Here is a 272410-nt window from a genome sequence, read left to right as displayed (position 1 = left end):
TGATTCCAAAGTGTTCACCAACTGGTTGTGGCGTAGCCGGCAGGTGATTTTTGCGTGATCGGCAGGTGGTTCTGGCGAGTCGAGCAGGTGGTTCCGGCGTGCTCGGCTGGTGCTTCCGGGGTCATTGGCACGGGGTTCTGGCATGTCTGAGAGGTGGTTCCTGCATGCCCGGCAAGTGATTCCGGAGTGTTCGCCAAGTGGTTCTGGCATAGTCGGCAGGTGATTTTGGCATGTCCGGCAGGTGGTTCAGGCGAGTTGAGCAGGTGGTTCCAACGTGCTTGGCAGGTGCTTCCGGCGTCTCCGGCACGTGTTTCTGGCACATCTGACAGGTGGTTCCGGCATGCCCGAAAGGTGATTCCGGTCTGTCCGGTAGGTGGTTCCAGCCTGCACGGCATGTGGTTCTGGTACGTCTCAGAGGTGGTTGCGCATGCCCAACAGGTGATTCCGGACTGTCCGCCACATGGTTCTGGCACGTCTGAGAGGTGGTTCCGGCATGCCCGGCAGGTCATCCCAGAGAGTCCTCCAAGTGGTTCTGGCATAACACGCAGGTGATTTTGGCGTGTCTGGCAGGTTGTTCCGTTGTGCTTGGCAGGTGGTTCAGGCTTGGCCGGCAGGTGGTTCCAGACTGTCCAGGACGTGTTTCCAGCTTCTCCGGCAGGTGGTTCTGGTACGTCTGAGAGGTGGTTCCGCCATGGCTGGCAGGTGATTCCGGACCGTCGCCCAGGTGGTTCTGGCATAGCCACCAGTTGATATTGGCCTGTCCGGCAGGTGGTTCCAGCGAGTCGAACAGGTGGCTCCGGCGTGCTCGGCAGGTGGTTCCGGTCTGTCCGGTAGGTGATTCCGGCGTGTCCGGCACGTGCTTCCGGCACGTCTGAGAGGTGGTTCCGGCATGCGCGACAGGCGGTTTCGGAGTGTCCGCCAGGTGGTTCTGGCGTACCCGGCAGGTGATTTTGGCGTGTCCGGCAGGTGTTTCTGGCGAGTCGAGCAGGTGGCTCCGGCATGCTCGGCAGGTGCTTCCGGCGTCTCCGGCACGTGGTTCTGGTGTGTCTGAGAGCTGGTTCCGGCATGTCCGGCAGATGATTCCGGAGTGTCCGCCAAGTGGTTCTGGCATACCCGGCTGGTGATTTGGGCATGTCAGGTAGGTGGTTCCGGCGAGTCGAGCAGGTGGCTCCGGCGTGCTCGGCAGGTTGTTCAGACGGGTCTGGCAGGTGTTTTCCGTCTGTTCGGGGTGTGGTTCCAGCATCTCATGCACATGGTTCTGGCACGTCTGAGATGTGGTTCCGGCCGGCCCGACAGGTGTTTCCACAGTGTCCGCCAAGTGGTACTGGCGTAGTTGGCATGTGATTTTGGCATGACCGGCAGGTGGTTCCAGCAAGCCCGGCTGGTGATTCCGAAGTGTTCCCCAACTGGTTGTGGCGTAGCCGGCAGGTGATTTTTGCGTGTCCGGCAGGTGGTTCTGGCGAGTCGAGCAGGTGGTTCCGGCGTGCTCGGCAGGTGCTTCCGGGGTCATTGGCACGTGGTTCTGGCATATCTGAGAGGTGGTTCCGGCATGCCCGGCAGGTGATTCCGGAGTGTTCGCCAAGTGTTTCCGGCGTAGCCGGCAGGTGATTTTGCATGTCCAGCGGTCGTTCCGGCGGGTCGAGCCAGTGGTTCCAGCGTGTCCGGCAGTTGGTTCCGGTCTGTCCAGCTGGTGGTTCTGTGGTGTCCGGCACGAGGTTCAGTCTGAGAGGCTGTGCCGGCATGCCCCTCACGTGATTCCGCCTTGTCCCCGAAGTGGTGCTGGTGTAGCGGGCAGGTGATTTTGGCGTGTCCGGCAGGTGGTTCAGGCGAGTTCAGCAGGTGGTTGCGATGTGCTCGGCAGGTGCTTCCGGCGTCTCCGGCACGTGTTTCTGGCACATCTGACTGGTGGTTCCGGCATGCCCAAAAGTTGATTCCGGCCTGTCCGGTAGGTGGTTCCGGCGTGCACGGCACGAGGTTCTGGTACGTGTCAGAGGTGGTTGCGTATGCCCAACAGGTGATTCCGGACTGTCCGCCACGTGCTTCTGGCACGTCTGAGAGGTGGTTCCAACATGCCCGGCAGGTCATTTCAGAGAGTCGTCCAAGTGGTTCTGGCGTAGCCCGCAGGTGATTTTGGCGTGTCCGGCAGGTGGTTCCGCCGTGCTCGGCAGGTGGTTCAGGCATGGCCGTCACGTGGTTCCAGTCTGTCCAGGACGTGTTTCCAGTTTCTCCGGCAGGTGGTTCTGGTACGTCTGAGAGGTGGTTCCGCCATGGCAGGCAGGTGATCCCGGACTGTCACCCAGGTGGTTCTGGCATAGCCAGCAGTTGATATTGGCCTGTCCGGCAGGTGGTTCCAGCGAGTCGAACAGGTGGCTCCGGCGTTCTTGGCAGGTGGTTCCGGTCTGTCCGCTAGGAGTTTCCGGCGTCTCCGGAACGTGCTTCCGGCACGTCTGAGAGGTGGGTCCGTCATGCGCGGCATGTGATTCCGTAGTATCCGCCAGGTGGTTCTTGCGTACCCGGCAGGTGATTTTGGCGTGTCCGGCAGGTGTTTCTGGCGAGTCGAGCAGGTGGCTCCGGCATGCTCGGCAGGTGCTTCCGGCGTCTCCGGCACGTGGTTCTGGTGTGTCTGAGAGCTGGTTCCGGCATGTCCGGCAGACGATTCCGGAGTGTCCGCCAAGTGGTTCTGGCATACCCAGCAGGTGATTTTGGCGTGTCAGGGAGGTGGTACCGGTGAGTCGAGCAGGTGGTTCCGGCGTGCTCAGCAGGTGGTTCAGGCGGTTCTGGCAGGTGGTATCCGTCTGTTCGGGGTGTGGTTCCAGCATCTCATGAACACGTTTCTGGCACGTCTGAGATGTGGTTCCAGCCGGCCCGACAGGTGTTTCCGCAGTGTCCGCCAAGCGGTTCTGGCGTAGTTGGCAGGTGATTTTGGCATGACTGGCAGGTGGTTCCAGCAAGCCTGGCAGGTGATTCCAAAGTGTTCACCAACTGGTTGTGGCGTAGCTGGCAGGTGATTTTTGCGTGATCGGCAGGTGGTTCTGGCGAGTCGAGCAGGTGGTTCCGGCGTGCTCGGCTGGTGCTTCCGGGGTCATTGGCACGGGGTTCTGGCATGTCTGAGAGGTGGTTCCTGCATGCCCGGCAAGTGATTCCGGAGTGTTCGCCAAGTGGTTCTGGCATAGTCGGCAGGTGATTTTGGCATGTCCGGCAGGTGGTTCAGGCGAGTTGAGCAGGTGGTTCCAACGTGCTTGGCAGGTGCTTCCGGCGTCTCCGGCACGTGTTTCTGGCACATCTGACAGGTGGTTCCGGCATGCCCGAAAGGTGATTCCGGTCTGTCCGGTAGGTGGTTCCAGCCTGCACGGCATGTGGTTCTGGTACGTCTCAGAGGTGGTTGCGCATGCCCAACAGGTGATTCCGGACTGTCCGCCACATGGTTCTGGCACGTCTGAGAGGTGGTTCCGGCATGCCCGGCAGGTCATCCCAGAGAGTCCTCCAAGTGGTTCTGGCATAACACGCAGGTGATTTTGGCGTGTCTGGCAGGTTGTTCCGTTGTGCTTGGCAGGTGGTTCAGGCTTGGCCGGCAGGTGGTTCCAGACTGTCCAGGACGTGTTTCCAGCTTCTCCGGCAGGTGGTTCTGGTACGTCTGAGAGGTGGTTCCGCCATGGCTGGCAGGTGATTCCGGACCGTCCCCCAGGTGGTTCTGGCATAGCCAGCAGTTGATATTGGCCTGTCCGGCAGGTGGTTCCAGCGAGTCGAACAGGTGGCTCCGGCGTGCTCGGCAGGTGGTTCCGGTCTGTCCGGTAGGTGATTCCGGCGTGTCCGGCACGTGCTTCCGGCACGTCTGAGAGGTGGTTCCGGCATGCGTGACAGGTGGTTTCGGAGTGTCCGCCAGGTGTTTCTGGCGTACCCGGCAGGTGATTTTGGCGTGTCCGGCAGGTGTTTCTGGCGAGTCGAGCAGGTGGCTCCGGCATGCTCGGCAGGTGCTTCCGGCGTCTCCGGCACGTGGTTCTGGTGTGTCTGAGAGCTGGTTCCGGCATGTCCGGCAGATGATTCCGGAGTGTCCGCCAAGTGGTTCTGGCATACCCGGCTGGTGATTTGGGCATGTCAGGTAGGTGGTTCCGGCGAGTCGAGCAGGTGGCTCCGGCGTGCTCGGCAGGTTGTTCAGACGGGTCTGGCAGGTGTTTTCCGTCTGTTCGGGGTGTGGTTCCAGCATCTCATGCACATGGTTCTGGCACGTCTGAGATGTGGTTCCGGCCGGACCGACAGGTGTTTCCACAGTGTCCGCCAAGTGGTGCTGGCGTAGTTGGCAGGTGATTTTGGCATGACCGGCAGGTGATTCCGAAGTGTTCCCCAACTGGTTGTGGCGTAGCCGGCAGGTGATTTTTGCGTGTCCGGCAGGTGGTTCTGGCGAGTCGAGCAGGTGGTTCCGGCGTGCTCGGCAGGTGCTTCCGGGGTCATTGGCACGTGGTTCTGGCATATCTGAGAGGTGGTTCCGGCATGCCCGGCAGGTGATTCCGGAGTGTCCGCCAAGTGGTTCTGGCATACCCAGCAGGTGATTTTGGCGTGTCAGGGAGGTGGTACCGGTGAGTTGAGCAGGTGGTTCCGGCGTGCTCAGCAGGTGGTTCAGGCGGTTCTGGCAGGTGGTATCCGTCTGTTCGCGGTGTGGTTCCAGCATCTCATGAACACGTTTCTGGCACGTCTGAGATGTGGTTCCAGCCGGCCCGACAGGTGTTTCCGCAGTGTCCGCCAAGCGGTTCTGGCGTAGTTGGCAGGTGATTTTGGCATGACTGGCAGGTGGTTCCAGCAAGCCTGGCAGGTGATTCCAAAGTGTTCACCAACTGGTTGTGGCGTAGCCGGCAGGTGATTTTTGCGTGATCGGCAGGTGGTTCTGGCGAGTCGAGCAGGTGGTTCCGGCGTGCTCAGCTAGTGCTTCCGGGGTCATTGGCACGGGGTTCTGGCATGTCTGAGAGGTGGTTCCTGCATGCCCGGCAAGTGATTCCGGAGTGTTCGCCAAGTGGTTCTGGCATAGTCGGCAGGTGATTTTGGCATGTCCGGCAGGTGGTTCAGGCGAGTTGAGCAGGTGGTTCCAACGTGCTTGGCAGGTGCTCCCGGTGTCTCCGGCACGTGTTTATGGCACATCTGACAGGTGGTTCCGGCATGCCCGAAAGGTGATTCCGGTCTGTCCGGTAGGTGGTTCCAGCCTGCACGGCATGTGGTTCTGGTACGTCTCAGAGGTGGTTGCGCATGCCCAACAGGTGATTCCGGACTGTCCGCCACAGGGTTCTGGCACGTCTGAGCGGTGGTTCCGGCATGCCCGGCAGGTCATCCCAGAGAGTCCTCCAAGTGGTTCTGGCATAACACGCAGGTGATTTTGGCGTGTCTGGCAGGTTGTTCCGTTGTGCTTGGCAGGTGGTTCAGGCTTGGACGGCAGGTGGTTCCAGACTGTCCAGGACGTGTTTCCAGCTTCTCCAGCAGGTGGTTCTGGTGCGTCTGAGAGGTGGTTCCGGCATGTGCGACAGGTGATTTCGGAGTGTCCGCCAAGTGGTTCTGGCATACCCGGCTGGTGATTTGGGCATGTCAGGTAGGTGGTTCCGGCGAGTCGAGGAGGTGGCTCCGGCGTGCTCGGCAGGTTGTTCAGACGGGTCTGGCAAGTGTTTTCCGTCTGTTCGGGGTGTGGTTCCAGCATCTCATGCACATGGTTCTGGCACGTCTGAGATGTGGTTCCGGCCGGACCGACAGGTGTTTCCACAGTGTCCGCCAAGTGGTGCTGGCGTAGTTGGCAGGTGATTTTGGCATGACTGACAGGACGTTCCAGCAAGCCCGGCAGGTGATTCCGAAGTGTTCCCCAACTGGTTGTGGCGTAGCCGGCAGGTGATTTTTGCGTGTCCGGCAGGTGGTTCTGGCGAGTCGAGCAGGTGGTTCCGGCGTGCTCGGCTGGTGCTTCCGGGGTCATTGGCACGTGGTTCTGGCATATCTGAGAGGTGGTTCCGGCATGCCCGGCAGGTGATTCCGGAGTGTTCGCCAAGTGTTTCCGGCGTATCCGGCAGGTGATTTTGCATGTCCATCGGTCGTTCCAGCGGGTCGAGCCGGTGGTTCCGGCGTGTGCGGCAGGTGGTTCCGGTCTGTCCGGCAGGTGGTTCTGTGGTGTCCGGCACGAGGTTCAGTCTGAGAGGCTGTGCCGGCATGCCCCTCACGTGATTCCGGCTTGTCCCCGAAGTGGTGCTGGTGTAGCGGGCTGGTGATTTTGGCGTCTCCGGCAGGTGGTTCAGGCGAGTTGAGCAGGTGGTTGCGACGTGCTCGGCAGATGCTTCCGGCGTCTCCGGCACGTGTTTCTGGCACATCTGACTGGTGGTTCCGGCATGCCCAAAAGTTGATTCTGGTCTGTCCGGTAGGTGGTTCCGGCGTGCACGGCACGTGGTTCTGGTACGTGTCAGAGGTGGTTGCGTATGCCCAACAGGTGATTCCGGACTGTCCGCCACATGCTTCTGGCACGTCTGAGAGGTGGTTCCAACATGCCCGGCAGGTGATTTCGGAGAGTCGTCGAAGTGGTTCTGGCGTACCCGGCAGGTGATTTTGGCGTGTCCGGCAGGTGTTTCTGGCGAGTCGAGCTGGTGGCTCCGGCATGCTCGGCAGGTGCTTCCGGTGTCTCCGGCACGTGGTTCTGGTGTGTCTGAGAGCTGGTTCCGGCATGTCCGGCAGATGATTCCGGAGTGTCCGCCATGTGGTTCTGGCATACCCGGCTGGTGATTTGGGCATGTCAGGTAGGTGGTTCCGGCGAGTCGAGCAGGTGGCTCCGGCGTGCTCGGCAGGTTGTTCAGACGGGTCTGGCAGGTGTTTTCCGTCTGTTCGGGGTGTGGTTCCAGCATCTCATGCACATGGTTCTGGCACGTTTGAGATGTGGTTCCGGCCGGCCCGACAGGTGTTTCCACAGTGTCCGCCAAGTGGTACTGGCGTAGTTGGCAGGTGATTTTGGCATGACCGGCAGGTGGTTCCAGCAAGCCCGGCAGGTGATTCCGAAGTGTTCCCCAACTGGTTGTGGCGTAGCCGGCAGGTGATTTTTGCGTGTCCGGCAGGTGGTTCTGGCGAGTCGAGCAGGTGGTTCCGGCGTGCTCGGCAGGTGCTTCCGGGGTCATTGGCACGTGGTTCTGGCATATCTGAGAGGTGGTTCCGGCATGCCCGGCAGGTGATTCCGGAGTGTTCGCCAAGTGTTTCCGGCGTAGCCGGCAGGTGATTTTGCATGTCCAGCGGTCTTTCCGGCGGGTCGAGCCGGTGGTTCCGGCGTGTCCGGCAGGTGGTTCCGGTCTGTCCGGCAGGTGGTTCTGTGGTGTCCGGCACGAGGTTCAGTCTGAGAGGCTGTGCCGGCATGCCCCTCACGTGATTCCGGCTTGTCCCCGAAGTGGTGCTGGTGTAGCGGGCAGGTGATTTTGGCGTGTCCGGTAGGTGGTTCAGGCGAGTTGAGCAGGTGGTTGCGACGTGCTCGGCAGGTGCTTCCGGCGTCTCCGGCACGTGTTTCTGGCACATCTGACTGGTGGTTCCGGCATGCCCAAAAGTTGATTGCGGTCTGTCCGGTAGGTGGTTCCGGCGTGCACGGCACGTGGTTCTGGTACGTGTCAGAGGTGGTTGCGTATGCCCAACAGGTGATTCCGGACTGTCTGCCACGTGCTTCTGGCACGTCTGAGAGGTGGTTCCAACATGCCCAGCAGGTCATTTCGGAGAGTCATCCAAGTGGTTCTGGCGTAGCCCGCAGGTGATTTTGGCGTGTCCGGCAGGTGGTTCCGCCGTGCTCGGCAGGTGGTTCAGGCATGGCCGTCACGTGGTTCCAGTCTGTCCAGGACGTGCTTCCAGCTTCTCCGGCAGGTGGGTCTGGTACGTCTGAGAGGTGGTTCCGCCATGGCTGGCAGGTGATCCCGGACTGTCCCCCAGGTGGTTCTGGCATAGCCAGCAGTTGATATTGGCCTGTCCGGCAGGTGGTTCCAGCGAGTCGAACAGGTGGCTCCGGCGTTCTTGGCAGGTGGTTCCGGTCTGTCCGGTAGGTGTTTCCGGCGTGTCTGGCACGTGCTTCCGGCACGTCTGAGAGGTGGTTCCGGCATGTGCGACACGTGATTTCGGAGTGTCCGCCAGGTGGTTCCGGCGTACCCGGCAGGTGATTTTGGCGTGTCCGGCAGGTGTTTCTGGCGAGTCGAGCAGGTGGCTCCGGCATCCTCGGCAGGTGCTTCCGGGGTCTCCGGCACGTGATTCTGGTGTGTCTGAGAGCTGGTTCCGGCATGTCCGGCAGATAATTCCGGAGTGTCCGCCATTGGTTCTGGCATACCCGGCTGGTGATTTGGGCATGTCAGGTAGGTGGTTCCCGCGAGTCGAGGAGGTGGCTCCGGCGTGCTCGGCAGGTTGTTCAGACGGGTCTGGCAGGTGTTTTCCGTCTGTTCGGGGTGTGGTTCCAGCATCTCATGAACATGTTTCTGGCACGTCTGAGATGTGGTTCCAGCCGGCCCGACAGGTGTTTCCGCAGTGTCCGCCAAGCGGTTCTGGCGTAGTTGGCAGGTGATTTTGGCATGACTGGCAGGTGGTTCCAGCAAGCCTGACAGGTGATTCCAAAGTGTTCACCAACTGGTTGTGGCGTAGCCGGCAGGTGATTTTTGCGTGATCGGCAGGTGGTTCTGGCGAGTCGAGCAGGTGGTTCCGGCGTGCTCGGCTGGTGCTTCCGGGGTCATTGGCACGGGGTTCTGGCATGTCTGAGAGGTGGTTCCTGCATGCCCGGCAAGTGATTCCGGAGTGTTCGCCAAGTGGTTCTGGCATAGTCGGCAGGTGATTTTGGCATGTCCGGCAGGTGGTTCAGGCGAGTTGAGCAGGTGGTTCCAACGTGCTTGGCAGGTGCTTCCGGCGTCTCCGGCACGTGTTTCTGGCACATCTGACAGGTGGTTCCGGCATGCCCGAAAGGTGATTCCGGTCTGTCCGGTAGGTGGTTCCAGCCTGCACGGCATGTGGTTCTGGTACGTCTCAGAGGTGGTTGCGCATGCCCAACAGGTGATTCCGGACTGTCCGCCACATGGTTCTGGCACGTCTGAGAGGTGGTTCCGGCATGCCCGGCAGGTCATCCCAGAGAGTCCTCCAAGTGGTTCTGGCATAACACGCAGGTGATTTTGGCGTGTCTGGCAGGTTGTTCCGTTGTGCTTGGCAGGTGGTTCAGGCTTGGCCGGCAGGTGGTTCCAGACTGTCCAGGACGTGTTTCCAGCTTCTCCGGCAGGTGGTTCTGGTACGTCTGAGAGGTGGTTCCGCCATGGCTGGCAGGTGATTCCGGACCGTCCCCCAGGTGGTTCTGGCATAGCCAGCAGTTGATATTGGCCTGTCCGGCAGGTGGTTCCAGCGAGTCGAACAGGTGGCTCCGGCGTGCTCGGCAGGTGGTTCCGGTCTGTCCGGTAGGTGATTCCGGCGTGTCCGGCACGTGCTTCCGGCACGTCTGAGAGGTGGTTCCGGCATGCGCGACAGGCGGTTTCGGAGTGTCCGCCAGGTGGTTCTGGCGTACCCGGCAGGTGATTTTGGCGTGTCCGGCAGGTGTTTCTGGCGAGTCGAGCAGGTGGCTCCGGCATGCTCGGCAGGTGCTTCCGGCGTCTCCGGCACGTGGTTCTGGTGTGTCTGAGAGCTGGTTCCGGCATGTCCGGCAGATGATTCCGGAGTGTCCGCCAAGTGGTTCTGGCATACCCGGCTGGTGATTTGGGCATGTCAGGTAGGTGGTTCCGGCGAGTCGAGCAGGTGGCTCCGGCGTGCTCGGCAGGTTGTTCAGACGGGTCTGGCAGGTGTTTTCCGTCTGTTCGGGGTGTGGTTCCAGCATCTCATGCACATGGTTCTGGCACGTCTGAGATGTGGTTCCGGCCGGCCCGACAGGTGTTTCCACAGTGTCCGCCAAGTGGTACTGGCGTAGTTGGCATGTGATTTTGGCATGACCGGCAGGTGGTTCCAGCAAGCCCGGCTGGTGATTCCGAAGTGTTCCCCAACTGGTTGTGGCGTAGCCGGCAGGTGATTTTTGCGTGTCCGGCAGGTGGTTCTGGCGAGTCGAGCAGGTGGTTCCGGCGTGCTCGGCAGGTGCTTCCGGGGTCATTGGCACGTGGTTCTGGCATATCTGAGAGGTGGTTCCGGCATGCCCGGCAGGTGATTCCGGAGTGTTCGCCAAGTGTTTCCGGCGTAGCCGGCAGGTGATTTTGCATGTCCAGCGGTCGTTCCGGCGGGTCGAGCCAGTGGTTCCAGCGTGTCCGGCAGTTGGTTCCGGTCTGTCCAGCTGGTGGTTCTGTGGTGTCCGGCACGAGGTTCAGTCTGAGAGGCTGTGCCGGCATGCCCCTCACGTGATTCCGCCTTGTCCCCGAAGTGGTGCTGGTGTAGCGGGCAGGTGATTTTGGCGTGTCCGGCAGGTGGTTCAGGCGAGTTCAGCAGGTGGTTGCGATGTGCTCGGCAGGTGCTTCCGGCGTCTCCGGCACGTGTTTCTGGCACATCTGACTGGTGGTTCTGGCATGCCCAAAAGTTGATTCCGGCCTGTCCGGTAGGTGGTTCCGGCGTGCACGGCACGAGGTTCTGGTACGTGTCAGAGGTGGTTGCGTATGCCCAACAGGTGATTCCGGACTGTCCGCCACGTGCTTCTGGCACGTCTGAGAGGTGGTTCCAACATGCCCGGCAGGTCATTTCAGAGAGTCGTCCAAGTGGTTCTGGCGTAGCCCGCAGGTGATTTTGGCGTGTCCGGCAGGTGGTTCCGCCGTGCTCGGCAGGTGGTTCAGGCATGGCCGTCACGTGGTTCCAGTCTGTCCAGGACGTGTTTCCAGTTTCTCCGGCAGGTGGTTCTGGTACGTCTGAGAGGTGGTTCCGCCATGGCAGGCAGGTGATCCCGGACTGTCACCCAGGTGGTTCTGGCATAGCCAGCAGTTGATATTGGCCTGTCCGGCAGGTGGTTCCAGCGAGTCGAACAGGTGGCTCCGGCGTTCTTGGCAGGTGGTTCCGGTCTGTCCGCTAGGAGTTTCCGGCGTCTCCGGAACGTGCTTCCGGCACGTCTGAGAGGTGGGTCCGTCATGCGCGGCATGTGATTCCGTAGTATCCGCCAGGTGGTTCTTGCGTACCCGGCAGGTGATTTTGGCGTGTCCGGCAGGTGTTTCTGGCGAGTCGAGCAGGTGGCTCCGGCATGCTCGGCAGGTGCTTCCGGCGTCTCCGGCACGTGGTTCTGGTGTGTCTGAGAGCTGGTTCCGGCATGTCCGGCAGACGATTCCGGAGTGTCCGCCAAGTGGTTCTGGCATACCCAGCAGGTGATTTTGGCGTGTCAGGGAGGTGGTACCGGTGAGTCGAGCAGGTGGTTCCGGCGTGCTCAGCAGGTGGTTCAGGCGGTTCTGGCAGGTGGTATCCGTCTGTTCGGGGTGTGGTTCCAGCATCTCATGAACACGTTTCTGGCACGTCTGAGATGTGGTTCCAGCCGGCCCGACAGGTGTTTCCGCAGTGTCCGCCAAGCGGTTCTGGCGTAGTTGGCAGGTGATTTTGGCATGACTGGCAGGTGGTTCCAGCAAGCCTGGCAGGTGATTCCAAAGTGTTCACCAACTGGTTGTGGCGTAGCTGGCAGGTGATTTTTGCGTGATCGGCAGGTGGTTCTGGCGAGTCGAGCAGGTGGTTCCGGCGTGCTCGGCTGGTGCTTCCGGGGTCATTGGCACGGGGTTCTGGCATGTCTGAGAGGTGGTTCCTGCATGCCCGGCAAGTGATTCCGGAGTGTTCGCCAAGTGGTTCTGGCATAGTCGGCAGGTGATTTTGGCATGTCCGGCAGGTGGTTCAGGCGAGTTGAGCAGGTGGTTCCAACGTGCTTGGCAGGTGCTTCCGGCGTCTCCGGCACGTGTTTCTGGCACATCTGACAGGTGGTTCCGGCATGCCCGAAAGGTGATTCCGGTCTGTCCGGTAGGTGGTTCCAGCCTGCACGGCATGTGGTTCTGGTACGTCTCAGAGGTGGTTGCGCATGCCCAACAGGTGATTCCGGACTGTCCGCCACATGGTTCTGGCACGTCTGAGAGGTGGTTCCGGCATGCCCGGCAGGTCATCCCAGAGAGTCCTCCAAGTGGTTCTGGCATAACACGCAGGTGATTTTGGCGTGTCTGGCAGGTTGTTCCGTTGTGCTTGGCAGGTGGTTCAGGCTTGGCCGGCAGGTGGTTCCAGACTGTCCAGGACGTGTTTCCAGCTTCTCCGGCAGGTGGTTCTGGTACGTCTGAGAGGTGGTTCCGCCATGGCTGGCAGGTGATTCCGGACCGTCCCCCAGGTGGTTCTGGCATAGCCAGCAGTTGATATTGGCCTGTCCGGCAGGTGGTTCCAGCGAGTCGAACAGGTGGCTCCGGCGTGCTCGGCAGGTGGTTCCGGTCTGTCCGGTAGGTGATTCCGGCGTGTCCGGCACGTGCTTCCGGCACGTCTGAGAGGTGGTTCCGGCATGCGTGACAGGTGGTTTCGGAGTGTCCGCCAGGTGTTTCTGGCGTACCCGGCAGGTGATTTTGGCGTGTCCGGCAGGTGTTTCTGGCGAGTCGAGCAGGTGGCTCCGGCATGCTCGGCAGGTGCTTCCGGCGTCTCCGGCACGTGGTTCTGGTGTGTCTGAGAGCTGGTTCCGGCATGTCCGGCAGATGATTCCGGAGTGTCCGCCAAGTGGTTCTGGCATACCCGGCTGGTGATTTGGGCATGTCAGGTAGGTGGTTCCGGCGAGTCGAGCAGGTGGCTCCGGCGTGCTCGGCAGGTTGTTCAGACGGGTCTGGCAGGTGTTTTCCGTCTGTTCGGGGTGTGGTTCCAGCATCTCATGCACATGGTTCTGGCACGTCTGAGATGTGGTTCCGGCCGGACCGACAGGTGTTTCCACAGTGTCCGCCAAGTGGTGCTGGCGTAGTTGGCAGGTGATTTTGGCATGACCGGCAGGTGATTCCGAAGTGTTCCCCAACTGGTTGTGGCGTAGCCGGCAGGTGATTTTTGCGTGTCCGGCAGGTGGTTCTGGCGAGTCGAGCAGGTGGTTCCGGCGTGCTCGGCAGGTGCTTCCGGGGTCATTGGCACGTGGTTCTGGCATATCTGAGAGGTGGTTCCGGCATGCCCGGCAGGTGATTCCGGAGTGTCCGCCAAGTGGTTCTGGCATACCCAGCAGGTGATTTTGGCGTGTCAGGGAGGTGGTACCGGTGAGTCGAGCAGGTGGTTCCGGCGTGCTCAGCAGGTGGTTCAGGCGGTTCTGGCAGGTGGTATCCGTCTGTTCGCGGTGTGGTTCCAGCATCTCATGAACACGTTTCTGGCACGTCTGAGATGTGGTTCCAGCCGGCCCGACAGGTGTTTCCGCAGTGTCCGCCAAGCGGTTCTGGCGTAGTTGGCAGGTGATTTTGGCATGACTGGCAGGTGGTTCCAGCAAGCCTGGCAGGTGATTCCAAAGTGTTCACCAACTGGTTGTGGCGTAGCCGGCAGGTGATTTTTGCGTGATCGGCAGGTGGTTCTGGCGAGTCGAGCAGGTGGTTCCGGCGTGCTCAGCTAGTGCTTCCGGGGTCATTGGCACGGGGTTCTGGCATGTCTGAGAGGTGGTTCCTGCATGCCCGGCAAGTGATTCCGGAGTGTTCGCCAAGTGGTTCTGGCATAGTCGGCAGGTGATTTTGGCATGTCCGGCAGGTGGTTCAGGCGAGTTGAGCAGGTGGTTCCAACGTGCTTGGCAGGTGCTCCCGGTGTCTCCGGCACGTGTTTATGGCACATCTGACAGGTGGTTCCGGCATGCCCGAAAGGTGATTCCGGTCTGTCCGGTAGGTGGTTCCAGCCTGCACGGCATGTGGTTCTGGTACGTCTCAGAGGTGGTTGCGCATGCCCAACAGGTGATTCCGGACTGTCCGCCACAGGGTTCTGGCACGTCTGAGCGGTGGTTCCGGCATGCCCGGCAGGTCATCCCAGAGAGTCCTCCAAGTGGTTCTGGCATAACACGCAGGTGATTTTGGCGTGTCTGGCAGGTTGTTCCGTTGTGCTTGGCAGGTGGTTCAGGCTTGGACGGCAGGTGGTTCCAGACTGTCCAGGACGTGTTTCCAGCTTCTCCAGCAGGTGGTTCTGGTGCGTCTGAGAGGTGGTTCCGGCATGTGCGACAGGTGATTTCGGAGTGTCCGCCAAGTGGTTCTGGCATACCCGGCTGGTGATTTGGGCATGTCAGGTAGGTGGTTCCGGCGAGTCGAGGAGGTGGCTCCGGCGTGCTCGGCAGGTTGTTCAGACGGGTCTGGCAAGTGTTTTCCGTCTGTTCGGGGTGTGGTTCCAGCATCTCATGCACATGGTTCTGGCACGTCTGAGATGTGGTTCCGGCCGGACCGACAGGTGTTTCCACAGTGTCCGCCAAGTGGTGCTGGCGTAGTTGGCAGGTGATTTTGGCATGACTGACAGGACGTTCCAGCAAGCCCGGCAGGTGATTCCGAAGTGTTCCCCAACTGGTTGTGGCGTAGCCGGCAGGTGATTTTTGCGTGTCCGGCAGGTGGTTCTGGCGAGTCGAGCAGGTGGTTCCGGCGTGCTCGGCTGGTGCTTCCGGGGTCATTGGCACGTGGTTCTGGCATATCTGAGAGGTGGTTCCGGCATGCCCGGCAGGTGATTCCGGAGTGTTCGCCAAGTGTTTCCGGCGTATCCGGCAGGTGATTTTGCATGTCCATCGGTCGTTCCAGCGGGTCGAGCCGGTGGTTCCGGCGTGTGCGGCAGGTGGTTCCGGTCTGTCCGGCAGGTGGTTCTGTGGTGTCCGGCACGAGGTTCAGTCTGAGAGGCTGTGCCGGCATGCCCCTCACGTGATTCCGGCTTGTCCCCGAAGTGGTGCTGGTGTAGCGGGCTGGTGATTTTGGCGTCTCCGGCAGGTGGTTCAGGCGAGTTGAGCAGGTGGTTGCGACGTGCTCGGCAGATGCTTCCGGCGTCTCCGGCACGTGTTTCTGGCACATCTGACTGGTGGTTCCGGCATGCCCAAAAGTTGATTCTGGTCTGTCCGGTAGGTGGTTCCGGCGTGCACGGCACGTGGTTCTGGTACGTGTCAGAGGTGGTTGCGTATGCCCAACAGGTGATTCCGGACTGTCCGCCACATGCTTCTGGCACGTCTGAGAGGTGGTTCCAACATGCCCGGCAGGTGATTTCGGAGAGTCGTCGAAGTGGTTCTGGCGTACCCGGCAGGTGATTTTGGCGTGTCCGGCAGGTGTTTCTGGCGAGTCGAGCTGGTGGCTCCGGCATGCTCGGCAGGTGCTTCCGGTGTCTCCGGCACGTGGTTCTGGTGTGTCTGAGAGCTGGTTCCGGCATGTCCGGCAGATGATTCCGGAGTGTCCGCCATGTGGTTCTGGCATACCCGGCTGGTGATTTGGGCATGTCAGGTAGGTGGTTCCGGCGAGTCGAGCAGGTGGCTCCGGCGTGCTCGGCAGGTTGTTCAGACGGGTCTGGCAGGTGTTTTCCGTCTGTTCGGGGTGTGGTTCCAGCATCTCATGCACATGGTTCTGGCACGTTTGAGATGTGGTTCCGGCCGGCCCGACAGGTGTTTCCACAGTGTCCGCCAAGTGGTACTGGCGTAGTTGGCAGGTGATTTTGGCATGACCGGCAGGTGGTTCCAGCAAGCCCGGCAGGTGATTCCGAAGTGTTCCCCAACTGGTTGTGGCGTAGCCGGCAGGTGATTTTTGCGTGTCCGGCAGGTGGTTCTGGCGAGTCGAGCAGGTGGTTCCGGCGTGCTCGGCAGGTGCTTCCGGGGTCATTGGCACGTGGTTCTGGCATATCTGAGAGGTGGTTCCGGCATGCCCGGCAGGTGATTCCGGAGTGTTCGCCAAGTGTTTCCGGCGTAGCCGGCAGGTGATTTTGCATGTCCAGCGGTCTTTCCGGCGGGTCGAGCCGGTGGTTCCGGCGTGTCCGGCAGGTGGTTCCGGTCTGTCCGGCAGGTGGTTCTGTGGTGTCCGGCACGAGGTTCAGTCTGAGAGGCTGTGCCGGCATGCCCCTCACGTGATTCCGGCTTGTCCCCGAAGTGGTGCTGGTGTAGCGGGCAGGTGATTTTGGCGTGTCCGGTAGGTGGTTCAGGCGAGTTGAGCAGGTGGTTGCGACGTGCTCGGCAGGTGCTTCCGGCGTCTCCGGCACGTGTTTCTGGCACATCTGACTGGTGGTTCCGGCATGCCCAAAAGTTGATTGCGGTCTGTCCGGTAGGTGGTTCCGGCGTGCACGGCACGTGGTTCTGGTACGTGTCAGAGGTGGTTGCGTATGCCCAACAGGTGATTCCGGACTGTCTGCCACGTGCTTCTGGCACGTCTGAGAGGTGGTTCCAACATGCCCAGCAGGTCATTTCGGAGAGTCATCCAAGTGGTTCTGGCGTAGCCCGCAGGTGATTTTGGCGTGTCCGGCAGGTGGTTCCGCCGTGCTCGGCAGGTGGTTCAGGCATGGCCGTCACGTGGTTCCAGTCTGTCCAGGACGTGCTTCCAGCTTCTCCGGCAGGTGGGTCTGGTACGTCTGAGAGGTGGTTCCGCCATGGCTGGCAGGTGATCCCGGACTGTCCCCCAGGTGGTTCTGGCATAGCCAGCAGTTGATATTGGCCTGTCCGGCAGGTGGTTCCAGCGAGTCGAACAGGTGGCTCCGGCGTTCTTGGCAGGTGGTTCCGGTCTGTCCGGTAGGTGTTTCCGGCGTGTCTGGCACGTGCTTCCGGCACGTCTGAGAGGTGGTTCCGGCATGTGCGACACGTGATTTCGGAGTGTCCGCCAGGTGGTTCCGGCGTACCCGGCAGGTGATTTTGGCGTGTCCGGCAGGTGTTTCTGGCGAGTCGAGCAGGTGGCTCCGGCATCCTCGGCAGGTGCTTCCGGGGTCTCCGGCACGTGATTCTGGTGTGTCTGAGAGCTGGTTCCGGCATGTCCGGCAGATAATTCCGGAGTGTCCGCCATTGGTTCTGGCATACCCGGCTGGTGATTTGGGCATGTCAGGTAGGTGGTTCCCGCGAGTCGAGGAGGTGGCTCCGGCGTGCTCGGCAGGTTGTTCAGACGGGTCTGGCAGGTGTTTTCCGTCTGTTCGGGGTGTGGTTCCAGCATGTCATGCACATGGTTTTGTCACGTCTGAGATGTGGTTCCGGCCGGCCCGACAGGTGTTTCCAGAGTGTCCGCCAAGTGGTACTGGCGTAGTTGGCAGGTGATTTTGGCATGACCGGCAGGTGGTTCCAGCAAGCCCGGCAGGTGATTCCGAAGTGTTCCCCAACAGGTTGTGGCGTAGCCGGCAGGTGATTTTGGTGTGTCCGGCAGGTGGTTCTGGCGAGTCGAGCAGGTGGTTCCGGCGTGCTCGGCAGGTGCTTCCGGGGTCATTGGCACGTGGTTCTGGCATATCTGAGAGGTGGTTCCGGCATGCCCGGCAGGTGATTCCGGAGTGTTCGCCAAGTGTTTCCGGCGTAGCCGGCAGGTGATTTTGCATGTCCAGCGGTCGTTCCGGCGGGTCGAGCCGGTGGTTCCGGCGTGTCCGGCAGGTGGTTCCGTTCTGTCCGGCAGGTGGTTCTGTGGTGTCCGGCACGAGGTTCAGTCTGAGAGGCTGTGCCGGCATGCCCCTCACGTGATTCCGACTTGTCCCCGAAGTGGTGCTGGTGTAGCGGGCAGGTGATTTTGGCGTGTCCGGCAGGTGGTTCAGGCGAGTTGAGCAGGTGGTTGCGACGTGCTCGGCAGGTGCTTCCGGCGTCTCTGGCACGTGATTCTGGCACATCTGACTGGTGGTTCCGGCATGCCCGAAAGTTGATTCCGGTCTGTCCGGTAGGTGGTTCCGGCGTGCACGGCACGTGGTACTGGTACATCTCAGAGGTGGTTGCGTATGCCCAACAGGTGATTCCGGACTGTCCGCCACGTGCTTCTGGCACGTCTGAGAGGTGGTTCCAACATGCCCGGCAGGTCATTTCGGAGAGTCGTCCAAGTGGTTCTGGCGTAGCCCGCAGGTGATTTTGGCGTGTCTGGCAGGTGGTTCCGCCGTGCTCGGCAGGTGGTTCAGGCATGGCCGTCACGTGGTTCCAGTCTGTCCAGGACGTGTTTCCAGATTCTCCGGCAGGTGGTTCTGGTACGTCTGAGATGTGGTTCCGCCATGGCTGGCAGGTGATCCCGGACTGTCCCCCAGGTGGTTCTGGCATAGCCAGCAGTTGATATTGGCCTGTCCGGCAGGTGGTTCCAGCGAGTCGAACAGGTGGCTCCGGCGTTCTTGGCAGGTGGTTCCGGTATGTCCCGTAGGTGTTTCCGGTGTGTGTGGCACGTGCTTCCGGCACGTCTGAGAAGTGGTTCCGGCATGCGCGGCAGGTGATTCCGTAGTGTCCGCCAGGTGGTTCTGGCATACCCGGCAGGTGATTTTGGCGTGTCCGGCAGGTGTTTCTGGCGAGTCGAGCAGGTGGCTCCGGCATGCTCGGCAGGTGCTTCCGGCGTCTCCGGCACTTGGTTCTGGTGTGTCTGAGAGCTGGTTCCGGCATGTCCGGCAGATGATTCCGGAGTGTCCGCCAAGTGGTTCTGGCATACCCAGCAGGTGATTTTGGCGTGTCAGGGAGGTGGTACCGGTGAGTCGAGCAGGTGGTTCCGGCGTGCTCAGCAGGTGGTTCAGGCGGTTCTGGCAGGTGGTATCCGTCTTTTCGGGGTGTGGTTCCAGCATCTCATGAACACGTTTCTGGCACGTCTGAGATGTGGTTCCAGCCGGCCCGACAGGTGTTTCCGCAGTGTCCGCCAAGCGGTTCTGGCGTAGTTGGCAGGTGATTTTGGCATGACTGGCAGGTGGTTCCAGCAAGCCTGGCAGGTGATTCCAAAGTGTTCACCAACTGGTTGTGGCGTACCCGGCAGGTGATTTTTGCGTGATCGGCAGGTGGTTCTGGCGAGTCGAGCAGGTGGTTCCGGCATGCTCGGCTGGTGCTTCCGGGGTCATTTGCACGGGGTTCTGGCATGTCTGCGAGGTGGTTCCTGCATGCCCGGCAAGTGATTCCGGAGTGTTCGCCAAGTGGTTCTGGCATAGTCGGCAGGTGATTTTGGCATGTCCGGCAGCTGGTTCAGGCGAGTTGAGCAGGTGGTTCCAACGTGCTTGGCAGGTGCTTCCGGCGTCTCCGGCACGTGTTTCTGGCACATCTGACAGGTGGTTCCGGCATGCCCGAAAGGTGATTCCGGTCTGTCCGGTAGGTGGTTCCAGCCTGCACGGCATGTGGTTCTGGTACGTCTCAGAGGTGGTTCCAACATGCCTGGCAGGTCATTTTGGAGAGTCATCCAAGTGGTTCTGGAGTAGCCCACAAGTGATTTTGGCGTGTCCGGCAGGTGGTTCCGCCGTGCTCGGGAGGTGGTTCAGGCATGGCCGTCACGTGGTTCCAGTCTGTCCAGGACGTGCTTCCAGCTTCTCCGGCAGGTGGTTCTGGTACGTCTGAGAGGTGGTTCCGCCATGGCTGGCAGGTGATCCCGGACTGTCCCCCAGTTGGTTCTGGCATAGCCAGCAGTTGATATTGGCCTGTCCGGCAGGTGGTTCCAGCGAGTCGAACAGGTGGCTCCGGCGTGCTCGGCAGGTGGTTCCGGTCTGTCCGGTAGGTGTTTCCGGCGCGTCTGGCATGTTCTTCCGGCACGTCTGAGAGGTGGTTCCGGCATGCACGGCAGGTGATTCCGTAGTGTCCTCCAGGTGGTTCTGGCATACCCTGCAGGTGATTTTGGCATATACGGCAGGTGTTTCTGGCGAGTCGAGCAGGTGGCTCCGGCCTGCTCGGCAGGTGCTTCCGGCGTCTCCGGCACTTGGTTCTGGTGTGTCTGAGAGCTGGTTCCGGCATGTCCGGCACATGATTCCGGAGTGTCCGCCAAGTGGTTCTGGCATACCCAGCAGGTGATTTTGGCGTGTCAGGGAGGTGGTACCGGTGAGTCGAGCAGGTGGTTCCGGCGTGCTCAGCAGGTGGTTCAGGCGGTTCTGGCAGGTGGTATCCGTCTGTTCGGGGTGTGGTTCCAGCATCTCATGAACACGTTTCTGGCACGTCTGAGATGTGGTTCCAGCCGGCCCGACAGGTGTTTCCGCAGTGTTCGCCAAGCGGTTCTGGCGTAGTTGGCAGGTGATTTTGGCATGACCGGCAGGTGGTTCCAGCAAGCTTGGCAGGTGATTCCAAAGTGTTCACCGACTGGTTGTGGCGTAGCCGGCAGGTGATTTTTGCGTGTCCGGCAGGTGGTTCAGGCGAGTTGAGCAGGTGGTTGCAACGTGCTCGGCAGGTGCTTCCGGCGTCTCCGGCTCGTGTTTCTGGCACATCTGACTGGTGGTTCCGGCATGCCCAAAAGTTGATTCCCGTCTGTCCGGTAGGTGGTTCCGGCGTGCACGGCACGTGGTTCTGGTACGTCTCAGAGGTGGTTGTGTATGCCCAACAGGTGATTCCGGACTGTCCGCCACGTGCTTCTGGCACGTCTGAGAGGTGGTTCCAACATGCCCGGTAGGTCATTTCGGAGAGTCGTCCAAGTGGTTCTGGCGTAGCCCGCAGGTGATTTTGGCGTGTCCGGCAGGTGGTTCCGCCGTGCTCGGCAGGTGGTTCAGGCATGGCCGTCACGTGGTTCCAGTCTGTCCAGGACGTGTTTCCAGCTTCTCCGGCAGGTGGTTCTGGTACGTCTGAGAGGTGGTTCCGCCATGGCTGGCAGGTGATCCCGGACTGTCCCCCAGGTGGTTCTGGCATAGCCAGCAGTTGATATTGGCCTGTCCGGCAGGTGGTTCCAGCGAGTCGAACAGGTGGCTCCGGCGTTCTTGGCAGGTGGTTCCGGTCTGTCCGGTAGGTGTTTCCGGTGTGTCTGGCACGTGCTTCCGGCACGTCTGAGAGGTGGTTCCGGCATGCGTGGCGGGTGATTCCGTAGTGTCCGCCAGGTGGTTCTGGCATACCCGGCAGGTGATTTTGGCGTGTCCGGCAGGTGTTTCTGGCGAGTCGAGCAGGTGGCTCCGGCATGCTCGGCAGGTGCTTCCGGCGTCTCCGGCACTTGGTTCTGGTGTGTGTGAGAGCTGGTTCCGGCATGTCCGGCAGATGATTCCGGAGTGTCCGCCAAGTGATTCTGGCATACCCAGCAGGTGATTTTGGCGTGTCAGGGAGGTGGTACCGGTGAGTCGAGCAGGTGGTTCCGGCGTGCTCAGCAGGTGGTTCAGGCGGTTCTGGCAGGTGGTATCCGTCTGTTCGGGGTGTGGTTCCAGCATCTCATGAACACGTTTCTGGCACGTCTGAGATGTGGTTCCAGCCGGCGCGACAGGTGTTTCCGCAGTGTCCGCCAAGCGGTTCTGGCGTAGTTGGCAGGTGATTTTGGCATGACTGGCAGGTGGTTCCAGCAAGCCTGGCAGGTGATTCCAAAGTGTTCACCAACTGGTTGTGGCGTAGCCGGCAGGTGATTTTTGCGTGATCGGCAGGTGGTTCTGGCGAGTCGAGCAGGTGGTTCCGGCGTGCTCGGCTGGTGCTTCCGGGGTCATTGGCACGGGGTTCTGGCATGTCTGAGAGGTGGTTCCTGCATGCCCGGCAAGTGATTCCGGAGTGTTCGCCAAGTGGTTCTGGCATAGTCGGCAGGTGATTTTGGCATGTCCGGCAGGTGGTTCAGGCGAGTTGAGCAGGTGGTTCCAACGTGCTTGGCAGGTGCTTCCGGCGTCTCCGGCACATGTTTCTGGCACATCTGACAGGTGGCTCCGGCATGCGCGAAAGGTGATTCCGGTCTGTCCGGTAGGTGGTTCCAGCCTGCACGGCATGTGGTTCTGGTACGTCTCAGAGGTGGTTGCGCATGCCCAACAGGTGATTCCGGACTGTCCGCCACGTGCTTCTGGCACGTCTGAGAGGTGGTTCCAACATGACCGGCAGGTCATTTCTGAGAGTCATCCAAGTGGTTCTGGCGTAGCCCGCAGGTGATTTGGGCGTGTCCAGCAGGTGGTTCCAGCGAGTCGAACAGGTGGCTCCCGCGTGCTCGGCAGCTGGTTCCGGTCTCTCCGGTAGGTGATTCAGGCGTGTCCGGCACGTGCTTCCGGCATGTCTGAGAGGTGGTTCCTGCATGCGCGGCAGGTGATTCCGGAGTGGCCGCCAGGTGGTTCTGGCATACCCGGCAGGTGATTTTGGCGTGTCCGGCATGTGTTTCTGGCGAGTCGAGCAGGTGGCTCCGGCATGCTCGGCAGGTGCTTCCGGCGTCTCCGGCACGTGGTTCTGGTGTGTCTGAGAGCTGGTTCCGGCATGTCCGGCAGATGATTCCGGAGTGTCCGCCAAGTGGTTCTGGCATACCCGGCAGGTGATTTTGGCGTGTCCGGCAGGTTTTTCTGGCGAGTCGAGCAGGTGGCTCCGGCGTGCTCGGCAGGTGGTTCCGGTCTGTCCGGTAGGTGATTCCGGCGTGTCCAGCACGTGCTTCCGGCACGTCTGAGAGTTGGTTCCGGCATGTCGGGCAGATGATTCCGGAGTGTCTGCCAAGTGGTTCTGGCATACCCGGCTGGTGATTTGGGCATGTCAGGTAGGTGGTTCCAGCGAGTCGAGCAGGTGGCTCCGGCGTGCTCGGCAGGTTGTTCAGACGGGTCTGGCAGGTGTTTTCCGTCTGTTCGGGGTGTGGTTCCAGCATCTCATGCACATGGTTCTGGCACGTCTGAGATGTGGTTCCGGCCGGCCCGACAGGTGTTTCCACAGTGTCCGCCAAGTGGTACTGGCGTAGTTGGCAGGTGATTTTGGCATGACCGGCAGGTGGTTCCAGCAAGCCCGGCAGGTGATTCCGAAGTGTTCCCCAACTGGTTGTGGCGTAGCCGGCAGCTGATTTTTGCGTGTCCGGCAGGTGGTTCTGGCGAGTCGAGCAGGTGGTTCCGGCGTGCTCGGCAGGTGCTTCCGGGGTCATTGGCACGTGGTTCTGGCATATCTGAGAGGTGGTTCCGGCATGCCCGGCAGGTGATTCCGGAGTGTTCGCCAAGTGTTTCCGGCGTAGCCGGCAGGTGATTTTGCATGTCCAGCGGTCGTTCCGGCAGGTCGAGCCGGTGGTTCCAGCGTGTCCGGCAGGTGGTTCCGGTCAGTCCGGCAGGTGGTTCTGTGGTGTCCGGCATGAGGTTCAGTCTGAGAGGCTGTGCCGGCATGCCCCTCACGTGATTCCGGCTTGTCCCCGAAGTGGTGCTGGTGTAGCGGGAAGGTGATTTTGGCTTGTCCGGCAGGTGGTTCAGGCGAGTTGAGCAGGTGGTTGCGACGTGCTCGGCAGGTGCTTCCGGCGTCTCCGGCACGTGTTTCTGGCACATCTGACTGGTGGTTCCGGCATGCCCAAAAGTTGATTCCGGTCTGTCCGGTAGGTGGTTCAGGCGTGCACGGCAGTTGGTTCTGGTACGTGTCAGAGGTGGTTGCGTATGCCCAACAGGTGATTCCGGACTGTCCGCCACGTGCTTCTGGCACGTTTGAGAGGTGGTTCCAACATGCCCGGCAGGTCATTTCGGAGAGTCGTCCAAGTGGTTCTGGCGTAGCCCGCAGGTGATTTTGGCGTGTCCGGCAGGTGGTTCCGGCGTGCTCATCTGGTGCTTCCGGGGTCATTGGCACGGGGTTCTGGCATGTCTGAGAGGTGGTTCCTGCATGCCCGGCAAGTGATTCCGGAGTGTTCGCCAAGTGGTTCTGGCATAGTCGGCAGGTGATTTTGGCATGTCCGGCAGGTGGTTCAGGCGAGTTGAGCAGGTGGTTCCAACGTGCTTGGCAGGTGCTCCCGGTGTCTCCGGCACGTGTTTATGGCACATCTGACAGGTGGTTCCGGCATGCCCGAAAGGTGATTCCGGTCTGTCCGGTAGGTGGTTCCAGCCTGCACGGCATGTGGTTCTGGTACGTCTCAGAGGTGGTTGCGCATGCCCAACAGGTGATTCCGGACTGTCCGCCACAGGGTTCTGGCACGTCTGAGAGGTGGTTCCGGCATGCCCGGCAGGTCATCCCAGAGAGTCCTCCAAGTGGTTCTGGCATAACACGCAGGTGATTTTGGCGTGTCTGGCAGGTTGTTCCGTTGTGCTTGGCAGGTGGTTCAGGCTTGGACGGCAGGTGGTTCCAGACTGTCCAGGACGTGTTTCCAGCTTCTCCAGCAGGTGGTTCTGGTACGTCTGAGAGGTGGTTCTGGCATGTGCGACAGGTGATTTCGGAGTGTCCGCCAAGTGGTTCTGGCATACCCGGCTGGTGATTTGGGCATGTCAGGTAGGTGGTTCCGGCGAGTCGAGGAGGTGGCTCCGGCGTGCTCGGCAGGTTGTTCAGACGGGTCTGGCAGGTGTTTTCCGTCTGTTCGGGGTGTGGTTCCAGCATCTCATGCACATGGTTCTGGCACGTCTGAGATGTGGTTCCGGCCGGACCGACAGGTGTTTCCACAGTGTCCGCCAAGTGGTGCTGGCGTAGTTGGCAGGTGATTTTGGCATGACTGACAGGACGTTCCAGCAAGCCCGGCAGGTGATTCCGAAGTGTTCCCCAACTGGTTGTGGCGTAGCCGGCAGGTGATTTTTGCGTGTCCGGCAGGTGGTTCTGGCGAGTCGAGCAGGTGGTTCCGGCGTGCTCGGCTGGTGCTTCCGGGGTCATTGGCACGTGGTTCTGGCATATCTGAGAGGTGGTTCCGGCATGCCCGGCAGGTGATTCCGGAGTGTTCGCCAAGTGTTTCCGGCGTAGCCGGCAGGTGATTTTGCATGTCCAGCGGTCGTTCCAGCGGGTCGAGCCGGTGGTTCCGGCGTGTGCGGCAGGTGGTTCCGGTCTGTCCGGCAGGTGGTTCTGTGGTGTCCGGCACGAGGTTCAGTCTGAGAGGCTGTGCCGGCATGCCCCTCACGTGATTCCGGCTTGTCCCCGAAGTGGTGCTGGTGTAGCGGGCTGGTGATTTTGGCGTCTCCGGCAGGTGGTTCAGGCGAGTTGAGCAGGTGGTTGCGACGTGCTCGGCAGATGCTTCCGGCGTCTCCGGCACGTGTTTCTGGCACATCTGACTAGTGGTTCCGGCATGCCCAAAAGTTGATTCTGGTCTGTCCGGTAGGTGGTTCCGGCGTGCACGGCACGTGGTTCTGGTACGTGTCAGAGGTGGTTGCGTATGCCCAACAGGTGATTCCGGACTGTCCGCCACATGCTTCTGGCACGTCTGAGAGGTGGTTCCAACATGCCCGGCAGGTGATTTCGGAGAGTCGTCGAAGTGGTTCTGGCGTACCCGGCAGGTGATTTTGGCGTGTCCGGCAGGTGTTTCTGGCGAGTCGAGCTGGTGGCTCCGGCATGCTCGGCAGGTGCTTCCGGGGTCATTTGCACGGGGTTCTGGCATGTCTGAGAGGTGGTTCCTGCATGCCCGGCAAGTGATTCCGGAGTGTTCGCCAAGTGGTTCTGGCATAGTCGGCAGGTGATTTTGGCATGTCCGGCAGGTGGTTCAGGCGAGTTGAGCAGGTGGTTCCAACGTGCTTGGCAGGTGCTTCCGGCGTCTCCAGCACGTGTTTCTGGCACATCTGACAGGTGGTTCCGGCATGCCCGAAAGGTGATTCCGGTCTGTCCGGTAGGTGGTTCCAGCCTGCACGGCATGTGGTTCTGGTACGTCTCAGAGGTGGTTCCAACATGCCTGGCAGGTCATTTTGGAGAGTCATCCAAGTGGTTCTGGAGTAGCCCGCAGGTGATTTTGGCGTGTCCGGCAGGTGGTTCCGCCGTGCTCGGGAGGTGGTTCAGGCATGGCCGTCACGTGGTTCCAGTCTGTCCAGGACGTGCTTCCAGCTTCTCCGGCAGGTGGTTCTGGTACGTCTGAGAGGTGGTTCCGCCATGGCTGGCAGGTGATCCCGGACTGTCCCCCAGTTGGTTCTGGCATAGCCAGCAGTTGATATTGGCCTGTCCGGCAGGTGGTTCCAGCGAGTCGAACAGGTGGCTCCGGCGTGCTCGGCAGGTGGTTCCGGTCTGTCCGGTAGGTGTTTCTGGCGTGTCTGGCACGTGCTTCCGGCACGTCTGAGAGGTGGTTCCGGCATGTGCGACACGTGATTTCGGAGTGTCCGCCAGGTGGTTCCGGCGTACCCGGCAGGTGATTTTGGCGTGTCCGGCAGGTGTTTCTGGCGAGTCGAGCAAGTGGCTCCGGCATGCTCGGCAGGTGCTTCCGGCGTCTCTGGCACTTGGTTCTGGTGTGTCTGAGAGCTGGTTCCGGAATGTCCGGCAGATGATTCCGGAGTGTCCGCCAAGTGGTTCTGGCATACCCGGCTGGTGATTTGGGCATGTCAGGTAGGTGGTTCCGGCGAGTCGAGCAGGTGGCTCCGGCGTGCTCGGCAGGTTGTTCAGACGGGTCTGGCAGGTGTTTTCCGTCTGTTCGGGGTGTGGTTCCAGCATCTCATGCACATGGTTCTGGCACGTCTGAGATGTGGTTCCGGCCGGCCCGACAGGTGTTTCCACAGTGTCCGCCAAGTGGTACTGGCGTAGTTGGCAGGTGATTTTGGCATGACCGGCAGGTGGTTGCAGCAAGCCCGGCAGGTGATTCCGAAGTGTTCCCCAACAGGTTGTGGCGTAGCCGGCAGGTGATTTTTGCGTGTCCGGCAGGTGGTTCTGGCGAGTCGAGCAGGTGGTTCCGGCGTGCTCGGCAGGTGCTTCCGGGGTCATTGGCACGTGGTTCTGGCATATCTGAGAGGTGGTTCCGGCATGCCCGGCACGTGATTCCGGAGTGTTCGCAAAGTGTTTCCGGCGTAGCCGGCAGGTGATTTTGCATGTCCAGCGGTCGTTCCGGCGGGTCGAGCCGGTGGTTCCGGCGTGTCCGGCAGGTGGTTCCGGTCTGTCCGGCAGGTGGTTCTGTGGTGTCCGGCACGAGGTTCAGTCTGAGAGGCTGTGCCGGCATGCCCCTCACGTGATTCCGACTTGTCCCCGAAGTGGTGCTGGTGTAGCGGGCAGGTGATTTTGGCGTGTCCGGCAGGTGGTTCAGGCGAGTCGAGCAGGTGGTTCCGGCGTGCTCGGCTGGTGCTTCCGGGGTCATTGGCACGGGGTTCTGGCATGTCTGAGAGGTGGTTCCTGCATGCCCGGCAAGTGATTACGGAGTGTTCGCCAAGTGGTTCTGGCATAGTCGGCAGGTGATTTTGGCATGTCCGGCAGGTGGTTCAGGCGAGTTGAGCAGGTGGTTCCAACGTGCTTGGCAGGTGCTTCCGGCGTCTCCGGCACGTGTTTCTGGCACATCTGACTGGTGGTTCCGGCATGCCCGAAAGGTGATTCCGGTCTGTCCGGTAGGTGGTTCCAGCCTGCACGGCATGTGGTTCTGGTACGTCTCAGAGGTGGTTGCGCATGCCCAACAGGTGATTCCGGACTGTCCGCCACATGGTTCTGGCACGTCTGAGAGGTGGTTCCGGCATGCCCGGCAGGTCATCCCAGAGAGTCCTCCAAGTGGTTCTGGCATAACACGCAGGTGATTTTGGCGTGTCTGGCAGGTTGTTCCGTTGTGCTTGGCAGGTGGTTCAGGCTTGGCCGGCAGGTGGTTCCAGACTGTCCAGGACGTGTTTCCAGCTTCTCCGGCAGGTGGTTCTGGTACGTCTGAGAGGTGGTTCCGCCATGGCTGGCAGGCAATTCCGGACCGTCCCCCAGGTGGTTCTGGCATAGCCAGCAGTTGATATTGGCCTGTCCGGCAGGTGGTTCCAGCGAGTCGAACAGGTGGCTCAGGCGTGCTCGGCAGGTGGTTCCGGTCTGTCCGGGAGTTGATTCTGGCCTGTCTGGCACGTGCTTCCGGCACGTCTGAGAGGTGGTTCCGGCATGCGCGACAGGTGATTTCGGAGTGTCCGCCAGGTGGTTCTGGCGTACCCGGCAGGTGATTTTGGCGTGTCCGGCAGGTGTTTCTGGCGAGTCGAGCAGGTGGCTCCGGCGTGCTCGGCAGGTTGTTCAGACGGGTCTGGCAGGTGTTTTCCGTCTGTTAGGCGTGTGGTTCCAGCATCTCATGCACATGGTTCTGGCACGTCTGAGATGTGGTTCCGGCCGGCCCGACAGGTGTTTCCACAGTGTCCGCCAAGTGGTACTGGCGTAGTTGGCAGGTGATTTTGGCGTGTCCGGCAGGTGTTTCTGGCGAATCGAGCAGGTGGCTCCGGCGTGCTCGGCAGGTGCTTCCGGGGTCATTGGCACGTGGTTCTGGCATATCTGAGAGGTGGTTCCGGTATGCCCGGCAGGTGATTCCGGAGTGTTCGCCAAGTGTTTCCGGCGTAGCCGGCAGGTGATTTTGCATGTCCAGCGGTCGTTCCGGCGGGTCGAGCCGGTGGTTCCGGCGTGTCCGGCAGGTGGTTCCGGTCTGTCCGGCAGGTGGTTCTGTGGTGTCCGGCACGAGGTTCAGTCTGAGAGGCTGTGCCGGCATGCCCCTCACGTGATTCCGACTTGTCCCCGAAGTGGTGCTGGTGTAGCGGGCAGGTGATTTTGGCGTGTCCGGCAGGTGGTTCAGGCGAGTTGAGCAGGTGGTTGCGACGTGCTCGGCAGGTGCTTCCGGCGTCTCCGGCACGTGTTTCTGGCACATCTGACTGGTGGTTCCGGCATGCCCAAAAGTTGATTCCGGTCTGTCCGGTAGGTGGTTCCGGCGTGCACGGCACGTGGTTCTGGTACGTGTCAGAGGTGGTTGCGTATGCCCAACAGGTGATTCCGGACTGTCCGCCACGTGCTTCTGGCACGTCTGAGAGGTGGTTCCAACATGCCCGGCAGGTCATTTCGGAGAGTCGTCGAAGTGGTTCTGGTGTAGCCCGCAGGTGATTTTGGCGTGTCCGGCAGGTGGTTCCGCCGTGCTCGGCAGGTGGTTCAGGCATGGCCGTCACGTGGTTCCAGACTGTCCAGGACGTGTTTCCAGCTTCTCCGGCAGGTGGTTCTGGTACGTCTGAGAGGTGGTTCCGCCATGGCTGGCAGGTGATTCCGGACCGTCCCACTGGTGGTTCTGGCATAGCCAGCAGTTGATATTGGCCTGTCCGGCAGGTGGTTCCAGCGAGTCGAACAGGTGGCTCCGGCGTTCTTGGCAGGTGGTTCCGGTCTGTCCGGAAGGTGTTTCCGGCGTGTCCGGCACGTGCTTCTGGCACGTCAGAGAGGTGGTTCCGGCATGCGGGACAGGTGATTCCGTAGTGTCCGCCACGTGGTTCTGGCGTACCTGGCAGGTGATTTTGGCGTGTCCGGCAGGTGTTTCTGACGAGTCGAGCAGGTGGCTCCGGGATGCTCGGCAGGTGCTTCCGGCGTCTCCGGCACGTGGTTCTGGTGTGTCTGAGAGCTGGTTCCGGCATGTCCGGCAGATGATTCCGGAGTGTCCGTCAAGTGGTTCTGGCATACCCAGCTGGTGATTTTGGCGTGTCAGGGAGGTGGTACCGGTGAGTCGAGCAGGTGGTTCCGGCGTGCTCAGCAGGTGGTTCAGGCGGTTCTGGCAGGTGTTTTCCGTCTGTTCGGGGTGTGGTTTCAGCATCTCATGAACACGTTTCTGGCACATCTGAGATGTGGTTCCAGCCGGCCCGACAGGTGTTTCCGCAGTGTCCGCCAAGCGGTTCTGGCGTAGCTGGCAGGTGATTTTGGCATGACTGGCAGGTGGTTCCAGCAAGCCTGGCAGGTGATTCCAAAGTGTTCACCAACTGGTTGTGGCGTAGCCGGCAGGTGATTTTTGCGTGATCGGCAGGTGGTTCTGGCGAGTCGAGCAGGTGGTTCCGGCGTGCTCGGCTAGTGCTTCCGGGGTCATTGGCACGGGGTTCTGGCATGTCTGAGAGGTGGTTCCTGCATGCCCGGCAAGTGATTCCGGAGTGTTCGCCAAGTGGTTCTGGCATAGTCGGCAGGTGATTTTGGCATGTCCGGCAGGTGGTTCAGGCGAGTTGAGCAGGTGGTTCCAACGTGCTTGGCAGGTGCTCCCGGTGTCTCCGGCACGTGTTTATGGCACATCTGACAGGTGGTTCCGGCATGCCCGAAAGGTGATTCCGGTCTGTCCGGTAGGTGGTTCCAGCCTGCACGGCATGTGGTTCTGGTACGTCTCAGAGGTGGTTGCGCATGCCCAACAGGTGATTCCGGACTGTCCGCCACAGGGTTCTGGCACGTCTGAGAGGTGGTTCCGGCATGCCCGGCAGGTCATCCCAGAGAGTCCTCCAAGTGGTTCTGGCATAACACGCAGGTGATTTTGGCGTGTCTGGCAGGTTGTTCCGTTGTGCTTGGCAGGTGGTTCAGGCTTGGACGGCAGGTGGTTCCAGACTGTCCAGGACGTGTTTCCAGCTTCTCCAGCAGGTGGTTCTGGTACGTCTGAGAGGTGGTTCCGGCATGTGCGACAGGTGATTTCGGAGTGTCCGCCAAGTGGTTCTGGCATACCCGGCTGGTGATTTGGGCATGTCAGGTAGGTGGTTCCGGCGAGTCGAGGAGGTGGCTCCGGCGTGCTCGGCAGGTTGTTCAGACGGGTCTGGCAGGTGTTTTCCGTCTGTTCGGGGTGTGGTTCCAGCATCTCATGCACATGGTTCTGGCACGTCTGAGATGTGGTTCCGGCCGGACCGACAGGTGTTTCCACAGTGTCCGCCAAGTGGTGCTGGCGTAGTTGGCAGGTGATTTTGGCATGACTGACAGGACGTTCCAGCAAGCCCGGCAGGTGATTCCGAAGTGTTCCCCAACTGGTTGTGGCGTAGCCGGCAGGTGATTTTTGCGTGTCCGGCAGGTGGTTCTGGCGAGTCGAGCAGGTGGTTCCGGCGTGCTCGGCTGGTGCTTCCGGGGTCATTGGCACGTGGTTCTGGCATATCTGAGAGGTGGTTCCGGCATGCCCGGCAGGTGATTCCAGAGTGTTCGCCAAGTGTTTCCGGCGTAGCTGGCAGGTGATTTTGCATGTCCAGCGGTCGTTCCAGCGGGTCGAGCCGGTGGTTCCGGCGTGTGCGGCAGGTGGTTCCGGTCTGTCCGGCAGGTGGTTCTGTGGTGTCCGGCACGAGGTTCAGTCTGAGAGGCTGTGCCGGCATGCCCCTCACGTGATTCCGGCTTGTCCCCGAAGTGGTGCTGGTGTAGCGGGCTGGTGATTTTGGCGTCTCCGGCAGGTGGTTCAGGCGAGTTGAGCAGGTGGTTGCGACGTGCTCGGCAGATGCTTCCGGCGTCTCCGGCACGTGTTTCTGGCACATCTGACTAGTTGTTCCGGCATGCCCAAAAGTTGATTCTGGTCTGTCCGGTAGGTGGTTCCGGCGTGCACGGCACGTGGTTCTGGTACGTGTCAGAGGTGGTTGCGTATGCCCAACAGGTGATTCCGGACTGTCCGCCACATGCTTCTGGCACGTCTGAGAGGTGGTTCCAACATGCCCGGCAGGTGATTTCGGAGAGTCGTCGAAGTGGTTCTGGCGTACCCGGCAGGTGATTTTGGCGTGTCCGGCAGGTGTTTCTGGCGAGTCGAGCTGGTGGCTCCGGCATGCTCGGCAGGTGCTTCCGGGGTCATTTGCACGGGGTTCTGGCATGTCTGAGAGGTGGTTCCTGCATGCCCGGCAAGTGATTCCGGGGTGTTCGCCAAGTGGTTCTGGCATAGTCGGCAGGTGATTTTGGCATGTCCGGCAGCTGGTTCAGGCGAGTTGAGCAGGTGGTTCCAACGTGCTTGGCAGGTGCTTCCGGCGTCTCCGGCACGTGTTTCTGGCACATCTGACAGGTGGTTCCGGCATGCCCGAAAGGTGATTCCGGTCTGTCCGGTAGGTGGTTCCAGCCTGCACGGCATGTGGTTCTGGTACGTCTCAGAGGTGGTTCCAACATGCCTGGCAGGTCATTTTGGAGAGTCATCCAAGTGGTTCTGGAGTAGCCCGCAGGTGATTTTGGCATGTCCGGCAGGTGGTTCCGCCGTGCTCGGGAGGTGGTTCAGGCATGGCCGTCACGTGGTTCCAGTCTGTCCAGGACGTGCTTCCAGCTTCTCCGGCAGCTGGTTCTGGTACGTCTGAGAGGTGGTTCCGCCATGGCTGGCAGGTGATCCCGGACTGTCCCCCAGTTGGTTCTGGCATAGCCAGCAGTTGATATTGGCCTGTCCGGCAGGTGGTTCCAGCGAGTCGAACAGGTGGCTCCGGCGTTCTTGGCAGGTGGTTCCGGTCTGTCCGGTAGGTGTTTCTGGCGTGTCTGGCACGTGCTTCCGGCACGTCTGAGAGGTGGTTCCGGCATGTGCGACACGTGATTTCGGAGTGTCCGCCAGGTGGTTCCGGCGTACCCGGCAGGTGATTTTGGCGTGTCCGGCAGGTGTTTCTGGCGAGTCGAGCAAGTGGCTCCGGCATGCTCGGCAGGTGCTTCCGGCGTCTCTGGCACTTGGTTCTGGTGTGTCTGAGAGCTGGTTCCGGCATGTCCGGCAGATGATTCCGGAGTGTCCGCCAAGTGGTTCTGGCATACCCGGCTGGTGATTTGGGCATGTCAGGTAGGTGGTTCCGGCGAGTCGAGCAGGTGGCTCCGGCGTGCTCGGCAGGTTGTTCAGACGGGTCTGGCAGGTGTTTTCCGTCTGTTCGGGGTGTGGTTCCAGCATCTCATGCACATGGTTCTGGCACGTCTGAGATGTGGTTCCGGCCGGCCCGACAGGTGTTTCCACAGTGTCCGCCAAGTGGTACTGGCGTAGTTGGCAGGTGATTTTGGCATGACCGGCAGGTGGTTGCAGCAAGCCCGGCAGGTGATTCCGAAGTGTTCCCCAACAGGTTGTGGCGTAGCCGGCAGGTGATTTTTGCGTGTCCGGCAGGTGGTTCTGGCGAGTCGAGCAGGTGGTTCCGGCGTGCTCGGCAGGTGCTTCCGGGGTCATTGGCACGTGGTTCTGGCATATCTGAGAGGTGGTTCCGGCATGCCCGGCACGTGATTCCGGAGTGTTCGCAAAGTGTTTCCGGCGTAGCCGGCAGGTGATTTTGCATGTCCAGCGGTCGTTCCGGCGGGTCGAGCCGGTGGTTCCGGCGTGTCCGGCAGGTGGTTCCGGTCTGTCCGGCAGGTGGTTCTGTGGTGTCCGGCACGAGGTTCAGTCTGAGAGGCTGTGCCGGCATGCCCCTCACGTGATTCCGACTTGTCCCCGAAGTGGTGCTGGTGTAGCGGGCAGGTGATTTTGGCGTGTCCGGCAGGTGGTTCAGGCGAGTCGAGCAGGTGGTTCCGGCGTGCTCGGCTGGTGCTTCCGGGGTCATTTGCACGGGGTTCTGGCATGTCTGAGAGGTGGTTCCTGCATGCCCGGCAAGTGATTCCGGAGTGTTCGCCAAGTGGTTCTGGCATAGTCGGCAGGTGATTTTGGCATGTCCGGCAGGTGGTTCAGGCGAGTTGAGCAGGTGGTTCCAACGTGCTTGGCAGGTGCTTCCGGCGTCTCCGGCACGTGTTTCTGGCACATCTGACTGGTGGTTCCGGCATGCCCGAAAGGTGATTCCGGTCTGTCCGGTAGGTGGTTCCAGCCTGCACGGCATGTGGTTCTGGTACGTCTCAGAGGTGGTTGCGCATGCCCAACAGGTGATTCCGGACTGTCCGCCACATGGTTCTGGCACGTCTGAGAGGTGGTTCCGGCATGCCCGGCAGGTCATCCCAGAGAGTCCTCCAAGTGGTTCTGGCATAACACGCAGGTGATTTTGGCGTGTCTGGCAGGTTGTTCCGTTGTGCTTGGCAGGTGGTTCAGGCTTGGCCGGCAGGTGGTTCCAGACTGTCCAGGACGTGTTTCCAGCTTCTCCGGCAGGTGGTTCTGGTACGTCTGAGAGGTGGTTCCGCCATGGCTGGCAGGCGATTCAGGACCGTCCCCCAGGTGGTTCTGGCATAGCCAGCAGTTGATATTGGCCTGTCCGGCAGGTGGTTCCAGCGAGTCGAACAGGTGGCTCAGGCGTGCTTGGCAGGTGGTTCCGGTCTGTCCGGGAGTTGATTCTGGCCTGTCTGGCACGTGCTTCCGGCACGTCTGAGAGGTGGTTCCGGCATGCGCGACAGGTGATTTCGGAGTGTCCGCCAGGTGGTTCTGGCGTACCCGGCAGGTGATTTTGGCGTGTCCGGCAGGTGTTTCTGGCGAGTCGAGCAGGTGGCTCCGGCGTGCTCGGCAGGTTGTTCAGACGGGTCTGGCAGGTGTTTTCCGTCTGTTCGGCGTGTGGTTCCAGCATCTCATGCACATGGTTCTGGCACGTCTGAGATGTGGTTCCGGCCGGCCCGACAGGTGTTTCCACAGTGTCCGCCAAGTGGTACTGGCGTAGTTGGCAGGTGATTTTGGCGTGTCCGGCAGGTGTTTCTGGCGAATCGAGCAGGTGGCTCCGGCGTGCTCGGCAGGTGCTTCCGGGGTCATTGGCACGTGGTTCTGGCATATCTGAGAGGTGGTTCCGGTATGCCCGGCAGGTGATTCCGGAGTGTTCGCCAAGTGTTTCCGGCGTAGCCGGCAGGTGATTTTGCATGTCCAGCGGTCGTTCCGGCGGGTCGAGCCGGTGGTTCCGGCGTGTCCGGCAGGTGGTTCCGGTCTGTCCGGCAGGTGGTTCTGTGGTGTCCGGCACGAGGTTCAGTCTGAGAGGCTGTGCCGGCATGCCCCTCACGTGATTCCGACTTGTCCCCGAAGTGGTGCTGGTGTAGCGGGCAGGTGATTTTGGCGTGTCCGGCAGGTGGTTCAGGCGAGTTGAGCAGGTGGTTGCGACGTGCTCGGCAGGTGCTTCCGGCGTCTCCGGCACGTGTTTCTGGCACATCTGACTGGTGGTTCCGGCATGCCCAAAAGTTGATTCCGGTCTGTCCGGTAGGTGGTTCCGGCGTGCACGGCACGTGGTTCTGGTACGTGTCAGAGGTGGTTGCGTATGCCCAACAGGTGATTCCGGACTGTCCGCCACGTGCTTCTGGCACGTCTGAGAGGTGGTTCCAACATGCCCGGCAGGTCATTTCGGAGAGTCGTCGAAGTGGTTCTGGTGTAGCCCGCAGGTGATTTTGGCGTGTCCGGCAGGTGGTTCCGCCGTGCTCGGCAGGTGGTTCAGGCATGGCCGTCACGTGGTTCCAGACTGTCCAGGACGTGTTTCCAGCTTCTCCGGCAGGTGGTTCTGGTACGTCTGAGAGGTGGTTCCGCCATGGCTGGCAGGTGATTCCGGACCGTCCCACTGGTGGTTCTGGCATAGCCAGCAGTTGATATTGGCCTGTCCGGCAGGTGGTTCCAGCGAGTCGAACAGGTGGCTCCGGCGTTCTTGGCAGGTGGTTCCGGTCTGTCCGGAAGGTGTTTCCGGCGTGTCCGGCACGTGCTTCTGGCACGTCAGAGAGGTGGTTCCGGCATGCGGGACAGGTGATTCCGTAGTGTCCGCCACGTGGTTCTGGCGTACCTGGCAGGTGATTTTGGCGTGTCCGGCAGGTGTTTCTGACGAGTCGAGCAGGTGGCTCCGGGATGCTCGGCAGGTGCTTCCGGCGTCTCCGGCACGTGGTTCTGGTGTGTCTGAGAGCTGGTTCCGGCATGTCCGGCAGATGATTCCGGAGTGTCCGTCAAGTGGTTCTGGCATACCCAGCTGGTGATTTTGGCGTGTCAGGGAGGTGGTACCGGTGAGTCGAGCAGGTGGTTCCGGCGTGCTCAGCAGGTGGTTCAGGCGGTTCTGGCAGGTGTTTTCCGTCTGTTCGGGGTGTGGTTTCAGCATCTCATGAACACGTTTCTGGCACATCTGAGATGTGGTTCCAGCCGGCCCGACAGGTGTTTCCGCAGTGTCCGCCAAGCGGTTCTGGCGTAGCTGGCAGGTGATTTTGGCATGACTGGCAGGTGGTTCCAGCAAGCCTGGCAGGTGATTCCAAAGTGTTCACCAACTGGTTGTGGCGTAGCCGGCAGGTGATTTTTGCGTGATCGGCAGGTGGTTCTGGCGAGTCGAGCAGGTGGTTCCGGCGTGCTCGGCTGGTGCTTCTGGGGTCATTGGCGCGGGTTTCTGGCATGTCTGAGAGGTGGTACCTGCATGCCCGGCAAGTGATTCCGGAGTGTTCGCCAAGTGGTTCTGGCATAGTCGGCAGGTGATTTTGGCATGTCCGGCAGGTGGTTCAGGCGAGTTGAGCAGGTGGTTCCAACGTGCTTGGCAGGTGCTTCCGGCGTCTCCGGCACGTGTTTCTGGCACATCTGACAGGTGGTTCCGGCATGCCCGAAAGGTGATTCCGGTCTGTCCGGTAGGTGGTTCCAGCCTGCACGGCATGTGGTTCTGGTATGTCTCAGGGGTGGTTGCGCATGCCCAACAGGTGATTCCGGACTGTCCGCCACATGGTTCTGGCACGTCTGAGAGGTGGTTCCGGCATGCCCGGCAGGTCATCCCAGAGAGTCCTCCAAGTGGTTCTGGCATAACACGCAGGTGATTTTGGCGTGTCTGGCAGGTTGTTCCGTTGTGCTTGGCAGGTGGTTCAGGCTTGGCCGGCAGGTGGTTCCAGACTGTCCAGGACGTGTTTCCAGCTTCTCCGGCAGGTGGTTCTGGTACGTCTGAGAGGTGGTTCCGCCATGGCTGGCAGGTGATTCCGGACCGTCCCCCAGGTGGTTCTGGCATAGCCAGCATTTGATATTGGCCTGTCCGGCAGGTGGTTCCAGCGAGTCGAACAGATGGCTCCGGGGTGCTCGGCAGGCTGTTCCGGTCTGTCCGGTAGGTGATTCCGGCGTGTCCGGCAGTTGCTTCCGGCACGTCTGAGAGGTGGTTCCGGCATGCGCGACAGGTGGTTTCGGAGTGTCCGCCAGGTGGTTCTGGCGTACCCGGCAGGTGAGTTTGGCGTGTCCGGCAGGTGTTTCTGACGAGTCGAGCAGGTGGCTCCGGCATGCTCGGCAGGTGCTTCCGGCGTCTCCGGCACGTGGTTCTGGTGTGTCTGAGAGCTGGTTCCGGCATGTCCGGCAGATGATTCCTGAGTGTCCGTCAAGTGGTACTGGCATACCCAGCTGGTGATTTTGGCGTGTCAGGGAGGTGGTACCGGTGAGTCGAGCAGGTGGTTCCGGCGTGCTCAGCAGGTGGTTCAGGCGGTTCTGGCAGGTGTTTTCCGTCTGTTTGGGGTGTGGTTGCAGCATCTCATGAACACGTTTCTGGCACGTCTGAGATGTGGTTCCAGCCGGCCCGACAGGTTTTTCCGCAGTGTCCGCCAAGCGGTTCTGGCGTAGTTGGCAGGTGATTTTGGCATGACTGGCAGGTGGTTCCAGCAAGCCTGGCAGGTGATTCCAAAGTGTTCACCAACTGGTTGTGGCGTAGCCGGCAGGTGATTTTTGGGTGATCGGCAGGTGGCTCTGGCGAGTCGAGCAGGTGGTTCCGGTGTGCTCGGCTGGTGCTTCCGGGGTCATTGGCACGGGGTTCTGGCATGTCTGAGAGGTGGTTCCTGCATGCCCGGCAAGTGATTCCGGAGTGTTCGCCAAGTGGTTCTGGCATAGTCGGCAGGTGATTTTGGCATGTCCGGCAGGTGGTTTAGGCGAGATGAGCAGGTGGTTCCAACGTGCTTGGCAGGTGCTTCCGGCGTCACCGGCACGTGTTTCTGACACATCTGACAGGCGGTTTGCGCATGCCCGAAAGGTGATTCCGGTCTGTCCGGTAGGTGGTTCCAGCCTGCACGGCATGTGGTTCTGGTCTGTCCAGGACGTGTTTCCAGCTTCTCCGGCAGGTGGTTCTGGTACGTCTGAGAGGTGGTTCCGCCATGGCTGGCAGGTGATCCCGGACTGTCCCCCAGGTGGTTCTGGCATAGCCAGCAGTTGATATTGGCCTGTCCGGCAGGTGGTTCCAGCGAGTCGAACAGGTGGCTCCGGCGTTCTTGGCAGGTGGTTCCGGTCTGTCCGGTAGGTGTTTCCGGCGTGTCTGGCACGTGCTTCCGGCACGTCTCACAGGTGGTTCCGGCATGCGCGGCAGGTGATTCCGTAGTGTCCGCCAGGTGGTTCTGGCATACCCGGCAGGTGATTTTGGCGTGTCCTGCAGGTGTTTCTGGCGAGTAGAGCAGGTGGCTCCGGCATGCTCGGCAGGTGCTTCCGGCGTCTCCGGCACTTGGTTCTGGTGTGTCTGAGAGCTGGTTCCGGCATGTCCGGCAGATGATTCCGGAGTGTCCGCCAAGTGGTTCTGGCATACCCGGCTGGTGATTTGGGCATGTCAGGTAGGTGGTTCCGGCGAGTCGAGCAGGTGGCTCCGGCGTGCTCGGCAGGTTGTTCAGACGGGTCTGGCAGGTGTTTCCCGTCTGTTCGGGGTGTGGTTCCAGCATCTCATGCACATGGTTCTGGCACGTCTGAGATGTGGTTCCGGCCGGCCCGACAGGTGTTTCCACAGTGTCCGCCAAGTGGTACTGGCGTAGTTGGCAGGTGATTTTGGCATGACCGGCAGGTGGTTCCAGCAAGCCCGGCAGTTGATTCCGAAGTGTTCCCCAAGTGGTTGTGGCGTAGCCGGCTGGTGATTTTTGCGTGTCCGGCAGGTGGTTCTGGCGAGTCGAGCAGGTGGTTCCTGCGTGCTCGGCAGGTGCTTCCGGGGTCATTGGCACGTGGTTCTGGTATATCTGAGAGGTGGTTCTGGCATGCCGGGCAGGTGATTCCGGAGTGTTCGCCAAGTGTTTCCGGCGTAGCCGGCAGGTGATTTTGCATGTCCAGCGGTCGTTCCCGCGGGTCGAGACGGTGGTTCCGGCATGTCCGGCAGGTGGTTCCGGTCTGTCCGGCAGGTGGTTCTGTGGTGTCCGGCACGAGGTTCAGTCTGAGAGGCTGTGCCGGCATGCCCCTCACGTGATTCCGGCTTGTCCCCGAAGTGGTGCTGGTGTAGCGGGCAGGTGATTTTGGAGTGTCCGGCAGGTGGTTCAGGCGAGTTGAGCAGGTGGTTGCGACGTGCTCGGCAGGTGCTTCCGGCGTCTCCGGCACGTGTTTCTGGCACATCTGACTGGTGGTTCCGGCATGACCAAAAGTTGATTCCGGTCTGTCCGGTAGGTGGTTCCGGCGTGCACGGCACGTGGTTCTGGTACGTCTCAGAGGTGGTTGCGTATGCCCAACAGGTGATTCCGGACTGTCCGCCACGTGCTTCTGGCACGTCTGAGAGGTGGTTCCAACATGCCCGGCAGGTCATTTCGGAGAGTCGTCCAAGTGGTTCTGGCGTAGCCCGCAGGTGATTTTGGCGTGTCCGGCAGGTGGTTCCGCCGTGCTCGGCAGGTGGTTCAGGCATGGCCGTCACGTGGTTCCAGTCTGTCCAGGACGTGTTTCCAGCTTCTCCGGCAGGTGGTTCTGGTACGTCTGAGAGGTGGTTCCGCCATGGCTGGCAGGTGATCCCGGACTGTCCCCCAGGTGTTTCTGGCATAGCCAGCAGTTGATATTGGCCTGTCCGGCAGGTGGTTCCAGCGAGTCGAACAGGTGGCTCCGGCGTTCTTGGCAGGTGGTTCCGGTCTGTCCGGTAGGTGTTTCCGGCGTGTCTGGCACCTGCTTCCGGCACGTCTGAGAGGTGGTTCCGGCATGCGCGGCAGGTGATTCCGTAGTGTCCGCCACGTGGTTCTGGCATACCCGGCAGGTGATGTTGGCGTGTCCGGCAGGTGTTTCTGGCGAGTCGAGCAGGTGGCTCCGGCATGCTCGGCAGGTGCTTCCTGCGTCTGCGGCACTTGGTTCTGGTGTGTCTGAGAGCTGGTTCCGACATGTCCGGCAGTTGAGTCCGGAGTGTCCGCCAGGTGGTTCTGGCCTACCCAGCAGGTGATTTTGGCGTGTCAGGGAGGGGGTACCGGTGAGTCGAGCAGGTGGTTCCGGCGTGCTCAGCAGGTGGTTCAGGCGGTTCTGGCAGGTGGTATCCGTCTGTTCGGGGTGTGGTTCCAGCATCTCATGAACACGTTTCTGGCACGTCTGAGATGTGGTTCCAGCCGGCCTGACAGGTGTGTCCGCCAAGCGGTTCTGGCGTAGTTGGCAGGTGATTTTGGCATGACCGGCAGGTGGTTCCAGCAAGCCTGGCAGGTGATTCCAAAGTGTTCACCAACTGGTTGTGGCGTAGCCGGCAGGTGATTTTTGCGTGATCGGCAGGTGGTTCTGGCGAGTCGAGCAGGTGGTTCCGGCGTGCTCGGCTGGTGCTTCCGGGGTCATTGGCACGGGGTTCTGGCATGTCTGAGAGGTGGTTCCTGCATGCCCGGCAAGTGATTCCGGAGTGTTCGCCAAGTGGTTCTGGCATAGTCGGCAGGTGATTTTGGCATGTCCGGCAGGTGGTTCAGGCGAGTTGAGCAGGTGGTTCCAACGTGCTTGGCAGGTGCTTCCGGCGTCTCCGGCACGTGTTTCTGGCACATCTGACAGGTGGTTCCGGCATGCCCGAAAGGTGATTCCGGTCTGTCCGGTAGGTGGTTCCAGCCTGCACGGCATGTGGTTCTGGTACGTCTCAGAGGTGGTTGCGCATGCCCAACAGGTGATTCCGGACTGTCCGCCACATGGTTCTGGCACGTCTGAGAGGTGGTTCCGGCATGCCCGGCAGGTCATCCCAGAGAGTCCTCCAAGTGGTTCTGGCATAACACGCAGCTGATTTTGACGTGTCTGGCAGGTTGTTCCGTTGTGCTTGGCAGGTGGTTCAGGCTTGGCCGGCAGGTGGTTCCAGACTGTCCAGGACGTGTTTCCAGCTTGTCCGGCAGGTGGTTCTGGGACATCTGAGAGGTGGTTCCGCCATGGCTGGCAGCCGATTCCGGACCGTCCCCCAGGTGGTTCTGGCATAGCCAGCAGTTGATATTGGCCTGTCCGGCAGGTGGTTCCAGCGAGTCGAACAGGTGGCTCCGGCGTGCTCGGCAGGTGGTTCCGGTCTGTCCGGTAGGTGATTCCGGCGTGTCCGGCACGTGCTTCCGGCACGTCTGAGAGGTGGTTCCGGCATGCGCGAGAGGTGATTTCGGAGTGTCCGCCAGGTGGTTCTGGCGTACCCGGCAGGTGATTTTGGCGTGTCCGGCAGGTGTTTCTGGCGAGTCGAGCAGGTGGCTCCGGCATGCTCGGCAGCTGCTTCCGGCGTCTCCGGCACGTGGTTCTGGTGTGTCTGAGAGCTGGTTCCGGCATGTCCGGCAGATGATTCCTGAGTGTCCGCCAAGTGGTTCTGGCATACCCGGCTGGTGATTTGGGCATGTCAGGTAGGTGGTTCCGGCGAGTCGAGCAGGTGGCTCCGGCGTGCTCGGCAGGTTGTTCAGACGGGTCTGGCAGGTGTTTTCCGTCTGTTCGGGGTGTGGTTCCAGCATCTCATGCACATGGTTCTGGCACGTCTGAGATGTGGTTCCGGCCGGCCCGACAGGTGTTTCCACAGTGTCCGCCAAGTGGTACTGGCGTAGTTGGCAGGTGATTTTGGCATGACCGGCAGGTGGTTCCAGCAAGCCCGGCAGTTGATTCCGAAGTGTTCCCCAAGTGGTTGTGGCGTAGCCGGCTGGTGATTTTTGCGTGTCCGGCAGGTGGTTCTGGCGAGTCGAGCAGGTGGTTCCTGCGTGCTCGGCAGGTGCTTCCGGGGTCATTGGCACGTGGTTCTGGTATATCTGAGAGGTGGTTCTGGCATGCCGGGCAGGTGATTCCGGAGTGTTCGCCAAGTGTTTCCGGCGTAGCCGGCAGGTGATTTTGCATGTCCAGCGGTCGTTCCGGCGGGTCGAGACGGTGGTTCCGGCATGTCCGGCAGGTGGTTCCGGTCTGTCCGGCAGGTGGTTCTGTGGTGTCCGGCACGAGGTTCAGTCTGAGAGGCTGTGCCGGCATGCCCCTCACGTGATTCCGGCTTGTCCCCGAAGTGGTGCTGGTGTAGCGGGCAGGTGATTTTGGAGTGTCCGGCAGGTGGTTCAGGCGAGTTGAGCAGGTGGTTGCGACGTGCTCGGCAGGTGCTTCCGGCGTCTCCGGCACGTGTTTCTGGCACATCTGACTGGTGGTTCCGGCATGACCAAAAGTTGATTCCGGTCTGTCCGGTAGGTGGTTCCGGCGTGCACGGCACGTGGTTCTGGTACGTCTCAGAGGTGGTTGCGTATGCCCAACAGGTGATTCCGGACTGTCCGCCACGTGCTTCTGGCACGTCTGAGAGGTGGTTCCAACATGCCCGGCAGGTCATTTCGGAGAGTCGTCCAAGTGGTTCTGGCGTAGCCCGCAGGTGATTTTGGCGTGTCCGGCAGGTGGTTCCGCCGTGCTCGGCAGGTGGTTCAGGCATGGCCGTCACGTGGTTCCAGTCTGTCCAGGACGTGTTTCCAGCTTCTCCGGCAGGTGGTTCTGGTACGTCTGAGAGGTGGTTCCGCCATGGCTGGCAGGTGATCCCGGACTGTCCCCCAGGTGGTTCTGGCATAGCCAGCAGTTGATATTGGCCTGTCCGGCAGGTGGTTCCAGCGAGTCGAACAGGTGGCTCCGGCGTTCTTGGCAGGTGGTTCCGGTCTGTCCGGTAGGTGTTTCCGGCGTGTCTGGCACCTGCTTCCGGCACGTCTGAGAGGTGGTTCCGGCATGCACGGCAGGTGATTCCGTAGTGTCCGCCACGTGGTTCTGGCATACCCGGCAGGTGATGTTGGCGTGTCCGGCAGGTGTTTCTGGCGAGTCGAGCAGGTGGCTCCGGCATGCTCGGCAGGTGCTTCCTGCGTCTGCGGCACTTGGTTCTGGTGTGTCTGAGAGCTGGTTCCGACATGTCCGGCAGTTGAGTCCGGAGTGTCCGCCAGGTGGTTCTGGCCTACCCAGCAGGTGATTTTGGCGTGTCAGGGAGGGGGTACCGGTGAGTCGAGCAGGTGGTTCCGGCGTGCTCAGCAGGTGGTTCAGGCGGTTCTGGCAGGTGGTATCCGTCTGTTCGGGGTGTGGTTCCAGCATCTCATGAACACGTTTCTGGCACGTCTGAGATGTGGTTCCAGCCGGCCTGACAGGTGTGTCCGCCAAGCGGTTCTGGCGTAGTTGGCAGGTGATTTTGGCATGACTGGCAGGTGGTTCCAGCAAGCCTGGCAGGTGATTCCAAAGTGTTCACCAACTGGTTGTGGCGTAGCCGGCAGGTGATTTTTGCGTGATCGGCAGGTGGTTCTGGCGAGTCGAGCAGGTGGTTCCGGCGTGCTCGGCTGGTGCTTCCGGGGTCATTGGCACGGGGTTCTGGCATGTCTGAGAGGTGGTTCCTGCATGCCCGGCAAGTGATTCCGGAGTGTTCGCCAAGTGGTTCTGGCATAGTCGGCAGGTGATTTTGGCATGTCCGGCAGGTGGTTCAGGCGAGTTGAGCAGGTGGTTCCAACGTGCTTGGCAGGTGCTTCCGGCGTCTCCGGCACGTGTTTCTGGCACATCTGACAGGTGGTTCCGGCATGCCCGAAAGTTGATTCCGGTCTGTCCGGTAGGTGGTTCCAGCCTGCACGGCATGTGGTTCTGGTACGTCTCAGAGGTGGTTGCGCATGCCCAACAGGTGATTCCGGACTGTCCGCCACATGGTTCTGGCACGTCTGAGAGGTGGTTCCGGCATGCCCGGCAGGTCATCCCAGAGAGTCCTCCAAGTGGTTCTGGCATAACACGCAGCTGATTTTGACGTGTCTGGCAGGTTGTTCCGTTGTGCTTGGCAGGTGGTTCAGGCTTGGCCGGCAGGTGGTTCCAGACTGTCCAGGACGTGTTTCCAGCTTGTCCGGCAGGTGGTTCTGGGACATCTGAGAGGTGGTTCCGCCATGGCTGGCAGCCGATTCCGGACCGTCCCCCAGGTGGTTCTGGCATAGCCAGCAGTTGATATTGGCCTGTCCGGCAGGTGGTTCCAGCGAGTCGAACAGGTGGCTCCGGCGTGCTCGGCAGGTGGTTCCGGTCTGTCCGGTAGGTGATTCCGGCGTGTCCGGCACGTGCTTCCGGCACGTCTGAGAGGTGGTTCCGGCATGCGCGAGAGGTGATTTCGGAGTGTCCGCCAGGTGGTTCTGGCGTACCCGGCAGGTGATTTTGGCGTGTCCGGCAGGTGTTTCTGGCGAGTCGAGCAGGTGGCTCCGGCATGCTCGGCAGGTGCTTCCGGCGTCTCCGGCACTTGGTTCTGGTGTGTCTGAGAGCTGGTTCCGGCATGTCCGGCAGATGATTCCTGAGTGTCCGCCAAGTGGTTCTGGCATACCCGGCTGGTGATTTGGGCATGTCAGGTAGGTGGTTCCGGCGAGTCGAGCAGGTGGCTCCGGCGTGCTCGGCAGGTTGTTCAGACGGGTCTGGCAGCTGTTTTCCGTCTGTTCGGGGTTTGGTTCCAGCATCTCATGCACATGGTTCTGGCACGTCTGAGATGTGGTTCCGGCCGGCCCGACAGGTGTTTCCACAGTGTCCGCCAAGTGGTACTGGCGTAGTTGGCAGGTGATTTTGGCATGACCGGCAGGTGGTTCCAGCAAGCCCGGCAGTTGATTCCGAAGTGTTCCCCAAGTGGTTGTGGCGTAGCCGGCAGGTGATTTTTGCGTGTCCGGCAGGTGGATCTGGCGAGTCGAGCAGGTGGTTCCGGCGTGCTCGGCAGGTGCTTCCGGGGTCATTGGCACGTGGTTCTGGTATATCTGAGAGGTGGTTCTGGCATGCCCGGCAGGTGATTCTGGAGTGTTCGCCAAGTGTTTCCGGCGTAGCCGGCAGGTGATTTTGCATGTCCAGCGGTCGTTCCGGCGGGTCGAGACGGTGGTTCCGGCATGTCCGGCAGGTGGTTCCGGTCTGTCCGGCAGGTGGTTCTGTGGTGTGCGGCACGAGGTTCAGTCTGAGAGGCTGTGCCGGCATGCCCCTCACGTGATTCCGGCTTGTCCCCGAAGTGGTGCTGGTGTAGCGGGCAGGTGATTTTGGCGTGTCCGGCAGGTGGTTCAGGCGAGTTGAGCAGGTGGTTGCGACGTGCTCGGCAGGTGCTTCCGGCGTCTCCGGCACGTGTTTCTGGCACATCTGACTGGTGGTTCCGGCATGACCAAAAGTTGATTCCGGTCTGTCCGGTAGGTGGTTCCGGCGTGCACGGCACGTGGTTCTGGTACGTGTCAGAGGTGGTTGCGTATGCCCAACAGGTGATTCCGGACTGTCCGCCACGTGCTTCTGGCACGTCTGAGAGGTGGTTCCAACATGCCCGGCAGGTCATTTCGGAGAGTCGTCCAAGTGGTTCTGGCATAGCCCGCAGGTGATTTTGGCGTGTCCGGCAGGTGGTTCCGCCGTGCTCGGCAGGTGGTTCAGGCATGGCCGTCACGTGGTTCCAGTCTGTCCAGGACGTGTTTCCAGCTTCTCCGGCAGGTGGTTCTGGTACGTCTGAGAGGTGGTTCCGCCATGGCTGGCAGGTGATCCCGGACTGTCCCCCAGGGGGTTCTGGCATAGCCAGCAGTTGATATTGGCCTGTCCGGCAGGTGGTTCCAGCGAGTCGAACAGGTGGCTCCGGCGTTCTTGGCAGGTGGTTCCGGTCTGTCCGGTAGGTGTTTCCGGCGTGTCTGGCACGTGCTTCCGGCACGTCTGACAGGTGGTTCCGGCATGCGCGGCAGGTGATTCCGTAGTGTCCGCCAGGTGGTTCTGGCATACCCGGCAGGTGATTTTGGCGTGTCCTGCAGGTGTTTCTGGCGAGTAGAGCAGGTGGCTCCGGCATGCTCGGCAGGTGCTTCCGGCGTCTCCGGCACTTGGTTCTGGTGTGTCTGAGAGCTGGTTCCGGCATGTCCGGCAGATGATTCCGGAGTGTCCGCCAAGTGGTTCTGGCATACCCAGCAGGTGATTTTGGCGTGTCAGGGAGGTGGTACCGGTGAGTCGAGCAGGTGGTTCCGGCGTGCTCAGCAGGTGGTTCAGGCGGTTCTGGCAGGTGGCATCCGTCTGTTCGGGGTGTGGTTCCAGCATCTCATGAACACGTTTCTGGCACGTCTGAGATGTGGTTCCAGCCGGCCCGACAGGTGTTTCCGCAGTGTCCGCCAAGCGGTTCTGGCGTAGTTGGCAGGTGATTTTGGCATGACTGGCAGGTGGTTCCAGCAAGCCTGGCAGGTGATTCCAAAGTGTTCACCAACTGGTTGTGGCGTAGCCGTCAGGTGATTTTTGCGCGATCGGCAGGTGGTTCTGGCGAGTCGAGCAGGTGGTTCCGGCGTGCTCGGCTGGTGGTTCCGGGGTCATTGGCACGGGGTTCTGGCATGTCTGAGAGGTGGTTCCTGCATGCCCGGCAAGTGATTCCGGAGTGTTCGCCAAGTGGTTCTGGCATAGTCGGCAGGTGATTTTGGCATGTCCGGCAGGTGGTTCAGGCGAGTTGAGCAGGTGGTTCCAACGTGCTTGGCAGGTGCTTCCGGCGTCTCCGGCATGTGTTTCTGGCACATCTGACAGGTGGTTCCGGCATGCCCGAAAGGTGATTCCGGTCTGTCCGGTAGGTGGTTCCAGCCTGCACGGCATGTGGTTCTGGTACGTCTCAGAGGTGGTTGCGCATGCCCAACAGGTGATTCCGGACTGTCCGCCACATGGTTCTGGCACGTCTAAGAGGTGTTTCCGGCATGCCCGGCAGGTCATCCCAGAGAGTCCTCCAAGTGGTTCTGGCATAACACGCAGGTGATTTTGGCGTGTCTGGCAGGTTGTTCCGTTGTGCTTGGCAGGTGGTTCAGGCTTGGCCGGCAGGTGGTTCCAGACTGTCCAGGACGTGTTTCCAGCTTCTCCGGCAGGTGGTTCTGGGACGTCTGAGAGGTGGTTCCGCCATGGCTGGCAGCCGATTCCGGACCGTCCCCCAGGTGGTTCTGGCATAGCCAGCAGTTGATATTGGCCTGTCCGGCAGGTGGTTCCAGCGAGTCGAACAGGTGGCTCCGGCGTGCTCGGCAGGTGGTTCCGGTCTGTCCGGTAGGTGATTCCGGCGTGTCCGGCACGTGCTTCCAGCACGTCTGAGAGGTGGTTCCAGCATGCGCGAGAGGTGATTTCGGAGTGTCCGCCAGTTGGTTCTGGCGTACCCGGCAGGTGATTTTGGCGTGTCCGGCAGGTGTTTCTGGCGAGTCGAGCAGGTGGCTCCGGCATGCTCGGCAGCTGCTTCCGGCGTCTCCGGCACGTGGTTCTGGTGTGTCTGAGAGCTGGTTCCGGCATGTCCGGCAGATGATTCCTGAGTGTCCGCCAAGTGGTTCTGGCATACCCGGCTGGTGATTTGGGCATGTCAGGTAGGTGGTTCCGGCGAGTCGAGCAGGTGGCTCCGGCGTGCTCGGCAGGTTGTTCAGACGGGTCTGGCAGGTGTTTTCCGTCTGTTCGGGGTGTGGTTCCAGCATCTCATGCACATGGTTCTGGCACGTCTGAGATGTGGTTCCGGCCGGCCCGACAGGTGTTTCCACAGTGTCCGCCAAGTGGTACTGGCGTAGTTGGCAGGTGATTTTGGCATGACCGGCAGGTGGTTCCAGCAAGCCCGGCAGTTGATTCCGAAGTGTTCCCCAAGTGGTTGTGGCGTAGCCGGCAGGTGATTTTTGCGTGTCCGGCAGGTGGTTCTGGCGAGTCGAGCAGGTGGTTCCGGCGTGCTCGGCAGGTGCTTCCGGGGTCATTGGCACGTGGTTCTGGTATATCTGAGAGGTGGTTCTGGCATGCCCGGCAGGTGATTCCGGAGTGTTCGCCAAGTGTTTCTGGCGTAGCCGGCAGGTGATTTTGCATGTCCAGCGGTCGTTCCGGCGGGTCGAGACGGTGGTTCCGGCATGTCCGGCAGGTGGTTCCGGTCTGTCCGGCAGGTGGTTCTGTGGTGTGCGGCACGAGGTTCAGTCTGAGAGGCTGTGCCGGCATGCCCCTCACGTGATTCCGGCTTGTCCCCGAAGTGGTGCTGGTGTAGCGGGCAGGTGATTTTGGAGTGTCCGGCAGGTGGTTCAGGCGAGTTGAGCAGGTGGTTGCGACGTGCTCGGCAGGTGCTTCCGGCGTCTCCGGCACGTGTTTCTGGCACATCTGACTGGTGGTTCCGGCATGACCAAAAGTTGATTCCGGTCTGTCCGGTAGGTGGTTCCGGCGTGCACGGCACGTGGTTCTGCTACGTCTCAGAGGTGGTTGCGTATGCCCAACAGGTGATTCCGGACTGTCCGCCACGTGCTTCTGGCACGTCTGAGAGGTGGTTCCAACATGCCCGGCAGGTCATTTCGGAGAGTCGTCCAAGTGGTTCTGGCGTAGCCCGCAGGTGATTTTGGCGTGTCCGGCAGGTGGTTCCGCCGTGCTCGGCAGGTGGTTCAGGCATGGCCGTCACGTGGTTCCAGTCTGTCCAGGACGTGTTTCCAGCTTCTCCGGCAGGTGGTTCTGGTACGTCTGAGAGGTGGTTCCGCCATGGCTGGCAGGTGATCCCGGACTGTCCCCCAGGTGTTTCTGGCATAGCCAGCAGTTGATATTGGCCTGTCCGGCAGGTGGTTCCAGCGAGTCGAACAGGTGGCTCCGGCGTTCTTGGCAGGTGGTTCCGGTCTGTCCGGTAGGTGTTTCCGGCGTGTCTGGCACCTGCTTCCGGCACGTCTGAGAGGTGGTTCCGGCATGCGCGGCAGGTGATTCCGTAGTGTCCGCCACGTGGTTCTGGCATACCCGGCAGGTGATGTTGGCGTGTCCGGCAGGTGTTTCTGGCGAGTCGAGCAGGTGGCTCCGGCATGCTCGGCAGGTGCTTCCTGCGTCTGCGGCACTTGGTTCTGGTGTGTCTGAGAGCTGGTTCCGGCATGTCCGGCAGTTGAGTCCGGAGTGTCCGCCAGGTGGTTCTGGCCTACCCAGCAGGTGATTTTGGCGTGTCAGGGAGGGGGTACCGGTGAGTCGAGCAGGTGGTTCCGGCGTGCTCAGCAGGTGGTTCAGGCGGTTCTGGCAGGTGGTATCCGTCTGTTCGGGGTGTGGTTCCAGCATCTCATGAACACGTTTCTGGCACGTCTGAGATGTGGTTCCAGCCGGCCCGACAGGTGTGTCCGCCAAGCGGTTCTGGCGTAGTTGGCAGGTGATTTTGGCATGACCGGCAGGTGGTTCCAGCAAGCCTGGCAGGTGATTCCAAAGTGTTCACCAACTGGTTGTGGCGTAGCCGGCAGGTGATTTTTGCGTGATCGGCAGGTGGTTCTGGCGAGTCGAGCAGGTGGTTCCGGCGTGCTCGGCTGGTGCTTCCGGGGTCATTGGCACGGGGTTCTGGCATGTCTGAGAGGTGGTTCCTGCATGCCCGGCAAGTGATTCCGGAGTGTTCGCCAAGTGGTTCTGGCATAGTCGGCAGGTGATTTTGGCATGTCCGGCAGGTGGTTCAGGCGAGTTGAGCAGGTGGTTCCAACGTGCTTGGCAGGTGCTTCCGGCGTCTCCGGCACGTGTTTCTGGCACATCTGACAGGTGGTTCCGGCATGCCCGAAAGTTGATTCCGGTCTGTCCGGTAGGTGGTTCCAGCCTGCACGGCATGTGGTTCTGGTACGTCTCAGAGGTGGTTGCGCATGCCCAACAGGTGATTCCGGACTGTCCGCCACATGGTTCTGGCACGTCTGAGAGGTGGTTCCGGCATGCCCGGCAGGTCATCCCAGAGAGTCCTCCAAGTGGTTCTGGCATAACACGCAGCTGATTTTGACGTGTCTGGCAGGTTGTTCCGTTGTGCTTGGCAGGTGGTTCAGGCTTGGCCGGCAGGTGGTTCCAGACTGTCCAGGACGTGTTTCCAGCTTGTCCGGCAGGTGGTTCTGGTACGTCTGAGAGGTGGTTCCGCCATGGCTGGCAGGGGATTACGGACCGTCCCCCAGGTGGTTCTGGCATAGCCAGCAGTTGATATTGGCCTGTCCGGCAGGTGGTTCCAGCGAGTCGAACAGGTGGCTCCGGCATGCTCGGCAGGTGCTTCCGGCGTCTCCGGCACGTGGTTCTGGTGTGTCTGAGAGCTGGTTCCGGCATGTCCGGCAGATGATTCCGGAGTGTCCACCAAGTGGTTCTGGCATACCCGGCTGGTGATTTGGGCATGTCAGGTAGGTGGTTCCGGCGAGTCGAGCAGGTGGCTCCAGCGTGCTCGGCAGGTTGTTCAGACGGGTCTGGCAGGTGTTTTCCGTCTGTTCGGGGTGTGGTTCCAGCATCTCATGCACACGGTTCTGGCACGTCCGAGATGTGGTTCCGGCCCGCCCGACAGGTGTTTCCACAGTGTCCGCCAAGTGGTACTGGCATAGTTGGCAGGTGATTTTGGCATGACCGGCAGGTGGTTCCAGCAAGCCCGGCAGGTGATTCCGAAGTGTTCGCCAACTGGTTGTGGCGTAGCCGGCAGGTGATTTTTGCGTGTCCGGCAGGTGGTTCTGGCGAGTCGAGCAGGTGGTTCCGGCGTGCTCGGCAGGTGCTTCCGGGGTCATTGGCATGTGGTTCTGGCATATCTGAGAGGTGGTTCCGGCATGCCCGGCAGGTGATTCCGGAGTGTTCGCCAAGTGTTTGCGGCGTAGCCGGCAGGTGATTTTGCATGTCCAGCGGTCGTTCCGGCGGGTCGAGCCGGTGGTTCCGGCGTGTCCGGCAGGTGGTTCCGGTCTGTCCGGCAGGTGGTTCTTTGGTGTCCGGAACCAGGTTCAGTCTGAGAGGCTGTGCCGGCATGCCCCTAACGTGATTCCGGCTTGTCCCCGAAGTGGTGCTGGTGTAGCGGGCAGGTGATTTTGGAGTGTCCGGCAGGTGGTTCAGGCGAGTTGAGCAGGTGGTGGCGACGTGCTCGGCAGGTGCTTCCGGCGTCTGCGGCACGTGTTTCTGGCACATCTGACTGGTGGTTCCGGCATGCCCAAAAGTTGATTCCGGTCTGTCCCGTAGGTGGTTCCGGCGTGCACGGCACGTGGTTCTGGTACGTGTCAGAGGTGGTTGCGTATGCCCAACAGGTGATTCCGGACTGTCCGCCACGTGCTTCTGGCACGTCTGAGAGGTGGTTCCAACATGCCCGGCAGGTCATTTCGGAGAGTCGTCCAAGTGGTTCTGGCGTAGCCCGCAGGTGATTTTGGCGTGTCCGGCAGGTGGTTCCGCCGTGCTCGGCAGGTGGTTCAGGCATGGCCGTCACGTGGTTCCAGTCTGTCCAGGACGTGTTTCCAGCTTCTCCGGCAGGTGGTTCTGGTACGTCTGAGAGGTGGTTCCGCCATGGCTGGCAGGTGATCCCGGACTGTCCCCCAGGTGGTTCTGGCATAGCCAGCAGTTGATATTGGCCTGTCCGGCAGGTGGTTCCAGCGAGTCGAACAGGTGGCTCCGGCGTTCTTGGCAGGTGGTTCCGGTCTGTCCGGTAGGAGTTTCCGGCGTGTCCGGAACGTGCTTCCGGCACGTCTGAGAGGTGGGTCCGGCATGCGCGGCAGGTGATTCCGTAGTATCCGCCAGGTGGTTCTTGCGTACCCGGCAGGTGATTTTGGCGTGTCCGGCAGGTGTTTCTGGTGAGTCGAGCAGGTGGCTCCGGCATGCTCGGCAGGTGCTTCCGTCGTCTCCGGCACGTGCTTCCGGCACGTCTGAGAGGTGGTTCCTGCATGCGCGACAGGTGATTTCGGAGGGTCCGCCAAGTGGTTCTGGCATACCCGGCTGGTGATTTGGGCATGTCAGGTAGGTGGTTCCGGCGAGTCGAGCAGGTGTCTCCGGCGTGCTCGGCAGGTTGTTCAGACGAGTCTGGCAGGTGTTTTCCGTCTGTTCGGGGTGTGGTTCCAGCATCTCATGCACATGGTTCTGGCACGTCTGAGATGTGGTTCCGGCCGGCCCGACAGGTGTTTCCACAGTGTCCGCCAGGTGGTTCTGGCATACCCGGCAGGTGATTTTGGCGTGTCCGGCATGTGTTTCTGGCGAGTCGAGCAGGTGGCTCCGGCATGCTCGGCAGGTGCTTCCGGCGTCTCCGGCACTTGGTTCTGGTGTGTCTGAGAGCTGGTTCCGGCATGTCCGGCAGATGATTCCGGAGTGTCCGCCAAGTGGTTCTGGCATACCCAGCAGGTGATTTTGGCGTGTCAGGGAGGTGGTACCGGTGAGTCGAGCAGGTGGTTCTGGCCTGCTCAGCAGGTGGTTCAGGCGGTTCTGGCAGGTGGTATCCGTCTGTTTGGGGAGTGGTTCCAGCATCTCATGAACACGTTTCTGGCACATCTGAGATGTGGTTCCAGCCGGCCCGACAGGTGTTTCCGCAGTGTCCGACAAGCTGTTCTGGCGTAGTTGGCAGGTGATTTTGGCATGACCGGCAGGTGGTTCCAGCAAGCCCGGCAGGTTATTCCGAAGTGTTCCCCAACTGGTTGTGGCGTAGCCGGCAGGTGATTTTTGCGTGTCCGGCAGGTGGTTCTGGCGAGTCGAGCAGGTGGTTCCGGCGTGCTCGGCAGGTGCTTCCGGGGTCATTGGCACGTGGTTCTGGCATATCTGAGAGGTGGTTCCGGCATGCCCGGCAGGTTATTCCGGAGTGTTCGCCAAGTGTTTCCGGAGTAGCCGGCAGGTGATTTTGCATGTCCAGCGGTCAATCCGGTGGGTCGAGACGGTGGTTCCGGCGTGTGCGGCCGGTGGTTCCGGTCTGTCCAGCAGGTGGTTCCGTGGTGTCCGGCACGAGGTTCAGACTGAGAGGCTGTGCCGGCATGCCCCTCACGTGATTCCGGCTTGTCCCCGAAGTGGTGCTGGTGTAGCGGGCAGGTGCTTCCGGAGTCTCCGGCACGTGTTTCTGGCACATCTGACTGGTGGTTCCGGCATGCCCAAAAGTTGATTCCGGTCTGTCTGGTAGGTGGTTCCGTCGTGCACGGCACGTTGTTCTGGGATGTCTCAGAGGTGGTTGCGTATGCCCAACAGGTGATTCCGGACTGTCCGCCACGTGGTTCTGGAACGTCTGAGAGGTGGTTCCTACATGCCCGGCAGATCATTTCGGAGAGTCGTCCAAGTGGTTCTGGCGTAGCCCGCAGGTGATTTTGGCGTGTCCGGCAGGTGGTTCCGCCGTGCTCGGCAGGTGGTTCAGGCATGGCCGTCACGTGGTTCCAGTCTGTCCAGGACGTGTTTCCAGCTTCTCCGGCAGGTGGTTCTGGTACGTCTGAGAGGTGGTTCCGCCATGGCTGGCAGGTGATCCCGGACAGTCCCCCAGGTGGTTCTGGCATAGCCAGCAGTTGATATTGGCCTGTCCGGCAGGTGGTTCCAGCGAGTCGAACAGGTGGCTCCGGCGTTCTTGGCAGGTGGTTCCGGTCTGTCCGGTAGGTGTTTCCGGCGTGTCTGGCACGTGCTTCCGGCACGTCTGAGAGGTGGTTCCGGCATGCGCGACAGGTGGGTTCGGAGTGTCCGCCAGGTGGTTCTGGCGTACCCGGCAGGTGATTTTGGCGTGTCCGGCAGGTGTTTCTGGCGAGTCGAGCAGGTGGCTCCGGCATGCTCGGCAGGTGCTTCCGGCGTCTCCGGCACATGGTTCTGGTGTGTCTGAGAGCTGGTTCCGGCATGTCCGGCACATGATTCCGGAGTGTCCGCCAAGTGGTTCTGGCATACCCGGCTGGTGATTTGGGCATGTCAGGTAGGTGGTTCCGGCGAGTCGAGCAGTTGGCTCCGGCGTGCTCGGCAGGTTGTTCAGACGGGTCTGGCAGGTGTTTTCCGTCTGTTAGGGGTGTGGTTCCAGCATCTCAGGCACATGGTTCTGGCACGTCTGAGATGTGGTTCTGGCCGGCCCGACAGGTGTTTCCACAGTGTCCGCCAAGTGGTACTGGCGTAGTTGGCAGGTGATTTTGGCATGACCGGCAGGGGGTTCCAGCAAGCCCGGCAGGTGATTCCGAAGTGTTCCCCAACTGGTTGTGGCGTAGCCGGCAGGTGATTTCTGCGTGTCCGGCAGGTGGTTCTGGCGAGTCGAGCAGGTGGTTCCGGCGTGCTCGGCAGGTGCTTCCGGGGTCATTGGCACGTGGTTCTGCCATATCTGAGAGGTGGTTCCGGCATGCCCGGCAGGTGATTCCGGAGTGTTCGCCAAGTGTTTCCGGCGTAGCCGGCAGGTGATTTTGCATGTCCAGCGGTCGTTCCGGCGGGTCGAGCCGGTGGTTCCGGCGTGTCCGGCAGGTGGTTCCGGTCTGTCCGGCAGGTGGTTCTGTGGTGTCCGGCACGAGGTTCAGTCTGAGAGGCTGTGCCGGCATGCCCCTCACGTGATTCCGGCTTGTCCCCGAAGTGGTGCTGGTGTAGCGGGCAGGTGATTTTGGCGTGTCCAGCAGGTGGTTCAGGCGAGTTGAGCACGTGGTTGCGACGTGCTCGGCAGGTGCTTCCGGCGTCTCCGGCACGTGTTTCTGGCACATCTGACTGGTGGTTCCGGCATGCCCAAAAGTTGATTCCGGTCTGTCCTGTAGGTGGTTCCGGCGTGCACGGCACGTGGTTCTGGTACGTCTCAGAGGTGGTTGCGTATGCCCAACAGGTGATTCCGGACTGTCCGCCACGTGGTTCTGGCACGTCTGAGAGGTGGTTCCAACATGCCCGGCAGGTCATTTCGGAGAGTCGTCCAAGTGGTTCTGGCGTAGCCCGCAGGTGATTTTGGCGTGTCCGGCAGGTGGTTCCGCCGTGCTCGGCAGGTGGTTCAGGCATGGCCGTCACGTGGTTCCAGTCTGTCCAGGACGTGTTTCCAGCTTCTCCGGCAGGTGGTTCTGGTACGTCTGAGAGGTGGTTCCGCCATGGCTGGCAGGTGATCCCGGACTGTCCCCCAGGTGGTTCTGGCATAGCCAGCAGTTGATATTGGCCTGTCCGGCAGGTGGTTCCAGCGAGTCGAACAGTTGGCTCCGGCGTTCTTGGCAGGTGGTTCCGGACTGTCCGGTAGGTGTTTCCGGCGTGTCTGTCACGTGCTTCCGGCACATCTGAGAGGTGGTTCCGGCATGCGCGGCAGGTGATTCCGTAGTGTCCGCCAGGTGGTTCTGGCATACCCGGCAGGTGATTTTGGCGTGTCAGGCAGGTGTTTCTGGCGAGTCGAGCAGGTGGCTCCAGCATGCTCGGCAGGTGCTTCCGGCGTCTCCGGCACTTGGTTCTGGTGTGTCTGAGAGCTGGTTCCGGCATGTCCGGCAGATGATTCCGGAGTGTCCGCCAAGTGGTACTGGCATACCCAGCAGGTGATTTTGGCGTGTCAGGGAGGTGGTACCGGTGAGTCGAGCAGGTGGTTCCGGCGTGCTCAGCAGGTGGTTCAGGCTGTTCTGGCAGGTGGTATCCGTCTGTTCGGGGTGTGGTTCCAGCATATCATGAACACGTTTCTGGCACGTCTGAGATGTGGTTCCAGCCGGCCCGACAGGTGTTTCCGCAGTGTCCGCCAAGCGGTTCTGGCGTAGTTGGCAGGTGACTTTGGCATGACTGGCAGGTGGTTCCAGCAAGCCTGACAGGTGATTCCAAAGTGTTCACCAACTGGTTGTGGCGTAGCCAGCAGGTGATTTTTGCGTGATCGGCAGGTGGTTCTGGCGAGTCGAGCAGGTGGTTCCGGCGTGCGCGGCTGGTGCTTCCGGGGTCATTGGCACTGGCTTCTGGCATGTCTGAGAGGTGGTTCCTGGATGCCCGGCAAGTGTTTCCGGAGTGTTCGCCAAGTGGTTCTGGCATAGTCGGCAGGTGATTTTGGCATGTCCGGCAGGTGGTTCAGGCGAGTTGAGCAGGTGGTTCCAACGTGCTTGGCAGGTGCTTCCGGCGTCTCCGGCACGTGTTTCTGGCACATCTGACAGGTGGTTCCGGCATGCCCGAAAGGTGATTCCGGTCTGTCCGGTAGGTGGTTCCAGCCTGCACGGCATGTGGTTCTGGTACGTCTCAGAGGTGGTTGCGCATGCCCAACAGGTGATTCCGGAGTGTCCGCCAAGTGGTTCTGGCATACCCGGCTGGTGATTTGGGCATGTCAGGTAGGTGGTTCCAGCGAGTCGAGCAGGTGGCTCGGCGTGCTCGGCAGGTTGTTCAGACGGGTCTGGCAGGTGTTTTCCGTCTGTTCGGGGTGTGGTTCCAGCATCTCATGCACATGGTTCTGGCACGTCTGAGATGTGGTTCCGGCCGGCCCGACAGGTGTTTCCACAGTTTCCGCTAAGTGGTACTGGTGTAGTTGGCAGGTGATTTTGTCATGACAGGCAGGTGGTTGCAGCAAGCCCGGCAGGTGATTCCGAAGTGTTCCCCAACTGGTTGTGGCGTAGCCGGCAGGTGATTTCTGCGTGTCCGGCAGGTGGTTCTGGCGAGTCGAGCAGGTGGTTCCGGCGTGCTCGGCAGGTGCTTCCGGGGTCATTGGCACGTGGTTCTGGCATATCTGAGAGGTGGTTCCGGCATGCCCGGCAGGTGATTCCGGAGTGTTCGCCAAGTGTTTCCGGCGTAGCCGGCAGGTGATTTTGCATGTCCAGCGGTCGTTCCGGCGGGTCGAGCCGGTGGTTCCGGCGTGTGCGGCAGGTGGTTCCGGTCTGTCCGGCAGGTGGTTCTGTGGTGTCCGGCACGAGGTTCAGTCTGAGAGGCTGTGCCGGCATGCCCCTCACGTGATTCCGGCTTGTCCCCGAAGTGGTGCTGGTGTAGTGGGCAGGTGATTTTGGCGTGTCCGGCAGGTGGTTCAGGCGAGTTGAGCAGGTGGTTCCAACGTGCTTGGCAGGTGCTTCCGGCGTCTCCGGCACGTGTTTCTGGCACATCTGACAGGTGGTTCCGGCATGCCCGAAAGTTGATTCCGGTCTGTCCTGTAGGTGGTTCCGGCGTGCACGGCACGTGGTTCTGGTACGTCTCAGAGGTGGTTGCGTATGCCCAACAGGTGATTCCGGACTGTCCGCCACGTGGTTATGGCACGTCTGAGAGGTGGTTCCAACATGCCCGGCAGGTCATTTCGGAGAGTCGTCCAAGTGGTTCTGGCGTAGCCCGCAGGTGATTTTGGCGTGTCCGGCAGGTGGTTCCGCCGTGCTCGGCAGGTGGTTCAGGCATGGCCGTCACGTGGTTCCAGTCTGTCCAGGACGTGTTTCCAGCTTCTCCGGCAGGTGGTTCTGGTACGTCTGAGAGGTGGTTCCGCCATGGCTGGCAGGTGATTCCGGACCGTCCCCCAGGTGGTTCTGGCATAGCCAGCAGTTGATATTGGCCTGTCCGGCAGGTGGTTCCAGCGAGTCGAACAGGTGGCTCCGGCGTGCTCGGCAGGTGTTTCCGGTCTGTCCGGTAGGTGATTCCGGCGTGTCCGGCACGTCTGAGAGGTGGTTCCGGCATGCGCGACAGGTGGTTTCGGAGTGTCCGCCAGGTGGTTCTGGCGTACCCGGCAGGTGATTTTGGCGTGTCCGGCAGGTGTTTCTGGCGAGTCGAGCAGGTGGCTCCGGCATGCTCGGCAGGTGCTTCCGGCGTCTCCGGCACGTGGTTCTGGTGTGTCTGAGAGCTGGTTCCGGCATGTCCGGCAGATGATTCCGGAGTGTCCGCCAAGTGGTTCTGGCATACCCGGCTGGTGATTTGGGCATGTCAGGTAGGTGGTTCCGGCGAGTCGAGCAGGTGGCTCCGGCGTGCTCGGCAGGTTGTTCAGACGGGTCTGGCAGGTGTTGTCCGTCTGTTCGGGGTGTGGTTCCAGCATCTCATGCACATGGTTCTGGCACGTCTGAGATGTGGTTCCGGCCGGCCCGACAGGTGTTTCCACAGTGTCCGCCAAGTGGTACTGGCGTAGTTGGCAGGTGATTTTGGCATGATCGGCAGGTGGTTACAGCAAGCCCAGCAGGTGATTCCGAAGTGTTCCCCAACTGGTTGTGGCGTAGCCGGCAGGTGATTTTTGCGTGTCTGGCAGGTGGTTCTGGCGAGTCGAGCAGGTGGTTCCGGCGTGCTCGGCAGGTGCTTCCGGGGTCATTGGCACGTGGTTCTGGCATATCTGAGATGTGGTTCCGGCATGCCCGGCAGGTGATTCCGGAGTGTTCGCCAAGTGTTTCCGGCGTAGCCGGCAGGTGATTTTGCATGTCCAGCGGTCGTTCCGGCGGGTCGAGCCGGTGGTTCCGGCGTGTCCGGCAGGTGGTTCCGGTCTGTCCGGCAGGTGGTTCTGTGGTGTCCGGCACGAGGTTCAGTCTGAGAGGCTGTGCCGGCATGCCCCTCACGTGATTCCGGCTTGTCCCCGAAGTGGTGCTGGTGTAGCGGGCAGGTGATTTTGGCGTGTCCGGCAGGTGGTTCAGGCGAGTTGAGCAGGTGGTTGCGACGTGCTCGGCAGGTGCTTCCAGCGTCTCCGGCACGTGTTTCTGGCACATCTGACTGGTGGTTCCGGCATGCCCAAAAGTTGATTCCGGTCTTTCCGGTAGGTGGTTCCGGCGTGCACGGCACGTGGTTCTGGTACGTGTCAGAGGTGGTTGCGTATGCCCAACAGGTGATTCCGGACTGTCCGCCACGTGCTTCTGGCACGTCTGAGAGGTGGTTCCAACATGCCCGGCAGGTCATTTCGGAGAGTCGTCCAAGTGGTTGTGGCGTAGCCCGCAGGTGATTTTGGCGTGTCCGGCAGGTGGTTCCGCCGTGCTCGGCAGGTGGTTCAGGCATGGCCGTCACGTGGTTCCAGTCTGTCCAGGACGTGTTTCCAGCTTCTCTGGCAGGTGGTTCTGGTACGTCTGAGAGGTGGTTCCGCCATGGCTGGCAGGTGATCCCGGACTGTCCCCCAGGTGGTTCTGGCATAGCCAGCAGTTGATATTGGCCTGTCCGGCAGGTGGTTCCAGCGAGTCGAACAGGTGGCTCCGGCGTTCTTGGCAGGTGGTTCCGGTCTGTCCGGTAGGTGTTTCCGGAGTGTCTGGCACGTACTTCCGGCACGTCTGAGAGGTGGTTCCGGCATGCGCGGCAGGTGATTCCGTAGTGTCCGCCAGGTGGTTCTGGCATACCCGGCAGGTGATTTGGGCGTGTCCGGCAGGTGTTTCTGTCGAGTCGAGCAGGTGGCTCCGGCATGCTCGGCAGGTGCTTCCGGCGTCTCCGGCACTTGGTTCTGGTGTGTCTGAGAGCTGGTTCCGGCATGTCCGGCAGATGATTCCGGAGTGTCCGCCAAGTGGTTCTGGCATACCCAGCAGGTGATTTTGGCGTTTCAGGGAGGTGGTACCGGTGAGTCGAGCAGGTGGTTCCGGCGTGCTCAGCAGGTGGTTCAGGCGGTTCTGGCAGGTGGTATCCGTCTGTTCGGGGTGTGGTTCCAGCATCTCATGAACACGTTTCTGGCACGTCTGAGATGTGGTTCCAGCCGGCCCGACAGGTGTTTCCGCAGTGTCCGCCAAGCGGTTCTGGCATAGTTGGCAGGTGATTTTGGCATGACTGGCAGGTGGTTCCAGCAAGCCTGGCAGGTGATTCCAAAGTGTTCACCAACTGGTTGTGGCGTAGCCGGCAGGTGATTTTTGCGTGATCGGCAGGTGGTTCTGGCGAGTCGAGCAGGTGGTTCCGGCGTGCTCGGCTGGTGCTTCCGGGGTCATTGGCACGGGGTTCTGGCATGTCTGAGAGGTGGTTCCTGCATGCCCGGCAAGTGATTCCGGAGTGTTCGCCAAGTGGTTCTGGCATAGTCGGCAGGTGATTTTGGCATGTCCGGCAGGTGGTTCAGGCGAGTTGAGCAGGTGGTTCCAACGTGCTTGGCAGGTGCTTCCGGCGTCTCCGGCACGTGTTTCTGGCACATCTGACAGGTGGTTCCGGCGTGCTCGGCATGTGGTTCCGGTCTGTCCGGTAGGTGGTTCCAGCCTGCACGGCATGTGGTTCTGGTACGTCTCAGAGGTGGTTGCGCATGCCCAACAGGTGATTCCGGACTGTCCGCCACATGGTTCTGGCACGTCTGAGAGGTGGTTCCGGCATGCCCGGCAGGTCATCCCAGAGAGTCCTCCAAGTGGTTCTGGCATAACACACAGGTGATTTTGGCGTGTCTGGCAGGTTGTTCCGTTGTGCTTGGCAGGTGGTTCAGGCTTGGCCGGCAGGTGGTTCCAGACTGTCCAGGACGTGTTTCCAGCTTCTCCGGCAGGTGGTTCTGGTACGTCTGAGAGGTGGTTCCGCCATGGCTGGCAGGTGATTCCGGACCGTCCCCCAGGTGGTTCTGGCATAGCCAGCAGTTGATATTGGCCTGTCCGGCAGGTGGTTCCAGCGAGTCGAACAGGTGGCTCCGGCGTGCTCGGCAGGTGGTTCCGGTCTGTCCGGTAGGTGATTCCAGCGTGTGCGGCACGTGCTTCCGGCGCGTCTGAGAGGTGGTTCCGGCATGCGCGACAGGTGGTTTCGGAGTGTCCGCCAGGTGTTTCTGGCGTACCCGGCAGGTGATTTTGGCGTGTCCGGCAGGTGTTTCTGGCGAGTCGAGCAGGTGGCTCCTGCATGCTCGGCAGGTGCTTCCGGCGTCTCCGGCACGTGGTTCTGGTGTGTCTGAGAGCTGGTTCCGGCATGTCCGGCAGATGATTCCGGAGTGTCCGCCAAGTGGTTCTGGCATACCCGGCTGGTGATTTGGGCATGTCAGGTAGGTGGTTCCGGCGAGTCGAGCAGGTGGCTCCGGCGTGCTCGGCAGGTTGTTCAGACGGGTCTGGCAGGTGTTTTCCGTCTGTTCGGGGTGTGGTTCCAGCATCTCATGCACATGGTTCTGGCACGTCTGAGATGTGGTTCCGGCCGGCCCGACAGGTGTTTCCACAGTGTCCGCCAAGTGGTACTGGCGTAGTTGGCAGGTGATTTTGGCATGACCGGCAGGTGGTTCCAGCAAGCCCGGCAGGTGATTCCGAAGTGTTCCCCAACTGGTTGTGGCGTAGCCGGCAGGTGATTTTTGCGTGTCCGGCAGGTGGTTCTGGCGAGTCGAGCAGGTGGTTCCGGCGTGCTCGGCAGGTGCTTCCGGGGTCATTGGCACGTGCTTCTGGCATATCTGAGAGGTGGTTCCGGCATGCCCGGCAGGTGATTCCGTAGTGTCCGCCAGGTGGTTCCGGCATACCCGGCAGGTGATTTTGGCGTTTCCGGCAGGTGTTTCTGGCGAGTCGAGCAGGTGGCTCCGGCATGCTCGGCAGGTGCTTCCGGCGTCTCCGGCACTTGGTTCTGGTGTGTCTGAGAGCTGGTTCCGGCATGTCCGGCAGATGATTCCAGAGTGTCCGCCAAGTGTTTCTGGCATACCCAGCAGGTGATTTTGGCGTGTCAGGGAGGTGGTACCGGTGAGTCGAGCAGGTGGTTCCGGCGTGCTCAGCAGGTGGTTCAGGCTGTTCTGGCAGGTGGTATCCGTCTGTTCGGGGTGTGGTTCCAGCATCTCATGAACACGTTTCTGGCACGTCTGAGATGTGGTTCCAGCCGGCCCGACAGGTGTTTCCGCAGTGTCCGCCAAGCGGTTCTGGCGTAGTTGGCAGGTGATTTTGGCATGAGTGGCAGGTGGTTCCAGCAAGCCTGGCAGGTGATTCCAAAGTGCTCACCAACTGGTTGTGGCGTAGCCGGCAGGTGATTTTTGCGTGATCGGCAGGTGGTTCTGGCGAGTCGAGCAGGTGGTTCCGGCGTGCTCGGCTGGTGCTTCCGGGGTCATTGGCACGGGGTTCTGGCATGTCTGAGAGGTGGTTCCTGCATGCCCGGCAAGTGATTCCGGAGTGTTCGCCAAGTGGTTCTGGCATAGTCGGCAGGTGATTTTGGCATGTCCGGCAGGTGGTTCTGGCGAGTCGAGCAGGTGGTTCCGGCGTGCTCGGCAGGTGCTTCCGGGGTCATTGGCACGTGGTTCTGGCATATCTGAGAGGTGGTACCGGCATGCCCGGCAGGTGATTCCGGAGTGTTCGCCAAGTGTTTCCGGCGTAGCCGACAGGTGATTTTGCATGTCCAGCGGTTGTTCCGGCGGGTCGAGCCGGTGGTTCCGGCGTGTCCGGCAGTTGGTTCCGGTCTGTGCGGCAGGTGGTTCTGTGGTGTCCAGCACGAGGTTCAGTCTGAGAGGCTGTGCCGGCATGCCCCTCACGTGATTCCGCCTTGTCCCCGAAGTGGTGCTGGTGTAGCGGGCAGGTGATTTTGGCGTGTCCGGCAGGTGGTTCAGGCGAGTTGAGCAGGTGGTTGCGACGTGCTCGGCAGGTGCTTCCGGTGTCTCCGGCACGCGTTTCTGGAACATCTGACTGGTGGTTCCGGCTTGCCCAAAAGTTGATTCCGGCCTGTCCGGTAGGTGGTTCCGGCGTGCACTGCACGAGGTTCTGGTACGTGTCAGAGGTGGTTGCGTATGCCCAACAGGTGATTCCGGACTGTCCGCCACGTGCTTCTGGCACGTCTGAGAGGTGGTTCCAACATGCCCGGCAGGTCATTTCAGAGAGTCGTCCAAGTGGTTATGGCGTAGCCCGCAGGTGATTTTGGCGTGTCCGGCAGGTGGTTCCGCCGTGCTCGGCAGGTGGTTCAGGCATGGCCGTCACGTGGTTCCAGTCTGTCCAGGACGTGTTTCCAGCTTCTCCGTCAGGTGGTTCTGGTACGTCTGAGAGGTGGTTCCGCCATGGCTGGCAGGTGATCCCGGACTGTCCCCCAGGTGGTTCTGGCATAGCCAGCAGTTGATATTGGCCTGTCCGGCAGGTGGTTCCAGCGAGTCGAACAGGTGGCTCCGGCGTTCTTGGCAGGTGGTTCCGGTCTGTCCGGTAGGAGTTTCCGGCGTGTCCGGAACGTGCTTCCGGCACGTCTGAGAGGTGGGTCCGGCATGCGCGGCAGGTGATTCCGTAGTATCCGCCAGGTGGTTCTTGCGTACCCGGCAGGTGATTTTGGCGTGTCCGGCAGGTGTTTCTGGTGAGTCGAGCAGGTGGCTCCGGCATGCTCGGCAGGTGCTTCCGGCGTCTCCGGCACGTGCTTCCGGCACGTCTGAGAGGTGGTTCCTGCATGCGCGACAGGTGATTTCGGAGGGTCCGCCAAGTGGTTCTGGCATACCCGGCTGGTGATTTGGGCATGTCAGGTAGGTGGTTCCGGCGAGTCGAGCAGGTGTCTCCGGCGTGCTCGGCAGGTTGTTCAGACGAGTCTGGCAGGTGTTTTCCGTCTGTTCGGGGTGTGGTTCCAGCATCTCATGCACATGGTTCTGGCACGTCTGAGATGTGGTTCCGGCCGGCCCGACAGGTGTTTCCACAGTGTCCGCCAGGTGGTTCTGGCATACCCGGCAGGTGATTTTGGCGTGTCCGGCATGTGTTTCTGGCGAGTCGAGCAGGTGGCTCCGGCATGCTCGGCAGGTGCTTCCGGCGTCTCCGGCACTTGGTTCTGGTGTGTCTGAGAGCTGGTTCCGGCATGTCCGGCAGATGATTCCGGAGTGTCCGCCAAGTGGTTCTGGCATACCCAGCAGGTGATTTTGGCGTGTCAGGGAGGTGGTACCGGTGAGTCGAGCAGGTGGTTCTGGCCTGCTCAGCAGGTGGTTCAGGCGGTTCTGGCAGGTGGTATCCGTCTGTTTGGGGAGTGGTTCCAGCATCTCATGAACACGTTTCTGGCACATCTGAGATGTGGTTCCAGCCGGCCCGACAGGTGTTTCCGCAGTGTCCGACAAGCTGTTCTGGCGTAGTTGGCAGGTGATTTTGGCATGACCGGCAGGTGGTTCCAGCAAGCCCGGCAGGTTATTCCGAAGTGTTCCCCAACTGGTTGTGGCGTAGCCGGCAGGTGATTTTTGCGTGTCCGGCAGGTGGTTCTGGCGAGTCGAGCAGGTGGTTCCGGCGTGCTCGGCAGGTGCTTCCGGGGTCATTGGCACGTGGTTCTGGCATATCTGAGAGGTGGTTCCGGCATGCCCGGCAGGTTATTCCGGAGTGTTCGCCAAGTGTTTCCGGAGTAGCCGGCAGGTGATTTTGCATGTCCAGCGGTCAATCCGGTGGGTCGAGACGGTGGTTCCGGCGTGTGCGGCCGGTGGTTCCGGTCTGTCCAGCAGGTGGTTCCGTGGTGTCCGGCACGAGGTTCAGACTGAGAGGCTGTGCCGGCATGCCCCTCACGTGATTCCGGCTTGTCCCCGAAGTGGTGCTGGTGTAGCGGGCAGGTGCTTCCAGAGTCTCCGGCACGTGTTTCTGGCACATCTGACTGGTGGTTCTGGCATGCCCAAAAGTTGATTCCGGTCTGTCTGGTAGGTGGTTCCGTCGTGCACGGCACGTTGTTCTGGGACGTCTCAGAGGTGGTTGCGTATGCCCAACAGGTGATTCCGGACTGTCCGCCACGTGGTTCTGGAACGTCTGAGAGGTGGTTCCTACATGCCCGGCAGATCATTTCGGAGAGTCGTCCAAGTGGTTCTGGCGTAGCCCGCAGGTGATTTTGGCGTGTCCGGCAGGTGGTTCCGCCGTGCTCGGCAGGTGGTTCAGGCATGGCCGTCACGTGGTTCCAGTCTGTCCAGGACGTGTTTCCAGCTTCTCCGGCAGGTGGTTCTGGTACGTCTGAGAGGTGGTTCCGCCATGGCTGGCAGGTGATCCCGGACAGTCCCCCAGGTGGTTCTGGCATAGCCAGCAGTTGATATTGGCCTGTCCGGCAGGTGGTTCCAGCGAGTCGAACAGGTGGCTCCGGCGTTCTTGGCAGGTGGTTCCGGTCTGTCCGGTAGGTGTTTCCGGCGTGTCTGGCACGTGCTTCCGGCACGTCTGAGAGGTGGTTCCGGCATGCGCGACAGGTGGGTTCGGAGTGTCCGCCAGGTGGTTCTGGCGTACCCGGCAGGTGATTTTGGCGTGTCCGGCAGGTGTTTCTGGCGAGTCGAGCAGGTGGCTCCGGCATGCTCGGCAGGTGCTTCCGGCGTCTCCGGCACATGGTTCTGGTGTGTCTGAGAGCTGGTTCCGGCATGTCCGGCACATGATTCCGGAGTGTCCGCCAAGTGGTTCTGGCATACCCGGCTGGTGATTTGGGCATGTCAGGTAGGTGGTTCCGGCGAGTCGAGCAGTTGGCTCCGGCGTGCTCGGCAGGTTGTTCAGACGGGTCTGGCAGGTGTTTTCCTTCTGTTAGGGGTGTGGTTCCAGCATCTCAGGCACATGGTTCTGGCACGTCTGAGATGTGGTTCTGGCCGGCCCGACAGGTGTTTCCACAGTGTCCGCCAAGTGGTACTGGCGTAGTTGGCAGGTGATTTTGGCATGACCGGCAGGGGGTTCCAGCAAGCCCGGCAGGTGATTCCGAAGTGTTCCCCAACTGGTTGTGGCGTAGCCGGCAGGTGATTTCTGCGTGTCCGGCAGGTGGTTCTGGCGAGTCGAGCAGGTGGTTCCGGCGTGCTCGGCAGGTGCTTCCGGGGTCATTGGCACGTGGTTCTGGCATATCTGAGAGGTGGTTCCGGCATGCCCGGCAGGTGATTCCGGAGTGTTCGCCAAGTGTTTCCGGCGTAGCCGGCAGGTGATTTTGCATGTCCAGCGGTCGTTCCGGCGGGTCGAGCTGGTGGTTCCGGCGTGTCCGGCAGGTGGTTCCGGTCTGTCCGGCAGGTGGTTCTGTGGTGTCCGGCACGAGGTTCAGTCTGAGAGGCTGTGCCGGCATGCCCCTCACGTGATTCCGGCTTGTCCCCGAAGTGGTGCTGGTGTAGCGGGCAGGTGATTTTGGCGTGTCCAGCAGGTGGTTCAGGCGAGTTGAGCACGTGGTTGCGACGTGCTCGGCAGGTGCTTCCGGCGTCTCCGGCACGTGTTTCTGGCACATCTGACTGGTGGTTCCGGCATGCCCAAAAGTTGATTCCGGTCTGTCCTGTAGGTGGTTCCGGCGTGCACGGCACGTGGTTCTGGTACGTCTCAGAGGTGGTTGCGTATGCCCAACAGGTGATTCCGGACTGTCCGCCACGTGGTTCTGGCACGTCTGAGAGGTGGTTCCAACATGCCCGGCAGGTCATTTCGGAGAGTCGTCCAAGTGGTTCTGGCGTAGCCCGCAGGTGATTTTGGCGTGTCCGGCAGGTGGTTCCGCCGTGCTCGGCAGGTGGTTCAGGCATGGCCGTCACGTGGTTCCAGTCTGTCCAGGACGTGTTTCCAGCTTCTCCGGCAGGTGGTTCTGGTACGTCTGAGAGGTGGTTCCGCCATGGCTGGCAGGTGATCCCGGACTGTCCCCCAGGTGGTTCTGGCATAGCCAGCAGTTGATATTGGCCTGTCCGGCAGGTGGTTCCAGCGAGTCGAACAGTTGGCTCCGGCGTTCTTGGCAGGTGGTTCCGGACTGTCCGGTAGGTGTTTCCGGCGTGTCTGTCACGTGCTTCCGGCACATCTGAGAGGTGGTTCCGGCATGCGCGGCAGGTGATTCCGTAGTGTCCGCCAGGTGGTTCTGGCATACCCGGCAGGTGATTTTGGCGTGTCAGGCAGGTGTTTCTTGCGAGTCGAGCAGGTGGCTCCAGCATGCTCGGCAGGTGCTTCCGGCGTCTCCGGCACTTGGTTCTGGTGTGTCTGAGAGCTGGTTCCGGCATGTCCGGCAGATGATTCCGGAGTGTCCGCCAAGTGGTACTGGCATACCCAGCAGGTGATTTTGGCGTGTCAGGGAGGTGGTACCGGTGAGTCGAGCAGGTGGTTCCGGCGTGCTCAGCAGGTGGTTCAGGCTGTTCTGGCAGGTGGTATCCGTCTGTTCGGGGTGTGGTTCCAGCATATCATGAACACGTTTCTGGCACGTCTGAGATGTGGTTCCAGCCGGCCCGACAGGTGTTTCCGCAGTGTCCGCCAAGCGGTTCTGGCGTAGTTGGCAGGTGACTTTGGCATGACTGGCAGGTGGTTCCAGCAAGCCTGACAGGTGATTCCAAAGTGTTCACCAACTGGTTGTGGCGTAGCCGGCAGGTGATTTTTGCGTGATCGGCAGGTGGTTCTGGCGAGTCGAGCAGGTGGTTCCGGCGTGCGCGGCTGGTGCTTCCGGGGTCATTGGCACTGGCTTCTGGCATGTCTGAGAGGTGGTTCCTGGATGCCCGGCAAGTGTTTCCGGAGTGTTCGCCAAGTGGTTCTGGCATAGTCGGCAGGTGATTTTGGCATGTCCGGCAGGTGGTTCAGGCGAGTTGAGCAGGTGGTTCCAACGTGCTTGGCAGGTGCTTCCGGCGTCTCCGGCACGTGTTTCTGGCACATCTGACAGGTGGTTCCGGCATGCCCGAAAGGTGATTCCGGTCTGTCCGGTAGGTGGTTCCAGCCTGCACGGCATGTGGTTCTGGTACGTCTCAGAGGTGGTTGCGCATGCCCAACAGGTGATTCCGGAGTGTCCGCCAGGTGGTTCGGGCATACCCGGCTGGTGATTTGGGCATGTCAGGTAGGTGGTTCCAGCGAGTCGAGCAGGTGGCTCGGCGTGCTCGGCAGGTTGTTCAGACGGGTCTGGCAGGTGTTTTCCGTCTGTTCGGGGTGTGGTTCCAGCATCTCATGCACATGGTTCTGGCACGTCTGAGATGTGGTTCCGGCCGGCCCGACAGGTGTTTCCACAGTTTCCGCCAAGTGGTACTGGTGTAGTTGGCAGGTGATTTTGTCATGACAGGCAGGTGGTTGCAGCAAGCCCGGCAGGTGATTCCGAAGTGTTCCCCAACTGGTTGTGGCGTAGCCGGCAGGTGATTTCTGCGTGTCCGGCAGGTGGTTCTGGCGAGTCGAGCAGGTGGTTCCGGCGTGCTCGGCAGGTGCTTCCGGGGTCATTGGCACGTGGTTCTGGCATATCTGAGAGGTGGTTCCGGCATGCCCGGCAGGTGATTCCGGAGTGTTCGCCAAGTGTTTCCGGCGTAGCCGGCAGGTGATTTTGCATGTCCAGCGGTCGTTCCGGCGGGTCGAGCCGGTGGTTCCGGCGTGTGCGGCAGGTGGTTCCGGTCTGTCCGGCAGGTGGTTCTGTGGTGTCCGGCACGAGGTTCAGTCTGAGAGGCTGTGCCGGCATGCCCCTCACGTGATTCCGGCTTGTCCCCGAAGTGGTGCTGGTGTAGTGGGCAGGTGATTTTGGCGTGTCCGGCAGGTGGTTCAGGCGAGTTGAGCAGGTGGTTCCAACGTGCTTGGCAGGTGCTTCCGGCGTCTCCGGCACGTGTTTCTGGCACATCTGACAGGTGGTTCCGGCATGCCCGAAAGTTGATTCCGGTCTGTCCTGTAGGTGGTTCCGGCGTGCACGGCACGTGGTTCTGGTACGTCTCAGAGGTGGTTGCGTATGCCCAACAGGTGATTCCGGACTGTCCGCCACGTGGTTATGGCACGTCTGAGAGGTGGTTCCAACATGCCCGGCAGGTCATTTCGGAGAGTCGTCCAAGTGGTTCTGGCGTAGCCCGCAGGTGATTTTGGCGTGTCCGGCAGGTGGTTCCGCCGTGCTCGGCAGGTGGTTCAGGCATGGCCGTCACGTGGTTCCAGTCTGTCCAGGACGTGTTTCCAGCTTCTCCGGCAGGTGGTTCTGGTACGTCTGAGAGGTGGTTCCGCCATGGCTGGCAGGTGATTCCGGACCGTCCCCCAGGTGGTTCTGGCATAGCCAGCAGTTGATATTGGCCTGTCCGGCAGGTGGTTCCAGCGAGTCGAACAGGTGGCTCCGGCGTGCTCGGCAGGTGTTTCCGGTCTGTCCGGTAGGTGATTCCGGCGTGTCCGGCACGTCTGAGAGGTGGTTCCGGCATGCGCGACAGGTGGTTTCGGAGTGTCCGCCAGGTGGTTCTGGCGTACCCGGCAGGTGATTTTGGCGTGTCCGGCAGGTGTTTCTGGCGAGTCGAGCAGGTGGCTCCGGCATGCTCGGCAGGTGCTTCCGGCGTCTCCGGCACGTGGTTCTGGTGTGTCTGAGAGCTGGTTCCGGCATGTCCGGCAGATGATTCCGGAGTGTCCGCCAAGTGGTTCTGGCATACCCGGCTGGTGATTTGGGCATGTCAGGTAGGTGGTTCCGGCGAGTCGAGCAGGTGGCTCCGGCGTGCTCGGCAGGTTGTTCAGACGGGTCTGGCAGGTGTTGTCCGTCTGTTCGGGGTGTGGTTCCAGCATCTCATGCACATGGTTCTGGCACGTCTGAGATGTGGTTCCGGCCGGCCCGACAGGTGTTTCCACAGTGTCCGCCAAGTGGTACTGGCGTAGTTGGCAGGTGATTTTGGCATGATCGGCAGGTGGTTACAGCAAGCCCAGCAGGTGATTCCGAAGTGTTCCCCAACTGGTTGTGGCGTAGCCGGCAGGTGATTTTTGCGTGTCTGGCAGGTGGTTCTGGCGAGTCGAGCAGGTGGTTCCGGCGTGCTCGGCAGGTGCTTCCGGGGTCATTGGCACGTGGTTCTGGCATATCTGAGATGTGGTTCCGGCATGCCCGGCAGGTGATTCCGGAGTGTTCGCCAAGTGTTTCCGGCGTAGCCGGCAGGTGATTTTGCATGTCCAGCGGTCGTTCCGGCGGGTCGAGCCGGTGGTTCCGGCGTGTCCGGCAGGGGGTTCCGGTCTGTCCGGCAGGTGGTTCTGTGGTGTCCGGCACGAGGTTCAGTCTGAGAGGCTGTGCCGGCATGCCCCTCACGTGATTCCGGCTTGTCCCCGAAGTGGTGCTGGTGTAGCGGGCAGGTGATTTTGGCGTGTCCGGCAGGTGGTTCAGGCGAGTTGAGCAGGTGGTTGCGACGTGCTCGGCAGGTGCTTCCAGCGTCTCCGGCACGTGTTTCTGGCACATCTGACTGGTGGTTCCGGCATGCCCAAAAGTTGATTCCGGTCTTTCCGGTAGGTGGTTCCGGCGTGCACGGCACGTGGTTCTGGTACGTGTCAGAGGTGGTTGCGTATGCCCAACAGGTGATTCCGGACTGTCCGCCACGTGCTTCTGGCACGTCTGAGAGGTGGTTCCAACATGCCCGGCAGGTCATTTCGGAGAGTCGTCCAAGTGGTTGTGGCGTAGCCCGCAGGTGATTTTGGCGTGTCCGGCAGGTGGTTCCGCCGTGCTCGGCAGGTGGTTCAGGCATGGCCGTCACGTGGTTCCAGTCTGTCCAGGACGTGTTTCCAGCTTCTCTGGCAGGTGGTTCTGGTACGTCTGAGAGGTGGTTCCGCCATGGCTGGCAGGTGATCCCGGACTGTCCCCCAGGTGGTTCTGGCATAGCCAGCAGTTGATATTGGCCTGTCCGGCAGGTGGTTCCAGCGAGTCGAACAGGTGGCTCCGGCGTTCTTGGCAGGTGGTTCCGGTCTGTCCGGTAGGTGTTTCCGGAGTGTCTGGCACGTACTTCCGGCACGTCTGAGAGGTGGTTCCGGCATGCGCGGCAGGTGATTCCGTAGTGTCCGCCAGGTGGTTCTGGCATACCCGGCAGGTGATTTGGGCGTGTCCGGCAGGTGTTTCTGTCGAGTCGAGCAGGTGGCTCCGGCATGCTCGGCAGGTGCTTCCGGCGTCTCCGGCACTTGGTTCTGGTGTGTCTGAGAGCTGGTTCCGGCATGTCCGGCAGATGATTCCGGAGTGTCCGCCAAGTGGTTCTGGCATACCCAGCAGGTGATTTTGGCGTTTCAGGGAGGTGGTACCGGTGAGTCGAGCAGGTGGTTCCGGCGTGCTCAGCAGGTGGTTCAGGCGGTTCTGGCAGGTGGTATCCGTCTGTTCGGGGTGTGGTTCCAGCATCTCATGAACACGTTTCTGGCACGTCTGAGATGTGGTTCCAGCCGGCCCGACAGGTGTTTCCGCAGTGTCCGCCAAGCGGTTCTGGCATAGTTGGCAGGTGATTTTGGCATGACTGGCAGGTGGTTCCAGCAAGCCTGGCAGGTGATTCCAAAGTGTTCACCAACTGGTTGTGGCGTAGCCGGCAGGTGATTTTTGCGTGATCGGCAGGTGGTTCTGGCGAGTCGAGCAGGTGGTTCCGGCGTGCTCGGCTGGTGCTTCCGGGGTCATTGGCACGGGGTTCTGGCATGTCTGAGAGGTGGTTCCTGCATGCCCGGCAAGTGATTCCGGAGTGTTCGCCAAGTGGTTCTGGCATAGTCGGCAGGTGATTTTGGCATGTCCGGCAGGTGGTTCAGGCGAGTTGAGCAGGTGGTTCCAACGTGCTTGGCAGGTGCTTCCGGCGTCTCCGGCACGTGTTTCTGACACATCTGACAGGTGGTTCCGGCGTGCTCGGCATGTGGTTCCGGTCTGTCCGGTAGGTGGTTCCAGCCTGCACGGCATGTGGTTCTGGTACGTCTCAGAGGTGGTTGCGCATGCCCAACAGGTGATTCCGGACTGTCCGCCACATGGTTCTGGCACGTCTGAGAGGTGGTTCCGGCATGCCCGGCAGGTCATCCCAGAGAGTCCTCCAAGTGGTTCTGGCATAACACACAGGTGATTTTGGCGTGTCTGGCAGGTTGTTCCGTTGTGCTTGGCAGGTGGTTCAGGCTTGGCCGGCAGGTGGTTCCAGACTGTCCAGGACGTGTTTCCAGCTTCTCCGGCAGGTGGTTCTGGTACGTCTGAGAGGTGGTTCCGCCATGGCTGGCAGGTGATTCCGGACCGTCCCCCAGGTGGTTCTGGCATAGCCAGCAGTTGATATTGGCCTGTCCGGCAGGTGGTTCCAGCGAGTCGAACAGGTGGCTCCGGCGTGCTCGGCAGGTGGTTCCGGTCTGTCCGGTAGGTGATTCCAGCGTGTCCGGCACGTGCTTCCGGCACGTCTGAGAGGTGGTTCCGGCATGCGCGACAGGTGGTTTCGGAGTGTCCGCCAGGTGGTTCTGGCGTACCCGGCAGGTGATTTTGGCGTGTCCGGCAGGTGTTTCTGGTGAGTCGAGCAGGTGGCTCCTGCATGCTCGGCAGGTGCTTCCGGCGTCTCCGGCACGTGGTTCTGGTGTGTCTGAGAGCTGGTTCCGGCATGTCCGGCAGATGATTCCGGAGTGTCCGCCAAGTGGTTCTGGCATACCCGGCTGGTGATTTGGGCATGTCAGGTAGGTGGTTCCGGCGAGTCGAGCAGGTGGCTCCGGCGTGCTCGGCAGGTTGTTCAGACGGGTCTGGCAGGTGTTTTCCGTCTGTTCGGGGTGTGGTTCCAGCATCTCATGCACATGGTTCTGGCACGTCTGAGATGTGGTTCCGGCCGGCCCGACAGGTGTTTCCACAGTGTCCGCCAAGTGGTACTGGCGTAGTTGGCAGGTGATTTTGGCATGACCGGCAGGTGGTTCCAGCAAGCCCGGCAGGTGATTCCGAAGTGTTCCCCAACTGGTTGTGGCGTAGCCGGCAGGTGATTTTTGCGTGTCCGGCAGGTGGTTCTGGCGAGTCGAGCAGGTGGTTCCGGCGTGCTCGGCAGGTGCTTCCGGGGTCATTGGCACGTGCTTCTGGCATATCTGAGAGGTGGTTCCGGCATGCCCGGCAGGTGATTCCGTAGTGTCCGCCAGGTGGTTCCGGCATACCCGGCAGGTGATTTTGGCGTTTCCGGCAGGTGTTTCTGGCGAGTCGAGCAGGTGGCTCCGGCATGCTCGGCAGGTGCTTCCGGCGTCTCCGGCACTTGGTTCTGGTGTGTCTGAGAGCTGGTTCCGGCATGTCCGGCAGATGATTCCAGAGTGTCCGCCAAGTGTTTCTGGCATACCCAGCAGGTGATTTTGGCGTGTCAGGGAGGTGGTACCGGTGAGTCGAGCAGGTGGTTCCGGCGTGCTCAGCAGGTGGTTCAGGCTGTTCTGGCAGGTGGTATCCGTCTGTTCGGGGTGTGGTTCCAGCATCTCATGAACACGTTTCTGGCACGTCTGAGATGTGGTTCCAGCCGGCCCGACAGGTGTTTCCGCAGTGTCCGCCAAGCGGTTCTGGCGTAGTTGGCAGGTGATTTTGGCATGAGTGGCAGGTGGTTCCAGCAAGCCTGGCAGGTGATTCCAAAGTGCTCACCAACTGGTTGTGGCGTAGCCGGCAGGTGATTTTTGCGTGATCGGCAGGTGGTTCTGGCGAGTCGAGCAGGTGGTTCCGGCGTGCTCGGCTGGTGCTTCCGGGGTCATTGGCACGGGGTTCTGGCATGTCTGAGAGGTGGTTCCTGCATGCCCGGCAAGTGATTCCGGAGTGTTCGCCAAGTGGTTCTGGCATAGTCGGCAGGTGATTTTGGCATGTCCGGCAGGTGGTTCTGGCGAGTCGAGCAGGTGGTTCCGGCGTGCTCGGCAGGTGCTTCCGGGGTCATTGGCACGTGGTTCTGGCATATCTGAGAGGTGGTACCGGCATGCCCGGCAGGTGATTCCGGAGTGTTCGCCAAGTGTTTCCGGCGTAGCCGACAGGTGATTTTGCATGTCCAGCGGTTGTTCCGGCGGGTCGAGCCGGTGGTTCCGGCGTGTCCGGCAGTTGGTTCCGGTCTGTGCGGCAGGTGGTTCTGTGGTGTCCAGCACGAGGTTCAGTCTGAGAGGCTGTGCCGGCATGCCCCTCACGTGATTCCGCCTTGTCCCCGAAGTGGTGCTGGTGTAGCGGGCAGGTGATTTTGGCGTGTCCGGCAGGTGGTTCAGGCGAGTTGAGCAGGTGGTTGCGACGTGCTCGGCAGGTGCTTCCGGTGTCTCCGGCACGCGTTTCTGGAACATCTGACTGGTGGTTCCGGCTTGCCCAAAAGTTGATTCCGGCCTGTCCGGTAGGTGGTTCCGGCGTGCACTGCACGAGGTTCTGGTACGTGTCAGAGGTGGTTGCGTATGCCCAACAGGTGATTCCGGACTGTCCGCCACGTGCTTCTGGCACGTCTGAGAGGTGGTTCCAACATGCCCGGCAGGTCATTTCAGAGAGTCGTCCAAGTGGTTATGGCGTAGCCCGCAGGTGATTTTGGCGTGTCCGGCAGGTGGTTCCGCCGTGCTCGGCAGGTGGTTCAGGCATGGCCGTCACGTGGTTCCAGTCTGTCCAGGACGTGTTTCCAGCTTCTCCGTCAGGTGGTTCTGGTACGTCTGAGAGGTGGTTCCGCCATGGCTGGCAGGTGATCCCGGACTGTCCCCCAGGTGGTTCTGGCATAGCCAGCAGTTGATATTGGCCTGTCCGGCAGGTGGTTCCAGCGAGTCGAACAGGTGGCTCCGGCGTTCTTGGCAGGTGGTTCCGGTCTGTCCGGTAGGAGTTTCCGGCGTGTCCGGAACGTGCTTCCGGCACGTCTGAGAGGTGGGTCCGGCATGCGCGGCAGGTGATTCCGTAGTATCCGCCAGGTGGTTCTTGCGTACCCGGCAGGTGATTTTGGCGTGTCCGGCAGGTGTTTCTGGTGAGTCGAGCAGGTGGCTCCGGCATGCTCGGCAGGTGCTTCCGTCGTCTCCGGCACGTGCTTCCGGCACGTCTGAGAGGTGGTTCCTGCATGCGCGACAGGTGATTTCGGAGGGTCCGCCAAGTGGTTCTGGCATACCCGGCTGGTGATTTGGGCATGTCAGGTAGGTGGTTCCGGCGAGTCGAGCAGGTGTCTCCGGCGTGCTCGGCAGGTTGTTCAGACGAGTCTGGCAGGTGTTTTCCGTCTGTTCGGGGTGTGGTTCCAGCATCTCATGCACATGGTTCTGGCACGTCTGAGATGTGGTTCCGGCCGGCCCGACAGGTGTTTCCACAGTGTCCGCCAAGTGGTTCTGGCATACCCGGCAGGTGATTTTGGCGTGTCCGGCATGTGTTTCTGGCGAGTCGAGCAGGTGGCTCCGGCATGCTCGGCAGGTGCTTCCGGCGTCTCCGGCACTTGGTTCTGGTGTGTCTGAGAGCTGGTTCCGGCATGTCCGGCAGATGATTCCGGAGTGTCCGCCAAGTGGTTCTGGCATACCCAGCAGGTGATTTTGGCGTGTCAGGGAGGTGGTACCGGTGAGTCGAGCAGGTGGTTCTGGCCTGCTCAGCAGGTGGTTCAGGCGGTTCTGGCAGGTGGTATCCGTCTGTTTGGGGAGTGGTTCCAGCATCTCATGAACACGTTTCTGGCACATCTGAGATGTGGTTCCAGCCGGCCCGACAGGTGTTTCCGCAGTGTCCGACAAGCTGTTCTGGCGTAGTTGGCAGGTGATTTTGGCATGACCGGCAGGTGGTTCCAGCAAGCCCGGCAGGTTATTCCGAAGTGTTCCCCAACTGGTTGTGGCGTAGCCGGCAGGTGATTTTTGCGTGTCCGGCAGGTGGTTCTGGCGAGTCGAGCAGGTGGTTCCGGCGTGCTCGGCAGGTGCTTCCGGGGTCATTGGCACGTGGTTCTGGCATATCTGAGAGGTGGTTCCGGCATGCCCGGCAGGTTATTCCGGAGTGTTCGCCAAGTGTTTCCGGAGTAGCCGGCAGGTGATTTTGCATGTCCAGCGGTCAATCCTGTGGGTCGAGACGGTGGTTCCGGCGTGTGCGGCCGATGGTTCCGGTCTGTCCAGCAGGTGGTTCCGTGGTGTCCGGCACGAGGTTCAGACTGAGAGGCTGTGCCGGCATGCCCCTCACGTGATTCCGGCTTGTCCCCGAAGTGGTGCTGGTGTAGCGGGCAGGTGCTTCCGGAGTCTCCGGCACGTGTTTCTGGCACATCTGACTGGTGGTTCCGGCATGCCCAAAAGTTGATTCCGGTCTGTCTGGTAGGTGGTTCCGTCGTGCACGGCACGTTGTTCTGGGACGTCTCAGAGGTGGTTGCGTATGCCCAACAGGTGATTCCGGACTGTCCGCCACGTGGTTCTGGAACGTCTGAGAGGTGGTTCCTACATGCCCGGCAGATCATTTCGGAGAGTCGTCCAAGTGGTTCTGGCGTAGCCCGCAGGTGATTTTGGCGTGTCCGGCAGGTGGTTCCGCCGTGCTCGGCAGGTGGTTCAGGCATGGCCGTCACGTGGTTCCAGTCTGTCCAGGACGTGTTTCCAGCTTCTCCGGCAGGTGGTTCTGGTACGTCTGAGAGGTGGTTCCGCCATGGCTGGCAGGTGATCCCGGACAGTCCCCCAGGTGGTTCTGGCATAGCCAGCAGTTGATATTGGCCTGTCCGGCAGGTGGTTCCAGCGAGTCGAACAGGTGGCTCCGGCGTTCTTGGCAGGTGGTTCCGGTCTGTCCGGTAGGTGTTTCCGGCGTGTCTGGCACGTGCTTCCGGCACGTCTGAGAGGTGGTTCCGGCATGCGCGACAGGTGGGTTCGGAGTGTCCGCCAGGTGGTTCTGGCGTACCCGGCAGGTGATTTTGGCGTGTCCGGCAGGTGTTTCTGGCGAGTCGAGCAGGTGGCTCCGGCATGCTCGGCAGGTGCTTCCGGCGTCTCCGGCACATGGTTCTGGTGTGTCTGAGAGCTGGTTCCGGCATGTCCGGCACATGATTCCGGAGTGTCCGCCAAGTGGTTCTGGCATACCCGGCTGGTGATTTGGGCATGTCAGGTAGGTGGTTCCGGCGAGTCGAGCAGTTGGCTCCAGCGTGCTCGGCAGGTTGTTCAGACGGGTCTGGCAGGTGTTTTCCGTCTGTTAGGGGTGTGGTTCCAGCATCTCAGGCACATGGTTCTGGCACGTCTGAGATGTGGTTCTGGCCGGCCCGACAGGTGTTTCCACAGTGTCCGCCAAGTGGTACTGGCGTAGTTGGCAGGTGATTTTGGCATGACCGGCAGGGGGTTCCAGCAAGCCCGGCAGGTGATTCCGAAGTGTTCCCCAACTGGTTGTGGCGTAGCCGGCAGGTGATTTCTGCGTGTCCGGCAGGTGGTTCTGGCGAGTCGAGCAGGTGGTTCCGGCGTGCTCGGCAGGTGCTTCCGGGGTCATTGGCACGTGGTTCTGGCATATCTGAGAGGTGGTTCCGGCATGCCCGGCAGGTGATTCCGGAGTGTTCGCCAAGTGTTTCCGGCGTAGCCGGCAGGTGATTTTGCATGTCCAGCGGTCGTTCCGGCGGGTCGAGCTGGTGGTTCCGGCGTGTCCGGCAGGTGGTTCCGGTCTGTCCGGCAGGTGGTTCTGTGGTGTCCGGCACGAGGTTCAGTCTGAGAGGCTGTGCCGGCATGCCCCTCACGTGATTCCGGCTTGTCCCCGAAGTGGTGCTGGTGTAGCGGGCAGGTGATTTTGGCGTGTCCAGCAGGTGGTTCAGGCGAGTTGAGCACGTGGTTGCGACGTGCTCGGCAGGTGCTTCCGGCGTCTCCGGCACGTGTTTCTGGCACATCTGACTGGTGGTTCCGGCATGCCCAAAAGTTGATTCCGGTCTGTCCTGTAGGTGGTTCCGGCGTGCACGGCACGTGGTTCTGGTACGTCTCAGAGGTGGTTGCGTATGCCCAACAGGTGATTCTGGACTGTCCGCCACGTGGTTCTGGCACGTCTGAGAGGTGGTTCCAACATGCCCGGCAGGTCATTTCGGAGAGTCGTCCAAGTGGTTCTGGCGTAGCCCGCAGGTGATTTTGGCGTGTCCGGCAGGTGGTTCCGCCGTGCTCGGCAGGTGGTTCAGGCATGGCCGTCACGTGGTTCCAGTCTGTCCAGGACGTGTTTCCAGCTTCTCCGGCAGGTGGTTCAGGCATGGCCGTCACGTGGTTCCAGTCTGTCCAGGACGTGTTTCCAGCTTCTCCGGCAGGTGGTTCTGGTACGTCTGAGAGGTGGTTCCGCCATGGCTGGCAGGTGATCCCGGACTGTCCCCCAGGTGGTTCTGGCATAGCCAGCAGTTGATATTGGCCTGTCCGGCAGGTGGTTCCAGCGAGTCGAACAGTTGGCTCCAGCGTTCTTGGCAGGTGGTTCCGGACTGTCCGGTAGGTGTTTCCGGCGTGTCTGTCACGTGCTTCCGGCACATCTGAGAGGTGGTTCCGGCATGCGCGGCAGGTGATTCCGTAGTGTCCGCCAGGTGGTTCTGGCATACCCGGCAGGTGATTTTGGCGTGTCAGGCAGGTGTTTCTGGCGAGTCGAGCAGGTGGCTCCAGCATGCTCGGCAGGTGCTTCCGGCGTCTCCGGCACTTGGTTCTGGTGTGTCTGAGAGCTGGTTCCGGCATGTCCGGCAGATGATTCCGGAGTGTCCGCCAAGTGGTACTGGCATACCCAGCAGGTGATTTTGGCGTGTCAGGGAGGTGGTACCGGTGAGTCGAGCAGGTGGTTCCGGCGTGCTCAGCAGGTGGTTCAGGCTGTTCTGGCAGGTGGTATCCGTCTGTTCGGGGTGTGGTTCCAGCATATCATGAACACGTTTCTGGCACGTCTGAGATGTGGTTCCAGCCGGCCCGACAGGTGTTTCCGCAGTGTCCGCCAAGCGGTTCTGGCGTAGTTGGCAGGTGACTTTGGCATGACTGGCAGGTGGTTCCAGCAAGCCTGACAGGTGATTCCAAAGTGTTCACCAACTGGTTGTGGCGTAGCCGGCAGGTGATTTTTGCGTGATCGGCAGGTGGTTCTGGCGAGTCGAGCAGGTGGTTCCGGCGTGCGCGGCTGGTGCTTCCGGGGTCATTGGCACTGGCTTCTGGCATGTCTGAGAGGTGGTTCCTGGATGCCCGGCAAGTGTTTCCGGAGTGTTCGCCAAGTGGTTCTGGCATAGTCGGCAGGTGATTTTGGCATGTCCGGCAGGTGGTTCAGGCGAGTTGAGCAGGTGGTTCCAACGTGCTTGGCAGGTGCTTCCGGCGTCTCCGGCACGTGTTTCTGGCACATCTGACAGGTGGTTCCGGCATGCCCGAAAGGTGATTCCGGTCTGTCCGGTAGGTGGTTCCAGCCTGCACGGCATGTGGTTCTGGTACGTCTCAGAGGTGGTTGCGCATGCCCAACAGGTGATTCCGGAGTGTCCGCCAAGTGGTTCTGGCATACCCGGCTGGTGATTTGGGCATGTCAGGTAGGTGGTTCCAGCGAGTCGAGCAGGTGGCTCGGCGTGCTCGGCAGGTTGTTCAGACGGGTCTGGCAGGTGTTTTCCGTCTGTTCGGGGTGTGGTTCCAGCATCTCATGCACATGGTTCTGGCACGTCTGAGATGTGGTTCCGGCCGGCCCGACAGGTGTTTCCACAGTTTCCGCCAAGTGGTACTGGTGTAGTTGGCAGGTGATTTTGTCATGACAGGCAGGTGGTTGCAGCAAGCCCGGCAGGTGATTCCGAAGTGTTCCCCAACTGGTTGTGGCGTAGCCGGCAGGTGATTTCTGCGTGTCCGGCAGGTGGTTCTGGCGAGTCGAGCAGGTGGTTCCGGCGTGCTCGGCAGGTGCTTCCGGGGTCATTGGCACGTGGTTCTGGCATATCTGAGAGGTGGTTCCGGCATGCCCGGCAGGTGATTCCGGAGTGTTCGCCAAGTGTTTCCGGCGTAGCCGGCAGGTGATTTTGCATGTCCAGCGGTCGTTCCGGCGGGTCGAGCCGGTGGTTCCGGCGTGTGCGGCAGGTGGTTCCGGTCTGTCCGGCAGGTGGTTCTGTGGTGTCCGGCACGAGGTTCAGTCTGAGAGGCTGTGCTGGCATGCCCCTCACGTGATTCCGGCTTGTCCCCGAAGTGGTGCTGGTGTAGTGGGCAGGTGATTTTGGCGTGTCCGGCAGGTGGTTCAGGCGAGTTGAGCAGGTGGTTCCAACGTGCTTGGCAGGTGCTTCCGGCGTCTCCGGCACGTGTTTCTGGCACATCTGACAGGTGGTTCCGGCATGCCCGAAAGTTGATTCCGGTCTGTCCTGTAGGTGGTTCCGGCGTGCACGGCACGTGGTTCTGGTACGTCTCAGAGGTGGTTGCGTATGCCCAACAGGTGATTCCGGACTGTCCGCCACGTGGTTATGGCACGTCTGAGAGGTGGTTCCAACATGCCCGGCAGGTCATTTCGGAGAGTCGTCCAAGTGGTTCTGGCGTAGCCCGCAGGTGATTTTGGCGTGTCCGGCAGGTGGTTCCGCCGTGCTCGGCAGGTGGTTCAGGCATGGCCGTCACGTGGTTCCAGTCTGTCCAGGACGTGTTTCCAGCTTCTCCGGCAGGTGGTTCTGGTACGTCTGAGAGGTGGTTCCGCCATGGCTGGCAGGTGATTCCGGACCGTCCCCCAGGTGGTTCTGGCATAGCCAGCAGTTGATATTGGCCTGTCCGGCAGGTGGTTCCAGCGAGTCGAACAGGTGGCTCCGGCGTGCTCGGCAGGTGTTTCCGGTCTGTCCGGTAGGTGATTCCGGCGTGTCCGGCACGTCTGAGAGGTGGTTCCGGCATGCGCGACAGGTGGTTTCGGAGTGTCCGCCAGGTGGTTCTGGCGTACCCGGCAGGTGATTTTGGCGTGTCCGGCAGGTGTTTCTGGCGAGTCGAGCAGGTGGCTCCGGCATGCTCGGCAGGTGCTTCCGGCGTCTCCGGCACGTGGTTCTGGTGTGTCTGAGAGCTGGTTCCGGCATGTCCGGCAGATGATTCCGGAGTGTCCGCCAAGTGGTTCTGGCATACCCGGCTGGTGATTTGGGCATGTCAGGTAGGTGGTTCCGGCGAGTCGAGCAGGGGGCTCCGGCGTGCTCGGCAGGTTGTTCAGACGGGTCTGGCAGGTGTTGTCCGTCTGTTCGGGGTGTGGTTCCAGCATCTCATGCACATGGTTCTGGCACGTCTGAGATGTGGTTCCGGCCGGCCCGACAGGTGTTTCCACAGTGTCCGCCAAGTGGTACTGGCGTAGTTGGCAGGTGATTTTGGCATGATCGGCAGGTGGTTACAGCAAGCCCAGCAGGTGATTCCGAAGTGTTCCCCAACTGGTTGTGGCGTAGCCGGCAGGTGATTTTTGCGTGTCCGGCAGGTGGTTCTGGCGAGTCGAGCAGGTGGTTCCGGCGTGCTCGGCAGGTGCTTCCGGGGTCATTGGCACGTGCTTCTGGCATATCTGAGAGGTGGTTCCGGCATGCCCGGCAGGTGATTCCGGAGTGTTCGCAAAGTGTTTCCGGCATAGCCGGCAGGTGATTTTGCATGTCCAGCGGTCGTTCCGGCGGGTCGAGCTGGTGGTTACGGCGTGTGCGGCAGGTGGTTCCAGTCTTTCCGGCAGGTGGTTCTGTGGTGTCCGGCACGAGGTTCAGTCTGAGAGGCTGCGCCGGCATGCCCCTCACGTGATTCCGGCTTGTCCCCGAAGTGGTGCTGGTGTAGCGGGCAGGTGATTTTGGCGTGTCCGGCAGGTGGTTCAGGCGAGTTGAGCAGGTGCTTGCGACATGCTCGGCAGGTGGTTCCGGCGTCTCCGGCACGTGTTTCTGGCACATCTGACTGGTGGTTCCGGCATGCCCAAAAGTTGATTCCGGTCTGTCCGGTAGGTGGTTCCGGCGTGCACGGCACGTGGTTCTGGTACGTCTCAGAGGTGGTTGCGTCTGCCCAACAGGTGATTCCGGACTGTCCGCCACGTGGTTCTGGAACGTCTGAGAGGTGGTTCCTACATGCCCGGCAGGTCATTTCGGAGGGTCGTCCAAGTGGTTCTGGCGTAGCCCGCAGGTGATTTTGGCGTGTCCGGCAGGTGGTTCCACCGTGCTCGGCAGGTGGTTCAGGCATTGCCGTCACGTGGTTCCAGTCTTTCCAGGACGTGTTTCCAGCTTCTCCGGCAGGTGGTTCTGGTACGTCTGAGAGGTGGTTCCGCCATGGCTGGCAGGTGATTCCGGACCGTCCCCCAGGTGGTTCTGGCATAGCCAGCAGTTGATATTGGCCTGTCCGGCAGGTGGTTCCAGCGAGTCGAACAGGTGGCTCCGGCGTGCTCGGCAGGTGGTTCCGGTCTGTCCGGTAGGTGATTCCGGCATGTCCGGCACGTGCTTCCGGCACGTCTGAGAGGTGGTTCCGGCATGCGCGACAGGTGGTTTCGGAGTGTCCGCCAGGTGGTTCTGGCGTACCCGGCAGGTGATTTTGGCGTGTCCGGCAGGTGTTTCTGGCGAGTCGAGCAGGTGGCTCCGGCATGCTCGGCAGGTGCTTCCGGCGTCTCCGGCACGTGGTTCTGGTGTGTCTGAGAGCTGGTTCCGGCATGTCCGGCAGAGGATTCCGGAGTGTCCGCCAAGTGGTTCTGGCATACCCGGCTGGTGATTTGGGCATGTCAGGTAGGTGGTTCCGGCGAGTCGAGCAGGTGGCGCCGGCGTGCTCGGCAGGTTGTTCAGACGGGTCTGGCAGGTGTTTTCCGTCTGTTCGGGGTGTGGTTCCAGCATCTCATGCACATGGTTCTGGCACGTCTGAGATGTGGTTCCGGCCGGCCCGACAGGTGTTTCCACAGTGTCCGCCAATTGGTACTGGCGTAGTTGGCAGGTGATTTTGGCATGACCGGCAGGTGGTTCCAGCAAGCCCGGCAGGTGATTCCGAATTGTTCCACAACTGGTTGTGGCGTAGCCGGCAGCTGATTTTTGCGTGTCCGGCAGGTGGTTCTGGCGAGTCGAGCAGGTGGTTCCGGCGTGCTCGGCAGGTGCTTCCGGGGTCATTGGCACGAGGTTCTGGCTTATCTGAGAGGTGGTTCCGGCATGCCCGGCAGGTGATTCCGGAGTTTTCGCCAAGTGTTTCCGGCGTAGCCAGCAGGTGATTTTGCATGTCCAGCGGTCGTTCCGGCGGGTCGAGCCAGTGGTTCCGGCGTGTCCGGCAGGTGGTTCCGGTCTGTCCGGCAGGTGGTTCTGTGGTGTCCCCCACGAGGTTCAGTCTGAGAGGCTGTGCCGGCATGCCCCTCACGTGATTCCGGCTTGTCCCCGAAGTGGTGTTGGTGTAGCGGGCAGGTGATTTTGGCGTGTCCGGCAGGTGGTTCAGGCGAGTTGAGCAGGTGGTTGCGACGTGCTCGGCAGGTGCTTCCGGCGTCTCCGGCACGTGTTTCTGGCACATCTGACTGGTGGTTCCGGCATGCCCAAAAGTTGATTCCTGTCTGTCCGGTAGGTGGTTCCGGCATGCACGGCACGTGGTTCTGGTACGTGTCAGAGGTGGTTGCGTATGCCCAAAGGGGATTCCGGACTGTCTGCCACGTGCTTCTGGCACGTCTGAGAGGTGGTTCCAACATGCCCGGCAGGTCATTTCGGAGAGTCGTCCAAGTGGTTCTGGCGTAGCCCGCAGGTGATTTTGGCGTGTCCGGCAGGTGGTTCCGCCGTGCTCGGCAGGTGGTTCAGGCATGGCCGTCACGTGGTTCCAGTCTGTCCAGGACGTGTTTCCAGCTTCTCCAGCAGGTGGTTCTGGTACTTCTGAGAGGTGGTTCCGCCATGGCTGGCAGGTGATCCCGGACTGTCCCCCAGGTGGTTCTGGCATAGCCAGCAGTTGATATTGGCCTGTCCGGCAGGTGGTTCCAGCGAGTCGAACAGGTGGCTCCGGCGTGCTCGGCAGGTGGTTCCGGTCTGTCCGGTAGGTGATCCCGGTGTGTCCGGCACGTGCTTCCGGCACGTCTGAGAGGTGGTTCCGGCATGCGCGACAGGTGATTCCGGTCTGTCCGGTAGGTGGTTCCAGCCTGTACGGCATGTGGTTCTGGTACCTCTCAGAGGTGGTTGCGCATGCCCAACAGGTGATTCCGGACTGTCCGCCACATGGTTCTGGCACATCTGAGAGGTGGTTCCGGCATGCTTGGCAGGTCATCCCAGAGAGTCCTCCAAGTGGTTCTGGCATAACACGCAGGTGATTTTGGCGTGTCTGGCAGGTTGTTCCGTTGTGCTTGGCAGGTGGTTCAGGCTTGGCCGGCAGGTGGTTCCAGACTGTCCAGGACGTGTTTCCAGCTTCTCCGGCAGGTGGTTCTGGTACGTCTGAGAGGTGGTTCCGCCATGGCTGGCAGGTGATTCCGGACCATCCCCCAGGTGTTTCTGGCATAGCCAGCAGATGATATTGGCCTGTCCGGCAGGTGGTTCCAGCGAGTCGAACAGGTGGCTCCGGCGTGCTCGGCAGGTGGTTCCGGTCTGTCAGGAAGGTGATTCCGGCGTGTCCGGCACGTGCTTCCGGCACGTCTGAGAGGTGGTTCCAACATGCCCGGCAGGTCATTTCGGAGAGTCGCCCAAGTGGTTCTGGCATAGCCCGCAGGTGATTCTGGCGTGTCCGGCAGGTGGTTCCGCCGTGCTCGGCAGGTGGTTCAGGCATGGCCGTCACGTGGTTCCAGTTTGTCCAGGACGTGTTTCCAGCTTCTCCGGCAGGTGGTTCTGGTACGTCTGAGAGGTGGTTCCGCCATGGCTGGCAGGTGATCCCGGACTGTCCCTCAGGTGGTTCTGGCATAGCCAGCAGTTGATATTGGCCTGTCCGGCAGGTGGTTCCAGCGAGTCGAACAGGTGGCTCCGGCGTTCTTGGCAGGTGGTTCCGGTCTGTCCGGTAGGTGTTTCAGGCGTGTCCGGCACGTGCTTCCGGCACGTCTGAGAGGTGGTTCCGGCATGCGCGGCAGGTGATTCCGTAGTGTCCGCCAGGTGGTTCTGGCGTACCCGGCAGGTGATTTTGGCGTGTCCGGCAGGTGTTTCTGGCGAGTCGAGCAGGTGGCTCCGGCATGCTCGGCAGGTGCTTCCGGCGTCTCCGGCACTTGGTTCTGGTGTGTCTGAGAGCTGGTTCCGGCATGTCCGGCAGATGATTCCGGAGTGTCCGCCAACTGGTTCTGGCATAGTCGGCAGGTGATTTTGGCATGTCCGGCAGGTGGTTCAGGCGAGTTGAGCAGGTGGTTCCAACGTGCTTGGCAGGTGCTTCCGGCGTCTCCAGCACGTGTTTCTGGCACATCTGACAGGTGGTTCCGGCATGCCCGAAAGGTGATTCCGGTCTGTCCGGTAGGTGGTTCCAGCCTGCACGGCATGTGGTTCTGGTACGTCTCAGAGGTGGTTGCGCATGCCCAACAGGTGATTCCGGACTGTCCGCCACATTGTTCTGGCACGTCTGAGAGGTGGTTCCGGCATGCCCGGCAGGTCATCCCAGAGAGTCCTCCAAGTGGTTCTGGCATAACACGCAGGTGATTTTGGCATGACCGGCAGGTGGTTCCAGGAAGCCCGGCAGGTGATTCCGAAGTGTTACCCAACTGGTTGTGGCGTAGCCGGCAGGTTATTTTTGCGTGTCCGGCAGGTGGTTCTGGCGAGTCGAGCAGTTGGTTCCGGAGTGCTCGGCAGGTGCTTCCGGGGTCATTGGCACGTGGTTCTGGCATATCTGAGAGGTGGTTCCGGCATGCCCGGCAGGTGATTTCGGAGTGTTCGCCAAGTGTTTCCGGCGTAGCCGGCAGGTGATTTTGCATGTCCAGCGGTCGTTCCGGCGGGTCGAGCCGGTGGTTCCGGCATGTCCGGCAGGCGTTTCCGGTCTGTCCGGCAGGTGGTTCTGTGGTGTCCGGCACGAGGTTCAGTCTTAGAGGCTGTGCCGGCATGCCCCTCACGTCATTCCTGCTTGTCCCCGAAGTGGTGCTGGTGTAGTGGGCAGGTGCTTCCGGCGTCTCCGGCACGTGTTTCTGGCACATCTGACTGGTGGTTCCGGCATGCCCAAAAGTTGATTCCGGTCTGTCCGGTAGGTGGTTCCGGCGTGCACGGCACGTGGTTCTGGTACGTCTCAGAGGTGGTTGCGTATGCCCAACAGGTGATTCCTGACTGTTCGCCACGTGGTTCTGGCACGTCTGAGAGGTGGTTCCAACATGCCCGGCAGGTCATTTCGGAGAGTCGTCCAAGTGGTTCTGGCGTAGCCCGCAGGTGATTTTGGCGTGTCCGGCAGGTGGTTCCGCCGTGCTCGGCAGGTGGTTCAGGCATGGCCGTCGCGTGGTTCCAGTCTGTCCAGGACGTGTTTCCAGCTTCTCCGGCAGGTGGTTCTGGTACGTCTGAGAGGTGGTTCCGCCATGGCTGGCAGGCGATTCCGGACCGTCCCCCAGGTGGTTCTGGCATGGCCAGCAGTTGATATTGGCCATTCCGGCTGGTGGTTCCAGCGAGTCGAACAGGTGGCTCCGGCGTGCTCGGCAGGTGGTTCCGGTCTGTCCGGTAAGTGATTCCGGCGTGTCCGGCACGTGCCTCCGGCACGTCTGAGAGGTGGTTCCGGCATGCGCGACAGGTGATTTCGGAGTGTCCGCCAGGTGGTTCTGGTGTACCCGGCAGGTGATTTTGGCGTGTCCGGCAGGTGTTTCTGGCGAGTCGAGCAGGTGGCTCCGGCATGCTCGGCAGGTGCTTCCGGCGTCTCCGGCACGTGGTTCTGGTGTGTCTGAGAGCTGGTTCCGGCATGTCCGGCAGATGATTCCGGAGTGTCCGCCAAGTGGTTCTGGCATACCCGGCTGGTGATTTGGGCATGTCAGGTAGGTGGTTCCGGCGAGTCGAGCAGGTGGCTCCGGCGTGCTCGGCAGGATGTTCAGACGGGTCTGGCAGGTGTTTTCCGTCTGTTCGGGGTGTGGTTAGAGCATCTCATGCACATGGTTCTGGCACGTCTGAGATGTGGTTCCGGCCACCCCGACAGGTGTTTCCACAGTGTCCACCCAGTGGTACTGGCGTAGTTGGCAGGTGATTTTGGCATGACCGGCAGGTGGTTCCAGCAAGTCCGGCAGGTGATTCCGAAGTGTTCCCCAAATGGTTGTGGCGTAGCCGGCAGGTGATTTTGGCGTGTCCGGCAGGTGGTTCTGGCGAGTCGAGCAGGTGGTTCCGGCGTGCTCGGCAGGTGCTTCCGGGGTCATTGGCACGTGGTTCTGGCATATCTGAGAGGTGGTTCCGGCATGCCCGGCAGGTGATTCCGGAGTGTTCGCGAAGTGTTTCCGGCGTACCCGGCAGGTGATTTTGCATGTCCAGCGGTCGTTCCGGCGGGTCGAGCCGGTGGTTCCGGCGTGTCCGGCAGGTGGTTCCGGTCTGTCCGGCAGGTGGTTCTGTGGTGTCCGGCACAAGGTTCAGTCTGAGAGGCTGTGCCGGCATGCCCCTCATGTGATTCCAGCTTGTCCCCGAAGTGGTGCTGGTGTAGCGGGCAGGTGATTTTGGCGTGTCCGTCAGGTGGTTCAGGCGAGTTGAGCAGGTGGTTGCGACGTGCTCGGCGGGTGCTTCCGGCGTCTCCGGCACGTGATTCTGGCACATCTGACTGGTGGTTCCGGCATGCCCAAGAGTTGATTCCGGTCTGTCCGGTAGGTGGTTCCGGCGTGCACGGCACGTGGTTCTGGTACGTCTCAGAGGTGGTTGCGTATGCCCAACAGGTGATTCCGGACTGTCCGCCACATGCTTCTGGCACGTCTGAGAGGTGGTTCCAACATGCCCGGCAGGTCATTTAGGAGAGTCGTCCAAGTGGTTCTGGCGTAGCCCGCAGGTGATTTTGGCGTGTCCGGCAGGTGGTTCCGCCGTGCTCGGCAGGTGGTTCAGGCATGGCCGTCACGTGGTTCCAGTCTGTCCAGGATGTGTTTCCAGCTTCTCCGGCAGGTGGTTCTGGTACGTCTGAGAGGTGGTTCCGCCATGGCTGGCAGGCGATTCCGGACCGTCCCCCAGGTGGTTCTGGCATAGCCAGCAGTTGATATTGGCCTGTCCGGCAGGTGGTTCCAGCGAGTTGAACAGGTGGCTCTGGCGTGCTCGGCAGGTGGTTCCGGTCTGTCCCGTAGGTGATTCCGGCGTGTCCGGCACGTGCTTCCGGCACGTCTGAGAGGTGGTTCCGGCATGCGCGACAGGTGATTTCGGAGTGTCCGCCAGGTGGTTCTGGCGTACCCGGCAGGTGATTTTGGCGTGTCCGGCAGGTGTTTCTGGCGAGTCGAGCAGGTGGCTCCGGCATGCTCGGCAGGTGCTTCCGGCGTCTCCGGCACGTGGTTCTGGTGTGTCTGAGAGCTGGTTCCGGCATGTCCGGCAGATGATTCCGGAGTGTCCGCCAAGTGGTTCTGGCATACCCGGCTGGTGATTTGGGCATGTCAGGTAGGTGGTTCCGGCGACTCGAGCAGGTGGCTCCGGCGTGCTCGGCAGGTTGTTCAGACGGGTCTGGCAGGTGTTTTCCGTCTGTTCGGGGTGTGGTTCCAGCATCTCATGCACATGGTTCTGGCACGTCTGAGATGTGGTTCCGGCCGGCCCGACAGGTGTTTCCACAGTGTCCGCCAAGTGGTACTGGCGTAGTTGGCAGGTGATTTTGGCATGACCGGCAGGTGGTTCCAGCAAGCCCGGCAGGTGATTCCGAAGTGTTCACCAACTGGTTGTGGCGTAGCCGGCAGGTGATTTTGGCGTGTCCGGCAGGTGGTTCTGGCGACTCGAGCAGGTGGTTCCGGCGTGCTCGGCAGGTGCTTCCGGGGTCATTGGCACGTGGTTCTGGCATATCTGAGAGGTGGTTCCGGCATGCCCGGCACGTGATTCCGGAGTGTTCGCAAAGTGTTTCCGGCGTAGCCGGCAGGTGATTTTGCATGTCCAGCGGTCGTTCCGGCGGGTCGAGCCGGTGGTTCCGGCGTGTCCGGCAGGTGGTTCCGGTCTGTCCGGCAGGTGGTTCTGTGGTGTCCGGCACGAGGTTCAGTCTGAGAGGCTGTGCCGGCATGCCCCTCACGTGATTCAGGCTTGTCCCAGAAGTGGTGGTGGTGTTGCGGGCAGGTGCTTCCTGCGTCTCCGGCACGTGTTTCTGGCACATCTGACTGGTGGTTCCGGCATGCCCAAAAGTTGATTCCAGGCTGTCCGGTAGGTGGTTCCGGCGTGCACGGCACGTGGTTCTGGTACGTCTCAGAGGTGGTTGCGTATGCCCAACAGGTGATTCCGGACTGTCCGCCATGTGATTCTGGCACGTCTGAGAGGTGGTTCCAACATGCCCGGCAGGTCATTTCGGAGAGTCGTCCAAGTGGTTCTGGCGTAGCCCGCAGGTGATTTTGGCGTGTCCGGCAGGTGGTTCCGCCGTGCTCAGCAGGTGGTTCAGGCATGGCCGTCACGTGGTTCCAGTCTGTCCAGACGTGTTTCCAGCTTCTCCAGCAGGTGGTTCTGGTACGTCTGAGCGGTCGTTCCGCCATGGCTGGCAGGTGATCACGGACCGTCCCCCAGGAGGTTCTGGCATAGCCAGCAGTTGATATTGGCCTGTCCAGCAGGTGGTTCCAGCGAGTCGAACAGGTGGCTCCGGCGTTCTTGGCAGTTGGTTCCGGTCTGTCCGCTAGGAGTTTCCGGCGTGTCTGGCACGTGCTTCCGGCACGTCTGAGAGGTGGTTCCGGCATGCGCGGCAGGTGATTCCGTAGTGTCTGCCAGGTGGTTCTGGCCTACCCGGCAGGTGATTTTGGCGTGTCCGGCAGGTGTTTCTGGCGAGTCGAGCTGGTGGCTCCGGCATGCTCGGCAGGTGCTTCCGGCGTCTCCAGCACTTGGTTCTGGTGTGTCTGAGAGCTGGTTCCGGCATGTCCGGCAGACGATTCCGGAGTGTCCGCCAAGTGGTTCTGGCATACCCAGCAGGTGATTTTGGCGTGTCAGGGAGGTGGTACCGGTGAGTCGAGCAGGTGGTTCCGGCGTGCTCAGCAGGTGGTTCAGGCGGTTCTGGCAGGTGGTATCCGTCTGTTCGGGGTGTGGTTCCAGCATCTCATGAACACGTTTCTGGCACGTCTGAGATGTGGTTCCAGCCGGCCCGACAGGTGTTTCCGCAGTGTCCGCCAAGCGGTTCTGGCGTAGTTGGCAGGTGATTTTGGCATGACTGGCAGGTGGTTCCAGCAAGCCTGGCAGGTGATTCCAAAGTGTTCACCAACTGGTTGTGGCGTAGCCGGCAGGTGATTTTTGCGTGATCGGCAGGTGGTTCTGGCGAGTCGAGCAGGTGGTTCCGGCGTGCTCGGCTGGTGCTTCCGGGGTCATTGGCACGGGGTTCTGGCATGTCTGAGAGGTGGTTCCTGCATGCCCGGCAAGTGATTCCGGAGTGTTGGCCAAGTGGTTCTGGCAGAGTCGGCAGGTGATTTTGGCATGTCCGGCAGGTGGTTCAGGCGAGTTGAGCAGGTGGTTCCAACGTGCTTGGCAGGTGCTTCCGGCGTCTCCGGCACGTGTTTCTGGCACATCTGACAGGTGGTTCCGGCATGCCCGAAAGGTGATTCCGGTCTGTCCGGTAGGTGGTTCCAGCCTGCACGGCATGTGGTTCTGGTACGTCTCAGAGGTGGTTGCGCATGCCCAACAGGTGATTCCGGACTGTCCGCCACGTGCTTCTGGCACGTCTGAGAGGTGATTCCGGCATGCCCGGCAGGTCATCCCAGAGAGTCCTCCAAGTGGTTCTGGCATAACACGCAGGTGATTTTGGCGTGTCTGGCAGGTTGTTCCGTTGTGCTTGGCAGGTGGTTCAGGCTTGGCCGGCAGGTGGTTCCAGACTGTCCAGGACGTGTTTCCAGCTTCTCCGGCAGGTGGTTCTGGTACGTCTGAGAGGTGTTTCCGCCATGGCTGGCAGGTGATTCCGGACCGTCCCACAGGTGGTTCTGGCATAGCCAGCAGTTGATATTGGCCTGTCCGGCAGGTGGTTCCAGCGAGTCGAACAGGTGGCTCCGGCGTTCTTGGCAGGTGGTTCCGGTCTGTCCGGTAGGTGTTTCCGGCGTGTCCGGCACGTGCTTCCGGCACGTCTGAGAGGTGGTTCCGGCATGCGCGGCAGGTGATTCCGTAGTGTCCGCCAGGTGGTTCTGGCGTACCCGGCAGGTGATTTTGGCGTGTCCGGCAGGTGTTTCTGGCGAGTCGAGCAGGTGGCTCCGGCATGCTCGGCAGGTGCTTCCGGCGTCTCCGGCACTTGGTTCTGGTGTGTCTGAGAGCTGGTTCCGGCATGTCCGGCAGCTGATTCCGGAGTGTCCGCCAAGTGGTTCTGGCATACCCAGCAGGTGATTTTGGCGTGTCAGGGATGTGGTACCGGTGAGTCGAGCAGGTGGTTCCGGCGTGCTCAGCAGGTGGTTCAGGCGGTTCTGGCAGGTGGTATCCGTCTGTTCGGGGTGTGGTTCCAGCATCTCATGAACACGTTTCTGGCACGTCTGAGATGTGGTTCCAGCCGGCCCGACAGGTGTTTCCGCAGTGTCCGCCAAGCGGGTCTGGCGTAGTTGGCAGGTGATTTTGGCATGACTGGCAGGTGGTTCCAGCAAGCCTGGCAGGTGATTCCAAAGTGTTCACCAACTGGTTGTGGCGTAGCCAGCAGGTGATTTTTGCGTGATCGGCAGGTGGTTCTGGCGAGTCGAGCAGGTGGTTCCGGCGTGCTCGGCAGGTGCTTCCGGGGTCATTGGCACGGGGTTCTGGCATGTCTGAGAGGTGGTTCCTGCATGCCCGGCAAGTGATTCCGGAGTTTTCGCCAAGTGGTTCTGGCATAGTCGGCAGGTGATTTTGGCATGTCAGGCAGGTGGTTCAGGCGAGTTGAGCAGGTGGTTCCAACGTGCTTGGCAGGTGCTCCCGGTGTCTCCGGCACGTGTTTATGGCACATCTGACAGGTGGTTCCGGCATGCCCGAAAGGTGATTCCGGTCTGTCCGGTAGGTGGTTCAAGCCTGCACGGCATGTGGTTCTGGTACGTCTCAGAGGTGGTTGCGCATGCCCAACAGGTGATTCCGGACTGTCCGCCACATGGTTCTGGCACGTCTGAGAGGTGGTTCCGGCATGCCCGGCAGGTCATCCCAGAGAGTCCTCCAAGTGGTTCTGGCAAAACACGTAGGTGATTTTGGCGTGTCTGGCAGGTTGTTCCGTTGTGCTTGGCAGGCGGTTCAGGCTTGGCCGGCAGGTGGTTCCAGACTGTCCAGGACGTGTTTCCAGCTTCTCCAGCAGGTGGTTCCGGTACGTCTGAGAGGTGGTTCCCCCATGGCTGGCAGGCGATTCCGGACCATCCCCCAGGTGGTTCTGGCATAGCCAGCAGTTGATGTTGGCCTGTCCGGCAGGTGGTTCCAGCGAGTCGAACAGGTGGCTCCGGCGTGCTCGGCAGGTGGTTCCGGTCTGTCCGGTAGGTGATTCCGGCGTGTCCGGCACGTGCTTCCGGAACATCTGAGAGGTGGTTCCGGCATGCGCGACAGGTGATTTCGGAGTGTCCGCCAGGTGGTTCTGGCGTACCCGGCAGGTGATTTTGGCGTGTCCGGCAGGTGTTTCTGGTGAGTCGAGCAGGTGGCTCCGGCATGCTCGGCAGGTGCTTCCGGCGTCTCCGGAACGTGGTTCTGGTGTGTTTGAGAGCTGGTTCCGGCATGTCCGGCAGATGATTCCGGAGTGTCCGCCAAGTCGTTCTGACATACCCGGCTGGTGATTTGGGCATGTCAGGTAGGTGGTTCCGGCGAGTCGAGCAGGTGGCTCCGGCATGCTCGGCAGGTGCTTCCGGCGTCTCCGGCACGTGCTTCCGGCACGTCTGAGAGGTGGTTCCGGCATGCGCGACAGGTGATTTCGGAGTGTCAGCCAAGTGGTTCTGGCATACCCGGCTGGTGATTTGGGCATGTCAGGTAGGTGGTTCCGGCGAGTCGAGCAGGTGGCTCCGGCGTGCTCGGCAGGTTGTTCAGACGGGTCTGGCAGGTGTTTTCCGTCTGTCGGTGTGTGGTTCCAGCATCTCATGCACATGGTTCTGGCACGTCTGAGATGTGGTTCCGGCCGGCCCGACAGGTGTTTCCACAGTGTCCGCCAAGTGGTGCTGGCGTAGTTGGCAGGTGATTTTGGCATGACCGACAGGACGTTCCAGCAAGCCCGGCAGGTGATTCCGAAGTGTTCCCCAACTGGTTGTGGCGTAGCCGGCAGGTGATTTTTGCGTGTCCGGCAGGTGGTTCTGGCGAGTCGAGCAGGTGGTTCCGGCGTGCTCGGCTGGTGCTTCCGGGGTCATTGGCACGTGGTTCTGGCATATCTGAGAGGTGGTTCCGGCATGCCCGGCAGGTGATTCCGGAGTGTTCGCCAAGTGTTTCCGGCGTAGCCGGCAGGTGATTCTGCATGTCCAGCGGTCGTTCCGGCAGGTCGAGCCGGTGGTTCCGGCGTGTCCGGCTGGTGGTTCCGGTCTGTCCGGCAGGTGGTTCTGTGGTGTCCCCCACGAGGTTCAGTCTGAGAGGCTGTGCCGGCATGCCCCTCACGTGATTCCGGCTTGTCCCCGAAGTGGTGCTGGTGTAGCAGGCAGTGATTTTGGCGTGTCCGGCAGGTGGTTCAGGCGAGTTGAGCAGGTGGTTGCGACGTGCTCGGCAGGTGCTTCCGACGTCTCCGGCACGTGTTTCTGGCACATCTGACTGGTGGTTCCGGCATGCCCAAAAGTTGATTCCGGTCTGTCCGGCAGGTGGTTCCAGCGAGTCAAACAGGTGGCTCCGGCGTGCTCGGCAGGTGGTTCCGGTCTGTCCGGTAGGTGATTCCGGCGTGTCCGGCACGTGCTTCCGGCACGTCTGAGAGGTGGTTCCGGCATGCGCGACAAGCGGTTTCGGAGTGTCCGCCAGGTGGTTCTGGCGTACCCGGCAGGTGATTTTGGCGTGTCCGGCAGGTGTTTCTGGCGAGTCGAGCAGGTGGCTCCGGCATGCTCGGCAGGTGCTTCCGGCGTCTCCGGCACGTGGTTCTGGTGTGTCTGAGAGCTGGTTCCGGCATGTCCGGCAGATGATTCCGGAGTGTCCGCCAAGTGGTTCTGGCATACCCGGCTGGTGATTTGGGCATGTCAGGTAGGTGGTTCCGGCGAGTCGAGCAGGTGGCTCCGGCGTGCTCGGCAGGTTGTTCAGACGGGTCTGGCAGGTGTTTTCCGTCTGTTCGGGGTGTGGTTCCAGCATCTCATGCACATGGTTCTGGCACGTCTGAGATGTGGTTCCGGCCGGCCCGACAGGTGTTTCCACAGTGTCCGCCAAGTGGTACTGGCGTAGTTGGCAGGTGATTTTGGCATGACCGGCAGGTGGTTCCAGCAAGCCCGGCAGGTGATTCCGAAGTGTTCCCCAACTGTTTGTGGCGTAGCCAGCTGGTGATTTTTGCGTGTCCGGCAGGTGGTTCTGGCGAGTCGAGCAGGTGGTTCCGGCGTGCTCGGCAGGTGCTTCCGGGGTCATTGGCACGAGGTTCTGGCTTATCTGAGAGGTGGTTCCGGCATGCCCGGCAGGTGATTCCGGAGTGTTCGCCAAGTGTTTCCGGCGTAGCCGGCAGGTGATTTTGCATGTCCAGCGGTCGTTCCGGCGGGTCGAGCCAGTGGTTCCGGCGTGTCCGGCAGGTGGTTCCGGTCTGTCCGGCTGGTGGTTCTGTGGTGTCCGGCACGAGGTTCAGTCTGAGAGGCTGTGCCGGCATGCCCCTCACGTGATTCCAGCTTGTCCCCGAAGTGGTGCTGGTGTAGCGGGCAGGTGATTTTGGCGTGTCCGGCAGGTGGTTCAGGCGAGTTGAGCAGGTGGTTGCGACGTGCTCGGCAGGTGCTTCCGGCGTCTACGGCACGTGTTTCTGGCACATCTGACTGGTGTTTCCGGCATGCCCAAAAGTTGATTCCTGTCTGTCCGGTAGGTGGTTCCGGCATGCACGGCATGTGGTTCTGGTACGTGTCAGAGGTGGTTGCGTATGCCCAACAGGTGATTCCGGACTGTCTGCCACGTGCTTCTGGCACGTCTGAGAGGTGGTTCCAACATGCCCGGCAGGTCATTTCGGAGAGTCGTCCAAGTGGTTCTGGCGTAGCTCGCAGGTGATTTTGGCGTGTCCGGCAGGTGGTTCCGCCGTGCTCGGCAGGTGGTTCAGGCATGGCCGTCACGTGGTTCCAGTCTGTCCAGGACGTGTTTCCAGCTTCTCCAGCAGGTGGTTCTGGTACTTCTGAGAGGTGGTTCCGCCATGGCTGGCAGGTGATCCCGGACTGTCCCCCAGGTGGTTCTGGCATAGCCAGCAGTTGATATTGGCCTGTCCGGCAGGTGGTTCCAGCGAGTCGAACAGGTGGCTCCGGCGTGCTCGGCAGGTGGTTCCGGTCTGTTCGGTAGGGGATTACGGCCTGTCCGGCACGTGCTTCCGGCACGTCTGAGAGGTGGTTCCGGCATGCGCGACAGGTGATTCCGGTCTGTCCGGTAGGTGGTTCCAGCCTGCACGGCATGTGGTTCTGGTACCTCTCAGAGGTGGTTGCGCATGCCCAACAGGTGATTCCGGACTGTCCGCCACATGGTTCTGGCACGTTTGAGAGGTGGTTCCGGCATGCTTGGCAGGTCATCCCAGAGAGTCCTCCAAGTGGTTCTGGCATAACACGCAGGTGATTTTGGCGTGTCTGGTAGGTTGTTCCGTTGTGCTTGGCAGGTGGTTCAGGCTTGGTCGGCAGGTGGTTCCAGACTGTCCAGGACGTGTTTCCAGCTTCTCCGGCAGGTGGTTCTGGTACGTCTGAGAGGTGGTTCCGCCATGGCTGGCAGGTGATTCCGGACCATCCCCCAGGTGGTTCTGGCATAGCCAGCAGTTGATATTGGCCTGTCCGGCAGGTGGTTCCAGCGAGTCGAACAGGTGGCTCCGGCGTGCTCGGCAGGTGCTTCCGGCGTCTCCGGCACTTGGTTCTGGTGTGTGTGAGAGCTGGTTCCGGCATGTCCGGCAGATGATTCCGGAGTGTCCGCCAAGTGGTTCTGGCATACCCGGCTGCTGATTTGGGCATGTCAGGTAGGTGGTTCCGGCGAGTCGAGCAGGTGGCTCCGGCGTGCTCGGCAGGTTGTTCAGACGGGTCTGGCAGGTGTTTTCCGTCTGTTCGGGGTGTGGTTCCAGCATCTCATGAACACGTTTCTGGCACTTCTGATATGTGGTTCCAGCCGGCCCGACAGGTGTTTCCGCAGTGTCCGCCATGCAGTTCTGGCGTAGTTGGAAGGTGATTTTGGCATGACTGGCAGGTGGTTCCAGCAAGCCTGGCAGGTGATTCCAAAGTGTTCACCAACTGGTTGTGGCGTAGCCGGCAGGTGATTTTTGCGTGATCGGCAGGTGGTTCTGGCGAGTCGAGCAGGTGGTTCCGGCGTGCTCGGCTGGTGCTTCCGGGGTCATTGGCACGGGGTTCTGGCATGTCTGAGAGGTGGTTCCTGCATGCCCGGCAAGTGATTCCGGAGTGTTCGCCAAGTGGTTCTGGCATAGTCGGCAGGTGATTTTGGCATGTCCGGCAGGTGGTTCAGGCGAGTTGAGCAGGTGGTTCCAACGTGCTTGGCAGGTGCTTCCGGCGTCTCCGGCACGTGTTTCTGGCACATCTGACAGGTGGTTCCGGCATGCCCGAAAGGTGATTCCGGTCTGTCCGGTAGGTGGTTCCAGCCTGCACGGCATGTGGTTCTGGTACGTCTCAGAGGTGGTTGCGCATGCCCAACAGGTGATTCCGGACTGTCCGCCACATGGTTCTGGCACGTCTGAGAGGTGGTTCCGGCATGCCCGGCAGGTCATCCCAGAGAGTCCTCCAAGTGGTTCTGGCATAACACACAGGTGATTTTGGCGTGTCTGGCAGGTTGTTCCGTTGTGCTTGGCAGGTGGTTCAGGCTTGGCCGGCAGGTGGTTCCAGACTGTCCAGGACGTGTTTCCAGCTTCTCCGGCAGGTGGTTCTGGTACGTCTGAGAGGTGGTTCCGCCATGGCTGGCAGGTGATTCCGGACCGTCCCCCAGGTGGTTCTGGCATAGCCAGCAGTTGATATTGGCCTGTCCGGCAGGTGGTTCCAGCGAGTCGAACAGGTGGCTCCGGCGTGCTCGGCAGGTGGTTCCGGTCTGTCCGGTAGGTGATTCCGGCGTGTCCGGCACGTGCTTCCGGCACGTCTGAGAGGTGGTTCCGGCATGCGCGACAGGCTGTTTCGGAGTGTCCGCCAGGTGGTTCTGGCGTACCCGGCAGGTGATTTTGGCGTGTCCGGCAGGTGTTTCTGGCGAGTCGAGCAGGTGGCTCCGGCATGCTCGGCAGGTGCTTCCGGCGTCTCCGGCACGTGGTTCTGGTGTGTCTGAGAGCTGGTTCCGGCATGTCCGGCAGATGATTCCGGAGTGTCCGCCAAGTGGTTCTGGCATACCCGGCTGGTGATTTGGGCATGTCAGGTAGGTGGTTCCGGCGAGTCGAGCAGGTGGCTCCGGCGTGCTCGGCAGGTTGTTCAGACGGGTCTGGCAGGTGTTTTCCGTCTGTTCGGGGTGTGGTTCCAGCATCTCATGCACATGGTTCTGGCACGTCTGAGATGTGGTTCCGGCCGGCCCGACAGGTGTTTCCACAGTGTCCGCCAAGTGGTACTGGCGTAGTTGGCATGTGATTTTGGCATGACCGGCAGGTGGTTCCAGCAAGCCCGGCAGGTGATTCCGAAGTGTTCCCCAACTGGTTGTGGCGTAGCCGGCAGGTGATTTTTGCGTGTCCGGCAGGTGGTTCTGGCGAGTCGAGCAGGTGGTTCCGGCGTGCTCGGCAGGTGCTTCCGGGGTCATTGGCACGTGGTTCTGGCATATCTGAGAGGTGGTTCCGGCATGCCCGGCAGGTGATTCCGGAGTGTTCGCCAAGTGTTTCCGGCGTAGCCGGCAGGTGATTTTGCATGTCCAGCGGTCGTTCCGGCGGGTCGAGCCAGTGGTTCCGGCGTGTCCGGCAGTTGGTTCCGGTCTGTCCGGCTGGTGGTTCTGTGGTGTCCGGCACGAGGTTCAGTCTGAGAGGCTGTGCCGGCATGCCCCTCACGTGATTCCGCCTTGTCCCCGAAGTGGTGCTGGTGTAGCGGGCAGGTGATTTTGGCGTGTCCGGCAGGTGGTTCAGGCGAGTTCAGCAGGTGGTTGCGATGTGCTCGGCAGGTGCTTCCGGCGTCTCCGGCACGTGTTTCTGGCACATCTGACTGGTGGTTCCGGCATGCCCAAAAGTTGATTCCGGCCTGTCCGGTAGGTGGTTCCGGCGTGCACGGCACGAGGTTCTGGTACGTGTCAGAGGTGGTTGCGTATGCCCAACAGGTGATTCCGGACTGTCCGCCACGTGCTTCTGGCACGTCTGAGAGGTGGTTCCAACATGCCCAGCAGGTCATTTCAGAGAGTCGTCCAAGTGGTTCTGGCGTAGCCCGCAGGTGATTTTGGCGTGTCCGGCAGGTGGTTCCGCCGTGCTCGGCAGGTGGTTCAGGCATGGCCGTCACGTGGTTCCAGTCTGTCCAGGACGTGTTTCCAGCTTCTCCGGCAGGTGGTTCTGGTACGTCTGAGAGGTGGTTCCGCCATGGCTGGCAGGTGATCCCGGACTGTCCCCCAGGTGGTTCTGGCATAGCCAGCAGTTGATATTGGCCTGTCCGGCAGGTGGTTCCAGCGAGTCGAACAGGTGGCTCCGGCGTTCTTGGCAGGTGGTTCCGGTCTGTCCGCTAGGAGTTTCCGGCGTCTCCGGAACGTGCTTCCGGCACGTCTGAGAGGTGGGTCCGTCATGCGCGGCATGTGATTCCGTAGTATCCGCCAGGTGGTTCTTGCGCACCCGGCAGGTGATTTTGGCGTGTCCGGCAGGTGTTTCTGGCGAGTCGAGCAGGTGGCTCCGGCATGCTCGGCAGGTGCTTCCGGCGTCTCCGGCACTTGGTTCTGGTGTGTCTGAGAGCTGGTTCCGGCATGTCCGGCAGATGATTCCGGAGTGTCCGCCAAGTGGTTCTGGCATACCCAGCAGGTGATTTTGGCGTGTCAGGGAGGTGGTACCGGTGAGTCGAGCAGGTGGTTCCGGCGTGCTCAGCAGGTGGTTCAGGCGGTTCTGGCAGGTGGTATCCGTCTGTTCGGGGTGTGGTTCCAGCATCTCATGAACATGTTTCTGGCACGTCTGAGATGTGGTTCCAGCCGGCCCGACAGGTGTTTCCGCAGTGTCCGCCAAGCGGTTCTGGCGTAGTTGGCAGGTGATTTTGGCATGACTGGCAGGTCGTTCCAGCAAGCCTGACAGGTGATTCCAAAGTGTTCACCAACTGGTTGTGGCGTAGCCGGCAGGTGATTTTTGCGTGATCGGCAGGTGGTTCTGGCGAGTCGAGCAGGTGGTTCCGGCGTGCTCGGCTGGTGCTTCCGGGGTCATTGGCACGGGGTTCTGGCATGTCTGAGAGGTGGTTCCTGCATGCCCGGCAAGTGATTCCGGAGTGTTGGCCAAGTGGTTCTGGCAGAGTCGGCAGGTGATTTTGGCATGTCCGGCAGGTGGTTCAGGCGAGTTGAGCAGGTGGTTCCAACGTGCTTGGCAGGTGCTTCCGGCGTCTCCGGCACGTGTTTCTGGCACATCTGACAGGTGGTTCCGGCATGCCCGAAAGGTGATTCCGGTCTGTCCGGTAGGTGGTTCCAGCCTGCACGGCATGTGGTTCTGGTACGTCTCAGAGGTGGTTGCGCATGCCCAACAGGTGATTCCGGACTGTCCGCCACATGGTTCTGGCACGTCTGAGAGGTGGTTCCGGCATGCCCGGCAGGTCATCCCAGAGAGTCCTCCAAGTGGTTCTGGCATAACACGCAGGTGATTTTGGCGTGTCTGGCAGGTTGTTCCGTTGTGCTTGGCAGGTGGTTCAGGCTTGGCCGGCAGGTGGTTCCAGACTGTCCAGGACGTGTTTCCAGCTTCTCCGGCAGGTGGTTCTGGTACGTCTGAGAGGTGGTTCCGCCATGGCTGGCAGGTGATTCCGGACCGTCCCCCAGGTGGTTCTGGCATAGCCAGCAGTTGATATTGGCCTGTCCGGCAGGTGGTTCCAGCGAGTCGAACAGGTGGCTCCGGCGTGCTCGGCAGGTGGTTCCGGTCTGTCCGGTAGGTGATTCCGGCGTGTCCGGCACGTGCTTCCGGCACGTCTGAGAGGTGGTTCCGGCATGCGCGACAGGCGGTTTCGGAGTGTCCGCCAGGTGGTTCTGGCGTACCCGGCAGGTGATTTTGGCGTGTCCGGCAGGTGTTTCTGGCGAGTCGAGCAGGTGGCTCCGGCATGCTCGGCAGGTGCTTCCGGCGTCTCCGGCACGTGGTTCTGGTGTGTCTGAGAGCTGGTTCCGGCATGTCCGGCAGATGATTCCGGAGTGTCCGCCAAGTGGTTCTGGCATACCCGGCTGGTGATTTGGGCATGTCAGGTAGGTGGTTCCGGCGAGTCGAGCAGGTGGCTCCGGCGTGCTCGGCAGGTTGTTCAGACGGGTCTGGCAGGTGTTTTCCGTCTGTTCGGGGTGTGGTTCCAGCATCTCATGCACATGGTTCTGGCACGTCTGAGATGTGGTTCCGGCCGGCCCGACAGGTGTTTCCACAGTGTCCGCCAAGTGGTACTGGCGTAGTTGGCATGTGATTTTGGCATGACCGGCAGGTGGTTCCAGCAAGCCCGGCTGGTGATTCCGAAGTGTTCCCCAACTGGTTGTGGCGTAGCCGGCAGGTGATTTTTGCGTGTCCGGCAGGTGGTTCTGGCGAGTCGAGCAGGTGGTTCCGGCGTGCTCGGCAGGTGCTTCCGGGGTCATTGGCACGTGGTTCTGGCATATCTGAGAGGTGGTTCCGGCATGCCCGGCAGGTGATTCCGGAGTGTTCGCCAAGTGTTTCCGGCGTAGCCGGCAGGTGATTTTGCATGTCCAGCGGTCGTTCCGGCGGGTCGAGCCAGTGGTTCCAGCGTGTCCGGCAGTTGGTTCCGGTCTGTCCAGCTGGTGGTTCTGTGGTGTCCGGCACGAGGTTCAGTCTGAGAGGCTGTGCCGGCATGCCCCTCACGTGATTCCGCCTTGTCCCCGAAGTGGTGCTGGTGTAGCGGGCAGGTGATTTTGGCGTGTCCGGCAGGTGGTTCAGGCGAGTTCAGCAGGTGGTTGCGATGTGCTCGGCAGGTGCTTCCGGCGTCTCCGGCACGTGTTTCTGGCACATCTGACTGGTGGTTCCGGCATGCCCAAAAGTTGATTCCGGCCTGTCCGGTAGGTGGTTCCGGCGTGCACGGCACGAGGTTCTGGTACGTGTCAGAGGTGGTTGCGTATGCCCAACAGGTGATTCCGGACTGTCCGCCACGTGCTTCTGGCACGTCTGAGAGGTGGTTCCAACATGCCCGGCAGGTCATTTCAGAGAGTCGTCCAAGTGGTTCTGGCGTAGCCCGCAGGTGATTTTGGCGTGTCCGGCAGGTGGTTCCGCCGTGCTCGGCAGGTGGTTCAGGCATGGCCGTCACGTGGTTCCAGTCTGTCCAGGACGTGTTTCCAGTTTCTCCGGCAGGTGGTTCTGGTACGTCTGAGAGGTGGTTCCGCCATGGCAGGCAGGTGATCCCGGACTGTCACCCAGGTGGTTCTGGCATAGCCAGCAGTTGATATTGGCCTGTCCGGCAGGTGGTTCCAGCGAGTCGAACAGGTGGCTCCGGCGTTCTTGGCAGGTGGTTCCGGTCTGTCCGCTAGGAGTTTCCGGCGTCTCCGGAACGTGCTTCCGGCACGTCTGAGAGGTGGGTCCGTCATGCGCGGCATGTGATTCCGTAGTATCCGCCAGGTGGTTCTTGCGTACCCGGCAGGTGATTTTGGCGTGTCCGGCAGGTGTTTCTGGCGAGTCGAGCAGGTGGCTCCGGCATGCTCGGCAGGTGCTTCCGGCGTCTCCGGCACGTGGTTCTGGTGTGTCTGAGAGCTGGTTCCGGCATGTCCGGCAGACGATTCCGGAGTGTCCGCCAAGTGGTTCTGGCATACCCAGCAGGTGATTTTGGCGTGTCAGGGAGGTGGTACCGGTGAGTCGAGCAGGTGGTTCCGGCGTGCTCAGCAGGTGGTTCAGGCGGTTCTGGCAGGTGGTATCCGTCTGTTCGGGGTGTGGTTCCAGCATCTCATGAACACGTTTCTGGCACGTCTGAGATGTGGTTCCAGCCGGCCCGACAGGTGTTTCCGCAGTGTCCGCCAAGCGGTTCTGGCGTAGTTGGCAGGTGATTTTGGCATGACTGGCAGGTGGTTCCAGCAAGCCTGGCAGGTGATTCCAAAGTGTTCACCAACTGGTTGTGGCGTAGCTGGCAGGTGATTTTTGCGTGATCGGCAGGTGGTTCTGGCGAGTCGAGCAGGTGGTTCCGGCGTGCTCGGCTGGTGCTTCCGGGGTCATTGGCACGGGGTTCTGGCATGTCTGAGAGGTGGTTCCTGCATGCCCGGCAAGTGATTCCGGAGTGTTCGCCAAGTGGTTCTGGCATAGTCGGCAGGTGATTTTGGCATGTCCGGCAGGTGGTTCAGGCGAGTTGAGCAGGTGGTTCCAACGTGCTTGGCAGGTGCTTCCGGCGTCTCCGGCACGTGTTTCTGGCACATCTGACAGGTGGTTCCGGCATGCCCGAAAGGTGATTCCGGTCTGTCCGGTAGGTGGTTCCAGCCTGCACGGCATGTGGTTCTGGTACGTCTCAGAGGTGGTTGCGCATGCCCAACAGGTGATTCCGGACTGTCCGCCACATGGTTCTGGCACGTCTGAGAGGTGGTTCCGGCATGCCCGGCAGGTCATCCCAGAGAGTCCTCCAAGTGGTTCTGGCATAACACGCAGGTGATTTTGGCGTGTCTGGCAGGTTGTTCCGTTGTGCTTGGCAGGTGGTTCAGGCTTGGCCGGCAGGTGGTTCCAGACTGTCCAGGACGTGTTTCCAGCTTCTCCGGCAGGTGGTTCTGGTACGTCTGAGAGGTGGTTCCGCCATGGCTGGCAGGTGATTCCGGACCGTCCCCCAGGTGGTTCTGGCATAGCCAGCAGTTGATATTGGCCTGTCCGGCAGGTGGTTCCAGCGAGTCGAACAGGTGGCTCCGGCGTGCTCGGCAGGTGGTTCCGGTCTGTCCGGTAGGTGATTCCGGCGTGTCCGGCACGTGCTTCCGGCACGTCTGAGAGGTGGTTCCGGCATGCGTGACAGGTGGTTTCGGAGTGTCCGCCAGGTGTTTCTGGCGTACCCGGCAGGTGATTTTGGCGTGTCCGGCAGGTGTTTCTGGCGAGTCGAGCAGGTGGCTCCGGCATGCTCGGCAGGTGCTTCCGGCGTCTCCGGCACGTGGTTCTGGTGTGTCTGAGAGCTGGTTCCGGCATGTCCGGCAGATGATTCCGGAGTGTCCGCCAAGTGGTTCTGGCATACCCGGCTGGTGATTTGGGCATGTCAGGTAGGTGGTTCCGGCGAGTCGAGCAGGTGGCTCCGGCGTGCTCGGCAGGTTGTTCAGACGGGTCTGGCAGGTGTTTTCCGTCTGTTCGGGGTGTGGTTCCAGCATCTCATGCACATGGTTCTGGCACGTCTGAGATGTGGTTCCGGCCGGACCGACAGGTGTTTCCACAGTGTCCGCCAAGTGGTGCTGGCGTAGTTGGCAGGTGATTTTGGCATGACCGGCAGGTGATTCCGAAGTGTTCCCCAACTGGTTGTGGCGTAGCCGGCAGGTGATTTTTGCGTGTCCGGCAGGTGGTTCTGGCGAGTCGAGCAGGTGGTTCCGGCGTGCTCGGCAGGTGCTTCCGGGGTCATTGGCACGTGGTTCTGGCATATCTGAGAGGTGGTTCCGGCATGCCCGGCAGGTGATTCCGGAGTGTCCGCCAAGTGGTTCTGGCATACCCAGCAGGTGATTTTGGCGTGTCAGGGAGGTGGTACCGGTGAGTTGAGCAGGTGGTTCCGGCGTGCTCAGCAGGTGGTTCAGGCGGTTCTGGCAGGTGGTATCCGTCTGTTCGGGGTGTGGTTCCAGCATCTCATGAACACGTTTCTGGCACGTCTGAGATGTGGTTCCAGCCGGCCCGACAGGTGTTTCCGCAGTGTCCGCCAAGCGGTTCTGGCGTAGTTGGCAGGTGATTTTGGCATGACTGGCAGGTGGTTCCAGCAAGCCTGGCAGGTGATTCCAAAGTGTTCACCAACTGGTTGTGGCGTAGCCGGCAGGTGATTTTTGCGTGATCGGCAGGTGGTTCTGGCGAGTCGAGCAGGTGGTTCCGGCGTGCTCAGCTAGTGCTTCCGGGGTCATTGACACGGGGTTCTGGCATGTCTGAGAGGTGGTTCCTGCATGCCCGGCAAGTGATTCCGGAGTGTTCGCCAAGTGGTTCTGGCATAGTCGGCAGGTGATTTTGGCATGTCCGGCAGGTGGTTCAGGCGAGTTGAGCAGGTGGTTCCAACGTGCTTGGCAGGTGCTCCCGGTGTCTCCGGCACGTGTTTATGGCACATCTGACAGGTGGTTCCGGCATGCCCGAAAGGTGATTCCGGTCTGTCCGGTAGGTGGTTCCAGCCTGCACGGCATGTGGTTCTGGTACGTCTCAGAGGTGGTTGCGCATGCCCAACAGGTGATTCCGGACTGTCCGCCACAGGGTTCTGGCACGTCTGAGCGGTGGTTCCGGCATGCCCGGCAGGTCATCCCAGAGAGTCCTCCAAGTGGTTCTGGCATAACACGCAGGTGATTTTGGCGTGTCTGGCAGGTTGTTCCGTTGTGCTTGGCAGGTGGTTCAGGCTTGGACGGCAGGTGGTTCCAGACTGTCCAGGACGTGTTTCCAGCTTCTCCAGCAGGTGGTTCTGGTGCGTCTGAGAGGTGGTTCCGGCATGTGCGACAGGTGATTTCGGAGTGTCCGCCAAGTGGTTCTGGCATACCCGGCTGGTGATTTGGGCATGTCAGGTAGGTGGTTCCGGCGAGTCGAGGAGGTGGCTCCGGCGTGCTCGGCAGGTTGTTCAGACGGGTCTGGCAAGTGTTTTCCGTCTGTTCGGGGTGTGGTTCCAGCATCTCATGCACATGGTTCTGGCACGTCTGAGATGTGGTTCCGGCCGGACCGACAGGTGTTTCCACAGTGTCCGCCAAGTGGTGCTGGCGTAGTTGGCAGGTGATTTTGGCATGACTGACAGGACGTTCCAGCAAGCCCGGCAGGTGATTCCGAAGTGTTCCCCAACTGGTTGTGGCGTAGCCGGCAGGTGATTTTTGCGTGTCCGGCAGGTGGTTCTGGCGAGTCGAGCAGGTGGTTCCGGCGTGCTCGGCTGGTGCTTCCGGGGTCATTGGCACGTGGTTCTGGCATATCTGAGAGGTGGTTCCGGCATGCCCGGCAGGTGATTCCGGAGTGTTCGCCAAGTGTTTCCGGCGTATCCGGCAGGTGATTTTGCATGTCCATCGGTCGTTCCAGCGGGTCGAGCCGGTGGTTCCGGCGTGTGCGGCAGGTGGTTCCGGTCTGTCCGGCAGGTGGTTCTGTGGTGTCCGGCACGAGGTTCAGTCTGAGAGGCTGTGCCGGCATGCCCCTCACGTGATTCCGGCTTGTCCCCGAAGTGGTGCTGGTGTAGCGGGCTGGTGATTTTGGCGTCTCCGGCAGGTGGTTCAGGCGAGTTGAGCAGGTGGTTGCGACGTGCTCGGCAGATGCTTCCGGCGTCTCCGGCACGTGTTTCTGGCACATCTGACTGGTGGTTCCGGCATGCCCAAAAGTTGATTCTGGTCTGTCCGGTAGGTGGTTCCGGCGTGCACGGCACGTGGTTCTGGTACGTGTCAGAGGTGGTTGCGTATGCCCAACAGGTGATTCCGGACTGTCCGCCACATGCTTCTGGCACGTCTGAGAGGTGGTTCCAACATGCCCGGCAGGTGATTTCGGAGAGTCGTCGAAGTGGTTCTGGCGTACCCGGCAGGTGATTTTGGCGTGTCCGGCAGGTGTTTCTGGCGAGTCGAGCTGGTGGCTCCGGCATGCTCGGCAGGTGCTTCCGGTGTCTCCGGCACGTGGTTCTGGTGTGTCTGAGAGCTGGTTCCGGCATGTCCGGCAGATGATTCCGGAGTGTCCGCCATGTGGTTCTGGCATACCCGGCTGGTGATTTGGGCATGTCAGGTAGGTGGTTCCGGCGAGTCGAGCAGGTGGCTCCGGCGTGCTCGGCAGGTTGTTCAGACGGGTCTGGCAGGTGTTTTCCGTCTGTTCGGGGTGTGGTTCCAGCATCTCATGCACATGGTTCTGGCACGTTTGAGATGTGGTTCCGGCCGGCCCGACAGGTGTTTCCACAGTGTCCGCCAAGTGGTACTGGCGTAGTTGGCAGGTGATTTTGGCATGACCGGCAGGTGGTTCCAGCAAGCCCGGCAGGTGATTCCGAAGTGTTCCCCAACTGGTTGTGGCGTAGCCGGCAGGTGATTTTTGCGTGTCCGGCAGGTGGTTCTGGCGAGTCGAGCAGGTGGTTCCGGCGTGCTCGGCAGGTGCTTCCGGGGTCATTGGCACGTGGTTCTGGCATATCTGAGAGGTGGTTCCGGCATGCCCGGCAGGTGATTCCGGAGTGTTCGCCAAGTGTTTCCGGCGTAGCCGGCAGGTGATTTTGCATGTCCAGCGGTCTTTCCGGCGGGTCGAGCCGGTGGTTCCGGCGTGTCCGGCAGGTGGTTCCGGTCTGTCCGGCAGGTGGTTCTGTGGTGTCCGGCACGAGGTTCAGTCTGAGAGGCTGTGCCGGCATGCCCCTCACGTGATTCCGGCTTGTCCCCGAAGTGGTGCTGGTGTAGCGGGCAGGTGATTTTGGCGTGTCCGGTAGGTGGTTCAGGCGAGTTGAGCAGGTGGTTGCGACGTGCTCGGCAGGTGCTTCCGGCGTCTCCGGCACGTGTTTCTGGCACATCTGACTGGTGGTTCCGGCATGCCCAAAAGTTGATTGCGGTCTGTCCGGTAGGTGGTTCCGGCGTGCACGGCACGTGGTTCTGGTACGTGTCAGAGGTGGTTGCGTATGCCCAACAGGTGATTCCGGACTGTCTGCCACGTGCTTCTGGCACGTCTGAGAGGTGGTTCCAACATGCCCAGCAGGTCATTTCGGAGAGTCATCCAAGTGGTTCTGGCGTAGCCCGCAGGTGATTTTGGCGTGTCCGGCAGGTGGTTCCGCCGTGCTCGGCAGGTGGTTCAGGCATGGCCGTCACGTGGTTCCAGTCTGTCCAGGACGTGCTTCCAGCTTCTCCGGCAGGTGGGTCTGGTACGTCTGAGAGGTGGTTCCGCCATGGCTGGCAGGTGATCCCGGACTGTCCCCCAGGTGGTTCTGGCATAGCCAGCAGTTGATATTGGCCTGTCCGGCAGGTGGTTCCAGCGAGTCGAACAGGTGGCTCCGGCGTTCTTGGCAGGTGGTTCCGGTCTGTCCGGTAGGTGTTTCCGGCGTGTCTGGCACGTGCTTCCGGCACGTCTGAGAGGTGGTTCCGGCATGTGCGACACGTGATTTCGGAGTGTCCGCCAGGTGGTTCCGGCGTACCCGGCAGGTGATTTTGGCGTGTCCGGCAGGTGTTTCTGGCGAGTCGAGCAGGTGGCTCCGGCATCCTCGGCAGGTGCTTCCGGGGTCTCCGGCACGTGGTTCTGGTGTGTCTGAGAGCTGGTTCCGGCATGTCCGGCAGATAATTCCGGAGTGTCCGCCATTGGTTCTGGCATACCCGGCTGGTGATTTGGGCATGTCAGGTAGGTGGTTCCCGCGAGTCGAGGAGGTGGCTCCGGCGTGCTCGGCAGGTTGTTCAGACGGGTCTGGCAGGTGTTTTCCGTCTGTTCGGGGTGTGGTTCCAGCATGTCATGCACATGGTTCTGGCACGTCTGAGATGTGGTTCCGGCCGGCCCGACAGGTGTTTCCAGAGTGTCCGCCAAGTGGTACTGGCGTAGTTGGCAGGTGATTTTGGCATGACCGGCAGGTGGTTCCAGCAAGCCCGGCAGGTGATTCCGAAGTGTTCCCCAACAGGTTGTGGCGTAGCCGGCAGGTGATTTTGGTGTGTCCGGCAGGTGGTTCTGGCGAGTCGAGCAGGTGGTTCCGGCGTGCTCGGCAGGTGCTTCCGGGGTCATTGGCACGTGGTTCTGGCATATCTGAGAGGTGGTTCCGGCATGCCCGGCAGGTGATTCCGGAGTGTTCGCCAAGTGTTTCCGGCGTAGCCGGCAGGTGATTTTGCATGTCCAGCGGTCGTTCCGGCGGGTCGAGCCGGTGGTTCCGGCGTGTCCGGCAGGTGGTTCCGTTCTGTCCGGCAGGTGGTTCTGTGGTGTCCGGCACGAGGTTCAGTCTGAGAGGCTGTGCCGGCATGCCCCTCACGTGATTCCGACTTGTCCCCGAAGTGGTGCTGGTGTAGCGGGCAGGTGATTTTGGCGTGTCCGGCAGGTGGTTCAGGCGAGTTGAGCAGGTGGTTGCGACGTGCTCGGCAGGTGCTTCCGGCGTCTCTGGCACGTGATTCTGGCACATCTGACTGGTGGTTCCGGCATGCCCGAAAGTTGATTCCGGTCTGTCCGGTAGGTGGTTCCGGCGTGCACGGCACGTGGTACTGGTACATCTCAGAGGTGGTTGCGTATGCCCAACAGGTGATTCCGGACTGTCCGCCACGTGCTTCTGGCACGTCTGAGAGGTGGTTCCAACATGCCCGGCAGGTCATTTCGGAGAGTCGTCCAAGTGGTTCTGGCGTAGCCCGCAGGTGATTTTGGCGTGTCTGGCAGGTGGTTCCGCCGTGCTCGGCAGGTGGTTCAGGCATGGCCGTCACGTGGTTCCAGTCTGTCCAGGACGTGTTTCCAGATTCTCCGGCAGGTGGTTCTGGTACGTCTGAGATGTGGTTCCGCCATGGCTGGCAGGTGATCCCGGACTGTCCCCCAGGTGGTTCTGGCATAGCCAGCAGTTGATATTGGCCTGTCCGGCAGGTGGTTCCAGCGAGTCGAACAGGTGGCTCCGGCGTTCTTGGCAGGTGGTTCCGGTATGTCCCGTAGGTGTTTCCGGTGTGTGTGGCACGTGCTTCCGGCACGTCTGAGAAGTGGTTCCGGCATGCGCGGCAGGTGATTCCGTAGTGTCCGCCAGGTGGTTCTGGCATACCCGGCAGGTGATTTTGGCGTGTCCGGCAGGTGTTTCTGGCGAGTCGAGCAGGTGGCTCCGGCATGCTCGGCAGGTGCTTCCGGCGTCTCCGGCACTTGGTTCTGGTGTGTCTGAGAGCTGGTTCCGGCATGTCCGGCAGATGATTCCGGAGTGTCCGCCAAGTGGTTCTGGCATACCCAGCAGGTGATTTTGGCGTGTCAGGGAGGTGGTACCGGTGAGTCGAGCAGGTGGTTCCGGCGTGCTCAGCAGGTGGTTCAGGCGGTTCTGGCAGGTGGTATCCGTCTTTTCGGGGTGTGGTTCCAGCATCTCATGAACACGTTTCTGGCACGTCTGAGATGTGGTTCCAGCCGGCCCGACAGGTGTTTCCGCAGTGTCCGCCAAGCGGTTCTGGCGTAGTTGGCAGGTGATTTTGGCATGACTGGCAGGTGGTTCCAGCAAGCCTGGCAGGTGATTCCAAAGTGTTCACCAACTGGTTGTGGCGTACCCGGCAGGTGATTTTTGCGTGATCGGCAGGTGGTTCTGGCGAGTCGAGCAGGTGGTTCCGGCATGCTCGGCTGGTGCTTCCGGGGTCATTTGCACGGGGTTCTGGCATGTCTGCGAGGTGGTTCCTGCATGCCCGGCAAGTGATTCCGGAGTGTTCGCCAAGTGGTTCTGGCATAGTCGGCAGGTGATTTTGGCATGTCCGGCAGCTGGTTCAGGCGAGTTGAGCAGGTGGTTCCAACGTGCTTGGCAGGTGCTTCCGGCGTCTCCGGCACGTGTTTCTGGCACATCTGACAGGTGGTTCCGGCATGCCCGAAAGGTGATTCCGGTCTGTCCGGTAGGTGGTTCCAGCCTGCACGGCATGTGGTTCTGGTACGTCTCAGAGGTGGTTCCAACATGCCTGGCAGGTCATTTTGGAGAGTCATCCAAGTGGTTCTGGAGTAGCCCACAAGTGATTTTGGCGTGTCCGGCAGGTGGTTCCGCCGTGCTCGGGAGGTGGTTCAGGCATGGCCGTCACGTGGTTCCAGTCTGTCCAGGACGTGCTTCCAGCTTCTCCGGCAGGTGGTTCTGGTACGTCTGAGAGGTGGTTCCGCCATGGCTGGCAGGTGATCCCGGACTGTCCCCCAGTTGGTTCTGGCATAGCCAGCAGTTGATATTGGCCTGTCCGGCAGGTGGTTCCAGCGAGTCGAACAGGTGGCTCCGGCGTGCTCGGCAGGTGGTTCCGGTCTGTCCGGTAGGTGTTTCCGGCGCGTCTGGCATGTTCTTCCGGCACGTCTGAGAGGTGGTTCCGGCATGCACGGCAGGTGATTCCGTAGTGTCCTCCAGGTGGTTCTGGCATACCCTGCAGGTGATTTTGGCATATACGGCAGGTGTTTCTGGCGAGTCGAGCAGGTGGCTCCGGCCTGCTCGGCAGGTGCTTCCGGCGTCTCCGGCACTTGGTTCTGGTGTGTCTGAGAGCTGGTTCCGGCATGTCCGGCACATGATTCCGGAGTGTCCGCCAAGTGGTTCTGGCATACCCAGCAGGTGATTTTGGCGTGTCAGGGAGGTGGTACCGGTGAGTCGAGCAGGTGGTTCCGGCGTGCTCAGCAGGTGGTTCAGGCGGTTCTGGCAGGTGGTATCCGTCTGTTCGGGGTGTGGTTCCAGCATCTCATGAACACGTTTCTGGCACGTCTGAGATGTGGTTCCAGCCGGCCCGACAGGTGTTTCCGCAGTGTTCGCCAAGCGGTTCTGGCGTAGTTGGCAGGTGATTTTGGCATGACCGGCAGGTGGTTCCAGCAAGCTTGGCAGGTGATTCCAAAGTGTTCACCGACTGGTTGTGGCGTAGCCGGCAGGTGATTTTTGCGTGTCCGGCAGGTGGTTCAGGCGAGTTGAGCAGGTGGTTGCAACGTGCTCGGCAGGTGCTTCCGGCGTCTCCGGCACGTGTTTCTGGCACATCTGACTGGTGGTTCCGGCATGCCCAAAAGTTGATTCCCGTCTGTCCGGTAGGTGGTTCCGGCGTGCACGGCACGTGGTTCTGGTACGTCTCAGAGGTGGTTGTGTATGCCCAACAGGTGATTCCGGACTGTCCGCCACGTGCTTCTGGCACGTCTGAGAGGTGGTTCCAACATGCCCGGTAGGTCATTTCGGAGAGTCGTCCAAGTGGTTCTGGCGTAGCCCGCAGGTGATTTTGGCGTGTCCGGCAGGTGGTTCCGCCGTGCTCGGCAGGTGGTTCAGGCATGGCCGTCACGTGGTTCCAGTCTGTCCAGGACGTGTTTCCAGCTTCTCCGGCAGGTGGTTCTGGTACGTCTGAGAGGTGGTTCCGCCATGGCTGGCAGGTGATCCCGGACTGTCCCCCAGGTGGTTCTGGCATAGCCAGCAGTTGATATTGGCCTGTCCGGCAGGTGGTTCCAGCGAGTCGAACAGGTGGCTCCGGCGTTCTTGGCAGGTGGTTCCGGTCTGTCCGGTAGGTGTTTCCGGTGTGTCTGGCACGTGCTTCCGGCACGTCTGAGAGGTGGTTCCGGCATGCGTGGCGGGTGATTCCGTAGTGTCCGCCAGGTGGTTCTGGCATACCCGGCAGGTGATTTTGGCGTGTCCGGCAGGTGTTTCTGGCGAGTCGAGCAGGTGGCTCCGGCATGCTCGGCAGGTGCTTCCGGCGTCTCCGGCACTTGGTTCTGGTGTGTGTGAGAGCTGGTTCCGGCATGTCCGGCAGATGATTCCGGAGTGTCCGCCAAGTGATTCTGGCATACCCAGCAGGTGATTTTGGCGTGTCAGGGAGGTGGTACCGGTGAGTCGAGCAGGTGGTTCCGGCGTGCTCAGCAGGTGGTTCAGGCGGTTCTGGCAGGTGGTATCCGTCTGTTCGGGGTGTGGTTCCAGCATCTCATGAACACGTTTCTGGCACGTCTGAGATGTGGTTCCAGCCGGCGCGACAGGTGTTTCCGCAGTGTCCGCCAAGCGGTTCTGGCGTAGTTGGCAGGTGATTTTGGCATGACTGGCAGGTGGTTCCAGCAAGCCTGGCAGGTGATTCCAAAGTGTTCACCAACTGGTTGTGGCGTAGCCGGCAGGTGATTTTTGCGTGATCGGCAGGTGGTTCTGGCGAGTCGAGCAGGTGGTTCCGGCGTGCTCGGCTGGTGCTTCCGGGGTCATTGGCACGGGGTTCTGGCATGTCTGAGAGGTGGTTCCTGCATGCCCGGCAAGTGATTCCGGAGTGTTCGCCAAGTGGTTCTGGCATAGTCGGCAGGTGATTTTGGCATGTCCGGCAGGTGGTTCAGGCGAGTTGAGCAGGTGGTTCCAACGTGCTTGGCAGGTGCTTCCGGCGTCTCCGGCACATGTTTCTGGCACATCTGACAGGTGGCTCCGGCATGCGCGAAAGGTGATTCCGGTCTGTCCGGTAGGTGGTTCCAGCCTGCACGGCATGTGGTTCTGGTACGTCTCAGAGGTGGTTGCGCATGCCCAACAGGTGATTCCGGACTGTCCGCCACGTGCTTCTGGCACGTCTGAGAGGTGGTTCCAACATGACCGGCAGGTCATTTCTGAGAGTCATCCAAGTGGTTCTGGCGTAGCCCGCAGGTGATTTGGGCGTGTCCAGCAGGTGGTTCCAGCGAGTCGAACAGGTGGCTCCCGCGTGCTCGGCAGCTGGTTCCGGTCTCTCCGGTAGGTGATTCAGGCGTGTCCGGCACGTGCTTCCGGCATGTCTGAGAGGTGGTTCCTGCATGCGCGGCAGGTGATTCCGGAGTGGCCGCCAGGTGGTTCTGGCATACCCGGCAGGTGATTTTGGCGTGTCCGGCATGTGTTTCTGGCGAGTCGAGCAGGTGGCTCCGGCATGCTCGGCAGGTGCTTCCGGCGTCTCCGGCACGTGGTTCTGGTGTGTCTGAGAGCTGGTTCCGGCATGTCCGGCAGATGATTCCGGAGTGTCCGCCAAGTGGTTCTGGCATACCCGGCAGGTGATTTTGGCGTGTCCGGCAGGTTTTTCTGGCGAGTCGAGCAGGTGGCTCCGGCGTGCTCGGCAGGTGGTTCCGGTCTGTCCGGTAGGTGATTCCGGCGTGTCCAGCACGTGCTTCCGGCACGTCTGAGAGTTGGTTCCGGCATGTCGGGCAGATGATTCCGGAGTGTCTGCCAAGTGGTTCTGGCATACCCGGCTGGTGATTTGGGCATGTCAGGTAGGTGGTTCCGGCGAGTCGAGCAGGTGGCTCCGGCGTGCTCGGCAGGTTGTTCAGACGGGTCTGGCAGGTGTTTTCCGTCTGTTCGGGGTGTGGTTCCAGCATCTCATGCACATGGTTCTGGCACGTCTGAGATGTGGTTCCGGCCGGCCCGACAGGTGTTTCCACAGTGTCCGCCAAGTGGTACTGGCGTAGTTGGCAGGTGATTTTGGCATGACCGGCAGGTGGTTCCAGCAAGCCCGGCAGGTGATTCCGAAGTGTTCCCCAACTGGTTGTGGCGTAGCCGGCAGCTGATTTTTGCGTGTCCGGCAGGTGGTTCTGGCGAGTCGAGCAGGTGGTTCCGGCGTGCTCGGCAGGTGCTTCCGGGGTCATTGGCACGTGGTTCTGGCATATCTGAGAGGTGGTTCCGGCATGCCCGGCAGGTGATTCCGGAGTGTTCGCCAAGTGTTTCCGGCGTAGCCGGCAGGTGATTTTGCATGTCCAGCGGTCGTTCCGGCAGGTCGAGCCGGTGGTTCCAGCGTGTCCGGCAGGTGGTTCCGGTCAGTCCGGCAGGTGGTTCTGTGGTGTCCGGCATGAGGTTCAGTCTGAGAGGCTGTGCCGGCATGCCCCTCACGTGATTCCGGCTTGTCCCCGAAGTGGTGCTGGTGTAGCGGGAAGGTGATTTTGGCTTGTCCGGCAGGTGGTTCAGGCGAGTTGAGCAGGTGGTTGCGACGTGCTCGGCAGGTGCTTCCGGCGTCTCCGGCACGTGTTTCTGGCACATCTGACTGGTGGTTCCGGCATGCCCAAAAGTTGATTCCGGTCTGTCCGGTAGGTGGTTCAGGCGTGCACGGCAGTTGGTTCTGGTACGTGTCAGAGGTGGTTGCGTATGCCCAACAGGTGATTCCGGACTGTCCGCCACGTGCTTCTGGCACGTTTGAGAGGTGGTTCCAACATGCCCGGCAGGTCATTTCGGAGAGTCGTCCAAGTGGTTCTGGCGTAGCCCGCAGGTGATTTTGGCGTGTCCGGCAGGTGGTTCCGGCGTGCTCATCTGGTGCTTCCGGGGTCATTGGCACGGGGTTCTGGCATGTCTGAGAGGTGGTTCCTGCATGCCCGGCAAGTGATTCCGGAGTGTTCGCCAAGTGGTTCTGGCATAGTTGGCAGGTGATTTTGGCATGTCCGGCAGGTGGTTCAGGCGAGTTGAGCAGGTGGTTCCAACGTGCTTGGCAGGTGCTTCCGGCGTCTCCGGCACGTGTTTCTGGCACATCTGACAGGTGGTTCCGGCATGCCCGAAAGGTGATTCCGGTCTGTCCGGTAGGTGGTTCCAGCCTGCACGGCATGTGGTTCTGGTACGTCTCAGAGGTGGTTGCGCATGCCCAACAGGTGATTCCGGACTGTCCGCCACAGGGTTCTGGCACGTCTGAGAGGTGGTTCCGGCATGCCCGGCAGGTCATCCCAGAGAGTCCTCCAAGTGGTTCTGGCATAACACAGAGGTGATTTTGGCGTGTCTGGCAGGTTGTTCCGTTGTGCTTGGCAGGTGGTTCAGGCTTGCCCGGCTGGTGGTTCCAGACTGTCCAGGACGTGTTTCCAGCTTCTCCGGCAGGTGGTTCTGGTACGTCTGAGAGGTGGTTCCGCCATGGCTCTCAGGCGATTCCTGACCGTCCCCCAGGTGGTTCTGGCATAGCCAGCAGTTGATATTGGCCTGTCCGGCAGGTGGTTCTGGCGAGTCGAACAGGTGGCTCCGGCGTGCTCGGCAGCTGGTTCCGGTCTGTCCGGTAGGTGATTCCGGCGTGTCCGGCACGTGATTCCGGCACGTCTGAGAGGTGGTTCCGGCATGCGCGACAGGTGATTTTGGAGTGTCCGCCAGGTGGTTCCGGCGTACCCGGCAGGTGATTTTGGCGTGTCCGGCAGGTGTTTCTGGCGAGTCGAGCAGGTGGCTCCGGCATGCTCGGCAGGTGCTTCTGGCGTCTCCGGCACGTGGTTCTGGTGTGTCTGAGAGCTGGTTCCGGCATGTCCGGCAGATGATTCCGGAGTGTCCGCCAAGTGGTTCTGGCATACCCGGCTGGTGATTTGGGCATGTCAGGTAGGTGGTTCCGGCGAGTCGAGCAGGTGGCTCCGGCGTGCTCGGCAGGTTGTTCAGACGGGTCTGGCAGGTGTTTTCCATCTGTTCGGGTTGTGGTTCCAGCATCTCATGCACATGGTTCTGGCACGTCCGAGATGTGGTTCCAGCCGGCCCGACAGGTGTTTCCACAGTGTCCGCCAAGTGGTACTGGCGTAGTTGGCAGGTGATTTTGGCATGACTGGCAGGTGGTTCCAGCAAGCCTGGCAGGTGATTCCAAAGTGTTCACCAACTGGTTGTGGCGTAGCCGGCAGGTGATTTTTGCGTGATCGGCAGGTGGTTCTGGCGAGTCGAGCAGGTGGTTCCGGCGTGCTCGGCTGGTGCTTCCGGGGTCATTGGCACGGGGTTCTGGCATGTCTGAGAGGTGGTTCCTGCATGCCCGGCAAGTGATTCCGGAGTGTTCGCCAAGTGGTTCTGGCATAGTCGGCAGGTGATTTTGGCATGTCCGGCAGGTGGTTCAGGCGAGTTGAGCAGGTGGTTCCAACGTGCTTGGCAGGTGCTTCCGGCGTCTCCGGCACATGTTTCTGGCACATCTGACAGGTGGCTCCGGCATGCGCGAAAGGTGATTCCGGTCTGTCCGGTAGGTGGTTCCAGCCTGCACGGCATGTGGTTCTGGTACGTCTCAGAGGTGGTTGCGCATGCCCAACAGGTGATTCCGGACTGTCCGCCACGTGCTTCTGGCACGTCTGAGAGGTGGTTCCAACATGACCGGCAGGTCATTTCTGAGAGTCATCCAAGTGGTTCTGGCGTAGCCCGCAGGTGATTTGGGCGTGTCCAGCAGGTGGTTCCAGCGAGTCGAACAGGTGGCTCCCGCGTGCTCGGCAGCTGGTTCCGGTCTCTCCGGTAGGTGATTCAGGCGTGTCCGGCACGTGCTTCCGGCATGTCTGAGAGGTGGTTCCTGCATGCGCGGCAGGTGATTCCGGAGTGGCCGCCAGGTGGTTCTGGCATACCCGGCAGGTGATTTTGGCGTGTCCGGCATGTGTTTCTGGCGAGTCGAGCAGGTGGCTCCGGCATGCTCGGCAGGTGCTTCCGGCGTCTCCGGCACGTGGTTCTGGTGTGTCTGAGAGCTGGTTCCGGCATGTCCGGCAGATGATTCCGGAGTGTCCGCCAAGTGGTTCTGGCATACCCGGCAGGTGATTTTGGCGTGTCCGGCAGGTTTTTCTGGCGAGTCGAGCAGGTGGCTCCGGCGTGCTCGGCAGGTGGTTCCGGTCTGTCCGGTAGGTGATTCCGGCGTGTCCAGCACGTGCTTCCGGCACGTCTGAGAGTTGGTTCCGGCATGTCGGGCAGATGATTCCGGAGTGTCTGCCAAGTGGTTCTGGCATACCCGGCTGGTGATTTGGGCATGTCAGGTAGGTGGTTCCGGCGAGTCGAGCAGGTGGCTCCGGCGTGCTCGGCAGGTTGTTCAGACGGGTCTGGCAGGTGTTTTCCGTCTGTTCGGGGTGTGGTTCCAGCATCTCATGCACATGGTTCTGGCACGTCTGAGATGTGGTTCCGGCCGGCCCGACAGGTGTTTCCACAGTGTCCGCCAAGTGGTACTGGCGTAGTTGGCAGGTGATTTTGGCATGACCGGCAGGTGGTTCCAGCAAGCCCGGCAGGTGATTCCGAAGTGTTCCCCAACTGGTTGTGGCGTAGCCGGCAGCTGATTTTTGCGTGTCCGGCAGGTGGTTCTGGCGAGTCGAGCAGGTGGTTCCGGCGTGCTCGGCAGGTGCTTCCGGGGTCATTGGCACGTGGTTCTGGCATATCTGAGAGGTGGTTCCGGCATGCCCGGCAGGTGATTCCGGAGTGTTCGCCAAGTGTTTCCGGCGTAGCCGGCAGGTGATTTTGCATGTCCAGCGGTCGTTCCGGCAGGTCGAGCCGGTGGTTCCAGCGTGTCCGGCAGGTGGTTCCGGTCAGTCCGGCAGGTGGTTCTGTGGTGTCCGGCATGAGGTTCAGTCTGAGAGGCTGTGCCGGCATGCCCCTCACGTGATTCCGGCTTGTCCCCGAAGTGGTGCTGGTGTAGCGGGAAGGTGATTTTGGCTTGTCCGGCAGGTGGTTCAGGCGAGTTGAGCAGGTGGTTGCGACGTGCTCGGCAGGTGCTTCCGGCGTCTCCGGCACGTGTTTCTGGCACATCTGACTGGTGGTTCCGGCATGCCCAAAAGTTGATTCCGGTCTGTCCGGTAGGTGGTTCAGGCGTGCACGGCAGTTGGTTCTGGTACGTGTCAGAGGTGGTTGCGTATGCCCAACAGGTGATTCCGGACTGTCCGCCACGTGCTTCTGGCACGTTTGAGAGGTGGTTCCAACATGCCCGGCAGGTCATTTCGGAGAGTCGTCCAAGTGGTTCTGGCGTAGCCCGCAGGTGATTTTGGCGTGTCCGGCAGGTGGTTCCGGCGTGCTCATCTGGTGCTTCCGGGGTCATTGGCACGGGGTTCTGGCATGTCTGAGAGGTGGTTCCTGCATGCCCGGCAAGTGATTCCGGAGTGTTCGCCAAGTGGTTCTGGCATAGTTGGCAGGTGATTTTGGCATGTCCGGCAGGTGGTTCAGGCGAGTTGAGCAGGTGGTTCCAACGTGCTTGGCAGGTGCTTCCGGCGTCTCCGGCACGTGTTTCTGGCACATCTGACAGGTGGTTCCGGCATGCCCGAAAGGTGATTCCGGTCTGTCCGGTAGGTGGTTCCAGCCTGCACGGCATGTGGTTCTGGTACGTCTCAGAGGTGGTTGCGCATGCCCAACAGGTGATTCCGGACTGTCCGCCACAGGGTTCTGGCACGTCTGAGAGGTGGTTCCGGCATGCCCGGCAGGTCATCCCAGAGAGTCCTCCAAGTGGTTCTGGCATAACACAGAGGTGATTTTGGCGTGTCTGGCAGGTTGTTCCGTTGTGCTTGGCAGGTGGTTCAGGCTTGCCCGGCTGGTGGTTCCAGACTGTCCAGGACGTGTTTCCAGCTTCTCCGGCAGGTGGTTCTGGTACGTCTGAGAGGTGGTTCCGCCATGGCTCTCAGGCGATTCCTGACCGTCCCCCAGGTGGTTCTGGCATAGCCAGCAGTTGATATTGGCCTGTCCGGCAGGTGGTTCTGGCGAGTCGAACAGGTGGCTCCGGCGTGCTCGGCAGCTGGTTCCGGTCTGTCCGGTAGGTGATTCCGGCGTGTCCGGCACGTGATTCCGGCACGTCTGAGAGGTGGTTCCGGCATGCGCGACAGGTGATTTTGGAGTGTCCGCCAGGTGGTTCCGGCGTACCCGGCAGGTGATTTTGGCGTGTCCGGCAGGTGTTTCTGGCGAGTCGAGCAGGTGGCTCCGGCATGCTCGGCAGGTGCTTCTGGCGTCTCCGGCACGTGGTTCTGGTGTGTCTGAGAGCTGGTTCCGGCATGTCCGGCAGATGATTCCGGAGTGTCCGCCAAGTGGTTCTGGCATACCCGGCTGGTGATTTGGGCATGTCAGGTAGGTGGTTCCGGCGAGTCGAGCAGGTGGCTCCGGCGTGCTCGGCAGGTTGTTCAGACGGGTCTGGCAGGTGTTTTCCATCTGTTCGGGTTGTGGTTCCAGCATCTCATGCACATGGTTCTGGCACGTCCGAGATGTGGTTCCAGCCGGCCCGACAGGTGTTTCCACAGTGTCCGCCAAGTGGTACTGGCGTAGTTGGCAGGTGATTTTGGCATGACCGGCAGGTGGTTCCAGCAAGCCCGGCAGGTGCTTCCGAAGTGTTCCCCAACTGGTTGTGGCGTAGCCGGCAGGTGATTTTTGCGTGTCCGGCAGGTGGTTCTGGCGAGTCGAGCAGGTGGTTCCGGCGCGCTCGGCAGGTGCTTCCGGGGTCATTGGCACGTGGTTCTGGCATATCTGAGAGGTGGTTCCGGCATGCCCGGCAGGTGATTCCGGAGTGTTCGCCAAGTGTTTGCGGCGCAGCCTGCAGGTGATTTTGCATGTCCAGCGGCCGTTCCGGCGGGTCGAGCCGGTGGTTCCGGCGTGTGCGGCAGGTGGTTCCGGTCTGTCCGGCAGGTGGTTCTGTGGTGTCCGGCACGAGGTTCAGTCTGAGAGGCTGTGCCGGCATGCCCCTCACGTGATTCCGGCTTGTCCCCGAAGTGGTGCTGGTGTAGCGGGCAGGTGATTTTGGCGTGTCCGGCAGGTGGTTCAGGCGAGTTGAGCAGGTGGTTGCGACGTGCTCGGCAGGTGCTTCCGGCGTCTCCGGCACGTGTTTCTGGCACATCTGACTGGTGGTTCCGGCATGCCCAAAAGTTGATTCCGGTCTGTCCGGTAGGTGGTTCCGGCGTGCACGGCACGTGGTTCTGGTACGTGTCAGAGGTGGTTGCGTATGCCCAACAGGTGATTCCGGACTGTCCGCCACGTGCTTCTGGCACGTCTGAGAGGTGGTTCCAACATGCCCGGCAGGTCATTTCGGAGAGTCGTCCAAGTGGTTCTGGCGTAGCCCGCAGGTGATTTTGGCGTGTCCGGCAGGTGGTTCCGCCGTGCTCGGCAGGTGTTTCAGGCATGGCCGTCACGTGGTTCCAGTCTGTCCAGGACGTGTTTCCAGCTTCTCCGGCAGGTGGCTCTGGTACGTCTGAGATGTGGTTCCGCCATGGCTGGCAGGTGATCCCGGACTTTCCCCCAGGTGGTTCTGGCATAGCCAGTAGTTGATATTGGCCTGTCCGGCAGGTGGTTCCAGCGAGTCGAACAGGTGGCTCCGGCGTTCTTGGCAGGTGGTTCCGGTCTGTCCGGTAGGTGTTTCCGGCGTGTCCGGCACGTGCTTCCGGCACGTCTGAGAGATGGTTCCGGCATGCGCGGCAGGTGATTCCGTAGTGTCCGCCAGGTGGTTCTGGCGTACCCGGCAGGTGATTTTGGCGTGTCCGGCAGGTGTTTCTGGCGAGTCGAGCAGGTGGCTCCGGCATGCTCGGCAGGTGCTTCCGGCGTCTCCGGCACTTGGTTCTGGTGTGTCTGAGAGCTGGTTCCGGCATGTCCGGCAGATGATTCCGGAGTGTCCGCCAAGTGGTTCTGGCATACCCAGCAGGTGATTTTGGCGTGTCAGGGAGGTGGTACCGGTGAGTCGAGCAGGTGGTTCCGGCGTGCTCAGCAGGTGGTTCAGGCGGTTCTGGCAGGTGGTATCCGTCTTTTCGGGGTGTGGTTCCAGCATCTCATGAACACGTTTCTGGCACGTCTGAGATGTGGTTCCAGCCGGCCCGACAGGTGTTTCCGCAGTGTCCGCCAAGCGGTTCTGGCGTAGTTGGCAGGTGATTTTGGCATGACTGGCAGGTGGTTCCAGCAAGCCTGGCAGGTGATTCCAAAGTGTTCACCAACTGGTTGTGGCGTAGCCGGCAGGTGATTTTTGCGTGATCGGCAGGTGGTTCTGGCGAGTCGAGCAGGTGGTTCCGGCGTGCTCGGCTAGTGCTTCCGGGGTCATTGGCACGGGGTTCTGGCATGTCTGAGAGGTGGTTCCTGCATGCCCGGCAAGTGATTCCGGAGTGTTCGCCAAGTGGTTCTGGCATAGTCGGCAGGTGATTTTGGCATGTCCGGCAGGTGGTTCAGGCGAGTTGAGCAGGTGGTTCCAACGTGCTTGGCAGGTGCTCCCGGTGTCTCCGGCACGTGTTTATGGCACATCTGACAGGTGGTTCCGGCATGCCCGAAAGGTGATTCCGGTCTGTCCGGTAGGTGGTTCCAGCCTGCACGGCATGTGGTTCTGGTACGTCTCAGAGGTGGTTGCGCATGCCCAACAGGTGATTCCGGACTGTCCGCCACAGGGTTCTGGCACGTCTGAGAGGTGGTTCCGGCATGCCCGGCAGGTCATCCCAGAGAGTCCTCCAAGTGGTTCTGGCATAACACGCAGGTGATTTTGGCGTGTCTGGCAGGTTGTTCCGTTGTGCTTGGCAGGTGGTTCAGGCTTGGACGGCAGGTGGTTCCAGACTGTCCAGGACGTGTTTCCAGCTTCTCCAGCAGGTGGTTCTGGTACGTCTGAGAGGTGGTTCCGGCATGTGCGACAGGTGATTTCGGAGTGTCCGCCAAGTGGTTCTGGCATACCCGGCTGGTGATTTGGGCATGTCAGGTAGGTGGTTCCGGCGAGTCGAGGAGGTGGCTCCGGCGTGCTCGGCAGGTTGTTCAGACGGGTCTGGCAGGTGTTTTCCGTCTGTTCGGGGTGTGGTTCCAGCATCTCATGCACATGGTTCTGGCACGTCTGAGATGTGGTTCCGGCCGGACCGACAGGTGTTTCCACAGTGTCCGCCAAGTGGTGCTGGCGTAGTTGGCAGGTGATTTTGGCATGACTGACAGGACGTTCCAGCAAGCCCGGCAGGTGATTCCGAAGTGTTCCCCAACTGGTTGTGGCGTAGCCGGCAGGTGATTTTTGCGTGTCCGGCAGGTGGTTCTGGCGAGTCGAGCAGGTGGTTCCGGCGTGCTCGGCTGGTGCTTCCGGGGTCATTGGCACGTGGTTCTGGCATATCTGAGAGGTGGTTCCGGCATGCCCGGCAGGTGATTCCGGAGTGTTCGCCAAGTGTTTCCGGCGTAGCCGGCAGGTGATTTTGCATGTCCAGCGGTCGTTCCAGCGGGTCGAGCCGGTGGTTCCGGCGTGTGCGGCAGGTGGTTCCGGTCTGTCCGGCAGGTGGTTCTGTGGTGTCCGGCACGAGGTTCAGTCTGAGAGGCTGTGCCGGCATGCCCCTCACGTGATTCCGGCTTGTCCCCGAAGTGGTGCTGGTGTAGCGGGCTGGTGATTTTGGCGTCTCCGGCAGGTGGTTCAGGCGAGTTGAGCAGGTGGTTGCGACGTGCTCGGCAGATGCTTCCGGCGTCTCCGGCACGTGTTTCTGGCACATCTGACTAGTGGTTCCGGCATGCCCAAAAGTTGATTCTGGTCTGTCCGGTAGGTGGTTCCGGCGTGCACGGCACGTGGTTCTGGTACGTGTCAGAGGTGGTTGCGTATGCCCAACAGGTGATTCCGGACTGTCCGCCACATGCTTCTGGCACGTCTGAGAGGTGGTTCCAACATGCCCGGCAGGTGATTTCGGAGAGTCGTCGAAGTGGTTCTGGCGTACCCGGCAGGTGATTTTGGCGTGTCCGGCAGGTGTTTCTGGCGAGTCGAGCTGGTGGCTCCGGCATGCTCGGCAGGTGCTTCCGGGGTCATTTGCACGGGGTTCTGGCATGTCTGAGAGGTGGTTCCTGCATGCCCGGCAAGTGATTCCGGAGTGTTCGCCAAGTGGTTCTGGCATAGTCGGCAGGTGATTTTGGCATGTCCGGCAGCTGGTTCAGGCGAGTTGAGCAGGTGGTTCCAACGTGCTTGGCAGGTGCTTCCGGCGTCTCCGGCACGTGTTTCTGGCACATCTGACAGGTGGTTCCGGCATGCCCGAAAGGTGATTCCGGTCTGTCCGGTAGGTGGTTCCAGCCTGCACGGCATGTGGTTCTGGTACGTCTCAGAGGTGGTTCCAACATGCCTGGCAGGTCATTTTGGAGAGTCATCCAAGTGGTTCTGGAGTAGCCCGCAGGTGATTTTGGCGTGTCCGGCAGGTGGTTCCGCCGTGCTCGGGAGGTGGTTCAGGCATGGCCGTCACGTGGTTCCAGTCTGTCCAGGACGTGCTTCCAGCTTCTCCGGCAGGTGGTTCTGGTACGTCTGAGAGGTGGTTCCGCCATGGCTGGCAGGTGATCCCGGACTGTCCCCCAGTTGGTTCTGGCATAGCCAGCAGTTGATATTGGCCTGTCCGGCAGGTGGTTCCAGCGAGTCGAACAGGTGGCTCCGGCGTGCTCGGCAGGTGGTTCCGGTCTGTCCGGTAGGTGTTTCTGGCGTGTCTGGCACGTGCTTCCGGCACGTCTGAGAGGTGGTTCCGGCATGTGCAACACGTGATTTCGGAGTGTCCGCCAGGTGGTTCCGGCGTACCCGGCAGGTGATTTTGGCGTGTCCGGCAGGTGTTTCTGGCGAGTCGAGCAAGTGGCTCCGGCATGCTCGGCAGGTGCTTCCGGCGTCTCTGGCACTTGGTTCTGGTGTGTCTGAGAGCTGGTTCCGGCATGTCCGGCAGATGATTCCGGAGTGTCCGCCAAGTGGTTCTGGCATACCCGGCTGGTGATTTGGGCATGTCAGGTAGGTGGTTCCGGCGAGTCGAGCAGGTGGCTCCGGCGTGCTCGGCAGGTTGTTCAGACGGGTCTGGCAGGTGTTTTCCGTCTGTTCGGGGTGTGGTTCCAGCATCTCATGCACATGGTTCTGGCACGTCTGAGATGTGGTTCCGGCCGGCCCGACAGGTGTTTCCACAGTGTCCGCCAAGTGGTACTGGCGTAGTTGGCAGGTGATTTTGGCATGACCGGCAGGTGGTTGCAGCAAGCCCGGCAGGTGATTCCGAAGTGCTCCCCAACAGGTTGTGGCGTAGCCGGCAGGTGATTTTTGCGTGTCCGGCAGGTGGTTCTGGCGAGTCGAGCAGGTGGTTCCGGCGTGCTCGGCAGGTGCTTCCGGGGTCATTGGCACGTGGTTCTGGCATATCTGAGAGGTGGTTCCGGCATGCCCGGCACGTGATTCCGGAGTGTTCGCAAAGTGTTTCCGGCGTAGCCGGCAGGTGATTTTGCATGTCCAGCGGTCGTTCCGGCGGGTCGAGCCGGTGGTTCCGGCGTGTCCGGCAGGTGGTTCCGGTCTGTCCGGCAGGTGGTTCTGTGGTGTCCGGCACGAGGTTCAGTCTGAGAGGCTGTGCCGGCATGCCCCTCACGTGATTCCGACTTGTCCCCGAAGTGGTGCTGGTGTAGCGGGCAGGTGATTTTGGCGTGTCCGGCAGGTGGTTCAGGCGAGTCGAGCAGGTGGTTCCGGCGTGCTCGGCTGGTGCTTCCGGGGTCATTTGCACGGGGTTCTGGCATGTCTGAGAGGTGGTTCCTGCATGCCCGGCAAGTGATTACGGAGTGTTCGCCAAGTGGTTCTGGCATAGTCGGCAGGTGATTTTGGCATGTCCGGCAGGTGGTTCAGGCGAGTTGAGCAGGTGGTTCCAACGTGCTTGGCAGGTGCTTCCGGCGTCTCCGGCACGTGTTTCTGGCACATCTGACTGGTGGTTCCGGCATGCCCGAAAGGTGATTCCGGTCTGTCCGGTAGGTGGTTCCAGCCTGCACGGCATGTGGTTCTGGTACGTCTCAGAGGTGGTTGCGCATGCCCAACAGGTGATTCCGGACTGTCCGCCACATGGTTCTGGCACGTCTGAGAGGTGGTTCCGGCATGCCCGGCAGGTCATCCCAGAGAGTCCTCCAAGTGGTTCTGGCATAACACGCAGGTGATTTTGGCGTGTCTGGCAGGTTGTTCCGTTGTGCTTGGCAGGTGGTTCAGGCTTGGCCGGCAGGTGGTTCCAGACTGTCCAGGACGTGTTTCCAGCTTCTCCGGCAGGTGGTTCTGGTACGTCTGAGAGGTGGTTCCGCCATGGCTGGCAGGCAATTCCGGACCGTCCCCCAGGTGGTTCTGGCATAGCCAGCAGTTGATATTGGCCTGTCCGGCAGGTGGTTCCAGCGAGTCGAACAGGTGGCTCAGGCGTGCTCGGCAGGTGGTTCCGGTCTGTCCGGGAGTTGATTCTGGCCTGTCTGGCACGTGCTTCCGGCACGTCTGAGAGGTGGTTCCGGCATGCGCGACAGGTGATTTCGGAGTGTCCGCCAGGTGGTTCTGGCGTACCCGGCAGGTGATTTTGGCGTGTCCGGCAGGTGTTTCTGGCGAGTCGAGCAGGTGGCTCCGGCGTGCTCGGCAGGTTGTTCAGACGGGTCTGGCAGGTGTTTTCCGTCTGTTAGGCGTGTGGTTCCAGCATCTCATGCACATGGTTCTGGCACGTCTGAGATGTGGTTCCGGCCGGCCCGACAGGTGTTTCCACAGTGTCCGCCAAGTGGTACTGGCGTAGTTGGCAGGTGATTTTGGCGTGTCCGGCAGGTGTTTCTGGCGAATCGAGCAGGTGGCTCCGGCGTGCTCGGCAGGTGCTTCCGGGGTCATTGGCACGTGGTTCTGGCATATCTGAGAGGTGGTTCCGGTATGCCCGGCAGGTGATTCCGGAGTGTTCGCCAAGTGTTTCCGGCGTAGCCGGCAGGTGATTTTGCATGTCCAGCGGTCGTTCCGGCGGGTCGAGCCGGTGGTTCCGGCGTGTCCGGCAGGTGGTTCCGGTCTGTCCGGCAGGTGGTTCTGTGGTGTCCGGCACGAGGTTCAGTCTGAGAGGCTGTGCCGGCATGCCCCTCACGTGATTCCGACTTGTCCCCGAAGTGGTGCTGGTGTAGCGGGCAGGTGATTTTGGCGTGTCCGGCAGGTGGTTCAGGCGAGTTGAGCAGGTGGTTGCGACGTGCTCGGCAGGTGCTTCCGGCGTCTCCGGCACGTGTTTCTGGCACATCTGACTGGTGGTTCCGGCATGCCCAAAAGTTGATTCCGGTCTGTCCGGTAGGTGGTTCCGGCGTGCACGGCACGTGGTTCTGGTACGTGTCAGAGGTGGTTGCGTATGCCCAACAGGTGATTCCGGACTGTCCGCCACGTGCTTCTGGCACGTCTGAGAGGTGGTTCCAACATGCCCGGCAGGTCATTTCGGAGAGTCGTCCAAGTGGTTCTGGTGTAGCCCGCAGGTGATTTTGGCGTGTCCGGCAGGTGGTTCCGCCGTGCTCGGCAGGTGGTTCAGGCATGGCCGTCACGTGGTTCCAGACTGTCCAGGACGTGTTTCCAGCTTCTCCGGCAGGTGGTTCTGGTACGTCTGAGAGGTGGTTCCGCCATGGCTGGCAGGTGATTCCGGACCGTCCCACTGGTGGTTCTGGCATAGCCAGCAGTTGATATTGGCCTGTCCGGCAGGTGGTTCCAGCGAGTCGAACAGGTGGCTCCGGCGTTCTTGGCAGGTGGTTCCGGTCTGTCCGGAAGGTGTTTCCGGCGTGTCCGGCACGTGCTTCTGGCACGTCAGAGAGGTGGTTCCGGCATGCGGGACAGGTGATTCCGTAGTGTCCGCCACGTGGTTCTGGCGTACCTGGCAGGTGATTTTGGCGTGTCCGGCAGGTGTTTCTGACGAGTCGAGCAGGTGGCTCCGGGATGCTCGGCAGGTGCTTCCGGCGTCTCCGGCACGTGGTTCTGGTGTGTCTGAGAGCTGGTTCCGGCATGTCCGGCAGATGATTCCGGAGTGTCCGTCAAGTGGTTCTGGCATACCCAGCTGGTGATTTTGGCGTGTCAGGGAGGTGGTACCGGTGAGTCGAGCAGGTGGTTCCGGCGTGCTCAGCAGGTGGTTCAGGCGGTTCTGGCAGGTGTTTTCCGTCTGTTCGGGGTGTGGTTTCAGCATCTCATGAACACGTTTCTGGCACATCTGAGATGTGGTTCCAGCCGGCCCGACAGGTGTTTCCGCAGTGTCCGCCAAGCGGTTCTGGCGTAGCTGGCAGGTGATTTTGGCATGACTGGCAGGTGGTTCCAGCAAGCCTGGCAGGTGATTCCAAAGTGTTCACCAACTGGTTGTGGCGTAGCCGGCAGGTGATTTTTGCGTGATCGGCAGGTGGTTCTGGCGAGTCGAGCAGGTGGTTCCGGCGTGCTCGGCTAGTGCTTCCGGGGTCATTGGCACGGGGTTCTGGCATGTCTGAGAGGTGGTTCCTGCATGCCCGGCAAGTGATTCCGGAGTGTTCGCCAAGTGGTTCTGGCATAGTCGGCAGGTGATTTTGGCATGTCCGGCAGGTGGTTCAGGCGAGTTGAGCAGGTGGTTCCAACGTGCTTGGCAGGTGCTCCCGGTGTCTCCGGCACGTGTTTATGGCACATCTGACAGGTGGTTCCGGCATGCCCGAAAGGTGATTCCGGTCTGTCCGGTAGGTGGTTCCAGCCTGCACGGCATGTGGTTCTGGTACGTCTCAGAGGTGGTTGCGCATGCCCAACAGGTGATTCCGGACTGTCCGCCACAGGGTTCTGGCACGTCTGAGAGGTGGTTCCGGCATGCCCGGCAGGTCATCCCAGAGAGTCCTCCAAGTGGTTCTGGCATAACACGCAGGTGATTTTGGCGTGTCTGGCAGGTTGTTCCGTTGTGCTTGGCAGGTGGTTCAGGCTTGGACGGCAGGTGGTTCCAGACTGTCCAGGACGTGTTTCCAGCTTCTCCAGCAGGTGGTTCTGGTACGTCTGAGAGGTGGTTCCGGCATGTGCGACAGGTGATTTCGGAGTGTCCGCCAAGTGGTTCTGGCATACCCGGCTGGTGATTTGGGCATGTCAGGTAGGTGGTTCCGGCGAGTCGAGGAGGTGGCTCCGGCGTGCTCGGCAGGTTGTTCAGACGGGTCTGGCAGGTGTTTTCCGTCTGTTCGGGGTGTGGTTCCAGCATCTCATGCACATGGTTCTGGCACGTCTGAGATGTGGTTCCGGCCGGACCGACAGGTGTTTCCACAGTGTCCGCCAAGTGGTGCTGGCGTAGTTGGCAGGTGATTTTGGCATGACTGACAGGACGTTCCAGCAAGCCCGGCAGGTGATTCCGAAGTGTTCCCCAACTGGTTGTGGCGTAGCCGGCAGGTGATTTTTGCGTGTCCGGCAGGTGGTTCTGGCGAGTCGAGCAGGTGGTTCCGGCGTGCTCGGCTGGTGCTTCCGGGGTCATTGGCACGTGGTTCTGGCATATCTGAGAGGTGGTTCCGGCATGCCCGGCAGGTGATTCCAGAGTGTTCGCCAAGTGTTTCCGGCGTAGCCGGCAGGTGATTTTGCATGTCCAGCGGTCGTTCCAGCGGGTCGAGCCGGTGGTTCCGGCGTGTGCGGCAGGTGGTTCCGGTCTGTCCGGCAGGTGGTTCTGTGGTGTCCGGCACGAGGTTCAGTCTGAGAGGCTGTGCCGGCATGCCCCTCACGTGATTCCGGCTTGTCCCCGAAGTGGTGCTGGTGTAGCGGGCTGGTGATTTTGGCGTCTCCGGCAGGTGGTTCAGGCGAGTTGAGCAGGTGGTTGCGACGTGCTCGGCAGATGCTTCCGGCGTCTCCGGCACGTGTTTCTGGCACATCTGACTAGTGGTTCCGGCATGCCCAAAAGTTGATTCTGGTCTGTCCGGTAGGTGGTTCCGGCGTGCACGGCACGTGGTTCTGGTACGTGTCAGAGGTGGTTGCGTATGCCCAACAGGTGATTCCGGACTGTCCGCCACATGCTTCTGGCACGTCTGAGAGGTGGTTCCAACATGCCCGGCAGGTGATTTCGGAGAGTCGTCGAAGTGGTTCTGGCGTACCCGGCAGGTGATTTTGGCGTGTCCGGCAGGTGTTTCTGGCGAGTCGAGCTGGTGGCTCCGGCATGCTCGGCAGGTGCTTCCGGGGTCATTTGCACGGGGTTCTGGCATGTCTGAGAGGTGGTTCCTGCATGCCCGGCAAGTGATTCCGGAGTGTTCGCCAAGTGGTTCTGGCATAGTCGGCAGGTGATTTTGGCATGTCCGGCAGCTGGTTCAGGCGAGTTGAGCAGGTGGTTCCAACGTGCTTGGCAGGTGCTTCCGGCGTCTCCGGCACGTGTTTCTGGCACATCTGACAGGTGGTTCCGGCATGCCCGAAAGGTGATTCCGGTCTGTCCGGTAGGTGGTTCCAGCCTGCACGGCATGTGGTTCTGGTACGTCTCAGAGGTGGTTCCAACATGCCTGGCAGGTCATTTTGGAGAGTCATCCAAGTGGTTCTGGAGTAGCCCGCAGGTGATTTTGGCATGTCCGGCAGGTGGTTCCGCCGTGCTCGGGAGGTGGTTCAGGCATGGCCGTCACGTGGTTCCAGTCTGTCCAGGACGTGCTTCCAGCTTCTCCGGCAGCTGGTTCTGGTACGTCTGAGAGGTGGTTCCGCCATGGCTGGCAGGTGATCCCGGACTGTCCCCCAGTTGGTTCTGGCATAGCCAGCAGTTGATATTGGCCTGTCCGGCAGGTGGTTCCAGCGAGTCGAACAGGTGGCTCCGGCGTTCTTGGCAGGTGGTTCCGGTCTGTCCGGTAGGTGTTTCTGGCGTGTCTGGCACGTGCTTCCGGCACGTCTGAGAGGTGGTTCCGGCATGTGCGACACGTGATTTCGGAGTGTCCGCCAGGTGGTTCCGGCGTACCCGGCAGGTGATTTTGGCGTGTCCGGCAGGTGTTTCTGGCGAGTCGAGCAAGTGGCTCCGGCATGCTCGGCAGGTGCTTCCGGCGTCTCTGGCACTTGGTTCTGGTGTGTCTGAGAGCTGGTTCCGGCATGTCCGGCAGATGATTCCGGAGTGTCCGCCAAGTGGTTCTGGCATACCCGGCTGGTGATTTGGGCATGTCAGGTAGGTGGTTCCGGCGAGTCGAGCAGGTGGCTCCGGCGTGCTCGGCAGGTTGTTCAGACGGGTCTGGCAGGTGTTTTCCGTCTGTTCGGGGTGTGGTTCCAGCATCTCATGCACATGGTTCTGGCACGTCTGAGATGTGGTTCCGGCCGGCCCGACAGGTGTTTCCACAGTGTCCGCCAAGTGGTACTGGCGTAGTTGGCAGGTGATTTTGGCATGACCGGCAGGTGGTTGCAGCAAGCCCGGCAGGTGATTCCGAAGTGTTCCCCAACAGGTTGTGGCGTAGCCGGCAGGTGATTTTTGCGTGTCCGGCAGGTGGTTCTGGCGAGTCGAGCAGGTGGTTCCGGCGTGCTCGGCAGGTGCTTCCGGGGTCATTGGCACGTGGTTCTGGCATATCTGAGAGGTGGTTCCGGCATGCCCGGCACGTGATTCCGGAGTGTTCGCAAAGTGTTTCCGGCGTAGCCGGCAGGTGATTTTGCATGTCCAGCGGTCGTTCCGGCGGGTCGAGCCGGTGGTTCCGGCGTGTCCGGCAGGTGGTTCCGGTCTGTCCGGCAGGTGGTTCTGTGGTGTCCGGCACGAGGTTCAGTCTGAGAGGCTGTGCCGGCATGCCCCTCACGTGATTCCGACTTGTCCCCGAAGTGGTGCTGGTGTAGCGGGCAGGTGATTTTGGCGTGTCCGGCAGGTGGTTCAGGCGAGTCGAGCAGGTGGTTCCGGCGTGCTCGGCTGGTGCTTCCGGGGTCATTTGCACGGGGTTCTGGCATGTCTGAGAGGTGGTTCCTGCATGCCCGGCAAGTGATTACGGAGTGTTCGCCAAGTGGTTCTGGCATAGTCGGCAGGTGATTTTGGCATGTCCGGCAGGTGGTTCAGGCGAGTTGAGCAGGTGGTTCCAACGTGCTTGGCAGGTGCTTCCGGCGTCTCCGGCACGTGTTTCTGGCACATCTGACTGGTGGTTCCGGCATGCCCGAAAGGTGATTCCGGTCTGTCCGGTAGGTGGTTCCAGCCTGCACGGCATGTGGTTCTGGTACGTCTCAGAGGTGGTTGCGCATGCCCAACAGGTGATTCCGGACTGTCCGCCACATGGTTCTGGCACGTCTGAGAGGTGGTTCCGGCATGCCCGGCAGGTCATCCCAGAGAGTCCTCCAAGTGGTTCTGGCATAACACGCAGGTGATTTTGGCGTGTCTGGCAGGTTGTTCCGTTGTGCTTGGCAGGTGGTTCAGGCTTGGCCGGCAGGTGGTTCCAGACTGTCCAGGACGTGTTTCCAGCTTCTCCGGCAGGTGGTTCTGGTACGTCTGAGAGGTGGTTCCGCCATGGCTGGCAGGCGATTCAGGACCGTCCCCCAGGTGGTTCTGGCATAGCCAGCAGTTGATATTGGCCTGTCCGGCAGGTGGTTCCAGCGAGTCGAACAGGTGGCTCAGGCGTGCTCGGCAGGTGGTTCCGGTCTGTCCGGGAGTTGATTCTGGCCTGTCTGGCACGTGCTTCCGGCACGTCTGAGAGGTGGTTCCGGCATGCGCGACAGGTGATTTCGGAGTGTCCGCCAGGTGGTTCTGGCGTACCCGGCAGGTGATTTTGGCGTGTCCGGCAGGTGTTTCTGGCGAGTCGAGCAGGTGGCTCCGGCGTGCTCGGCAGGTTGTTCAGACGGGTCTGGCAGGTGTTTTCCGTCTGTTCGGCGTGTGGTTCCAGCATCTCATGCACATGGTTCTGGCACGTCTGAGATGTGGTTCCGGCCGGCCCGACAGGTGTTTCCACAGTGTCCGCCAAGTGGTACTGGCGTAGTTGGCAGGTGATTTTGGCGTGTCCGGCAGGTGTTTCTGGCGAATCGAGCAGGTGGCTCCGGCGTGCTCGGCAGGTGCTTCCGGGGTCATTGGCACGTGGTTCTGGCATATCTGAGAGGTGGTTCCGGTATGCCCGGCAGGTGATTCCGGAGTGTTCGCCAAGTGTTTCCGGCGTAGCCGGCAGGTGATTTTGCATGTCCAGCGGTCGTTCCGGCGGGTCGAGCCGGTGGTTCCGGCGTGTCCGGCAGGTGGTTCCGGTCTGTCCGGCAGGTGGTTCTGTGGTGTCCGGCACGAGGTTCAGTCTGAGAGGCTGTGCCGGCATGCCCCTCACGTGATTCCGACTTGTCCCCGAAGTGGTGCTGGTGTAGCGGGCAGGTGATTTTGGCGTGTCCGGCAGGTGGTTCAGGCGAGTTGAGCAGGTGGTTGCGACGTGCTCGGCAGGTGCTTCCGGCGTCTCCGGCACGTGTTTCTGGCACATCTGACTGGTGGTTCCGGCATGCCCAAAAGTTGATTCCGGTCTGTCCGGTAGGTGGTTCCGGCGTGCACGGCACGTGGTTCTGGTACGTGTCAGAGGTGGTTGCGTATGCCCAACAGGTGATTCCGGACTGTCCGCCACGTGCTTCTGGCACGTCTGAGAGGTGGTTCCAACATGCCCGGCAGGTCATTTCGGAGAGTCGTCGAAGTGGTTCTGGTGTAGCCCGCAGGTGATTTTGGCGTGTCCGGCAGGTGGTTCCGCCGTGCTCGGCAGGTGGTTCAGGCATGGCCGTCACGTGGTTCCAGACTGTCCAGGACGTGTTTCCAGCTTCTCCGGCAGGTGGTTCTGGTACGTCTGAGAGGTGGTTCCGCCATGGCTGGCAGGTGATTCCGGACCGTCCCACTGGTGGTTCTGGCATAGCCAGCAGTTGATATTGGCCTGTCCGGCAGGTGGTTCCAGCGAGTCGAACAGGTGGCTCCGGCGTTCTTGGCAGGTGGTTCCGGTCTGTCCGGAAGGTGTTTCCGGCGTGTCCGGCACGTGCTTCTGGCACGTCAGAGAGGTGGTTCCGGCATGCGGGACAGGTGATTCCGTAGTGTCCGCCACGTGGTTCTGGCGTACCTGGCAGGTGATTTTGGCGTGTCCGGCAGGTGTTTCTGACGAGTCGAGCAGGTGGCTCCGGGATGCTCGGCAGGTGCTTCCGGCGTCTCCGGCACGTGGTTCTGGTGTGTCTGAGAGCTGGTTCCGGCATGTCCGGCAGATGATTCCGGAGTGTCCGTCAAGTGGTTCTGGCATACCCAGCTGGTGATTTTGGCGTGTCAGGGAGGTGGTACCGGTGAGTCGAGCAGGTGGTTCCGGCGTGCTCAGCAGGTGGTTCAGGCGGTTCTGGCAGGTGTTTTCCGTCTGTTCGGGGTGTGGTTTCAGCATCTCATGAACACGTTTCTGGCACATCTGAGATGTGGTTCCAGCCGGCCCGACAGGTGTTTCCGCAGTGTCCGCCAAGCGGTTCTGGCGTAGCTGGCAGGTGATTTTGGCATGACTGGCAGGTGGTTCCAGCAAGCCTGGCAGGTGATTCCAAAGTGTTCACCAACTGGTTGTGGCGTAGCCGGCAGGTGATTTTTGCGTGATCGGCAGGTGGTTCTGGCGAGTCGAGCAGGTGGTTCCGGCGTGCTCGGCTGGTGCTTCTGGGGTCATTGGCGCGGGTTTCTGGCATGTCTGAGAGGTGGTACCTGCATGCCCGGCAAGTGATTCCGGAGTGTTCGCCAAGTGGTTCTGGCATAGTCGGCAGGTGATTTTGGCATGTCCGGCAGGTGGTTCAGGCGAGTTGAGCAGGTGGTTCCAACGTGCTTGGCAGCTGCTTCCGGCGTCTCCGGCACGTGTTTCTGGCACATCTGACAGGTGGTTCCGGCATGCCCGAAAGGTGATTCCGGTCTGTCCGGTAGGTGGTTCCAGCCTGCACGGCATGTGGTTCTGGTATGTCTCAGGGGTGGTTGCGCATGCCCAACAGGTGATTCCGGACTGTCCGCCACATGGTTCTGGCACGTCTGAGAGGTGGTTCCGGCATGCCCGGCAGGTCATCCCAGAGAGTCCTCCAAGTGGTTCTGGCATAACACGCAGGTGATTTTGGCGTGTCTGGCAGGTTGTTCCGTTGTGCTTGGCAGGTGGTTCAGGCTTGGCCGGCAGGTGGTTCCAGACTGTCCAGGACGTGTTTCCAGCTTCTCCGGCAGGTGGTTCTGGTACGTCTGAGAGGTGGTTCCGCCATGGCTGGCAGGTGATTCCGGACCGTCCCCCAGGTGGTTCTGGCATAGCCAGCATTTGATATTGGCCTGTCCGGCAGGTGGTTCCAGCGAGTCGAACAGATGGCTCCGGGGTGCTCGGCAGGCTGTTCCGGTCTGTCCGGTAGGTGATTCCGGCGTGTCCGGCAGTTGCTTCCGGCACGTCTGAGAGGTGGTTCCGGCATGCGCGACAGGTGGTTTCGGAGTGTCCGCCAGGTGGTTCTGGCGTACCCGGCAGGTGAGTTTGGCGTGTCCGGCAGGTGTTTCTGACGAGTCGAGCAGGTGGCTCCGGCATGCTCGGCAGGTGCTTCCGGCGTCTCCGGCACGTGGTTCTGGTGTGTCTGAGAGCTGGTTCCGGCATGTCCGGCAGATGATTCCTGAGTGTCCGTCAAGTGGTACTGGCATACCCAGCTGGTGATTTTGGCGTGTCAGGGAGGTGGTACCGGTGAGTCGAGCAGGTGGTTCCGGCGTGCTCAGCAGGTGGTTCAGGCGGTTCTGGCAGGTGTTTTCCGTCTGTTTGGGGTGTGGTTGCAGCATCTCATGAACGCGTTTCTGGCACGTCTGAGATGTGGTTCCAGCCGGCCCGACAGGTTTTTCCGCAGTGTCCGCCAAGCGGTTCTGGCGTAGTTGGCAGGTGATTTTGGCATGACTGGCAGGTGGTTCCAGCAAGCCTGGCAGGTGATTCCAAAGTGTTCACCAACTGGTTGTGGCGTAGCCGGCAGGTGATTTTTGGGTGATCGGCAGGTGGCTCTGGCGAGTCGAGCAGGTGGTTCCGGTGTGCTCGGCTGGTGCTTCCGGGGTCATTGGCACGGGGTTCTGGCATGTCTGAGAGGTGGTTCCTGCATGCCCGGCAAGTGATTCCGGAGTGTTCGCCAAGTGGTTCTGGCATAGTCGGCAGGTGATTTTGGCATGTCCGGCAGGTGGTTTAGGCGAGATGAGCAGGTGGTTCCAACGTGCTTGGCAGGTGCTTCCGGCGTCACCGGCACGTGTTTCTGACACATCTGACAGGCGGTTTGCGCATGCCCGAAAGGTGATTCCGGTCTGTCCGGTAGGTGGTTCCAGCCTGCACGGCATGTGGTTCTGGTACGTCTCAGAGGTGGTTGCGCATGCCCAACAGGTGATTCCGGACTGTCCGCCACATGGTTCTGCCACGTCTGAGAGGTGGTTCCGGCATGCCCGGCAGGTCATCCCAGAGAGTCCTCCAAGTGGTTCTGGCATAACACGCAGGTGATTTTGGCGTGTCTGGCAGGTTGTTCCGTTGTGCTTGGCAGGTGGTTGAGGCTTGGCCGGCAGGTGGTTCCAGACTGTCCAGGACGTGTTTCCAGCTTCTCCGGCAGGTGGTTCTGGTACGTCTGAGAGGTGGTTCCGCCATGGCAGGCAGGCAATTCCGGACCGTCTCCCAGGTGGTTCTGGCATAGCCAGCAGTTGATATTGGCCTGTCCGGCAGGTGGTTCCAGCGAGTCGAACAGGTGGCTCCGGCGTGCTTGGCAGGTGGTTCCGGTATGTCCGGTAGGTGATTCCGGCGTGTCCGGCACGTGCTTCCGGCACGTCTGAGAGGTGGCTCCGGCAGGCGCGACAGGTGGGTTCGGAGTGTCCGCCAGGTGGTTCTGGCGTACCCGGCAGGTGATTTTGGCGTGTCCGGCAGGTGTTTCTGGCGAGTCGAGCAGGTGGCTCCGGCATGCTCGGCAGGTGCTTCCGGCGTCTCCGGCATGTGGTTCTCGTGTATCTGAGAGCTGGTTCCGGCATGTCCGGCAGATGATTCCGGAGTGTCCGCCAAGTGGTTCTGGCATACCCGGCTGGTGATTTGGGCATGTCAGGTAGGTGGTTCCGGCGAGTCGAGCAGGTGGCTCCGGCGTGCTCGGCAGGTTGTTCAGACGGGTCTGGCAGGTGTTTTCCGTCTGTTCGGGGTGTGGTTCCAGCATCTCATGCACATGGTTCTGGCACGTCTGAGATGTGGTTCCGGCCGGCCCGACAGGTGTTTCCACAGTGTCCGCCAAGTGGTACTGGCGTAGTTGGCAGGTGATTTTGGCATGACCGGCAGGGGGTTCCAGCAAGCCCGGCAGGTGATTCCGAAGTGTTCCCGAACTGGTTGTGGCGTAGCCGGCAGGTGATTTCTGCGTGTCCGGCAGGTGGTTCTGGCGAGTCGAGCAGGTGGTTCCGGCGTGCTCGGCAGGTGCTTCCGGGGTCATTGGCACGTGGTTCTGGCATATCTGAGAGGTGGTTCCGGCATGCCCGGCAGGTGATTCCGGAGTGTTCGCAAAGTGTTTCCGGCGTAGCCGGCAGGTGATTTTGCATGTCCAGCGGTCGTTCCGGCGGGTCGAGCCGGTGGTTCCGGCGTGTCCGGCAGGTGGTTCCGGTCTGTCCGGCAGGTGGTTCTGTGGTGTCCGGCACGAGGTTCAGTCTGAGAGGCTGTGCCGGCATGCCCCTCACGTGATTCCGACTTGTCCCCGAAGTGGTGCTGGTGTAGCGGGCAGGTGATTTTGGCGTGTCCGGCAGGTGGTTCAGGCGAGTCGAGCAGGTGGTTCCGGCGTGCTCGGCTGGTGCTTCCGGGGTCATTTGCACGGGGTTCTGGCATGTCTGAGAGGTGGTTCCTGCTTGCCCGGCAAGTGATTACGGAGTGTTCGCCAAGTGGTTCTGGCATAGTCGGCAGGTGATTTTGGCATGTCCGGCAGGTGGTTCAGGCGAGTTGAGCAGGTGGTTCCAACGTGCTTGGCAGGTGCTTCCGGCGTCTCCGGCACGTGTTTCTGGCACATCTGACTGGTGGTTCCGGCATGCCCGAAAGGTGATTCCGGTCTGTCCGGTAGGTGGTTCCAGCCTGCACGGCATGTGGTTCTGGTACGTCTCAGAGGTGGTTGCGCATGCCCAACAGGTGATTCCGGACTGTCCGCCACATGGTTCTGGCACGTCTGAGAGGTGGTTCCGGCATGCCCGGCAGGTCATCCCAGAGAGTCCTCCAAGTGGTTCTGGCATAACACGCAGGTGATTTTGGCGTGTCTGGCAGGTTGTTCCGTTGTGCTTGGCAGGTGGTTCAGGCTTGGCCGGCAGGTGGTTCCAGACTGTCCAGGACGTGTTTCCAGCTTCTCCGGCAGGTGGTTCTGGTACGTCTGAGAGGTGGTTCCGCCATGGCTGGCAGGCGATTCAGGACCCTCCCCCAGGTGGTTCTGGCATAGCCAGCAGTTGATATTGGCCTGTCCAGCAGGTGGTTCCAGCGAGTCGAACAGGTGGCTCAGGCGTGCTCGGCAGGTGGTTCCGGTCTGTCCGGGAGTTGATTCTGGCCTGTCTGGCACGTGCTTCCGGCACGTCTGAGAGGTGGTTCCGGCATGCGCGACAGGTGATTTCGGAGTGTCCGCCAGGTGGTTCTGGCGTACCCGGCAGGTGATTTTGGCGTGTCCGGCAGGTGTTTCTGGCGAGTCGAGCAGGTGGCTCCGGCGTGCTCGGCAGGTTGTTCAGACGGGTCTGGCAGGTGTTTTCCGTCTGTTCGGCGTGTGGTTCCAGCATCTCATGCACATGGTTCTGGCACGTCTGAGATGTGGTTCCGGCCGGCCCGACAGGTGTTTCCACAGTGTCCGCCAAGTGGTACTGGCGTAGTTGGCAGGTGATTTTGGCGTGTCCGGCAGGTGTTTCTGGCGAATCGAGCAGGTGGCTCCGGCGTGCTCGGCAGGTGCTTCCGGGGTCATTGGCACGTGGTTCTGGCATATCTGAGAGGTGGTTCCGGTATGCCCGGCAGGTGATTCCGGAGTGTTCGCCAAGTGTTTCCGGCGTAGCCGGCAGGTGATTTTGCATGTCCAGCGGTCGTTCCGGCGGGTCGAGCCGGTGGTTCCGGCGTGTCCGGCAGGTGGTTCCGGTCTGTCCGGCAGGTGGTTCTGTGGTGTCCGGCACGAGGTTCAGTCTGAGAGGCTGTGCCGGCATGCCCCTCACGTGATTCCGACTTGTCCCCGAAGTGGTGCTGGTGTAGCGGGCAGGTGATTTTGGCGTGTCCGGCAGGTGGTTCAGGCGAGTTGAGCAGGTGGTTGCGACGTGCTCGGCAGGTGCTTCCGGCGTCTCCGGCACGTGTTTCTGGCACATCTGACTGGTGGTTCCGGCATGCCCAAAAGTTGATTCCGGTCTGTCCGGTAGGTGGTTCCGGCGTGCACGGCACGTGGTTCTGGTACGTGTCAGAGGTGGTTGCGTATGCCCAACAGGTGATTCCGGACTGTCCGCCACGTGCTTCTGGCACGTCTGAGAGGTGGTTCCAACATGCCCGGCAGGTCATTTCGGAGAGTCGTCGAAGTGGTTCTGGTGTAGCCCGCAGGTGATTTTGGCGTGTCCGGCAGGTGGTTCCGCCGTGCTCGGCAGGTGGTTCAGGCATGGCCGTCACGTGGTTCCAGACTGTCCAGGACGTGTTTCCAGCTTCTCCGGCAGGTGGTTCTGGTACGTCTGAGAGGTGGTTCCGCCATGGCTGGCAGGTGATTCCGGACCGTCCCACTGGTGGTTCTGGCATAGCCAGCAGTTGATATTGGCCTGTCCGGCAGGTGGTTCCAGCGAGTCGAACAGGTGGCTCCGGCGTTCTTGGCAGGTGGTTCCGGTCTGTCCGGTAGGTGTTTCCGGCGTGTCCGGCACGTGCTTCTGGCACGTCAGAGAGGTGGTTCCGGCATGCGGGACAGGTGATTCCGTAGTGTCCGCCACGTGGTTCTGGCGTACCTGGCAGGTGATTTTGGCGTGTCCGGCAGGTGTTTCTGACGAGTCGAGCAGGTGGCTCCGGGATGCTCGGCAGGTGCTTCCGGCGTCTCCGGCACGTGGTTCTGGTGTGTCTGAGAGCTGGTTCCGGCATGTCCGGCAGATGATTCCGGAGTGTCCGTCAAGTGGTTCTGGCATACCCAGCTGGTGATTTTGGCGTGTCAGGGAGGTGGTACCGGTGAGTCGAGCAGGTGGTTCCGGCGTGCTCAGCAGGTGGTTCAGGCGGTTCTGGCAGGTGTTTTCCGTCTGTTCGGGGTGTGGTTTCAGCATCTCATGAACACGTTTCTGGCACATCTGAGATGTGGTTCCAGCCGGCCCGACAGGTGTTTCCGCAGTGTCCGCCAAGCGGTTCTGGCGTAGCTGGCAGGTGATTTTGGCATGACTGGCAGGTGGTTCCAGCAAGCCTGGCAGGTGATTCCAAAGTGTTCACCAACTGGTTGTGGCGTAGCCGGCAGGTGATTTTTGCGTGATCGGCAGGTGGTTCTGGCGAGTCGAGCAGGTGGTTCCGGCGTGCTCGGCTGGTGCTTCTGGGGTCATTGGCGCGGGTTTCTGGCATGTCTGAGAGGTGGTACCTGCATGCCCGGCAAGTGATTCCGGAGTGTTCGCCAAGTGGTTCTGGCATAGTCGGCAGGTGATTTTGGCATGTCCGGCAGGTGGTTCAGGCGAGTTGAGCAGGTGGTTCCAACGTGCTTGGCAGGTGCTTCCGGCGTCTCCGGCACGTGTTTCTGGCACATCTGACAGGTGGTTCAGGCATGCCCGAAAGGTGATTCCGGTCTGTCCGGTAGGTGGTTCCAGCCTGCACGGCATGTGGTTCTGGTACGTCTCAGAGGTGGTTGCGCATGCCCAACAGGTGATTCCGGACTGTCCGCCACATGGTTCTGGCACGTCTGAGAGGTGGTTCCGGCATGCCCGGCAGGTCATCCCAGAGAGTCCTCCAAGTGGTTCTGGCATAACACGCAGGTGATTTTGGCGTGTCTGGCAGGTTGTTCCGTTGTGCTTGGCAGGTGGTTCAGGCTTGGCCGGCAGGTGGTTCCAGACTGTCCAGGACGTGTTTCCAGCTTCTCCGGCAGGTGGTTCTGGTACGTCTGAGAGGTGGTTCCGCCATGGCTGGCAGGTGATTCCGGACCGTCCCCCAGGTGGTTCTGGCATAGCCAGCATTTGATATTGGCCTGTCCGGCAGGTGGTTCCAGCGAGTCGAACAGATGGCTCCGGGGTGCTCGGCAGGCTGTTCCGGTCTGTCCGGTAGGTGATTCCGGCGTGTCCGGCACTTGCTTCCGGCACGTCTGAGAGGTGGTTCCGGCATGCGCGACAGGTGGTTTCGGAGTGTCCGCCAGGTGGTTCTGGCGTACCCGGCAGGTGATTTTGGCGTGTCCGGCAGGTGTTTCTGACGAGTCGAGCAGGTGGCTCCGGCATGCTCGGCAGGTGCTTCCGGCGTCTCCGGCACGTGGTTCTGGTGTGTCTGAGAGCTGGTTCCGGCATGTCCGGCAGATGATTCCTGAGTGTCCGTCAAGTGGTACTGGCATACCCAGCTGGTGATTTTGGCGTGTCAGGGAGGTGGTACCGGTGAGTCGAGCAGGTGGTTCCGGCGTGCTCAGCAGGTGGTTCAGGCGGTTCTGGCAGGTGTTTTCCGTCTGTTTGGGGTGTGGTTGCAGCATCTCATGAACACGTTTCTGGCACGTCTGAGATGTGGTTCCAGCCGGCCCGACAGGTTTTTCCGCAGTGTCCGCCAAGCGGTTCTGGCGTAGTTGGCAGGTGATTTTGGCATGACTGGCAGGTGGTTCCAGCAAGCCTGGCAGGTGATTCCAAAGTGTTCACCAACTGGTTGTGGCGTAGCCGGCAGGTGATTTTTGGGTGATCGGCAGGTGGCTCTGGCGAGTCGAGCAGGTGGTTCCGGTGTGCTCGGCTGGTGCTTCCGGGGTCATTGGCACGGGGTTCTGGCATGTCTGAGAGGTGGTTCCTGCATGCCCGGCAAGTGATTCCGGAGTGTTCGCCAAGTGGTTCTGGCATAGTCGGCAGGTGATTTTGGCATGTCCGGCAGGTGGTTTAGGCGAGATGAGCAGGTGGTTCCAACGTGCTTGGCAGGTGCTTCCGGCGTCACCGGCACGTGTTTCTGACACATCTGACAGGCGGTTTGCGCATGCCCGAAAGGTGATTCCGGTCTGTCCGGTAGGTGGTTCCAGCCTGCACGGCATGTGGTTCTGGTACGTCTCAGAGGTGGTTGCGCATGCCCAACAGGTGATTCCGGACTGTCCGCCACATGGTTCTGCCACGTCTGAGAGGTGGTTCCGGCATGCCCGGCAGGTCATCCCAGAGAGTCCTCCAAGTGGTTCTGGCATAACACGCAGGTGATTTTGGCGTGTCTGGCAGGTTGTTCCGTTGTGCTTGGCAGGTGGTTGAGGCTTGGCCGGCAGGTGGTTCCAGACTGTCCAGGACGTGTTTCCAGCTTCTCCGGCAGGTGGTTCTGGTACGTCTGAGAGGTGGTTCCGCCATGGCTGGCAGGCAATTCCGGACCGTCTCCCAGGTGGTTCTGGCATAGCCAGCAGTTGATATTGGCCTGTCCGGCAGGTGGTTCCAGCGAGTCGAACAGGTGGCTCCGGCGTGCTTGGCAGGTGGTTCCGGTATGTCCGGTAGGTGATTCCGGCGTGTCCGGCACGTGCTTCCGGCACGTCTGAGAGGTGGCTCCGGCAGGCGCGACAGGTGGGTTCGGAGTGTCCGCCAGGTGGTTCTGGCGTACCCGGCAGGTGATTTTGGCGTGTCCGGCAGGTGTTTCTGGCGAGTCGAGCAGGTGGCTCCGGCATGCTCGGCAGGTGCTTCCGGCGTCTCCGGCATGTGGTTCTCGTGTATCTGAGAGCTGGTTCCGGCATGTCCGGCAGATGATTCCGGAGTGTCCGCCAAGTGGTTCTGGCATACCCGGCTGGTGATTTGGGCATGTCAGGTAGGTGGTTCCGGCGAGTCGAGCAGGTGGCTCCGGCGTGCTCGGCAGGTTGTTCAGACGGGTCTGGCAGGTGTTTTCCGTCTGTTCGGGGTGTGGTTCCAGCATCTCATGCACATGGTTCTGGCACGTCTGAGATGTGGTTCCGGCCGGCCCGACAGGTGTTTCCACAGTGTCCGCCAAGTGGTACTGGCGTAGTTGGCAGGTGATTTTGGCATGACCGGCAGGGGGTTCCAGCAAGCCCGGCAGGTGATTCCGAAGTGTTCCCGAACTGGTTGTGGCGTAGCCGGCAGGTGATTTCTGCGTGTCCGGCAGGTGGTTCTGGCGAGTCGAGCAGGTGGTTCCGGCGTGCTCGGCAGGTGCTTCCGGGGTCATTGGCACGTGGTTCTGGCATATCTGAGAGGTGGTTCCGGCATGCCCGGCAGGTGATTCCGGAGTGTTCGCAAAGTGTTTCCGGCGTAGCCGGCAGGTGATTTTGCATGTCCAGCGGTCGTTCCGGCGGGTCGAGCCGGTGGTTCCGGCGTGTCCGGCAGGTGGTTCCGGTCTGTCCGGCAGGTGGTTCTGTGGTGTCCGGCACGAGGTTCAGTCTGAGAGGCTGTGCCGGCATGCCCCTCACGTGATTCCGACTTGTCCCCGAAGTGGTGCTGGTGTAGCGGGCAGGTGATTTTGGCGTGTCCGGCAGGTGGTTCAGGCGAGTCGAGCAGGTGGTTCCGGCGTGCTCGGCTGGTGCTTCCGGGGTCATTTGCACGGGGTTCTGGCATGTCTGAGAGGTGGTTCCTGCTTGCCCGGCAAGTGATTACGGAGTGTTCGCCAAGTGGTTCTGGCATAGTCGGCAGGTGATTTTGGCATGTCCGGCAGGTGGTTCAGGCGAGTTGAGCAGGTGGTTCCAACGTGCTTGGCAGGTGCTTCCGGCGTCTCCGGCACGTGTTTCTGGCACATCTGACTGGTGGTTCCGGCATGCCCGAAAGGTGATTCCGGTCTGTCCGGTAGGTGGTTCCAGCCTGCACGGCATGTGGTTCTGGTACGTCTCAGAGGTGGTTGCGCATGCCCAACAGGTGATTCCGGACTGTCCGCCACATGGTTCTGGCACGTCTGAGAGGTGGTTCCGGCATGCCCGGCAGGTCATCCCAGAGAGTCCTCCAAGTGGTTCTGGCATAACACGCAGGTGATTTTGGCGTGTCTGGCAGGTTGTTCCGTTGTGCTTGGCAGGTGGTTCAGGCTTGGCCGGCAGGTGGTTCCAGACTGTCCAGGACGTGTTTCCAGCTTCTCCGGCAGGTGGTTCTGGTACGTCTGAGAGGTGGTTCCGCCATGGCTGGCAGGCGATTCAGGACCGTCCCCCAGGTGGTTCTGGCATAGCCAGCAGTTGATATTGGCCTGTCCGGCAGGTGGTTCCAGCGAGTCGAACAGGTGGCTCAGGCGTGCTCGGCAGGTGGTTCCGGTCTGTCCGGGAGTTGATTCTGGCCTGTCTGGCACGTGCTTCCGGCACGTCTGAGAGGTGGTTCCGGCATGCGCGACAGGTGATTTCGGAGTGTCCGCCAGGTGGTTCTGGCGTACCCGGCAGGTGATTTTGGCGTGTCCGGCAGGTGTTTCTGGCGAGTCGAGCAGGTGGCTCCGGCGTGCTCGGCAGGTTGTTCAGACGGGTCTGGCAGGTGTTTTCCGTCTGTTCGGCGTGTGGTTCCAGCATCTCATGCACATGGTTCTGGCACGTCTCAGATGTGGTTCCGGCCGGCCCGACAGGTGTTTCCACAGTGTCCGCCAAGTGGTACTGGCGTAGTTGGCAGGTGATTTTGGCGTGTCCGGCAGGTGTTTCTGGCGAATCGAGCAGGTGGCTCCGGCGTGCTCGGCAGGTGCTTCCGGGGTCATTGGCACGTGGTTCTGGCATATCTGAGAGGTGGTTCCGGTATGCCCGGCAGGTGATTCCGGAGTGTTCGCCAAGTGTTTCCGGCGTAGCCGGCAGGTGATTTTGCATGTCCAGCGGTCGTTCCGGCGGGTCGAGCCGGTGGTTCCGGCGTGTCCGGCAGGTGGTTCCGGTCTGTCCGGCAGGTGGTTCTGTGGTGTCCGGCACGAGGTTCAGTCTGAGAGGCTGTGCCGGCATGCCCCTCACGTGATTCCGACTTGTCCCCGAAGTGGTGCTGGTGTAGCGGGCAGGTGATTTTGGCGTGTCCGGCAGGTGGTTCAGGCGAGTTGAGCAGGTGGTTGCGACGTGCTCGGCAGGTGCTTCCGGCGTCTCCGGCACGTGTTTCTGGCACATCTGACTGGTGGTTCCGGCATGCCCAAAAGTTGATTCCGGTCTGTCCGGTAGGTGGTTCCGGCGTGCACGGCACGTGGTTCTGGTACGTGTCAGAGGTGGTTGCGTATGCCCAACAGGTGATTCCGGACTGTCCGCCACGTGCTTCTGGCACGTCTGAGAGGTGGTTCCAACATGCCCGGCAGGTCATTTCGGAGAGTCGTCGAAGTGGTTCTGGTGTAGCCCGCAGGTGATTTTGGCGTGTCCGGCAGGTGGTTCCGCCGTGCTCGGCAGGTGGTTCAGGCATGGCCGTCACGTGGTTCCAGACTGTCCAGGACGTGTTTCCAGCTTCTCCGGCAGGTGGTTCTGGTACGTCTGAGAGGTGGTTCCGCCATGGCTGGCAGGTGATTCCGGACCGTCCCACTGGTGGTTCTGGCATAGCCAGCAGTTGATATTGGCCTGTCCGGCAGGTGGTTCCAGCGAGTCGAACAGGTGGCTCCGGCGTTCTTGGCAGGTGGTTCCGGTCTGTCCGGTAGGTGTTTCCGGCGTGTCCGGCACGTGCTTCTGGCACGTCAGAGAGGTGGTTCCGGCATGCGGGACAGGTGATTCCGTAGTGTCCGCCAGGTGGTTCTGGCGTACCCGGCAGGTGATTTTGGCGTGTCCGGCAGGTGTTTCTGGCGAGTCGAGCAGGTGGCTCCGGCATGCTCGGCAGGTTCTTCCGGCGTCTCCGGCACGTGTTTCTGGTGTGTCTGAGAGCTGGTTCCGGCATGTCCGGCAGATGATTCCGGAGTGTCCGCCAAGTGGTTCTGGCATACCCAGCAGGTGATTTTGGCGTGTCAGGGAGGTGGTACCGGTGAGTCGAGCAGGTGGTTCCGGCGTGCTCAGCAGGTGGTTCAGGCGGTTCTGGCAGGTGGTATCCGTCTGTTCGGGGTGTGGTTCCAGCATCTCATGAACACGTTTCTGGCACGTCTGAGATGTGGTTCCAGCCGGCCCGACAGGTGTTTCCGCAGTGTCCGCCAAGCGGTTCTGGCGTAGTTGGCAGGTGATTTTGGCATGACTGGCAGGTGGTTCCAGCAAGCCTGGCAGGTGATTCCAAAGTGTTCACCAACTGGTTGTGGCGTAGCCGGCAGGTGATTTTTGCGTGATCGGCAGGTGGTTCTGGCGAGTCGAGCAGGTGGTTCCGGCGTGCTCGGCTGGTGCTTCCGGGGTCATTGGCACGGGGTTCTGGCATGTCTGAGAGGTGGTTCCTGCATGCCCGGCAAGTGATTCCGGAGTGTTCGCCAAGTGGTTCTGGCATAGTCGGCAGGTGATTTTGGCATGTCCGGCAGGTGGTTCAGGCGAGTTGAGCAGGTGGTTCCAACGTGCTTGGCAGGTGCTTCCGGCGTCTCCGGCACGTGTTTCTGGCACATCTGACAGGTGGTTTCGGCATGCCCGAAAAGTGATTCCGGTCTGTCCGGTAGGTGGTTCCAGCCTGCACGGCATGTGGTTCTGGTACGTCTCAGAGGTGGTTGCGCATGCCCAACAGGTGATTCCGGACTGTCCGCCACATGGTTCTGGCACGTCTGAGAGGTGGTTCCGGCATGCCCGGCAGGTCATCCCAGAGAGTCCTCCAAGTGGTTCTGGCATAACACGCAGGTGATTTTGGCGTGTCTGGCAGGTTGTTCCGTTGTGCTTGGCAGGTGGTTCAGGCTTGGCCGGCAGGTGGTTCCAGACTGTCCAGGACGTGTTTCCAGCTTCTCCGGCAGGTGGTTCTGGTACGTCTGAGAGGTGGTTCAGCCAGGGCTGGCAGGCGATTCCGGACCGTCTCCCAGGTGGTTCTGGCATAGCCAGCAGTTGATATTGGCCTGTCCGGCAGGTGGTTCCAGCGAGTCGAACAGGTGGCTCCGGCGTGCTCGGCAGGTGGTTCCGGTATGTCCGGTAGGTGATTCCGGCGTGTCCGGCACGTGCTTCCGGCACGTCTGAGAGGTGGTTCCGGCATGCGCGACAGGTGGGTTCGGAGTGTCCGCCAGGTGGTTCTGGCGTACCCGGCAGGTGATTTTGGCGTGTCCGGCAGGTGTTTCTGGCGAGTCGAGCAGGTGGCTCCGGCATGCTCGGCAGGTGCTTCCGGCGTCTCCGGCACGTGGTTCTGGTGTATCTGAGAGCTGGTTCCGGCATGTCCGGCACATGATTCCGGAGTGTCCGCCAAGTGGTTCTGGCATACCCGGCTGGTGATTTGGGCATGTCAGGTAGGTGGTTCCGGCGAGTCGAGCAGGTGGCTCCAGCGTGCTCGGCAGGTTGTTCAGACGGGTCTGGCAGGTGTTTTCCGTCTGTTCGGGCTGTGGTTCCAGCATCTCATGCACATGGTTCTGGCACGTCTGAGATGTGGTTCCGGCCGGCCCGACAGCTGTTTCCACAGTGTCCGCCAAGTGGTACTGGCGTAGTTGGCAGGTGATTTTGGCATGACCGGCAGGTGGTTCCAGCAAGCCCGGCAGGTGATTCCGAAGTGTTCCCCAACTGGTTGTGGCGTAGCCGGCAGGTGATTTTTGCGTGTCCGGCAGGTGGTTCTGGCGAGTCGAACAGGTGGTTCCGGCGTGCTCGGCAGGTGCTTACGGGGTCATTGGCACGTGGTTCTGGCATATCTGAGAGGTGGTTCCGGCATGCCCGGCAGGTGATTCCGGAGTGTTCGCCAAGTGTTTCCGGCGTAGCCGACAGGTGATTTTGCATGTCCAGCGGTCGTTCCGGCGGGTCGACCCGGTGGTTCCGGCGTGTCCAGGAGTTGGTTCCGGTCTGTCCGGCAGGTGGTTCTGTGGTGACCAGCACGAGGTTCAGTCTGAGAGGCTGTGCCGGCATGCCCCTCACGTGATTCCGGCTTGGCCCCGAAGTGGTGCTGGTGTAGCGGGCAGGTGATTTTGGCGTGTCCGGCAGGTGGTTCAGGCGAGTTCAGCAGGTGGTTGCGATGTGCTCGGCAGGTGCTTCTGGCGTCTCCGGCACGTGTTTCTGGCACATCTGACTGGTGGTTCCGGCATGCCCAAAAGTTGATTCCGGTCTATCCGGTAGGTGGTTCCGGCGTGCACGGCACGAGGTTCTGGTACGTGTCAGAGGTGGTTGCGTATGCCCAACAGGTGATTCCGGACTGTCCGCCACGTGCTTCTGTCACGTCTGAGAGGTGGTTCCAACATTCCCTGCAGGTCATTTCGGAGAGTCGTCCAAGTGGTTCTGGCGTAGCCCGCAGGTGATTTTGGCGTGTCCGGCAGGTGGTTCCGCCGTGCTCGGCAGGTGGTTCAGGCATGGCCGTCACGTGGTTCCAGTCTGTCCAGGACGTGTTTCCAGCTTCTTCGGCAGGTGGTTCTGGTACGTCTGAGAGGTGGTTCCGCCATGGCTGGCAGGTGATCCCGGACTGTCCCCCAGGTGGTTCTGGCATAGCCAGCAGTTGATATTGGCCTGTCCGGCAGGTGGTTCCAGCGAGTCGAACAGGTGGCTCCGGCGTGCTCGGCAGGTGGTTCCGGTATGTCCGGTAGGTGATTCCGGCGTGTCCGGCACGTGCTTCCGGCACGTCTGAGAGGTGGTTCCGGCATGCGCGACAGGTGGTTTCGGAGTGTCCGCCAGGTGGTTCTCGCGTACCCGGCAGGTGATTTTGGCGTGTCCGGCAGGTGTTTCTGGCGAGTCGAGCAGGTGGCTCCGGCATGCTCGGCAGGTGCTTCCGGCGTCTCCGGCACGTGGTTCTGGTGTATCTGAGAGCTGGTTCCGGCATGTCCGGCAGATGATTCCGGAGTGACCGCCAAGTGGTTCTGGCATACCCGGCTGGTGATTTGGGCATGTCAGGTAGGTGGTTCCGGCGAGTCGAGCAGGTGGCTCCGGCGTGCTCGGCAGGTTGTTCAGACGGGTCTGGCAGGTGTTTTCCGTTTGTTCGGGGTGTGGTTCCAGCATCTCATGCACATGGTTCTGGCACGTCTGAGATGTGGTTCCGGCCAGCCCGACAGGTGTTTCCACAGTGTCCGCCAAGTGGTACAGGCGTAGTCGGCAGGTGATTTTGGCATGACCGGCAGGTGGTTGCAGCAAGACCGGCAGGTGATTCCGAAGTGTTCCCCAACTGGTTGTGGCGTAGCCGGCAGGTGATTTTTGCGTGTCCGGCAGGTGGTTCTGGCGAGTCGAGCAGGTGGTTCCGGCGTGCTCGGCAGGTGCTTCCGGGGTCATTGGCACGTGGTTCTGGCATATCTGAGAGGTGGTTCCGGCATGCCCGGCAGGTGATTCCGGAGTGTTCGCCAAGTGTTTCCGGCGTAGCCGGCAGGAGATTCTGCATGTCCAGCGGTCGTTCCGGCGGGTCGAGCCGGTGGTACTGGCGTGTCCGGCTGGTGGTTCCGGTCTGTCCGGCAGGTGGTTCTGTGGTGTCCGGCACGAGGTTCAGTCTGAGAGGCTGTGCCGGCATGCCCCTCACGTGATTCCGGCTTGTCCCCGAAGTGGTGCTGGTGTAGCGGGCAGGGATTTTGGCGTGTCCGGCAGGTGGTTCAGGCGAGTTGAGCAGGTGGTTGCGACGTGCTCGGCAGGTGCTTCCGGCGTCTCCGGCACGTGTTTCTGGCACATCTGACTGGTGGTTCCGGCATGCCCAAAAGTTGATTGCGGTCTGTCCGGTAGGTGGTTCCGGCGTACACGGCACGTGGTTCTGGTACGTGTCAGAGGTGGTTGCGTATGCCCCACAGGTGATTCCGGACTATCCGCCACGTGCTTCTGGCACGTCTGAGAGGTGGTTGCAACATGCCCGGCAGGTCATTTCGGAGAGTCGTCGAAGTGGTTCTGGTGTAGCCCGCAGGTGATTTTGGCGTGTCCGGCAGGTGGTTCCGCCGTGCTCGGCAGGTGGTTCAGGCATGGCCGTCACGTGGTTCCAGTCTGTCCAGGACGTGTTTCCAGCTTCTCCGGCAGGTAGTTCTGGTACGTCTGAGAGCTGGTTCCGCCATGGCTGGCAGGTGATCCCGGACTGTCCCCCAGGTGGTTCTGGCATAGCCAGCAGTTGATATTGGCCTGTCCGGCAGGTGGTTCCAGCGAGTCGAACAGGTGGCTCCGGCGTTCTTGGCAGGTGGTTCCGGTCTGTCCGGTAGGTGTTTCCGGCGTGTCTGGCACGTGCTTCCGGCACATCTGAGAGGTGGTTCCGGCATGCGCGGCAGGTGATTCCGTAGTGTCCGCCAGGTGGTTCTGGCATACCCGGCAGGTGATTTTGGCGTGTCCGGCAGGTGTTTCTGGCGAGTCGAGCAGGTGGCTCCAGCATGCTCGGCAGGTGCTTCCGGCGTCTCCGGCACTTGGTTCTGGTGTGTCTGAGAGCTGGTTCCGGCATGTCCGGCAGATGATTCCGGAGTGTCCGCCAAGTGGTACTGGCATACCCAGCAGGTGATTTTGGCGTGTCAGGGAGGTGGTACCGGTGAGTCGAGCAGGTGGTTCCGGCGTGCTCAGCAGGTGGTTCAGGCGGTTCTGGCAGGTGGTATCCGTCTGTTCGGGGTGTGGTTCCAGCATCTCATGAACACGTTTCTGGCACGTCTGAGATGTGGTTCCAGCCGGCCCGACAGGTGTTTCCGCAGTGTCCGCCAAGCGGTTCTGGCGTAGTTGGCAGGTGATTTTGGCATGACTGGCAGGTGGTTCCAGCAAGCCTGGCAGGTGATTCCAAAGTTTTCACCAACTGGTTGTGGCGTAGCCGGCAGGTGATTTTTGCGTGATCGGCAGGTGGTTCTGGCGAGTCGAGCAGGTGGTTCCGGCGTGCTCGGCTGGTGCTTCCGGGGTCATTGGCACGGGGTTCTGGCATGTCTGAGAGGTGGTTCCTGCATGCCCGGCAAGTGATTCCGGAGTGTTCGCCAAGTGGTTCTGGCATAGTCGGCAGGTGATTTTGGCATGTCCGGCAGGTGGTTCAGGCGAGTTGAGCAGGTGGTTCCAACGTGCTTGGCAGGTGCTCCCGGTGTCTCCGGCACGTGTTTATGGCACATCTGACAGGTGGTTCCGGCATGCCCGAAAGGTGATTCCGGTCTGTCCGGTAGGTGGTTCCAGCCTGCACGGCATGTGGTTCTGGTACGTCTCAGAGGTGGTTGCGCATGCCCAACAGGTGATTCCGGACTGTCCGCCACATGGTTCTGGCACGTCTGAGAGGTGGTTCCGGCATGCCCGGCAGGTCATCCCAGAGAGTCCTCCAAGTGGTTCTGGCATAACACGCAGGTGATTTTGGCGTGTCTGGCAGGTTGTTCCGTTGTGCTTGGCAGGTGGTTCAGGCTTGGACGGCAGGTGGTTCCAGACTGTCCAGGACGTGTTTCCAGCTTCTCCAGCAGGTGGTTCTGGTACGTCTGAGAGGTGGTTCCCCCATGGCTGGCAGGCGATTCCGGACCATCCCCCAGGTGGTTCTGGCATAGCCAGCAGTTGATATTGGCCTGTCCGGCAGGTGGTTCCAGCGAGTCGAACAGGTGGCTCCGGCGTGCTCGGCAGGTGGTTCCGGTCTGTCCGGTAGGTGATTCCGGCGTGTCCGGCACGTGCTTCCGGCACGTCTGAGAGGTGGTTCCGGCATGCGCGACAGGTGATTTCGGAGTGTCCGCCAGGTGGTTCTGGCGTACCCGGCAGGTGATTTTGGCGTGTCCGGCAGGTGTTTCTGGTGAGTCGAGCAGGTGGCTCCGGCATGCTCGGCAGGTGCTTCCGGCGTCTCCGGCACGTGGTTCTGGTGTGTTTGAGAGCTGGTTCCGGCATGTCCGGCAGATGATTCCGGAGTGTCCGCCAAGTCGTTCTGACATACCCGGCTGGTGATTTGGGCATGTCAGGTAGGTGGTTCCGGCGAGTCGAGCAGGTGGCTCCGGCATGCTCGGCAGGTGCTTCCGGCGTCTCCGGCACGTGCTTCCGGCACGTCTGAGAGGTGGTTCCGGCATGCGCGACAGGTGATTTCGGAGTGTCCGCCAAGTGGTTCTGGCATACCCGGCTGGTGATTTGGGCATGTCAGGTAGGTGGTTCCGGCGAGTCGAGCAGGTGGCTCCGGCGTGCTCGGCAGGTTGTTCAGACGGGTCTGGCAGGTGTTTTCCGTCTGTCGGTGTGTGGTTCCAGCATCTCATGCACATGGTTCTGGCACGTCTGAGATGTGGTTCCGGCCGGCCCGACAGGTGGTTCCACAGTGTCCGCCAAGTGGTGCTGGCGTAGTTGGCAGGTGATTTTGGCATGACCGACAGGACGTTCCAGCAAGCCCGGCAGGTGATTCCGAAGTGTTCCCCAACTGGTTGTGGCGTAGCCGGCAGGTGATTTTTGCGTGTCCGGCAGGTGGTTCTGGCGAGTCGAGCAGGTGGTTCCGGCGTGCTCGGCTGGTGCTTCCGGGGTCATTGGCACGTGGTTCTGGCATATCTGAGAGGTGGTTCCGGCATGCCCGGCAGGTGATTCCGGAGTGTTCGCCAAGTGTTTCCGGCGTAGCCGGCAGGTGATTCTGCATGTCCAGCGGTCGTTCCGGCAGGTCGAGCCGGTGGTACCGGCGTGTCCGGCTGGTGGTTCCGGTCTGTCCGGCAGGTGGTTCTGTGGTGTCCCCCACGAGGTTCAGTCTGAGAGGCTGTGCCGGCATGCCCCTCACGTGATTCCGGCTTGTCCCCGAAGTGGTGCTGGTGTAGCAGGCAGGGATTTTGGCGTGTCCGGCAGGTGGTTCAGGCGAGTTGAGCAGGTGGTTGCGACGTGCTCGGCAGGTGCTTCCGACGTCTCCGGCACGTGTTTCTGGCACATCTGACTGGTGGTTCCGGCATGCCCAAAAGTTGATTCCGGTCTGTCCGGTAGGTGGTTCCGGCGTGCACGACACGTGGTTCTGGTCCGTGTCAGAGGTGGTTGCGTATGCCCAACAGGTGATTCCGGACTGTCCGCCACGTGCTTCTGGCACGTCTGAGAGGTGGTTGCAACATGCCCGGCAGGTCATTTCGGAGAGTCGTCCAAGTGGTTCTGGCGTAGCCCGCAGGTGATTTTGGCGTGTCCGGCAGGTGGTTCCGCCGTGCTCGGCAGGTGGTTCAGGCATGGCCGTCACGTGGTTCCAGTCTGTCCAGGACGTGTTTCCAGCTTCTCCGGCAGGTGGTTCTGGTACGTGTGAGAGCTGGTTCCGCCATGGCTGGCAGGTGATCCCGGACTGTCCCCCAGGTGGTTCTGGCATAGCCAGCATTTGATATTGGCCTGTCCGGCAGGTGGTTCCACCGAGTCGAACAGGTGGCTCCGGCGTTCTTGGCAGGTGGTTCCGGTCTGTCCGGTAGGTGTTTCCGGCGTGTCTGGCACGTGCTTCCGGCACATCTGAGAGGTGGTTCCGGCATGCGCGGCAGGTGATTCCGTAGTGTCCGCCAGGTGGTTCTGGCATACCCGGCTGGTGATTTTGGCGTGTCCGGCAGGTGTTTCTGGCGAGTCGAGCAGGTGGCTCCAGCATGCTCGGCAGGTGCTTCCGGCGTCTCCGGCACTTGGTTCTGGTGTGTCTGAGAGCTGGTTCCGGCATGTCCGGCAGATGATTCCGGAGTGTCCGCCAAGTGGTACTGGCATACCCAGCAGGTGATTTTGGCGTGTCAGGGAGGTGGTACCGGTGAGTCGAGCAGGTGGTTCCGGCGTGCTCAGCAGGTGGTTCAGGCGGTTCTGGCAGGTGGTATCCGTCTGTTCGGGGTGTGGTTCCAGCATCTCATGAACACGTTTCTGGCACGTCTGAGATGTGGTTCCAGCCGGCCCGACAGGTGTTTCCGCAGTGTCCGCCAAGCGGTTCTGGCGTAGTTGGCAGGTGATTTTGGCATGACTGGCAGGTGGTTCCAGCAAGCCTGGCAGGTGATTCCAAAGTGTTCACCAACTGGTTGTGGCGTAGCCGGCAGGTGATTTTTGCGTGATCGGCAGGTGGTTCTGGCGAGTCGAGCAGGTGGTTCCGGCGTGCTCGGCTGGTGGTTCCGGGGTCATTGGCACGGGGTTCTGGCATGTCTGAGATGTGGTTCCTGCATGCCCGGCAAGTGATTCCGGAGTGTTCGCCAAGTGGTTCTGGCATAGTCGGCAGGTGATTTTGGCATGTCCGGCAGGTGGTTCAGGCTAGTTGAGCAGGTGGTTCCAACGTGCTTGGCAGGTGCTTCCGGCGTCTCCGGCACGTGTTTCTGGCACATCTGACAGGTGGTTCCGGCATGCCCGAAAGGTGATTCCGGTCTGTCCGGTAGGTGGTTCCAGCCTGCACGGCATGTGGTTCTGGTACGTCTCAGAGGTGGTTGCGCATGCCCAACAGGTGATTCCGGACTGTCCGCCACATGGTTCTGGCACGTCTGAGAGGTGGTTCCGGCATGCCCGGCAGGTCATCCCAGAGAGTCCTCCAAGTGGTTCTGGCATAACACGCAGGTGATTTTGGCGTGTCTGGCAGGTTGTTCCGTTGTGCTTGGCAGGTGGTTCAGGCTTGGCCGGCAGGTGGTTCCAGACTGTCCAGGACGTGTTTCCAGCTTCTCCGGCAGGTGGTTCTGGTACGTCTGAGAGGTGGTTCCGCCATGGCTGGCAGGTGATTCCGGACCGTCCCCCAGGTGGTTCTGGCATAGCCAGCAGTTGATATTGGCCTGTCCGGCAGGTGGTTCCAGCGAGTCAAACAGGTGGCTCCGGCGTGCTCGGCAGGTGGTTCCGGTCTGTCCGGTAGGTGATTCCGGCGTGTCCGGCACGTGCTTCCGGCACGTCTGAGAGGTGGTTCCGGCATGCGCGACAGGCGGTTTCGGAGTGTCCGCCAGGTGGTTCTGGCGTACCCGGCAGGTGATTTTGGCGTGTCCGGCAGGTGTTTCTGGCGAGTCGAGCAGGTGGCTCCGGCATGCTCGGCAGGTGCTTCCGGCGTCTCCGGCACGTGGTTCTGGTGTGTCTGAGAGCTGGTTCCGGCATGTCCGGCAGATGATTCCGGAGTGTCCGCCAAGTGGTTCTGGCATACCCGGCTGGTGATTTGGGCATGTCAGGTAGGTGGTTCCGGCGAGTCAAGCAGGTGGCTCCGGCGTGCTCGGCAGGTTGTTCAGACGGGTCTGGCAGGTGTTTTCCATCTGTTCGGGGTGTGGTTCCAGCATCTCATGCACATGGTTCTGGCACGTCTGAGATGTGGTTCCGGCCGGCCCGACAGGTGTTTCCACAGTGTCCGCCAAGTGGTACTGGCGTAGTTGGCAGGTGATTTTGGCATGACCGGCAGGTGGTTCCAGCAAGCCCGGCAGGTGATTCCGAAGTGTTCCCCAACTGGTTGTGGCGTAGCCGGCAGGTGATTTTTGCGTGTCCGGCAGGTGGTTCTGGCGAGTTGAGCAGGTGGTTCCGGCGTGCTCGGCAGGTGCTTCCGGGGTCATTGGCACGAGGTTCTGGCTTATCTGAGAGGTGGTTCCGGCATGCCCGGCAGGTGATTCCGGAGTGTTCGCCAAGTGTTTCCGGCGTAGCCGGCAGGTGATTTTGCATGTCCAGCGGTCGTTCCGGCGGGTCGAGCCAGTGGTTCCGGCGTGTCCGGCAGGTGGTTCCGGTCTGTCCGGCTGGTGGTTCTGTGGTGTCCGGCACGAGGTTCAGTCTGAGAGGCTGTGCCGGCATGCCCCTCACGTGATTCCGGCTTGTCCCCGAAGTGGTGCTGGTGTAGCGGGCAGGTGATTTTGGCGTGTCCGGCAGGTGGTTCAGGCGAGTTGAGCAGGTGGTTGCGACGTGCTCGGCAGGTGCTTCCGGCGTCTCCGGCACGTGTTTCTGGCACATCTGACTGGTGGTTCCGGCATGCCCAAAAGTTGATTCCTGTCTGTCCGGTAGGTGGTTCCGGCATGCACGGCATGTGGTTCTGGTACGTGTCAGAGGTGGTTGCGTATGCCCAACAGGTGATTCCGGACTGTCCGCCACGTGCTTCTGGCACGTCTGAGAGGTGGTTCCAACATGCCCGGCAGGTCATTTCGGAGAGTCGTCCAAGTGGTTCTGGCGTAGCCCGCAGGTGATTTTGGCGTGTCCGGCAGGTGGTTCCGCCGTGCTCGGCAGGTGGTTCAGGCATGGCCGTCACGTGGTTCCAGTCTGTCCAGGACGTGTTTCCAGCTTCTCCAGCAGGTGGTTCTGGTACTTCTGAGAGGTGGTTCCGCCATGGCTGGCAGGTGATCCCGGACTGTCCCCCAGGTGGTTCTGGCATAGCCAGCAGTTCATATTGGCCTGTCCGGCAGGTGGTTCCAGCGAGTCGAACAGGTGGCTCCGGCGTGCTCGGCAGGTGGTTCCGGTCTGTTCGGTAGGGGATTACGGCCTGTCCGGCACGTGCTTCCGGCACGTGTGAGAGGTGGTTCCGGCATGCGCGACAGGTGATTCCGGTCTGTCCGGTAGGTGGTTCGAGCCTGCACGGCATGTGGTTCTGGTACCTCTCAGAGGTGGTTGCGCATGCCCAACAGGTGATTCCGGACTGTCCGCCACATGGTTCTGGCACGTCTGAGAGGTGGTTCCGGCATGCTTGGCAGGTCATCCCAGAGAGTCCTCCAAGTGGTTCTGGCATAACACGCAGGTGATTTTGGCGTGTCTGGCAGGTTGTTCCGTTGTGCTTGGCAGGTGGTTCAGGCTTGGGCGGCAGGTGGTTCCAGACTGTCCAGGACGTGTTTCCAGCTTCTCCGGCAGGTGGTTCTGGTACGTCTGAGAGGTGGTTCCGCCATGGCTGGCAGGTGATCCCGGACTGTCCCCCAGGTGGTTCTGGCATAGCCAGCAGTTGATATTGGCCTGTCCGGCAGGTGGTTCCAGCGAGTCGAACAGGTGGCTCCGGCGTTCTTGGCAGGTGGTTCCGGTCTGTCCGCTAGGAGTTTCCGGCGTCTCCGGAACGTGCTTCCGGCACGTCTGAGAGGTGGGTCCGTCATGCGCGGCATGTGATTCCGTAGTATCCGCCAGGTGGTTCTTGCGTACCCGGCAGGTGATTTTGGCGTGTCCGGCAGGTGTTTCTGGCGAGTCGAGCAGGTGGCTCCGGCATGCTCGGCAGGTGCTTCCGGCGTCTCCGGCACTTGGTTCTGGTGTGTCTGAGAGCTGGTTCCGGCATGTCCGGCAGATGATTCCGGAGTGTCCGCCAAGTGGTTCTGGCATACCCAGCAGGTGATTTTGGCGTGTCAGGGAGGTGGTACCGGTGAGTCGAGCAGGTGGTTCCGGCGTGCTCAGCAGGTGGTTCAGGCGGTTCTGGCAGGTGGTATCCGTCTGTTCGGGGTGTGGTTCCAGCATCTCATGAACACGTTTCTGGCACGTCTGAGATGTGGTTCCAGCCGGCCCGACAGGTGTTTCCGCAGTGTCCGCCAAGCGGTTCTGGCGTAGTTGGCAGGTGATTTTGGCATGACTGGCAGCTGGTTCCAGCAAGCCTGACAGGTGATTCCAAAGTGTTTACCAACTGGTTGTGGCGTAGCCGGCAGGTGATTTTTGCGCGATCGGCAGGTGGTTCTGGCGAGTCGAGCAGGTGGTTCCGGCGTGCTCGGCTGGTGCTTCCGGGGTCATTGGCACGGGGTTCTGGCATGTCTGAGAGGTGGTTCCTGCATGCCCGGCAAGTGATTCCGGAGTGTCCGCCAAGTGGTTCTGGCATAGTCGGCAGGTGCTTTTGGCATGTCCGGCAGCTGGTTCAGGCGAGTTGAGCAGGTGGTTCCAACGTGCTTGGCAGGTGCTTCCGGCGTCTCCGGCACGTGTTTCTGGCACATCTGACAGGTGGTTCCGGCATGCCCGAAATGTGATTCCGGTCTGTCCGGTAGGTGGTTCCAGCCTGCACGGCATGTGGTTCTGGTACGTCTCAGAGGTGGTTGCGCATGCCCAACAGGTGATTCCGGACTGTCCGCCACATGGTTCTGGCACGTCTGAGAGGTGGTTCCGGCATGCCCGGCAGGTCATCCCAGAGAGTCCTCCAAGTGGTTCTGGCATAACACGCAGGTGATTTTGGCGTGTCTGGCAGGTTGTTCCGTTGTGCTTGGCAGGTGGTTCAGGCTTGGCCGGCAGGTGGTTCCAGACTGTCCAGGACGTGTTTCCAGCTTCTCCGGCAGGTGGTTCTGGTACGTCTGAGAGGTGGTTCCGCCATGGCTGGCAGGTGATTCCGGACCGTCCCCCAGGTGGTTCTGGCATAGCCAGCAGTTGATATTGGCCTGTCCGGCAGGTGGTTCCAGCGAGTCGATCAGGTGGCTCCGGCGTGCTCGGCAGGTGGTTCCGGTCTGTCCGGTAGGTGATTCCGGCGTGTCCGGCACGTGCTTCCGGCACGTCTGAGAGGTGGTTCCGGCATGCGCGACAGGCGGTTTCGGAGTGTCCGCCAGGTGGTTCTGGCGTACCCGGCAGGTGATTTTGGCGTGTCCGGCAGGTGTTTCTGGCGAGTCGAGCAGGTGGCTCCGGCATGCTCGGCAGGTGCTTCCGGCGTCTCCGGCACGTGGTTCTGGTGTGTCTGAGAGCTGGTTCCGGCATGTCCGGCAGATGATTCCGGAGTGTCCGCCAAGTGGTTCTGGCATACCCGGCTGGTGATTTGGGCATGTCAGGTAGGTGGTTCCGGCAAGTAGAGCAGGTGGCTCCGGCGTGCTCGGCAGGTTGTTCAGACGGGTCTGGCAGGTGTTTTCCGTCTGTTCGGGGTGTGGTTCCAGCATCTCATGCACATGGTTCTGGCACGTCTGAGATGTCGTTCCGGCCGGCCCGACAGGTGTTTCCACAGTGTCCGCCAAGTGGTACTGGCGTAGTTGGCAGGTGATTTTGGCATGACCGGCAGGTGGTTCCAGCAAGCCCGGCAGGTGATTCCGAAGTGTTCCCCAACTGGTTGTGGCGTAGCCGGCAGGTGATTTTTGCGTGTCCGGCAGGTGGTTCTGGCGAGTCGAGCAGGTGGTTCCGGCGTGCTCGGCAGGTGCTTCCGGGGTCATTGGCACGTGGTTCTGGCATATCTGAGAGGTGGTTCCGGCATGCCCGGCAGGTGATTCCGGAGTGTTCGCCAAGTGTTTCCGGCGTAGCCGGCAGGTGATTTTGCATGTCCAGCGGTCTTTCCGGCGGGTCGAGCCGGTGGTTCCGGCGTGTCCGGCAGGTGGTTCCGGTCTGTCCGGCAGGTGGTTCTGTGGTGTCCGGCACGAGGTTCAGTCTGAGAGGCTGTGCCGGCATGCCCCTCACGTGATTCCGGCTTGTCCCCGAAGTGGTGCTGGTGTAGCGGGCAGGTGATTTTGGCGTGTCCGGCAGGTGGTTCAGGCGAGTTGAGCAGGTGGTTGCGACGTGCTCGGCAGGTGCTTCCGGCGTCTCCGGCACGTGTTTCTGGCACATCTGACAGGTGGTTCCGGCATGACCAAAAGTTGATTCCGGTCTGTCCGGTAGGTGGTTCCGGCGTGCACGGCACGTGGTTCTGGTACGTGTCAGAGGTGGTTGCGTATGCCCAACAGGTGATTCCGGACTGTCTGCCACGTGCTTCTGGCACGTCTGAGAGGTGGTTCCAACATGCCCAGCAGGTCATTTCGGAGAGTCATCCAAGTGGTTCTGGCGTAGCCCGCAGGTGATTTTGGCGTGTCCGGCAGGTGGTTCCGCCGTGCTCGGCAGGTGGTTCAGGCATGGCCGTCACGTGGTTCCAGTCTGTCCAGGACGTGCTTCCAGCTTCTCCGGCAGGTGGTTCTGGTACGTCTGAGAGGTGGTTCCGCCATGGCTGGCAGGTGATCCCGGACTGTCCCCCAGGTGGTTCTGGCATAGCCAGCAGTTGATATTGGCCTGTCCGGCAGGTGGTTCCAGCGAGTCGAACAGGTGGCTCCGGCGTTCTTGGCAGGGGGTTCCGGTCTGTCCGGTAGGTGTTTCCGGCGTGTCTGGCACCTGCTTCCGGCACGTCTGAGAGGTGGTTCCGGCATGTGCGACACGTGATTTCGGAGTGTCCGCCAGGTGGTTCCGGCGTACCCGGCAGGTGATTTTGGCGTGTCCGGCAGGTGTTTCTGGCGAGTCGAGCAGGTGGCTCCGGCATGCTCGGCAGGTGCTTCCGGGGTCTCCGGCACGTGGTTCTGGTGTGTCTGAGAGCTGGTTCCGGCATGTCCGGCAGATGATTCCGGAGTGTCCGCCAAGTGGTTCTGGCATACCCAGCAGGTGATTTTGGCGTGTCAGGGAGGTGGTACCGGTGAGTCGAGCAGGTGGTTCCGGCGTGCTCAGCAGGTGGTTCAGGCGGTTCTGGCAGGTGGTATCCGTCTGTTCGGGGTGTGGTTCCAGCATCTCATGAACACGTTTCTGGCACGTCTGAGATGTGGTTCCAGCCGGCCCGACAGGTGTTTCCGCAGTGTCCGCCAAGCGGTTCTGGCGTAGTTGGCAGGTGATTTTGGCATGACCGGCAGGTGGTTCCAGCAAGCCCGGCAGGTGATTCCAAAGTGTTCACCAACAGGTTGTGGCGTAGCCGGCAGGTGATTTTTGCGTGTCCGGCAGGTGGTTCTGGCGAGTCGAGCAGGTGGTTCCGGCGTGCTCGGCAGGTGCTTCCGGGGTCATTGGCACGTGGTTCTGGCATATCTGAGAGGTGGTTCCGGCATGCCCGGCAGGTGATTCCGGAGTGTTCGCCAAGTGTTTCCGGCATAGCCGGCAGGTGATTTTGCATGTCCAGCGGTCGTTCCGGCGTGTCCGGCAGGTGGTTCCGGTCTGTCCGGCAGGTGGTTCTGTGGTGTCCGGCACGAGGTTCAGTCTGAGAGGCTGTGCCGGCATGCCCCTCACGTGATTCCGGCTTGTCCCCGAAGTGGTGCTGGTGTAGCGTTCAGGTGATTTTGGCGTGTCCGGCAGGTGGTTCAGGCGAGTTGAGCAGGTGGTTGCGACGTGCTCAGCAGGTGCTTCCGGCGTCTCCGGCCCGTGTTTCTGGCACATCTGACTGGTGGTTCTGGCATGCCCAAAAGTTGATTCCGGTCTGTCCGGTAGGTGGTTCCGGCGTGCACGGCACGTGGTTCTGGTACGTCTCAGAGGTGGTTGCGTATGCCCAACAGGTGATTCCGGACTGTCCGCCACGTGGTTCTGGCACGTCTTAGAGGTGGTTCCAACATGCCCGGCAGGTCATTTCGGAGAGTCGTCCAAGTGGTTCTGGCGTAGCCCGCAGGTGATTTTGGCGTGTCCGGCAGGTGGTTCCGCCGTGCTCGGCAGGTGGTTCAGGCATGGCCGTCACGTGGTTCCAGTCTGTCCAGGACGTGTTTCCAGATTCTCCGGCAGGTGGTTCTGGTACGTCTGAGAGGTGGTTCCGCCATGGCTGGCAGGTGATCCCGGACTGTCCCCCAGGTGGTTCTGGCATAGCCAGCAGTTGATATTGGCCTGTCCGGCAGGTGGTTCCAGCGAGTCGAACAGGTGGCTCCGGCGTTCTTGGCAGGTGGTTCCGGTCTGTCCGCTAGGAGTTTCCGGCGTCTCCGGAACGTGCTTCCGGCACGTCTGAGAGGTGGGTCCGTCATGCGCGGCATGTGATTCCGTAGTATCCGCCAGGTGGTTCTTGCGTACCCGGCAGGTGATTTTTGCGTGTCCGGCAGGTGGTTCTGGCGAGTCGAGCAGGTGGTTCCGGCGTGCTCGGCAGGTGCTTCCGGGGTCATTGGCACGTGGTTCTGGCATATCTGAGAGGTGGTTCCGGCATGCCCGGCACGTGATTCCGGAGTGTTCGCCAAGTGTTTCCAGCGTAGCCGGCAGGTGATTTTGCATGTCCAGCGGTCGTTCCGGCGGGTCGAGCCGGTGGTTCCGGCGTGTCAGGCAGGTGGTTCCGGTCTGTCCGGCAGGTGGTTCTGTGGTGTCCGGCACGAGATTCAGTCTGAGAGGCTGTGCCGGCATGCCCCTCACGTGATTCCGGCTTGTCCCCGAAGTGGTGCTGGTGTAGCGGGCAGGTGATTTTGGCGTGTCCGGCAGGTGGTTCAGGCGAGTTGAGCAGGTGGTTGCGACGTGCTCGGCAGGTGCTTCCGGCGTCTCCGGCACGTGTTTCTGGCACATCTGACAGGTGGTTCCGGCATGACCAAAAGTTGATTCCGGTCTGTCCGGTAGGTGGTTCCGGCGTGCACGGCACGTGGTTCTGGTACGTGTCAGAGGTGGTTGCGTATGCCCAACAGGTGATTCCGGACTGTCTGCCACGTGCTTCTGGCACGTCTGAGAGGTGGTTCCAACATGACCAGCAGGTCATTTCGGAGAGTCATCCAAGTGGTTCTGGCGTAGCCCGCAGGTGATTTTGGCGTGTCCGGCAGGTGGTTCCGCCGTGCTCGGCAGGTGGTTCAGGCATGGCCGTCACGTGGTTCCAGTCTGTCCAGGACGTGCTTCCAGCTTCTCCGGCAGGTGGTTCTGGTACGTCTGAGAGGTGGTTCCGCCATGGCTGGCAGGTGATCCCGGACTGTCCCCCAGGTGGTTCTGGCATAGCCAGCAGTTGATATTGGCCTGTCCGGCAGGTGGTTCCAGCGAGTCGAACAGGTGGCTCCGGCGTTCTTGGCAGGGGGTTCCGGTCTGTCCGGTAGGTGTTTCCGGCGTGTCTGGCACCTGCTTCCGGCACGTCTGAGAGGTGGTTCCGGCATGTGCGACACGTGATTTCGGAGTGTCCGCCAGGTGGTTCCGGCGTACCCGGCAGGTGATTTTGGCGTGTCCGGCAGGTGTTTCTGGCGAGTCGAGCAGGTGGCTCCGGCATGCTCGGCAGGTGCTTCCGGGGTCTCCGGCACGTGGTTCTGGTGTGTCTGAGAGCTGGTTCCGGCATGTCCGGCAGATGATTCCGGAGTGTCCGCCAAGTGGTTCTGGCATACCCAGCAGGTGATTTTGGCGTGTCAGGGAGGTGGTACCGGTGAGTCGAGCAGGTGGTTCCGGCGTGCTCAGCAGGTGGTTCAGGCGGTTCTGGCAGGTGGTATCCGTCTGTTCGGGGTGTGGTTCCAGCATCTCATGAACACGTTTCTGGCACGTCTGAGATGTGGTTCCAGCCGGCCCGACAGGTGTTTCCGCAGTGTCCGCCAAGCGGTTCTGGCGTAGTTGGCAGGTGATTTTGGCATGACCGGCAGGTGGTTCCAGCAAGCCCGGCAGGTGATTCCAAAGTGTTCACCAACAGGTTGTGGCGTAGCCGGCAGGTGATTTTTGCGTGTCCGGCAGGTGGTTCTGGCGAGTCGAGCAGGTGGTTCCGGCGTGCTCGGCAGGTGCTTCCGGGGTCATTGGCACGTGGTTCTGGCATATCTGAGAGGTGGTTCCGGCATGCCCGGCAGGTGATTCCGGAGTGTTCGCCAAGTGTTTCCGGCATAGCCGGCAGGTGATTTTGCATGTCCAGCGGTCGTTCCGGCGTGTCCGGCAGGTGGTTCCGGTCTGTCCGGCAGGTGGTTCTGTGGTGTCCGGCACGAGGTTCAGTCTGAGAGGCTGTGCCGGCATGCCCCTCACGTGATTCCGGCTTGTCCCCGAAGTGGTGCTGGTGTAGCGTTCAGGTGATTTTGGCGTGTCCGGCAGGTGGTTCAGGCGAGTTGAGCAGGTGGTTGCGACGTGCTCAGCAGGTGCTTCCGGCGTCTCCGGCCCGTGTTTCTGGCACATCTGACTGGTGGTTCTGGCATGCCCAAAAGTTGATTCCGGTCTGTCCGGTAGGTGGTTCCGGCGTGCACGGCACGTGGTTCTGGTACGTCTCAGAGGTGGTTGCGTATGCCCAACAGGTGATTCCGGACTGTCCGCCACGTGGTTCTGGCACGTCTTAGAGGTGGTTCCAACATGCCCGGCAGGTCATTTCGGAGAGTCGTCCAAGTGGTTCTGGCGTAGCCCGCAGGTGATTTTGGCGTGTCCGGCAGGTGGTTCCGCCGTGCTCGGCAGGTGGTTCAGGCATGGCCGTCACGTGGTTCCAGTCTGTCCAGGACGTGCTTCCAGCTTCTCCGGCAGGTGGTTCTGGTACGTCTGAGAGGTGGTTCCGCCATGGCTGGCAGGTGATCCCGGACTGTCCCCCAGGTGGTTCTGGCATAGCCAGCAGTTGATATTGGCCTGTCCGGCAGGTGGTTCCAGCGAGTCGAACAGGTGGCTCCGGCGTTCTTGGCAGGGGGTTCCGGTCTGTCCGGTAGGTGTTTCCGGCGTGTCTGGCACCTGCTTCCGGCACGTCTGAGAGGTGGTTCCGGCATGTGCGACACGTGATTTCGGAGTGTCCGCCAGGTGGTTCCGGCGTACCCGGCAGGTGATTTTGGCGTGTCCGGCAGGTGTTTCTGGCGAGTCGAGCAGGTGGCTCCGGCATGCTCGGCAGGTGCTTCCGGGGTCTCCGGCACGTGGTTCTGGTGTGTCTGAGAGCTGGTTCCGGCATGTCCGGCAGATGATTCCGGAGTGTCCGCCAAGTGGTTCTGGCATACCCAGCAGGTGATTTTGGCGTGTCAGGGAGGTGGTACCGGTGAGTCGAGCAGGTGGTTCCGGCGTGCTCAGCAGGTGGTTCAGGCGGTTCTGGCAGGTGGTATCCGTCTGTTCGGGGTGTGGTTCCAGCATCTCATGAACACGTTTCTGGCACGTCTGAGATGTGGTTCCAGCCGGCCCGACAGGTGTTTCCGCAGTGTCCGCCAAGCGGTTCTGGCGTAGTTGGCAGGTGATTTTGGCATGACCGGCAGGTGGTTCCAGCAAGCCCGGCAGGTGATTCCAAAGTGTTCACCAACAGGTTGTGGCGTAGCCGGCAGGTGATTTTTGCGTGTCCGGCAGGTGGTTCTGGCGAGTCGAGCAGGTGGTTCCGGCGTGCTCGGCAGGTGCTTCCGGGGTCATTGGCACGTGGTTCTGGCATATCTGAGAGGTGGTTCCGGCATGCCCGGCAGGTGATTCCGGAGTGTTCGCCAAGTGTTTCCGGCATAGCCGGCAGGTGATTTTGCATGTCCAGCGGTCGTTCCGGCTTGTCCGGCAGGTGGTTCCGGTCTGTCCGGCAGGTGGTTCTGTGGTGTCCGGCACGAGGTTCAGTCTGAGAGGCTGTGCCGGCATGCCCCTCACGTGATTCCGGCTTGTCCCCGAAGTGGTGCTGGTGTAGCGTTCAGGTGATTTTGGCGTGTCCGGCAGGTGGTTCAGGCGAGTTGAGCAGGTGGTTGCGACGTGCTCAGCAGGTGCTTCCGGCGTCTCCGGCCCGTGTTTCTGGCACATCTGACTGGTGGTTCTGGCATGCCCAAAAGTTGATTCCGGTCTGTCCGGTAGGTGGTTCCGGCGTGCACGGCACGTGGTTCTGGTACGTCTCAGAGGTGGTTGCGTATGCCCAACTGGTGATTCCGGACTGTCCGCCACGTGGTTCTGGCACGTCTTAGAGGTGGTTCCAACATGCCCGGCAGGTCATTTCGGAGAGTCGTCCAAGTGGTTCTGGCGTAGCCCACAGGTGATTTTGGCGTGTCCGGCAGGTGGTTCCGCCGTGCTCGGCAGGTGGTTCAGGCATGGCCGTCACGTGGTTCCAGTCTGTCCAGGACGTGTTTCCAGATTCTCCGGCAGGTGGTTCTGGTACGTCTGAGAGGTGGTTCCGCCATGGCTGGCAGGTGATCCCGGACTGTCCCCCAGGTGGTTCTGGCATAGCCAGCAGTTGATATTGGCCTGTCCGGCAGGTGGTTCCAGCGAGTCGAACAGGTGGCTCCGGCGTTCTTGGCAGGTGGTTCCGGTCTGTCCGCTAGGAGTTTCCGGCGTCTCCGGAACGTGCTTCCGGCACGTCTGAGAGGTGGGTCCGTCATGCGCGGCATGTGATTCCGTAGTATCCGCCAGGTGGTTCTTGCGTACCCGGCAGGTGATTTTTGCGTGTCCGGCAGGTGGTTCTGGCGAGTCGAGCAGGTGGTTCCGGCGTGCTCGGCAGGTGCTTCCGGGGTCATTGGCACGTGGTTCTGGCATATCTGAGAGGTGGTTCCGGCATGCCCGGCACGTGATTCCGGAGTGTTCGCCAAGTGTTTCCAGCGTAGCCGGCAGGTGATTTTGCATGTCCAGCGGTCGTTCCGGCGGGTCGAGCCGGTGGTTCCGGCGTGTCAGGCAGGTGGTTCCGGTCTGTCCGGCAGGTGGTTCTGTGGTGTCCGGCACGAGATTCAGTCTGAGAGGCTGTGCCGGCATGCCCCTCACGTGATTCCGGCTTGTCCCCGAAGTGGTGCTGGTGTAGCGGGCAGGTGATTTTGGCGTGTCCGGCAGGTGGTTCAGGCGAGTCGAGCAGGTGGTTCCGGCGTGCTCGGCTGGTGCTTCCGGGGTCATTTGCACGGGGTTCTGGCATGTCTGAGAGGTGGTTCCTGCATGCCCGGCAAGTGATTCCGGAGTGTTCGCCAAGTGGTTCTGGCATAGTCGGCAGGTGATTTTGGCATGTCCGGCAGGTGGTTCAGGCGAGTTGAGCAGGTGGTTCCAACGTGCTTGGCAGGTGCTTCCGGCGTCTCCGGCACGTGTTTCTGGCACATCTGACTGGTGGTTCCGGCATGCCCGAAAGGTGATTCCGGTCTGTCCGGTAGGTGGTTCCAGCCTGCACGGCATGTGGTTCTGGTACGTCTCAGAGGTGGTTGCGCATGCCCAACAGGTGATTCCGGACTGTCCGCCACATGGTTCTGGCACGTCTGAGAGGTGGTTCCGGCATGCCCGGCAGGTCATCCCAGAGAGTCCTCCAAGTGGTTCTGGCATAACACGCAGGTGATTTTGGCGTGTCTGGCAGGTTGTTCCGTTGTGCTTGGCAGGTGGTTCAGGCTTGGCCGGCAGGTGGTTCCAGACTGTCAAGGACGTGTTTCCAGCTTCTCCGGCAGGTGGTTCTGGTACGTCTGAGAGGTGGTTCCGCCATGGCTGGCAGGCGATTCAGGACCGTCCCCCAGGTGGTTCTGGCATAGCCAGCAGTTGATATTGGCCTGTCCGGCAGGTGGTTCCAGCGAGTCGAACAGGTGGCTCCGGCGTGCTCGGCAGGTGGTTCCGGTCTGTCCGGGAGTTGATTCTGGCCTGTCTGGCACGTGCTTCCGGCACGTCTGAGAGGTGGTTCCGGCATGCGCGACAGGTGATTTCGGAGTGTCCGCCAGGTGGTTCTGGCGTACCCGGCAGGTGATTTTGGCGTGTCCGGCAGGTGTTTCTGGCGAGTCGAGCAGGTGGCTCCGGCGTGCTCGGCAGGTTGTTCAGACGGGTCTGGCAGGTGTTTTCCGTCTGTTCGGGGTGTGGTTCCAGCATCTCATGCACATGGTTCTGGCACGTCTGAGATGTGGTTCCGGCCGGCCCGACAGGTGTTTCCACAGTGTCCGCCAAGTGGTACTGGCGTAGTTGGCAGGCGATTTTGGCGTGTCCGGCAGGTGTTTCTGGCGAATCGAGCAGGTGGCTCCGGCATGCTCGGCAGGTGCTTCCGGCGTCTCCGGCACGTGGTTCTGGTGTGTCTGAGAGCTGGTTCTGGCATGTACGGCAGATGATTACGGAGTGTCCGCCAAGTGGTTCTGGCATACCCGGCTGGTGATTTGGGCATGTCAGGTAGGTGGTTCCGGCGAGTCGAGCAGGTGGCTCCGGCGTGCTCGGCAGGTTGTTCAGACGGGTCTGGCAGGTGTTTTCCGTCTGTTCGGGGTGTGGTTCCAGCATCTCATGCACATGGTTCTGGCACGTCTGAGATGTGGTTCCGGCCGGCCCGACAGGTGTTTCCACAGTGTCCGCCAAGTGGTACTGGGGTAGTTGGCAGGTGATTTTGGCATGACCGGCAGGTGGTTCCAGCAAGCCCGGCAGGTGATTCCGAAGTGTTCCCCAACTGGTTGTGGCGTAGCCGGCAGCTGATATTTGCGTGTCCGGAAGGTGGTTTTGGCGAGTCGAGCAGGTGGTTCCGGCGTGCTCGGCAGGTGCTTCCGGGGTCATTGGCACGTGGGTCTGGCATATCTGAGAGGTGGTTCCGGCATGCCCGGCAGGTGATTCCGGAGTGTTCGCCAAGTGTTTCCGGCATAGCCGGCAGGTGATTTTGCATGTCCAGCGGTCGTTCCGGCGGGTCGAGCCGGTGGTTCCGGCGTGTCCGGCAGGTGGTTCCCGTCTGTCCGGCAGGTGGTTCTTTGGTGTCCGGCACGAGGTTCAGTCTGAGAGGCTGTGCCGGCATGCCCCTCACGTGATTCCGGCTTGTCCCCGAAGTGGTGCTGGTGTAGCGGGCAGGTGATTTTGGCGTGTCCGGCAGGTGGTTCAGGCGAGTTGAGCAGGTGGTTGCGACGTGCTCAGCAGGTGCTTCCGGCGTCTACGGCGCGTGTTTCTGGCACATCTGACTGGTGGTTCCGGCATGCCCAAAAGTTGATTCCGGTCTGTCCGGTAGGTGGTTCCGGCGTGCACGGCACGTGGTTCTGGTACGTCTCAGAGGTGGTTTCGTATGCCCAACAGGTGATTCCGGACTGTCCGCCACATGCTTCTGGCACGTCTGAGAGGTGGTTCCAACATGCCCGGCAGGTCATTTCGGAGAGTCGTCCAAGTCGTTCTGGCGTAGCCCGCAGGTGATTTTGCGGTGTCCAGCAGGTGGTTCCAGCGAGTCGAACAGGTGGCTCCGGCGTGCTTGGCAGGTGGTTCCGGTCTGTCCGGTAGGTGATTCCGGCGTGTCCGGCACGTGCTTCCGGCACGTCTGAGAGGTGGCTCCGGCATGCGCGACAGGTGGGTTCGGAGTGTCCGCCAGGTGGTTCTGGCGTACCCGGCAGGTGATTTTGGCGTGTCCGGCAGGTGTTTCTGGCGAGTCGAGCAGGTGGCTCCGGCATGCTCGGCAGGTGCTTCCGGCGTCTCCGGCATGTGGTTCTCGTGTATCTGAGAGCTGGTTCCGGCATGTCCGGCAGATGATTCCGGAGTGTCCGCCAAGTGGTTCTGGCATACCCGGCTGGTGATTTGGGCATGTCAGGTAGGTGGTTCCGGCGAGTCGAGCAGGTGGCTCCGGCGTGCTCGGCAGGTTGTTCAGACGGGTCTGGCAGGTGTTTTCCGTCTGTTCGGGGTGTGGTTCCAGCATCTCATGCACATGGTTCTGGCACGTCTGAGATGTGGTTCCGGCCGGCCCGACAGGTGTTTCCACAGTGTCCGCCAAGTGGTACTGGCGTAGTTGGCAGGTGATTTTGGCATGACCGGCAGGGGGTTCCAGCAAGCCCGGCAGGTGATTCCGAAGTGTTCCCGAACTGGTTGTGGCGTAGCCGGCAGGTGATTTCTGCGTGTCCGGCAGGTGGTTCTGGCGAGTCGAGCAGGTGGTTCCGGCGTGCTCGGCAGGTGCTTCCGGGGTCATTGGCACGTGGTTCTGGCATATCTGAGAGGTGGTTCCGGCATGCCCGGCAGGTGATTCCGGAGTGTTCGCCAAGTGTTTCCGGCGTAGCCGGCAGGTGATTTTGCATGTCCAGTGGTCGTTCCGGCGGGTCGAGCTGGTGGTTCCGGCGTGTGCGGCAGGTGGTTCCGGTCTTTCCGGCAGGTGGTTCTGTGGTGTCCGGCACGAGGTTCAGTCTGAGAGGCTGTGCCGGCATGCCCCTCACGTGATTCCGGCTTGTCCCCGAAGTGGTGCTGGTGTAGCGGGCAGGTGATTTTGGCGTGTCCGGCAGGTGGTTCAGGCGCGTTGAGCAGGTGTTTGCGAAGTGCTCGCCAGGTGCTCCCGGCGTCTCCGGCACGTGTTTCTGGCACATCTGACTGCTGGTTCCGGCATGCCCAAAAGTTGATTCCGGTCTGTCCGGTAGGTGGTTCCGGCGTGCACGGCACGTGGTTCTGGTACGTCTCAGAGGTGGTTGCGTATGCCCAACAGGTGATTCCGGACTGTCCGCCACATGCTTCTGGCACGTCTGAGAGGTGGTTCCAACATGCCCGGCAGGTCATTTCGGAGAGTCGTCCAAGTGGTTCTGGCGTAGCCCGCAGGTGATTTTGGCGTGTCAGGCGGGTGGTTCCGCCGTGCTCGGCAGGTGGTTCAGGCATGGCCGTCACGTGGTTCCAGTCTGTCCAGGACGTGTTTCTAGCTTCTCCGGCAGGTGGTTCTGGTACGTCTGAGAGGTGGTTCCGCCATGGCTGGCAGGTGATTCCGGACCGTCCCCCAGGTGGTTCTGGCATAGCCAGCAGTTGATATAGGCCTGTCTGGCAGGTGGTTCCAGCGAGTCGAACAGGTGGCTCCGGCGTGCTCGGCAGGTGGTTCCGGTCTGTCCGGTAGGTGATTCCGGCGTGTCCGGCACGTGCTTCCGGCACGTCTGAGAGGTGGTTCCGGCATGCGCGGCAGGTGATTCCGTAGTGTCCGCCAGGTGGTTCTGGCATACCCGGCAGGTGATTTTGGCGTGTCCGGCAGGTGTTTCTGGCGAGTCGAGCAGGTGGCTCCAGCATGCTCGGCAGGTGCTTCCGGCGTCTCCGGCACTTGGTTCTGGTGTGTCTGAGAGCTGGTTACGGCATGTCCGGCAGATGATTCCGGAGTGTCCGCCAAGTGGTACTGGCATACCCAGCAGGTGATTTTGGCGTGTCAGGGAGGTGGTACCGGTGAGTCGAGCAGGTGGTTCCGGCGTGCTCAGCAGGTGGTTCAGGCGGTTCTGGCAGGTGGTATCCGTCTGTTCGGGGTGTGGTTCCAGCATCTCATGAACACGTTTCTGGCACGTCTGAGATGTGGTTCCAGCCGGCCCGACAGGTGTTTCCGCAGTGTCCGCCAAGCGGTTCTGGCGTAGTTGGCAGGTGATTTTGGCATGACTGGCAGGTGGTTCCAGCAAGCCTGGCAGGTGATTCCAAAGTGTTCACCAACTGGTTGTGGCGTAGCCGGCAGGTGATTTTTGCGTGATCGGCAGGTGGTTCTGGCGAGTCGAGCAGGTGGTTCCGGCGTGCTCGGCTAGTGCTTCCGGGGTCATTGGCACGGGGTTCTGGCATGTCTGAGAGGTGGTTCCTGCATGCCCGGCAAGTGATTCCGGAGTGTTCGCCAAGTGGTTCTGGCATAGTCGGCAGGTGATTTTGGCATGTCCGGCAGGTGGTTCAGGCTAGTTGAGCAGGTGGTTCCAACGTGCTTGGCAGGTGCTTCCGGCGTCTCCGGCACGTGTTTCTGGCACATCTGACAGGTGGTTCCGTCATGCCCGAAAGGTGATTCCGGTCTGTCCGGTAGGTGGTTCCAGCCTGCACGGCATGTGGTTCTGGTACGTCTCAGAGGTGGTTGCGCATGCCCAACAGGTGATTCCGGACTGTCCGCCACATGGTTCTGGCACGTCTGAGAGGTGGTTCCGGCATGCCCGGCAGGTCATCCCAGAGAGTCCTCCAAGTGGTTCTGGCATAACACACAGGTGATTTTGGCGTGTCTGGCACGTTGTTCCGTTGTGCTTGGCAGGTGGTTCAGGCTTGGCCGGCAGGTGGTTCCAGACTGTCCAGGACGTGTTTCCAGCTTCTCCGGCAGGTGTTTCTGGTACGTCTGAGAGGTGGTTCCGCCATGGCTGGCAGGTGATTCCGGACCGTCCCCCAGATGGTTCTGGCATAGCCAGCAGTTGATATTGGTCTGTCCGGCAGGTGGTTCCAGACTGTCCATGACGTGTTTCCAGCTTCTCCGGCAGGTGGTTCTGGTACGTCTGAGAGGTGGTTCCGCCATGGCTGGCTGGTGATTCCGGACCGTCCCCCAGGTGGTTCTGGCATAGCCAGCAGTTGATATTGGCCTGTCCGGCAGGTGGTTCCAGCGAGTCGAACAGGTGGCTCCGGCGTGCTCGGCAGGTGGTTCCGGTCTGTCCGGTAGGTGATTCCGGCGTGTCCGGCACGTGCTTCCGGCACGTCTGAGAGGTGGTCCCGGCATGCGCGACAGGTGGTTTCGGAGTGTCCGCCAGGTGGTTCTGGCGTACCCGGCAGGTGATTTTGGCGTGTCCGGCAGGTGTTTCTGGCGAGTCGAGCAGGTGGCTCCGGCATGCTCGGCAGGTGCTTCCGGCGTCTCCAGCACGTGGTTCTGGTGTGTCTGAGAGCTGGCTCCGGCATGTCCGGAAGATGATTCCGGAGTGTCCGCCAAGTGGTTCTGGCATACACAGCTGGTGATTTGGGCATGTCAGGTAGGTGGTTCCGGCGAGTCGAGCAGGTGGCTCCGGCGTGCTCGGCACGTTGTTCAGACGGGTCTGGCAGGTGTTTTCCGTCTGTTCGGGGTGTGGTTCCAGCATCTCATGCACATGGTTCTGGCACGTCTGAGATGTGGTTCCGGCCGGCCCGACAGGTGTTTCCACAGTGTCCGCCAAGTGGTACTGGCGTAGTTGGCAGGTGATTTTGGCATGACCGGCAGGTGATTCCGAAGTGTTCCCCAACTGGTTGTGGCGTAGCCGGCAGGTGATTTTTGCGAGTCCGGCAGGTGGTTCTGGCGAGTCGAGCAGGTGGTTCCGGCGTGCTCGGCAGGTGCTTCCGGGGTCATTGGCACGTGGTTCTGGCATATCTGAGAGGTGGTTCCGGCATGCCCGGCAGGTGATTCCGGAGTGTCCGCCAAGTGGTTCTGGCATACCCAGCAGGTGATTTTGGCGTGTCAGGGAGGTGGTACCGGTGAGTTGAGCAGGTGGTTCCGGCGTGCTCAGCAGGTGGTTCAGGCGGTTCTGGCAGGTGGTATCCGTCTGTTCGGGGTGTGGTTCCAGCATCTCATGAACACGTTTCTGGCACGTCTGAGATGTGGTTCCAGCCGGCCCGACAGGTGTTTCCGCAGTGTCCGCCAAGCGGTTCTGGCGTAGTTGGCAGGTGATTTTGGCATGACTGGCAGGTGGTTCCAGCAAGCCTGGCAGGTGATTCCAAAGTGTTCACCAACTGGTTGTGGCGTAGCCGGCAGGTGATTTTTGCGTGATCGGCAGGTGGTTCTGGCGAGTCGAGCAGGTGGTTCCGGCGTGCTCGGCTGGTGCTTCCGGGGTCATTGGCACGGGGTTCTGGCATGTCTGAGAGGTGGTTCCTGCATGCCCGGCAAGTGATTCCGGAGTGTTCGCCAAGTGGTTCTGGCATAGTCGGCAGGTGATTTTGGCATGTCCGGCAGGTGGTTCAGGCGAGTTGAGCAGGTGGTTCCAACGTGCTTGGCAGGTGCTTCCGGCGTCTCCGGCACGTGTTTCTGGCACATCTGACAGGTGGCTCCGGCATGCGCGAAAGGTGATTCCGGTCTGTCCGGTAGGTGGTTCCAGCCTGCACGGCATGTGGTTCTGGTACGTCTCAAAGGTGGTTGCGCATGCCCAACAGGTGATTCCGGACTGTCCGCCACATGGTTCTGGCACGTCTGAGAGGTGGTTCCGGCATGCCCGGCAGGTCATCCCAGAGAGTCCTCCAAGTGGTTCTGGCATAACACGCAGGTGATTTTGGCGTGTCTGGCAGGTTGTTCCGTTGTGCTTGGCAGGTGGTTCAGGCTTGGCCGGCAGGTGGTTCCAGACTGTCCAGGACGTGTTTCCAGCTTCTCCGGCAGGTGGTTCTGGTACGTCTGAGAGGTGGTTCCGCCATGGCTGGCAGGTGATTCCTGACCGTCCCCCAGGTGGTTCTGGCATAGCCAGCAGTTGATATTGGCCTGTCCGGCAGGTGGTTCCAGCGAGTCGAGCAGGTGGCTCCGGCATGCTCGGCAGGTGCTTCCGGCGTCTCCGGCACGTGGTTCTGGTGTGTCTGAGAGCTGGTTCCGGCATGTCCGGCAGATGATTCCGGAGTGTCCGCCAAGTGGTTCTGGCATACCCGGCTGGTGATTTGGGCATGTCAGGTAGGTGGTTCCGGCGAGTCGAGCAGGTGGCTCGGCGTGCTCGGCACGTTGTTCAGACGGGTCTGGCCTGTGTTTTCCCTCTGTTCGGGGTGTGGTTCCAGCATCTCATGCACATGGTTCTGGCACGTCTGAGATGTGGTTCCGGCCGGCCCGACAGGTGTTTCCACAGTGTCCGCCAAGTGGTACTGTCTTAGTTGGCAGGTGATTTTGGCATGACCGGCAGGTGGTTCCAGCAAGCCCGGCAGGTGATTCCGAAGTGTTCCCCAAATGGGTGTGGCGTAGCCGGCAGGTGATTTTTGCGTGTCCGGCAGGTGGTTCTCGCGAGTCGAGCGGGTGGTTCCGGCGTGCTCGGCAGGTGCTTCCGGGGTCATTGGCACGTGGTTCTGGCATATCTGAGATGTGGTTCCGGCATGCCCGGCAGGTGATTCCGGAGTGTTCGCGAAGTGTTTCCGGCGTAGCCGGCAGGTGATTTTGCATGTCCAGCGGTCGTTCCGGCGGGTCGAGCCGGTGGTTCCGGCGTGTCCGGCAGGTGGTTCCGGTCTGTCCGGCAGGTGGTTCTGTGGTGTCCGGCACGAGGTTCAGTCTGAGAGGCTGTGCCGGCATGCCCCTCACGTGATTCCGGCTTGTCCCCGAAGTGGTGCTGGTGTAGCGGGCAGGTGATTTTGGCGTGTCCGGCACGAGGTTCAGGCGAGTTGAGCAGGTGCTTGCGACGTGCTCGGCAGGTTTTCCGGCGTCTCCGGCACGTGTTTCTGGCACATCTGACTGGTGGTTCCGGCATGCCCAAAAGTTGATTCCGGTCTGTCCGGTAGGTGGTTCCGGCATGCACGGCACGTGGTTCTGGTACGTCTCAGAGGTGGTTGCGTATGCCCAACAGGTGATTCCGGACTGTCCGCCACGTGCTTCTGGCACGTCTGAGACGTGGTTCCAACATGCCCGGCAGGTCATTTCGGAGTGTCGTCCAAGTGGTTCTGGCGTAGCCCGCAGGTGATTTTGGCGTGTCGGGCAGGTGGTTCCGCCGTGCTCGGCAGGTGGTTCAGGCATGGCCGTCACGTGGTTCCAGTCTGTCCAGGACGTGTTTCCAGCTTCTCCGGCAGGTGGTTCTGGTACGTCTGAGAGGTGGTTCCGCCATGGCTGGCAGGTGATCCCGGACTGTCCCCAAGGTGGTTCTGGCATAGCCAGCATTTGATATTGCCCAGTCCGGCAGGTGGTTCCAGCGAATCGAACAGGTGGCTCCGGCGTGCTCGGCAGGTGGTTCCGGTCTGTCCGGTAGGTGTTTCCGGCGTTTCTGGCATGTTCTTCCGGCACGTCTGAGAGGTGGTTCCGGCATGCGCGGCAGGTGATTCCGTAGTGTCCTCCAGGTGGTTCTGGCATACCCGGCAGGTGATTTTGGCGTGTACGGCAGGTGTTTCTGGCGAGTCGAGCAGGTGGCTCCGGCCTGCTCGGCAGGTGCTTCCGGCGTCTCCGGCACTTGGTTCTGGTGTGTCTGAGAGCTGGTTCCGGCATGTCCGGGAGATGATTCCGGAGTGTCCGCCAAGTGGTTCTGGCATACCCAGCAGGTGATTTTGGCGTGTCAGGGAGGTGGTACCGGTGAGTCGAGCAGGTGGTTCCGGCGTGCTCAGCAGGTGGTTTAGGCGGTTCTGGCAGGTGGTATCCGTCTGTTCGGGGTGTGGTTCCAGCATCTCATGAACACGTTTCTGGCACGTCTGAGATGTGGTTCCAGCCGGCCCGACAGGTGTTTCCGCAGTGTCCGCCAAGCGGTTCTGGCGTAGTTGGCAGGTGATTTTGGCATGACTGGCAGGTGGTTCCAGCAAGCCTGGCAGGTGATTCCAAAGTGTTCACCAACTGGCTGTGGCGTAGCCGGCAGGTGATTTTTGCGTGATCGGCAGGTGGTTCTGGCGAGTCGAGCAGGTGGTTCCGGCGTGCTCAGCTGGTGCTTCCGGTGTCATTGGCACGCGGTTCTGGCATGTCTGAGAGGTGGTTCCTGCATGCCCAGCAAGTGATTCCGGAGTGTTCGCCAAGTGGTTCTGGCATAGTCGTCAGGTGATTTTGGCATGTCCAGCAGGTGGTTCAGGCGAGTTGAGCAGGTGGTTCCAACGTGCTTGGCAGGTGCTTCCGGCGTCTCCGGCACGTGTTTCTGGCACATCTGACAGGTGGTTCCGGCATGCCCGAAAGGTGATTCCGGTCTGTCCGGTAGGTGGTTCCAGCCTGCACGGCATGTGGTTCTGGTACGTCTCAGAGGTGGTTGCGCATGCCCAACAGGTGATTCCGGACTGTCCGCCACATGGTTCTGGCACGTCTGAGAGGTGGTTCCGGCATGCCCGGCAGGTCATCCCAGAGAGTCCTCCAAGTGGTTCTGGCATAACACGCAGGTGATTTTGGCGTGTCTGGCAGGTTGTTCCGTTGTGCTTGGCAGGTGGTTCAGGCTTGGCCGGCAGGTGGTTCCAGACTGTCCAGGACGTGTTTCCAGATTCTCCGGCAGGTTGTTCTGGTACGTCTGAGAGCTGGTTCCGCAATGGCTGGCAGGTGATTCCTGACCGTCCCCCAGGTGGTTCTGGCATAGCTAGCAGTTGATATTGGCCTGTCCGGCAGGTGGTTCCAGCGAGTCGAACAGGTGGCTCCAGCGTGCTCGGCAGGTGGTTCCGGTCTGTCCGGTAGGTGATTCCGGCGTGTCCGGGACGTGCTTCCGGCACGTCTGAGAGGTGGTTCCGGCATGAGCGACAGGTGATTCCGTACTGTCCGACAGGTGGTTCTGGCGTACCCGGCAGGTGATTTTGGCGTGTCCGGCAGGTGTTTCTGGCGAGTCGAGCAGTTGGCTCCGGCATGCTCGGCAGGTGCTTCCGGCGTCTCCGGCACTTGGTTCTGGTGTGTCTGAGAGCTTGTTCCGGCATGTCCGGCAGATGATTCCGGAGTGTCCGCCAAGTCGTTCTGGCATACCCAGCAGGTGATTTTGGCGTGTCAGGGAGGTGGTACCGGTGAGTCGAGCAGGTGGTTCCGGCGTGCTCAGCAGGTGGTTCAGGCTGTTCTGGCAGGTGGTATCCGTCTGTTCGGGGTGTGGTTCCAGCATCTCATGAACACGTTCCTGGCACGTCTGAGATGTGGTTCCGGCCGGCCCGACAGGTGTTTCCGCAGGGTCTGCCAAGCGGTTCTGGCGTAGTTGGCAGGTGATTTTGGCATGACTGGCAGGTGGTTCCAGCAAGCCTGGCAGGTGATTCCAAAGTGTTCACCAACTGGTTGTGGCGTAGCCGGCAGGTGATTTTTGCGTGATCGGCAGGTGGTTCTGGTGAGTCGAGCAGGTGGTTCCGGCGTGCTCGGCTGGTGCTTCCGGGGTCATTGGCACGGGGTTCTGGCAGGTCTGAGAGGTGGTTCCTGCATGCCCGGCAAGTGATTCCGGAGTGTTCACCAAGTGGTTCTGGCATAGTCGGCAGGTGATTTTGGCATGTCCGGCAGGTGGCTCAGGCGAGTTGAGCAGGTGGTTCCAATGTGCTTGGCAGGTGCTTCCGGCGTCTCCGGCACGTGTTTCTGGCACATCTGACAGGTGGTTCCGGCATGCCCGAAAGGTGATTCCGGTCTGTCCGGTAGGTGGTTCCGGCGTGCCCGGCACGTGGTTCTGGTATGTCTCAGAGGTGGTTGCGTATGCCCAACAGGTGATTCCGGACTGTCCGCCACGTGATTCTGGCACGTCTGAGAGGTGGTTCCAACATGCCCGGCAGGTCATTTCGGAGAGTCGTCGAAGTGGTTCTGGCGTAGCCCGCAGGTGATTTTGGCGAGTCGAGCAGGTGGTTCCGGCGTGCTCGTTAGGTGCTTCCGGGGTCATTGGCACGTGGTTCTGGCATATCTGAGAGGTGGTTCCGGCATGCCCGGCAGGTGATTCCGGAGTGTTCGCCAAGTGTTTCCGGCGTAGCCGGCAAGTGATTTTGCATGTCCAGCGGTCGTTCCGGCGGGTCGAGCCGGTGGTTCCGGCGTGTGCGGCAGGTGGTTCCGGTCTGTCCGGCAGGTGGTTCTGTGGTGTCCGGCACGAGGTTCAGTCTGAGAGGCTGTGCCGGCATGCCCCTCACGTGATTCCGGCTTGTCCCCGAAGTGGTGCTGGTGTAGCGGGCAGGTGATTTTGGCGTGTCCGGCAGGTGGTTCAGGCGAGTTGAGCAGGTGGTTGCAACGTGCTTGGCAGGTGCTTCCGGCGTCTCCGGCACGTGTTTCTGGCACATCTGACTGGTGGTTCCGGCATGCCCAAAAGTTGATTCCGGTCTGTCCGGTAGGTGGTTCCGGCGTGCACGGCACGTGGTTCTGGTACGTCTCAGAGGTGGTTGTGTATGCCCAACAGGTGATTCCGGACTGTCCGCCACGTGCTTCTGGCACGTCTGAGAGGTGGTTCCAACTTGCCCGGCAGGTCATTTCGGAGAGTCGTCCAAGTGGTTCTGGCGTAGCCCGCAGGTGATTTTGGCGTGTCCGGCAGGTGGTTCCGCCGTGCTCGGCAGGTGGTTCAGGCATGGCCGTCACGTGGTTCCAGTCTGTCCAGGACGTGTTCCCAGCTTCTCCGGTAGGTGGTTCTGGTACGTCTGAGAGGTGGTTCCGCCATGGCTGGCAGGTGATCCCGGACTGTCCCCCAGGTGGTTCTGGCATAGCCAGCAGTTGATATTGGCCTGTCCGGCAGGTGGTTCCAGCGAGTCGAACAGGTGGCTCCGGCGTTCTTGGCAGGTGGTTCCGGTCTGTCCGGTAGGTGTTTCCGGTGTGTCTGGCACGTGCTTCCGGCACGTCTGAGAGGTGGTTCCGGCATGCGTGGCGGGTGATTCCGTAGTGTCCGCCAGGTGGTTCTGGCATACCCGGCAGGTGATTTTGGCGTGTCCGGCAGGTGTTTCTGGCGAGTCGACCAGGTGGCTCCGGCATGCTCGGCAGGTGCTTCCGGCGTCTCCGGCACTTGGTTCTGGTGTGTGTGAGAGCTGGTTCCGGCATGTCCGGCAGATGATTCCGGAGTGTCCGCCAAGTGATTCTGGCATTCCCAGCAGGTGATTTTGGCGTGTCAGGGAGGTGGTACCGGTGAGTCGAGCAGGTGGTTCCGGCGTGCTCAGCAGGTGGTTCAGGCGGTTCTGGCAGGTGGTATCCGTCTGTTCGGGGTGTGGTTCCAGCATCTCATGAACACGTTTCTGGCACGTCTGAGATGTGGTTCCAGCCGGCCCGACAGGTGTTTCCGCAGTGTCCGCCAAGCGGTTCTGGCGTAGTTGGCAGGTGATTTTGGCATGACTGGCAGGTGGTTCCAGCAAGCCTGGCAGGTGATTCCAAAGTGTTCACCAACTGGTTGTGGCGTAGCCGGCAGGTGATTTTTGCGTGATCGGCAGGTGGTTCTGGCGAGTCGAGCAGGTGGTTCCGGCGTGCTCGGCTGGTGCTTCCGGGGTCATTGGCACGGGGTTCTGGCATGTCTGAGAGGTGGTTCCTGCATGCCCGGCAAGTGATTCCGGAGTGTTCGCCAAGTGGTTCTGGCATAGTCGGCAGGTGATTTTGGCATGTCCGGCAGGTGGTTCAGGCGAGTTGAGCAGGTGGTTCCAACGTGCTTGGCAGGTGCTTCCGGCGTCTCCGGCACGTGTTTCTGGCACATCTGACAGGTGGCTCCGGCATGCGCGAAAGGTGATTCCGGTCTGTCCGGTAGGTGGTTCCAGCCTGCACGGCATGTGGTTCTGGTACGTCTCAAAGGTGGTTGCGCATGCCCAACAGGTGATTCCGGACTGTCCGCCACGTGCTTCTGGCACGTCTGAGAGGTGGTTCCAACATGACCGGCAGGTCATTTCTGAGAGTCATCCAAGTGGTTCTGGCGTAGCCCGCAGGTGATTTGGGCGTGTCCAGCAGGTGGTTCCAGCGAGTCGAACAGGTGGCTCCCGCGTGCTCGGCAGCTGGTTCCGGTCTCTCCGGTAGGTGATTCAGGCGTGTCCGGCACGTGCTTCCGGCATGTCTGAGAGGTGGTTCCTGCATGCGCGGCAGGTGATTCCGGAGTGTCCGCCAGGTGGTTCTGGCATACCCGGCAGGTGATTTTGGCGTGTCCGGCATGTGTTTCTGGCGAGTCGAGCAGGTGGCTCCGGCATGCTCGGCAGGTGCTTCCGGCGTCTCCGGCACGTGGTTCTGGTGTGTCTGAGAGCTGGTTCCGGCATGTCCGGCAGATGATTCCGGAGTGTCCGCCAAGTGGTTCTGGCATACCCGGCAGGTGATTTTGGCGTGTCCGGCAGGTTTTTCTGGCGAGTCGAGCAGGTGGCTCCGGCGTGCTCGGCAGGTGGTTCCGGTCTGTCCGGTAGGTGATTCCGGCGTGTCCTGCACGTGCTTCCGGCACGTCTGAGAGTTGGTTCCGGCATGTCCGGCAGATGATTCCGGAGTGTCTGCCAAGTGGTTCTGGCATACCCGGCTGGTGATTTGGGCATGTCAGGTAGGTGGTTCCGGCGAGTCGAGCAGGTGGCTCCGGCGTGCTCGGCAGGTTGTTCAGACGGGTCTGGCAGGTGTTTTCCGTCTGTTCGGGGTGTGGTTCCAGCATCTCATGCACATGGTTCTGGCACGTCTGAGATGTGGTTCCGGCCGGTCCGACAGGTGTTTCCACAGTGTCTGCCAAGTGGTACTGGCATAGTTGGCAGGTGATTTTGGCATGACCGGCAGGTGGTTCCAGCAAGCCCGGCAGGTGATTCCGAAGTGTTCCCCAACTGGTTGTGGCGTAGCCGGCAGCTGATTTTTGCGTGTCCGGCAGGTGGTTCTGGCGAGTCGAGCATGTGGTTCCGGCGTGCTCGGCAGGTGCTTCCGGGGTCATTGGCACGTGGTTCTGGCATATCTGAGAGGTGGTTCCGGCATGCCCGGCAGGTGATTCCGGAGTGTTCGCCAAGTGTTTCCGGCGTAGCCGGCAGGTGATTTTGCATGTCCAGCGGTCGTTCCGGCAGGTCGAGCCGGTGGTTCCGGCGTGTCTGGCAGGTGGTTCCGGTCAGTCCGGCAGGTGGTTCTGTGGTGTCCGGCATGAGGTTCAGTCTGAGAGGCTGTGCCGGCATGCCCCTCACGTGATTCCGGCTTGTCCCCGAAGTGGTGCTGGTGTAGCGGGAAGGTGATTTTGGCTTGTCCGGCAGGTGGTTCAGGCGAGTTGAGCAGGTGGTTGCGACGTGCTCGGCAGGTGCTTCCGGCGTCTCCGGCACGTGTTTCTGGCACATCTGACTGGTGGTTCCGGCATGCCCAAAAGTTGATTCCGGTCTGTCCGGTAGGTGGTTCAGGCGTGCACGGCAGTTGGTTCTGGTACGTGTCAGAGGTGGTTGCGTATGCCCAACAGGTGATTCCGGACTGTCCGCCACGTGCTTCTGGCACGTTTGAGAGGTGGTTCCAACATGCCCGGCAGGTCATTTCGGAGAGTCGTCCAAGTGGTTCTGGCGTAGCCCGCAGGTGATTTTGGCGTGTCCGGCAGGTGGTTCCGGCGTGCTCATCTGGTGCTTCCGGGGTCATTGGCACGGGGTTCTGGCATGTCTGAGAGGTGGTTCCTGCATGCCCGGCAAGTGATTCCGGAGTGTTCGCCAAGTGGTTCTGGCACAGTCGGCAGGTGATTTTGGCATGTCCGGCAGGTGGTTCAGGCGAGTTGAGCAGGTGGTTCCAACGTGCTTGGCAGGTGCTTCCGGCGTCTCCGGCACGTGTTTCTGGCACATCTGACAGGTGGTTCCGGCATGCCCGAAAGGTGATTCCGGTCTGTCCGGTAGGTGGTTCCAGCCTGCACGGCATGTGGTTCTGGTACGTCTCAGAGGTGGTTGCGCATGCCCAACAGGTGATTCCGGACTGTCCGCCACAGGGTTCTGGCCCGTCTGAGAGGTGGTTCCGGCATGCCCGGCAGGTCATCCCAGAGAGTCCTCCAAGTGGTTCTGGCATAACACACAGGTGATTTTGGCGTGTCTGGCAGGTTGTTCCGTTGTGCTTGGCAGGTGGTTCAGGCTTGCCCGGCTGGTGGTTCCAGACTGTCCAGGACGTGTTTCCAGCTTCTCCGGCAGGTGGTTCTGGTACGTCTGAGAGGTGGTTCCGCCATGGCTCTAAGGCGATTCCTGACCGTCCCCCAGGTGGTTCTGGCATAGCCAGCAGTTGATATTGGCCTGTCCGGCAGGTGGTTCTGGCGAGTCGAACAGGTGGCTCCGGCGTGCTCGGCAGCTGGTTCCGGTCTGTCCGGTAGGTGATTCCGGCGTGTCCGGCACGTGATTCCGGCACGTCTGAGAGGTGGTTCCGGCATGCGCGACAGGTGATTCCGTAGTGTCCGCCACGTGGTTCTGGCGTACCTGGCAGGTGATTTTGGCGTGTCCGGCAGGTGTTTCTGGCGAGTCGAGCAGGTGGCTCCGGCATGCTCGGCAGGTGCTTCTGGCGTCTCCGGCACGTGGTCCTGGTGTGTCTGAGAGCTGGTTCCGGCATGTCCGGCAGATGATTCCGGAGTGTCCGCCAAGTGGTTCTGGCATACCCGGCTGGTGATTTGGGCATGTCAGGTAGGTGGTTCCGGCGAGTCGAGCAGGTGGCTCCGGCGTGCTCGGCAGGTTGTTCAGACGGGTCTGGCAGGTGTTTTCCATCTGTTCGGGGTGTGGTTCCAGCATCTCATGCACATGGTTCTGGCACGTCCGAGATGTGGTTCCGGCCGGCCCGACAGGTGTTTCCACAGTGTCCGCCAAGTGGTACTGGCGTAGTTGGCAGGTGATTTTGGCATGACCGGCAGGTGGTTCCAGCAAGCCCGGCAGGTGATTCCGAAGTGTTCCCCAACTGGTTGTGGCGTAGCCGGCAGGTGATTTTTGCGTGTCCGGCAGGTGGTTCTGGCGAGTCGAGCAGGTGGTTCCGGAGCGCTCGGCAGGTGCTTCCGGGGTCATTGGCACGTGGTTCTGGCATATCTGAGAGGTGGTTCCGGCATGCCCGGCAGGTGATTCCGGAGTGTTCGCCATGTGTTTGCGGCGCAGCCGGCAGGTGATTTTGCATGTCCAGCGGTCGTTCCGGCGGGTCGAGCCGGTGGTTCCGGCGTGTCCGGCAGGTGGTTCCGGTCTGTCCGGCAGGTGGTTCTGTGGTGTCCGGCACGAGGTTCAGTCTGAGAGGCTGTGCCGGCATGCCCCTCACGTGATTCCGGCTTGTCCCCGAAGTGGTGCTGGTGTAGCGGGCAGGTGATTTTGGCGTGTCCGGCAGGTGGTTCAGGCGAGTTGAGCAGGTGGTTGCGACGTGCTCGGCAGGTGCTTCCGGCGTCTCCGGCACGTGTTTCTGGCACATCTGACAGGTGGTTCCGGCATGACCAAAAGTTGATTCCGGTCTGTCCGGTAGGTGGTTCCGGCGTGCACGGCACGTGGTTCTGGTACGTGTCAGAGGTGGTTGCGTATGCCCAACAGGTGATTCCGGACTGTCTGCCACGTGCTTCTGGCACGTCTGAGAGGTGGTTCCAACATGCCCAGCAGGTCATTTCGGAGAGTCATCCAAGTGGTTCTGGCGTAGCCCGCAGGTGATTTTGGCGTGTCCGGCAGGTGGTTCCGCCGTGCTCGGCAGGTGGTTCAGGCATGGCCGTCACGTGGTTCCAGTCTGTCCAGGACGTGCTTCCAGCTTCTCCGGCAGGTGGTTCTGGTACGTCTGAGAGGTGGTTCCGCCATGGCTGGCAGGTGATCCCGGACTGTCCCCCAGGTGGTTCTGGCATAGCCAGCAGTTGATATTGGCCTGTCCGGCAGGTGGTTCCAGCGAGTCGAACAGGTGGCTCCGGCGTTCTTGGCAGGGGGTTCCGGTCTGTCCGGTAGGTGTTTCCGGCGTGTCTGGCACCTGCTTCCGGCACGTCTGAGAGGTGGTTCCGGCATGTGCGACACGTGATTTCGGAGTGTCCGCCAGGTGGTTCCGGCGTACCCGGCAGGTGATTTTGGCGTGTCCGGCAGGTGTTTCTGGCGAGTCGAGCAGGTGGCTCCGGCATGCTCGGCAGGTGCTTCCGGGGTCTCCGGCACGTGGTTCTGGTGTGTCTGAGAGCTGGTTCCGGCATGTCCGGCAGATGATTCCGGAGTGTCCGCCAAGTGGTTCTGGCATACCCAGCAGGTGATTTTGGCGTGTCAGGGAGGTGGTACCGGTGAGTCGAGCAGGTGGTTCCGGCGTGCTCAGCAGGTGGTTCAGGCGGTTCTGGCAGGTGGTATCCGTCTGTTCGGGGTGTGGTTCCAGCATCTCATGAACACGTTTCTGGCACGTCTGAGATGTGGTTCCAGCCGGCCCGACAGGTGTTTCCGCAGTGTCCGCCAAGCGGTTCTGGCGTAGTTGGCAGGTGATTTTGGCATGACCGGCAGGTGGTTCCAGCAAGCCCGGCAGGTGATTCCAAAGTGTTCACCAACAGGTTGTGGCGTAGCCGGCAGGTGATTTTTGCGTGTCCGGCAGGTGGTTCTGGCGAGTCGAGCAGGTGGTTCCGGCGTGCTCGGCAGGTGCTTCCGGGGTCATTGGCACGTGGTTCTGGCATATCTGAGAGGTGGTTCCGGCATGCCCGGCAGGTGATTCCGGAGTGTTCGCCAAGTGTTTCCGGCATAGCCGGCAGGTGATTTTGCATGTCCAGCGGTCGTTCCGGCGTGTCCGGCAGGTGGTTCCGGTCTGTCCGGCAGGTGGTTCTGTGGTGTCCGGCACGAGGTTCAGTCTGAGAGGCTGTGCCGGCATGCCCCTCACGTGATTCCGGCTTGTCCCCGAAGTGGTGCTGGTGTAGCGTTCAGGTGATTTTGGCGTGTCCGGCAGGTGGTTCAGGCGAGTTGAGCAGGTGGTTGCGACGTGCTCAGCAGGTGCTTCCGGCGTCTCCGGCCCGTGTTTCTGGCACATCTGACTGGTGGTTCTGGCATGCCCAAAAGTTGATTCCGGTCTGTCCGGTAGGTGGTTCCGGCGTGCACGGCACGTGGTTCTGGTACGTCTCAGAGGTGGTTGCGTATGCCCAACAGGTGATTCCGGACTGTCCGCCACGTGGTTCTGGCACGTCTTAGAGGTGGTTCCAACATGCCCGGCAGGTCATTTCGGAGAGTCGTCCAAGTGGTTCTGGCGTAGCCCACAGGTGATTTTGGCATGTCCGGCAGGTGGTTCCGCCGTGCTCGGCAGGTGGTTCAGGCATGGCCGTCACGTGGTTCCAGTCTGTCCAGGACGTGTTTCCAGATTCTCCGGCAGGTGGTTCTGGTACGTCTGAGAGGTGGTTCCGCCATGGCTGGCAGGTGATCCCGGACTGTCCCCCAGGTGGTTCTGGCATAGCCAGCAGTTGATATTGGCCTGTCCGGCAGGTGGTTCCAGCGAGTCGAACAGGTGGCTCCGGCGTTCTTGGCAGGTGGTTCCGGTCTGTCCGCTAGGAGTTTCCGGCGTCTCCGGAACGTGCTTCCGGCACGTCTGAGAGGTGGGTCCGTCATGCGCGGCATGTGATTCCGTAGTATCCGCCAGGTGGTTCTTGCGTACCCGGCAGGTGATTTTTGCGTGTCCGGCAGGTGGTTCTGGCGAGTCGAGCAGGTGGTTCCGGCGTGCTCGGCAGGTGCTTCCGGGGTCATTGGCACGTGGTTCTGGCATATCTGAGAGGTGGTTCCGGCATGCCCGGCACGTGATTCCGGAGTGTTCGCCAAGTGTTTCCAGCGTAGCCGGCAGGTGATTTTGCATGTCCAGCGGTCGTTCCGGCGGGTCGAGCCGGTGGTTCCGGCGTGTCAGGCAGGTGGTTCCGGTCTGTCCGGCAGGTGGTTCTGTGGTGTCCGGCACGAGATTCAGTCTGAGAGGCTGTGCCGGCATGCCCCTCACGTGATTCCGGCTTGTCCCCGAAGTGGTGCTGGTGTAGCGGGCAGGTGATTTTGGCGTGTCCGGCAGGTGGTTCAGGCGAGTTGAGCAGGTGGTTGCGACGTGCTCGGCAGGTGCTTCCGGCGTCTCCGGCACGTGTTTCTGGCACATCTGACAGGTGGTTCCGGCATGACCAAAAGTTGATTCCGGTCTGTCCGGTAGGTGGTTCCGGCGTGCACGGCACGTGGTTCTGGTACGTGTCAGAGGTGGTTGCGTATGCCCAACAGGTGATTCCGGACTGTCTGCCACGTGCTTCTGGCACGTCTGAGAGGTGGTTCCAACATGCCCAGCAGGTCATTTCGGAGAGTCATCCAAGTGGTTCTGGCGTAGCCCGCAGGTGATTTTGGCGTGTCCGGCAGGTGGTTCCGCCGTGCTCGGCAGGTGGTTCAGGCATGGCCGTCACGTGGTTCCAGTCTGTCCAGGACGTGCTTCCAGCTTCTCCGGCAGGTGGTTCTGGTACGTCTGAGAGGTGGTTCCGCCATGGCTGGCAGGTGATCCCGGACTGTCCCCCAGGTGGTTCTGGCATAGCCAGCAGTTGATATTGGCCTGTCCGGCAGGTGGTTCCAGCGAGTCGAACAGGTGGCTCCGGCGTTCTTGGCAGGGGGTTCCGGTCTGTCCGGTAGGTGTTTCCGGCGTGTCTGGCACCTGCTTCCGGCACGTCTGAGAGGTGGTTCCGGCATGTGCGACACGTGATTTCGGAGTGTCCGCCAGGTGGTTCCGGCGTACCCGGCAGGTGATTTTGGCGTGTCCGGCAGGTGTTTCTGGCGAGTCGAGCAGGTGGCTCCGGCATGCTCGGCAGGTGCTTCCGGGGTCTCCGGCACGTGGTTCTGGTGTGTCTGAGAGCTGGTTCCGGCATGTCCGGCAGATGATTCCGGAGTGTCCGCCAAGTGGTTCTGGCATACCCAGCAGGTGATTTTGGCGTGTCAGGGAGGTGGTACCGGTGAGTCGAGCAGGTGGTTCCGGCGTGCTCAGCAGGTGGTTCAGGCGGTTCTGGCAGGTGGTATCCGTCTGTTCGGGGTGTGGTTCCAGCATCTCATGAACACGTTTCTGGCACGTCTGAGATGTGGTTCCAGCCGGCCCGACAGGTGTTTCCGCAGTGTCCGCCAAGCGGTTCTGGCGTAGTTGGCAGGTGATTTTGGCATGACCGGCAGGTGGTTCCAGCAAGCCCGGCAGGTGATTCCAAAGTGTTCACCAACAGGTTGTGGCGTAGCCGGCAGGTGATTTTTGCGTGTCCGGCAGGTGGTTCTGGCGAGTCGAGCAGGTGGTTCCGGCGTGCTCGGCAGGTGCTTCCGGGGTCATTGCCACGTGGTTCTGGCATATCTGAGAGGTGGTTCCGGCATGCCCGGCAGGTGATTCCGGAGTGTTCGCCAAGTGTTTCCGGCATAGCCGGCAGGTGATTTTGCATGTCCAGCGGTCGTTCCGGCGTGTCCGGCAGGTGGTTCCGGTCTGTCCGGCAGGTGGTTCTGTGGTGTCCGGCACGAGGTTCAGTCTGAGAGGCTGTGCCGGCATGCCCCTCACGTGATTCCGGCTTGTCCCCGAAGTGGTGCTGGTGTAGCGTTCAGGTGATTTTGGCGTGTCCGGCAGGTGGTTCAGGCGAGTTGAGCAGGTGGTTGCGACGTGCTCAGCAGGTGCTTCCGGCGTCTCCGGCCCGTGTTTCTGGCACATCTGACTGGTGGTTCTGGCATGCCCAAAAGTTGATTCCGGTCTGTCGGGTAGGTGGTTCCGGCGTGCACGGCACGTGGTTCTGGTACGTCTCAGAGGTGGTTGCGTATGCCCAACAGGTGATTCCGGACTGTCCGCCACGTGGTTCTGGCACGTCTTAGAGGTGGTTCCAACATGCCCGGCAGGTCATTTCGGAGAGTCGTCCAAGTGGTTCTGGCGTAGCCCGCAGGTGATTTTGGCGTGTCCGGCAGGTGGTTCCGCCGTGCTCGGCAGGTGGTTCAGGCATGGCCGTCACGTGGTTCCAGTCTGTCCAGGACGTGTTTCCAGATTCTCCGGCAGGTGGTTCTGGTACGTCTGAGAGGTGGTTCCGCCATGGCTGGCAGGTGATCCCGGACTGTCCCCCAGGTGGTTCTGGCATAGCCAGCAGTTGATATTGGCCTGTCCGGCAGGTGGTTCCAGCGAGTCGAACAGGTGGCTCCGGCGTTCTTGGCAGGTGGTTCCGGTCTGTCCGCTAGGAGTTTCCGGCGTCTCCGGAACGTGCTTCCGGCACGTCTGAGAGGTGGGTCCGTCATGCGCGGCATGTGATTCCGTAGTATCCGCCAGGTGGTTCTTGCGTACCCGGCAGGTGATTTTGGCGTGTCCGGCAGGTGTTTCTGGCGAGTCGAGCAGGTGGTTCCGGCGTGCTCGGCAGGTGCTTCCGGGGTCATTGGCACGTGGTTCTGGCATATCTGAGAGGTGGTTCCGGCATGCCCGGCACGTGATTCCGGAGTGTTCGCCAAGTGTTTCCAGCGTAGCCGGCAGGTGATTTTGCATGTCCAGCGGTCGTTCCGGCGGGTCGAGCCGGTGGTTCCGGCGTGTCAGGCAGGTGGTTCCGGTCTGTCCGGCAGGTGGTTCTGTGGTGTCCGGCACGAGATTCAGTCTGAGAGGCTGTGCCGGCATGCCCCTCACGTGATTCCGGCTTGTCCCCGAAGTGGTGCTGGTGTAGCGGGCAGGTGATTTTGGCGTGTCCGGCAGGTGGTTCAGGCGAGTTGAGCAGGTGGTTGCGACGTGCTCGGCAGGTGCTTCCGGCGTCTCCGGCACGTGTTTCTGGCACATCTGACAGGTGGTTCCGGCATGACCAAAAGTTGATTCCGGTCTGTCCGGTAGGTGGTTCCGGCGTGCACGGCACGTGGTTCTGGTACGTGTCAGAGGTGGTTGCGTATGCCCAACAGGTGATTCCGGACTGTCTGCCACGTGCTTCTGGCACGTCTGAGAGGTGGTTCCAACATGCCCAGCAGGTCATTTCGGAGAGTCATCCAAGTGGTTCTGGCGTAGCCCGCAGGTGATTTTGGCGTGTCCGGCAGGTGGTTCCGCCGTGCTCGGCAGGTGGTTCAGGCATGGCCGTCACGTGGTTCCAGTCTGTCCAGGACGTGCTTCCAGCTTCTCCGGCAGGTGGTTCTGGTACGTCTGAGAGGTGGTTCCGCCATGGCTGGCAGGTGATCCCGGACTGTCCCCCAGGTGGTTCTGGCATAGCCAGCAGTTGATATTGGCCTGTCCGGCAGGTGGTTCCAGCGAGTCGAACAGGTGGCTCCGGCGTTCTTGGCAGGGGGTTCCGGTCTGTCCGGTAGGTGTTTCCGGCGTGTCTGGCACCTGCTTCCGGCACGTCTGAGAGGTGGTTCCGGCATGTGCGACACGTGATTTCGGAGTGTCCGCCAGGTGGTTCCGGCGTACCCGGCAGGTGATTTTGGCGTGTCCGGCAGGTGTTTCTGGCGAGTCGAGCAGGTGGCTCCGGCATGCTCGGCAGGTGCTTCCGGGGTCTCCGGCACGTGGTTCTGGTGTGTCTGAGAGCTGGTTCCGGCATGTCCGGCAGATGATTCCGGAGTGTCCGCCAAGTGGTTCTGGCATACCCAGCAGGTGATTTTGGCGTGTCAGGGAGGTGGTACCGGTGAGTCGAGCAGGTGGTTCCGGCGTGCTCAGCAGGTGGTTCAGGCGGTTCTGGCAGGTGGTATCCGTCTGTTCGGGGTGTGGTTCCAGCATCTCATGAACACGTTTCTGGCACGTCTGAGATGTGGTTCCAGCCGGCCCGACAGGTGTTTCCGCAGTGTCCGCCAAGCGGTTCTGGCGTAGTTGGCAGGTGATTTTGGCATGACCGGCAGGTGGTTCCAGCAAGCCCGGCAGGTGATTCCAAAGTGTTCACCAACAGGTTGTGGCGTAGCCGGCAGGTGATTTTTGCGTGTCCGGCAGGTGGTTCTGGCGAGTCGAGCAGGTGGTTCCGGCGTGCTCGGCAGGTGCTTCCGGGGTCATTGGCACGTGGTTCTGGCATATCTGAGAGGTGGTTCCGGCATGCCCGGCAGGTGATTCCGGAGTGTTCGCCAAGTGTTTCCGGCATAGCCGGCAGGTGATTTTGCATGTCCAGCGGTCGTTCCGGCGTGTCCGGCAGGTGGTTCCGGTCTGTCCGGCAGGTGGTTCTGTGGTGTCCGGCACGAGGTTCAGTCTGAGAGGCTGTGCCGGCATGCCCCTCACGTGATTCCGGCTTGTCCCCGAAGTGGTGCTGGTGTAGCGTTCAGGTGATTTTGGCGTGTCCGGCAGGTGGTTCAGGCGAGTTGAGCAGGTGGTTGCGACGTGCTCAGCAGGTGCTTCCGGCGTCTCCGGCCCGTGTTTCTGGCACATCTGACTGGTGGTTCTGGCATGCCCAAAAGTTGATTCCGGTCTGTCCGGTAGGTGGTTCCGGCGTGCACGGCACGTGGTTCTGGTACGTCTCAGAGGTGGTTGCGTATGCCCAACTGGTGATTCCGGACTGTCCGCCACGTGGTTCTGGCACGTCTTAGAGGTGGTTCCAACATGCCCGGCAGGTCATTTCGGAGAGTCGTCCAAGTGGTTCTGGCGTAGCCCACAGGTGATTTTGGCGTGTCCGGCAGGTGGTTCCGCCGTGCTCGGCAGGTGGTTCAGGCATGGCCGTCACGTGGTTCCAGTCTGTCCAGGACGTGTTTCCAGATTCTCCGGCAGGTGGTTCTGGTACGTCTGAGAGGTGGTTCCGCCATGGCTGGCAGGTGATCCCGGACTGTCCCCCAGGTGGTTCTGGCATAGCCAGCAGTTGATATTGGCCTGTCCGGCAGGTGGTTCCAGCGAGTCGAACAGGTGGCTCCGGCGTTCTTGGCAGGTGGTTCCGGTCTGTCCGCTAGGAGTTTCCGGCGTCTCCGGAACGTGCTTCCGGCACGTCTGAGAGGTGGGTCCGTCATGCGCGGCATGTGATTCCGTAGTATCCGCCAGGTGGTTCTTGCGTACCCGGCAGGTGATTTTTGCGTGTCCGGCAGGTGGTTCTGGCGAGTCGAGCAGGTGGTTCCGGCGTGCTCGGCAGGTGCTTCCGGGGTCATTGGCACGTGGTTCTGGCATATCTGAGAGGTGGTTCCGGCATGCCCGGCACGTGATTCCGGAGTGTTCGCCAAGTGTTTCCAGCGTAGCCGGCAGGTGATTTTGCATGTCCAGCGGTCGTTCCGGCGGGTCGAGCCGGTGGTTCCGGCGTGTCAGGCAGGTGGTTCCGGTCTGTCCGGCAGGTGGTTCTGTGGTGTCCGGCACGAGATTCAGTCTGAGAGGCTGTGCCGGCATGCCCCTCACGTGATTCCGGCTTGTCCCCGAAGTGGTGCTGGTGTAGCGGGCAGGTGATTTTGGCGTGTCCGGCAGGTGGTTCAGGCGAGTCGAGCAGGTGGTTCCGGCGTGCTCGGCTGGTGCTTCCGGGGTCATTTGCACGGGGTTCTGGCATGTCTGAGAGGTGGTTCCTGCATGCCCGGCAAGTGATTCCGGAGTGTTCGCCAAGTGGTTCTGGCATAGTCGGCAGGTGATTTTGGCATGTCCGGCAGGTGGTTCAGGCGAGTTGAGCAGGTGGTTCCAACGTGCTTGGCAGGTGCTTCCGGCGTCTCCGGCACGTGTTTCTGGCACATCTGACTGGTGGTTCCGGCATGCCCGAAAGGTGATTCCGGTCTGTCCGGTAGGTGGTTCCAGCCTGCACGGCATGTGGTTCTGGTACGTCTCAGAGGTGGTTGCGCATGCCCAACAGGTGATTCCGGACTGTCCGCCACATGGTTCTGGCACGTCTGAGAGGTGGTTCCGGCATGCCCGCCAGGTCATCCCAGAGAGTCCTCCAAGTGGTTCTGGCATAACACGCAGGTGATTTTGGCGTGTCTGGCAGGTTGTTCCGTTGTGCTTGGCAGGTGGTTCAGGCTTGGCCGGCAGGTGGTTCCAGACTGTCAAGGACGTGTTTCCAGCTTCTCCGGCAGGTGGTTCTGGTACGTCTGAGAGGTGGTTCCGCCATGGCTGGCAGGCGATTCAGGACCGTCCCCCAGGTGGTTCTGGCATAGCCAGCAGTTGATATTGGCCTGTCCGGCAGGTGGTTCCAGCGAGTCGAACAGGTGGCTCCGGCGTGCTCGGCAGGTGGTTCCGGTCTGTCCGGGAGTTGATTCTGGCCTGTCTGGCACGTGCTTCCGGCACGTCTGAGAGGTGGCTCCGGCATGCGCGACAGGTGATTTCGGAGTGTCCGCCAGGTGGTTCTGGCGTACCCGGCAGGTGATTTTGGCCTGTCCGGCAGGTGTTTCTGGCGAGTCGAGCAGGTGGCTCCGGCGTGCTCGGCAGGTTGTTCAGACGGGTCTGGCAGGTGTTTTCCGTCTGTTCGGCGTGTGGTTCCAGCATCTCATGCACATGGTTCTGGCACGTCTGAGATGTGGTTCCGGCCGGCCCGACAGGTGTTTCCACAGTGTCCGCCAAGTGGTACTGGCGTAGTTGGCAGGCGATTTTGGCGTGTCCGGCAGGTGTTTCTGGCGAATCGAGCAGGTGGCTCCGGCATGCTCGGCAGGTGCTTCCGGCGTCTCCGGCACGTGGTTCTGGTGTGTCTGAGAGCTGGTTCTGGCATGTACGGCAGATGATTACGGAGTGTCCGCCAAGTGGTTCTGGCATACCCGGCTGGTGATTTGGGCATGTCAGGTAGGTGGTTCCGGCGAGTCGAGCAGGTGGCTCCGGCGTGCTCGGCAGGTTGTTCAGACGGGTCTGGCAGGTGTTTTCCGTCTGTTCGGGGTGTGGTTCCAGCATCTCATGCACATGGTTCTGGCACGTCTGAGATGTGGTTCCGGCCGGCCCGACAGGTGTTTCCACAGTGTCCGCCAAGTGGTACTGGGGTAGTTGGCAGGTGATTTTGGCATGACCGGCAGGTGGTTCCAGCAAGCCCGGCAGGTGATTCCGAAGTGTTCCCCAACTGGTTGTGGCGTAGCCGGCAGCTGATATTTGCGTGTCCGGAAGGTGGTTTTGGCGAGTCGAGCAGGTGGTTCCGGCGTGCTCGGCAGGTGCTTCCGGGGTCATTGGCACGTGGGTCTGGCATATCTGAGAGGTGGTTCCGGCATGCCCGGCAGGTGATTCCGGAGTGTTCGCCAAGTGTTTCCGGCATAGCCGGCAGGTGATTTTGCATGTCCAGCGGTCGTTCCGGCGGGTCGAGCTGGTGGTTCCGGCGTGTCCGGCAGGTGGTTCCCGTCTGTCCGGCAGGTGGTTCTTTGGTGTCCGGCACGAGGTTCAGTCTGAGAGGCTGTGCCGGCATGCCCCTCACGTGATTCCGGCTTGTCCCCGAAGTGGTGCTGGTGTAGCGGGCAGGTGATTTTGGCGTGTCCGGCAGGTGGTTCAGGCGAGTTGAGCAGGTGGTTGCGACGTGCTCAGCAGGTGCTTCCGGCGTCTACGGCGCGTGTTTCTGGCACATCTGACTGGTGGTTCCGGCATGCCCAAAAGTTGATTCCGGTCTGTCCGGTAGGTGGTTCCGGCGTGCACGGCACGTGGTTCTGGTACGTCTCAGAGGTGGTTGCGTATGCCCAACAGGTGATTCCGGACTGTCCGCCACATGCTTCTGGCACGTCTGAGAGGTGGTTCCAACATGCCCGGCAGGTCATTTCGGAGAGTCGTCCAAGTCGTTCTGGCGTAGCCCGCAGGTGATTTTGCGGTGTCCAGCAGGTGGTTCCAGCGAGTCGAACAGGTGGCTCCGGCGTGCTTGGCAGGTGGTTCCGGTCTGTCCGGTAGGTGATTCCGGCGTGTCCGGCACGTGCTTCCGGCACGTCTGAGAGGTGGCTCCGGCATGCGCGACAGGTGGGTTCGGAGTGTCCGCCAGGTGGTTCTGGCGTACCCGGCAGGTGATTTTGGCGTGTCCGGCAGGTGTTTCTGGCGAGTCGAGCAGGTGGCTCCGGCATGCTCGGCAGGTGCTTCCGGCGTCTCCGGCATGTGGTTCTCGTGTATCTGAGAGCTGGTTCCGGCATGTCCGGCAGATGATTCCGGAGTGTCCGCCAAGTGGTTCTGGCATACCCGGCTGGTGATTTGGGCATGTCAGGTAGGTGGTTCCGGCGAGTCGAGCAGGTGGCTCCGGCGTGCTCGGCAGGTTGTTCAGACGGGTCTGGCAGGTGTTTTCCGTCTGTTCGGGGTGTGGTTCCAGCATCTCATGCACATGGTTCTGGCACGTCTGAGATGTGGTTCCGGCCGGCCCGACAGGTGTTTCCACAGTGTCCGCCAAGTGGTACTGGCGTAGTTGGCAGGTGATTTTGGCATGACCGGCAGGGGGTTCCAGCAAGCCCGGCAGGTGATTCCGAAGTGTTCCCGAACTGCTTGTGGCGTAGCCGGCAGGTGATTTCTGCGTGTCCGGCAGGTGGTTCTGGCGAGTCGAGCAGGTGGTTCCGGCGTGCTCGGCAGGTGCTTCCGGGGTCATTGGCACGTGGTTCTGGCATATCTGAGAGGTGGTTCCGGCATGCCCGGCAGGTGATTCCGGAGTGTTCGCCAAGTGTTTCCGGCGTAGCCGGCAGGTGATTTTGCATGTCCAGTGGTCGTTCCGGCGGGTCGAGCTGGTGGTTCCGGCGTGTGCGGCAGGTGGTTCCGGTCTTTCCGGCAGGTGGTTCTGTGGTGTCCGGCACGAGGTTCAGTCTGAGAGGCTGTGCCGGCATGCCCCTCACGTGATTCCGGCTTGTCCCCGAAGTGGTGCTGGTGTAGCGGGCAGGTGATTTTGGCGTGTCCGGCAGGTGGTTCAGGCGCGTTGAGCAGGTGTTTGCGAAGTGCTCGCCAGGTGCTCCCGGCGTCTCCGGCACGTGTTTCTGGCACATCTGACTGCTGGTTCCGGCATGCCCAAAAGTTGATTCCGGTCTGTCCGGTAGGTGGTTCCGGCGTGCACGGCACGTGGTTCTGGTACGTCTCAGAGGTGGTTGCGTATGCCCAACAGGTGATTCCGGACTGTCCGCCACATGCTTCTGGCACGTCTGAGAGGTGGTTCCAACATGCCCGGCAGGTCATTTCGGAGAGTCGTCCAAGTGGTTCTGGCGTAGCCCGCAGGTGATTTTGGCGTGTCAGGCGGGTGGTTCCGCCGTGCTCGGCAGGTGGTTCAGGCATGGCCGTCACGTGGTTCCAGTCTGTCCAGGACGTGTTTCTAGCTTCTCCGGCAGGTGGTTCTGGTACGTCTGAGAGGTGGTTCCGCCATGGCTGGCAGGTGATTCCGGACCGTCCCCCAGGTGGTTCTGGCATAGCCAGCAGTTGATATAGGCCTGTCTGGCAGGTGGTTCCAGCGAGTCGAACAGGTGGCTCCGGCGTGCTCGGCAGGTGGTTCCGGTCTGTCCGGTAGGTGATTCCGGCGTGTCCGGCACGTGCTTCCGGCACGTCTGAGAGGTGGTTCCGGCATGCGCGGCAGGTGATTCCGTAGTGTCCGCCAGGTGGTTCTGGCATACCCGGCAGGTGATTTTGGCGTGTCCGGCAGGTGTTTCTGGCGAGTCGAGCAGGTGGCTCCAGCATGCTCGGCAGGTGCTTCCGGCGTCTCCGGCACTTGGTTCTGGTGTGTCTGAGAGCTGGTTACGGCATGTCCGGCAGATGATTCCGGAGTGTCCGCCAAGTGGTACTGGCATACCCAGCAGGTGATTTTGGCGTGTCAGGGAGGTGGTACCGGTGAGTCGAGCAGGTGGTTCCGGCGTGCTCAGCAGGTGGTTCAGGCGGTTCTGGCAGGTGGTATCCGTCTGTTCGGGGTGTGGTTCCAGCATCTCATGAACACGTTTCTGGCACGTCTGAGATGTGGTTCCAGCCGGCCCGACAGGTGTTTCCGCAGTGTCCGCCAAGCGGTTCTGGTGTAGTTGGCAGGTGATTTTGGCATGACTGGCAGGTGGTTCCAGCAAGCCTGGCAGGTGATTCCAAAGTGTTCACCAACTGGTTGTGGCGTAGCCGGCAGGTGATTTTTGCGTGATCGGCAGGTGGTTCTGGCGAGTCGAGCAGGTGGTTCCGGCGTGCTCGGCTAGTGCTTCCGGGGTCATTGGCACGGGGTTCTGGCATGTCTGAGAGGTGGTTCCTGCATGCCCGGCAAGTGATTCCGGAGTGTTCGCCAAGTGGTTCTGGCATAGTCGGCAGGTGATTTTGGCATGTCCGGCAGGTGGTTCAGGCTAGTTGAGCAGGTGGTTCCAACGTGCTTGGCAGGTGCTTCCGGCGTCTCCGGCACGTGTTTCTGGCACATCTGACAGGTGGTTCCGTCATGCCCGAAAGGTGATTCCGGTCTGTCCGGTAGGTGGTTCCAGCCTGCACGGCATGTGGTTCTGGTACGTCTCAGAGGTGGTTGCGCATGCCCAACAGGTGATTCCGGACTGTCCGCCACATGGTTCTGGCACGTCTGAGAGGTGGTTCCGGCATGCCCGGCAGGTCATCCCAGAGAGTCCTCCAAGTGGTTCTGGCATAACACACAGGTGATTTTGGCGTGTCTGGCACGTTGTTCCGTTGTGCTTGGCAGGTGGTTCAGGCTTGGCCGGCAGGTGGTTCCAGACTGTCCAGGACGTGTTTCCAGCTTCTCCGGCAGGTGTTTCTGGTACGTCTGAGAGGTGGTTCCGCCATGGCTGGCAGGTGATTCCGGACCGTCCCCCAGATGGTTCTGGCATAGCCAGCAGTTGATATTGGTCTGTCCGGCAGGTGGTTCCAGACTGTCCATGACGTGTTTCCAGCTTCTCCGGCAGGTGGTTCTGGTACGTCTGAGAGGTGGTTCCGCCATGGCTGGCTGGTGATTCCGGACCGTCCCCCAGGTGGTTCTGGCATAGCCAGCAGTTGATATTGGCCTGTCCGGCAGGTGGTTCCAGCGAGTCGAACAGGTGGCTCCGGCGTGCTCGGCAGGTGGTTCCGGTCTGTCCGGTAGGTGATTCCGGCGTGTCCGGCACGTGCTTCCGGCACGTCTGAGAGGTGGTCCCGGCATGCGCGACAGGTGGTTTCGGAGTGTCCGCCAGGTGGTTCTGGCGTACCCGGCAGGTGATTTTGGCGTGTCCGGCAGGTGTTTCTGGCGAGTCGAGCAGGTGGCTCCGGCATGCTCGGCAGGTGCTTCCGGCGTCTCCAGCACGTGGTTCTGGTGTGTCTGAGAGCTGGCTCCGGCATGTCCGGAAGATGATTCCGGAGTGTCCGCCAAGTGGTTCTGGCATACACAGCTGGTGATTTGGGCATGTCAGGTAGGTGGTTCCGGCGAGTCGAGCAGGTGGCTCCGGCGTGCTCGGCACGTTGTTCAGACGGGTCTGGCAGGTGTTTTCCGTCTGTTCGGGGTGTGGTTCCAGCATCTCATGCACATGGTTCTGGCACGTCTGAGATGTGGTTCCGGCCGGCCCGACAGGTGTTTCCACAGTGTCCGCCAAGTGGTACTGGCGTAGTTGGCAGGTGATTTTGGCATGACCGGCAGGTGATTCCGAAGTGTTCCCCAACTGGTTGTGGCGTAGCCGGCAGGTGATTTTTGCGAGTCCGGCAGGTGGTTCTGGCGAGTCGAGCAGGTGGTTCCGGCGTGCTCGGCAGGTGCTTCCGGGGTCATTGGCACGTGGTTCTGGCATATCTGAGAGGTGGTTCCGGCATGCCCGGCAGGTGATTCCGGAGTGTCCGCCAAGTGGTTCTGGCATACCCAGCAGGTGATTTTGGCGTGTCAGGGAGGTGGTACCGGTGAGTTGAGCAGGTGGTTCCGGCGTGCTCAGCAGGTGGTTCAGGCGGTTCTGGCAGGTGGTATCCGTCTGTTCGGGGTGTGGTTCCAGCATCTCATGAACACGTTTCTGGCACGTCTGAGATGTGGTTCCAGCCGGCCCGACAGGTGTTTCCGCAGTGTCCGCCAAGCGGTTCTGGCGTAGTTGGCAGGTGATTTTGGCATGACTGGCAGGTGGATCCAGCAAGCCTGGCAGGTGATTCCAAAGTGTTCACCAACTGGTTGTGGCGTAGCCGGCAGGTGATTTTTGCGTGATCGGCAGGTGGTTCTGGCGAGTCGAGCAGGTGGTTCCGGCGTGCTCGGCTGGTGCTTCCGGGGTCATTGGCACGGGGTTCTGGCATGTCTGAGAGGTGGTTCCTGCATGCCCGGCAAGTGATTCCGGAGTGTTCGCCAAGTGGTTCTGGCATAGTCAGCAGGTGATTTTGGCATGTCCGGCAGGTGGTTCAGGCGAGTTGAGCAGGTGGTTCCAACGTGCTTGGCAGGTGCTTCCGGCGTCTCCGGCACGTGTTTCTGGCACATCTGACAGGTGGTTCCGGCATGCCCGAAAGGTGATTCCGGTCTGTCCGGTAGGTGGTTCCAGCCTGCACGGCATGTGGTTCTGGTACGTCTCAGAGGTGGTTGCGCATGCCCAACAGGTGATTCCGGACTGTCCGCCACATGGTTCTGGCACGTCTGAGAGGTGGTTCCGGCATGCCCGGCAGGTCATCCCAGAGAGTCCTCCAAGTGGTTCTGGCATAACACGCAGGTGATTTTGGCGTGTCTGGCAGGTTGTTCCGTTGTGCTTGGCAGGTGGTTCAGGCTTGGCCGGCAGGTGGTTCCAGACTGTCCAGGACGTGTTTCCAGCTTCTCCGGCAGGTGGTTCTGGTACGTCTGAGAGGTGGTTCCGCCATGGCTGGCAGGTGATTCCGGACCGTCCCCCAGGTGGTTCTGGCATAGCCAGCAGTTGATATTGGCCTGTCCGGCAGGTGGTTCCAGCGAGTCGAGCAGGTGGCTCCGGCATGCTCGGCAGGTGCTTCCGGCGTCTCCGGCACGTGGTTCTGGTGTGTCTGAGAGCTGGTTCCGGCATGTCCGGCAGATGATTCCGGAGTGTCCGCCAAGTGGTTCTGGCATACCCGGCTGGTGATTTGGGCATGTCAGGTAGGTGGTTCCGGCGAGTCGAGCAGGTGGCTCGGCGTGCTCGGCACGTTGTTCAGACGGGTCTGGCCTGTGTTTTCCCTCTGTTCGGGGTGTGGTTCCAGCATCTCATGCACATGGTTCTGGCACGTCTGAGATGTGGTTCCGGCCGGCCCGACAGGTGTTTCCACAGTGTCCGCCAAGTGGTACTGTCTTAGTTGGCAGGTGATTTTGGCATGACCGGCAGGTGGTTCCAGCAAGCCCGGCAGGTGATTCCGAAGTGTTCCCCAAATGGGTGTGGCGTAGCCGGCAGGTGATTTTTGCGTGTCCGGCAGGTGGTTCTCGCGAGTCGAGCGGGTGGTTCCGGCGTGCTCGGCAGGTGCTTCCGGGGTCATTGGCACGTGGTTCTGGCATATCTGAGAGGTGGTTCCGGCATGCCCGGCAGGTGATTCCGGAGTGTTCGCGAAGTGTTTCCGGCGTAGCCGGCAGGTGATTTTGCATGTCCAGCGGTCGTTCCGGCGGGTCGAGCCGGTGGTTCCGGCGTGTCCGGCAGGTGGTTCCGGTCTGTCCGGCAGGTGGTTCTGTGGTGTCCGGCACGAGGTTCAGTCTGAGAGGCTGTGCCGGCATGCCCCTCACGTGATTCCGGCTTGTCCCCGAAGTGGTGCTGGTGTAGCGGGCAGGTGATTTTGGCGTGTCCGGCACGAGGTTCAGGCGAGTTGAGCAGGTGCTTGCGACGTGCTCGGCAGGTTTTCCGGCGTCTCCGGCACGTGTTTCTGGCACATCTGACTGGTGGTTCCGGCATGCCCAAAAGTTGATTCCGGTCTGTCCGGTAGGTGGTTCCGGCATGCACGGCACGTGGTTCTGGTACGTCTCAGAGGTGGTTGCGTATGCCCAACAGGTGATTCCGGACTCTCCGCCACGTGCTTCTGGCACGTCTGAGACGTGGTTCCAACATGCCCGGCAGGTCATTTCGGAGTGTCGTCCAAGTGGTTCTGGCGTAGCCCGCAGGTGATTTTGGCGTGTCGGGCAGGTGGTTCCGCCGTGCTCGGCAGGTGGTTCAGGCATGGCCGTCACGTGGTTCCAGTCTGTCCAGGACGTGTTTCCAGCTTCTCCGGCAGGTGGTTCTGGTACGTCTGAGAGGTGGTTCCGCCATGGCTGGCAGGTGATCCCGGACTGTCCCCAAGGTGGTTCTGGCATAGCCAGCATTTGATATTGCCCAGTCCGGCAGGTGGTTCCAGCGAGTCGAACAGGTGGCTCCGGCGTGCTCGGCAGGTGGTTCCGGTCTGTCCGGTAGGTGTTTCCGGCGTTTCTGGCATGTTCTTCCGGCACGTCTGAGAGGTGGTTCCGGCATGCGCGGCAGGTGATTCCGTAGTGTCCTGCAGGTGGTTCTGGCATACCCGGCAGGTGATTTTGGCGTGTACGGCAGGTGTTTCTGGCGAGTCGAGCAGGTGGCTCCGGCCTGCTCGGCAGGTGCTTCCGGCGTCTCCGGCACTTGGTTCTGGTGTGTCTGAGAGCTGGTTCCGGCATGTCCGGGAGATGATTCCGGAGTGTCCGCCAAGTGGTTCTGGCATACCCAGCAGGTGATTTTGGCGTGTCAGGGAGGTGGTACCGGTGAGTCGAGCAGGTGGTTCCGGCGTGCTCAGCAGGTGGTTTAGGCGGTTCTGGCAGGTGGTATCCGTCTGTTCGGGGTGTGGTTCCAGCATCTCATGAACACGTTTCTGGCACGTCTGAGATGTGGTTCCAGCCGGCCCGACAGGTGTTTCCGCAGTGTCCGCCAAGCGGTTCTGGCGTAGTTGGCAGGTGATTTTGGCATGACTGGCAGGTGGTTCCAGCAAGCCTGGCAGGTGATTCCAAAGTGTTCACCAACTGGCTGTGGCGTAGCCGGCAGGTGATTTTTGCGTGATCGGCAGGTGGTTCTGGCGAGTCGAGCAGGTGGTTCCGGCGTGCTCAGCTGGTGCTTCCGGTGTCATTGGCACGCGGTTCTGGCATGTCTGAGAGGTGGTTCCTGCATGCCCAGCAAGTGATTCCGGAGTGTTCGCCAAGTGGTTCTGGCATAGTCGTCAGGTGATTTTGGCATGTCCAGCAGGTGGTTCAGGCGAGTTGAGCAGGTGGTTCCAACGTGCTTGGCAGGTGCTTCCGGCGTCTCCGGCACGTGTTTCTGGCACATCTGACAGGTGGTTCCGGCATGCCCGAAAGGTGATTCCGGTCTGTCCGGTAGGTGGTTCCAGCCTGCACGGCATGTGGTTCTGGTACGTCTCAGAGGTGGTTGCGCATGCCCAACAGGTGATTCCGGACTGTCCGCCACATGGTTCTGGCACGTCTGAGAGGTGGTTCCGGCATGCCCGGCAGGTCATCCCAGAGAGTCCTCCAAGTGGTTCTGGCATAACACGCAGGTGATTTTGGCGTGTCTGGCAGGTTGTTCCGTTGTGCTTGGCAGGTGGTTCAGGCTTGGCCGGCAGGTGGTTCCAGACTGTCCAGGACGTGTTTCCAGATTCTCCGGCAGGTTGTTCTGGTACGTCTGAGAGCTGGTTCCGCAATGGCTGGCAGGTGATTCCTGACCGTCCCCCAGGTGGTTCTGGCATAGCTAGCAGTTGATATTGGCCTGTCCGGCAGGTGGTTCCAGCGAGTCGAACAGGTGGCTCCAGCGTGCTCGGCAGGTGGTTCCGGTCTGTCCGGTAGGTGATTCCGGCGTGTCCGGGACGTGCTTCCGGCACGTCTGAGAGGTGGTTCCGGCATGAGCGACAGGTGATTCCGTACTGTCCGACAGGTGGTTCTGGCGTACCCGGCAGGTGATTTTGGCGTGTCCGGCAGGTGTTTCTGGCGAGTCGAGCAGTTGGCTCCGGCATGCTCGGCAGGTGCTTCCGGCGTCTCCGGCACTTGGTTCTGGTGTGTCTGAGAGCTTGTTCCGGCATGTCCGGCAGATGATTCCGGAGTGTCCGCCAAGTCGTTCTGGCATACCCAGCAGGTGATTTTGGCGTGTCAGGGAGGTGGTACCGGTGAGTCGAGCAGGTGGTTCCGGCGTGCTCAGCAGGTGGTTCAGGCTGTTCTGGCAGGTGGTATCCGTCTGTTCGGGGTGTGGTTCCAGCATCTCATGAACACGTTCCTGGCACGTCTGAGATGTGGTTCCGGCCGGCCCGACAGGTGTTTCCGCAGGGTCTGCCAAGCGGTTCTGGCGTAGTTGGCAGGTGATTTTGGCATGACTGGCAGGTGGTTCCAGCAAGCCTGGCAGGTGATTCCAAAGTGTTCACCAACTGGTTGTGGCGTAGCCGGCAGGTGATTTTTGCGTGATCGGCAGGTGGTTCTGGCGAGTCGAGCAGGTGGTTCCGGCGTGCTCGGCTGGTGCTTCCGGGGTCATTGGCACGGGGTTCTGGCAGGTCTGAGAGGTGGTTCCTGCATGCCCGGCAAGTGATTCCGGAGTGTTCACCAAGTGGTTCTGGCATAGTCGGCAGGTGATTTTGGCATGTCCGGCAGGTGGCTCAGGCGAGTTGAGCAGGTGGTTCCAATGTGCTTGGCAGGTGCTTCCGGCGTCTCCGGCACGTGTTTCTGGCACATCTGACAGGTGGTTCCGGCATGCCCGAAAGGTGATTCCGGTCTGTCCGGTAGGTGGTTCCGGCGTGCCCGGCACGTGGTTCTGGTATGTCTCAGAGGTGGTTGCGTATGCCCAACAGGTGATTCCGGACTGTCCGCCACGTGATTCTGGCACGTCTGAGAGGTGGTTCCAACATGCCCGGCAGGTCATTTCGGAGAGTCGTCGAAGTGGTTCTGGCGTAGCCCGCAGGTGATTTTGGCGAGTCGAGCAGGTGGTTCCGGCGTGCTCGTTAGGTGCTTCCGGGGTCATTGGCACGTGGTTCTGGCATATCTGAGAGGTGGTTCCGGCATGCCCGGCAGGTGATTCCGGAGTGTTCGCCAAGTGTTTCCGGCGTAGCCGGCAAGTGATTTTGCATGTCCAGCGGTCGTTCCGGCGGGTCGAGCCGGTGGTTCCGGCGTGTGCGGCAGGTGGTTCCGGTCTGTCCGGCAGGTGGTTCTGTGGTGTCCGGCACGAGGTTCAGTCTGAGAGGCTGTGCCGGCATGCCCCTCACGTGATTCCGGCTTGTCCCCGAAGTGGTGCTGGTGTAGCGGGCAGGTGATTTTGGCGTGTCCGGCAGGTGGTTCAGGCGAGTTGAGCAGGTGGTTGCAACGTGCTCGGCAGGTGCTTCCGGCGTCTCCGGCACGTGTTTCTGGCACATCTGACTGGTGGTTCCGGCATGCCCAAAAGTTGATTCCGGTCTGTCCGGTAGGTGGTTCCGGCGTGCACGGCACGTGGTTCTGGTACGTCTCAGAGGTGGTTGTGTATGCCCAACAGGTGATTCCGGACTGTCCGCCACGTGCTTCTGGCACGTCTGAGAGGTGGTTCCAACATGCCCGGCAGGTCATTTCGAAGAGTCGTCCAAGTGGTTCTGGCGTAGCCCGCAGGTGATTTTGGCGTGTCCGGCAGGTGGTTCCGCCGTGCTCGGCAGGTGGTTCAGGCATGGCCGTCACGTGGTTCCAGTCTGTCCAGGACGTGTTCCCAGCTTCTCCGGTAGGTGGTTCTGGTACGTCTGTGAGGTGGTTCCGCCATGGCTGGCAGGTGATCCCGGACTGTCCCCCAGGTGGTTCTGGCATAGCCAGCAGTTGATATTGGCCTGTCCGGCAGGTGGTTCCAGCGAGTCGAACAGGTGGCTCCGGCGTTCTTGGCAGGTGGTTCCGGTCTGTCCGGTAGGTGTTTCCGGTGTGTCTGGCACGTGCTTCCGGCACGTCTGAGAGGTGGTTCCGGCATGCGTGGCGGGTGATTCCGTAGTGTCCGCCAGGTGGTTCTGGCATACCCGGCAGGTGATTTTGGCGTGTCCGGCAGGTGTTTCTGGCGAGTCGACCAGGTGGCTCCGGCATGCTCGGCAGGTGCTTCCGGCGTCTCCGGCACTTGGTTCTGGTGTGTGTGAGAGCTGGTTCCGGCATGTCCGGCAGATGATTCCGGAGTGTCCGCCAAGTGATTCTGGCATTCCCAGCAGGTGATTTTGGCGTGTCAGGGAGGTGGTACCGGTGAGTCGAGCAGGTGGTTCCGGCGTGCTCAGCAGGTGGTTCAGGCGGTTCTGGCAGGTGGTATCCGTCTGTTCGGGGTGTGGTTCCAGCATCTCATGAACACGTTTCTGGCACGTCTGAGATGTGGTTCCAGCCGGCCCGACAGGTGTTTCCGCAGTGTCCGCCAAGCGGTTCTGGCGTAGTTGGCAGGTGATTTTGGCATGACTGGCAGGTGGTTCCAGCAAGCCTGGCAGGTGATTCCAAAGTGTTCACCAACTGGTTGTGGCGTAGCCGGCAGGTGATTTTTGCGTGATCGGCAGGTGGTTGTGGCGAGTCGAGCAGGTGGTTCCGGCGTGCTCGGCTGGTGCTTCCGGGGTCATTGGCACGGGGTTCTGGCATGTCTGAGAGGTGGTTCCTGCATGCCCGGCAAGTGATTCCGGAGTGTTCGCCAAGTGGTTCTGGCATAGTCGGCAGGTGATTTTGGCATGTCCGGCAGGTGGTTCAGGCGAGTTGAGCAGGTGGTTCCAACGTGCTTGGCAGGTGCTTCCGGCGTCTCCGGCACGTGTTTCTGGCACATCTGACAGGTGGCTCCGGCATGCGCGAAAGGTGATTCCGGTCTGTCCGGTAGGTGGTTCCAGCCTGCACGGCATGTGGTTCTGGTACGTCTCAAAGGTGGTTGCGCATGCCCAACAGGTGATTCCGGACTGTCCGCCACGTGCTTCTGGCACGTCTGAGAGGTGGTTCCAACATGACCGGCAGGTCATTTCTGAGAGTCATCCAAGTGGTTCTGGCGTAGCCCGCAGGTGATTTGGGCGTGTCCAGCAGGTGGTTCCAGCGAGTCGAACAGGTGGCTCCCGCGTGCTCGGCAGCTGGTTCCGGTCTCTCCGGTAGGTGATTCAGGCGTGTCCGGCACGTGCTTCCGGCATGTCTGAGAGGTGGTTCCTGCATGCGCGGCAGGTGATTCCGGAGTGTCCGCCAGGTGGTTCTGGCATACCCGGCAGGTGATTTTGGCGTGTCCGGCATGTGTTTCTGGCGAGTCGAGCAGGTGGCTCCGGCATGCTCGGCAGGTGCTTCCGGCGTCTCCGGCACGTGGTTCTGGTGTGTCTGAGAGCTGGTTCCGGCATGTCCGGCAGATGATTCCGGAGTGTCCGCCAAGTGGTTCTGGCATACCCGGCAGGTGATTTTGGCGTGTCCGGCAGGTGTTTCTGGCGAGTCGAGCAGGTGGCTCCGGCGTGCTCGGCAGGTGGTTCCGGTCTGTCCGGTAGGTGATTCCGGCGTGTCCTGCACGTGCTTCCGGCACGTCTGAGAGTTGGTTCCGGCATGTCCGGCAGATGATTCCGGAGTGTCTGCCAAGTGGTTCTGGCATACCCGGCTGGTGATTTGGGCATGTCAGGTAGGTGGTTCCGGCGAGTCGAGCAGGTGGCTCCGGCGTGCTCGGCAGGTTGTTCAGACGGGTCTGGCAGGTGTTTTCCGTCTGTTCGGGGTGTGGTTCCAGCATCTCATGCACATGGTTCTGGCACGTCTGAGATGTGGTTCCGGCCGGTCCGACAGGTGTTTCCACAGTGTCTGCCAAGTGGTACTGGCATAGTTGGCAGGTGATTTTGGCATGACCGGCAGGTGGTTCCAGCAAGCCCGGCAGGTGATTCCGAAGTGTTCCCCAACTGGTTGTGGCGTAGCCGGCAGCTGATTTTTGCGTGTCCGGCAGGTGGTTCTGGCGAGTCGAGCATGTGGTTCCGGCGTGCTCGGCAGGTGCTTCCGGGGTCATTGGCACGTGGTTCTGGCATATCTGAGAGGTGGTTCCGGCATGCCCGGCAGGTGATTCCGGAGTGTTCGCCAAGTGTTTCCGGCGTAGCCGGCAGGTGATTTTGCATGTCCAGCGGTCGTTCCGGCGGGTCGAGCCGGTGGTTCCGGCGTGTCCGGCAGGTGGTTCCGGTCTGTCCGGCAGGTGGTTCTGTGGTGTCCGGCACGAGGTTCAGTCTGAGAGGCTGTGCCGGCATGCCCCTCACGTGATTCCGGCTTGTCCCCGAAGTGGTGCTGGTGTAGCGGGAAGGTGATTTTGGCTTGTCCGGCAGGTGGTTCAGGCGAGTTGAGCAGGTGGTTGCGACGTGCTCGGCAGGTGCTTCCGGCGTCTCCGGCACGTGTTTCTGGCACATCTGACTGGTGGTTCCGGCATGCCCAAAAGTTGATTCCGGTCTGTCCGGTAGGTGGTTCAGGCGTGCACGGCAGTTGGTTCTGGTACGTGTCAGAGGTGGTTGCGTATGCCCAACAGGTGATTCCGGACTGTCCGCCACGTGCTTCTGGCACGTTTGAGAGGTGGTTCCAACATGCCCGGCAGGTCATTTCGGAGAGTCGTCCAAGTGGTTCTGGCGTAGCCCGCAGGTGATTTTGGCGTGTCCGGCAGGTGGTTCCGGCGTGCTCATCTGGTGCTTCCGGGGTCATTGGCACGGGGTTCTGGCATGTCTGAGAGGTGGTTCCTGCATGCCCGGCAAGTGATTCCGGAGTGTTCGCCAAGTGGTTCTGGCATAGTCGGCAGGTGATTTTGGCATGTCCGGCAGGTGGTTCAGGCGAGTTGAGCAGGTGGTTCCAACGTGCTTGGCTGGTGCTTCCGGCGTCTCCGGCACGTGTTTCTGGCACATCTGACAGGTGGTTCCGGCATGCCCGAAAGGTGATTCCGGTCTGTCCGGTAGGTGGTTCCAGCCTGCACGGCATGTGGTTCTGGTACGTCTCAGAGGTGGTTGCGCATGCCCAACAGGTGATTCCGGACTGTCCGCCACAGGGTTCTGGCCCGTCTGAGAGGTGGTTCCGGCATGCCCGGCAGGTCATCCCAGAGAGTCCTCCAAGTGGTTCTGGCATAACACACAGGTGATTTTGGCGTGTCTGGCAGGTTGTTCCGTTGTGCTTGGCAGGTGGTTCAGGCTTGCCCGGCTGGTGGTTCCAGACTGTCCAGGACGTGTTTCCAGCTTCTCCGGCAGGTGGTTCTGGTACGTCTGAGAGGTGGTTCCGCCATGGCTCTAAGGCGATTCCTGACCGTCCCCCAGGTGGTTCTGGCATAGCCAGCAGTTGATATTGGCCTGTCCGGCAGGTGGTTCTGGCGAGTCGAACAGGTGGCTCCGGCGTGCTCGGCAGCTGGTTCCGGTCTGTCCGGTAGGTGATTCCGGCGTGTCCGGCACGTGATTCCGGCACGTCTGAGAGGTGGTTCCGGCATGCGCGACAGGTGATTTTGGAGTGTCCGCCAGGTGGTTCCGGCGTACCCGGCAGGTGATTTTGGCGTGTCCGGCAGGTGTTTCTGGCGAGTCGAGCAGGTGGCTCCGGCATGCTCGGCAGGTGCTTCTGGCGTCTCCGGCACGTGGTCCTGGTGTGTCTGAGAGCTGGTTCCGGCATGTCCGGCAGATGATTCCGGAGTGTCCGCCAAGTGGTTCTGGCATACCCGGCTGGTGATTTGGGCATGTCAGGTAGGTGGTTCCGGCGAGTCGAGCAGGTGGCTCCGGCGTGCTCGGCAGGTTGTTCAGACGGGTCTGGCAGGTGTTTTCCATCTGTTCGGGGTGTGGTTCCAGCATCTCATGCACATGGTTCTGGCACGTCCGAGATGTGGTTCCGGCCGGCCCGACAGGTGTTTCCACAGTGTCCGCCAAGTGGTACTGGCGTAGTTGGCAGGTGATTTTGGCATGACCGGCAGGTGGTTCCAGCAAGCCCGGCAGGTGATTCCGAAGTGTTCCCCAACTGGTTGTGGCGTAGCCGGCAGGTGATTTTTGCGTGTCCGGCAGGTGGTTCTGGCGAGTCGAGCAGGTGGTTCCGGCGCGCTCGGCAGGTGCTTCCGGGGTCATTGGCACGTGGTTCTGGCATATCTGAGAGGTGGTTCCGGCATGCCCGGCAGGTGATTCCGGAGTGTTCGCCATGTGTTTGCGGCGCAGCCGGCAGGTGATTTTGCATGTCCAGCGGTCGTTCCGGCGGGTCGAGCCGGTGGTTCCGGCGTGTGCGGCAGGTGGTTCCGGTCTGTCCGGCAGGTGGTTCTGTGGTGTCCGGCACGAGGTTCAGTCTGAGAGGCTGTGCCGGCATGCCCCTCACGTGATTCCGGCTTGTCCCCGAAGTGGTGCTGGTGTAGCGGGCAGGTGATTTTGGCGTGTCCGGTAGGTGGTTCAGGCGAGTTGAGCAGGTGGTTGCGACGTGCTCGGCAGGTGCTTCCGGCGTCTCCGGCATGTGTTTCTGGCACATCTGACTGGTGGTTCCGGCATGCCCAAAAGTTGATTCCGGTCTGTCCGGTAGGTGGTTCCGGCGTGCACGGCACGTGGTTCTGGTACGTGTCAGAGGTGGTTGCGTATGCCCAACAGGTGATTCCGGACTGTCCGCCACGTGCTTCTGGCACGTCTGAGAGGTGGTTCCAACATGCCCGGCAGGTCATTTCGGAGAGTCGTACAAGTGGTTCTGGCGTAGCCCGCAGGTGATTTTGGCGTGTCCGGCAGGTGGTTCCGCCGTGCTCGGCAGGTGTTTCAGGCATGGCCGTCACGTGGTTCCAGTCTGTCCAGGACGTGTTTCCAGCTTCTCCGGCAGGTGGCTCTGGTACGTCTGAGAGGTGGTTCCGCCATGGCTGGCAGGTGATCCCGGACTGTCCCCCAGGTGGTTCTGGCATAGCCAGTAGTTGATATTGGCCTGTCCGGCAGGTGGTTCCAGCGAGTCGAACAGGTGGCTCCGGCGTTCTTGGCAGGTGGTTCCGGTCTGTCCGGTAGGTGTTTCCGGCGTGTCCGGCACGTGCTTCCGGCACGTCTGAGAGGTGGTTCCGGCATGCGCGGCAGGTGATTCCGTAGTGTCCGCCAGGTGGTTCTGGCGTACCCGGCAGGTGATTTTGGCGTGTCCGGCAGGTGTTTCTGGCGAGTCGAGCAGGTGGCTCCGGCATGCTCGGCAGGTGCTTCCGGCGTCTCCGGCACTTGGTTCTGGTGTGTCTGAGAGCTGGTTCCGGCATGTCCGGCAGATGATTCCGGAGTGTCCGCCAAGTGGTTCTGGCATACCCAGCAGGTGATTTTGGCGTGTCAGGGAGGTGGTACCGGTGAGTCGAGCAGGTGGTTCCGGCGTGCTCAGCAGGTGGTTCAGGCGGTTCTGGCAGGGGGTATCCGTCTGTTCGGGGTGTGGTTCCAGCATCTCATGAACACGTTTCTGGCACGTCTGAGATGTGGTTCCAGCCGGCCCGACAGGTGTTTCCGCAGTGTCCGCCAAGCGGTTCTGGCGTAGTTGGCAGGTGATTTTGGCATGACTGGCAGGTGGTTCCAGCAAGCCTGGCAGGTGATTCCAAAGTGCTCACCAACTGGTTGTGGCGTAGCCGGCAGGTGATTTTTGCGTGATCGGCAGGTGGTTCTGGCGAGTCGAGCGGGTGGTTCCGGCGTGCTCGGCTGGTGCTTCCGGGGTCATTGGCACGGGGTTCTGGCATGTCTGAGAGGTGGTTCCTGCATGCCCGGCAAGTGATTCCGGAGTGTTCGCCAAGTGGTTCTGGCATAGTTGGCAGGTGATTTTGGCATGTCCGGCAGGTGGTTCAGGCGAGTTGAGCAGGTGGTTCCAACGTGCTTGGCAGGTGCTTCCGGCGTCTCCGGCACGTGTTTCTGGCACATCTGACAGGTGGTTCCGGCATGCCCGAAAGGTGATTCCGGTCTGTCCGGTAGGTGGTTCCAGCCTGCACGGCATGTGGTTCTGGTACGTCTCAGAGGTGGTTGCGCATGCCCAACAGGTGATTCCGGACTGTCCGCCACATCGTTCTTGCACGTCTGAGAGGTGGTTCCGGCATGCCCGGCAGGTCATCCCAGAGAGTCCTCCAAGTGGTTCTGGCATAACACGCAGGTGATTTTGGCGTGTCTGGCAGGTTGTTCCGTTGTGCTTGGCAGGTGGTTCAGGCTTGGCCGGCAGGTGGTTCCAGACTGTCCAGGACGTGTTTCCAGCTTGTCCGGCAGGTGGTTCTGGTACGTTTGAGAGGTGGTTCCGCCATGGCTTGCAGGCGATTCCGGACCGTCCCCCAGGTGGTTCTGGCATAGCCAGCAGTTGATATTGGCCTGTCCGGCAGGTGGTTCCAGCGAGTCGAACAGGTGGCTCGGGCGTGCTCGGCAGGTGGTTCCGGTCTGTCCGGTAGGTGATTCCGGCGTGTCCGGCACGTGCTTCCAGCACGTCTGAGAGGTGGTTCCTGCATGCGCGAGAGGTGATTTCGGAGTGTCCGCCAGGTGGTTCTTGCGTACCCGGCAGGTGATTTTGGCGTGTCCGGCAGGTGTTTCTGGCGAGTCGAGCAGGTGGCTCCGGCATGCTCGGCAGCTGCTTCCGGCGTCTCCGGCACGTGGTTCTGGTGTGTCTGAGAGCTGGTTCCGGCATGTCCGGCAGATGATTCCGGAGTGTCCGCCAAGTGGTTCTGGCATACCCGGCTGGTGATTTGGGCATGTCAGGTAGGTGGTTCCGGCGAGTCGAGCAGGTGGCTCCGGCGTGCTCGGCAGGTTGTTCAGACGGGTCTGGCAGGTGTTTTCCGTCTGTTCGGGGTGTGGTTCCAGCATCTCATGCACATGGTTCTGGCACGTCTGAGATGTGGTTCCGGCCGGCCCGACAGGTGTTTCCACAGTGTCCGCCAAGTGGTACTGGCGTAGTTGGCAGGTGATTTTGGCATGACCGGCAGGTGGTTCCAGCAAGCCCGGCAGGTGATTCCGAAGTTTTCCCCAACTGGTTGTGGCGTAGCCGGCAGGTGATTTCTGAGTGTCCGGCAGGTGGTTCTGGCGAGTCGAGCAGGTGGTTCCGGCGTGCTCGGCAGGTGCTTCCGGGGTCATTGGCACGTGGTTCTGGCATATCTGAGAGGTGGTTCCGGCATGCCCGGCAGGTGATTCCGGAGTGTTCGCCAAGTGTTTCCGGCGTAGCCGGCAGGTGATTTTGCATGTCCAGCGGTCGTTCCGGCGGGTCGAGCCGGTGGTTCCGGCGTGTCCGGCAGGTGGTTCCGGTCTGTCCGGCAGGTGGTTCTGTGGTGTCCAGCACGAGGTTCAGTCTGAGAGGCTGTGCCGGCATGCCCCTCACGTGATTCCGGCTTGTCCCCGAAGTGGTGCTGGTGTAGCGGGCAGGTGATTTTGTCGTGTCCGGCAGGTGGTCCAGGCGAGTTGAGCAGGTGGTTGGGACGTGCTCGGCAGGTGCTTCCGGCGTCTCCGGCACGTGTTTCTGGCACATCTGACTGGTGGTTCCGGCATGCCCAAAAGTTGATTCCGGTCTGTCCGGTAGGTGGTTCCGGCGTGCACGGCACGTGGTTCTGGTACGTCTCAGAGGTGGTTGCGTATGCCCAACAGGTGATTCCGGACTGTCCGCCACGTGCTTCTGGCACGTCTGAGAGGTGGTTCCAACATGCCAGGCTGGTCATTTCGGAGAGTCGTCCAAGTGGTTCTGGCGTAGCCCGCAGGTGATTTTGGCGTGCCCGGCAGGTGGTTCCAGCGAGACGAACAGGTGGCTTCGGCGTGCTCGGCAGGTGGTTCCGGTCTGTCCGGTGGGTGATTCCGGCGTGTCCGGCACGTGCCCCCGGCACGTCTGAGAGGTGGTTCCGGCATGCGCGACAGGTGATTTCGGAGTGTCCGCCAGGTGGTTCTGGCGTACCCGGCAGGTGATTTTGGCGTGTCCGGCAGGTGTTTATGGCAAGTCGAGCAGGTGGCTCCGGCATGCTCGGCAGGTGCTTCCGGCGTCTCCGGCACGTGGTTCTGTTGTGTCTGAGAGCTGGATCCGGCATGTCCGGCAGATGATTCCGGAGTGTCCGCCAAGTGGTTCTGGCATACCCGGCTGGTGATTGGGGCATGTCAGGCAGGTGGTTCCGGCAAGTCGAGCAGGTGGCTCTGGCGTGCTCGGCAGGTTGTTCAGACGGGTCTGGCAGGTGTTTTCCGTCTGTTCGGGGTGTGGTTCCAGCATCTCATGCACATGGTTCTGGCACGTCCGAGATTTGGTTCCGGCCGGCCCGAAAGGTGTTTCCACAGTGTCCGCCAAGTGGTACTGGCGTAGTTGGCAGGTGATTTTGGCATGACCGGCAGGTGGTTCCAGCAAGCCCGGCAGGTGATTCCGAAGTGTTCCCCAACTGGTTGTGGCGTAGCCGGCAGGTGATTTTTGCGTGTCCGGCAGGTGGTTCTGGCGAGTCGAGCAGGTGGTTCCGGCGTGCTCGGCAGGTGCTTCCGGGGTCATTGGCATGTGGTTCTGGCATATCTGAGAGGTGGTTCCGGCATGCCCGGCAGGTGATTCCGGAGTGTTCGCCAAGTGTTTCCGGCGTAGCCGGCAGGTGATTTTGCATGTCCAGCGGTCGTTCCGGCGGGTCGAGCCGGTGGTTCCGGCGTGTCCGGCAGGTGGTTCCGGTCTGTCCGGCAGGTGGTTCTGTGGTGTCCGGCACAAGGTTCAGTCTGAGAGGCTGTGCCGGCATGCCCCTCACGTGATTCCGGCTTGTCCCCGAAGTGGTGCTGGTGTAGCGGGCAGGTGATTTTGGCGTGTCCGGCAGGTGGTTCAGGCGAGTTGAGCAGGTGGTTGCGACGTGCTCGGCAGGTGCTTCCGGCGTCTCCGGCACGTGTTTCTCGCACATCTGACTGGTGGTTCCGGCATGCCCAAAAGTTGATTCCGGTCTGTCCGGTAGGTGGTTCCGGCGTGCACGGCACGTGGTTCTGGTACATGTCAGAGGTGGTTGCGTATGCCCAACAGGTGATTCCGGACTGCCCGCCACGTGCTTCTGGCACGTCTGAGAGGTGGTTCCAACATGCCCGGCAGGTCATTTCGGAGAGTCGTCCAAGTGGTTCTGGCGTAGCCCGCAGGTGATTTTGGCGTGTCCGGCAGGTGGTTCCGCCGTGCTCGGCAGGTGTTTCAGGCATGGCCGTCACGTGGTTCCAGTCTGTCCAGGACGTGTTTCCAGCTTCTCCGGCAGGTGGCTCTGGTACGTCTGAGAGGTGGTTCCGCCATGGCTGGCAGGTGATCCCGGACTGTCCCCCAGGTGGTTCTGGCATAGCCAGTAGTTGATATTGGCCTGTCCGGCAGGTGGTTCCAGCGAGTCGAACAGGTGGCTCCGGCGTTCTTGGCAGGTGGTTCCGGTCTGTCCGGTAGGTGTTTCCGGCGTGTCCGGCACGTGCTTCCGGCACGTCTGAGGGGTGGTTCCGGCATGCGCGGCAGGTGATTCCGTAGTGTCCGCCAGGTGGTTCTGGCGTACCCGGCAGGTGATTTTGGCGTGTCCGGCAGGTGTTTCTGGCGAGTCGAGCAGGTGGCTCCGGCATGCTCGGCAGGTGCTTCCGGCGTCTCCGGCACTTGGTTCTGGTGTGTCTGAGAGCTGGTTCTGGCATGTCCGGCAGATGATTCCGGAGTGTCCGCCAAGTGGTTCTGGCATACCCAGCAGGTGATTTTGGCGTGTCAGGGAGGTGGTACCGGTGAGTTGAGCAGGTGGTTCAGGCGTGCTCAGCAGGTGGTTCAGGCGGTTCTGGCAGGTGGTATCCGTCTGTTCGGGGTGTGGTTCCAGCATCTCATGAACACGTTTCTGGCACGTCTGAGATGTGGTTCCAGCCGGCCCGACAGGTGTTTCCGCAGTGTCCGCCAAGCGGTTCTGGCGTAGTTGGCAGGTGATTTTGGCATGACTGGCAGGTGGTTCCAGCAAGCCTGGCAGGTGATTCCAAAGTGTTCACCAACTGGTTGTGGCGTAGCCGGCAGGTGATTTTTGCGTGATCGGCAGGTGGTTCTGGCGAGTCGAGCAGGTGGTTCCGGCGTGCTCTGCAGGTGCTTCCGGGGTCATTGGCACGGGGTTCTGGCATGTCTGAGAGGTGGTTCCTGCATGCCCGGCAAGTGATTCCGGAGTGTTCGCCAAGTGGTTCTGGCATAGTTGGCAGGTGATTTTGGCATGTCCGGCAGGTGGTTCAGGCGAGTTGAGCAGGTGGTTCCAACGTGCTTGGCAGGTGCTTCCGGCGTCTCCGGCACGTGTTTCTGGCACATCTGACAGGTGGTTCCGGCATGCCCGAAAGGTGATTCCGGTCTGTCCGGTAGGTGGTTCCAGCCTGCACGGCATGTGGTTCTGGTACGTCTCAGAGGTGGTTGCGCATGCCCAAAAGGTGATTCCGGACTGTCCGCCACATCGTTCAGGCACGTCTGAGAGGTGGTTCCGGCATGCCCGGCAGGTGATTCCGGAGTGTTCGCCAAGTGTTTCCGGCGTAGCCGGCAGGTGATTTTGCATGTCCAGCGGTCGTTCCGGCGGGTCGAGCCGGTGGTTCCAGCGTGTCCGGCAGGTGGTTCCGGTCTGTCCGGCAGGTGGTTCTTTGGTGTCCGGCACCAGGTTCAGTCTGAGAGGCTGTGCCGGCATGCCCCTCACGTGATTCCGGCTTGTCCCCGAAGTGGTGCTGGTGTAGCGGGCAGGTGATTTTGGCGTGTCCGGCAGGTGGTTCAGGCGAGTTGAGCAGGTGGTGGCGACGTGCTCGGCAGGTGCTTCCGGCTTCTGCGGCACGTGTTTCTGGCACATCTGACTGGTGGTTCCGGCATGCCCAAAAGTTGATTCCGGTCTGTCCCGTAGGTGGTTCCGGCGTGCACGGCACGTGGTTCTGGTACGTGTCAGAGATGGTTGCGTATGCCCAACAGGTGATTCCGGACTGTCCGCCACGTGCTTCTGGCACGTCTGAGAGGTGGTTCCAACATGCCCGGCAGGTCATTTCGGAGAGTCGTCCAAGTGGTTCTGGCGTAGCCCGCAGGAGATTTTGGCGTGTCCGGCAGGTGGTTCCGCCGTGCTCGGCAGGTGGTTCAGGCATGGCCGTCACGTGGTTCCAGTTTGTCCAGGACGTGTTTCCAGCTTCTCTGGCAGGTGGTTCTGGTACGTCTGAGAGGTGGTTCCGCCATGGCTGGCAGGTGATCCCGGACTGTCCCCCAGGTGGTTCTGGCATAGCCAGCAGTTGATATTGGCCTGTCCGGCAGGTGGTTCCAGCGAGTCGAACAGGTGGCTCCGGCGTTCTTGGCAGGTGGTTCCGGTCTGTCCGGTAGGTGTTTCCGGCGTGTCTGGCACCTGCTTCCGGCACGTCTGAGAGGTGGTTCCGGCATGCGCGGCAGGTGATTCCGTAGTGTCCGCCAGGTTGTTCCGGCATACCCGGCAGGGGATTTTGGCGTTTCCGGCAGGTGTTTCTGGCGAGTCGAGCAGGTGGCTCCGGCATGCTCGGCAGGTGCTTCCGGCGTCTCCGGCACTTGGTTCTGGTGTGTCTGAGAGCTGGTTCCGGCATGTCCGTCAGATGATTCCAGAGTGTCCGCCAAGTGGTTCTGGCATACCCAGCAGGTGATTTTGGCGTGTCAGGGAGGTGGTACCGGTGAGTCGAGCAGGTGGTTCCGGCGTGCTCAGCAGGTGGTTCAGGCGGTTCTGGCAGGTGGTATCCGTCTGTTCGGGGTGTGGTTCCAGCATCTCATGAACACGTTTCTGGCACGTCTGAGATGTGGTTCCAGCCGGCCCGACAGGTGTTTCCGCAGTGTCCGCCAAGCGGTTCTGGCGTAGTTGGCAGGTGATTTTGGCATGACTGGCAGGTGGTTCCAGCAAGCCTGGCAGGTGATTCCAAAGTGTTCACCAACTGGTTGTGGCGTAGCCGGCAGGTGATTTTTGCGTGATCGGCAGGTGGTTGTGGCGAGTCGAGCAGGTGGTTCCGGCGTGCTCGGCTGGTGGTTCCGTGGTCATTGGCACGGGGTTCTGGCATGTCTGAGAGGTGGTTCCTGCATGCGCGTGAGGTGATTTCGGAGTGTCCGCCAGGTGGTTCTTGCGTACCCGGCAGGTACTTTTGGCGTGTCCGGCAGGTTTTTCTGGCGAGTCGAGCAGGTGGCTCCGGCATGCTCGGCAGCTGCTTCCGACGTCTCCGGCACGTGGTTCTGGTGTGTCTGAGAGCTGGTTCCGGCATGTCCGGCAGATGATTCGGGAGTGTCCGCCAAGTGGTTCTGGCATACCCGGCTGGTGATTTGGGCATGTCAGGTAGGTGGTTCCGGCGAGTCGAGCAGGTGGCTCCGGCGTGCTCGGCAGGTTGTTCAGACGGGTCTGGCAGGTGTTTTCCGTCTGTTGGGGTGTGGTTCCAGCATCTCATGCACATGGTTCTGGCACGTCTGAGATGTGGTTCCGGCCGGCCCGACAGGTGTTTCCACAGTGTCCGCCAAGTGGTACTGGCATAGTTGACAGGAGATTTTGGCATGACCGGCAGGTGGTTCCAGCAAGCCCGGCAGGTGATTCCGAAGTGTTCCCCAACTGGTTGTGGCGTAGCCGGCAGGTGATTTTTGCGTGTCCGGCAGGTGGTTCTGGCGAGTCGAGCAGGTGGTTCCGGCGTGCTCGGCAGGTGCTTCTGGGGTCATTGGCACGTGGTTCTGGCATATCTGAGAGGTGGTTCCGGCATGCCCGGCAGGTGATTCCGGAGTGTTCGCCAAGTGTCTGCGGCGTAGCCGGCAGGTGATTTTGCATGTCCAGCGGTCGTTCCGGCGGGTCGAGCCGGTGGTTCCGGCATGTCCGGCAGGTGGTTCTGGTCTGTCCGGCAGGTGGTTCTGTGGTGTCCGGCACGAGGTTCAGTCTGAGAGGCTGTGCCGGCATGCCCCTCACGTGATTCCGGCTTGTCCCCGAAGTGGTGCTGGTGTAGCGGGCAGGTGATTTTGGCGTGTCCGGCAGGTGGTTCAGGCGAGTTGAGCAGGTGGTTGCGACGTGCTCGGCAGGTGCTTCCGGCGTCTCCGGCACGTGTTTCTGGCACATCTGACTGGTGGTTCCGGCATGCCCAAAAGTTGATTCCGGTCTGTCCGGTAGGTGGTTCCGGCGTGCACGGCACGTGGTTCTGGTACGTGTCAGAGGTGTTTGCGTATGCCCAACAGGTGATTCCGGACTGTCCGCCACGTGCTTCTGGCACGTCTGAGAGGTGGTTCCAACATGCCCGGCAGGTCATTTCGGAGAGTCGTCCAAGTGGTTCTGGTGTAGCCCGCAGGTGATTTTGGCGTGTCCGGCCGGTGGTTCCGCCGTGCTCGGCAGGTGGTTCAGGCATGGCCGTCACGTGGTTCCAGTCTGTCCAGGACGTGTTTCCAGCTTCTCCGGCAGATGGTTCTGGTACGTCTGAGAGGTGGTTCCGCCATGGCTGGCAGGTGTTCCCGGACTGTCCCCCAGGTGGTTCTGGCATACCCAGCAGTTGATATTGGCCTGTCCGGCAGGTGGTTCCAGCGAGTCGAACAGGTGGCTCCGGCGTTCTTGGCAGGTGGTTCCGGTCTGTCCGGTAGGTGTTTCCGGCGTGTCCGGCACGTGCTTCCGGCACGTCTGAGAGGTGGTTCCGGCATGCGCGGCAGGTGATTCCGTAGTGTCCGCCAGGTGGTTCTGGCGTACCCGGCAGGTGATTTTGGCGTGTCCGGCAGTTGTTTCTGGCGAGTCGAGCAGGTGGCTCCGGCATGCTCGGCAGGTGCTTCCGGCGTCTCCGGCACGTGGTTCTGGTGTGTCTGAGAGCTGGTTCCGGCATGTCCGGCAGATGATTCCGGAGTGTCCGCCAAGTGGTTCTGGCATACCCAGCAGGTGATTTTGGCGTGTCAGGGAGGTGGTACCGGTGAGTCGAGCAGGTGTTTCCGGGGTGCTCAGCAGGTGGTTCAGGCGGTTCTGGCAGGTGGTATCCGTCTGTTCGGGGTGTGGTTCCAGCATCTCATGAACACGTTTCTGGCACGTCTGAGATGTGGTTCCAGCCGGCCCGACAGGTGTTTCCGCAGTGTCCGCCAAGCGGTTCTGGCGTAGTTGGCAGGTGAGTTTGGCATGAGTGGCAGGTGGTTCCAGCAAGCCTGGCAGGTGATTCCAAAGTGCTCACCAACTGGTTGTGGCGTAGCCGGCAGGTGATTTTTGCATGATCGGCAGGTGGTTCTGGCGAGTCGAGCAGGTGGTTCCGGCGTGCTTGGCTGGTGCTTCCGGGGTCATTGGCACGGGGTTCTGGCATGTCTGAGAGGTGGTTCCTGCATGCCCGGCAAGTGATTCCGGAGTGTTCGCCAAGTGGTTCTGGCATAGTCGGCAGGTGATTTTGGCATGTCCGGCAGGTGGTTCAGGCGAGTTGAGCAGGTGGTTCCAACGTGCTTGGCAGGTGCTTCCGGCGTCTCCGGCACGTGTTTCTGGCACATCTGACAGGTGGTTCCGGCATGCCCGAAAGGTGATTCCGGTCTGTCCGGTAGGTGGTTCCAGCCTGCAAGACATGTGGTTCTGGTACGTCTCAGAGGTGGTTGCGCATGCCCAACAGGTGATTCCGGACTGTCCGCCACATGGTTCTGGCACGTCTGAGAGGGGGTTCCGGCATGCCCGGCAGGTCATCCCAGAGAGTCCTCCAAGTGGTTCTGGCATAACACGCAGGTGATTTTTGCGTGTCTGTCAGGTTGTTCCGTTGTGCTTGGCTGGTGGTTCAGGCTTGGTCGGCAGGTTGTTCCAGACTGTCCAGGACGTGTTTCCAGCTCTTCCGGCAGGTGGTTCTGGTACGTCTGAGAGGTGGTTCCGCCATGGCTGGCAGGTGATTCCGGACCGTCCCCAAGGTGGTTCTGGCATAGCCAGCAGTTGATATTGGCCTGTCCGGCAGGTGGTTCCAGCGAGTCGAACAGGTGGCTCCGGCGTGCTCGGCAGGTGGTTCCGGTCTGTCCGGTAGGTGATTCCGGCGTGTCCGGCACGTGCTTCCGGCACGTCTGAGAGGTGGCTCCGGCATGCGCGACAGGTGGATTCGGAGTGTCCGCCAGGTGGTTCTGGCGTACCCGGCAGGTGATTTTGGCGTGTCCGGCAGGTGTTTCTGGCGAGTCGAGCAGGTGGCTCCGGCATGCTCGGCAGGTGCTTCCGGCGTCACCGGCACGTGGTTCTGGTGTGTCTGAGAGCTGGTTCCGGCTTGTCCGGAAGATGATTCCGGAGTGTCCGCCAAGTGGTTCTGGCATACCCGGTTGGTGATTTGGGAATGTCATGTAGGTGGTTCCAGCGAGTCGAGCAGGTGGCTCGGCGTGCTCGGCAGGTTGTTCAGACGGGTCTGGCAGGTGTTTTCCGTCTGTTCGGGGTGTGGTTCCAGCATCTCATGCACATGGTTCTGGCACGTCTGAGATGTGGTTCCGGCCGGCCCGACAGGTGTTTCCACAGTGTCCGCCAAGTGGTACTGGCGTAGTTGGCAGGTGATTTTGGCATGACCGGCAGGTGGTTCCAGCAAGCCCGGCAGGTGATTCTGAAGTGTTCCCCAACTGGTTGTGGCGTAGCCGGCAGGTGATTTTTGCGTGTCCGGCAGGTGGTTCTGGCGAGTCGAGCAGGTGGTTCCGGCGTGCTCGGCAGGTGCTTCCGGGGTCATTGGCACGTGGTTCTGGCATATCTGAGAGGTGGTTCCGGCATGCCCGGCAGGTGATTCCGGAGTGTTCGCCACGTGTTTCCGGCATAGCCGGCAGGTGATTTTGCATGTCCAGCGGTCGTTCCGGCGGGTCGAGCCGGTGGTTCCGGCGTGTGCGGCAGGTGGTTCCGGTCTGTCCGGCAGGTGGTTCTGTGGTGTCCGGCACGAGGTTCAGTCTGAGAGGCTGTGCCGGCATGCCCCTCACGTGATTCCGGCTTGTCCCCGAAGTGGTGCTGGTGTAGCGGGCAGGTGATTTTGGCGTGTCCGGCAGGTGGTTCAGGCGAGTTGAGCAGGTGGTTGCGACGTGCTCGGCAGGTGCTTCCGGCGTCTCCGGCACGTGTTTCTGGCACATCTGACTGGTGGTTCCGGCATGCCCAAAAGTTGATTCCGGTCTGTCCGGTAGGTGGTTCCGGCGTGAACGGCACGTGTTTCTGGTACGTGTCAGAGGTGGTTGCGTATGCCCAACAGGTGATTCCGGAATGTCCGCCACGTGCTTGCGGCACGTCTGAGAGGTGGTTCCAACATGCCCGGCAGGTCATTTCGGAGAGTCGTCCAAGTGGTTGTGGCGTAGCCCGCAGGTGATTTTGGCGTGTCCGGCCGGTGGTTCCGCCGTGCTCGGCAGGTGGTTCAGGCATGGCCGTCACGTGGTTCCAGTTTGTCCAGGACGTGTTTCCAGCTTCTCTGGCAGGTGGTTCTGGTACGTCTGAGAGGTGGTTCCGCCATGGCTGGCAGGTGATCCCGGACTGTCCCCCAGGTGGTTCTGGCATAGCCAGCAGTTGATATTGGACTGTCCGGCAGGTGGTTCCAGCGAGTCGAACAGGTGGCTCCGGCGTTCTTGGCAGGTGGTTCCGGTCTGTCCGGTAGGTGTTTCCGGCGTGTCTGGCACGTGCTTCCGGCACGTCTGAGAGGTGGTTCCGGCATGCGCGGCAGGTGATTCCGTAGTGTCCGCCAGGTGGTTCTGGCGTACCCGGCAGGTGATTTTGGCGTGTCCGGCAGGTGTTTCTGGCGAGTCGAGCAGGTGGCTCCGGCATGCTCGGCAGGTGCTTCCGGCGTCTCCGGCACTTGGTTCTGGTGTGTCTGAGAGCTGGTTCCGGCATGTCCGGCAGATGATTCCGGAGTGTCCGCCAAGTGGTTCTGGCATACCCAGCAGGTGATTTTGGCGTGTCAGGGAGGTGGTACCGGTGAGTCGAGCAGGTGGTTCCGGCGTGCTCAGCAGGTGGTTCAGGCGGTTCTGGCAGGTGGTATCCGTCTGTTCGGGGTGTGGTTCCAGCATCTCATGAACACGTTTCTGGCACGTCTGAGATGTGGTTCCAGCCGGCCCGACAGGTGTTTCAGCAGTGTCCGCCAAGCGGTTCTGGCGTAGTTGGCAGGTGATTTTGGCATGACTGGCAGGTGGTTCCAGCAAGCCTGGCAGGTGATTCCAAAGTGTTCACCAACTGGTTGTGGCGTAGCCGGCAGGTGATTTTTGCGTGATCGGCAGGTGGTTCTGGCGAGTCGAGCAGGTGGTTCCGGCGTGCTCTGCAGGTGCTTCCGGGGTCATTGGCACGGGGTTCTGGCATGTCTGAGAGGTGGTTCCTGCATGCCCGGCAAGTGATTCCGGAGTGTTCGCCAAGTGGTTCTGGCATAGTTGGCAGGTGATTTTGGCATGTCCGGCAGGTGGTTCAGGCGAGTTGAGCAGGTGGTTCCAACGTGCTTGGCAGGTGCTTCCGGCGTCTCCGGCACGTGTTTCTGGCACATCTGACAGGTGGTTCCGGCATGCCCGAAAGGTGATTCCGGTCTGTCCGGTAGGTGGTTCCAGCCTGCACGGCATGTGGTTCTGGTACGTCTCAGAGGTGGTTGCGCATGCCCAAAAGGTGATTCCGGACTGTCCGCCACATCGTTCAGGCACGTCTGAGAGGTGGTTCCGGCATGCCCGGCAGGTGATTCCGGAGTGTTCGCCAAGTGTTTCCGGCGTAGCCGGCAGGTGATTTTGCATGTCCAGCGGTCGTTCCGGCGGGTCGAGCCGGTGGTTCCAGCGTGTCCGGCAGGTGGTTCCGGTCTGTCCGGCAGGTGGTTCTTTGGTGTCCGGCACCAGGTTCAGTCTGAGAGGCTGTGCCGGCATGCCCCTCACGTGATTCCGGCTTGTCCCCGAAATGGTGCTGGTGTAGCGGGCAGGTGATTTTGGCGTGTCCGGCAGGTGGTTCAGGCGAGTTGAGCAGGTGGTGGCGACGTGCTCGGCAGGTGCTTCCGGCTTCTGCGGCACGTGTTTCTGGCACATCTGACTGGTGGTTCCGGCATGCCCAAAAGTTGATTCCGGTCTGTCCCGTAGGTGGTTCCGGCGTGCACGGCACGTGGTTCTGGTACGTGTCAGAGATGGTTGCGTATGCCCAACAGGTGATTCCGGACTGTCCGCCACGTGCTTCTGGCACGTCTGAGAGGTGGTTCCAACATGCCCGGCAGGTCATTTCGGAGAGTCGTCCAAGTGGTTCTGGCGTAGCCCGCAGGAGATTTTGGCGTGTCCGGCAGGTGGTTCCGCCGTGCTCGGCAGGTGGTTCAGGCATGGCCGTCACGTGGTTCCAGTTTGTCCAGGACGTGTTTCCAGCTTCTCCGGCAGGTGGTTCTGGTACGTCTGAGAGGTGGTTCCGCCATGGCTGGCAGGTGATCCCGGACTGTCCCCCAGGTGGTTCTGGCATAGCCAGCAGTTGATATTGGCCTGTCCGGCAGGTGGTTCCAGCGAGTCGAACAGGTGGCTCCGGCGTTCTTGGCAGGTGGTTCCGGTCTGTCCGGTAGGTGTTTCCGGCGTGTCTGGCACCTGCTTCCGGCACGTCTGAGAGGTGGTTCCGGCATGCGCGGCAGGTGATTCCGTAGTGTCCGCCAGGTTGTTCCGGCATACCCGGCAGGGGATTTTGGCGTTTCCGGCAGGTGTTTCTGGCGAGTCGAGCAGGTGGCTCCGGCATGCTCGGCAGGTGCTTCCGGCGTCTCCGGCACTTGGTTCTGGTGTGTCTGAGAGCTGGTTCCGGCATGTCCGTCAGATGATTCCAGAGTGTCCGCCAAGTGGTTCTGGCATACCCAGCAGGTGATTTTGGCGTGTCAGGGAGGTGGTACCGGTGAGTCGAGCAGGTGGTTCCGGCGTGCTCAGCAGGTGGTTCAGGCGGTTCTGGCAGGTGGTATCCGTCTGTTCGGGGTGTGGTTCCAGCATCTCATGAACACGTTTCTGGCACGTCTGAGATGTGGTTCCAGCCGGCCCGACAGGTGTTTCCGCAGTGTCCGCCAAGCGGTTCTGGCGTAGTTGGCAGGTGATTTTGGCATGACTGGCAGGTGGTTCCAGCAAGCCTGGCAGGTGATTCCAAAGTGTTCACCAACTGGTTGTGGCGTAGCCGGCAGGTGATTTTTGCGTGATCGGCAGGTGGTTGTGGCGAGTCGAGCAGGTGGTTCCGGCGTGCTCGGCTGGTGGTTCCGTGGTCATTGGCACGGGGTTCTGGCATGTCTGAGAGGTGGTTCCTGCATGCGCGTGAGGTGATTTCGGAGTGTCCGCCAGGTGGTTCTTGCGTACCCGGCAGGTACTTTTGGCGTGTCCGGCAGGTTTTTCTGGCGAGTCGAGCAGGTGGCTCCGGCATGCTCGGCAGCTGCTTCCGACGTCTCCGGCACGTGGTTCTGGTGTGTCTGAGAGCTGGTTCCGGCATGTCCGGCAGATGATTCGGGAGTGTCCGCCAAGTGGTTCTGGCATACCCGGCTGGTGATTTGGGCATGTCAGGTAGGTGGTTCCGGCGAGTCGAGCAGGTGGCTCCGGCGTGCTCGGCAGGTTGTTCAGACGGGTCTGGCAGGTGTTTTCCGTCTGTTGGGGTGTGGTTCCAGCATCTCATGCACATGGTTCTGGCACGTCTGAGATGTGGTTCCGGCCGGCCCGACAGGTGTTTCCACAGTGTCCGCCAAGTGGTACTGGCATAGTTGACAGGAGATTTTGGCATGACCGGCAGGTGGTTCCAGCAAGCCCGGCAGGTGATTCCGAAGTGTTCCCCAACTGGTTGTGGCGTAGCCGGCAGGTGATTTTTGCGTGTCCGGCAGGTGGTTCTGGCGAGTCGAGCAGGTGGTTCCGGCGTGCTCGGCAGGTGCTTCTGGGGTCATTGGCACGTGGTTCTGGCATATCTGAGAGGTGGTTCCGGCATGCCCGGCAGGTGATTCCGGAGTGTTCGCCAAGTGTCTGCGGCGTAGCCGGCAGGTGATTTTGCATGTCCAGCGGTCGTTCCGGCGGGTCGAGCCGGTGGTTCCGGCGTGTCCGGCAGGTGGTTCTGGTCTGTCCGGCAGGTGGTTCTGTGGTGTCCGGCACGAGGTTCAGTCTGAGAGGCTGTGCCGGCATGCCCCTCACGTGATTCCGGCTTGTCCCCGAAGTGGTGCTGGTGTAGCGGGCAGGTGATTTTGGCGTGTCCGGCAGGTGGTTCAGGCGAGTTGAGCAGGTGGTTGCGACGTGCTCGGCAGGTGCTTCCGGCGTCTCCGGCACGTGTTTCTGGCACATCTGACTGGTGGTTCCGGCATGCCCAAAAGTTGATTCCGGTCTGTCCGGTAGGTGGTTCCGGCGTGCACGGCACGTGGTTCTGGTACGTGTCAGAGGTGTTTGCGTATGCCCAACAGGTGATTCCGGACTGTCCGCCACGTGCTTCTGGCACGTCTGAGAGGTGGTTCCAACATGCCCGGCAGGTCATTTCGGAGAGTCGTCCAAGTGGTTCTGGTGTAGCCCGCAGGTGATTTTGGCGTGTCCGGCCGGTGGTTCCGCCGTGCTCGGCAGGTGGTTCAGGCATGGCCGTCACGTGGTTCCAGTCTGTCCAGGACGTGTTTCCAGCTTCTCCGGCAGATGGTTCTGGTACGTCTGAGAGGTGGTTCCGCCATGGCTGGCAGGTGTTCCCGGACTGTCCCCCAGGTGGTTCTGGCATACCCAGCAGTTGATATTGGCCTGTCCGGCAGGTGGTTCCAGCGAGTCGAACAGGTGGCTCCGGCGTTCTTGGCAGGTGGTTCCGGTCTGTCCGGTAGGTGTTTCCGGCGTGTCCGGCACGTGCTTCCGGCACGTCTGAGAGGTGGTTCCGGCATGCGCGGCAGGTGATTCCGTAGTGTCCGCCAGGTGGTTCTGGCGTACCCGGCAGGTGATTTTGGCGTGTCCGGCAGGTGTTTCTGGCGAGTCGAGCAGGTGGCTCCGGCATGCTCGGCAGGTGCTTCCGGCGTCTCCGGCACGTGGTTCTGGTGTGTCTGAGAGCTGGTTCCGGCATGTCCGGCAGATGATTCCGGAGTGTCCGCCAAGTGGTTCTGGCATACCCAGCAGGTGATTTTGGCGTGTCAGGGAGGTGGTACCGGTGAGTCGAGCAGGTGTTTCCGGGGTGCTCAGCAGGTGGTTCAGGCGGTTCTGGCAGGTGGTATCCGTCTGTTCGGGGTGTGGTTCCAGCATCTCATGAACACGTTTCTGGCACGTCTGAGATGTGGTTCCAGCCGGCCCGACAGGTGTTTCCGCAGTGTCCGCCAAGCGGTTCTGGCGTAGTTGGCAGGTGATTTTGGCATGAGTGGCAGGTGGTTCCAGCAAGCCTGGCAGGTGATTCCAAAGTGCTCACCAACTGGTTGTGGCGTAGCCGGCAGGTGATTTTTGCATGATCGGCAGGTGGTTCTGGCGAGTCGAGCAGGTGGTTCCGGCGTGCTTGGCTGGTGCTTCCGGGGTCATTGGCACGGGGTTCTGGCATGTCTGAGAGGTGGTTCCTGCATGCCCGGCAAGTGATTCCGGAGTGTTCGCCAAGTGGTTCTGGCATAGTCGGCAGGTGATTTTGGCATGTCCGGCAGGTGGTTCAGGCGAGTTGAGCAGGTGGTTCCAACGTGCTTGGCAGGTGCTTCCGGCGTCTCCGGCACGTGTTTCTGGCACATCTGACAGGTGGTTCCGGCATGCCCGAAAGGTGATTCCGGTCTGTCCGGTAGGTGGTTCCAGCCTGCAAGACATGTGGTTCTGGTACGTCTCAGAGGTGGTTGCGCATGCCCAACAGGTGATTCCGGACTGTCCGCCACATGGTTCTGGCACGTCTGAGAGGGGGTTCCGGCATGCCCGGCAGGTCATCCCAGAGAGTCCTCCAAGTGGTTCTGGCATAACACGCAGGTGATTTTGGCGTGTCTGGCAGGTTGTTCCGTTGTGCTTGGCTGGTGGTTCAGGCTTGGTCGGCAGGTTGTTCCAGACTGTCCAGGACGTGTTTCCAGCTCTTCCGGCAGGTGGTTCTGGTACGTCTGAGAGGTGGTTCCGCCATGGCTGGCAGGTGATTCCGGACCGTCCCCAAGGTGGTTCTGGCATAGCCAGCAGTTGATATTGGCCTGTCCGGCAGGTGGTTCCAGCGAGTCGAACAGGTGGCTCCGGCGTGCTCGGCAGGTGGTTCCGGTCTGTCCGGTAGGTGATTCCGGCGTGTCCGGCACGTGCTTCCGGCACGTCTGAGAGGTGGTTCCGGCATGCGCGACAGGCGGTTTCGGAGTGTCCGCCAGGTGGTTCTGGCGTACCCGGCAGGTGATTTTGGCGTGTCCGGCAGGTGTTTCTGGCGAGTCGAGCAGGTGGCTCCGGCATGCTCGGCAGGTGCTTCCGGCGTCACCGGCACGTGGTTCTGGTGTGTCTGAGAGCTGGTTCCGGCTTGTCCGGAAGATGATTCCGGAGTGTCCGCCAAGTGGTTCTGGCATACCCGGTTGGTGATTTGGGAATGTCATGTAGGTGGTTCCAGCGAGTCGAGCAGGTGGCTCGGCGTGCTCGGCAGGTTGTTCAGACGGGTCTGGCAGGTGTTTTCCGTCTGTTCGGGGTGTGGTTCCAGCATCTCATGCACATGGTTCTGGCACGTCTGAGATGTGGTTCCGGCCGGCCCGACAGGTGTTTCCACAGTGTCCGCCAAGTGGTACTGGCGTAGTTGGCAGGTGATTTTGGCATGACCGGCAGGTGGTTCCAGCAAGCCCGGCAGGTGATTCTGAAGTGTTCCCCAACTGGTTGTGGCGTAGCCGGCAGGTGATTTTTGCGTGTCCGGCAGGTGGTTCTGGCGAGTCGAGCAGGTGGTTCCGGCGTGCTCGGCAGGTGCTTCCGGGGTCATTGGCACGTGGTTCTGGCATATCTGAGAGGTGGTTCCGGCATGCCCGGCAGGTGATTCCGGAGTGTTCGCCACGTGTTTCCGGCATAGCCGGCAGGTGATTTTGCATGTCCAGCGGTCGTTCCGGCGGGTCGAGCCGGTGGTTCCGGCGTGTGCGGCAGGTGGTTCCGGTCTGTCCGGCAGGTGGTTCTGTGGTGTCCGGCACGAGGTTCAGTCTGAGAGGCTGTGCCGGCATGCCCCTCACGTGATTCCGGCTTGTCCCCGAAGTGGTGCTGGTGTAGCGGGCAGGTGATTTTGGCGTGTCCGGCAGGTGGTTCAGGCGAGTTGAGCAGGTGGTTGCGACGTGCTCGGCAGGTGCTTCCGGCGTCTCCGGCACGTGTTTCTGGCACATCTGACTGGTGGTTCCGGCATGCCCAAAAGTTGATTCCGGTCTGTCCGGTAGGTGGTTCCGGCGTGAACGGCACGTGTTTCTGGTACGTCTCAGAGGTGGTTGCGTATGCCCAACAGGTGATTCCGGAATGTCCGCCACGTGCTTGCGGCACGTCTGAGAGGTGGTTCCAACATGCCCGGCAGGTCATTTCGGAGAGTCGTCCAAGTGGTTGTGGCGTAGCCCGCAGGTGATTTTGGCGTGTCCGGCCGGTGGTTCCGCCGTGCTCGGCAGGTGGTTCAGGCATGGCCGTCACGTGGTTCCAGTCTGTCCAGGACGTGTTTCCAGCTTCTCTGGCAGGTGGTTCTGGTACGTCTGAGAGGTGGTTCCGCCATGGCTGGCAGGTGATCCCGGACTGTCCCCCAGGTGGTTCTGGCATAGCCAGCAGTTGATATTGGCCTGTCCGGCAGGTGGTTCCAGCGAGTCGAACAGGTGGCTCCGGCGTTCTTGGCAGGTGGTTCCGGTCTGTCCGGTAGGTGTTTCCGGCGTGTCTGGCACCTGCTTCCGGCACGTCTGAGAGGTGGTTCCGGCATGCGCGGCAGGTGATTCCGTAGTGTCCGCCAGGTGGTTCTGGCGTACCCGGCAGGTGATTTTGGCGTGTCCGGCAGGTGTTTCTGGCGAGTCGAGCAGGTGGCTCCGGCATGCTCGGCAGGTGCTTCCGGCGTCTCCGGCACTTGGTTCTGGTGTGTCTGAGAGCTGGTTCCGGCATGTCCGGCAGATGATTCCGGAGTGTCCGCCAAGTGGTTCTGGCATACCCAGCAGGTGATTTTGGCGTGTCAGGGAGGTGGTACCGGTGAGTCGAGCAGGTGGTTCCGGCGTGCTCAGCAGGTGGTTCAGGCGGTTCTGGCAGGTGGTATCCGTCTGTTCGGGGTGTGGTTCCAGCATCTCATGAACACGTTTCTGGCACGTCTGAGATGTGGTTCCAGCCGGCCCGACAGGTGTTTCCGCAGTGTCCGCCAAGCGGTTCTGGCGTAGTTGGCAGGTGATTTTGGCATGACTGGCAGGTGGTTCCAGCAAGCCTGGCAGGTGATTCCAAAGTGTTCACCAACTGGTTGTGGCGTAGCCGGCAGGTGATTTTTGCGTGATCGGCAGGTGGTTCTGGCGAGTCGAGCAGGTGGTTCCGGCGTGCTCGGCTGGTGCTTCCGGGGTCATTGGCACGGGGTTCTGGCATGTCTGAGAGGTGGTTCCTGCATGCCCGGCAAGTGATTCCGGAGTGTTCGCCAAGTGGTTCTGGCATAGTCGGCAGGTGATTTTGGCATGTCCGGCAGGTGGTTCAGGCGAGTTGAGCAGGTGGTTCCAACGTGCTTGGCAGGTGCTTCCGGCGTCTCCGGCACGTGTTTCTGGCACATCTGACAGGTGGTTCCGGCATGCCCGAAAGGTGATTCCGGTCTGTCCGGTAGGTGGTTCCAGCCTGCACGGCATGTGGTTCTGGTACGTCTCAGAGGTGGTTGCGCATGCCCAACAGGTGATTCCGGACTGTCCGCCACATGGTTCTGGCACGTCTGAGAGGTGGTTCCGGCATGCCCGGCAGGTCATCCTAGAGAGTCCTCCAAGTGGTTCTGGCATAACACGCAGGTGATTTTTGCGTGTCTGTCAGGTTGTTCCGTTGTGCTTGGCAGGTGGTTCATGCTTGGCCGGCAGGTGGTTCCAGACTGTCCAGGACGTGTTTCCAGCTTCTCCGGCAGGTGGTTCTGGTTCGTCTGAGAGGTAGTTCTGCCATGGCTGGCAGGTGATTCCGGACCGTCCCCCAGGTGGTTCTGGCATAGCCAGCATTTGATATTGGCCTGTCCGGCAGGTGGTTCCAGCGAGTCGAACAGGTGGCTCTGGCGTGCTCGGCAGGTGGTTCCGGTCTGTCCGGTAGGTGATTCCGGCGTGTCCGGCACGTGCTTCCGGCACGTCTGAGAGGTGGTCCCGGCATGCGCGACAGGTGGTTTCGGAGTGTCCGCCAGGTGGTTCTGGCGTACCCGGCATGTGATTTTGGCGTGTCCGGCAGGTGTTTCTGGCGAGTCGAGCAGGTGGCTCCGGCATTCTCGGCAGGTGCTTCCGGCGTCTCCGGCACGTGGTTCTGGTGTGTCTGAGAGCTGGTTCCGGCATGTCCGGCAGATGATTCCGGAGGGTCCGCCAAGTGGTTCTGGCATACCCAGCAGGTGATTTTGGCGTGTCAGGGAGGTGGTACCGGTGAGTCGAGCAGGTGGTTCCGGCGTGCTCAGCAGGTGGTTCAGGCGGTTCTGGCAGGTGGTATCCGTCTGTTCGGGGTGTGGTTCCAGCATCTCATGAACACGTTTCTGGCACGTCTGAGATGTGGTTCCAGCCGGCCCGACAGGTGTTTCCGCAGTGTCAAACAAGCGGTTCTGGCGTAGTTGGCAGGTGATTTTGGCATGACTGGCAGGTGGTTCCAGCAAGCCTGGCAGGTGATTCCAAAGTGTTCACCAACTGGTTGTGGCGTAGCCGGCAGGTGATTTTTGCGTGATCGGCAGGTGGTTCTGGCGAGTCGAGCAGGTGGTTCCGGCGTGCACGGCTGGTGCTTCCGGCGTCTCCGGCACGTGTTTCTGGCACATCTGACAGGTGGTTCCGGCATGCCCGAAAGGTGATTCCGGTCTGTCCGGTAGGTGGTTCCAGCCTGCAAGGCATGTGGTTCTGGTACGTCTCAGAGGTGGTTGCGCATGCCCAACAGGTGATTCCGGACTGTCCGCCACATGGTTCTGGCACGTCTGAGAGGTGGTTCCGGCATGCCCGGCAGGTCATCCCAGAGAGTCCTCCAAGTGGTTCTGGCATAACACGCAGGTGATTTTGGCGTGTCTGGCAGGTTGTTCCGTTGTGCTTGGCAGTTGGTTCAGGCTTGGCCGGCAGGTGGTTCCAGACTGTCCAGGACGTGTTTCCAGCTCTTCCGGCAGGTGGTTCTGGTACGTCTGAGAGGTGGTTCCGCCATGGCTGGCAGGTGATTCCGGACCGTCCCCCAGGTGGTTCTGGCATAGCCAGCAGTTGATATTGGCCTGTCCGGCAGGTGGTTCCAGCGAGTCGAACAGGTGGCTCCGGCGTGCTTGGCAGGTGGTTCCGGTCTGTCCGGTAGGTGATTCTGGCGTGTCCGGAACATGCTTCCAGCACGTCTGAGAGGTGGTTCCGGCATGCGCGACAGGTGGTTTCGGAGTGTCCGCCAGGTGGTTCTGGCGTACCCGGCAGGTGATTTTGGCGTGTCCGGCAGGTGTTTCTGGCGAGTCGAGCAGGTGGCTCCGGCATGCTCGGCAGGTGCTTCCGGCGTCTCCGGCACGTGGTTCTGGTGTGTCTGAGAGCTGGTTCCGGCATGTCCGGAAGATGATTCCGGAGTGTCCGCCAAGTGGTTCTGGCATACCCGGCTGGTGATTTGGGCATGTCAGGTAGGTGGTTCCGGCGAGTCGAGCAGGTGGCTCGGCGTGCTTGGCAGGTTGTTCAGACGGGTCTGGCAGGTGTTTTCCGTCTGTTCGGGGTGTGGTTCCAGCATCTCATGCACATGGTTCTGGCACGTCTGAGATGTGGTTCCGGCCGGCCCGACAGGTGTTTCCACAGTGTCCGCCAAGTGGTACTGGCGTAGTTGGCAGGTGATTTTGGCATGACCGGCACGTGGTTCCAGGAAGCCCGGCAGTTGATTCCGAAGTGTTCCCCAACTGGTTGTGGCGTAGTCGGCAGGTGATTTCTGCGTGTCCGGCAGGTGGTTCTGGCAAGTCGAGCAGGTGGTTCCGGCGTGCTCGGCAGGTGCTTCCGGGGTCATTGGCACGTGGTTCTGGCATATCTGAGAGGTGGTTCCGGCATGCCCGGCAGGTGATTCCGGAGTGTTCGCCAAGTGTTTCCGGCGTAGCCGGCAGGTGATTTTGCATGTCCAGCGGTCGTTCCGGCGGGTCGAGCCGGTGGTTCCGGCGTGTCCGACAGGTGGTTCCGGTCTGTCCGGCAGGTGGTTCTGTGGTGTCCGGCACGAGGTTCAGTCTGAGAGGCTGTGCCGGCATGCCCCTCACGTGATTCCGGCTTGTCCCCGAAGTGGTGCTGGTGTAGCGGGCAGGTGATTTTGGCGTGTCCGGCAGGTGGTTCAGGCGAGTTGAGCAGGTGTTTGCGAAGTGCTCGGCAGATGCTTCCGGCGTCTCCGGCACGTGTTTCTGGCACATCTGACTGGTGGTTCCGGCATGCCCAAAAGTTGATTCCGGTCTGTCCGGTAGGTGGTTCCGGCGTGCACGGCACGTGGTTCTGGTACGCCTCAGTGGTGGTTGCGTATGCCCAACAGGTGATTCCGGACTGGCCGCCACGTGCTTCTGGCACGTCTGAGAGGTGGTTCCAACATGCCCGGCAGGTCATTTCGGAGAGTCGTCCAAGTGGTTCTGGCGTAGCCCGCAGGTGATTTTGGCGTGTCCGGCAGGTGGTTCCGCCGTGCTCGGCAGGTGGTTCAGGCATGGCCGTCACGTGGTTTCAGTGTGTCCAGGACGTATTTCCAGCTTCTCCGGCAGGTGGTTCTGGTACGTCTGAGAGGTGGTTCCGCCATGGCTGGCAGGTGATCCCGGACTGTCCCCCAGGTGGTTCTGGCATAGCCAGCAGTTGATATTCTCCTGTCCGGCAGGTGGTTCCAGCGAGTCGAACAGGTGGCTCCGGCGTTCTTTGCAGGTGGTTCCGGTCTGTCCGGTAGGTGATTCCGGCGTGTCTGGCACGTGCTTCCGGCACGTCTGAGAGGTGGTTCCGGCATGCGCGGCAGGTGATTCCGTAGTGTCCGCCAGGTGGTTCTGGCATACCCGGCAGGTGATTTTGGCGTGTCCGGCAGGTGTTTCTGGCAAGTCGAGCAGGTGGCTCCGGCATGCTCGGCAGGTGCTTCCGGCGTCTCCGGCACTTGGTTCTGGTGTGTCTGAGAGCTGGTTCCGGCATGTCCGGAAGATGATTCCGGAGTGTCCGCCAAGTGGTTCTGGCATACCCAGCAGGTGATTTTGGCGTGTCAGGGAGGTGGTACCGGTGAGTCGAGCAGGTGGTTCCGGCGTGCTCAGCAGGTGGTTCAGGCGGTTCTGGCAGGTGGTATCCGTCTGTTCGGGGTGTGGTTCCAGCATCTCATGAACACGTTTCTGGCACGTCTGAGATGTGGTTCCAGCCGGCCCGACAGGTGTTTCCGCAGTGTCCGCCAAGCGGTTCTGGCATAGTTGGCAGGTGTTTTTGGGATGACTGGCAGGTGGTTCCAGCAAGCCTGGCAGGTGATTCCAAAGTGTTCACCAACTGGTTGTGGCGTAGCCGGCAGGTGATTTTTGCGTGATCGGCAGGTGGTTCTGGCGAGTCGAGCAGGTGGTTCCGGCGTGCTCGGCTGGTGCTTCCGGGGTCATTGGCACGGGGTTCTGGCATGTCTGAGAGGTGGTTCCTGCATGCCCGGCAAGTGATTCCGGAGTGTTCGCCAAGTGGTTCTGGCATAGTCGGCAGGTGATTTTGGCATGTCCGGCAGGTGGTTCAGGCGAGTTGAGCAGGTGGTTCCAACGTGCTTGGCAGGTGCTTCCGGCGTCTCCGGCACGTGTTTCTGGCACATCTGACAGGTGGTTCCGGCATGCCCGAAAGGTGATTCCGGTCTGTCCGGTAGGTGGTTCCAGCCGGCACGGCATGTGGTTCTGGTACGTCTCAGAGGTGGTTGCGCATGCCCAACAGGTGATTCCGGACTGTCCGCCACATGGTTCTGGCACGTCTGAGAGGTGGTTCCGGCATGCCCGGCAGGTCATCCAAGAGAGTCCTCCAAATGGTTCTGGCATAACACGCAGGTGATTTTTGCGTGTCTGTCAGGTTGTTCCGTTGTGCTTGGCAGGTGGTTCAGGCTTGGCCGGCAGGTGGTTCCAGACTGTCCAGGACGTGTTTGCAGCTTCTCCGGCAGGTGGTTCTGGTACGTCTGAGAGGTGGTTCCGCCATGGCTGGCAGGTGATTCCGGACCGTCCCCCAGGTGGTTCTGGCATAGCCAGCAGTTGATATTGGCCTGTCCTGCAGGTGGTTCCAGCGAGTCGAACAGGTGGCTCCGGCGTTCTTGGCAGGTGGTTCCGGTCTGTCCGTTAGGTGATTCCGGCGTGTCTGGAACGTGCTTCCGGCACGTCTGAGAGGTGGTTCCGGCATGCGCGACAGGTGGTTTCGGAGTGTCCGCCAGGTGGTTCTGGCGTACCCGGCAGGTGATTTTGGCGTGTCCGGCAGGTGTTTCTGGCGAGTCGAGCAGGTGGCTCCGGCATGCTCGGCAGGTGCTTCCGGCGTCTCCGGCACGTGGTTCTGGTGTGTCTGAGAGCTGGTTCCGGCATGTCCGGCACATGATTCCGGAGTGTCCGCCAAGTGGTTCTGGCATACCCGGCTGGTGATTTGGGCATGTCAGGTAGGTGGTTCCGGCGAGTCGAGCAGTTGGCTCCGGCGTGCTCGGCAGGTTGTTCAGACGGGTCTGGCAGGTGTTTTCCGTCTGTTAGGGGTGTGGTTCCAGCATCTCATGCACATGGTTCTGGCACGTCTGAGATGTGGCTCCGGCCGGCCCGACAGGTGTTTCCACAGTGTCCGCCACGTTGTACGGGCGTAGTTGGCAGGTGATTTTGGCATGACCGGCAGGTGGTTCCAGCAGGCCCGGCAGGTGATTCCGAAGTGTTCCCCAACTGGTTGTGGCGTAGCCGGCAGGTGATTTTTGCGTGTCTGGCAGGTGGTTCTGGCGAGTCGAGCAGGTGGTTCCGGCGTGCTCGGCTGGTGCTTCCGGGGTCATTGGCACGGGGTTCTGGCATGTCTGAGAGGTGGTTCCTGCATGCCCGGCAAGTGATTCCGGAGTGTTCGCCAAGTGGTTCTGGCTTAGTCGGCAGGTGATTTTGGCATGTCCGGCAGGTGGTTCAGGCGAGTTGAGCAGGTGGTTCCAACGTGCTTGGCAGGTGCTTCCGGCGTCTCCGGCACGTGTTTCTGGCACATCTGACAGGTGGTTCCGGCATGCCCGAAAGGTGATTCCAGTCTGTCCGGTAGGTGGTTCCAGCCTGCAAGACATGTGGTTCTGGTACGTCTCAGAGGTGGTTGCGCATGCCCAACAGGTGATTCCGGACTGTCCGCCACATGGTTCTGGCACGTCTGAGAGGTGTTTCCGGCATGCCCGGCAGGTCATCCCAGACAGTCCTCCAAGTGGTTCTGGCATAACACGCAGGTGATTTTGGCGTGTCTGGCAGGTTGTTCCGTTGTGCTTGGCTGGTGGTTCAGGCTTGGCCGGCAGGTTGTTCCAGACTGTCCAGGACGTGTTTCCAGCTCTTCCGGCAGGTGGTTCTGGTACGTCTGAGAGGTGGTTCCGCCATGGCTGGCAGGTGATTCCGGACCGTCCCCAAGGTGGTTCTGGCATAGCCAGCAGTTGATATTGGCCTGTCCGGCAGGTGGTTCCAGCGAGTCGAACAGGTGGCTCCGGCGTGCTCGGCAGGTGGTTCCGGTCTGTCCGGTAGGTGATTCCGGCGTGTCCGGCACATGCTTCCGGCACGTCTGAGAGGTGGCTCCGGCATGCGCGACAGGTGGTTTCGGAGTGTCCGCCAGGTGGTTCTGGCGTACCCGGCAGGTGATTTTGGCGTGTCCGGCAGGTGTTTCTGGCGAGTCGAGCAGGTGGCTCCGGCATGCTCGGCAGGTGCTTCCGGCGTCTCCGGCACGTGGTTCTGGTGTGTCTGAGAGCTGGTTCCGGCTTGTCCGGAAGATGATTCCGGAGTGTCCGCCAAGTGGCTCTGGCATACCCGGTTGGTGATTTGGGAATGTCATGTAGGTGGTTCCGGCGAGTCGAGCAGGTGGCTCGGCGTGCTCGGCAGGTTGTTCAGACGGGTCTGGCAGGTGTTTTCCGTCTGTTCGGGGTGTGGTTCCAGCATCTCATGCACATGGTTCTGGCACGTCTGAGATGTGGTTCCGGCCGGCCCGACAGGTGTTTCCAAAGTGTCCGCCAAGTGGTACTGGCGTAGTTGGCAGGTGATTTTGGCATGACCGGCAGGTGGTTCCAGCAAGCCCGGCAGGTGATTCTGAAGTGTTCCCCAACTGGTTGTGGCGTAGCCGGCAGGTGATTTTTGCGTGTCCGGCAGGTGGTTCTGGCGAGTCGAGCAGGTGGTTCCGGCGTGCTCGGCTGGTGCTTCCGGGGTCATTGGCACGGGGTTCTGGCATGTCTGAGAGGTGGTTCCTGCATGCCCGGCAAGTGATTCCGGAGTGTTCGCCAAGTGGTTCTGGCATAGTCGGCAGGTGATTTTGGCATGTCCGGCAGGTGGTTCAGGCGAGTTGAGCAGGTGGTTCCAACGTGCTTGGCAGGTGCTTCCGGCGTCTCCGGCACGTGTTTCTGGCACACCTGACAGGTGGTTCCGGCATGCCTGAAAGGTGATTCCGGTCTGTCCGGTAGGTGGTTCCAGCCGGCACGGCATGTGGTTCTGGTACGTCTCAGAGGTGGTTGCGCATGCCCAACAGGTGATTCCGGACTGTCCGCCACATGGTTCTGGCACGTCTGAGAGGTGGTTCCGGCATGCCCGGCAGGTCATCCTAGAGAGTCCTCCAAGTGGTTCTGGCATAACACGCAGGTGATTTTTGCGTGTCTGTCAGGTTGTTCCGTTGTGCTTGGCATGTGGTTCATGCTTGGCCGGCAGGTGGTTCCAGACTGTCCAGGACGTGTTTCCAGCTTCTCCGGCAGGTGGTTCTGGTACGTCTGAGAGGTGGTTCTGCCATGGCTGGCAGGTGATTCCGGACCGTCCCCCAGGTGGTTCTGGCATAGCCAGCATTTGATATTGGCCTGTCCGGCAGGTGGTTCCAGCGAGTCGAACAGGTGGCTATGGCGTGCTCGGCAGGTGGTTCCGGTCTGTCCGGTAGGTGATTCCGGCGTGTCCGGCACGTGCTTCCGGCACGTCTGAGAGGTGGTCCCGGCATGCGCGACAGGTGGTTTCGGAGTGTCCGCCAGGTGGTTCTGGCGTACCCGGCATGTGATTTTGGCGTGTCCGGCAGGTGTTTCTGGCGAGTCGAGCAGGTGGCTCCGGCATTCTCGGCAGGTTCTTCCGGCGTCTCCGGCACGTGGTTCTGGTGTGTCTGAGAGCTGGTTCCGGCATGTCCGGCAGATGATTCCGGAGGGTCCGCCAAGTGGTTCTGGCATACCCAGCAGGTGATTTTGGCGTGTCAGGGAGGTGGTACCGGTGAGTCGAGCAGGTGGTTCCGGCGTGCTCAGCAGGTGGTTCAGGCGGTTCTGGCAGGTGGTATCCGTCTGTTCGGGGTGTGGTTCCAGCATCTCATGAACACGTTTCTGGCACGTCTGAGATGTGGTTCCAGCCGGCCCGACAGGTGTTTCCGCAGTGTCCGACAAGCGGTTCTGGCGTAGGTGGCAGGTGATTTTGGCATGACTGGCAGGTGGTTCCAGCAAGCCTGGCAGGTGATTCCAAAGTGTTCACCAACTAGTTGTGGCGTAGCCGGCAGGTGATTTTTGCGTGATCGGCAGGTGGTTCTGGCGAGTCGAGCAGGTGGTTCCGGCGTGCACGGCTGGTGCTTCCGGCGTCTCCGGCACGTGTTTCTGGCACATCTGACAGGTGGTTCCGGCATGCCCGAAAGGTGATTCCGGTCTGTCCGGTAGGTGGTTCCAGCCTGCAAGCCATGTGGTTCTGGTACGTCTCAGAGGTGGTTGCGCATGCCCAACAGGTGATTCCGGACTGTCCGCCACATGGTTCTGGCACGTCTGAGAGGTGGTTCCGGCATGCCCGGCAGGTCATCCCAGAGAGTCCTCCAAGTGGTTCTGGCATAACACGCAGGTGATTTTGGCGTGTCTGGCAGGTTGTTCCGTTGTGCTTGGCAGTTGGTTCAGGCTTGGCCGGCAGGTGGTTCCAGACTGTCCAGGACGTGTTTCCAGCTCTTCCGGCAGGTGGTTCTGGTACGTCTGAGAGGTGGTTCCGCCATGGCTGGCAGGTGATTCCGGACCGTCCCCCAGGTGGTTCTGGCATAGCCAGCAGTTGATATTGGCCTGTCCGGCAGGTGGTTCCAGCGAGTCGAACAGGTGGCTCCAGCGTGCTTGGCAGGTGGTTCCGGTCTGTCCGGTAGGTGATTCTGGCGTGTCCGGAACATGCTTCCAGCACGTCTGAGAGGTGGTTCCGGCATGCGCGACAGGTGGTTTCGGAGTGTCCGCCAGGTGGTTCTGGCGTACCCGGCAGGTGATTTTGGCGTGTCCGGCAGGTGTTTCTGGCGAGTCGAGCAGGTGGCTCCGGCATGCTCGGCAGGTGCTTCCGGCGTCTCCGGCACGTGGTTCTGGTGTGTCTGAGAGCTGGTTCCGGCATGTCCGGAAGATGATTCCGGAGTGTCCGCCAAGTGGTTCTGGCATACCCGGCTGGTGATTTGGGCATGTCAGGTAGGTGGTTCCGGCGAGTCGAGCAGGTGGCTCGGCGTGCTTGGCAGGTTGTTCAGACGGGTCTGGCAGGTGTTTTCCGTCTGTTCGGGGTGTGGTTCCAGCATCTCATGCACATGGTTCTGGCACGTCTGAGATGTGGTTCCGGCCGGCCCGACAGGTGTTTCCACAGTGTCCGCCAAGTGGTACTGGCGTAGTTGGCAGGTGATTTTGGCATGACCGGCAGGTGGTTCCAGGAAGCCCGGCAGTTGATTCCGAAGTGTTCCCCAACTGGTTGTGGCGTAGTCGGCAGGTGATTTCTGCGTGTCCGGCAGGTGGTTCTGGCAAGTCGAGCAGGTGGTTCCGGCGTGCTCGGCAGGTGCTTCCGGGGTCATTGGCACGTGGTTCTGGCATATCTGAGAGGTGGTTCCGGCATGCCCGGCAGGTGATTCCGGAGTGTTCGCCAAGTGTTTCCGGCGTAGCCGGCAGGTGATTTTGCATGTCCAGCGGTCGTTCCGGCGGGTCGAGACGGTGGTTCCGGCGTGTGCGGCAGGTGGTTCCGGTCTGTCCGGCAGGTGGTTCTGTGGTGTCCGGCACGAGGTTCAGTCTGAGAGGCTGTGCCGGCATGCCCCTCACGTGATTCCGGCTTGTCCCCGAAGTGGTGCTGGTGTAGCGGGCAGGTGATTTTGGCGTGTCCGGCAGGTGGTTCAGGCGAGTTGAGCAGGTGTTTGCGAAGTGCTCGGCAGATGCTTCCGGAGTCTCCGGCACGTGTTTCTGGCACATCTGACTGGTGGTTCCGGCATGCCCAAAAGTTGATTCCGGTCTGTCCGGTAGGTGGTTCCGGCGTGCACGGCACGTGGTTCTGGTACGCCTCAGTGGTGGTTGCGTATGCCCAACAGGTGATTCCGGACTGTCTGCCACGTGCTTCTGGCACGTCTGAGAGGTGGTTCCAACATGCCCGGCAGGTCATTTCGGAGAGTCGTCCAAGTGGTTCTGGCGTAGCCCGCAGGTGATTTTGGCGTGTCCAGCAGGTGGTTCCGCCGTGCTCGGCAGGTGGTTCAGGCATGGCCGTCACGTGGTTTCAGTGTGTCCCGGACGTGTTTCCAGCTTCTCCGGCAGGTGGTTCTGGTACGTCTGAGAGGTGGTTCCGCCATGGCTGGCAGGTGATCCCGGACTGTCCCCCAGGTGGTTCTGGCATAGCCAGCAGTTGATATTCTCCTGTCAGGCAGGTGGTTCCAGCGAGTCGAACAGGTGGCTCCGGCGTTCTTGGCAGGTGGTTCCGGTCTGTCCGGTAGGTGATTCCGGCGTGTCTGGCACGTGCTTCCGGCACGTCTGAGAGGTGGTTCCGGCATGCGCGGCAGGTGATTCCGTAGTGTCCGCCAGGTGGTTCTGGCATACCCGGCAGGTGATTTTGGCGTGTCCGGCAGGTGTTTCTGGCAAGTCGAGCAGGTGGCTCCGGCATGCTCGGCAGGTGCTTCCGGCGTCTCCGGCACTTGGTTCTGGTGTGTCTGAGAGCTGGTTCCGGCATGTCCGGCAGATGATTCCGGAGTGTCCGCCAAGTGGTTCTGGCATACCCAGCAGGTGATTTTGGCGTGTCAGGGAGGTGGTACCGGTGAGTCGAGCAGGTGGTTCCGGCGTGCTCAGCAGGTGGTTCAGGCGGTTCTGGCAGGTGGTATCCATCTGTTCGGGGTGTGGTTCCAGCATCTCATGAACACGTTTCTGGCACGTCTGAGATGTGGTTCCAGCCGGCCCGACAGGTGTTTCCGCAGTGTCCGCCAAGCGGTTCTGGCATAGTTGGCAGGTGTTTTTGGGATGACTGGCAGGTGGTTCCAGCAAGCCTGGCAGGTGATTCCAAAGTGTTCACCAACTGGTTGTGGCGTAGCCGGCAGGTGATTTTTGCGTGATCGGCAGGTGGTTCTGGCGAGTCGAGCAGGTGGTTCCGGCGTGCTCGGCTGGTGCTTCCGGGGTCAGTGGCACGGGGTTCTGGCATGTCTGAGAGGTGGTTCCTGCATGCCCGGCAAGTGATTCCGGAGTGTTCGCCAAGTGGTTCTGGCATAGTCGGCAGGTGATTTTGGCATGTCCGGCAGGTGGTTCAGGCGAGTTGAGCAGGTGGTTCCAACGTGCTTGGCAGGTGCTTCCGGCGTCTCCGGCACGTGTTTCTGGCACATCTGACAGGTGGTTCCGGCATGCCCGAAAGGTGATTCCGGTCTGTCCGGTAGGTGGTTCCAGCCGGCACGGCATGTGGTTCTGGTACGTCTCAGAGGTGGTTGCGCATGCCCAACAGGTGATTCCGGACTGTCCGCCACATGGTTCTGGCACGTCTGAGAGGTGGTTCCGGCATGCCCGTCAGGTCATCCAAGAGAGTCCTCCAAATGGTTCTGGCATAACACGCAGGTGATTTTTGCGTGTCTGTCAGGTTGTTCCGTTGTGCTTGGCAGGTGGTTCAGGCTTGGCCGGCAGGTGGTTCCAGACTGTCCAGGACGTGTTTGCAGCTTCTCCGGCAGGTGGTTCTGGTACGTCTGAGAGGTGGTTCCGCCATGGCTGGCAGGTGATTCCGGACCGTCCCCCAGGTGGTTCTGGCATAGCCAGCAGTTGATATTGGCCTGTCCTGCAGGTGGTTCCAGCGAGTCGAACAGGTGGCTCCGGCGTTCTTGGCAGGTGGTTCCGGTCTGTCCGTTAGGTGATTCCGGCGTGTCTGGAACGTGCTTCCGGCACGTCTGAGAGGTGGTTCCGGCATGCGCGACAGGTGGTTTCGGAGTGTCCGCCAGGTGGTTCTGGCGTACCCGGCAGGTGATTTTGGCGTGTCCGGCAGGTGTTTCTGGCGAGTCGAGCAGGTGGCTCCGGCATGCTCGGCAGGTGCTTCCGGCGTCTCCGGCACGTGGTTCTGGTGTGTCTGAGAGCTGGTTCCGGCATGTCCGGCACATGATTCCGGAGTGTCCGCCAAGTGGTTCTGGCATACCCGGCTGGTGATTTGGGCATGTCAGGTAGGTGGTTCCGGCGAGTCGAGCAGTTGGCTCCGGCGTGCTCGGCAGGTTGTTCAGACGGGTCTGGCAGGTGTTTTCCGTCTGTTAGGGGTGTGGTTCCAGCATCTCATGCACATGGTTCTGGCACGTCTGAGATGTGGCTCCGGCCGGCCCGACAGGTGTTTCCACAGTGTCCGCCACGTGGTACGGGCGTAGTTGGCAGGTGATTTTGGCATGACCGGCAGGTGGTTCCAGCAGGCCCGGCAGGTGATTCCGAAGTGTTCCCCAACTGGTTGTGGCGTAGCCGGCAGGTGATTTTCGCGTGTCTGGCAGGTGGTTCTGGCGAGTCGAGCAGGTGGTTCCGGCGTGCTCGGCCGGTGCTTCCGGGGTCATTGGCACGTGGTTCTGGCATATCTGAGAGGTGGTTCCGGCATGCCCGGCAGGTGATTCCGGAGTGTTCGCCAAGTGTTTCCGGCATAGCCGGCAGGTGATTTTGCACGTCCAGCAGTCGTTCCGGCGGGTCGAGCCGGTGGTTGCGGCGTGTCCGGCAGGTGGTTCCGGTCTGTCCGGCAGGTGGTTCTGTGGTGTCCGGCACGAGGTTCAGTCTGAGAGGCTGTGCCGGCATGCCCCTCACGTGATTCCGGCTTGTCCCCGAAGTGGAGCTGGTGTAGAGGGCAGGTGATTTTGGCGTGTCCGGCAGGTGGTTCAGGCGAGCTGAGCAGATGGTTGCGACGTGCTCGGCAGGTGCTTCCGGCGTCTCCGGCACTTGTTTCTGGCACATCTGACTGGTGGTTCCGGCATGCCCAAAAGTTGATTCCGGTCTGTCCGGTAGGTGGTTCCGGCGTGCACGGCACGTGGTTCTGGTACGTGTCAGAGGTGGTTGCGTATGCCCAACAGGTGATTCCGGACTGTCCGCCACGTGCTTCTGGCACGTCTGAGAGGTGGTTCCAACATGCCCGGCAGGTCATTTCGGACAGTCGTCCAAGTGGTTCTGGCGTAGCCCGCAGGTGATTTTGGCGTGTCCGGCAGGTGGTTCCGCCGTGCTCGGCAGGTGGTTCAGGCATGGAAGTCACGTGGTTCCAGTCTGTCCAGGACGTGTTTCCAGCTTCTCCGGCAGGTGGTTCTGGTACATCTGAGAGGTGGTTCCGCCATGGCTGGCAGGTGATTCCGGACCGTCCCCCAGGTGGTTCTGGCATAGCCAGCAGTTGATATTGGCCTGTCCGGCAGGTGGTTCCAGCGAGTCGAACAGGTGGCTCCGGCGTGATCGGCAGGTGGTTCTGGTCTGTCCGGTAGGTGATTCCGGCGTGTCCGGCACGTGCTTCCGGCACGTCTGAGAGGTGGTTCCGGCATGCGCGACAGGTGGTTTCGGAGTGTCCGCCAGGTGGTTCTGGCGTACCCGGCAGGTGATTTTGGAGTGTCCGGCAGGTGTTTCTGGCGAGTCGAGCAGGTGGCGCCGGCATGCTCGGCAGGTGCTTCCGGCGTCTCCGGCACTTGGTTCTGGTGTGTCTGAGAGCTGGTTCCGGCATGTCCGGCAGATGATTCCGGAGTTTCCGCCAAGTGGTTCTGGCGTACCCAGCAGGTGATTTTGGCGTGTCAGGGAGGTGGTACCGGTGAGTCGAGCAGGTGGTTCCGGCGTGCTCAGCAGGTGGTTCAGGCGGTTCTGGCAGGTGGTATCCGTCTGTTCGGGGTGTGGTTCCAGCATCTCATGAACACGTTTCTGGCACGTCTGAGATGTGGTTCCAGCCGGCCCGACAGGTGTTTCCGCAGTGTCCGGCAAGCGGTTCTGGCGTAGATGGCAGGTGATTTTGGCATGACTGGCAGGTGGTTCCAGCAAGCATGGCAGGTGATTCCAAAGTGTTCACCAACTGGTTGTCGCGTAGCCGGCAGGTGATTTTTGCGTGATCGGCAGGTGGTTCTGGCGAGTCGAGCAGGTGGTTCCGGCGTGCTCGGCTGGTGCTTCCGGGGTCATTGGCACGGGGTTCTGGCATGTCTGAGAGGTGGTTCCTGCATGCCCGGCAAGTGATTCTGGAGTGTTCGCCAAGTGGTTCTGGCATAGTCGGCAGGTGATTTTGGCATGTCCGGCAGGTGGTTCAGGCGAGTTGAGCAGGTGGTTCCAACGTGCTTGGCAGGTGCTTCCGGCGTCTCCGGCACGTGTTTCTCGCACATCTGACAGGTGGTTCCGGCATGCCCGAAAGGTGATTCCGGTCTGTCCGGTAGGTGGTTCCAGCCTGCACGGCATGTGGTTCTGGTACGTCTCAGAGGTGGTTGCGCATGCCCAACAGGTGATTCCGGACTGTCCACCACGTGGTTCTGGCACGTCTGAGAGGTGGTTCCGGCATGCCCGGCAGGTCATCCCAGAGAGTCCTCCAAGTGGTTCTGGCATAACACGCAGGTGATTTTGGCGTGTCTGGCAGGTTGTTCCGTTGTGCTTGGCAGGTGGTTCAGGCTTGGCCGGCAGGTGGTTCCAGACTGTCCAGGACGTGTTTCCAGCTTCTCTGGCAGGTGGTTCTGGTACGTCTGAGAGGTGGTTCCGGCATGGCTTGCAGGTGATTCCGGACCGTCCCCAAGGTGGTTCTGGCATAGCCAGCAGTTGATATTGGCCTGTCCGTCAGGTGGTTCCAGCGAGTCGAACAGGTGGCTCCGGCGTGCTCGGCAGGTGGTTCCGGTCTGTCCGGTAGGTGATTCCGGCGTGTCCTGCACGTGCTTCCGGCACGTCTGAGAGTTGGTTCCGGCATGTCCGGCAGATGATTCCGGAGTGTCTGCCAAGTGGTTCTGGCATACCCGGCTGGTGATTTGGGCATGTCAGGTAGGTGGTTCCGGCGAGTCGAGCAGGTGGCTCCGGCGTGGTCACCAGGTTGTTCAGACGGGTCTGGCAGGTGTTTTCCGTCTGTTCGGGGTGTGGTTCCAGCATCTCATGCACATGGTTCTGGCACGTCTCAGATGTGGTTCCGGCCGGCCCGACAGGTGTTTCCACAGTGTCCGCCAAGTGGTACTGGCGTAGTTGGCAGGTGATTTTGGCATGATCGGCAGGTGGTTCCAGCAAGCCCGGCAGGTGATTCCGAAGTGTTCCCCAACTGGTTGTGGCGTAGCCGGCAGGTGATTTTTGCGTGTCCGGCAGGTGGTTCTGGCGAGTCGAGCAGGTGGTTCCGGCGTGCTCGGCAGGTGCTTCCGGGGTCATAGGCACGTGGTTCTGGCATATCTGAGACGTGGTTCCGGCATGCCCGGCAGGTGATTCCGGAGTTTTCGCCAAGTGTTTCCGGCGTAGCCGGCAGGTGATTTTGCATGTCCAGCGGTCGTTCCGGCGGGTCGAGCCGGTGGTTCCAGCGTGTCCGGCAGGTGGTTCCGGTCTGTCCGGCAGGTGGTTCTGTGGTGTCCGGCACGAGGTTCAGTCTGAGAGGCTGTGCCGGCATGCCCCTCACGTGATTCCGGCTTGTCCCCGAAGTGGTGCTGGTGTGGAGGGCAGGTGATTTTGGCGTGTCCGGCAGGTGGTTCAGGCGAGTTGAGCAGGTGGTTGCGACGTGCTCGGCAGGTGCTTCCGGCGTCTCCGGCACGTGTTTCTGGCACATCTGACTGGTGGTTCCGGCATGCCCAAAAGTTGATTCCGGTCTGTCCGGTAGGTGGTTCCGGCGTGCACGGCACGTGGTTCCGGTACGTCTCAGAGGTGGTTGCGTATGCCCAACAGGTGATTCCGGACTGTCCGCCACGTGCTTCTGGCACGTCTGAGAGGTGGTTCCAACATGCCCGGCAGGTCATTTCGGAGAGTCGTCCAAGTGGTTCTGGCGTAGCCCGCAGGTGATTTTGGCGTGTCCGGCAGGTGGTTCCGCCGTGCTCGGCAGGTGGTTCAGGCATGGCCGTCACGTGGTTCCAGTCTGTCCAGGACGTGTTTCCAGCTTCTCCGGCAGGTGGTTCTGGTACGTCTGAGAGGTGGTTCCGCCATGGCTGGCAGGTGATCCCGGACTGTCCCCCAGGTGGTTCTGGCATAGCCAGCAGTTGATATTGGCCTGTCCGGCAGGTGGTTCCAGCGAGTCGAACGGGTGGCTCCGGCGTGCTCGGCAGGTGGTTCCGGTCTGTCCGGTAGGTGATTCCGCCGTGTCCGGCACGTGCTTCCGGCACGTCTGAGAGGTGGTTCCGGCATGCGCGGCAGGTGATTCCGTAGTGTCCGCCAGGTGGTTCTGGCATACCCGGCAGGTGATTTTGGCGTGTCCGGCAGGTGTTTCTGGCGAGTTGAGCAGGTGGCTCCGGCATGCTCGGCAGGTGCTTCCTGCGTCTCCGGCACTTGGTTCTGGTGTGTCTGAGAGCTGGTTCCGGCATGTCCGGCCGATGATTCCGGAATGTCCGCCAAGTGGTTCTGGCATACCCAGCAGGTGATTTTGGCGTGTCAGGGAGGTGGTACCGGTGAGTCGAGCAGGTGGTTCAGGCGGTTCTGGCAGGTGGCATCCGTCTGTTGGGGTGTGGTTCCAGCATCTCATGAACACGTTTCTGGCACGTCTGAGATGTGGTTCCAGCCGGCCCGACAGGTGTTTCCGCAGTGTCCGCCAAGCGGTTCTGGCGTAGTTGGCAGGTGATTTTGGCATGACTGGCAGGTGGTTCCAGCAAGCCTGGCAGGTGATTCCAAAGTGTTCACCAACTGGTTGTGGCGTAGCCGGCAGGTGATTTTTGCGTGATCGGCAGGTGGTTCTGGCGAGTCGAGCATGTGGATCCGGCGTGCTCGGCTGGTGCTTCCGGGGTCATTGGCACGGGGTTCTGGCATGTCTGAGAGGTGGTTCCTGCATGCCCGGCAAGTGATTCCGGAGTGTTCGCCAAGCGGTTCTGGCATAGTCGGCAGGTGATTTTGGCATGTCCGGCAGGTGGTTCAGGCGAGTTGAGCAGGTGGTTCCAACGTGCTTGGCAGGTGCTTCCGGCGTCTCCGGCACGTGTTTCTGGCACATCTGACAGGTGGTTCCGGCATGCCCGAAAGGTGATTCCGGTCTGTCCGGTAGGTGGTTCCAGCCTGCACGGCATGTGGTTCTGGTACGTCTCAGAGGTGGTTGCGCATGCCAAACAGGTGATTCCGGACTGTCCGCCACATGGTTCTGGCACGTCTGAGAGGTGGTTCCGGCATGCCCGGCAGGTCATCCCAGAGAGTCCTCCAAGTGTTTCTGGCATAACACGCAGGTGATTTTGGCGTGTCTGGCAGGTTGTTCCGCTGTGATTGGCAGGTGGTTCAGGCTTGGCCGGCAGGTGGTTCCAGACTGTCCAGGACGTGTTTCCAGCTTCTCCGGCAGGTGGTTCTGGTAAGTCTGAGAGGTGGTTCCGCCAAGGCTGGCAGGTGATTCCGGACCGTCCCCCAGGTGGTTCTGGCATAGCCAGCAGTTGATATTGGCCTGTCCGGCAGGTGGTTCCAGCGAGTCGAACAGGTGGCTCCGGCGTGCTCGGCAGGTGGTTCCGGTATGTCCGGTAGGTGATTCCGTCGTGTCCGGCACGTGCTTCCGGCACGTCTGAGAGTTGGTTCCGGCATGCGCGACAGGTGATTTCGGAGTGTCCACCAGGTTGTTCTGGCGTACCCGGCAGGTGATTTTGGCGTGTCCGGCAGGTGTTTCTGGCGAGTCGAGCAGGTGGCTCCGGCATGCTCGGCAGGTGCTTCCGGCGTCTCCGGCACGTGGTTCTGGGGAGTCTGAGAGCTGGTTCCGGCATGTCCGGAAGATGATTCCGGAGTGTCCGCCAAGTGGTTCTGGCATACCCGGCTGGTGATTTGGGCATGTCAGGTAGGTGGTTCTGGCGAGTCGAGCAGGTGGCTCCGGCGTGCTCGGCAGGTTGTTCAGACGGGTCTGGCAGGTGTTTTCCGTCTGTTCGGGGTGTGGTTCCAGCATCTCATGCATATGGTTCTGGCACGTCTGAGATGTGGTTCCGGCCGGCCCGACAGGTGTTTCCACAGTGTCTGCCAAGTGGTACTGGCGTAGTTGGCAGGTGATTTTGGCATGACCGGCAGGTGGTTCCAGCAAGCCCGGCAGGTGATTCCAAAGTGTTCCCCAACTGGTTGTGGCGTAGCCGGCAGGTGATTTTTGCGTGTCCGGCAGGTGGTTCTGGCGAGCCGAGCAGGTGGTTCCGGCCTGCTCGGCAGGTGCTTCCGGGGTCATTGGCACGTGGTTCTGGCATATCTGAGAGGTGGTTCCGGCATGCCCGGCAGGTGATTCCGGAGTGTTCGCCAAGTGTTTCCGGCGTAGCCGGCAGGTGATTTTGCATGTCAAGCGGTCGTTCCGGCGGGTCGAGCCGGTGGTTCCGGCGTCTGCGGCAGGTGGTTCCGGTCTGTCCGGCAGGTGGTTCTGTGGTGTCCGGCACGAGGTTCAGTCTGAGAGGCTGTGCCGGCATGCCCCTCACGTGATTCCGGCTTGTCCCCGAAGTGGTGCTGGTGTAGCGGGCAGGTGATTTTGGCGTGTCCGGCAGGTGGTTCAGGCGAGTTGAGCAGGTGGTTGCGACGTGCTCGGCAGGTGCTTCCGGCGTCTCCGGCACGTGTTTCTGGCACATCTGACTGGTGGTTCCGGCATGCCCAAAAGTTGATTCCGGTCTGTCCGGTAGGTGGTTCCGGCGTGCACGGCACGTGGTTCTGGTACGTGTCAGAGGTGGTTGCGTATGCCCAACAGGTGATTCCGGACTGTCCGCCACGTGCTTCTGGCACGTCTGAGAGGTGGTTCCAAAATGCCCGGCAGGTCATTTCGGAGAGTCGTCCAAGTAGTTCTGGTGTAGCCCGCAGGTGATTTTGGCGTGTCCGGCAGGTGGTTCCGCTGTGCTCGGCAGGTGGTTCAGGCATGGCCGTCACGTGGTTCCAGTCTGTCCAGGACGTGTTTCCAGCTTCTCCGGCAGGTGGTTCTGGTACCTCTGAGAGGTGGTTCCGCCACGGCTGGCAGGTGATCCCGGACTGTCCCCCAGGTGGTTCTGGCATAGCCAGCAGTTGATATTGGCCTGTCCGGCAGGTGGTTCCAGCGAGTCGAACAGGTGGCTCCGGCGTTCTTGGCAGGTGGTTCCGGTCTGTCCGGTAGGTGATTCCGGCGTGTCTGGCACGTGCTTCCGGCACGTAGGAGGTGGTTCCGGCATGCGCGGCAGGTGATTCCGTAGTGTCCGCCAGGTGGTTCTGGCATACCCGGCAGGTGATTTTGGCGTGTCCGGCAGGTGTTTCTGGCAAGTCGAGCAGGTGGCTCCGGCATGCTCGGCAGGTGCTTCCGGCGTCTCCGGCACTTGGTTCTGGTGTGTCTGAGAGCTGGTTCCGGCATGTCCGGCAGATGATTCCGGAGTGTCCGCCAAGTGGTTCTGGCATACCCAGCAGGTGATTTTGGCGTGTCAGGGAGGTGGTACCGGTGAGTCGAGCAGGTGGTTCCGGCGTGCTCAGCAGGTGGTTCAGGCGGTTCTGGCAGGTGGTATCCGTCTGTTCGGGGTGTGGTTCCAGCATCTCATGAACACGTTTCTGGCACGTCTGAGATGTGGTTCCAGCCGGCCCGACAGGTGTTTCCGCAGTGTCCGCCAAGCGGTTCTGGCATAGTTGGCAGGTGTTTTTGGGATGACTGGCAGGTGGTTGCAGCAAGCCTGGCAGGTGATTCCAAAGTGTTCACCAACTGGTTGTGGCGTAGCCGGCAGGTGATTTTTGCGTGATCGGCAGGTGGTTCTGGCGAGTCGAGCAGGTGGTTCCGGCGTGCTCGGCTGGTGCTTCCGGGGTCATTGGCACGGGGTTCTGGCATGTCTGAGAGGTGGTTCCTGCATGCCCGGCAAGTGATTCCGGAGTGTTCGCCAAGTGGTTCTGGCATAGTCGGCAGGTGATTTTGGCATGTCCGGCAGGTGGTTCAGGCGAGTTGAGCAGGTGGTTCCAACGTGCTTGGCAGGTGCTTCCGGCGTCTCCGGCACGTGTTTCTGGCACATCTGACAGGTGGTTCCGGCATGCCCGAAAGGTGATTCCGGTCTGTCCGGTAGGTGGTTCCAGCCGGCACGGCATGTGGTTCTGGTACGTCTCAGAGGTGGTTGCGCATGCCCAACAGGTGATTCCGGACTGTCCGCCACATGGTTCTGGCACGTCTGAGAGGTGGTTCCGGCATGCCCGGCAGGTCATCCCAGAGAGTCCTCCAAATGGTTCTGGCATAACACGCAGGTGATTTTTGCGTGTCTGTCAGGTTGTTCCGTTGTGCTTGGCAGGTGGTTCAGGCTTGGCCGGCAGGTGGTTCCAGACTGTCCAGGACGTGTTTGCAGCTTCTCCGGCAGGTGGTTCTGGTACGTCTGAGAGGTGGTTCCGCCATGGCTGGCAGGTGATTCCGGACCGTCCCCCAGGTGGTTCTGGCATAGCCAGCAGTTGATATTGGCCTGTCCGGCAGGTGGTTCCAGCGAGTCGAACAGGTGGCTCCGGCGTTCTTGGCAGGTGGTTCCGGTCTGTCCGTTAGGTGATTCCGGCGTGTCTGGAACGTGCTTCCGGCACGTCTGAGAGGTGGTTCCGGCATGCGGGACAGGTGGTTTCGGAGTGTCCGCCAGGTGGTTCTGGCGTACCCGGCAGGTGATTTTGGCTTGTCCGGCAGGTGTTTCTGGCGAGTCGAGCAGGTGGCTCCGGCATGCTCGGCAGGTGCTTCCGGCGTCTCCGGCACGTGGTTCTGGTGTGTCTGAGAGCTGGTTCCGGCATGTCCGGCACATGATTCCGGAGTGTCCGCCAAGTGGTTCTGGCATACCCGGCTGGTGATTTGGGCATGTCAGGTAGGTGGTTCCGGCGAGTCGAGCAGTTGGCTCCGGCGTGCTCGGCAGGTTGTTCAGACGGGTCTGGCAGGTGTTTTCCGTCTGTTAGGGGTGTGGTTCCAGCATCTCATGCACATGGTTCTGGCACGTCTGAGATGTGGCTCCGGCCGGCCCGACAGGTGTTTCCACAGTGTCCGCCACGTTGTACGGGCGTAGTTGGCAGGTGATTTTGGCATGACCGGCAGGTGGTTCCAGCAGGCCAGGCAGGTGATTCCGAAGTGTTCCCCAACTGGTTGTGGCGTAGCCGGCAGGTGATTTTTGCGTGTCTGGCAGGTGGTTCTGGCGAGTCGAGCAGGTGGTTCCGGCGTGCTCGGCCGGTGCTTCCGGGGTCATTGGCACGTGGTTCTGGCATATCTGAGAGGTGGTTCCGGCATGCCCGGCAGGTGATTCCGGAGTGTTCGCCAAGTGTTTCCGGCATAGCCGGCAGGTGATTTTGCACGTCCAGCAGTCGTTCCGGCGGGTCGAGCCGGTGGTTGCGGCGTGTCCGGCAGGTGGTTCCGGTCTGTCCGGCAGGTGGTTCTGTGGTGTACGGCACGAGGTTCAGTCTGAGAGGCTGTGCCGGCATGCCCCTCACGTGATTCCGGCTTGTCCCCGAAGTGGTGCTGGTGTAGAGGGCAGGTGATTTTGGCGTGTCCGGCAGGTGGTTCAGGCGAGTTGAGCAGGTGGTTGCGACGTGCTCGGCAGGTGCTTCCGGCGTCTCCGGCACGTGTTTCTGGCACATCTGACTGGTGGTTCCGGCATGCCCAAAAGTTGATTCCGGTCTGTCCGGTAGGTGGTTCCGGCGTGCACGGCATGTGGTTCTGGTACGTCTCAGAGGTGGTTGCGTATGCCCAACAGGTGATTCCGGACTGTCCGCCACGTGCTTCTGGCACGTCTGAGAGGTGGTTCCAACATGCCCGGCAGGTCATTTCGGAGAGTCGTCCAAGTGGTTCTGGCGTAGCCCGCAGGTGATTTTGGCGTGTCCGGCAGGTTGTTCCGCCGTGCTCGGCAGGTGGTTCAGGCATGGCCGTCACGTGGTTCCAGTCTGTCCAGGACGTGTTTCCAGCTTCTCCGGCAGGTGGTTCTGGTACGTCTGAGAGGTGGTTCCGCCATGGCTGGCAGGTGATCCCGGACTGTCCCCCAGGTGGTTCTGGCATAGCCAGCAGTTGATATTGGCCTGTCCGGCAGGTGGTTCCAGCGAGTCGAACGGGTGGCTCCGGCGTGCTCGGCAGGTGGTTCCGGTCTGTCCGGTAGGTGATTCCGCCGTGTCCGGCACGTGCTTCCGGCACGTCTGAGAGGTGGTTCCGGCATGCGCGGCAGGTGATTCCGTAGTGTCCGCCAGGTGGTTCTGGCATACCCGGCAGGTGATTTTGGCGTGTCCGGCAGGTGTTTCTGGCGAGTTGAGCAGGTGGCTCCGGCATGCTCGGCAGGTGCTTCCGGCGTCTCCGGCACTTGGTTCTGGTGTGTCTGAGAGCTGGTTCCGGCATGTCTGGCCGATGATTCCGGAATGTCCGCCAAGTGGTTCTGGCATACCCAGCAGGTGATTTTGGCGTGTCAGGGAGGTGGTACCGGTGAGTCGAGCAGGTGGTTCAGGCGGTTCTGGCAGGTGGTATCCGTCTGTTGGGGTGTGGTTCCAGCATCTTATGAACACGTTTCTGGCACGTCTGAGATGTGGTTCCAGCCGGCCCGACAGGTGTTTCCGCAGTGTCCGCCAAGCGGTTCTAGCGTAGTTGGCAGATGATTTTGGCATGACTGGCAGGTGGTTCCAGCAAGCCTGGCAGGTGATTCCAAAGTGTTCACCAACTGGTTGTGGCGTAGCCGGCAGGTGATTTTTGCGTGATCGGCAGGTGGTTCTGGCGAGTCGAGCAGGTGGTTCCGGCGTGCTCGGCTGGTGCTTCCGGGGTCATTGGCACGGGGTTCTGGCATGTCTGAGAGGTGGTTCCTGCATGCCCGGCAAGTGATTCCGGAGTGTTCGCCAAGTGGTTCTGGCATAGTCGGCAGGTGATTTTGGCATGTCCGGCAGGTGGTTCAGGCGAGTTGAGCAGGTGGTTCCAACGTGCTTGGCAGGTGCTTCCGGCGTCTCCAGCACGTGTTTCTGGCACATCTGACAGGTGGTTCCGGCATGCCCAACAGGTGATTCCGGACTGTCCGCCACATGGTTCTGGCACGTCTGAGAGGTGGTTCCGGCATGCCCGGCAGGTCATCCCAGAGAGTCCTCCAAGTGTTTCTGGCATAACACGCAGGTGATTTTGGCGTGTCTGGCAGGTTGTTCCGCTGTGATTGGCAGGTGGTTCAGGCTTGGCCGGCAGGTGGTTCCAGACTGTCCAGGACGTGTTTCCAGCTTCTCCGGCAGGTGGTTCTGGTAAGTCTGAGAGGTGGTTCCGCCAAGGCTGGCAGGTGATTCCGGACCGTCCCCCAGGTGGTTCTGGCATAGCCAGCAGTTGATATTGGCCTGTCCGGCAGGTGGTTCCAGCGAGTCGAACAGGTGGCTCCGGCGTGCTCGGCAGGTGGTTCCGGTCTGTCCGGTAGGTGATTCCGTCGTGTCCAGCACATGCTTCCGGCACGTCTGAGAGTTGGTTCCGGCATGCGCGACAGGTGATTTCGGAGTGTCCACCAGGTTGTTCTGGCGTACCCGGCAGGTGATTTTGGCGTGTCCGGCAGGTGTTTCTGGCGAGTCGAGCAGGTGGCTCCGGCATGCTCGGCAGGTGCTTCCGGCGTCTCCGGCACGTGGTTCTGGGGTGTCTGAGAGCTGGTTCCGGCATGTCCGGAAGATGATTCCGGAGTGTCCGCCAAGTGGTTCTGGCATACCCGGCTGGTGATTTGGGCATGTCAGGTAGGTGGTTCCGGCGAGTCGAGCAGGTGGCTCCGGCGTCCTCGGCAGGTTGTTCAGACGGGTCTGGCAGGTGTTTTCCGTCTGTTCGGGGTGTGGTTCCAGCATCTCATGCACATGGTTCTGGCACGTCTGAGATGTGGTTCCGGCCGGCCCGACAGGTGTTTCCACAGTGTCCGCCAAGTGGTACTGGCGTAGTTGGCAGGTGATTTTGGCATGACCGGCAGGTGGTTCCAGCAAGCCCGGCAGGTGATTCCGAAGTGTTCCCCAACTGGTTGTGGCATAGCCGGCAAGTGATTTTTGCGTGTCCGGCAGGTGGTTCTGGCGAGTCGAGCAGGTGGTTCCGGCGTGCTCGGCAGGTGCTTCCGGGGTCATTGGCACGTGGTTCTGGCATATCTGAGAGGTGGTTCCGGCATGCCCGGCAGGTGATTCCGGAGTGTTCGCCAAGTGTTTCCGGCGTAGCCGGCAGGTGATTTAGCATGTCCAGCGGTCGTTCCGGCGGGTCGAGCCGGTGGTTCCGGCGTGTCCGGCAGGTGGTTCCGGTCTGTCCGGCAGGTGGTTCTGTGGTGTCCGGCACGAGGTTCAGTCTGAGAGGCTGTGCCGGCATGCCCCTCACGTGATTCCGGCTTGTCCCCGAAGTGGTGCTGGTGTGGAGGGCAGGTGATTTTGGCGTGTCCGGCAGGTGGTTCAGGCGAGTTGAGCAGGTGGTTGCGACGTGCTCGGCAGGTGCTTCCGGCGTCTCCGGCACGTGTTTCTGGCACATCTGACTGGTGGTTCCGGCATGCCCAAAAGTTGATTCCGGTCTGTCCGGTAGGTGGTTCCGGCGTGCACGGCACGTGGTTCTGGTACGTGTCAGAGGTGGTTGCGTATGCCCAACAGGTGATTCCGGACTGTCCGCCACGTGCTTCTGGCACGTCTGAGAGGTGGTTCCAACATGCCCGGCAGGTCATTTCGGAGAGTCGGCCAAGTGGTTCTGGCGTAGCCCGCAGGTGATTTTGGCGTGTCCGGCAGGTGGTTCCGCCGTGCTCGGCAGGTGGTTGAGGCATGGCCGTCACGTGGTTCCAGTCTGTCCAGGACGTGTTTCCAGCTTCTCCGGCAGGTGGTTCTGGTACGTCTGAGAGGTGGTTCCGCCATGGCTGGCAGGTGATCCCGGACTGTCCCCCAGGTGGTTCTGGCATAGCCAGCAGTTGATATTGGCCTGTCCGGCAGGTGGTTCCAGCGAGTCGAACAGGTGGCTCCGGCATGCTCGGCAGGTGGTTCCGGTCTTTCCGGTAGGTGTTTCCGGCGTGTCCGGCACGTGCTTCCGGCACGTGTGAGAGGTGGTTCCGGCATGCGCGGCAGGTGATTCCGTAGTGTCCGCCAGGTGGTTCTGGCATACCCGGCAGGTGATTTTGGCGTGTCCGGCAGGTGTTTCTGGCGAGTCGAGCAGGTGGCTCCGGCATGCTCGGCAGGTGCTTCCGGCGTCTCCGGCACTTGGTTCTGGTGTGTCTGAGAGCTGGTTCCGGCATGTCCGGCAGATGATTCCGGAGTGTCCGCCAAGTGGTTCTGGCATACCCAGCAGGTGATTTTGGCGTGTCAGGGAGGTGGTACCGGTGAGTCGAGCAGGTGGTGCCGGCGTGCTCAGCAGGTGGTTCAGGCGGTTCTGGCAGGTGGCATCCGTCTGTTCGGGGTGTGGTTCCAGCATCTCATGAACACGTTTCTGGCACGTCTGAGATGTGGTTCCAGCCGGCCCGACAGGTGTTTCCGCAGTGTCCGCCAAGCGGTTCTGGCGTAGTTGGCAGGTGATTTTGGCATGACTGGCAGGTGGTTCCAGCAAGCCTGGCAGGTGATTCCAAAGTGTTCACCAACTGGTTGTGGCGTAGCCGGCAGGTGATTTTTGCGTGATCGGCAGCTGGTTCTGGCGAGTCGAGCATGTGGATCCGGCGTGCTCGGCTGGTGCTTCCGGGGTCATTGGCACGGGGTTCTGGCATGTCTGAGAGGTGGTTCCTGCATGCCCGGCAAGTGATTCCGGAGTGTTCGCCAAGCGGTTCTGGCATAGTCGGCAGGTGATTTTGGCATGTCCGGCAGGTGGTTCAGGCGAGTTGAGCAGGTGGTTCCAACGTGCTTGGCAGGTGCTTCCGGCGTCTCCGGCACGTGTTTCTGGCACATCTGACAGGTGGTTCCGGCATGCCCGAAAGGTGATTCCGGTCTGTCCGGTAGGTGGTTCCAGCCTGCACGGCATGTGGTTCTGGTACGTCTCAGAGGTGGTTGCGCATGCCAAACAGGTGATTCCGGACTGTCCGCCACATGGTTCTGGCACGTCTGAGAGGTGGTTCCGGCATGCCCGGCAGGTCATCCCAGAGAGTCCTCCAAGTGGTTCTGGCATAACACGCAGGTGATTTTGGCGTGTCTGGCAGGTTGTTCCGTTGTGCTTGGCAGGTGGTTCAGGCTTGGCCGGCAGGTGGTTCCAGACTGTCCAGGACGTGTTTCCAGCTTCTCCGGCAGGTGGTTCTTGTACGTCTGAGAGGTGGTTCCGCCATGGCTGGCAGGCGATTCCGGACCGTCCCCCAGGTGGTTCTGGCATAGCCAGCAGTTGATATTGGCCTGTCCGGCAGGTGGTTCCAGCGAGTCGAACAGGTGGCTCCGGCGTGCTCGGCAGGTGGTTCCGGTCTGTCCGGTAGGTGATTCCGGCGTGTCCTGCACGTGCTTCCGGCACGTCTGAGAGGTGGTTCCGGCATGCGCGACAGGTGATTTCGGAGTGTCCGCCAGGTGGTTCTGGCGTACCCGGCAGGTGATTTTGGCGTGTCCGGCAGGTGTTTCTGGCGAGTCGAGCAGGTGGCTCCGGCATGCTCGGCAGGTGCTTCCGGCGTCTCCGGCACGTGGTTCTGGTGTGTCTGAGAGCTGGTTCCCGCATGTCCGGCAGATGATTCCGGAGTGTCCGCCAAGTGGTTCTGGCATACCCGGCTGGTGATTTGGGCATGTCAGGTAGGTGGTTCCGGCGAGTCGAGCAGGTGGCTCCGGCGTGCTCGGCAGGTTGTTCAGACGGGTCTGGCAGGTGTTTTCCGTCTGTTCGGGGTGTGGTTCCAGCATCTCATGCACATGGTTCTGGCACGTCTGAGATGTGGTTCCGGCCGGCCCGACAGTTGTTTCCACAGTGTCTGCCAAGTGGTACTGGCGTAGTTGGCAGGTGATTTTGGCATGACCGGCAGGTGGTTCCAGCAAGCCCGGCAGGTGATTCCAAAGTGTTCCCCAACTGGTTGTGGCGTAGCCGGCAGGTGATTTTTGCGTGTCCGGCAGGTGGTTCTGGCGAGTCGAGCAGGTGGTTCCGGCGTGCTCGGCAGGTGCTTCCGGGGTCATTGGCACGTGGTTCTGGCATATCTGAGAGGTGGTTCCGGCATGCCCGGCAGGTGATTCCGGAGTGTTCGCCAAGTGTTTCCGGCGTAGCCGGCAGGTGATTTTGCATGTCCAGCGGTCGTTCCGGCGGGTCGAGCCGGTGGTTCCGGCGTGTCCGGCAGGTGGTTCCGGTCTGTCCGGCAGGTGGTTCTGTGGTGTCCGGCACGAGGTTCAGTCTGAGAGGCTGTGCCGGCATGCCCCTCACGTGATTCCGGCTTGTCCCCGAAGTGGTGCTGGTGTAGCGGGCAGGTGATTTTGGCGTGTCCGGCAGGTGGTTCAGGCGAGTTGAGCAGGTGGTTGCGACGTGCTCGGCAGGTGCTTCCGGCGTCTCCGGCACGTGTTTCTGGCACATCTGACTGGTGGTTCCGGCATGCCCAAAAGTTGATTCCGGTCTGTCCGGTAGGTGGTTCCGGCGTGCACGGCACGTGGTTCTGGTACGTGTCAGAGGTGGTTGCGTATGCCCAACAGGTGATTCCGGACTGTCCGCCACATGGTTCTGGCACGTCTGAGAGGTGGTTCCGGCATGCCCGGCAGGTCATCCCAGAGAGTCCTCCAAATGGTTCTGGCATAACACGCAGGTGATTTTTGCGTGTCTGGCAGGTTGTTCCGTTGTGCTTGGCAGGTGGTTCAGGCTTGGCCGGCAGGTGGTTCCAGACTGTCCAGGACGTGTTTGCAGCTTCTCCGGCAGGTGGTTCTGGTACGTCTGAGAGGTGGTTCCGCCATGGCTGGCAGGTGATTCCGGACCGTCCTCCAGGTGGTTCTGGCATAGCCAGCAGTTGATATTGGCCTGTCCGGCAGGTGGTTCCAGCGAGTCGAACAGGTGGCTCCGGCGTTCTTGGCAGGTGGTTCCGGTCTGTCCGGTAGGTGATTCCGGCGTGTCTGGCACGTGCTTCCGGCACGTCTGAGAGGTGGTTCCGGCATGCGTGGCAGGTGATTCCGTAGTGTCCGCCAGGTGGTTCTGGCATACCCGGCAGGTGATTTTGGCGTGTCCGGCAGGTGTTTCTGGCAAGTCGAGCAGGTGGCTCCGGCATGCTCGGCAGGTGCTTCCGGCGTCTCCGGCACTTGGTTCTGGTGTGTCTGAGAGCTGGTTCCGGCATGTCCGGCAGATCATTCCGGAAGATCCGCCAAGTGGTTCTGGCATACCCAGCAGGTGATTTTGGCGTGTCAGGGAGGTGGTACCGGTGAGTCGAGCAGGTGGTTCCGGCGTGCTCAGCAGGTGGTTCAGGCGGTTCTGGCAGGTGGTATCCGTCTGTTCGGGGTGTGGTTCCAGCATCTCATGAACACGTTTCTGGCACGTCTGAGATGTGGTTCCAGCCGGCCCGACAGGTGTTTCCGCAGTGTCCGCCAAGCGGTTCTAGCGTAGTTGGCAGGTGATTTTGGCATGACTGGCAGGTGGTTCCAGCAAGCCTGGCAGGTGATTCCAAAGTGTTCACCAACTGGTTGTGGCGTAGCCGGCAGGTGATTTTTGCGTGATCGGCAGGTGGTTCTGGCGAGTCGAGCAGGTGGTTCCGGCGTGCTCGGCTGGTGCTTCCGGGGTCATTGGCACGGGGTTCTGGCATGTCTGAGAGGTGGTTCCTGCATGCCCGGCAAGTGATTCCGGAGTGTTCGCCAAGTGGTTCTGGCATAGTCGGCAGGTGATTTTGGCATGTCCGGCAGGTGGTTCAGGCGAGTTGAGCAGGTGGTTCCAACGTGCTTGGCAGGTGCTTCCGGCGTCTCCAGCACGTGTTTCTGGCACATCTGACAGGTGGTTCCGGCATGCCCAACAGGTGATTCCGGACTGTCCGCCACATGGTTCTGGCACGTCTGAGAGGTGGTTCCGGCATGCCCGGCAGGTCATCCCAGAGAGTCCTCCAAGTGTTTCTGGCATAACACGCAGGTGATTTTGGCGTGCTCGGCAGGTGGTTCCGGTCTGTCCGGTAGGTGATTCCGGCGTGTCCGGCACGTGCTTCCGGCACGTCTGAGAGGTGGTTCCGGCATGCGCGACAGGTGATTTCGGAGTGTCCGCCAGGTGGTTCTGGCGTACCCGGCAGGTGATTTTGGCATGTCCGGCAGGTGTTTCTGGCGAGTCGAGCAGGTGGCTCCGGCATGCTCGGCAGGTGCTTCCGGCGTCTCCGGCACGTGGTTCTGGTGTGTCTGAGAGCTGGTTCCGGCATGTCCGGCAGATGATTCCGGAGTGTCCGCCAAGTGGTTCTGGCATACCCGGCTGGTGATTTTGGCATGTCAGGTAGGTGGTTCCGGCGAGTCGAGCAGGTGGCTCCGGTGTGCTCGGCAGGTTGCTCAGACGGGGCTGGCAGGTGTTTTCCGTCTTTTCGGGGTGTGGTTCCAGCATCTCATGCACATGGTTCTGGCACGTCTGAGATGTGGTTGCGGCCGGCCCAACAGGTGTTTCCGCAGTGTCCGCCAAGTGGTACTGGCGTAGTTGGCAGGTGATTTTGGCATGACCGGCAGGTGGTTCCAGCAAGCCCGGCAGGTGTTTCCGAAGTGTTCCCCAACTGGTTGTGGCGTAGCCGGCAGGTGATTTTTGCGTGTCCGGGAGGTGGTTCTGGCGAGTCGAGCAGGTGGTTCCGGCGTGCTCGGCAGGTGCTTCCGGGGTCATTGGCTCGTGGTTCTGGCATATCTGAGAGGTGGTTCCGGCATGCCGGGCAGGTGATTCTGGAGTGTTCGCCAAGTGTTTCCGGCGTAGCCGGCAGGTGATTTTGCATGTCCAACGGGCGTTCCGGCGGGTCGAGCCGGTGGTTCCGGCGTGTCCGGCAGGTGGTTCCGGTCTGTCCGGCAGGTGTTTCTGTGGTGTCCGGCACGAGGTTCAGTCTGAGAGGCTGTGCCGGCATACCCCTCACGTGATTCCGGCTTGTCCCCGAAGTGGTGCTGGTGTAGCGGGCTGGTGATTTTGACGTGTCCGGCAGCTGGTTCAGGCGAGTTGAGCAGGTGGTTGCGACGTGCTCGGCAGGTGCTTCCGGCGTCTCCGGCACGTGTTTCTGGCACATCTGACTGGTGGTTCCGGCATGCCCGAAAGTTGATTCCGGTCTGTCCGGTAGGTGGTTCCGGCGTGCACGGCATGTGGTTCTGGTACGTGTCAGAGGTGGTTGCGTATGCCCAACAGGTCATTCCGGACTGTCCGCCACGTGCTTCTGGCACGTGTGAGACGTGGTTCCAACATGCCCGGCAGGTCATTTCGGAGAGTCGTCCAAGTGGTTCTGGCGTAGCCCGCAGGTGACTTTGGCGTGTCCGGCAGGTGGTTCTGCCGTGCTCGGCAGGTGGTTCAGGCATGGCCGTCACGTGGTTCCAGTCTGTCCAGGACGTGTTTCCAGCTTCTCCGGCAGGTGGTTCTGGTACCTCTGAGAGGTGGTTCCGCCACGGCTGGCAAGTGATCCCGGACTGTCCCCCAGGTGGTTCTGGCATAGCCAGCAGTTGATATTGGCCTGTCCGGCAGGTGGTTCCAGCGAGTCGAACAGGTGGCTCCGGCGTTCTTGGCAGGTGGTTCCGGTCTGTCCGGTAGGTGTTTCCGGCGTGTCTGGCACGTGCTTCCGGCACGTCTGAGAGGTGGTTCCGGCATGCGCGGCAGGTGATTCCGTAGTGTCCGCCAGGTGGTTCTGGCATACCCAGCAGGTGATTTTGGCGTGTCCGGCAGGTGTTTCTGGCGAGTCGAGCAGGTGGCTCCGGCATGCTCGGCAGGTGCTTCCGGCGTCTCCGGCACTTGGTTCTGGTGTGTCTGAGAGCTGGTTCCGGCATGTCCGACAGATGATTCCGGAGTGTCCGCCAAGTGGTTCTGGCATACCCAGCAGGTGATTTTGGCGTGTCAGGGAGGTTTTACCGGTGAGTCGAGCAGGTGGTTCCGGCGTGCTCAGCAGGTGGTTCAGGCGGTTCTGGCAGGTGGTATCCGTCTGTTCGGGGTGTGGTTCCAGCATCTCATGAACACGTTTCTGGCACGTCTGAGATGTGGTTCCGGCCGGCCCGACAGGTGTTTCCGCAGTGTCCGGCAAGCGGTTCTGGCGTAGTTGGCAGGTGATTTTGGCATGACTGGCAGGTGGTTCCAGCAAGCCTGGCAGGTGATTCCAAAGTGTTCACCAACTGGTTGTGGCGTAGCCGGCAGGTGATTTTTGCGTGATCGGCAGGTGGTTCTGGCGAGTCGAGCAGGTGGTTCCGGCGTGCTCGGCTGGTGATTCCGGGGTCATTGGCACGGGGTTCTGGCATGTCTGAGAGGTGGTTCCTGCATGCCCGGCAAGTGATTCCGGAGTGTTCGCCAAGTGGTTCTGGCATAGTCGGCAGGTGATTTTGGCATGTCCGGCAGGTGTTTCAGGCGAGTTGAGCAGGTGGTTCCAACGTGCTTGGCAGGTGCTTCCGGCATCTCCGGCACGTGTTTCTGGCACATCTGACAGGTGGTTCCGGCATGCCCGAAAGGTGATTCCGGTCTGTCCGGTAGGTGGTTCCAGCCTGCACGGCATGTGGTTCTGGTACGTCTCAGAGGTGGTTGCGCATGCCCAACAGGTGATTCCGGACTGTCCGCCACATGGTTCTGGCACGTCTGAGAGGTGGTTCCGGCATGCCCGGCAGGTCATCCCAGAGAGTCCTCCAAGTGGTTCTGGCATAACACGCAGGTGATGTTGGTGTGTCTGGCAGGTTGTTCCGTTGTGCTTGGCAGGTGGTTCAGGCTTGGCCGGCAGGTGGTTCCAGACTGTCCAGGACGTGTTTCCAGCTTCTCCGGCAGGTGGTTCTGGTACGTCTGAGAGGTGGTTCCGCCATGGCTGGCAGGTGATTCCGGACCGTCCCCCAGGTGGTTCTGGCATAGCCAGCAGTTGATATTGGCCTGTCCGGCAGGTGGTTCCAGCGAGTCGAACAGGTGGCTCCGGCGTGCTCGGCAGGTGGTTCCGGTCTGTCCGGTAGGTGATTCCGGCGTGTCCGGCACGTGCTTCCGGCACGTCTGAGAGGTGGTTCCGGCATGCGCGACAGGTGATTTTGGAGTGTCCGCCAGGTGGTTCTGGCGTACCCGGCAGGTGATTTTGGCAGGTCCGGCAGGTGTTTCTGGCGAGTCGAGCAGGTGGCTCCGGCATGCTCGGCAGGTGCTTCCGGCGTCTCCGGCACGTGGTTCTGGTGTGTCTGAGAGCTGGTTCCGGCATGTCCGGCAGATGATTCCGGAGTGTCCGCCAAGTGGTTCTGGCATACCCGGCTGGTGATTTTGGCATGTCAGGTAGGTGGTTCCGGCGAGTCGAGCAGGTGGCTCTGGTGTGCTCGGCAGGTTGCTCAGACGGGGCTGGCAGGTGTTTTCCGTCTGTTCGGGGTGTGGTTCCAGCATCTCATGCACATGGTTCTGGCACGTCTGAGATGTGGTTCCGGCCGGCCCGACAGGTGTTTCCGCAGTGTCCGCCAAGTGGTACTGGCGTAGTTGGCAGGTGATTTTGGCATGACCGGCAGGTGGTTCCAGCCAGCCCGGCAGGTGATTCCGAAGTGTTCCCCAACTGGTTGTGGCGTAGCCGGCAGGTGATTTTTGCGTGTCCGGGAGGTGGTTCTGGCGAGTCGAGCAGGTGGTTCCGGCGTGCTCGGCAGGTGCTTCCGGGGTCATTGGCTCGTGGTTCTGGCATATCTGAGAGGTGGTTCCGGCATGCCGGGCAGGTGATTCTGGAGTGTTCGCCAAGTGTTTCCGGCGTAGCCGGCAGGTGATTTTGCATGTCCAACGGGCGTTCCGGCGGGTCGAGCCGGTGGTTCCGGCGTGTCCGGCAGGTGGTTCCGGTCTGTCCGGCAGGTGTTTCTGTGGTGTCCGGCACGAGGTTCAGTCTGAGAGGCTGTGCCGGCATACCCCTCACGTGATTCCGGCTTGTCCCCGAAGTGGTGCTGGTGTAGCGGGCTGGTGATTTTGGCGTGTCCGGCAGCTGGTTCAGGCGAGTTGAGCAGGTGGTTGCGACGTGCTCGGCAGGTGCTTCCGGCGTCTCCGGCACGTGTTTCTGGCACATCTGACTGGTGGTTCCGGCATGCCCGAAATTTGATTCCGGTCTGTCCGGTAGGTGGTTCCGGCGTGCACGGCATGTGGTTCTGGTACGTGTCAGAGGTGGTTGCGTATGCCCAACAGGTCATTCCGGACTGTCCGCCACGTGCTTCTGGCACGTGTGAGACGTGGTTCCAACATGCCCGGCAGGTCATTTCGGAGAGTCGTCCAAGTGGTTCTGGCGTAGCCCGCAGGTGACTTTGGCGTGTCCGGCAGGTGGTTCTGCTGTGCTCGGCAGGTGGTTCAGGCATGGCCGTCACGTGGTTCCAGTCTGTCCAGAACGTGTTTCCAGCTTCTGCGGCAGGTGGTTCTGGTACGTCTGAGAGGTGGTTCCGCCATGGCTGGCAGGTGATCCCGGACTGTCCCCCAGGTGGTTCTGGCATAGCCAGCAGTTGATATTGGCCTGTCCGGCAGGTGGTTCCAGCGAGTCGAACAGGTGGCTCCGGCGTTCTTGGCAGGTGGTTCCGGTCTGTCCGCTAGGTGTTTCCGGCGTGTCTGGCATGTGCTTCCGGCACGTCTGAGAGGTGGTTCCGGCATGCGCGGTAGGTGATTCCGTAGTGTCCGCCAGGTGGTTCTGGCATACCTGTCAGGTGATTTTGGCGTGTCCGGCAGGTGTTTCTGGCGAGTCGAGCAGGTGGCTCCGGCATGCTCGGCAGGTGCTTCCGGCGTCTCCGGCACTTGGTTCTGGTGTGTCTGATAGCTGGTCCCGGCATGTCCGGCAGATGATTCCGGAGTGTCCGCCAAGTGGTTCTGGCATACCCAGCAGGTGATTTTGGCGTGTCAGGGAGGTGGTACCGGTGAGTCGAGCAGGTGGTTCCGGCGTGCTCAGCAGGTGGTTCAGGCGGTTCTGGCAGGTGGTATCCGTCTGTTCGGGGTGTGGTTCCAGCATCTCATGAACACGTTTCTGGCACGTCTGAGATGTGGTTCCAGCCGGCCCGACAGGTGTTTCCGCAGTGTCCGCCAAGCGGTTCTGGCGTAGTTGGCAGGTGATTTTGGCATGACTGGCAGGTGGTTCCAGCAAGCCTGGCAGGTGATTCCAAAGTGTTCACCAACTGGTTGTGGCGTAGCCGGCAGGTGATTTTTGCGTGATCGGCAGGTGGTTCTGGCGAGTCGAGCAGGTGGTTCCGGCGTGCTCGGCTGGTGGTTCCGGGGTCATTGGCACGGGGTTCTGGCATGTCTGAGAGGTGGTTCCTGCATGCCCGGCAAGTGATTCCGGAGTGTTCGCCAAGTGGTTCTGGCATAGTCGGCAGGTGATTTTGGCATGTCCGGCAGGTGGTTCAGGCGAGTTGAGCAGGCGGTTCCAACGTGCTTGGCAGGTGCTTCCGGCGTCTCCGGCACGTGTTTCTGGCACATCTGACAGGTGGTTCCGGCATGCCCGAAAGGTGATTCCGGTCTGTCCGGTAGGTGGTTCCAGCCTGCACGGCATGTGGTTCTGGTACGTCTCAGAGGTGGTTGCGCATGCCCAACAGGTGATTCCGGACTGTCCGCACCATGGTTCTGGCACGTCTGAGAGGTGGTTCCGGCATGCCCGGCAGGTCATCCCAGAGAGTCCTCCAAGTGGTTCTGGCATAACACGCAGGTGATTTTGGCGTGTCTGGCAGGTTGTTCCGTTGTGCTTGGCAGGTGGTTCAGGCTTGGCCGGCAGGTGGTTCCAGACTGTCCAGGACGTGTTTCCAGGTTCTCCGGCAGGTGGTTCTGGTACGTTGGAGAGGTGGTTCCGCCATGGCTGTCCGGTGATTCCGGACCATCCCCCAGGTGGTTCTGGCATAGCCAGCAGTTGATATTGGCCTGTCGGGCAGGTGGTTCCAGCGAGTCGCACAGGTGGCTCCGGCGTGCTCGGCAGGTGGTTCCGGTCTGTCCGGTAGGTGATTCCGGCGTGTCCGGCACGTGCTTCCGGCACGTCTGAGAGGTGGTTCCGGCATGCGAGACAGGTGATTCCGTAGTGTCCGCCACGTGGTTCTGGCATACCCGGCAGGTGATTTTGGCGTGTCCGGCAGGTGTTTCTGGCGAGTCGAGCAGGTGGCTCCGGCATGCTCGGCAGGTGCTTCCGGCGTCTCCGGCACGTGGTTCTGGTGTGTCTGAGAGCTGGTTCCGGCATGTCCGGCAGATGATTCCGGAGTGTCCGCCAAGTGGTTCTGGCATACCTGGCTGGTGATTTGGGCATGTCAGGTAGGTGGTTCCGGCGAGTCGAGCAGGAGGTTCCGGCGTGCTGAGCAGGTGGTTCAGGCGGTTCTGGCAGGTGGTATCCGTCTGTTCGGGGTGTGGTTCCAGCATCTCATGAACACGTTTCTGGCACGTCTGAGATGTGGTTCCGGCCGGCCCGACAGGTGTTTCCGCAGTGTCCGGCAAGCGGTTCTGGCGTAGTTGGCAGGTGATTTTGGCATGACTGGCAGGTGGTTCCAGCAAGCCTGGCAGGTGATTCCAAAGTGTTCACCAACTGGTTGTGGCGTAGCCGGCAGGTGATTTTTGCGTGATCGGCAGGTGGTTCTGGCGAGTCGAGCAGGTGGTTCCGGCGTGCTCGGCTGGTGCTTCCGGGTCATTGGCACGGGGTTCTGGCATGTCTGAGAGGTGGTTCCTGCATGCCCGGCAAGTGATTCCGGAGTGTTCGCCAAGTGGTTCTGGCATAGTCGGCAGGTGATTTTGGCGTGTCCGGCAGGTGGTTCAGGCGAGTTGAGCAGGTGGTTGCGACGTGCTCGGCAGGTGCTTCCGGCGTCTCCAGCACGTGTTTCTGGCACATCTGACTGGTGGTTCCGGCATGCCCAAAAGTTGATTCCGGTCTGTCCGGTAGGTGGTTCCGGCGTGCACGGCACGTGGTTCTGGTACGTGTCAGAGGTGGTTGCGTATGCCCAACAGGTGATTCCGGACTGTCCGCCACGTGCTTCTGGCACGTCTGAGAGGTGGTTCCAACATGCCCGGCAGGTCATTTCGGAGAGTCGTCCAAGTGGTTCTGGCGTAGCCCGCAGGTGATTTTGGCGTGTCCGGCAGGTGGTTCCGCCGTGCTCGGCAGGTGGTTCAGGCATGGCCGTCACGTGGTTCCAGTCTGTCCAGGACGTGTTTCCAGCTTCTCCGGCAGGTGGTTCTGGTACGTCTGAGAGGTGGTTCCGCCATGGCTGGCAGGTGATCCCGGACTGTCCCCCAGGTGGTTCTGGCATAGCCAGCAGTTGATATTGGCCTGTCCAGCAGGTGGTTCCAGCGAGTCGAACAGGTGTCTCCGGCATGCTCGGCAGGTGGTTCCGGTCTTTCCGGTAGGTGTTTCCGGCGTGTCCGGCACGTGCTTCCGGCACGTCTGAGAGGTGGTTCCGGCATGCGCGGCAGGTGATTCCGTAGTGTCCGCCAGGTGGTTCTGGCATACCCGGCAGGTGATTTTCGCGTGTCCGGCAGGTGTTTCTGGCGAGTCGAGCAGGTGGCTCCGGCATGCTCGGCAGGTGCTTCCGGCGTCTCCGGCACTTGGTTCCGGGGTGTCTGAGAGCTGGTTCCGGCATGTCCGGCAGATGATTCCGGAGTGTCCGCCAAGTGGTTCTGGCATACCCAGCAGGTGATTTTGGCGTGTCAGGGAGGTGGTACCGGTGAGTCGAGCAGGTGGTTCCGGCGTGCTCAGCAGGTGGTTCAGGCGGTTCTGGCAGGTGGCATCCGTCTGTTCGGGGTGTGGTTCCAGCATCTCATGAACACGTTTCTGGCACGTCTGAGATGTGGTTCCAGCCGGCCCGACAGGTGTTTCCGCAGTGTCCGCCAAGCGGTTCTGGCGTAGTTGGCAGGTGATTTTGGCATGACTGGCAGGTGGTTCCAGCAAGCCTGGCAGGTGATTCCAAAGTGTTCACCAACTGGTTGTGGCGTAGCCGGCAGGTGATTTTTGCGTGATCGGCAGGTGGTTCTGGCGAGTCGAGCATGTGGATCCGGCGTGCTCGGCTGGTGCTTCCGGGGTCATTGGCACGGGGTTCTGGCATGTCTGAGAGGTGGTTCCTGCATGCCCGGCAAGTGATTCCGGAGTGTTCGCCAAGCGGTTCTGGCATAGTCGGCAGGTGATTTTGGCATGTCCGGCAGGTGGTTCAGGCGAGTTGAGCAGGCGGTTCCAACGTGCTTGGCAGGTGCTTCCGGCGTCTCCGGCACGTGTTTCTGGCACATCTGACAGGTGGTTCCGGCATGCCCGAAAGGTGATTCCGGTCTGTCCGGTAGGTGGTTCCAGCCTGCACGGCATGTGGTTCTGGTACGTCTCAGAGGTGGTTGCGCATGCCAAACAGGTGATTCCGGACTGTCCGCCACATGGTTCTGGCACGTCTGAGAGGTGGTTCCGGCATGCCCGGCAGGTCATCCCAGAGAGTCCTCCAAGTGGTTCTGGCATAACACGCAAGTGATTTTGGCGTGTCTGGCAGGTTGTTCCGTTGTGCTTGGCAGGTGGTTCAGGCTTGGCCGGCAGGTGGTTCCAGACTGTCCAGGACGTGTTTCCAGCTTCTCCGGCAGGTGGTTCTTGTACGTCTGAGAGGTGGTTCCGCCATGGCTGGCAGGCGATTCCGGACCGTCCCCCAGGTGGTTCTGGCATAGCCAGCAGTTGATATTGGCCTGTCCGGCAGGTGGTTCCAGCGAGTCGAACAGGTGGCTCCGGCGTGCTCGGCAGGTGGTTCCGGTCTGTCCGGTAGGTGATTCCGGCGTGTCCTGCACGTGCTTCCGGCACGTCTGAGAGGTGGTTCCGGCATGTGCGACAGGTGATTTCGGAGTGTCCGCCAGGTGGTTCTGGCGTACCCGGCAGGTGATTTTGGCGTGTCCGGCAGGTGTTTCTGGCGAGTCGAGCAGGTGGCTCCGGCATGCTCGGCAGGTGCTTCCGGCATCTCCGGCACGTGGTTCTGGTGTGTCTGAGAGCTGGTTCCGGCATGTCCGGCAGATGATTCCGGAGTGTCCGCCAAGTGGTTCTGGCATACCTGGCTGGTGATTTGGGCATGTCAGGTAGGTGGTTCTGGCGAGTCGAGCAGGTGGCTCCGGCGTGCTCGGCAGGCTGTTCAGACGGGTCTGGCAGGTGTTTTCCGTCTGTTCGGGGTGTGGTTCCAGCATCTCATGCACATGGTTCTGGCACGTCTGAGATGTGGTTCCGGCCGGCCCGACAGGTGGTTCCACAGTGTCCGCCAAGTGGTACTGGCGTAGTTGGCAGGTGATTTTGGCATGACCGGCAGGTGGTTCCAGCAAGCCCGGCAGGTGATTCCGAAGTGTTCCCCAACTGGTTGTGGCGTAGCCGGCAGGTGATTTTTGCGTGTCCGGCAGGTGTTTCCGGCGAGTCGAGCAGGTGGTTCCGGCGTGCTCGGCAGGTGCTTCCGGGGTCATTGGCACGTGGTTCTGGCATATCTGAGAGGTGGTTCCGGCATGCCCGGCTGGTGATTCCGGAGTGTTCGCCAAGTGTTTCCGGCATAGCCGGCAGGTGATTTTGCACGTCCAGCGGTCATTCCGGCGGGTCGAGCCGGTGGTTCCGGCGTGTCCGGCAGGTGGTTCCGGTCTGTCCGGAAGGTGGTTCTGTGGTGTCCGGCACGAGGTTCAGTCTGAGAGGCTGTGCCGGCATGCCCCTCACGTGATTCCGGCTTGTCCCCGAAGTGGTGCTGGTGTAGCGGGCAGGTGATTTTGGCGTGTCCGGCAGGTGGTTCAGGCGAGTTGAGCAGGTGGTTGCGACGTGCTCGGCAGGTGCTTCCGGCGTCTCCGGCACGTGTTTCTGGCACATCTGACTGGTGGTTCCGGCATGCCCAAAAGTTGATTCCGGTCTGTCCGGTATGTGGTTCCGGCGTGCACGGCACGTGGTTCTGGTACGTGTCAGAGGTGGTTGCGTATGCCCAACAGGTGATTCCGGACTGTCCGCCACGTGCTTCTGGCACGTCTGAGAGGTGGTTCCAAAATGCCCGGCAGGTCATTTCGGAGAGTCGTCCAAGTAGTTCTGGCGTAGCCCGCAGGTGATTTTGGCGTGTCCGGCAGGTGGTTCTGCTGTGCTCGGCAGGTGGTTCAGGCATGGCCGTCACGTGGTTCCAGTCTGTCCAGGACGTGTTTCCAGCTTCTCCGGCAGGTGGTTCTGGTACCTGTGAGAGGTGGTTCCGCCACGGCTGGCAGGTGATCCCGGACTGTCCCCCAGGTGGTTCTGGCATAGCCAGCAGTTGATATTGGCCTGTCCGGCAGGTGGTTCCAGCGAGTCGAACAGGTGGCTCCGGCGTTCTTGGCAGGTGGTTCCGGTCTGTCCGGTAGGTGTTTCCGGCGTGTCTGGCACGTGCTTCCGGCACGTCTGAGAGGTGGTTCCGGCATGCGCGGAAGGTGATTCCGTAGTGTCCGCCAGGTGGTTCTGGCATACCCAGCAGGTGATTTTGGCGTGTCCGGCAGGTGTTTCTGGCGAGTCGAGCAGGTGGCTCCGGCATGCTCGGCAGGTGCTTCCGGCGTCTCCGGCACGTGGTTCTGGTGTGTCTGAGAGCTGGTTCCGGCATGTCCGGCAGATGATTCCGGAGTGTCCGCCAAGTGGTTCTGGCATACCTGGCTGGTGATTTGGGCATGTCAGGTAGGTGGTTCCGGCGAGTCGAGCAGGAGGTTCCGGCGTGCTGAGCAGGTGGTTCAGGCGGTTCTGGCAGGTGGTATCCGTCTGTTCGGGGTGTGGTTCCAGCATCTCATGAACACGTTTCTGGCACGTCTGAGATGTGGTTCCGGCCGGCCCGACAGGTGTTTCCGCAGTGTCCGGCAAGCGGTTCTGGCGTAGTTGGCAGGTGATTTTGGCATGACTGGCAGGTGGTTCCAGCAAGCCTGGCAGGTGATTCCAAAGTGTTCACCAACTGGTTGTGGCGTAGCCGGCAGGTGATTTTTGCGTGATCGGCAGGTGGTTCTGGCGACTCGAGCAGGTGGTTCCGGCGTGCTCGGCTGGTGATTCCGGGGTCATTGGCACGGGGTTCTGGCATGTCTGAGAGGTGGTTCCTGCATGCCCGGCAAGTGATTCCGGAGTGTTCGCCAAGTGGTTCTGGCATAGTCGGCAGGTGATTTTGGCATGTCCGGCAGGTGTTTCAGGCGAGTTGAGCAGGTGGTTCCAACGTGCTTGGCAGGTGCTTCCGGCATCTCCGGCACGTGTTTCTGGCACATCTGACAGGTGGTTCCGGCATGCCCGAAAGGTGATTCCGGTCTGTCCGGTAGGTGGTTCCAGCCTGCACGGCATGTGGTTCTGGTACGTCTCAGAGGTGGTTGCGCATGCCCAACAGGTGATTCCGGACTGTCCGCCACATGGTTCTGGCACGTCTGAGAGGTGGTTCCGGCATGCCCGGCAGGTCATCCCAGAGAGTCCTCCAAGTGGTTCTGGCATAACACGCAGGTGATGTTGGTGTGTCTGGCAGGTTGTTCCGTTGTGCTTGGCAGGTGGTTCAGGCTTGGCCGGCAGGTGGTTCCAGACTGTCCAGGACGTGTTTCCAGCTTCTCCGGCAGGTGGTTCTGGTACGTCTGAGAGGTGGTTCCGCCATGGCTGGCAGGTGATTCCGGACCGTCCCCCAGGTGGTTCTGGCATAGCCAGCAGTTGATATTGGCCTGTCCGGCAGGTGGTTCCAGCGAGTCGAACAGGTGGCTCCGGCGTGCTCGGCAGGTGGTTCCGGTCTGTCCGGTAGGTGATTCCGGCGTGTCCGGCACGTGCTTCCGGCACGTCTGAGAGGTGGTTCCGGCATGCGCGACAGGTGATTTTGGAGTGTCCGCCAGGTGGTTCTGGCGTACCCGGCAGGTGATTTTGGCAGGTCCGGCAGGTGTTTCTGGCGAGTCGAGCAGGTGGCTCCGGCATGCTCGGCAGGTGCTTCCGGCGTCTCCGGCACGTGGTTCTGGTGTGTCTGAGAGCTGGTTCCGGCATGTCCGGCAGATGATTCCGGAGTGTCCGCCAAGTGGTTCTGGCATACCCGGCTGGTGATTTTGGCATGTCAGGTAGGTGGTTCCGGCGAGTCGAGCAGGTGGCTCTGGTGTGCTCGGCAGGTTGCTCAGACGGGTCTGGCAGGTGTTTTCCGTCTGTTCGGGGTGTGGTTCCAGCATCTCATGCACATGGTTCTGGCACGTCTGAGATGTGGTTCCGGCCGGCCCGACAGGTGGTTCCACAGTGTCCGCCAAGTGGTACTGGCGTAGTTGGCAGGTGATTTTGGCATGACCGGCAGGTGGTTCCAGCAAGCCCGGCAGGTGATTCCGAAGTGTTCCCCAACTGGTTGTGGCGTAGCCGGCAGGTGATTTTTGCGTGTCCGGCAGGTGTTTCCGGCGAGTCGAGCAGGTGGTTCCGGCGTGCTCGGCAGGTGCTTCCGGGGTCATTGGCACGTGGTTCTGGCATATCTGAGAGGTGGTTCCGGCATGCCCGGCTGCTGATTCCGGAGTGTTCGCCAAGTGTTTCCGGCATAGCCGGCAGGTGATTTTGCACGTCCAGCGGTCATTCCGGCGGGTCGAGCCGGTGGTTCCGGCGTGTCCGGCAGGTGGTTCCGGTCTGTCCGGCAGGTGGTTCTGTGGTGTCCGGCACGAGGTTCAGTCTGAGAGGCTGTGCCGGCATGCCCCTCACGTGATTCCGGCTTGTCCCCGAAGTGGTGCTGGTGTAGCGGGCAGGTGATTTTGGCGTGTCCGGCAGGTGGTTCAGGCGAGTTGAGCAGGTGGTTGCGACGTGCTCGGCAGGTGCTTCCGGCGTCTCCGGCACGTGTTTCTGGCACATCTGACTGGTGGTTCCGACATGCCCAAAAGTTGATTCCGGTCTGTCCGGTATGTGGTTCCGGCGTGCACGGCACGTGGTTCTGGTACGTGTCAGAGGTGGTTGCGTATGCCCAACAGGTGATTCCGGACTGTCCGCCACGTGCTTCTGGCACGTCTGAGAGGTGGTTCCAAAATGCCCGGCAGGTCATTTCGGAGAGTCGTCCAAGTAGTTCTGGCGTAGCCCGCAGGTGATTTTGGCGTGTCCGGCAGGTGGTTCTGCTGTGCTCGGCAGGTGGTTCAGGCATGGCCGTCACGTGGTTCCAGTCTGTCCAGGACGTGTTTCCAGCTTCTCCGGCAGGTGGTTCTGGTACCTGTGAGAGGTGGTTCCGCCACGGCTGGCAGGTGATCCCGGACTGTCCCCCAGGTGGTTCTGGCATAGCCAGCAGTTGATATTGGCCTGTCCGGCAGGTGGTTCCAGCGAGTCGAACAGGTGGCTCCGGCGTTCTTGGCAGGTGGTTCCGGTCTGTCCGGTAGGTGTTTCCGGCGTGTCTGGCACGTGCTTCTGGCACGTCTGAGAGGTGGTTCCGGCATGCGCGGAAGGTGATTCCGTAGTGTCCGCCAGGTGGTTCTGGCATACCCAGCAGGTGATTTTGGCGTGTCCGGCAGGTGTTTCTGGCGAGTCGAGCAGGTGGCTCCGGCATGCTCGGCAGGTGCTTCCGGCGTCTCCGGCACTTGGTTCTGGTGTGTCTGATAGCTGGTCCCGGCATGTCCGGCAGATGATTCCGGAGTGTCCGCCAAGTGGTTCTGGCATACCCAGCAGGTGATTTTGGCGTGTCAGGGAGGTTTTACCGGTGAGTCGAGCAGGTGGTTCCGGCGTGCTGAGCAGGTGGTTCAGGCGGTTCTGGCAGGTGGTATCCGTCTGTTCGGGGTGTGGTTCCAGCATCTCATGAACACGTTTCTGGCACGTCTGAGATGTGGTTCCGGCCGGCCCGACAGGTGTTTCCGCAGTGTCCGCCAAGCGGTTCTGGCGTAGTTGGCAGGTGATTTTGGCATGACTGGCAGGTGGTTCCAGCAAGCCTGGCAGGTGATTCCAAAGTGTTCACCAACTGGTTGTGGCGTAGCCGGCAGGTGATTTTTGCGTGATCGGCAGGTGGTTCTGGCGAGTCGAGCAGGTGGTTCCGGCGTGCTCGGCTGGTGATTCCGGGGTCATTGGCACGGGTTTCTGGCATGTCTGAGAGGTGGTTCCTGCATGCCCGGCATGTGATTCCGGAGTGTTCGCCAAGTGGTTCTGGCATAGTCGGCAGGTGATTTTGGCATGTCCGGCAGGTGGTTCAGGCGAGTTGAGCAGGTGGTTCCAACGTGCTTGGCAGGTGCTTCTGGCATCTCCGGCACGTGTTTCTGGCACATCTGACAGGTGGTTCCGGCATGCCCGAAAGGTGATTCCGGTCTGTCCGGTATGTGGTTCCAGCCTGCACGGCATGTGGTTCTGGTACGTCTCAGAGGTGGTTGCGCATGCCCAACAGGTGATTCCGGACTGTCCGCCACATGGTTCTGGCACGTCTGAGAGGTGGTTCCGGCATGCCCGGCAGGTCATCCCAGAGAGTCCTCCAAGTGGTTCTGGCATAACACGCAGGTGATGTTGGTGTGTCTGGCAGGTTGTTCCGTTGTGCTTGGCAGGTGGTTCAGGCTTGGCCGGCAGGTGGTTCCAGACTGTCCAGGACGTGTTTCCAGCTTCTCCGGCAGGTGGTTCTGGTACGTCTGAGAGGTGGTTCCGCCATGGCTGGCAGGTGATTCCGGACCGTCCCCCAGGTGGTTCTGGCATAGCCAGCAGTTGATATTGGCCTGTCCGGCAGGTGGTTCCAGCGAGTCGAACAGGTGGCTCCGGCGTGCTCGGCAGGTGGTTCCGGTCTGTCCGGTAGGTGATTCCGGCGTGTCCGGCACGTGCTTCCGGCACGTCTGAGAGGTGGTTCCGGCATGCGCGACAGGTGATTTCGGAGTGTCCGCCAGGTGGTTCTGGCGTACCCGGCAGGTGATTTTGGCAGGTCCGGCAGGTGTTTCTGGCGAGTCGAGCAGGTGGCTCCGGCATGCTCGGCAGGTGCTTCCGGCGTCTCCGGCACGTGGTTCTGGTGTGTCTGAGAGCTGGTTCCGGCATGTCCGGCAGATGATTCCGGAGTGTCCGCCAAGTGGTTCTGGCATACCCGGCTGGTGATTTTGGCATGTCAGGTAGGTGGTTCCGGCGAGTCGAGCAGGTGGCTCTGGTGTGCTCGGCAGGTTGCTCAGACGGGGCTGGCAGGTGTTTTCCGTCTGTTCGGGGTGTGGTTCCAGCATCTCATGCACATGGTTCTGGCACGTCTGAGATGTGGTTCCGGCCGGCCCGACAGGTGTTTCCGCAGTGTCCGCCAAGTGGTACTGGCGTAGTTGGCAGGTGATTTTGGCATGACCGGCAGGTGGTTCCAGCAAGCCCGGCAGGTGATTCCGAAGTGTTCCCCAACTGGTTGTGGCGTAGCCGGCAGGTGATTTTTGCGTGTCCGGGAGGTGGTTCTGGCGAGTCGAGCAGGTGGTTCCGGCGTGCTCGGCAGGTGCTTCCGGGGTCATTGGCTCGTGGTTCTGGCATATCTGAGAGGTGGTTCCGGCATGCCGGGCAGGTGATTCTGGAGTGTTCGCCAAGTGTTTCCGGCGTAGCCGGCAGGTGATTTTGCATGTCCAACGGGCGTTCCGGCGGGTCGAGCCGGTGGTTCCGGCGTGTCCGGCAGGTGGTTCCGGTCTGTCCGGCAGGTGTTTCTGTGGTGTCCGGCACGAGGTTCAGTCTGAGAGGCTGTGCCGGCATACCCCTCACGTGATTCCGGCTTGTCCCCGAAGTGGTGCTGGTGTAGCGGGCTGGTGATTTTGGCGTGTCCGGCAGCTGGTTCAGGCGAGTTGAGCAGGTGGTTGCGACGTGCTCGGCAGGTGCTTCCGGCGTCTCCGGCACGTGTTTCTGGCACATCTGACTGGTGGTTCCGGCATAGCCGAAAGTTGATTCCGGTCTGTCCGGTAGGTGGTTCCGGCGTGCACGGCATGTGGTTCTGGTACGTGTCAGAGGTGGTTGCGTATGCCCAACAGGTCATTCCGGACTGTCCGCCACGTGCTTCTGGCACGTGTGAGACGTGGTTCCAACATGCCCGGCAGGTCATTTCGGAGAGTCGTCCAAGTGGTTCTGGCGTAGCCCGCAGGTGACTTTGGCGTGTCCGGCAGGTGGTTCTGCTGTGCTCGGCAGGTGGTTCAGGCATGGCCGTCACGTGGTTCCAGTCTGTCCAGAACGTGTTTCCAGCTTCTGCGGCAGGTCGTTCTGGTACGTCTGAGAGGTGGTTCCGCCATGGCTGGCAGGTGATCCCGGACTGTCCCCCAGGTGGTTCTGGCATAGCCAGCAGTTGATATTGGCCTGTCCGGCAGGTGGTTCCAGCGAGTCGAACAGGTGGCTCCGGCGTTCTTGGCAGGTGGTTCCGGTCTGTCCGGTAGGTGTTTCCGGCGTGTCTGGCATGTGCTTCTGGCACGTCTGAGAGGTGGTTCCGGCATGCGCGGTAGGTGATTCCGTAGTGTCCGCCAGGTGGTTCTGGCATACCTGGCAGGTGATTTTGGCGTGTCCGGCAGGTGTTTCTGGCGAGTCGAGCAGGTGGCTCCGGCATGCTCGGCAGGTGCTTCCGGCGTCTCCGGCACTTGGTTCTGGTGTGTCTGATAGCTGGTCCCGGCATGTCCGGCAGATGATTCCGGAGTGTCCGCCAAGTGGTTCTGGCATACCCAGCAGGTGATTTTGGCGTGTCAGGGAGGTGGTACCGGTGAGTCGAGCAGGTGGTTCCGGCGTGCTCAGCAGGTGGTTCAGGCGGTTCTGGCAGGTGGTATCCGTCTGTTCGGGGTGTGGTTCCAGCATCTCATGAACACGTTTCTGGCACGTCTGAGATGTGGTTCCAGCCGGCCCGACAGGTGTTTCCGCAGTGTCCGCCAAGCGGTTCTGGCGTAGTTGGCAGGTGATTTTGGCATGACTGGCAGGTGGTTCCAGCAAGCCTGGCAGGTGATTCCAAAGTGTTCACCAACTGGTTGTGGCGTAGCCGGCAGGTGATTTTTGCGTGATCGGCAGGTGGTTCTGGCGAGTCGAGCAGGTGGTTCCGGCGTGCTCGGCTGGTGGTTCCGGGGTCATTGGCACGGGGTTCTGGCATGTCTGAGAGGTGGTTCCTGCATGCCCGGCAAGTGATTCCGGAGTGTTCGCCAAGTGGTTCTGGCATAGTCGGCAGGTGATTTTGGCATGTCCGGCAGGTGGTTCAGGCGAGTTGAGCAGGCGGTTCCAACGTGCTTGGCAGGTGCTTCCGGCGTCTCCGGCACGTGTTTCTGGCACATCTGACAGGTGGTTCCGGCATGCCCGAAAGGTGATTCCGGTCTGTCCGGTAGGTGGTTCCAGCCTGCACGGCATGTGGTTCTGGTACGTCTCAGAGGTGGTTGCGCATGCCCAACAGGTGATTCCGGACTGTCCGCACCATGGTTCTGGCACGTCTGAGAGGTGGTTCCGGCATGCCCGGCAGGTCATCCCAGAGAGTCCTCCAAGTGGTTCTGGCATAACACGCAGGTGATTTTGGCGTGTCTGGCAGGTTGTTCCGTTGTGCTTGGCAGGTGGTTCAGGCTTGGCCGGCAGGTGGTTCCAGACTGTCCAGGACGTGTTTCCAGGTTCTCCGGCAGGTGGTTCTGGTACGTTGGAGAGGTGGTTCCGCCATGGCTGTCCGGTGATTCCGGACCATCCCCCAGGTGGTTCTGGCATAGCCAGCAGTTGATATTGGCCTGTCGGGCAGGTGGTTCCAGCGAGTCGCACAGGTGGCTCCGGCGTGCTCGGCAGGTGGTTCCGGTCTGTCCGGTAGGTGATTCCGGCGTGTCCGGCACGTGCTTCCGGCACGTCTGAGAGGTGGTTCCGGCATGCGAGACAGGTGATTCCGTAGTGTCCGCCACGTGGTTCTGGCATACCCGGCAGGTGATTTTGGCGTGTCCGGCAGGTGTTTCTGGCGAGTCGAGCAGGTGGCTCCGGCATGCTCGGCAGGTGCTTCCGGCGTCTCCGGCACGTGGTTCTGGTGTGTCTGAGAGCTGGTTCCGGCATGTCCGGCAGATGATTCCGGAGTGTCCGCCAAGTGGTTCTGGCATACCTGGCTGGTGATTTGGGCATGTCAGGTAGGTGGTTCCGGCGAGTCGAGCAGGTGGTTCCGGCGTGCTGAGCAGGTGGTTCAGGCGGTTCTGGCAGGTGGTATCCGTCTGTTCGGGGTGTGGTTCCAGCATCTCATGAACACGTTTCTGGCACGTCTGAGATGTGGTTCCGGCCGGCCCGACAGGTGTTTCCGCAGTGTCCGGCAAGCGGTTCTGGCGTAGTTGGCAGGTGATTTTGGCATGACTGGCAGGTGGTTCCAGCAAGCCTGGCAGGTGATTCCAAAGTGTTCACCAACTGGTTGTGGCGTAGCCGGCAGGTGATTTTTGCGTGATCGGCAGGTGGTTCTGGCGACTCGAGCAGGTGGTTCCGGCGTGCTCGGCTGGTGCTTCCGGGTCATTGGCACGGGGTTCTGGCATGTCTGAGAGGTGGTTCCTGCATGCCCGGCAAGTGATTCCGGAGTGTTCGCCAAGTGGTTCTGGCATAGTCGGCAGGTGATTTTGGCATGTCCGGCAGGTGGTTCAGGCGAGTTGAGCAGGTGGTTCCAACGTGCTTGGCAGGTGCTTCCGGCGTCTCCGGCACGTGTTTCTGGCACATCTGACAGGTGGTTCCGGCATGCCCGAAAGGTGATTCCGGTCTGTCCGGTAGGTGGTTCCAGCCTGCACGTCATGTGGTTCTGGTACGTCTCAGAGGTGGTGGCGCATGCCCACAGGTGATTCCGGACTGTCCGCCACGTGGTTCTGGCACGTCTGAGAGGTGGTTCCGGCATGCCCGGCATGTCATCCCAGAGAGTCCTCCAAGTGGTTCTGGCATAACACGCAGGTGATTTTGGCGTGTCTGGCAGGTTGTTCCGTTGTGCTTGGCAGGTGGTTCAGGCTTGGCCGGCAGGTGGTTCCAGACTGTCCAGGACGTGTTTCCAGCTTCTCCGGCAGGTGGTTCTGGTACGTCTGAGAGGTGGTTCCGGCATGGCTGGCAGGTGATTCCGGACCGTCCCCCAGGTGGTTCTGGCATAGCCAGCAGTTGATATTGGCCTGTCCGGCAGGTGGTTCCAGCGAGTCGAACAGGTGGCTCCGGCGTGCTCGGCAGGTGGTTCCGGTCTGTCCGGTAGGTGATTCCGGCGTGTCCTGCACGTGCTTCCGGCACGTCTGAGAGTTGGTTCCGGCATGTCCGGCAGATGATTCCGGAGTGTCTGCCAAGTGGTTCTGGTATACCCGGCTGGTGATTTGGGCATGTCAGGTAGGTGGTTCCGGCGAGTCGAGCAGGTGGCTCCGGCGTGCTCGCCAGGTTGTTCAGACGGGTCTGGCAGGTGTTTTCCGTCTGTTCGGGGTGTGGTTCCAGCATCTCATGCACATGGTTCTGGCACGTCTGAGATGTGGTTCCGGCCGGCCCGACAGGTGTTTCCACAGTGTCCGCCAAGTGGTACTGGCGTAGTTGGCAGGTGATTTTGGCATGACCGGCAGGTGGTTCCAGCAAGCCCGGCAGGTGATTCCGAAGTGTTCCCCAACTGGTTCTGGCGTAGCCGGCAGGTGATTTTTGTGTGTCCGGCAGGTGGTTCCGGCGAGTCCAGCAGGTGGTTCCGGCGTGCTCGGCAGGTGCTTCCGGGGTCATAGGCACGTGGTTCTGGCATATCTGAGAGGTGGTTCCGGCATGCCCGGCAGGTGATTCCGGAGTTTTCGCCAAGCGTTTCCGGCGTAGCCGGCAGGTGATTTTGCATGTAAAGCGGTCGTTCCGGCGGGTCGAGCCGGTGGTTCCGGCGTGTCCGTCAGGTGGTTCCGGTCTGTCCGGCAGGTGGTTCTGTGGTGTCCGGCACGAGGTTCAGTCTGAGAGGCTGTGCCGGCATGCCCCTCACGTGATTCCGGCTTGTCCCCGAAGTGGTGCTGGTGTAGCGGGCAGGTGATTTTGGCATGTCCGGCAAGTGGTTCAGGCGAGTTGAGCAGGTGGTTGCGACGTGCTCGGCAGGTGCTTCCGGCGTCTCCGGCACGTGTTTCTGGCACATCTGACTGGTGGTTCCGGCATGCCCAAAAGTTGATTCCGGTCTGTCCGGTAGGTGGTTCCGGCGTGCACGGCACGTGGTTCCGGTACGTCTCAGAGGTGGTTGCGTATGCCCAACAGGTGATTCCGGACTGTCCGCCACGTGCTTCTGGCACGTCTGAGAGCTGGTTCCAACATGCCCGGCAGGTCATTTCGGAGAGTCGTCCAAGTGGTTCTGGCGTAGCCCGCAGGTGATTTTGGCGTGTCCGGCAGGTGGTTCCGCCGTGCTCGGCAGGTGGTTCAGCATGGCCGTCACGTGGTTCCAGTCTGTCCAGGACGTGTTTCCAGCTTCTCCGGCAGGTGTTTCTGGTACGTCTGAGAGGTGGTTCCGCCATGGCTGGCAGGTGATCCCGGACTGTCCCCCAGGTGGTTCTGGCATAGCCAGCAGTTGATATTGGCCTGTCCGGCAGGTGGTTCCAGCGAGTCGAACAGGTGGCTCCGGCGTGCTCGGCAGGTGGTTCCGGTCTGTCCGGTAGGTGTTTCCGGCGTGTCCGGCACGTGCTTCCGGCACGTCTGAGAGGTGGTTCCGGCATGCGCGGCAGGTGATTCCGTAGTGTCCGCCAGGTGGTTCTGGCATACCCGGCAGGTGATTTTGGCGTGTCCGGCAGGTGTTTC

The sequence above is a fragment of the Equus caballus genome, chromosome 30 (assembly GCF_041296265.1).
Source record: "Equus caballus isolate H_3958 breed thoroughbred chromosome 30, TB-T2T, whole genome shotgun sequence".
Classification (NCBI taxonomy): domain Eukaryota; kingdom Metazoa; phylum Chordata; class Mammalia; order Perissodactyla; family Equidae; genus Equus; species Equus caballus.
This window is presented reverse-complemented; position numbering follows the sequence as displayed.